Source organism: Nycticebus coucang, chromosome 19 (genome assembly GCF_027406575.1).
Source record: "Nycticebus coucang isolate mNycCou1 chromosome 19, mNycCou1.pri, whole genome shotgun sequence".
Lineage (NCBI taxonomy): Eukaryota > Metazoa > Chordata > Mammalia > Primates > Lorisidae > Nycticebus > Nycticebus coucang.
The window spans coordinates 42329308-42617665 of record NC_069798.1 but is presented as its reverse complement, the minus strand read 5'-3'; the positions used below and the strand labels follow the sequence as shown (position 1 = coordinate 42617665).

General features: G+C 44.0%; 3 protein-coding genes across 5 annotated transcripts; all 3 read left to right on the top strand.

The window, feature by feature from the left end:
- Positions 1-46488: 46488 nt before the first annotated feature.
- Positions 46489-149398, top strand: ST8SIA5 (ST8 alpha-N-acetyl-neuraminide alpha-2,8-sialyltransferase 5). 3 transcript variants are annotated; one of them, XM_053571718.1, is made up of 10 exons: positions 46489-46923; positions 88946-89053; positions 105822-105941; positions 106356-106448; positions 117340-117426; positions 119552-119696; positions 121845-121957; positions 124407-124499; positions 125612-126113; positions 149340-149398. In XM_053571718.1, exons 1-9 carry the CDS (start codon positions 46793-46795, stop codon positions 126078-126080), a joined length of 1359 nt encoding a protein of 452 aa, XP_053427693.1. In that variant the 5' UTR covers positions 46489-46792; the 3' UTR covers positions 126081-126113; positions 149340-149398. The 3 variants fall into 3 exon arrangements, with proteins under 3 accessions (XP_053427693.1, XP_053427694.1, XP_053427695.1); XM_053571719.1 differs by lacking the exons at positions 105822-105941; positions 149340-149398 and having other exon boundaries at positions 46490-46923; positions 125612-130838; XM_053571720.1 differs by lacking the exons at positions 88946-89053; positions 105822-105941; positions 149340-149398 and having other exon boundaries at positions 46491-46923; positions 125612-130838.
- Positions 149399-150056: 658 nt separating this feature from the next.
- LOC128571705 (lipoxygenase homology domain-containing protein 1-like) lies at positions 150057-178842 on the top strand. The gene is made up of 5 exons (XM_053571346.1): positions 150057-150186; positions 157943-158057; positions 164316-164396; positions 166423-166607; positions 178760-178842. The coding sequence occupies exons 1-5, from the start codon at positions 150057-150059 to the stop codon at positions 178768-178770; spliced, it is 522 nt and encodes a 173-aa protein (XP_053427321.1). The 3' UTR covers positions 178771-178842.
- A 37902-nt stretch (positions 178843-216744) lies between these two features.
- On the top strand, positions 216745-272260 carry LOC128571793 (lipoxygenase homology domain-containing protein 1-like). Its single transcript, XM_053571493.1, has 11 exons — positions 216745-216880; positions 230342-230496; positions 232291-232451; positions 237717-237793; positions 239436-239632; positions 242472-242664; positions 255836-255996; positions 264464-264932; positions 265383-265537; positions 267353-267486; positions 272080-272260. Exons 1-11 carry the CDS (start codon positions 216745-216747, stop codon positions 272258-272260), a joined length of 2019 nt encoding a protein of 672 aa, XP_053427468.1.
- The last annotated feature ends 16098 nt before the right edge of the window (positions 272261-288358 follow it).

Here is a 288358-nt window from a genome sequence, read left to right as displayed (position 1 = left end):
GTATTTTTCATATTTTTGAGGGCTGTAAGTTCTTGTTTCAGTGTGTCTAAGTCTTTGGTGGTTTTGTCTTTAAATTCGTTAAATTCTTGAGACAATTTTTGAATTTCTCCTCGAATTCCTAATTCCATTTTATTAATCTTGTCTGCAAACCAAATTCTGAATTCGACTTCTGACATCTCAGCCAGTTGTTTATGATTGGGATCTTCAATCACATCTGCCGTATCTTTTCTTGGGGGGGTTGATCTATTCTGGTTATTCATGTTACCAGAGTTTTTCCGCTGATTCCGCCCCATGGTTTACTCCCTTTGGTTTTTCCCCTGGGGTTTTATCGAGGGTCCGTACAGTGTTGTGGCCTGAGAAACTGGGGCCCTGTCAGGTGTGGTGGAGCAAAGTGGTTCTGTCTTGTTTTCAGCTGGTTTCTGTTCGATCCTATTGCAACTTCTACTCTGGCTTGAAGTCTCAGCTGTGTGGAAAAATCAGCAATTAAGTCACCCCGCCTGCCCACCTCTGGCCCCAGTTGGAAAAGGAGAATCAAACCTTCCTACAATCGCACACCCAGGGCACCGCCTGAAGAGTCCTCAGTCTATTAGCCCAGTTCAAAAGGTCCGAATCAACTGTCTCAATCGGCACTTGTCTCGGGTGGAAGGGTTCAAGAGGTCTCTGGGAACTGGATCACAGGGGCCTGGTGACTCCTCTGACACGGCTCACCCCAGTGCAGCGTGGAGTCAGGAGGAGCCACCCAGCAAACAGAGCAGTCTGGGAAGGTTGACGTCTCCTTCCCCACTTTGCCCCTCCGTCGGACCCAGTCACTGGTATCTCTGCAGATGGCTAACCCAGTTGCCTGCAGTGAACAGACACTCCAGGGGTTTGCACCTGCCTGAATCGCAAGGAAGTCTGCCAGGCCCCCGCAGACTGCCGCTATCTAGCAGGAGGAGATGGGGCCTGACATCTTTGAGTGTTTGATGCAGGTGATGGGAAGGTGGTGTTCACTCAGGCTTAGCCCCGTCCCTGATGCATGCTGCTAACAGAACAGAACAGAACAGACAACTTTGTGAGGTTCTGTCTCTGTTCTTGTCGTCGCCTACAGGAGACGGGCTGTTTTGAGTTCAAACGTCTTTGCTGGTGGAGAATTGCGTCTGAACACCTCTCTGGGTCGGCCCCGCCCTGGAGGCTTCCGGGTTTGTGAGCCGTGTCACCGGTGGCCTCCTCTGGTTGCCCAGGGAGACAGGGGGTGTGGCCTCAGAATATCCAGAAGTGAGCGTTCTGCCGTTAAAGAAAAAACGGCTGTTGATCTACCTCCAGGGAACTGCTGCTCTGGTGTGGGCACTCAGGCGACCCTTTTCTCCTCTGTCCCACGCCCCAGAGTCAGCACTGAGCGGCCGCAGTTTGTGCTGGGTCCACACCCCTTAAGAGATCCCCCAAGAATCAGAACTCTTGGGGGATGGGCCCCCAGACCCCGATTGGGAGTGGGGCGGGGGGAAGCTAGAGTTTCATTCAGTTTCACGCAATACTACGGTCCGGGGAGGGCTCCTGCACTGCACCGCAGGGAAGTGCCGCCAAGGCTTGATTTCCCCTCAGCAGAGTGCCCTCTCCTGGCTCACGTGTCCCAGAGTCAGCGCTGACCTGACGCAGCTCAGGCACTGTGCACTCCCCTCGAGAAATCACCCAAGGAGCCGAACTCCTGGGGGATAGGCCCTCAGACCCCGAGTGAGAGTAGGGGTTCTCAGCTCTCAGCGGGGAGGCCAGAGTCTGATTCAGTCTTGGGCCCCGTATGCCCGGGGAGGGTTGGTGCACTGCACCGCAGGGAAGTGCCGCGAGGCGTGACTCCCCCTCAGCCCGGTGCCCTCTCCTCACTCGGCGCGCCTCAGAGTCAATGCTGACCAGTCGCACTCAAGGGGACTGTCCACTCCCCTTGAGAAATCACCCAAGGATCCGAAGTCCTGGGGGACAGGCCTCCAGACCTCAGTGGGCGGGAGGGGAGCGCCGGGGATTCAGGGTTGCCGGCAAAGGATTCCCAAAGTTTTATTCAGCCCTATGTCCGGCAGGAGAACGCCACGGCACCCCAGTAGGGGAGGTAGGTCCAGTTTTTAGAAGGTCTCTCCCGTGGAGTGTAGTGGGAGGGCCTTTAATTTCTGCCCGCTTGTTCAATTATGGGGCTCTAGAGCCGGTCTCATGGGGGAGGGGGACTCCCGTCCGCTTGGTGGTGGATTTTGTACCTTTTGTTTGCGTCCTTGTGATCACAACTTGCCTCAGCGGTGTTGATGTGCGTTCTTCAGCCTTCTCTCTTGGTGAGGCTCAAGTCCACCAGGATACTTACTAAATTCCTGTCCCTTAACTCTCCTTCTGGACGGGAGCCTTTGTTGAAAGCTGGCTTCAGTTCGCCATCTTGTCTCCCCCTCCCTCTGATTTGATTTTGGATATTTCTTTTCTTCTACTGAGTTTAGGCTTAGATTGTTCTTCTTTTTCCAATTCCATAAGATCTCTTGTGAGATTGTTGATGTGCTCTCTTTCTGTTTTTCGAATGTAGGGATCTAAAGCGATGAATTTTCCTTTCAAAACTGCTTTTGCAGTATCCCACAGGTTTTGCAGTATGCTCAAGGAAGTTAATGAGTTCCTGTTTTATTTCTTCCTGCACCCATCTGTTATTCAACAGAAGATTATTTAATTTCTATGCCTTTGGGTGGGGTCGAGCATTTTTGTTAGAGTTGAGTTCCACCTTTAGTGCCTTATGGTCTGAGAAGATACAAGGTAAAATTTCAATTCTTTTGATTCTGTTGATATTTGTTTTGTGTCCCAGGATATGATCAATTTTGGAGAATGTTCCATGGGGTGATGAGAAGAATGTATATTCTTTATCTTTGGGATGGAGTGTTCTATATGCGTCTATCAAGCACAGTTGTTCTAGGGTCTCATTTAAATCTCTTATATCCTTGTTTAATTTCTGTTTAGAGGATCTGTCCAGCTCTGTAAGAGGAGTGTTAAGGTCCCCCGTTATGATGGTATTATCAGATATCATATTGCTCAGACTGAGTAAGGTCTGTTTCAAGAAACTGGGAGCATTTAAATTGGGTGCATAAATATTTAGAATTGAAATGTCTTCTTGTTGTAGTTTTCCCTTGACCAATATAAAGTGACCATCATTGTCTTTTTTGACTTTAGTTGCTTTAAATCCACATGTATCTGAAAATAAGATTGCAACTCCTCTTTTCTTCTGAATTGCATTTGCCTGAAAAATTGTCTTCCAACCCTTGACTCGGAGCTTTAATTTGTCTTTTGAAGCCAGGTGTGTTTCTTGCAGACAGCAAATGGATGGCTTATGTTTTTTAATCCAGTCAACCAATCTATGTCTCTTCAGTGGGGAATTCAAGCCACTAACATTTATTGAGATAATTGATAAGTGTGGTTGTATTCTATTCGTCTTATTTTGTGAGAGTCCATTGCTTAGTTTTATCTTTTGCATCAGTGTGGAAGTTAGGTTCTGTCCTTTAATTTCTGAGTTCTTGCTTTGCTGCTGATCCATTGTGGTGGTCAGTGTGCAGAACAGGTTGAAGTATTTCCTGTAGAGCTGGTCTTGTTGTGGCGAATTTCCTCAATGTTTGTATATCTGTAAATGATTTGATTTCTCCATCAATTTTGAAGCTTAGCTTAGCAGGGTACAGAATTCTGGGCTGGAAATTGTTCTGTTTAAGTAGATTAAAGGTAGATGACCATTGTCCTCTTGCTTGGAAAGTTTCATTAGAGAAGTCTGCGGTCACTCTGATGGATTTGCCCCTGTAGGTCAACTGGCGCTTACTCCTGGCAGCTTGCAGAATCTTTTCTTTGGTCTTGACTTTGGACAGGTTCATCACCGTGTGTCTTGGAGAAGCTCGGTTAGATTTGAGGGGACCTGGGGTCCGATAGCCCTCTGAAAGCAGTGTGTCAGACTCTTTGGTGATATTTGGGAAATTTTCTTTTATAATATTCTCTAGTATGGCTTCCATTCCTCTGGGGCATTCTTCTTCCCCTTCTGGAATTCCTATAACTCGTATGTTGGAACGCTTCATAAAGTCCCATAATTCTGTCAGGGAACGTTGTACTTTCTCTCTCTTCTTTTCTGCCTCTTTTACTATCTGAGTTATCTCAAAAACTTTGTCTTCTACCTCTGAAATTCTTTCTTCTGCATGGTCTAACCTGTTGCTGATACTTTCCATTGCATCTTTAAGTTCCCTAATTGACTGTTTCAGTTCCTTCAGCTCTGCTATATCCTTTTTATATTCTTCATATCGTTCATCTCTTATTTGATTCTGTTTTTGAATTTCCTTTTGGTTATTTTCCACTTTATTAGCAGTTTCCTTCATTATTTCCATCATTTCTTTCATTGTTTCCAACATGTGTATTCTAAATTCCCTTTCTGTTATTCCTAACATTTCTTTATAGGTGGAATCCTCTGCAGTAGCTACCTCATGTTCCCTCGGCGGGGTTGTTCTGGACTGGTTCTTCATGTTGCCTGGAGTTTTCTGCTGATTCTTCCTCATGAGTGATTTCTTTTATCTGTTTCCTTGCCCTAATTTTCCTTTCACTTCCTCTTGCTCTTTAAGTTCTCGTGCCTGTGGACTAAGGGTTACAGGACCCGAAGGGTGAGAAGGTTGAAGAGCAAAAAAGGGATGAAAAAAAGGAGGACCGAGTGATAAGAAAGAAAAAAGAAAAATAGAGAAAGGAGAGGGGGTTGGTAAAAGGAATATTGACAGAAAGAAGAGAGGCACAGAAAGAGGGAGACAGAGCAATATAGGTGTACAGTAGGGTACTTTGATACAACCTTAAAAAAAAACCCACCTTCTGGGGGTGCCTAGTTGGGTGGTTCCCTTGAGGTCAGCAGCTCTTTGCTAACCTTATCAGACACAGTACCCCAACTCTACCAAGTAGAGAGGAAAGACAAAAATGCTGTAAATCAAACCAAAACAAGCAAACAGAAAACTTTACGGGATAAAATTGGCTGGAAAAACCAAATAATAGCTGTAGAAACAGTAACAAAAATGAAGTTCTAATTATTGAAATAGGCAGCAATGGGAAATTATAATTAAAGTAGAAAAATTGAGAAAGATAAAGGATCTGTATGGAAAAGGTTGAACTTAAAAAACAAAACAACAATCAACAACATCAAAATAAACAAAAAAAACAACCAAACCAAAAAAAAAAAACACAACCAAAAACAAAGCAGTATGTATATGTTATTGAATATTGTCTGGGCAACACGTGGTCTTCTGGGGTATGAGATGTTAATCACAGTTCTGATACGACTGGAGGCTGCTAGTTTCTCAAACCCCAGCATGTAGACACCCTAAATCTTTCTTCAGCCCACTTAAAAGGCTCTTTGATTTTGTTCACTTACTGAGCAGAAGCTTTCCCAGGGAAGTGCTTGTCGCTGGAATCACTGCTGAAGTGGCTATCCACTTACCCTGTGTGCCAAAACTGGTCTCCCTCTGCCCCCGAGGGTTAGGGCTGCAAGGCGGCTCAGACCCCGCCCTTAGGCTACTTGGTCTCTGGGTTACCAGCTCCCACCCAATTCTAGCTCTGTGACCCTGAGGGTGGAGCTTGCCAGGGCAGATCACTCACAATGGCTGCCTGTGACCCAGAGCCAAACACTATTAGCTCCGTCTGGCTCAGCGGCTCAGACTGGGGCCCTAGACAAAGGCCAAAATTCTCCGCACTCCCGCTCAGGCTCTCCCCAAGGCAGTTCAGCTGAGTGCCAAGTCCAAAGACACCAAAACAGTTCACAGGTAAGGCCTTTCTGGTTTGCAGTCTCGCTGCTACTGAACTTACAGTTGCAGGCGGGTTTAGACGGATTGAACACACGCGACCACTTGCCAGTTTTCCACTGTTTTAGTCCTCCTCTTGGGATCCAGAAGTCTCTCGCTGACTCCCTGTATCCTCTCAGGCGTGATGATAGGCAGATCCCACCAGACAGAGATGCCTGGAGTCCTATCTCCCCAGACTCACGGTGCCCAGATGCAAGGAAGCTGTTACTCGGCTGCCATCTTGCTCCGCCTCCCAATATGTGCTATTTTCTTCCCTTTTAATTTATGGAAAGGATCAGAAATTATCTAATTAATAAACTTCAGTTTATTGTCGCAGCCCCTATGGCCCTGGTCTCCATCGCCACACGAAGGAGCCAGGCGTGATGCGGATTAGAAATACAAGCTTGAAGGAGGCTGGCTAACCTTGATTGCAGGATAGCCCCAAGCAACCTTTGCAGTAGCCTTTTATTGAGACAGTACAAGACAGGTGAGGGGGATATTAGACAATGACTGCGTGCCTAAGGATCGCCATGGGCTCTGACTCCTTCTCTGCAAGTAGCACCTGCGGACAAATTGCCTGATGGTCCGCACCCCATCTGCAAAATTATCTTGCTCAGAGATTGTCTGGCTCTTGGCATCCTCTACAATAACTGGTTCTGATTAGCCAAGCCCCTGATTAATTCCAAATATCAACACCCCACCCCCACCCCTTGGGGGACCATGAATGCAACCAAGGTGAAAAATAAGGCAGTGAAACATTGCAAGCTGATAAAATTATTACACCAAGAGCATCAAATTATTTGCTTTTACTTACTTTGTAGCTAGTACTAAGTTACATTTTAATTGGTTTATTAACTGCCATTACCCCCACCAATTTTTTTTCTTCCAAGTTCTCATTAGAACTTGGAGAGGAAAGTGTTGTAAACTCTGAAGAAGTAAAGATATTAAAAAAAAAAAAACTGCCTGCATTAGGGTACTGACTTTATTGTGGATAGTAAAAAGTCTTTTTAAGTGGGCACAGTGGCTCACTCATCTAATCTCAGCACTTTGGAAGGCCAAGGCAGAAGGATTCCTTAAAGATAGGAGTGCAAAAACCAGCCTGGGCTACATAGCCAGATCTCATCTCCAAAAGAAAAATTAGCCAGGAGGCTCTCTTGAGCCCAGGAGTTTGAGGTTGCAGTAAGCTAAGATGATGCCACTGCACTCTAGTCTACTCAATAGAATGAGACCCTTTTCAAAAAAAAAAATTCTTATAACTTCTCCCCCTAAAGCTATATCCCATAATTGCATGAAGAATATAGAACAGAAGTTTCCTTCTGCCCCTTCCTCTTCTTCCAAAGAGAAGCCAAGCCACACACTGTTCACCAAAAGTTAAATAATTAAGACTCCAAATTGATTTTCAACCCAAGGTGTTTCTCATCAGGGCCTGCTGTCTCCAGTACAACAACAACCATACTACAGTATATAAGGTTTGGGAGGTGGTGCTGGTGGGCTCCAAGGGACAGTGTAACATTTCTTTATACAAAGTACACCCATTTCATCTATATTCACAAACTGTAACGCAGTGAGGGAATTGGCACAAAATTGACTGGACCCTACCTCAGTCCCATTAAGTCAATTTCTGGAGGATGGGGACCCAAGCTCAGGCACTCTAAAAGCTCTCTTGGGGGATCCTAAGGTGCTTCTGGGTTACAAGCCATAATGCCTGATAAGTTGAGTGCTTTTGGTAAGTACTCAGAATGAGTAGGGGAATGAACCTGTTAGGCTGTAGGAAGTTGCAGTTCCCTAATGCTCAGTCATCTGCCCGTAGAGAGGGTTAATTATTCCAGAGGCTCCCATCTATGCAAGAGAATCCTAGCCACAGTGAAAAGCCTTCTGGAGTAAAGAAAAAAAAAAAAGAACTAACAGGAGAAATACACATTGAAGCTCTGTCCCCTTTCGTTACCCTCTACCCACTCAAACCCCAGTCTATCTGTGGAGCAGGTGCCAGACTCTGGGAGTTCTTTTAAAGTTAGAAACCCACAGCTACCCACTGCCTGCCCTAAGTTCTTTGAGAGAATATCACTGGAGATTTTGCAGAATGAGGGAGGGAGAGATGGTTCTTCTTGCCCAGACTAAAACAGTGTTCCATTACTGGCAGCGAGGGTAGTAGATTTTGAACAGCATCTGTACCCCAGAGTGGCCACAAGAGTTGATGACCAGTACCTGGGACCTTTCCTAGCCCCAGCACCTTGTGGGTATGGGCATAGGGTTGGGGGCAGTTCTGTGTACCTGTAGCAGAATTTGCTGCTGCTTTTGGGTGGGGCTGGGGTAGAGATAAAAGAAAGATTACATTTATTTAAAGCAAACAAAAACAAATGTCTAAGTCTATGGACAGATTTATGCCACAAAGTAAAAAGGAATTAACCTTCTTGAATATCTAATAATAGCTAATATTTTTTGACTCCTTACCATGTGCCAAGCACTGGTTAGTTCATTTAATCATCATAATGTCCCTGTGAGGTAGGTGCTGTTTTCTCCATTACACTTTAGAAAAATTCTATTTTTTTTTTTTAAATAGGTGTCAACCTATTTCACAGCAGCCTCAAACTCCAGAGTCCCTGATGAGCTCGTGAGGAAAATGAAATCCAAATTCAGGGCACCTCATTCCCAATCCTGGGTTCTTAGTCTCTACCCCCAACTGCTGGGTAGGTCTCTTCACCTATAGCTTCTTGGTCCTGAAAACAACCTGTAAGGCAAGTGGTACTCACTTCATAGCAAGGAATCTGAAGCTCTGAGAGACATACTTGCCTGACATCTCACAGTTACTAAGTGGGAGACTCAGGGTCTGTCTGGTGATAAACACCAATTCTTTCTAGTTTACCATGTGGCCTTTGTCTCCCCTCCATTCCTTCTGAGGGCATCAAGATGAAGAGCCAGTCCTTGCCTGGCCTGGTGAGGCAGAGACTTGTGCATCTGCAGTGCAAGCTAATTACATTGTAATGTGACAGTGCTAAGACAGAGTTCTGTGTAAAGTGTTATGGGCAGTGAGAACGGAGGAACTGCTCTGCCTTGGAGTGCAGTGAGGGCAAAATCTTGGCAGAGAACCAAAAGAGAGGGCGTTTTGGTGGATCAGTTCAGCAGACTCATGCCAAGTGAGAACACTACCTGGTTAAAAAAAAAGGCTCAAGATGTAGGGAATGTGTGCTTAACTAAGGGGAGGTCTGGGTTTTGTGGTGCTTGAAAATTATATAATTTTAGGGGCCTTCTTTAATAAAATATTAGGAATAGATGATGAGGTATGAAAGTATTAAAAAGTCACAGCAATTTGAAATTTTATTTATTTAGAAATGGAGTCTTACTCTGTGCCCTGGGTAAAGTGTCATAGCTCACAAGCAACCTCAAACTCTCAGGCTCAAGCCATCCTCTTGTTTCAGCCTTCCAAGTAGCACTAGCAGGAATTCAGAAAAGTCTTGCTCATGGTTATGGTTTATTATGGCAAAAGGATCCAAATGGAAGTAAGCAAAGGAGAAGGGTGCATGAGGCAAGGAAAGACCAGGACCAAGCTTCTTCTTGTCCCCTCTCCATGGAGTTGCACAGACAGCACTTAATTCTCTCACCAATGACATATCAACATATGTGAAGTGCTACCAACCAGGGACGCTCACCTGAGTTTTGGTGTCCAGGATTTTTTTTTTTTTTTTTACGAACACTTTTTTTAATTACAACAGAATGGTAAATTTATACAAATTACAGACTAGGATATAACAAATACAAAATCCACCCAGATAACGGTTAAAAAAACATCATTTACAAAAGTAAATCTGATTCAAGTGGCTGAAGAACTCAAGCCCCCTATTTGGATAATTACAGGTGGCTTGAAATGCAGCACATCTAAATCCTCCCCTAGTCAGTGCACTAGTCAATACTATGGCAGATTCAATGACTCTAGTGATTTCAAGGTTCTAACACTTTTAGCACCGACATCAAGAGACATCTCAAAACAAGTTCACTATGCAAAACTCACATGAGAATGTGTGAACGTTCTTTGCAAACCATAAGGTGCTGTGCAGATGTTGTTAGATATTGCTATTATTACTGTTCAATGAGATTTCACTGAATGTGGGAAAAAGGAAGACTACTCTGTATAACTGACAAATATGACTTACAGAACATCTTCAAAGGAATGCAGATATTACTCTGAAGGGCAAGTAGCAACAACACAGGCAAGGAAAGTGTGGCCAGGGTGACATCAAGGAATTCCCACCTATTTTGTGGAATATACGAAGGATTCAGCTATTCAAAGATTATGTGTAGTATTTATTTCTTGTTAGGTTCCCAAGGTCTCTGAAAATTATTATATATTTTTTTGCAGTTTTTGGCTGGTGTCCAGGATTTTTATGGGGCTGGCGCTCAGGCATGTAGGCAGGCAGCATCAATGTCACCAAGCTTAACTACTTGGTCTTCAGCTCCTAGAGGTCAAACCAATACAGCATGGCTCAGGGACTAAAGTATAGATAAAAACTCTTGTCAGGATATTCGAAGAGCTAAAAGTTATAGAGGAGGGCGGCGCCTGTGGCTCAAAGGAGTAGGGCACCGGCCCCATATGCTGGAGGTGGCGGGTTCAAACCCAGCTTGGGGGGTGGGTGGGTGGGGGGAGGATGGGCGGAGGGAGGGTGATTGGTGGGATTACACCTACGATGCATCTTACAAGGGTACATGTGAAACTTACTAAATGTAAAATATAAATGTCTTAACACAATAACTAAGAAAATGTCAGGAAGGCTATGTTAACCAGTGTGATGAAAATATGTCAAGTGGTCTATAAAACCAGTGTATGGTGCTCCATGATCGCATTAATGTACACAGCTATGCTTTAATAAAAAAATTACAATGTACAAATATTACAAAAAATTTTTATAATAAATAATTAATTAAAAAAACAAACCCAGCCCCGGCCAAAACTGCAAAAAAAACAAAGTTATCATGGAGGAGCCCATCCAGAGCAAGTCCTTTCTTTGGAATGTGCAGGGTTTGAACAACTTGAGGCCTTTACTGCACACTGATTAACAGCACAGAAAATTCAGGAAAAATATTTGTTCATTGCTTGACGTATTTCTATAAAACATTATTTCCTGTATTACTGATTTTATTTGATTGCCTCTTTATATTTTGTTGTTTTTTTTTTTTTCTGTAGAGAGAACAGAAAGATAATTCAGTTTTAAGAAAAGTTGCTCAGAATTATTATTGCTGGGAGTGGGATGCAAAAGGCATGCAACTTTACAAACCTGCTGTTTGTAGTACCACTAAGGGTTTGTGCTTAAAAAACACACAAAATTCTGATCAATTCTATTTTTATTTTTTGAAACAGAGTGTGGTGGTATCAGCCTAGTTCATAGCAACCTCAAACTTCTGAGCTTAAGTGATCTTCCTGCCTCAGCTTCCTGGATAGCTGGGACTATAGGTGCCCACCACAATGCCAAACTAGTCTTTCTGTTTTATAGAGACGAGGTCTCATTCTTGCTCAGGCTAGTCTTGAACTCCTGAGCTCAAGAGATCTTCCTGCTTTGGCCTCCCTGAGTGCTAGGATTATAGGCATAAGCTACTGCACCTGGTCCTGTTTGTCATACTTCTCATTAAAAAAGATATACATATATGAGATGCATTTATAATTATATATGTGGAATTATACAAATTCAAATAGAATTACAAATATCTGTGTTCTATATGTATAACAGGTGTTTTTGAAGAGGCCCTGAAGTTTGAATATCTTCAACTTCAGAGGTAAAGCCTTCTTTGAATTCAAGAATTACTGAGATACTCTGCCCTTTCCCCAGCATGGTGCTGCATGTTTATGGGAGCATCTGAGAAGGAGCTGTACCCATCCCTGCTTCTGAGTGTATGTGGTCTTGTTAGGGAAAAAAAAGATGTAAAACTGCACAAATGAGGCACATATTAAGTAAATATGACCTCAAAATTGGCTTCCAGTGGTCTCTTATAATCATTACTTTTCTACCTATGTGTGCATAGAACTGTGGGCCAAAGTGAGCTGGGGCTGTGAGGGTAACCTCTGATTATAGAACTTGGGTTTTTCTTTGTGGGTAAACTGGCCTGTTCAGCCCTCATTTTATTGAGCATCTACTGTGTGAAAGATACTGTGGGGAACACAAAGTTTTTTAAAAGATGCTTCCCTGAAGGTTTTGTGATTTCCTGGGGAAATGGACAGCAACTTCACTTCACCAAGATAGAAATGAATGAGAAATTCGCTACTGAAAGTGAGTTTCAAGTGCTACTGGAATTTGTGGGTAGCACTAATGAATGAGGAATGAAATTGCTAATTTAAATTGTATTTTAATAAGGATACATATTACAATATCAAGGTTAATGTGTAGTTAAAAAGCCAGTAAACTATATTTGCAATTACATGAAATATAAAAAGACTAGCAAATATAAGAGCTTGTCACACTGGAAAAAACAAGCAATATGCTGCTTTTAAAAAACCACTTTAAGTATATGGACAGAAAAAGGTTGAAAGTAAAATACTGAAGTAGGCTTTGAGATTAGTATTACCACAAAAAAGAGCACTTTAAAAACGATGTAAGAAAAAAAATAAATAAATAAATAAAAATGATGTAAGGAAGGGCTCGGCTCCCATAACACAGTGGTTACAGTGCCGGCCACATGCACCGAGGCTGGCAGGTCCGAACCCAGCCTGGGCCCACTAAACAACAATGACAATGGCAACAAAAAAAATAGCCAGCCATTGTGACGGGCACCTGTAGTCCCAGCTATTTGGGAGGCTGAAGCAGGAGAATTGCTGAAGCCCAAGTGTTTGAGGTTGCTGTGAGCTGTGACACCACAGCACTCTACCAAGGGCAACATAGTGAGACTCCATATCAAAAAAAATGAAAAATAATGTAAGGAAGATATAACAATCATAAACATACATGTAACTAATAGCATAGCATTCAGATTACATTTGTATATGTGTGAGGGAATACGTGTGTGTGTATATTTATGTGTGAGTGAATATATGTACGGGCGTATGTATACATACATATGTGTGTGAATGAATGCTGTGTATACTTATATGCAGCAGAACTTCAGGTTAGATACAGAAGGTTGCTGAAAACCCTTTCCCCTGCCATTATAATGAGAAAATACTGGATAAATTCGAAGATCATATTTGTCTTTGTATTCTACTTGTCTCTTTTGTTTTGTCATATTTGTATTTAAAGTCACTGGAGATCTGTTAACATAAGTGTAAGGAGGAAAGAGATACTTTTTTAGTTAAACAGAGATTAATGGCTGCTATCATTCTTAGATAGAAATAACTTGTTATAGGGGAAAAATTTTTGTAATAACAGCTTTATGTTAGGTAGCTTGACATATTGAAGTCTGTGTGAGTCTAAATAAACTACTTGTATCAGTTTTTCCTGGTGGAACTTTTCTAAATAAGCAGTGGCCTAGGAATCTGGGGCTGGGCTGCAAAGCTAAGTATGGTCTTGTGCCTTCATGATGTTCAGGTCACAAAATCTGACTGGAGAAAGGCGCCTGATCCCTCCTTCAGATTTTGAAACTGGAGATAACCTGAAGCTAAATAAAGTAGCAACCCAGTACCCACTCAGGTAGATTTGTAATAGATGAGGTAACTAAGGCCCTTATCCTTGCTGCAGGACAGAGGAAAGGGCAAGCTCTCTCTTAGAAAATTGTTTACTTTAGAATCTATTGATATTTTATACAATATCTGACACACAAAGAATAAGATAATGGAAGAAGCAGAAAAATGTGACCTTTAAATGAAAAAAATCAGTAGAAGACCAGATAACAGATAACGTAGAATACTGGATTTGGCAGACAAGAACTTAAAAAACATATTATAAATACGTTAAATGATTTAGAGCAGTGGTTCTCAACCTTCCTAATACCTCCTAATGCCATGACCCTTTAATATAGTTCCTCATGTTGTGGGGACCCCCAACCATAAAATTATTTCCGTTGCTACTTCATAACTGTAATTTTCCTACTGTTATGAATTATAATGTAAATATCTGATATGCAGGATGCATTTTCATTGTTACAAAGGGGTCATGACCCACAGGTTGAGAACTGCTGATTTAGAGGAAAAGATGGACAAAATGGATGAAATGGTAGAGAATTTCAGTGAAGTACTGTAAACTGAAAAGGAACTAAATGAAAATTTTAGAGCTAAAAATATAGTATCAGAAATGAATAATTGAAAGTTGAAGTTACAAACACACTACCATTTACATTAGCACTTTCCAAAATGATACATCTAACAAAATATGTACAAGATATATTTGAGTAAAAAGCCAAGGCTCTGATGATAGAAATTGGAGAACTACTTAAGGGGAGTCATATTCTGTGTTCATGGGTAGGAACACTCAATATTGTCAAGATGTCATATCTTTCAAACTTGATTGATAGATTGAACACAATGCTAATCAAAATCACAGGAAGTTATTTTTGGAGGACATTGGCAATTGATTTTTTTTTTTTTTTTGCAGTTTTTGGCCAGGGCCGGGTTTGAACCCACCACCTCCAGTGTATGGGGCCAGCACCCTACTTCTTTGAGCCACAGACGCCGCCCTATTGACAATTGATTTTTAAGTTTATATAGAAAGCCAAAAGACTCAGAATAGCCAACACAATGTCGAAAGATAAAAGCAAATTCTGATGACTGACACTACCTGACTTCAGCACTAAAGCTACAGTAATCAAAACAGTGTGGTATTGGGACAAGAATGGACAAGCAGAATAGAGAGCCCAGAAATAGACTTATATACATATGGTCAACTGATCTTTGATTAAAGAACAAAGGCAGTAAAATGAAGAAAAGATATCTTTTTGACAAATGGTATAATGGTACTGTACTGGAATAACTTGACATCCACACAAAAAGAAATCCAAAACACAGACCTTACACCTTTCACAAAAACTAACTTAGAATGAGTCAGAGACTGAAATGTGAAATGAAGGTATAAAACCTCTAGAAGAAAATATGGGTAAAAGTCTAAATGGCCTTGGGTATAGCAGTGACATTTTGATGGAGAACACCAAAGGCATGATCTATGAACAAAAGAATCTGTAAGTCAGAAAGACTTATTTAAACTCATTAAAGTTTCTGCTCTGTAAAAGAGACTGCCAAGAGAATGAGAAGAGAAGCCACACACTGGAAGAAAATATTTGTTAATGACATGTCTGGTAAAAGACTGTTATCAAAAATATACAAAGAACTCTTAAAACTCAAAAATAAGACAATGAGCAGCCTGATTAAAAAAGGAATAAAAGACATCAACAGACACTTCACCAAAGGAGATGCGCAGATGGAAAATAATCATATGAAAAGATGTTTAATATTATATGTGACCATGGGATTACAAATTAAAACACTAATAAGATATACACCTTATTAGAATGGCTGAACTGAAAAACTGAAAATACCCATTGCTGGCAAAGATGTGGAGCAACAGGAACTTTAATTCATTGCTAATGGGAATGAAAAATGGTACAGCCAGGGGGCGGAGCAAGATGGAAGCCGAGTAACAGCTTCCTTGCATCTGGGCACTGTGAGTCTGGGAAGATAGGACTCCAGGCATCTCTGGCTGCTGGGATCTGCCTATCATCACGCCTGAGAGGATACAGGGAGTCAGCGAGAGACTTCTGGACCGCAAGAGGAGGACTAAAACAGTGGAAAACCGGCAAGTGGTCGCGTATGTTCAATCCGTCCAAACCCGCCTGCAACTGTAAGTTCAGTAGCAGCGAGACTGCAAACAAGAAAGGCCTTACCTGTGAACTGTTTTGGTGTCTTTGGACTTGGCACTCAGCTGAACTGCCTTGGGGAGAGCCTGAGCGGGAGTGCGGAGAACTTTGGCCTTTGTCTAGGGCCCCAGTCTGAGCCGCTGAGCCAGATGGAGCTAATAGTGTTTGGCTCTGGGTCACAGGCAGCCATTGTGAGCGATCTGCCCCGGCAAGCTCCGCCCTCAGGGTCGCAGAGCTAGAATTGGGTGGGAGCTGGTAACCCAGCGACCAAGTAGCCTAAGGGCGGGGTCTGAGCCGCCTTGCAGCCCTAAACTTCGGGGGACAGAAGGAGACCAGTTTTGGCACACAGGGTAAGTGGATAGCCACTTCAGCAGTGATTCCAGCGACAAGCACTTCCCTGGGAAAGCTTCCGCTCAGCAAGTGAACAAGATCAAAAAGCCTTTTAAGTGGGCTGAAGAGAGATTTAGGGTGTCTACCTGCTGGGGTTTGAGAAACTAGCAGCCTCCAGTCGTATCAGAACTGTGATTAACATCTCATACCCCAGAAGACCACGTGTTCCCCAGACAATATTCAATAACATATACATACTGCTTTGTTTTTGGTTGTGTTTTTTTGTTTTTTTGTTTGGTTCTTTTTTTGTTGTTTATTTTGATGTTGTAGATTGTTGTTTTGTTTTTTAAGTTCAACCTTTTCCATACAGATCCTTTTTCTTTCTCAATTCTTCTAGTTTAATTATAATTTCCCATTGCTGCCTATTTCAATAATTAGAACTTCATTTTTCTTAGGGTTTCTACAGCTATTATTTGGTTTTCCACCCAATTTTATCCCGTAAAGTTTTCAGTTTGCTTGTGTTGGTTTGATTTATAGCATTTTTGTCTTTCCTCTCTACTTGGTGGAGGTGGGGTACTGTGTCTGATCAGGTTAGCAAAGAGCTGCTGACCTCAAGGGAACCACCCAACTGGGCACCCTCAGAAGGTGTTCTTTTTTTTTTTAAGGTTATATCAAAGTACCCTACTGTACACCTATATTGCTCCATCTCCCTCTTTCTGTGCCTCTCTTCTTTTTGTCAATATTCCTTTTAACCACCCCCTCTCCTTTCTCTATTTTTCTTTTTTTTTTTCTTATCACTCGGTCCTCCTTTCTTTCATCCCTTTTTTGCTCTTCAACCTTCTCACCCTTCTGGTACTGTAACCCTTAGTCCACAGGCACGAGAACTTAAAGAGCAAGAGGAAGTGAAAGGAAAATTAGGGCAAGGAAACAGATAAAAGAAATCACTCATGAGGAAGAATCAGCAGAAAACTCCAGGCAACATGAAGAACCAGTCCAGAACAACCCCGCCGAGGGAACATGAGGTAGCTACTGCAGAGGATTCCACCTATAACGAAATGTTAGGAATGACAGAAAGGGAATTTAGAATACACATGTAGGAAACAATGAAAGAAATGATGGAAACAATGAAGGAAACTGCTAATAAAGTGGAAAATAACCAAAAGGAAATTCAAAAACAGAATCAAATAAGAGATGAACGATATGAAGAATATAAAAAGGATATAGCAGAGCTGAAGGAACTGAAACAGTCAATTAGGGAACTTAAAGATGCAATGGAAAGTATCAGCAACAGGTTAGACCATGCAGAAGAAAGAATTTCAGAGGTAGAAGACAAAGTTTTTGAGATAACTCAGATAGTAAAAGAGGCAGAAAAGAAGAGAGAGAAAGCACAACGTTCCCTGTCAGAATTATGGGACTTTATGAAGCGTTCCAACATATGAGTTATAGGAATTCCAGAAGGGGAAGAAGAATGCCCCAGAGGAATGGAAGCCATACTAGAGAATATTATAAAAGAAAATTTCCCAAATATCACCAAAGAGTCTGACACACTGCTTTCAGAGGGCTATCGGACCCCAGGTCGCCTCAACTCTAACGAGCTTCTCCAAGACACATTGTGATGAACCTGTCCAAAGTCAAGACCAAAGAAAAGATTCTGCAAGCTGCCAGGAGTAAGCGCCAGTTGACCTACAGGGGAAAATCCATCAGAGTGACCGCAGACTTCTCTAATGAAACTTTCCAAGCAAGAAGACAATGGTCATCTACCTTTAATCTACTTAAACAGAACAATTTCCAGCCCAGAATTCTGTACCCTGCTAAGCTAAGCTTCAAAATTGATGGAGAAATCAAATCATTTATGGACATACAAACATTGAGGAAATTCGCCACAACAAGACCAGCTCTACAGGAAATACTTCAACCTGTTCTGCACACTGACCACCACAATGGATCAGCAGCAAAGTAAGAACTCAGAAATTAAAGGACAGAACCTAACCTCCACACTGATGCAAAAGATAAAACTAAGCAATGGACTCTCACAAAATAAGACGAATAGAATACTACCAGACTTATCAATTATCTCAATAAATGTTAATGGCTTGAATTCCCCACTGAAGAGACATAGATTGGTTGACTGGATTAAAAAACACAAGTCATCCATTTGCTGTCTGCAAGAAACACACCTGGCTTCAAAAGACAAATTAAAGCTCCGAGTCAAGGGTTGGAAGACAATTTTTCAGGCAAATGCAATTCAGAAGAAAAGAGGAGTTGCAATCTTATTTTCAGATACATGTGGATTTAAAGCAACTAAAGTCAAAAAAGACAAAGATGGTCACTTTATATTGGTCAAGGGAAAACTACAACAAGAAGACATTTCAATTCTAAATATCTATGCACTCAATTTAAATGCTCCCAGATTCTTGAAACAGACCTTACTCAGTCTGAGCAATATGATATCTGATAATACCATCATAACAGGGGACCTTAACACTCCTCTTACAGAGCTGGACAGATCCTCTAAACAGAAATTAAACAAGGATATAAGAGATTTAAATGAGACCCTAGAACAACTGAGCTTGATAGACGCATATAGAACACTCCATCCCAAAGATAAAGAGTATACATTCTTCTCATCACCCCATGGAACATTCTCCAAAATTGATCATATCCTGGGACACAAAACAAATATCAACAGAATCAAAAGAATTGAAATTTTACCTTGTATCTTTCAGACCATAAGGCACTAAAGGTGGAACTCAACTCTAACAAAAATGCTCGACCCCACCCAAAGGCGTGGAAATTAAACAATCTTCTGTTGAATAACAGATGGGTGCAGGAAGAAATAAAACAGGAAATCATTAACTTCCTTGAGCATAACAACAATGAAGACTCAAGCTACCAAAACTGTGGGATACTGCAAAAGCAGTTTTGAGAGGAAAATTCATCGCTTTAGATGCCTGCATTCGAAAAACAGAAAGAGAACACATCAACAATCTCACAAGAGATCTTATGGAATTGGAAAAAGAAGAACAATCTAAGCCTAAACTCAGTAGAAGAAAAGAAATATCCAAAATCAAATCAGAGATCAATGAAATTGAAAACAAAAGAATCATTCAGAAAATTAATGAAACAAGGAGTTGGTTTTCTGAAAAAATAAATAAAATAGAGAAACCATTGGCCAGATTAATGAGGAATAGAAAAGTAAAATCTCTAGTAACCTCAATCAGAAATGATAAAGGGGAAATAACAACTGATCCCACAGAGATACAAGAGATCATCTCTGACTACTACCAGAAACTCTATGCCCAGAAATTTGACAATGTGAAGGAAATGGATCAATATTTGGAATCACACCCTCTCCCTAGACTCAGCCAGGAAGAAATAGAGCTCCTGAACAGACCAATTGCAAGCACTGAGATCAAAGAAACAATAAAAAATCTTCCAACCAAAAAATGCCCTGGTCCAGATGGCTTCACTCCAGAATTCTATCAAACCTTCAAGGAAGAGCTTATTCCTGTACTGCAGAAATTATTCCAAAAAATTGAGGAAGAAGGAATCTTCCCCAACACATTTTATGAAGCAAACATCGCCCTGATACCAAAACCAGGAAAAGACCCAAACAAAAAGGAGAATTTCAGACCAATCTCACTCATGAATATAGATGCAAAAATTCTCAACAAAATCCTAGCCAATAGATTACAGCTTATCATCAAAAAAGTCATTCATCATGATCAAGTAGGCTTCATCCCAGGGATGCAAGGCTGGTTTAACATACGCAAGTCTATAAACATTATCCACCATATTAACAGAGGTAAAAATAAAGATCACATGATCCTCTCAATAGATGCAGAAAAAGCATTTGATAAAATCCAGCATCCTTTTCTAATTAGAACACTGAAGAGTATAGGCATAGGTGGCACATTTCTTAAACTGATTGAAGCTATCTATGACAAACCCACAGCCAATATTTTACTGAATGGAGTAAAACTGAAAGCTTTTCCTCTTAGAACTGGAACCAGACAAGGTTGTCCTCTGTCACCTTTACTATTCAACGTAGTGCTGGAAGTTCTGGCCAATACAATTAGGCAAGACAAGGAAATCAAGGGAATCCAAATGGGAGCAGAGGAGGTCAAACTCTCCCTCTTTGCTGACGACATGATCTTATACTTAGAGAACCCCAAAGACTCAGCCACAAGACTCCTAGAAGTCATCAAAAAATACAGTAATGTTTCAGGATATAAAATCAATGTCTACAAGTCAGTAGCCTTTGTGTACACCAATAACAGTCAAGATGAGAAGCTAATTAAGGACACAACTCCCTTCACCATAGTTTCAAAGAAAATGAAGTACCTAGGAGTATACCTAACGAAGGAGGTGAAGGACCTCTATAAAGAAAACTATGAAATCCTCAGAAAGGAAATAGCAGAGGATATTAACAAATGGAAGAACATACCATGCTCATGGATGGGAAGAATCAACATTGTTAAAATGTCTATACTTCCCAAAGCAATCTACCTATTCAATGCCATTCCTATCAAAATACCAACATCGTACTTTCAAGATTTGGAAAAAATGAATCTGCGTTTTTTATGGAACCGGAGAAAACCCCGTATAGCTAAGGCAGTTCTCTGTAACAAAAATAAAACTGGGGGCATCAGCATACCAGATTTTAGTCTGTACTACAAAGCCATAGTGCTCAAGACAGCATGGTACTGGCACAAAAACAGAGACATAGACACTTGGAATCAAATTGAAAACCAAGAAATGAAACTAACATCTTACAACCACCTAATCTTCAATAAACCAAACAAGAACATACCTTGGGGGAAAGACTCCCTATTCAATAAATGGTGTTGGGAGAACTGGATGTCTACATGTAAAAGACTGAAACTGGACCCACACCTTTCCCCACTCACAAAAATTGATTCAAGATGGATAAAGGACTTAAATTTAAGGCATGAAACAATAAAAATCCTCCAAGAAAGCATAGGAAAAACACTGGAAGATATTGGCCTGGGGAAAGACTTCATGAAGAAGACTGCCATGGCAATTGCAACAACAACAAAAATAAACAAATGGGACTTCATTAAACTGAAAAGCTTCTGTACAGCTAAGGAGACAATAACCAAAGCAAAGAAACAACCTACACAATGGGAAAGGATATTTGCATATTTTCAATCAGACAAAAGCTTGATAACTAGGATCTATAGAGAACTCAAATTAATCCACATGAAAAAAGCCAACAATCCCATATATCAATGGGCAAGAGACATGAATAGAACTTTCTCTAAAGACGATAGACGAATGGCTAACAAATACATGAAAAAATGTTCATCATCTCTATATATTAGAGAAATGCAAATCAAAACAACCGTGAGATATCATCTAACCCCAGTGAGAATGGCCCACATCACAAAATCTCAAAACTGCAGATGCTGGTGTGGATGTGGAGAGAAGGGAACACTTTTACACTGCTGGTGGGACTGCAAACTAGTACAACCTTTCTGGAAGGAAGTATGGAGAAACGTCAGAGCACTCAAGCTAGACCTCCCATTTGATCCTGGAATCCCATTACTGGGCATCTACCCAGAAGGAAAGAAATCCTTTTATCATAAGGACACTTGTACTAGAGTGTTTATTGCAGCTCAATTTACAATCGCCAAAATGTGGAAACAGCCTAAATGCCCACCAACCCAGGAATGGATTAACAAGCTGTGGTATATGTATACCATGGAATACTATTCAGCCATTAAAAAAAATGGAGACTTTACATCCTTCGTATTAACCTGGATGGACGTGGAAGACATTATTCTTAGTAAAGCATCACAAGAATGGAGAAGCATGAATCCTATGTACTCAATTTTGATATGAGGACAATTAATGATAATTATGGTTATGGGGGGTAACAGAAAGAGGGAAGGAAGGAGGGGGGTGCGGCCTTGGTGTGTGTCACACTTTATGGGGGCAAGACATGATTGCAAGAGGGACTTTACCTAACAATTACAATCAGTGTAACCTGGCTTATTGTACCCTCAATGAATCCCCAACAATAAAAAAAAAATAAAGTTTAAAAAGAAAAAAAAAAGAAAAGAAAAATGGTACAGCCAAGAAAACAGTTTTGTCTTTTCTTTCAGTACTGAACTTTGAACTTACTCTTACCATATGGTCCAATGTGAGTTTTGGAGGGGACAAAGTACAGCAGTACCTTTGATATGTTATGACTAAAATGGCATTTTTATTTTTGTGGTTTTCCTGCCAAAAACCCTAACCCCATTCTAATGGTGACAAAAACTGACAGATCCCAATTGGAGAAATTTCTTTAAAATTTCCAGTACCTGACAAGTAATAAATACAACTGTCAAGATCATCATAAACAAGGAAAGTTTGAGAAAGTGTCACAACCAAGAAGAGTCTATGAAGATGTGATGACTAAACAAAGTGACATCCTAGATGGAATCTTAGAACCTAAAAAGGATTTTTTGTAAAAATTAAGAAAATTTGAATTAACCCTGGGCTCTAGCTAATGGCAGTGTATCAATATTGGTTCCTTAATTGTGATAAATGTACCCTATTAATGTAAATTGTTGACAGTCGGGGAGATTGAGTGTGGGGCATGTAGGACTTCTCTGTTATTCACAATTTGTCTTTAAAACTATTCTAAAGATAGAGTTTATTTTTAAATTATATTTGAACTAGCATAAAAACCCATAATATGCTCAGGAAGAAATTAAACAAAACATGGAAGGCCTCTATGCTGCAAACGGAAAGAGTAATGAAAACATTTTTGGAAGAAGTCAAGAAGATATGAATAAATGGAGATTTATTCTATATCCATAGATTGGAAGACTTAATATAGTTAAGATGTAATATTAGAATGACATGTCCATTTTAATTCCATCAGACTTTTTGTTAAAATTGATAAATTGATTATACAATTTATATGAAATTTCAGAAGGCTCTAGAATAAGCAAAACCATCTCATGAAGTTGGAGGATTTATACTGTCAGATTTCAGGACACACTATAAATATAAAGCAACAGTAGTCAAGACAATATGTTATTGCATATAGGTAAATAAATAGTTTAATGCAATAGAATATAAGATTTCAGAAGTAAAACCACACAATGTAACTTGATTTTCAGCAAATCAGCAATGCATTGTCATGGGGAAAAGGACTGTCTTTTCGGTACATGGTATAGGAACAACTGAATGTCCTTATGGAACAGAAATGAACCTTGACCTCTACTTCACAGCATACAGAAAAATTAATTTGAAATGGGTCATAAATTTGAACATGAAAGGTATAAGTCTTCTAGGAGAAAACAGGAAAACATTTTTGCATCCTTGGGGTAAGAAAATATTTCTTAGGACACAAAAGAAAAAAATTATTAAATCTGATTTCATCAAAACTAAAAGTTTTTGCTAATCAAAAGACAGTGGTACCACATTGTTGGGGAAAATATTCACAAGCCATGTATGTCTGACAAAGGTAGTATATCCAAACACACACACACAGTATAGGTGTATATATAAAACCACAAGTCAATAATAAAAGACAAATAACAGCATTATGTCTCTTCTTAAAGGAAGGTGCTTTACAAGGTAGGTATAGAAATGGCTAACAAGCATATGAAAAAGCTATCTGTCTTCCTCCTACACCTTCTTTACCCACAGGTTATAAGATAAATTTGTGGGGGGCAGGGGAAGGGGGTTGAATTATACAGTGTATTAGGGCTCTGCAGACAAACAGAACCAGTGGGGGTGTGTATGTGTGTGTGTATGTTTGTACATCTATAAAGAGAGGAAATTGGTTCATTTGATTGTGGAAGCTGGCAAGTCTAAAATCTGCAGAGCAGGCTGGAGACCCAGGGAAGAGCTGATGTCACAGCTGGAGTCTGAAGGCAGTCTGAAGGCAGAATTCGCTCTTCCTTGCAAGAGGTCGGCCTTTTTTTCTCCTGAGCCTTCAACTGATTGAATGAGGCCCACCCACATTATGAATCCGTGAGGTTATGAATCTGTTGGTCCTCTGGAGGCATGAGGGGAGGGAGTGAGGGAAGGTAATCTGCTTTACTCAAAGTCTACTGGCTTAAATGTTAATCTCATCTAAAAAGTAGCTTCACTGGAAAACCTAGAATAGTGGGTTTTTGTTTTTGTTTTTTTGAGACAGTCTCATTCTGTAAACCTGAGTAGAGTGCCATGCTGTCATAGCTTAGTGACTGCAAGCTCCTGGGCTCAAGCAATAGTTTTGCCTCATTTTTTCTAGTAGAGACAGAGTCTCGCTCTTACTCAGGCTAGTCTCAAACTCCTGAGTTCAAGCAATCCACCTGCTTCAGCCTTACAGAGTGCTAGGATTACAGGTGTAAGCCACTGTACCCGGCCCTGGAATAGTAACCAAATATTAGGGTAGCAGGGCCCAGCCAAGATGACACATAAAACTAACCTTCACACTCAGCAAACATTTAACTGAATCTGCTTCCCCCCATGTCCATCATCCATTGGTAACACAGCAATGAAAGATAGAGAGTTTTCTGTCCTGGCTGTCTTACAGGCAAGGGAGGTATGGCAGCTTGCACCTCAAGGAGGAGGCATTGAGTTGGTTCTCTGGAGGGCATGAGGGGAGGGAGTGAGGGAAGGCTTTCAGGGAGGTGACAATTGAACTGAGTCACTTAGGACAGAGCTTGACCCACAGGAGGTGCTCAGTAAATATTTGTGAATGAAGTCAGAAGCTATAGAAAGAGAGGTGTAGAGTAAGATGTTGTGGATTCTTTCATGCCTGGCTAAGAAGTTGCATACAATGGAAAGGAACTCATAAATTTTTATAGGATTCAAGATCAGCATTGAGGAGTGGTCTGGATGAGGCTGGAGAACAGCCTCCTCTGGAGGCTGGAAGATCAGTCTCAAGTCTACTTGTTAGAACAGGCATGACATAAGTAGGCAGCTAACTACAGCATTGGGAGACTAACAGCTAGTGAGAGATGGAAAGGAGAGAGATTTGGGAGGCAGGATTGAATGTGGGAGAGGCTCCTGGCAGGGACCCTGCACTGGAATGGTCTTCATTACGCCCTTATTATTCAGAAGAGGAATCTGAGCTCCAGAGGAGAGGCAGCTTGTGCATGGCCACCCAGCATACTGACAGCATACACTGCATCAGAATTCAGGTCCTCTGTGGTCACATGCTCTTTCCATGCCAAGTGGACTGTGTTCTCTCTTGCTTGTGTGCAAGTTTTCACTGTCATCCAGGTGGAGTCCAGGGTCTCCTCACTTGGTGCCACCTTGGACTGCTGCTAGCAATCTCTTCCTCTGGGCTCAGTCCTGGTCCCAGAGCAGCTGCCTGCTGTGTGTGGCTGTGAGACTGACCCTGAGTGGCAGTTGTTATTTTAAGTCATTCACGTTGGAGGGAGGAAGTGATGGAGGAAAATGTGAAAATGAGGAGCTATCGTAAGATTATGTGATAAATGAAACAGGGAACATAAAAACAGATGAAGAGGCACATCTGTTATTTTTGCTCCTTTTTATAGCAACTTCTACGTCTGACTTTTCACACTAGTAGGAACCTTTAGCTCCTGAGCAATTTCCTGACCAGAGCCTTCATCCTTGTAGGTGGGAGCAGAGGAGGATGGCAGGTGCCGGGTGCTGAGAACCAGGGTGAGTCCTTAGAGAGCAGCCCCTGATGAGTCCCTCCAAGGATGGCAGGAATCAAAGAGTTTGTGCAGGAGGGGTTTGGTGGTCTTAGAATGCCAGCTCTTCCCTTCTGCTGCTCCTCCATTTATTGAAGGACAGAGTGCCCTACCTCAGCCAGTTCCTAAACTCAGTGACACCTGCACCCAGGGTGTCTCTCCAGCATCCAGGGTGCAAGGCAGTGCTTTCTTTAAGAATACAGGCACTTCCCCTACCATGGGAAAATCCTAGCTTTCTTTCTTTCTGAGTCATTCTTCCTCTTTTTGGAGGCAGATGGTATGCCCAGTGGCTGTGCATTGCTAGGGCCTGAGCATGGGGATGGGCTTCAGTAACAGAGTGGCAGGGCTATGGGAGCTGGATGGTTCTGAGCTTTCCTTAGGAGGCCCATCTGCTGCTGCAAGGAAGGATTTGAGGGCTGCTGGGGCAGGGGTCCACTGTCTCTGAAATAGCCCCCAGTCAGGCTGCCTGGGGCCTCTGATTTCCACTAGGTGCCTCCTTTGGAGTAAAGCATTGAAGGTTCTGGTTAAAAAACTAAATCACTGTGGGAGAGTGTATAGATTAAGCTGTTAGTTATTTGCACCTTGGCTTTCATCAGTTTATTTCTGTTGATTTTGTGCTCAGCTCTGTGCTAAGCCTCACTGTGCAGCTCAGGGGAAGGACAAGGCCTAATCTTGCCAGAGAGGAAGTCACCCCCCGGGTGTAGCTGAAGTAGCATTGGAGGATGAGTAGAGGGAAGACAAGGCAAGACCTTCTTCTGCCAAGAGCAAGGTGTGGGAAGAGGGATTCAGGAAAGTGATTGAATACTTGGGGTAATTTCATTAAAGCGTGCAAAAGAAAGGAGAACAGCTTTCTCTAGGAGTGCGGGGTGCTAGGTTGGGCTGGAAGCCGAGTCTGCAGAGCTGCCTGTCAGAATGATTGTGTTATTTTCTCCATAAGCAGATACAGCTTAGAAGCAGAAATGGAGGATGAAGTTATCACTGGCTGTGGATTGGCCAGGCAGGCACACCAGTATGACCAACCTCCCCTTTTTCTCCTTTTATTTGGGACCTCAAGTAAGCAGCAATGAGATATGGCAGTGTACTAAGTTCTGGCCAAGGAGATACACCTAGAAGGCACTGGATGGGAATGCTCCTGAATAGGAGGGTAGACTTCTGGGGCTTTCCATTTTGTTTTTCCCTACCCTTTTGGACTCATCGTGCTGCGTGGAATGTAGACATATAGCTAGAGCTCAAGCAGCCATCTTGGACTACGAGACAGTGTGCTGAGAATGTGTGAATAGCAGAGTGAAGGAGATCCCTGAGGCACTTAGAGCTGCCATATTATCTCTGGGCTAACTGCCTCTGGATTTCTTTTGAAATAAATGAACTGCCATGATTTTAAGAACTGTTATTTTGGGTTTTGTGTTATATGCTGCCAAAACTAATCATAATAGAAACAGACCAAGTGTGAGGAAATTATGAGTAATTATAAGAATGTAAGTAAAATGATTGACCCTAGGGTCTTAACAAAGTAGGAAAGGACGAGAAGGTAGAAGATGGTCAATACCCTGGAGAATGGGGACTCTAGCCTTTGGGTTACTGATAGAGTAGGCTTGTGGGGACAAAAGGTCTTTGAAAGTGGAAAACAGAAAGTTGTGGTCAGAAAATAGAATTTCTGATTTTATATGATCAGACTTGCTTGACTAGATGTGGTCATTTTATGTGCTAATATTTTCCAAATACTTCCTATGCAGCTAGCTCCCTTTGAACAAATAATTTCACTTCTTGTGGAATTCTGGAAGGCAGTTTCTTTTATTGGCCCATTTCATAAATAAAGAAACAAAGGCTCAGAGAGGACAAGAGACTTGTCTGTGGGGACAAAACTGGCAAAACTGGCTGAGTTGGCCTTGGAACCCAAAGAGTAGGACTCCAGAGCCGACACTTTTAGCCACACCCACTCTTCTGCCCAGATGAACGGTCAGCCCCCAAGAATGGCGGCTGGCCCAACGTGGAGGGAAAGAAAGCAACCCACCAGACTAGACACTGACAGTACAGACAGTACAGACTAGGGCAAGGAGGCATGGCACAGCTGGGTGACAGAACCTTGAAAAGGGTGAAAAGTGGAGATCTAGTCCCCCGGAGCATGCCGACCGTGACTAGGCCCTGGGGTTCTGAGGGCATGGAAGATTCTGCAGGAATCTGGGGAGCCAGTACTCTGCCAGGCAAGTTAAACTTTGACTGATGCAGAGGAAGGGTCTGGGAGCAGATGGCTCGGGTTTAGGGCCCATTCCACCTCATTCTAGCTGTATCACCTCAGACAAGTTACTTAACCTTTTCTGCCTTGGTTTCCTCATGTGTAAGGGGAATAATAATTCCTACTTCATATGACTAAGCAGACTACATGAATTAACACCAGGGAAGTGCTCAGAACACCGCCTAGCACCCAGGGAGTGCTCAGTGATGTTGTAGCTGTGTTGCTTCTTGGAACTTTGTGTTGACACCAAGAAGCTGGTGTGGAACAAGATGAGGAGGATGGATGATGGAGGAGGCACTCAGGGTGGACTGGGAGAAACCACAGGCCACACTCCTCTCAAAGAAGGCTCTAACTTCTGTATATCACTTTGGACACATTCCTAGGGCTCTTCTCCTCGGGTTATTTGCACAATAGTCTTATGTTTCTAATATCAGCAAAGACCTTACCGCCTTCTGAATGAATGTATGAATGTCTTGGGAAAGTGTGAACAGTTTTCCTTGGAACCCCCAAACCACATCATCTGGCATCTGTACCAAGGTCTCAGGACAACTGTATTTGGCTGCTCACATGAACGGCTCCAGCTTTGCCTGGGTGGCCAAGACAGGGCTGACTTTGGTTCACTGCCCTCCACATCCTGTCAGGTGCCCTGTTCTCTAGCCCCAGGCCCTGCCTGCTGCCTGCTGCCTGCCCTGGCCATAGATGCTGCCTTTGGCACTGGCTGCTTCACATTCCATCTGGCCCTGGAGAGACTTGCATACCCTTTGCATTGCCAGCTATTTACTCGTTCATGTCTGCAGCTATTATTAGGCACCACTGGCACCCAATCCTGCTGAGGGAGTTTATTTTTATTAGCAAATGTCATCTGGTTGCCATTTGTGTGTCTGTTTAGGAAACATCCTGGGGAAGCTGAGGTAAGTATTAGAACAATAGTGAATCCTTTTACAGGTTATACCTCCGATAAAGGTCTAATAACCAGAATCCACAGAGAACTCAAACGTATTAACAAGAAAAGAACACGTGACCCCATCTCAGGGTGGGCAAGGGACTTGAAGAGAAACTTCTCTAAAGAAGACCGATGCAAGATCTACAAACACATGAAAAAAAGCTCATCATCCTTAATCATCAGAGAAATGCAAATCAAAACTACTCTGAGATATCACCTAACCCCAGGAAGAGTAGCCCACATAACAAAATCCCAAAACCAGAAATGTTGGCGTGGATGTGGAGAAAAGGGCACACTTCTACACTGCTGGTGGGAATGCCCACTAATACGTTCCTTCTGGAAGGATGTTTGGAGAATACTTAGAGACCTAAAAATAGACCTGCCATTCGATCCTATAATTCCTTTACTAGGTTTATACCCAGAAGACCAAAAGTCACAATATAACAGAGACATCTGTACCAGAATGTTTATTGTAGCCCAATTCATAATTGCTAAGTCATGGAAGAAGCCCAAGTGCCCATCGACCCACGAATGGACTAGCAAATTGTGGTACATGTATACCATGGAATACTATGCAGCCTTAAAGAAAGATGAAGACTTTACCTCTTTCATGTTTTCATGGATGGAGCTGAAACATATTCTTCTTAGCAAAATATCTCAGGAATGGAAGAAAAAGTATCCAATGTACTCAGCCCTACTATGAAGCTAAATTATAGCTTTCACATGAAGACTATAACCCAACTATAGCACAAGACTATGCGGAAAGGGCCAAGGAAGGGGAAGGGAGGGGGGAGGTTTTGGTGGAGGGAGGGTAATGGGTGGGGCCACATCTATGGTGCATCTTAGAATGGGTACAGGCAATTGCACTAATGTACACAGTTATGATTTAACAAAAAAAAGGAAAAAACAAACAAACAAACAAAAAAATAGTGAATCCTTTTAAAGCCAGGTCAAGTCAGCATCTGGACAGCCATGGGACTTTAGGTGGGCAGGTCTGAATTCCATCCCCAGTCTCAGGACCTCTGGATCACACGCTGGCCCAGCCTCAAAGCTCAGGGTCTGGTCTTCATTCTGCCACCGCCCTGCTGCAGGGTGTTTCACTTCTGTGGGCACCATGGCAGCAATCTGTGAAATGGGAATAGTGAGTATTTCCTGGGTGCTGCAGCTCACGCCTGTAATCCAAGCACTTGGTAGGCCAAGGTGGGTGGATTGCCTGAGCTCACAGGTTCAAGACCAGCCTGAGCCAGAGTGAGACCTTGTCTCTAAAAAATAGCCGGGTGTTGTGTTGGGTGCCTATCGTCCCAGCTACTCAGGAGGCTGAGGCAAGAGGATCACATAAGCCCAAGAGTTGGAGGTTGCTGTGAGCTATGATACCATGGCCCTCTAATCAGGGTTTCTTTAATGAGACTCTGTCTCAAAGAAAACAAAACAAAAATAAAGGCCCTCACCAAGGCATAAATGAAAATGCAGTGACTGGATAAGTGCACCTTGGGCACTGTGGGAAGTACAGGAGTGGCACATTTGACCCCCAGGACAGTGCTTCGGGGGAGGCTAGAGAAGTTGTGTCTCTTGCCCGGATTCACAGAACTAAAGAGTAGGCAGCTGAGAGCTAGATCTTGGAGAGTCTGGCTCCAAAGCACATGCTGTTTCCACTGTGCTGTAAGGTAAATCAGCCTCAGAAAAGCACAGCCCTGCCAGGGGTACCTGGAAGTCCTGGGGAAAGAGGTGGGCATAAAAGAAGATGGAGTTAAGGCTGAGTTGGGGAGAAAAGTGAAGAGGAAAGGATTCCAGATGGGGACAGGTGGCTGGGAGGGTGCTGGTGGTTTCTTTCTTTTTTTCTTAGTGGTAGTCACTGGGTGTCTTCACTTTGTGATAATTCATGGAGGGCTGTACACCATGATTTGTGCAATTTCCTATACATACATTGTGCTTTTTAAATTTTTTATTATTTTTTATTTTTTGAGATAGAGTCCCACTTTGTCACCCTTGGTATCATAGCTCATGGCAACCTCAAACTCTTGGGCTCAAGTGATTCTCTTTGCCTCAGCCTCCCAAGTTGCTGGGACTACAGGTGCAGACCACAACACCCAGCTATTTTTTAGAGAAAAAGTCTCACTGTGGCTCAGGTTGGTCTTGAACCTGTGAGCTCAGGCAATCCACCCACCTTGGACTTCCAGAGTGCTAAGATTGCAGGTGTGAGCCACTATGCCTGGCCCTGTTATGCTTTTTTTTTTTTAAGGTTAAAAAGAGAGATAGGAACTTTGGAGCTCGCAGTTATTGAGTCCTAATGTATTTTTAAAAATTCATATTACTTATGTAGCTCTCATCTGCATTTATTCAAATGACATTAAAAGTTATGTATAAGTATTAAAAAATACCCAGATAAAATTCTCAAGAGTCTGGGTCAATGTACAGATTTGAGACTCTTTCTTGTGGCTGACTAGGTTCCAACAGGAACTGATCATGGGTTCTCAGAGCCCAGGGTCTTTTCCTCCTTTCTTGCTCCTAGCCAGTTAGATGACTGTTTTCTTCACCTTCTATCTAGGTGGACAATATACATAGGTTGGTTAATGAGATGTGAGCAAAAGAGTTATGTGAGTCTTTGGAGAATGTTCTTAAAGGGAGAAAAGCCCTCTTTTATCTCTTCCTCTATCTTGCTAACTAGACATTGAATTTGATGACTGGAGCTTTAATGTCCACCTTGGAACATGAGGACAGGGGTGCATCTTTGGGGTATTAGACTAATGAGCTATAAGAAGCCTGGATCTTCAAGGACTTTTTAGAATGGAGTCTCTTCCCTAGCCTTGAATTGCTTATCTCTGAACATCTATTACAAGGTAGAGGGGAAAAAATGTGTGTATTTATTAGGTCTTGTCATTTTGGAGATTTCTGCCATTTAGAGCTGAACTCCATTATAGCTCATACCTGCCCATGAAGGACACAATAGCCTTTCCTTGACCTTGGGCCTCATGATCCACCATGGATCTGATAGGAACCTAAGCTACCCATTGATGGGCTCAGCATTCAAGCCAAGAGTTCACTCATCACCTTAAAAATGCCATTACATGAAAGATGAAAAGGTAAGCCAAGAGGAATGGTTTTAAGGGATCCAGGGAGTCTCCCAACTACCTCCTTCACATACATGGTGCCTGAAATCCCATCTTTATACATTAACTAATAAGATACACAGCTGTGAGATTCCTACTTAAATACACGTGATTCTAGGTAGGGGTAATATATTACCACAACTTATTAATATTACTCTCGCATATGCACAAAGCCATTTCTCTTAGAGACTGAAATGGAGAATTTTCAAGATGAACAAATAAGATCTTGAGGAATCATTTAGCCCAATTGTTTTCAAGCTGATCTGGAAGCCCTTTTCCATGATGGGACCCTGGGGGCTGCCACTTATGAAAACTTATGAAAGGGGAATGAGGGGAGAAGGGAGGGCACAGGGCCCTCTTTTGTTTTGAAGCCAGAGTTTTGCTGTTGAAAGGTTTAAAAGACCATACCTCTCTCTTATTTTATAGGCTAAAAATCCAAGGTTTCCAACAGATGAATCAAGCTGGATTTATGGTTGTCTAAATCCAGCTTGATTCACCTGTTGGAAAGCCAGACCTAGAATTCAGGTTTCAGGCTCTTGGGCCTTTCCACAATTCCATACTTCCTTAGGTTAGTTCACACCTGTATTAAGAAGCTGAGATGGTGGGCGGCCCCTGTGGCTCAAGGAGTAGGGCGCTGGTCCCATATGCCAGAGGTGGTGGGTTCAAACCTAGCCCTGGCCAAAAAAAAAAAAAAACCCACAAAAAAAAAAAAAAAGAAAAGAAAATTAAAGAAGCTGAGATGGTAAGACTCAAGACAGGTACATTTTTGTGGGCAGAGGGTAAGGGGGACAGACCCTGGTCTGGGTTTCAGTGGAGAGTCATGGCCCACAGACAGTCCTGGGCATTTGGTGGGGTCGGGTGTTGATGGGGGTGACAGAGGACACCTGACCAGTGTCACTAATTTGTTGAGTCTCAACAGTTGTGAAATTTCTTCCCCTGTCTAAGACCATAGTAAATAATGCAGTTTACCTTAGGGCTGTAGCTTCATAGTATACAAAAGATCTTTACAGTTTTACTTTGATCTTCCTGTCCCTACTCTGAGGGCCAGGTATTATATTTCCAGTTTACACGTGAGGAAACCAGTGCGTTAGAGAAGGTAGGTGTCTTTCCTGAGCTCACAGAACTGGGATGTAAAGCACATCTCCTGAAACCCTTTCTTTATGTCTTTCCCACTCTCCTGCAGCACCTCCCATGCTCCAGGACACTGCCAGCCACTTTCTTCAGCTTTGGCACAGAATCTGCAGCCACACACCAAGGTGCTCAGACAAAAAAAAATCTGTCCATACTTATGAATTGGTTGACCTGTTGCCTGGCTTCTTACTTTTACTAGGAGCTTGGTGCTTACAGTCATAGGTGCTAGCACCTGTTACGACCACATAAATGATCACGTGAGACATGGATTGATAGTACAAGCTGCAAGAGGTGAGGCTAACCATAGATGCTGGAGAGCACTTCTCACAGAGTCCTTTTATTGAGAAGATACATAATGGGCAGAAAGATTACTAAGCAAAGACATGCAGGGGCTGCAGCTCAGGGACCATGTGCTTTCAGGGGCTACGTGCTCAAGAAAATGATCTCATATGAATGAACAAAAGGTGGTAGAAAGTTATGTACTCAAGGAAATGATTTCCAAAAAGACTACATGCAATTTTCTCCCACTAATCCTTCAAGGAACTGCCATAAAATGCTTGATGTTTAACATCAGCCTTACTACCGCAGGACTGATCTTTGTTTCTCCGGAATTACTGTTTCTTGGTGGCTTACCTCCAAGTAATAAGAGATTTCCAGGCTTTCCAGGAGAATGTCTTATTCTCAGTAATTCCTCAGATGAGTTTTGAGATTGTTACTATTATACTAAGTATGATGTTCAATCCTTTACGTGTTACTGTAAATATGATGCTCAATCCTCCACAAGCACAGTAACTCGTGTGTGTGTGTGTGTGTGTGTGTGGTGTGGTATAGGGGAGGGCAGGAGACAGGGACATGGGTGGATCTATACATGGTACTGAAACTACGTTTCCAGGGTGTTGGAAAAGCCCATTTCCTCACCCTCTTGTTTCTCTGCCATCAATACTACTAATCACACTAACAGTGTTCCACTGAAAGGAGGAGAGGGGAAAATAAGTGGAAGGGGCAGGGCACAGTGAAACACACCTGTAATCCTAGCACTCTAGGAGGCCAAGGTGGACAGATCACTTGAGCTCAGTAGTTTGAGACCAGCCTGAGCAAGAGTGAGACCCCATCTCTGCTAAATATAGAAAAACTAGCTGAGCATTGTGGTGGGCACCTGTAGTCTCAGCTACTCTGGAGGCTGAGGTAAGAAGGATTGCTCCAGCCCGGTAGTGTGAGGTTGCTGTGAGCTGTGACACTACAGCACTCTACTGTGGCGTAGAGTGAGACTCAGTTTCATAAAAAAAAAAAAAAAAAAGTGCAAGAAAGTGCTGCTCCCAATGGTGGAGGACTGGAGCTGACTCTCCAACATCTGTTCCATCTCCATCTGGGTAGCAGCCAAGTGGTTTCTGGAATTACTCCCAGCTCCTGAGGAGGCTCTGAGCAGATTAAGCCAACCAAGATGACACCAGCCCCTTGCTGGTGACTGGCTTAGATCTCCAACATAAACTAGTCAGAGGTGGTATCCCTTTGGGTTACTACTAGCGGTCCCAGGTTAAAGGAGAGTCTCTCTCTGTTGCTGTTGTCTGAGTCACTACTGGCAGCTGTCAGAGAAAGGGGTCTATACTGTCATCTCCATGTTCACTTCAAGGATGAATGAACATGTGCTAGCGTGTCAGCAGTTAGTCATGAGTAATGGATTAACACGTTCTACTTCATCAAGTCCTCACATACACAATGCTTAAACATGGGGGAATTATTTTTGCAGTGACTCTTTAGGTCAGTGGGGTGGGACTGTTGCATGGCTCTGTATATCACATAACCCAGACCAGGAGTTAGCAAAATGGCCCATGGTCTGACTCTGGTCACATCCTCTACTATTCATCTCTCTACTATTTATGCTGGCTGTCCTGCACAATGAACTTGGGAGTTGCAACAGAAGCTGTATGGCCCAGAAAGTCTGCAGTGTTTGCCATATGACCCTTTCAGAAAGCATGCTGATTGCTGTTGTTCACCACTGTGTAATAGGCCTATAAGCAATGACAATTTAAGTACAACCACAACACACCAGGGCTAGGCAGCGTATTGATGGCTATACTTGTAGACAATGATCAGAGTGTCCAGGCAGAATACATCAATCTTGTATTGTAGCTGTTCTTGTTTTAGTTCATACATAAGTATTGACATAGTTGTGAGGCAAGAAATTTTCTGTAAAAGAAATACTATTTCCACTAATTTCTATTATAAAATCAGCTATATATTCCTTCACAAAACCATTCTCCACTAGATTGCATTGAAAACATTTGAGGATGTGGTTAACATGATGTCTACTTGCATATTTCTTCACAGTGCTCTGGATGTAGTTCTTATGGGACATAACCTTTATTATAGTCAAAGATGATACTTCAGGTTAAATTCTCCTCCATCAAGAGCACTATGATTTAAGTGAAAGCTATCAAAGCCTTTTCCAAGGGCAGAGATTTTTAAAGGGAGGGGAAAGATAGTATTTTGACAGGAACTTGTGGAGCAGAAGGGACCCCACAAAGTGGCAAGAAGAGTGTACCCAAAAGAAACTCTGCTGACTCCCTATTAAAGCTCCACTGTCATATTTTAAAGATCTTGAAAAAACATTACTTCGTTTTATATGGAATCAGAAAAAACCTCGAATAGCCAAGACATTACTCAGAAATAAAAACAAAACAGGAGGAATCACACTACCAGACCTCAGACTTTACTACAAATCGATAGTGATCAAAACAGCATGGTATTGACACAAAAACAGAGAAGTAGATATCTGGAATAGAATAGAGAACCAAGAGATGAATCCAGCTACTTACCGCTATTTGATTTTTGACAAGCCAATTAAAAACATTCAGTGGGGAAAAGATTCCCTATTTAACAAATGGTGCTGGGTGAACTGGCTGGCAACCTGCAGAAGACTGAAATTAGACCCACACCTTTCACCATTAACTAAGATAGACTCTCATTGGATTAAAGATTTAAACTTAAGACATGAAACTATAAAAATACTAGAGGAGAATGCAGGGAAAACCCTTGAAGAAATTGGTCTGGGTGAGTATTTCATGAGGAGAACCCCCCGGGCAATTGAAGCAGCTTCAAAAATACACTACTGGGACTTGATCAAACTAAAAAGCTTCTGCACAGCTAAGAACACAGTAAGCAGAGCAAGCAGACAGCCCTCAGAATGGGAGAAAATATTTGCAGGGTATAACTCTGACAAAGGTTTAATAACCAGAATCCACAGAGAACTCAAACGCATCAGCAAGAAAAAAACAAGGGATCCCATCGCAGGCTGGGCAAGGGATTTGAAGAGAAACTTCTCTGAAGAAGACAGGCGCACGGCCTTCAGACATATGAAAAAATGCTCATCATCTTTAATCATCAGAGAAATGCAAATCAAAACTACTTTGAGATATCATCTAACTCCAATGAGACTAGCCTATATCACAAAATCTCAAGACCAGAGATGTTGGCGTGGATGCGGAGAAAAGGGAACACTTCTGCACTGCTGGTGGGAATGCAAATTAATACATTCCTTTTGGAGGGATATATGGAGAACACTCAGAGATCTAAAAATAGATCTGCCATTCAATCCTGTAATTCCTCTGCTGGGCATATACCCAGAAGACCAAAAATCACAACATAACAAAGATATTTGTACCAGAATGTTTATTGCAGCCCAATTCATAATTGCTAAGTCATGGAAAAAGCCGAAGTGCCCATCGATCCACGAATGGATTAATAAATTGTGGTATATGTATACCATGGAATACTATGCAGCCTTAAAGAAAGATGGAGACTTTACCTCTTTCATGTTTACATGGATGGAGCTGGAACATATTCTTCTTAGTAAAGTATCCCAAGAATGGAAGAAAAAATATCCAATGTACACAGCCCTACTATGAAACTAATTTGGGACTCTCACATGAAAGCTATAACCCAACTACAACTTAACAATAGGGGGAAGTGGGAAAGGGGGGGGTGGGTAGAGGGAGGGGAATCGGTGGGATCACACCTGTGGTGCATATTACAGGGGTATTTGCGAAACTTGGTAAATGTAGAATATAAATGTTTTGGCACAGTAACTGAGATAACGCCGGAAAGGCTATGTTAACCACTGTGATAAAAATGTGTCAAATGGTTTATGAAGTGAGTGTATGATGCCCCATAATCATATCATTGTATACACTTATGATTTAATAAAAAAATTAAAAAAAAAAAAAAAAAAAAAAAAGAAACTCTGCTGACTGCCTGATTTTGCAGTGAATCAGCCCTAACCATGCTTACCCTATTTCCATGACTCACAGATGAATTGAATGATGAGGCACTTAATATGGTGACAGGTTTTATGAATTAGGAATCATATTTATCTACTCCTTTTCTGCTCTCCAAGGAGGCAGAGAATTAACCCTCAAGTTGGTACAATAATGAAAGCTCAATGGTGGGGCTGCCTGCCAGTGGGGTTTGTAGGGGGAGGGGCTGTCAGAGCAGTGGTCTGATGCTGTCAGGGAAAAGAAAGATAAGTTGGTGTCTCCATCCTTTTTCAGTCATTGCTCCCTCAAACCAGGCTCTACCAGCCTGCAGATTGATGATCTAAAATGCTAATCTGATCCTATCATTCCCCTACTTAAAATCTTGCAGTGATTCCATGGTTAAAGTTCCAACTTTCTGTGCTATGTCTCCTGCTTATCCATCCAGCCTCATCTCTCCAGCCACTGAGCCAACTGTGCCCTGTCTCCTGCTGCCAGCCTTTGCCCACATTGCTCCTTCTGCCCGAAATACCACATCAACCTTCTTTACCTGGCCATCCTTACCCATCACAGTTCAGGTCAAACACTGCCTCCTTTGGAAACCTTCCTTGCCACTCCACTCCCTGCCCAATGCCCTCCCAAACTGGGTTAGGGAGATCCTAATCCTACTGTGGCATATTTTCTGTTTTTTTCTCATGGTACCATAAACTCCTTTAAGGCACAAGACTCTGAATGACTCAACTTCATTTCCCTAGCATGTTAGACATATCAGCCATGTCTACCAAATGCATGGCACTTTTTGAACTTAAGACAGTGGTTAAATTACACGTTTTGCTTGGCCATAATATTAGTATTGGAAACATCCCTCAGTGCTTTAGAAGTGGACCATCATTCTGGAACACTAATACATTTCTCTTTTCAGGTATCCCAGGAACATTAAACATATTGAAGCAGTTTATATTTATAGGACAGTTTTTTGAAAGTCTCAGAATTATAGACAAAATTCAAGTTAAAAAAATTTTCTTAGCTAAACTCACCAGTGCTCTTCCTTAAAGAGCAGAGCCTGATCCAAGTGATTCTGTCCCAGGGTGGCCTTTAAGAGAAGAAAAGGTGATTCAGGGTCCACTTTGGCCACTGTAACATCGAAATGTGGCCTGAATACCCCTTTTTTTGAGACAAGAGTTTTACTCTGTCACCATGAATAGAAACCCTTGGGCTCAAGCAGTCCTCCTGCTTTAGCCTCCTGAGTAGCTGGGACTACAGGTGCCTGCCACAACACCTGGTTAGTTTTTCTGTTTTTAGTAGAAATAAGTCTCATTTTTGCTCAGGCTAGTCTCAAACTCCTGAGCTCAGGTGATCCACCCACCTTGGCCCCCCAGAATGCTAGGGTTACAGCGCGAGCCACCGAGCCCAACCTGAGTATCCTTGTTACACACGGTGATGTTGTTTCTGGCAGTCTGTGGGAGTATGACATACCTGAGGTGGAATAGAATCTTTCTGCACTGTGATTTTTTGTTGGCTTATGGATTAATAATAACAATACCAGTAACATCTCTACCCTTTGAAACAAATGGGATAAATTGGAGTAAGTACAAGAGAGGAATATCAGGTAGTGGCATTGAGACAGAAGGAGGATGCTTCTCAGGTTGGAGATGTGAAGACCAAGAGGTGAGTCATATCCATGTTCACAACTCATACCTCATAAGGGAACCAAAAAAAGAAAGGGTTTAAATGATAATTCTATTATATACTAATACTTCATAAAAACAAGACTGATGAAGTAGAGTCTAGTTTTTACAATTGACCCTGCAACATCAAACTCTAGCTTTCTGAATTACGAAGTTATTACTGGGGCATTTTTGATCACTTGTCAGCAAGACACCATCATCACAAAGTGTCTCAAAGCCAGGAATCAGTCTCTTGAAGGCCTGACTTGTTAGCACAAAAGTAAGTAAAGAGACACAAAAACAGCATGTACTTACAACATATTCCTTGAACACATGGGTGAAGTGTCACTTATATAATCTGGCAGGTTGCAGTTGTGCTGTATGTTATAAAAACAAGCTTTCTTAAACTGATAGAAATTTTTATCAGTTTTTTTAAAAAAAGTATTTTCAATTTAGATTGAAGACAATTCTCATGGCATGAGCAATGCCCATCAGTTATCAGTAATTTAGCAAACTGTGCCAGTGTTGACATTTGTTCTTGGTTAAATTGTGTGTGAGTCTGTGCTTTAAACAATGATGCAGCTGTCCCCATTCCTGGCAATTAGGATATAAAAATGGTGTTCACTGAATCTAGCATAGTGATCAGTTATCCATATATTTACTCTTTTGTTTGCAAGGCCTTCTGAGTGCTGCAATTCTACAATCAGAATATAAATTTTGCTTAAAATGGAACCTAGCTCCATATTGATAGCAACAACAGAGACTTCATACCTCCGTGTTTCAAAATCTTAGGTCTCTGACTCCACTATAGAAGTTTTGTGAGCTGTTTGTCTTGTGTGTTAAAGATACTTCTTTAACTTGATATGAAGATAGTCAGATTTAAAACACCATTAGGATTAGAAGAGCAGAGATGCACTAGAATATTTCTGACCATTTGCAGAGTATCAAATGACCAAAATAACATCCCATATAAAGTGCTGCTGCAAAGTTCTAGCTGTGCCTAGTGTCAACATCAATCTCATTCACTGCTTATTCATGCATGTGACCTGGCTGCTGAGGAGAGTAAGTACCTCATCAGTGAAGAGTACATACCTTTGGAGCTGTTATTGTCCCCCAACTGTTTTGACTTTTGGCATGGTAGACTTTTTGCTATTAGGTTAGCCAGTTAATGCTAGTGTTAGCTAGGGTGGGGACCAGGTCTTTATTAGGTCATGGCAAGTCTGAATAAAACATCTATTAAAAAATTATATTTACAAATAGAGGACCAGCCAGGAACAATAGCTCATGCCTATAATCCTGGAATTTTGGGATGCCAACGTGGAAGGATTGCTTGAAGCCAGGAGTTTAAGACCACTCTGAGCAAGAGTGAGACCCCATCTTTAACAAAAATAGAAAAAATAAGATAGATGTGGTAGCACATGCCTGTATCCCAGTATTTGAGAGGCTGAGGCAGGGGGACTGCTGGAGCCCAGGAATTTGAGGTACCAGTGAGCTATGATGATGCCACTGCATTCTAGCTGGGGTGGTGACAGAATGAGATTGTGTCTCAAAAAAAAAAAAAAAAGAAGAAGAAGAAGAACTACAAAACTATCAGAAATCAAATAACAACATAGGAGTAGTAAGTTCTTACCTATCAATAATAACATTGACAATAACATTGAGGCTGGGTGTGGTGGCTCACACCTGTAACCCTAGAACCCTGAGAGGCCAAGGTGGGTGGATTGCTTGAGCTCACGAGTTTCAAACCAGTCTGAGCAAAACTGAGACCTTGTTTGTACTAAAAATAGAAAAACTGAGGCAAGAGGATTGCTTGAGCCCAAGTTGGAGGTTGCTATGAGCTATGATGCCCTGGTACTCTACTCAGGGCAACAGCTTGAGACTCTGTCTCAAAAAAACAAAACAAAACAAACAAACAAACAAAAAAGACAAGAAAAGAAAAAGAAAATAACATTGAATGTGAATGGACTAAACTTTGCAATCAAGAGGTACAGAATGGCTATGAAATGGAAAAAAAAAATGAAGACCCAACTATATGTTGTCTACAAGAAGTTCACTTCACCTATTAAAAACACACAGAGTGGAGAGCACCTGTGGCTCAGTGGGTAGGGCACCAGCCCCATATACCAAGGGTGGTGGGTTCAAACCTGGCCCTGGCCAAACTGCAACAAAAAAATAGCCGGGTGTTGTGGTGGGTGCCTATAGTCCCGCTTGTGCTGAGGCTACAGAATTGCCTAAGCCCAGGAATTGGAGGTTGCTGTGAGCTGTGTGATGCCACAGCACTCTACTGAGGGTGATAAAATGAGACTTTGTCTCTATGAAACAAACAAACAAACAAAAAAAAAACCCCACAGAGACCAAAAATAGAGGGATGGAAAAAACATTCCATGCAAAACCAGAAAGGAGCAGGAGTAGATATACTTGTATCAGACAAAATAGATATCAAGACAAAAACTATAAAGAGAGTCAAATAAGATAATTATGTCATGATAAATGGCTTAATTCAGCAAGAGTATCTAACAATTCTAAATATATATGCACCCAACATGGGAGCACCCAGAGAAATAAAGCAAATATTATCAGAGCTAAAAAGAAAACTAGACCCCAGTATAATAATAGTTGGAGACCTCAATGCCCTACTTTCAACACTGGACAGCTCATCCAGACAGAAAATCAACAAAGAAACACTGGACTTCATCTGTGCTATGGATCAAATGAACCTTATAGATATTTACAGAATGTTTCATCCAGTATCTGCGGATTTTTCCTTAGCTCATGGCTCATTCTCAAGGATAGAACATACAGTAGGCCACAAACAAGTCTTAAAAATTAAAAAAAAAAATCATATCAACTGTTTCATCTGTCCACAATGGAATAAAACTAGAAATCAATAGCAAGAGGAACATTGGAAACTATACAAACATACAGAAATCAAATAATATCCTTCAGAATGATTAGTGGGTCAATAAAGAGATTAAGAAGGAAATTAAAATTTTTCTTTAAGCAAATGAAAATGAAAACATAATATGGGATACAGAAAAACATGTACTAAAAGGAAATTTTATATCAATAAGTTTCTATATCAAAAAAGTAGAAAAGCTTCAAATAAACATCTGAACAATCTTGGAGAATTAGAAAAACAAAAGCAAACCAAACACGAAGTTACCAGAAGAAGAGAAATAATAAAAATTAGAGCAGAAGCTCAGTGCCTGTAACTCAATGGTTAGGGCACTGGCCACACATACTGAGGTAGGTGGATTCAAGCCCATGTAGGGCCTGCTAAACAACAATGACAACTGCAAAAAAATATAGCCAGGTGTTGTGGTGGGCACCTGTAGTCCCAGCTACTTGGGAGGCTAAGGCAAGAAAATTGCTTAAGCCCTTGAGTTTGAGGTTGCTGTGAGCTGTAATGCCATAGCACTCTACCCAGGGTGACATAATGAGACTCTGTCTAAAAAAAAAAAAAAAAAAAAATCAAAGCAGAAATAAATGAAATTGAAACCAAAGAACACAATATGAAAGATCAGTAAAACAAAAATTTGGTGTTTTGAAAAGATAAACAAAACTGACATACCTTTAGTCAGACTAAGAAAAAAAGACACAAATAACTACCATATCCTAGGAATCCCACTGTTGAGTATATGTCCAAAAGAAAGGGTATCAGTATATCAAAAAGATACCTGTACTCCCAGGTTTATCGCAGCACTATTCATAATAGCCAAGATTTGGAAACAGCCTAGGGTCCATCAATGGATAAATGGATCAAGAAACTGTATACATACATATAATGGACTATTATCCAGCCATAAAAACCTCCAAATCCTGTCATTTGCAGCAACATGGATGGAACTGGAGAACATTATGTTAAGTGAAATAAAACAAGCACAGAAAGACAAATCTCACATGTTCTCACTCATATGTGGGAGCTAAATATTAAAATAATTGATCTCATGGAGATACAGAGTAGAATGCTGTTTACCAGAGGCTGGGAAGGGAAGCTAAGAGGGAAGGGATAAAGTGGGGATGGTTAATGAGTGCAAAAATATTGCTAGTTAGATAGAATGAACAATATTTGGTAGCACAACAAAGTGACAATAAGTTATGATATGCTTTAAAATAACTAAAAGAGTAGAATTGGAATGTTCCTAACACAAAGAAATGATAAATGCTTGAGGGGATGGATACCCCAATTACTTTGATTTGATTATTACACATTGTATGCTTGTATCAAAATACCACACGTACCCTACAAATATATACAACTATTTTGTACCCATAATAATTTTTAAAAATTTGACTGGAGGTGGTGGCTCATGCCTGTGATACTAGCACTCTGTGAGGACAAGACAGGAGGATCACTTGAACTCAGGAGTTCGAGACCAACCTGAGCAAAAGTGAGACCTTGTTTCTACTAAAAATAGAAAAATTATCTGGGCAGTGTGGTGGGCACCTGTAGTTCTAGCTACTCAGCAGGCTGAGACAGGAGGATTGCTTGAACCCAGGAGTTTGAAGTTGCAATGAGTTAGGCTGATGCCACGGCACTGCACCCTGGAGTAACAGAATGACAACACTCTGTCTCAGAAAAAAAAAATCATTTACCCTTATGGAACACTATTTGGCAGTAGTCACGAAAGCTGCACATATGTATGCTCTCTGGCCCAGCAATTTCATTTCTAAATACAGATACCTACTAGATATGCAAGCTTTTGTTCACCAAAAACATTCCCTGGAAGGGTCATGGTGGCAACTACTCAGATTTCTGTGTCTATCAGCTGTAGAATGGATAGATAAGTTGTGTTACAGTCATATGATGGCATACTATATAGCAATAAGATTGGACAGTTGTAATGAGGCACAAGTTATTAGTGTTCTATTGCTGTGGAACACATTACCACAAACTTAGGGGCTTAAAGCAACACACACTTAGGAACTCACAGTTGTGTAGGTCTGAGATCTGGGCATGGTGTAGCATAACTGGGTTTTCTACTGAGGGCCCCAACATCTGAAATCAAGGTAAAGAAGGCTGGAGCTCAAAATCTTCCTTGACATTCATTCAGGTTTTTGGCAAAATTCAAGGTCTTTTTGTGATTGGAGGAGTGAGGGCTCCCATTTCTTTGCTAGCTGCCAGCTAGGAGCCAACCCTCAGCTCCTAGAGGTTTCTGCATTCTTTGCCTTGTTGTCCCTTCTGTCTTCAGAGTCAACGATGAAGAATTCCTCTCATATCAATCCTTGTTATGATTTGAATCTTTCACCAGGGGGAGTCCAGCCCCGTATAAGGGCTCAGTGGGTAGTACCCACTGAGGATAATTTCCTTATGTTAAGGCAAACTGATTTAGGGCAATTTCATCTGCAAATTCCTTCACAGTAGTACCTAGATTAACATTTAGTTGAATAACTAGGAGAATGTGTGTACAAGAAGGGGTGAGGGATCTTGTTGATGATTTTGTAATCCTGCTCAGCACACACAACAACATGGATGAATCTCACAGCAACTTTGAAGGAAAGAAGGCACACACAAAGAAGATATAATTCCATTTATATAAAACACAAGAACAAGATGCACTGATCTTTGGGGTTATTATTTTTGAGTACAAAGTAACTGGAAAGGAGCAAAGGGAATTCCTGAGGGGCTGATAATGTTTTTGTTTTTTGATCTGTGTGCTGGTTGCATGAGTGTGTTCAGCTTATGAAAACTCAGCAAGCAGAGCATTTATGATTCATGTACTTTTCTGTAAATGTGTTATACCGCAATTAAATGTCCTTAGGATAATTTGGATTTATTACTTAAAAATAGATTTGGTTTTCCAAAGAAGAATGCATCTGAAAACAATATGAGAATGAGTACCTGGCGGGGGTGGAGAATACATAGTAACAGAAGTGAGAGTGTGTTGGCTGAAGTGAAGAGGATGGTACATCACAAACTTGACACTTGAACACCAACTAGGTGAAAAATTAGTACTGTCAACTTGGAACCTGTGTTGCAAGATTTGCTACGTAATTTATGGACCTCAGGGCAGAGGGAAATGCAGACCCCCTTGTTCAAAAATTTGAAGACACCAAGAATGGAGCATTAAGCCAAAAATGATGGTGGTAGTGGGTACAAATAAACAGGTCATGCTCCCATGAAGCCAGCCTGCCTGGATGTATGGGAAAGAGAGCCACGCCCCAGAATCCAAAGACTTCTTGGTAGATGAGTTCCTTTGGGTACCTAGTGCTTTGGCCCTTTCAACTATAAAATGAGTTATGGCAGAGACTAGGAGGTGACAATTCATTAACATATTCTAGGGAAGAATTTTTCCATATGTAAGACCAAACAAATGTGGAGATTATCATCATAATCTAAATTATTGTTAGTTTTTAGTTGGTTAAAAAGCCTACAGGTAATCTTGCAGATTAATGCCCAAACTCTTTGTAGATAGTACAGTTTACTTCTGCTTTTTGAAGTAACACAAATCCCAAATTTTTGGTGGAACCCTAATCATGAGATTTTATTGTGCATGCTGTGTTCTTTCCAGTCCAAAGACGACATTGGAGTCTAGGCTCTTCTCCGTCAAAATTCTTTCTCCTAATGAGATGAGATTTGAATTTCTGTCAAGTTCCAAGTTGAATCCCAGGCCTGACTCTAAAACTTCCCGGCGTGTCCTGGTAAGGGGTGCCCTCGAATCAGCCAGGCGAGACTGGGTGGTGAATGCTGCAGGCACGTGACTCCCAGTCGCCTGGAGACTCTGAGGTGCCAGGATAACAGTGCTGTCGCCTGGCGTGCCGGCTGGGGGTGGGGAGTAGGGATGGCATTTCAGGATAAGACTTTCCGAAGAGGCACGACATTGGCATTACATTTCTTTGATTACTTTCCACAGCATGTACAGATCTTTCCGGATGTAGTGACTTACTAAAAGCTTTTGGGGACCATGGTATCCGAAGGTTGTCGGCTGCCTGACCTAAGATTTATGAGTGGTTCCAAGAATAAGACAAAGTCCCAGCGTCTCAGTGACAACAGGGTCTTTGACTAAGGGCCACAAACTGCAATTGGGGAGGAGAAAAGGCCTCCGGCGGGGGCGGACTGCCCCTGAATTTCTTCCCTGCTGGAGTTGGCCATCAGCAGGCAGGCGCTGCGCGCGCCGTCCTTGAAGGGCTGCCCAGCTGACCTTGCTCGGCTTTCTCCAGAGAAATCTCTAGGAGAACGCGAGGACGCGGCCACCGCGGTGACTCAGTGCCCTGCGCGCCGCATGCAAATGCTCCCCTCTAGCAAGCCCAGCTCCGCAGCCGCGGCTTCCCTTTCTTGCTTTTTAATTCCCAGACTCAAACCCGGCGTTTTCCGCTCTACCCCTCCCCCTCTTCCCGGCCCACCTGTCATTTAGCCAGACTGTATGCGTGTTTTGTCGCCCCCCAGCCCCATCCGCAGAACTGAAGGCCAGCCTTCGCAATCCCTCCCTGCCGGCCAGGGCATCAGACGTGGTCCGCTCCCGGCAGGGCACTGCGCGCTGGGCTACGGCGATCCGAAGCCGGACGGGAGGGGGCGGTGCGCGGCGCTGGGGCGCACCGGCCGACGGAACCCGGGCCCTGCTCCCTATTGGCCGCCACCTCGGCGGGTGGGGCGGCCTCCGGCTCGTGGCACCTGGCGTCGCCCTTCCGTGGGGAAATCGGCAGCTGCTGGGCATGGGTGCCCGGAGGTAAAGGCATCCAGAGGGAAGGCCCGGGGGCCCGGGCGGAGCTCCAGCCCGGTCCTGCCCGCTTCTCCAGTGCCTGCGACCCTCAGATGCCCCCAGCCCCGGCCACGCCAGCCGGAAACTTTGTCCTGCTAAGTCCCCCACCTGCCTGACCGCACCGTGCGGCGCCTGGTCGGCCGAGCGCCCTCCGGAGCCCCGCAAACCTGAGCGCGATTGCCTGGCCGCCCGGTACCCCGCGACCTCGGCGCCCTGCCGCCAGGATGCGCTACGCGGACCCCTCCGCCAATCGCGATTTGTTGGGGAACCGAACTTTGCTTTTCATCTTCATCTGCGCCTTCGCCTTGGTGACCTTGCTGCAACAGATTCTCTATGGCAGGAACTACATCAAGAGGTAAGAAAGTCCGAGAGAGGGAGGGAGGAGCAGAGCCGGTGGGCGAGCCCCTAGGCAGCGGTCTCAGGGTCTCCAGGGTAAGTGACCGTGGGTTCTGCACTTATCACCAAGCACTGCCGCGTTAGGCAATGGTCATGGCGCTTGGAAGCGCATCTCTGCTCCCAGCCGGAGAAGAGCGCCTGCCCAGCGCCAGCTGGGGGCCCCCGACAACTTTGTTCTGCTGTGAAAATGGGAGATAGGTTAGAATTCCAAGCAGCGGAGCCAAAGATAAATCCATTTGAATCCCCAGAGAGGCCTCACGGATGTCTGTGCCCCAAACCTACAATTCTATGGTTGGACCCCGGGAGGTGGAGGGCTCCAAATCGGGTGGAATTTTGTGTTGTTGTTTTTTAACCTTGCGATTCCCGAACTTTTTGTAGGGAACATTGGGAAGAAAAGCATTTCCCCCACCCCCACCCCGTCGAATTAGGTGAAGGTGGTAGCGGGCTGTGGCGGTAGGGACAGTGGACAGTGGACTCTCACAATCCCGTAGCCACTGTATCTGTGAAAGTCGAAACTCGATTCCTTCTGAAACAGAAGGGTTTTCTTCTCATCCTTAACGCAAAAGGTCAGAGCTGCAGCAGAAGTTAACCTCTACTCCACCCCCATCCACAGGCGAACTCCTTTAAAAGAAAGAGCAGAAGGAGGTGTCACTCAGAAATTTAATTTGGGCATAGCCTAGGTCTTTTTGCTTGCGGAAGATACCCGAAATGCCAGCCGCTTCCTTCTGCAGGCTCTGCTGGCTTAGGGGAAATGCCTCAGGTTACTGTGCCTGGTTTGGGAGATTGGGGGGAGCTCTGTTTCGGGTGTCCCCTTGTCTCCTCTTATAGGAGTCTCTCTTGGAGAGAACCCCTTCTCCTTTCTGCTCTTTTTCCCTTGCTGGCTCCTCTCCTTCCAGACTGATAGCCACAGAAAGGCCTTTTTAGTTGTGTAAGCATGCCATCTTCTCTCAACTTCCAAATCATGACACAGTTGTTCTCTTCTCATCCTTTGGGTTCTCCATCAGTCTTGTGCACTCCCAATCTGGGCTGCCCACGAGGGTGGGAGGTGAGGATTGCTGCTGGGTATCAGGCTCCAGGAGGAAAGCCAAGCAGTTAGGCTATTTCCCCTCCTTGGAACTCCACCAGAGCTAAGGAGGATGAGGCACCTAGTCCAGAACATTTGCTTCCAGCCAGTCGCTGTTCGGGACCTTCCCAGAGAGCCTTCTTCCTTGATTGCGGGCAGCTCATGAGCTCTGTAGCGTGCTGGTGGCTTTAAAGGACATTTTCAGAGTCTCCTGGTTAGTTGGATCTGATTGGGCCTGCCTCCTCTTTTGTTTACTGCTGCCCCACAAATGAACTTGTGCAAGGACAGGAGGGCCCCCAAATGGCCTGCTGCATCCTTGCAGGCACATCCCTGGCTACTGTCTTGACATTTGCTCTTCAGCAGGGTGACCCTGGGTTTCATTCCCCTGATGACATCTTCCCAAAGTTGCTGGGGCTGCCAGGATTCCTTCTTCCTTGTCAACAGTGGAACAGTATCAGTGCCATGCCAGCCTGCTTGCTCTGGCAAGCCCTTCCTGGTCTTGGGAGGTTGAGCTAGCTGCCCAGAGTTCAGCAGGCATGGAAGGGGTCCCATTCTCCCCTGACCCCTAAGTCGCATGGATGCCACCTTGCAGGGTTAATGCACTGAAGTAAGCAAATCATGTGTGCCCAGTCCTAAAAGGATACCTTGGGGTCTATAAAGAAGGAGATGGGGAGGTCCTGGTGCTCAGGGTATTGAAGTCCATTTGGGGAACAAAATGGCCATGAATGAGATAGGAAGTCAGAGTTAAGCTGTCTGGGAAGAGAGGTACTGATGGGCCAGAGATGTTAGGGTACCCTGCCGAGAGGAAGTTGAACTTGAGAGGGCCTTGAAGGAAGCATAAGATATGGAGAGGGACGGGGACATGCATGTCTATAACAAGGACAGGAGCACAGGGGCAGAGATGCAGGCAGCACTGCCTCCTCTGACCTCTCCTGCCCCTGCCTATGCTGTAGTGCTTGACTTAATCATTTGTCAGTTCACCAGGGTGGTGGCCCTTATCCCAAACGACCACATCAACTGCACCCCTAGCACCCACTTACCTATCTTACTACCTACACGTATGGTAACTGTAATGAACCAACTCGCTGTGATTTGTTTCCTGTCTAGAAACATGTGACCAGTGTTCCTCAAGCAGAGGTCCTGTGGGGACCTGCATCGGAATCACCCAGAGGGCATTGAAACAGACTCTCTGGGGGTGCAGTGTAGCACCCTGCCTTTTTAACCAGCTTCCCAGGTGATCTGCCACAGGCTCTTCCCGCCACTCTGCACCAGTGACTCTCAGTCACCCCTGTCCTTAGGCTATGTTTGGGGACATTTATGGTTGTCACCCTGGGGAGAGGAGGGTGCTACTGGCATCCAGTGAAGAAAGGGCAGAGATGCTATAAAGATCCTGCAGTGCATAGTTGGCACTCACGACAAAGGATTATCCAGTCCCATGTCGGTAGCACTGAGGCTGAGAAAGTCTACTGTGGACTGAAAGCACTAAACACGCAGCCAGCACCTAGGAAGTCCTCAGTGAGTACTGGACACTGAATAAGTGATTGAAGGGGGTATATGTGTGTGTGTGCAGGGATTGTAACTGGAAGAGACACATGAAGAACTGGATTGAACTGGGAAAAGGGGGAATGAGGGGAAGAAGAGGGCAGAGGTAAGGGTGGGTCACTAGCCTCAGTGAGATACTTTGAAGACTGAGCAGGACTATTTGAATTTGGTTCATTGGGCCATAGAGTTTGGTCCTTGAGCATGGTAGTGACATGACAGCCCAGTGGGAAGGAAGGTTCTCTGGGTCTTGTACAGGAAGGGTTAAAGAGGAGAAGAGGCTGGGAGGTATTGTCACAGCCCCATGAAAAGTGAGAACTTGGCTCAGGAAGCAGACCCACTTTAGTGCTAGGAGGTGCCTGAAAGCTGCCGTTGTCTGTTTCTGTGCTGAGCTGGCACAATGCCACCTCCTAACGAGCTGAGGGACACAAAGATGGCAAGCTCTGGCTCTTCCAGTGAGAATTTAGGGACAGCCTACACTTAATGGAAGTGGGGAATGTGGGTCAACGCACACTTATTTCTTTGACCCTTAGCCTCTTTGACCCTGTGCTGTGCAGTGGGCTCTTTGGAAAGACCCAGTGGGAGCAGTCAGAACTCTGAGGTCCCTCTTGAAAACACTTTGGCTAGTGAGGAGGGGAGAGGACAAGGCAGTGCGATGGCTGAGTGGGCTCAGATCTGCTGGAGAAGGTGTCCACTCTGCGTGAGGAGGGAAAGACAGGAACAAAGCTGTGCAGTCTGCCCTTTGTGTCCTTGGCTTCCCAGTGTCTGTTTTTAATTGGAAAAATACTTAACGAAGATTTACTAGATGCTGAGCACCACCTTAAGTGCTGAGCACCACCTTAAGTGCAGAGGACACGATGGGGTAGAAGACACAGCTCAGGGTCCCCTGGGAAGACAGAAAGGCACCCGACTCATGCATAAGCCATGAGGCTTGGAGGAATGAGTGAGGACCTCTAGGGCAAAGAGGAGGAGCTGTGGCAAATCAGTGTGCTTCCAGGCACAGGGAGGCATTTGAGGGGGTGTCCAAGAAAGGGGAATGATCCATAGCACAGGCAGAGGTGGAAGGAGAGAAGGTTAGAGCAAAGATTGAAAAGTGCTGGAGGAGGTGAGGGAGTCTGCATTTCTCAGATGGCAGGGCTGTATGGCTAGGAGTAGGGGGCAGCAGGCAGGGCCAGATGCTGGAAAACAAAAAAGGGAACACATGAGAAGGTACACACCTGTGTCCAGGGGAAGGAGGGCAGCAAGTTTGAGTCTGGATCTGCTCAGATACTGGAAAGTGGTTTCGTTCAGCATTCAGAACTGTGGGTAGGGAAGAGCTAGCAATGTAGACATTGGAATCACCAACCATCAAGATCAAGTTTTTCAAACTTTCATGGTTGTAATGCACAGCCAGAAATATGTTATACATGGGGATTTCAAACATATTAACGTACATCCTCCACTGAAATATTTTGTGCAATGATACTTGGCCTTATTACAAGAAGTGTACTCTAATATTTTCTAGACTACTTCATTAAAAATAACCTATTCTATTTTATTGTAAAAATTACAATGGACTGGGCAGCACCTGTGGCTCAGTGGGTAGGCCCCATATACAGACAGTGGCAGGTTCGAACCTGGCCCTGGCCAAACTGCAACAAAAAAATAGCCGGGTGTTGTGGTGGGTGCTTGTAGTCACGGGTACTTGGGAGGCTGAGGCAAGAGAATCGCCTAAGCCCAGGAGTTGGAGGTTGCTGTGAGCACTGTGACACCATGGCCCTCTACCGAGGGTGATTAAGAGAGACTCTGTCTCTATAAAAAAAAAAAAAATACAATGGACTAATAACCATATTTAAAAAAAAGGGAAATTCTGAATTTCTGAATGCTACGATATGGGTGAACCTTGAAGGCCTTGTGCTAAATGAAATCAGCCAGGTACAAAAAGACAAATACTCTATGGTTCTACTGTTATGAGGGACCCAGAGTAGTCAAATGCATTAATGCAGAAAGTAGAATGGTGGTTACCAGGGGCTGGGGTAGGGATGGGGAGTTATCATTAAGTTATCACATAATGGGTACAGAGTTTCAGTTTGGGAAAAAGAAAATTTTCTGGGGATGAATGGTGGTGATGGTAGCACAACGATGTGAATATATTTCATACCACTGAATTCTGAATTTAAAAGGGGTTAAGATGGTAAATTTTGTGTGATGTGTGTTCTGCCACAATTTAAAAAAGGTTTAAAAATATCTGGAAGCAATGCACTCAGTTCAATTTTACAACCCACTGGGTTGAAATCTTTAGAAAAACACTGGTCTGTGTGATGGGGTTAGATGAAGTCCCTGGGGAGAGAGCAGAGTGGAAAATGACAGTGAGTCAGGGCACCAAGGACAGCCTTGGGGAATGTTTGCATTCAAGGGGTTGAGAGTGGGGAGCTGGCTATGGAAACTGAGGCTGGAGATAGAAGTGTAAAATGAAACCGAGGGAGGGGGTGTGGGCTGTGTCATACCCTCCAGAGAGCTGGAGGGCTGGGGAGGGGGCTGAAGTGTCCCCTGGGTGGCAATAGACGCAAAGACAGTTTGGGTGAGAACTGTGGGGAAAGAATTCTTTCAGTGGGTGAAGGAGTGAGTGGGGAAAGAGAATGTGGAAAGAAGGAGCACAGATGACTGTTTCTAGGTGTCAATTCTGAAAGAAGAAAGTGTTAAAGGAAGGATTTTCTAGACCAAGGGGCATGGAAATTGTCCACTCTTCCTTTACGCCCCCTACTGCCCCAAATCTCCTTTGTCAGTGCAAAGTCTTTAGATAAATTCACAACCCTGGAGTGTTAAGGATTTCGGTGTTTACACTTTAATAGAAGGGCAGGAAAAGGATAATGCCTTTTTTTTAAAGTTAGAAAGGACATTGTAAATTTTTATATTGTGGTCTCAATCCACCTTTTTCTTTTCTTTTCTTTCTTTCTTTCTTTCTTTTTTTTTTTTTTTTTTTTGAAACAGAGTCTTACTATGTCGCCCTTGGTAGAGTGCTATGGCGTAACAGCTCACAGCAACCTCAAACTCCCAGGCCCAAGTGATTCTCCTGTCTCAGCCTCCCAGGTAGCTGGGACTACAGGGACCAGCCACAGCGCCCAGCCATTTTTCTTGTTGTAGTTATCAATGTTGTTTGGCAGGCCTGGGCTGGGTTCGAACCCACCAGCCCCGGTGTATGTGGCTGGCACCCCAGCAGCAGAGCTACAGGTGCCAAGCCCTCAATCCATCTTTTAAACTTAGTCTCAGAGAAAGACCAGATAGCCATAGGTCTTGAATGTCTTCCTGTGTCTTTCAATGGAGTTTAAAATTCTCCATGAAGGGTTTGAATGTTTTCTGTTAGATTTAGGACTGTCTCAGTTTGAGCTGCTGTAACAAATTACCGTAGATTGGGTGCTGAAGCAACAAACATTTCTCACAATCTGGAGGCTGGAAGTCCAAGATCAAGGTGCCAGCATGGTGCAGGTTCTGGCAGAAGCCTTCTTCCAGGTTACAGATAGCTGACTTCTCCTTGTATCTTTTTATGGCAGAAGTCTCTAGACTCCTCTTCTGAGGGCCCCAGTCCCATTCATGAGGGCTTCCCTGTCTGACTTAATCACTTCGCAAAGCCCCACCTCCAAACACTGTTCTATTGGGAATTAGATTTCAACACGTGAATGTTGGTGAGGAGGAGGTAGTCCATACTATGTATCAATTTATTTCTAGCTACACAGTTTTTATTATATAAAAACTATGTAAAATTTTTACTATTGAAAATTTATCTTAAAAAAATTATATGTTTTTGACCATTTGTACTTGGTATATGGAAATAATTTTTTGTGTGTGTATTGATTTTTATAATCAGCAACCTTGATTATGCACATAATGATGATAGTTTATCTGTGGGTTCTCTTGGGATTTCTATGTAGAGAATTTTCTTTCTTTGGCTATAACCCTTATAACTGACTAGGACCTTCACTATAATGTTCAATAAAAGTGTCACAGGGAACGTCTTTGTCTTAATCTTGATTCTTTTCTTCTTTCTTAACTTTTTTTTTGACAGCTTTATTGAAATATAATTCATATACCACAAAATTCACCCATTTAAAGTATGCAATTAAATGGCTTTTAACATAGTCACAGTTGCACGTCCATCACCCGAATCAATTTTAGGACATTTTTATTACCTCTGGAAAGAAATCATACATCCCTTAGCCACCACACCCAGTTCCCCCATCCCTCTTAGCTCTAGGACTGAATGAACACATTTGTCTATTTTTTATCTCTATAAGTTTGCCTGTTCTGAAGATTTCGTATAAATAGAATCATACCATATGCAATCCTGGGTGATTCACATCTTTCACTAAGCATGTTTTTGTGCTTCATCCATGTTGGGTCATATATGAATGCTTCATTTATTTTTATCACTAAATAATACTTCAGTATATGGACACACCACATTTTGTTTAGCTATTCTTCAACTCATGAACATTTGGGTTGTTCTCACTGTTTTTGCTATCATGAATAACACTACTATGAACATTTGTGTTGTTTTTGCATGGACATATGTTTTCATTTCTCTTGGGTTTATACCTGTGAGTGGAATTGTTAGGTCGTGTGATAACTCTGTGTTTACCATTTAAGGAATTGCCAGACTGTTTTCCTAAGTGACTACATTATTTTACATTTCCCTTGCTAGTGTCTGAGGATTCTAATTTCTCCATATCCTTGAAATACTTGTTATCTGTTTTTCTAGATAACGATGGTCACAGCCATCCTAATGGTTTTGAGGTAGTGTTTCATTGTGGTTTTGAGTTTGCATTTCCCTCCTGACTAATGATGTGGAGCATCTTTTTGTGTGATTATTGTCTATTTGTATATCTTCTTAGGAGAAATCTCTATTCAGATCCTTTACCTATGTTTAAATTAGATTACTTGTTTTTTTATTCCTGAGTTTTTAAGAGTTCTTTATATATTTCAAATATAAGCACCTTATCGGATACACAATTTGAAAATATGTAAATCTTTCTATAGGTTGTCTTTTCGCTGTCTTTGAAATAAAATGTTTCTTTAAAACATAAAAGTTTTATATTTTGATAAAGTCCAATTCATCTTTTTTTTGTTGATTGCTTGAGCATCAAGTCTCATATCTACAAAACTATTGCCTAATCCAAGATCACAACATTTACGCCTATGCATTTTTCTAAGAGTTTTATAGTTTTAACCTGGGCGGGGACAGTCGAGGGAGTGGGGAGCAGTTGGGGAGCAGTTGGGAACCTATGGCCTCAAGGCCACATGTGATCCTCCAAATCCCTAAGTGCAGCCCCTCAGCCAAATTCAACTTCGTAGAACAAATCCCTTTGTTAAAAATAATTTGTTCTTTGTACTGGTTTATATATCCCTTACCTCATTGACTTAATTATTGTATTAAGACATTTATACTCTATACTTAATAGATCCATACCCCCTAAATGCATTAATGTATACATGATCTACCTCTTTTTGATTTAATAAAAAAAAAAAGAAAAAATATAGTGGCAAAAAAAATAATGTGTTCTTCTTCCTTGTAGGAAAAAAAAAAGTAAAAAAGAGAGAGAGAGAGAAAAGAAAAAAAGATTTGTTCTGTAAAATTTGGATTCAGTCAAAAGACCTCAATCAAGGATCCAAAAGGCCACATGGAGGCCTTTGATCCCTTTTGAGTTATTTTTTTTTATATGGTGTAATTAATCCTGATTGTAAAGGGAATGCTGAAAAAGTGTCACATTGAGTATGTTTGCTTAGGTGTATTTTTAGATGTCCTCTAATGGGTAAAGGAAGTTCTACACAATTATGTCACACTTTTGACATGTGTCAGAAGTTCTGTTTTCTTTTTTAATTGTATTTAGGTATTAATTTTATCAGGTGCTTTTTTCTACATCTATTGAATACTGTGTACTTTTTCTCATTTAATTTTTTTATGTGGTAAATTATATTAATGGATATTCAATCTATGATTTTAGGGATAAAGTCAACCCATGGTATATTATTTGTTTTGTATGGTATGAGATTTTCTTGGTTATTATTTTTATTTAGAATGCTGTGGTTCGTGTTCTTGAATAATATTTGCATATATTTTTCTTTCATCATACTGTCTTTGTCTGGTTTTAAAACCACCCTTGCAAAATGACTTGGGAATATTCCCTCTTTTGGAGGGTTTACATAAGGTTTTGAAATCATCTATTCTTTGAAAGTTTAGTAGAACTGACCTGGATAGCATCTGTATCTAATGTTTTCCTTATGGGAAGATTTTTAAGTTATTAATCAATTTCTTTAGTGACTGTGAGACTATAGTTTTTATTTCTTCAATTTCAATAAATTGTGTTTTTTCAGAAATTAAAAAAATTCAAGTTTATTGTCATGAAGTCTATAATATTCTCTATTTAATCTGTTACATTTATAGTTTTGCCCTATTTTTACTTCCTAACATTATTTACTTCTTTCTTTTTTTTTTTTTTTTTTTTTTTTTGCTGGGGCTGGTTATGAACCCGCCACCTCTGGTATATGGGACTGGCGCCCTACTCACTGAGCTATCGGTGCTGCCCTCTTATTCTATTTTGTAAATTGTCTGTGTTAAATCACCAGAGTTTGGTTTTGTTGTTTTTCTCTAGGATATTTTTGATTTCATTAATTTTTGTACTTTGGTCTTATTCTGTCATTTTTCTTATTTTTTAAGTTCGATGCTTATCTCTTTAATTTTCAGTCTTTCTTATTCTCTAATGTAAACTTTTAACGTTATAAAACTTTCTCCAAATATTTCCTTAATTATATCAGTTTTGGGACAATAATAATAATAACAACTCAGCATTGTATTGTACTTACTGTGTGCCAGATATTAGTACAAGTGCTTTATATATTAATAAGCTGAATTCTTACAAGAAGTAGTAGATAATATTACTACGCTCATTTCACTGAGGCACAGTGTGGTTAACCAATTTATTCAAGGTCACACAGCTGGTAAAAACGAGAAGCATTGTCATTATCTTTTCCAAATATCTTTTAATTTTAATTATAATTTATTTTTTCAATTATAAATTTAGAAATATTAAAAAATTTCCAGATACCCTCTTTTTTTGCTTAACTTTTTAATTTTTTTAGACAATGTCTCACTCTATGGACCTAGATAGAGTGCCATGGTGTAATAGCTCATCATAGCTCACAGCAACCTTAAGTTCTTGGGATTCAGCAATCCTTCTGCGTTAGCCTCCCTAGTAGCTGAGACTATAGGTGCCTACCACTATGCCTGGCTAGTTTTTCTATTTTTAGTAGAGACAGGGTCTCATTCTTGCTCAGACTGGTCTTGAATTACTCCTGAGCTCAAGCAATCCACTGCCTTGGCCTCCCAGAGTGCTAGGATTACAGGCATGAGCCACCACGTTTGGCCTTTAATTAATTTTTTAATTTCTTAACTCAAAGGTATCGTGGTGAGAGAACATGATATTTATGTTGTTAGTTCCTTTTTTCAACATTTTCATGTCTTTCACTCTATGTCTATTATATTCAGCATGTAGTTACAGTTTTTGTATCTAGTCTGACAATTTCTCTGACCTAGGAAGTTTAGTATATCTATATTTATTGTGATTACTGATGCCTAAGGATTTATTTCCACTGTCATATTTTGTGTCTTTTATATATCCTGCCTTTTCTCCTTTCTTGCCTTTTGTGTTACACCTATTTGTGTTTTTCTGGCTTTAGTAGCAGGTTTCTAGGGTGACTTTCTACCTTAGGGGAGCCCTACTACTATTTTAGGGGGAAATTGAGTCATTGGGATTGGCTAATGTGACTTGGGCAGCTTCTGGCTTTAGAACTCATCTGCTACTTCTTTTCTTGCCAGCTTATTTATCCATTTAAGAAGGCATTTTAAAGATGTTTTAATTATTATTTTAGTGTTTTGTAGTCACCGAGGATATCGTGGATTGGGTTCCCTAGAAAGGAGACTCTGAGCCAGACCCGAGAGTGCAGGATGTTTTTTACAAAGTGCTTCTGGTATCAATACTCAAGAGAGGAAGAAGGACATGTGACTGGGCAGAGGGAGAAATTGGGCTGCAACGCAGTCCTAGAGAAAGCCTCAGCTGGCCTCATAGGCAGCCCTGGAGCTTCATTGGCCCTTCAGATGTGCCCAGAGTTGGGGCGAGGGGGTCAGAACTTTATATCTCCATGTTGATCAGACATTGTGTTAGGACTGTCCCTGGAAGGGGGTGCAACCTTGAGCAAAGTGGCTCTGCTCACCTGATGCAGTTCCCAGAGGGGGCTGAGAGCTGAGGATAGGGAAGAAGTCCTCCATTCCTTCCAATGTACTCAATTCTGATATGAGGACAATTGATGTTAGTAGATGGTGGAGGATGGGGGAATTGGAGAGTTGGGAGAGGGAAGGAGGGAAATGGGTGGGAGTGTCACGGTGTGTGACACACCTCTTGTACCTGGTGTCAGAATGTAAGCATTGTAACCTGGTTCTTTGTACCCTCAATGATTTCCAACAAGAAAAAAAGAAGTCCTGAAAGGGGACCTAGGGGACCTAGGGGGTATATCACAGTGCCTGCCCCAGAGGGTTCCTCAGTCTGCCATTTGGCCAGAAATGGAAGTCTTAGAATGTCTCTAGCGTCTATCCTCCCCACAAACAAAAATCTGACCCCTAATGACCAATCCGTGTCTGAAGCCCACTCTGAAAGTTGAGCTTTTCTCCTGTCAGCCAGCGATCTTTGGTACACATCACATCTGTCCTTATTCTTGGCCTTTACCCACGTGTGTCCTTAACTGTTTTCCCCTCCTGGATGTCTTTCAAGACAAATCTTTCCTCTCTTTCCATTTTCAGCTCACAGTGTTCTTTCTCTCCTCTGAATTTATAGCACCTGTGCTTTCTGTACTTAGCACATCCTGCTCAGCGCTATCCTGTTGCTGTCTATGTGATTGTGCAGCAGACAGGAGCTGGGGCTGCCTTGAGGAGAGAGGATTTTCATATATATACCCTGTCTTCCCTCCAGGCCTTCTCTTTCCTGCACCCCAAGGATGCAGCTAGGCTGCCTACAGGTGGCTAGTGCAGGCCTGAGACTTGAGGACACAAAACTGGGTCGAGGAAAAGTATAGCCTGACTGTGTGCTGCCTACACATGTGCATTCCAAAGCCTCATCACAGATCCATGCTCCTCCCACGCAGGTGACAGGCACAGCCCCAGGAGATTATGACCTTGGGGACCAGAAGATCTACAGACTATGGCTCTTGAGGGGAGGATGCCCTAGAAAAGAGAAAGGATGATGATCTGCCCTCAGCCTTGGGTGTGTGCTACGCTGGTTATTCAACTTACATCAGAGCAAGTTCCTGTCGAGCACCTGCTGCAGGGGCTGGGATAAGGGTGAGGCCAGCCAGCGATCCAGGGAACAACATACAAAGGGGCTCCAGTCTCAGGTGTCAGCCCTACACCTTGCAAGCCTTCCTGAAGTCCTGGCCCTGACCTGCTATCTGCCTAACCCTACTCTAGGCAATGGATGCTAATTTTCTGTCTCTTCCCCAAATGTCCCTTGGGGATGCAGTGATGCTTTCTCCACTCCTGTATTCCATCATTTCTTCCTTGTTCCTATCTCTCTCTCCAGTTCTTTTTTTTTAGGCAATTGTATTTCCCAGGGAAATTTTACATCTTAGAGGATTTAGCTTCTCCTCTGATTTATCCAGGTCCATTCACTGGTTACCTAGTAATTTTCTTAACCCTACCTAGTGTCCTGGGACCTCCCCCCCCCAACCTACACATGCTCACAAGTGAAGGATTCATTAGGAAATAATATTAGTAACATTCATTAAGGGCTCATGAGCTATGATCTAACTAAACAGCTAATTCTAAATGAGGATTATTTCATTTAATCTTCACCGTAGTCCTGTTAAAAGGATTCAATCTTCTTTATTTAATGCTCAGGCAGAGCCAGGCATAGTGGCTCACGCCTGTAATCCCAGCACTCTGGGAGGCCAAGGAGGGTGGATTACCTGAGCTCAGGACTTCAAGACCAGCCTGAGCCAGAGTGAGACCCTGTCTCTAAAAATAGCTGCGTGTTATGGCAAGTGTCTGTAGTCCCATCTACTTGGGAGGCTGAGGGAAGAGAATCATTTGAGCCCAAGAGTTTGAGGTTGCTGTGAGCTATGATGCCACCAAACAATAATAATCAATCAATAAAAATAAAAATAAAAAAGCTTATTCAGAGAAGGTAAGTAACATGTGTAAGGTCACATAGTTCATAAGACCCTTGTAAGAGATGTAAGAGGTGTCTTGCTCATCTCAGAATTCTCAGCACCTGGCGCAGTGCCTGATGTATTTGTTGAATGAATGGATGCATACAAAGGGAATAGTAAAACTTTTTCCTAATAATCAAGAAACATTCATTACAGGCCCACTCAGCTTTGTACTACAGAAGGGATGCTACTAAACAGTTATTAGGTACGCATATGATATATGTCCTTAAAGGATTTACAGAACACTTACAGAGACAAACATGAAGCATATGTGAGATGGTGTATAAATAAGCTTGCAATTTTGTGGTATAGGCTGTAAGTCTTGTAGGTTTCAGAGGAGACAGCATCAGGGTGGAAAGGGTAGGCAGGTGGGACCTGGGAGAGGCCTGAAAGCACTGGTGGCATGAAGAGACTGTATTTGGGGGAGTCTGGGAGGTGGACTAAGGCATTGAGGTTGGAGGAGCACATGATGGAAGCTATGGAAGGGTTATAGATTTCTTCTTAGGCTGATGATGGCCCTTCTGGTTTCACTTAGCCTCATGCAGTGTGAGTGGGGGGCAGGGTGGCTGTGCTCTTGTCCAGCTCTGACGATGTGGGTCACAGGGGAGACTTTCAGGCTCACACAGGGTTTCACTGGCTCCTTTTGAGCGGGGCCCAGAGGACCCGAAGAGCCTCTGGACTGTGCAGGGAGAGAAACGAGGCAGGAAAGCCAGGAGGTATGTGTGGGTGCATCCACGCCCACTCTAGCCGGAGATCACATCTGATTTGTGCTGCTTTCTCTCAGCAAAAGAAGCCCAAGCCTCCCTTTCCTTCAGCATAGCAGCTCCCACTTTTCCCCCACTGGATCAAGGGATCAATACTTCCTGGGACTGCCATTACCATTTCCTGGAAATAAAGCACAAATACCCCTCAAAAAGCTTAAAGGAGGCAACAGTTCCCAAGGACTTTCTTCCATGTCAGGCTGAGTGGCTGCCCTCTTTCTAATCCAAGTTCCTTCCTTTGGGTCCCCTTTCTACCTTCAGTGCTTGCAGAGCTGATGTCTCCACTCCTATGACCCTGCAGTCATTGCTCCCTGGCTGTGGGGCACCATTCTGCAGGTCCAATCTCAGGCCCTTTTGGTTCAGGTTGATTAACTGGCTAATTCATTCATTCAGGCAGCCAGCATAAATTGAGCCACCTTTAGGTACTAGCCCTGCACTTATCAAGGTACTAGCCCTGTACTTAACAATACTACAGCCACCAGCCCCACGTGGCTACTGAGCACTGAAGTTGTAGCTAGTCTGTAAGTACAAAATACACACTGTATTTCAATGACATGAGACAAAAAAGGATATAACATTTCTCATGAATGTTTTTTATTGTTTACATGTTGAAATGATAATATTTTGGATATATTAGGCTCATTAAAATATATTAATTTTTGCCTATTTCTTTTTACTTTTTTTTTTTTTATTGTTGGGGATTCATTGAGGGTATAATTGGCCAGGTTACACTGATTGCAATTGTTAGGTAAAGTCCCTCGTGCAATCATGTCTTGCCCCCATAAAGTGTGACACACACCAAGGCCCCACTCCCCTCCCTCCATCCCTCTTTCTGCTTCCCCCCACCCATAACCTTAATTGTCATTAATTGTCCTCATATCAAAATTGAGTACATAGGATTCATGCTTCTCCATTCTTGTGATGCTTTACTAAGAATGTCTTCCACGTCTATCCAGGTTAATACGAAGGATGTAAAGTCTCCATTTTTTTTAATAGCTGAATAGTATTCCATGGTATACATATACCACAGCTTGTTAATCCATTCCTGGGTTGGTGGGCATTTAGGCTGTTTCCACATTTTGTCGATTGTAAATTGAGCTGCAATAAACAGTCTAGTATAAGTGTCCTTATGATAAAAGGATTTTTTTCCTTCTGGGTAGATGCCCAGTAATGGGATTGCAGGATCAAATGGGAGGTCTAGCTTGAGTGCTTTGACGTTTCTCCATGCTTCCTTCCAGAAAGGTTGTACTAGTTTGCAGTCCCACCAGCAGTGTAAAAGTGTTCCCTTCTCTCCACATCCACGCCAGCATCTGCAGTTTTGAGATTTTGTGATGTGGGCCATTCTTACTGGGGTTAGATAATATCTCAGGAATATACCTAATGAAGGAGGTGAAGGACCTCTATAAAGAAAATTATGAAATTCTCAGAAAGGAAATAGCAGAGGATATTAACAAATGGAAGAACATACCATGCTCATGGATGGGAAGAATCAACATTGTTAAAATGTCTATACTTCCCTAAGCAATCTACCTATTCAATGCCATTCCTATCAAAATACCAACATTGTACTTTCAAGATTTGGAGAAAATGATTCTGCGTTTTGTATGGAACCAGAAAAAAACCCGTATAGCTAAGGCAGTTCTTAGTAATAAAAATAAAGCTGGGGGCATCAGCATACCAGATTTTAGTCTGTACTACAAAGCCATAGTGGTCAAGACAGCATGGTACTGGCACAAAAACAGAGACATAGACACTTGGAATCGAATTGAAAACCAAGAAATGAAACTAACATCTTACAACCACCTAATCTTCAGTAAACCAAACAAGAGCATACCTTGGGGGAAAGACTCCCTGTTCAATAAATGGTGTTGGGAGAACTGGATGTCTACATGTAAAAGACTGAAACTGGACCCACACCTTTCCCCACTCACAAAAATTGATTCAAGATGGATAAAGGACTTAAATTTAAGGCATGAAACAATAAAAATCCTCAAAGAAAGCAAAGGAAAAACACTGGAAGATATTGGCTTGGGGAAAGACTTCATGAAGAAGACTGCCATGGCAGTTGCAACAACAACAAAAATAAACAAATGGGACTTCATTAAACTGAAAAGCTTCTGTACAGCTAAGGAGACAATAACCAAAGCAAAGAGACAACCTATACAATGGGAAAAGATATTTGCATATTTTCAATCAGACAAAAGCTTGATAACTAGGATCTATAGAGAACTCAAATTAATCCACATGAAAAAGGCCAACAATCCCATATATCAATGGGCAAGAGACATGAATATAACCTTCTCTAAAGATGACAGACGAATGGCTAACAAACACATGAAAAAATGTTCATCATCTCTATATATTAGAGAAATGCAATTCTTTTTACTTTTAAAAAATCTTCTTGAGATGTGTATGTGTAGATTCACATATTATTGTAAGAATAGCACAGAGAGAACCTGTATACACTGCCTCAGTTTCCCCCAAAGGATGCATCTTTCAAACAATTCAGTACAGTATCACAACCAGGAAATTAAGGTTGATACAACCTATCAATTCAGGTGTCCCCACTTTCACCTGCACTCATTTGTATGTCTGCAGATACTTAGTTCCAAGCAGTTTTAAATGTGTTTTTACTTTTTAATTAATGTGGCTACTGGAAACTTTTAATTATATATATGGCTTCTGAAATATTTCTACTGGCCAGTGCTGCTGTAGACATTGGTTGTTACCAAGATGGATGAAACAGGTTGCCGTCAAGGAATTCTTGGGGGGAGGTGGGAAGGAGTCTAATGCACATGAAAAGTGTACAGACGATCTCAGATGCTAAGTGCCATGATGCTCTTGTTCATGATGCTGGAGTTGGGGAATACAGACCACCCCTCCTCCGTCCTAGGGCCATGTTGGAGCCTGTGTCTTCTTCACCTTAGAAGGGACACTGGTTAGCTTGAAACAGGCTGGATGTCCAGTCTTGGTCCCCTGCTTCCTCTTCCTTAATCCCACCCTCCACCATCCCAGCTTCCTTTTCTGCAGAGACCCCAGTGCTCCACAAAGTCAAGTCTGGGAACCTCTGGACAAGATTTAGGATTTGAGTGGAGCCTGGATGGAACAGTAAGATTTCATCCTAGAAGATTAGAAGGGCAATGCCGGGCACATTAGTTTGCTGTGACTGCTGTCATGAAGACCACAAATTGGGAGGCTTAAGCAACAGGAGGTTACCTGTTTGGAGGCTGAAACTCCAAGGTCAAGGTGTCAGCAGGTGCTTCCTTCTTAGAACTCTGAGAGGGACTCTGTTTTGTTCTTCCATCTTTGTACCGGGTGGTTTGGCTGGAAATCTTTGGTGTTCCTTGGCTTGTAGGTTTCTGCCTTCATCTTCACAGAGCCTTCTCCTTTGTGTGTGACTCTGTGTCCTGATTTCCCCTCCACTATGGCCTAATCTTAGTTAACTGTTTCCAACTAAGGTCAAATCCATAGGTGCTGGGGGGGGGGTAGGACTTCAACATATGAATTCTGGGGAGATATAGTTCAATCCATAATAGGAACTAGCAGAAGAAAGGGCCTAGTTCAGGAAGGAAATAGTTAGAAAAGTTTGGCTGGACTAAGGCCCACAGGTTTGCAGAAGAGTGTGGGTGCTAGCCTTGGAGGGGTACAGACACATGCACGGAATCCAGATGAGATGGAGAAATAGTACTTGTGGGAGTTCTTGACAGAGAGTGGTCAAGACGAGTGCTTGGGAGTGTTTGAGGGGACTCCCTCACATCACATCACTCTGTGGCTCTCAAAGGAGGCTGAAGGAGTCGCACTGTGCTTGCTGGAGGCTGGTGCACCCCCCACCTGCTTTCTTCTTGTAGGAAACCCTCCCCCGAAATGAATGTTGATGAAACATCTAACAAAGAGCAGTTGTGTGTGTGTGGGGGAGAGATGTTGAATTGCCCTAGGCATCCACTTGTGTGGGACTGGCTCTGCAGTGAATTGTGATGAGCAGGAAGGGGTGGGAAGGCAGTGGAGGTCTGGGACATCAACCCAGGGACAGGACCATGTTGAGTGAGGTTGGCTTTGGGCACCCAGCTCAGCCCATTGTAGCCCTGAGGCTGGAGGTGGTCCCAGGGCTCTGCCTGGGGCTTGTTCTGTTTCTTTCTCTAGACCCACTCCCAGGACTGGGTGGCCCCCAGTGGACACCCTGCCCCTCCCCCTCCTTTGGCACTATAAGGACTTGTACTTGCCTGGGCCCCACAAAACCAGGAAGGCTTTAGAACCCAGAACGCCCACCTGCTCACCAGGGCCCAGGGCCATCTCTCTGTGCCAGCAGAGCCCCATCCACTTTACTGCCTGTCCAGGTCTGGGCAGTTCCTTCCTTTCCCTTCTAGAGGGTGGAGAGCATGAGGGGCCATCCTGAGGATCAGGGGCTGGGGGCCTTACTCTCCTCCCTCAGGACATCCCCATGCTGAAGTATCTTTTCTTTTGCTCCAAATGAAAGGCCCCTCAGGTGAACCCTGTGGAATGAAACTGCTTCCCTCCCCCACCCCAGGTTCTTCTGTGGGGGGAACATTGGTGCCTGGAGCTTCACAGGAAGATAACATGAGTCACACAGTGAATCAGGAGGAGCACAGGCAAGGGAGAGCAGGGCCTGGTGGTAATGCCCATTAATCCTACCGGTACCACTGCACCTGGCAGCACCTCTGCTTTGATCTTAGTGGGAAGGTCCTGGGTGCCTTCTCTAAGAGGCCTAGTGTCTCACCTGAACCTGGTGAGGGGGACCAGAGGGCTGCAAGGGTAGGGGCAGAGCAGTCTGAGCACCTAGGGAGCGAGAGGCTCATATTCCAGGCTCAGCTCTCAGGGTCTCCTCTGTGGCCCAGCAGAGTTCTTTATTCCTCAGAAGATGAAATTTGGCCCACTTGCCTCTGAGATGGCTTTGAGGACCACAGAACTGTGGTGTTGCTTCTGTAAACTGATGCTGTCTCACTTGCCTACCTGCATGAGTTGTTCCCCTGAAGTCCCCCAGGCCTTTCACCACCTACTTCCTGTCCTGCTCATGCGTCACCTGCCCAGAGAGGCCTCCAGACCACGCCGTGTAGGAAAGCATCCCTTACCCACCCCAAATTTTTATCCCCTTTTCCTTCCTTTATTTTTCCACAGCACCTGTCACCCTCTGGCATAGTAAATAATTTGTTACCTCTTATTTTATTGTCATCATATCTGTTTCCCTCTAGTAGAAAATAAGTGTCACTGGGGCAGGGCCTTTGTTGGTTTGTTTGTGTTGAACTTTAGAACTGGCCTAGTGTGACTGTTTGAAAAATATAGAATCATAAAATAAAATAGATGTTGTGTGTGTATAATATAATAAGAATAGAATGAATGGATAAAAGAAAGGTACTCTCGTTCAGCTGTGAGACACAATGCAAGTGATTTGCAGATTAATAATAAAAGTGGATATATGTTTTATTCCACAGGCTTGGCTTGGTGTGAAAGAAATTGTTCATTTTTTACCTTTTCTTTAATTAAAAAGTATGAATAAACGTATGCACCAACTGGTGGGAAATTTATTCCATCATTGTTGGGGAGCCTTTTCTCCACTCCCAGGAGTGTGTGAAGAACCTTGAGGTCTTGTGTGGAACAAAACTGTGAGGGGACCTAATGAGCCATGCTGGCCTCCCCCGATCTGCCTGCTGCTACTGGAAGCTTCTACAACTGTAGGTCCAGCCTCCCAGCTGCTCTAAGAAGCTGTCTTTCTGAGTCCCTGCTCTTCCTTCTGAGATGCGCCTGGAGTACTGAGCCCCAAACCACTCTCATGTGCTTCCCGATCTGGAGGACTCTTCCCCAGGTCCCTGTCTCACCACTTCCACTGCAGTCCTCCACACTCCCTGCAGGATGATCTAGTGAGCTTTGAAGCTGTTCAGCCCCCACAACCCAGATGGCCCTAAAGTGAGAAGACAAAAAGCCAAAGTTTCTTTCTGGAACGTGGAGGGAAAATACAAATGAGTAATTCACTAGATTGTCCTCCCACAAAAGTTAAGTACCTATGTTTGTGAATGATTGTCTTCTTTTATTTTTGTCAAATAGCTCCTACTCATGGTTAACCTTGTAATAGTAGGGAGCACAGTCATTTTTGCATTCCTATTATAGAGGAATGGGTGCCTGTTGCAGTGGTGAGCAGGTCTGTCAAGCACGAGCCAGAAGGCTGAGGGTAGAAAGCCCCCGCGGTGTGCTGTGTGGAGCTGACTCCTGCAACAGGATCCAGAACATGGGTGTTGAGAGGACTGGGTTCCAGGCCTATCTTTACCACACACTGACTGGGAGCTAACTTCACCCTCTATGCCTCATTTTCCCCAGCTGTGATAGTTGACATACACAGGATGGGGGGTCGGGATTCAGCAAGATGTAAGTCAGGGGCTACTGCTTGCCATATTTGATCTACACAGTGTTTCAAGTTTGAATTGACAGCACTTAAGAATTGGGAGATGGAAAATAAAAGTCTGGATTTCTAGTGTTTCTTTGAAAAATGATCAAATTGATAACACAGAGCCTATTTTCCCACTTGTCAGGCAGAGCATACATCTCCCCGCCTTTTTTTATTATTTTTTCACCCACTTTTTTTTTAATACCTTTTTTTTTAATAGAGATGGGGTCTCACTAGGTTTTCCAGGTTGGTCTTAAATGCCTGGGCTCAAGTGATCCTCCCCCATCAGCATCCCAACTTGCTGGGATTATAGGTGTGAGCTACTTTACCTGGGCCATTCCCCAGTTCTTATTGACTTCACTTCACTCATTCTCTGTCCAGTCTGCTTATCCCTGTGTTGAATTTGCTGCCTCATGGAGAGGAAGCACTTTGTGGAAACATGAAGTATTAATGAACAGATGTACTTCTATTGGCTGTTCTAGGCAGAGTGTGCTACACTCTAAGGTCCCAGGAGAGCATAGATAAGCTCTAAGACCTTTTCAGGGAAAGCCATGGCATTGTTGGACCATCCCTACCTTTAAACACGATTGTCACAGGGTGAGAGTGGCCCTCTTGTGGCCAGGACCGGATCTACCAGGAAGGTAAAGACACCTGTTCTTGGGTGGCCCACTGGCTCAAGACCAAATTGACTCAAGGAAAACAGTGGATTTGGCTTTGTTCTTGGTCAAGACTTGGTTCAAGAAGTACTTTTAGGTCAGCAGGCCCAGTCACTCTGGCTGCTGGCTCTTGGAGCTCCCATCCCCCATGCTTGGGCTCTCCTGATAGGGTGACAGGAAAGGAGGGGCTGAGTGACCCACATAACGGTCACTGACTTCCTAAGAGGCATGGGGGTAGCAGTTACTCAAGAGAAAGGCACAAAGATCTCTGTGAAACAACTGTCCCTACTTTGTTTTTCTCATTTTTTCATTTTTGCCTTAATACCAGCCATACCATCATTGTTACCTCACCTATTGTGTTGCACCAAAAGGGTAATCAAAAGGCTTTTCTTTTTGTTAGAGAAATAAAATCTTTTTGTTATGGAGTAAGCATGTAATCAGAATGTGATGCAAATCACAGGCAATCTGCTAAGAGACTGCAAAACCATATCTCACCTTTTATACAGCCAGGTACATCCAACTCACTGCCTATATCCCCTCAACATAAACAACTGGTCCTCAAGTGGTGATGTCACCATTTGTCATACAGAATTCACCCTCACTTAACCTGGTTGTTGGAATGACCATCCGTGTTAGCTACCTGACTTTGTCTAGAGGAGAAACAAGCCTCTGCAATCTTTATGACAGGAGGTGGCTTTGCCATTTAGAGCCAGGTGCCATCTGAAGTTAGGTATGGCCTTCCCACAGAAACTTGGAGACAGGGGCAGTGTCTTCAGTGATGGTTTACATTTCAGAGATAGCTGCTTGGTCTTTGAGAAAGAAGTGCCTACAAAAGGCCTATTTAATTTTGAAAAGGATTTATATACATTTCAAAGAGATATAAAAATACTTATAAGTTTCCTAAAATCATGCTTCTAGAAAAAGGAGCCAAGTAGAATGCTTTTATATTGATTAGTCTCTTATTTGAGAAAGTTCAAGAGTAACTTATTGAGGACCTCCAATGTACCTCCAAAGAACCTATAAAGTTGTCTAGGATTATTATTTCAGTATTATTACTATTATTGTATTATTTTGAGTTTACATTGTTCCTACTTTTTATGTGGTTGTAAAAATAATACATGTTCATTGTAAAGCTTTTAGAAAAGAAAAATATAGTCAGGGAAAAAATTCCCACATGATCCCACTACTTGGAGATGTAGAACTTTTTGAGGTGTCTTTTTTGTTTTGTTTTGCTTTGAGACACTTTCACTTCTTTGCCCTGGGTAGGGTGCCATGGCGTCATAGTTCACAACAACCTCAAACTCTTGGGCTCAAGTGATCCTCTTCCCTCAGTCTCCTGAGTAGCTGGGACTACAGACTTCTGCCACATGCCCAGCTATTTTTAGAGGCAGAGTTCTCACACTTGCTCAGGCTGGTACTCCGGAGCTCAAGCAATCCACCCATCCCTAGCACCCAGAGTACTCGGATTACAGGTGTGAGGAACCGTGCCCAGCTGAGATGTCTTCCTGTAGGCTTTCCTCTATCCATTCTTTAAACATAAAAGAGACAAAAGTAAATTTATATGAATCTTAAAAAAAATTTTTTTTGTTAAAATTAATGATTTTCTCATGTCACTAGAAATGTCTGATGTTTTAATGGCTACATAGCTACCCTTCATTTGGAAGCATTACAGCCTCAGCCTTTCCCCAGTGGTGGGTATTTAGGATGTTTCCTGATTTCTGATAATAGTCTGGCTGGTTCAAACCTTTGTCATTTTGCTTTTCCTGAGGATAAAATCCTGGAAGGGGTATGTATCATTGGGACCAAAGATAGAAGGATTCTTCAGCCTTTTGATCCATGTTTCCAAATTCTCTTCCAGAAAGTTGGTATCAGTGACTAGCCTTGAGTAGGAACATTACATAGCCCGGGCCTGGCCTCCTCCTTGCTTTTCCTGTCCTGTCACCCTCCACCCCTAGTTTTCCTTGAGACCCAACCTGTGCACAGGTGGTCATTGCTAATTAACAGACTGTCACTTCTTGAAGAGTCTCTTGGCACTGAAGAAGCCTGTGTGTAATTGTTGGTGGGAAGAGCACCATTGTCTTTTGGGTTTCAGTGACGGGTTGATGGGTAAGACACTTTAGGGGTAGGGGACAGTCTCCGTGGCATTGCTGGACTATCTATCATAAGCTTCGTCTCTTAGGGTGGGAGTTTGCCTGGGAGCACCTCTGTGGCCATAGCCCCTTTGCCCGCCCTGGAGGGCTGGACTCAGCAAGCAGTCTGGTGAGCATGCCAGGCTGGCCTCCTCTCCCTCTCTTTCTTCCTCTTTCCTGGGACTGACGAAAACCTCTTGTTTAAGTTTTCCTCAAGGAGGACTCCAGGGAGAGTGGAATTCAGGATTCTGGAGTTCTAGAACTTGGCTTGCTTACAGGGCCCTTGACAAAGACAATTAAGGTTTAGACATAAGACCTAGTTTCTTCCCTAGGAAGGGCTATAATCGTGTAGGGGTGAAAGAACTCACAGAAATCTAAGAAGTGACCACTGAGTCAGGCAGGCTAGTGGCTCCAAGGGGGCTTGGTAGTAAGTGCTGACTTGGTTCTGAGGTGGCTGGGTCAGGGTGGACAGAGAGGGCTGCAGGGAAGGGGTGGTGCTTGGGATGGATGGTGGAGGCTGGGGAGAGTTAGGTTAGGAGGGCCCAGGGATTGGTGCAGGGTATGGCAGCAAGCTTAGGAAGCTGAGGTGTGTATGGGGGCACTGCTGGAGGGTGCTGAACTGATGGCCTGGGATCTTGTTCTTTGGGTCATGGGGATTCTTGGAAGGGTTCTGGAGCAGAGGAGGGCTGCTATTGGCATGCTCCCTAGGAAGCCACTCTGATGGCAGTATGCAGGCCACCAGGCGGGGAAGCATGAAGGCCAAGAGACCAGCTAGGCAGCAGCTGCCTTTCTGTCCTTTACTGACCTGTAAAATGTCATGATGACATTGGCTTCAGTCTTGCTTTCCAGATCCTGTGAGGGCCTGAAGCAGGAGGTCCCTGGAGGTGGTTTGTGGGGATGGGTTCAGTTGCATTTTGTCTTGAGTCACCAGCCCAGCCTTCGGGTGACCTGGGCTGTACTCCATGCCCCCTGGGCGGAGCACTCAGTACGCTGGGTCCTAGGTGCCCAGGCTCCTGCATCAAGGGTTGGGAACCCAAGTGCCCAGTGCCCTGAACCCCACAGGCTCAGCCTTTTGAGTGGATCTCAGGTGGTCACTTGCAGATTCTTGGCCCCAGGCCCACCCCATGTGCCCACCATATGTAAAGGCAGATTGTGCCGGTGCCCACATGCTGTGCTTGGAGAGTTCAGGATGTGCCACTTCCTTCTCCTGTCATGTAGCCTGTAAAGTTGCCTCCGTTGGCCTCCAGTGCAAGAATTTCCATGTTAGAAATCTTGTGACTTTGGGTGTTCAATCAAAATAAGAAAGGATCTCTGGGATGGTTTAGTTTAGTCTAATCATTTGACAATATGTACACTATGATTTGTTTTATTTAGAGACTTCATCTTTAAATCACCCATGATTAAATGACCCATTGTTATATAATGCAATACTATTGTAATATAATTTTGGTAATATTAAAGTAATGATAATTAAAAAGTCTCCCCCTTCCTCTGAAAAAGCATGGAGAACAAGGGTTAAAGGAGAGAAGGAATAAGCACCAGGGCAGACTCTGGCTTGTATACTTTCTCTGCTCTTTGTAGTATCTGGGGAGATTGTAAATCTAATTTCTTTGGACTCAGTTTACTCATCTCTAAAATGGGACTAGAAATACCTAGGTAGGTATTACTCCAGGTTTTGGGGAAGATTTGAGATAACATACAAGCCTATCATGGTGCTTGGAACATAAGGTTTTTAATCCTCTCGCATAAATTTTAATAAGATAATGGCTCACAATTTTGTAGGACATTATTAATGGAGATAATTTCACTCTGATGGGCAACTTCACCTGTTTTTATTTATTTATTTATTTTTTTATTGTTGGGGGATTCATTGAGGGTGCAATAAGCCAGGTTACAATGATTGCAATTGTTAGGTAAAGTCCCTCTTGCAATCATGTCTTGCCCCCATAAAGTGTAACACACACCAAGGCCCCACCCCCTCCCTCCTTCCCTCTTTCTGTTTCCCCCCCATAACCATAATTGTCATTAATTGTCCTCGTATCAAAATTGAGTACATAGGATTCATGCTTCTCCATTCTTGTGATGCTTTACTAAGAATAATGTCTTCCACTTCCATCCAGGTTAATACGAAGGATGTAAAGTCTCCATTTTTTTTAATGGCTGAATAGTATTCCATGGTATACATATACCACAGCTTGTTAATCCATTCCTGGGTTGGTGGGCATTTAGGCTACTTCCACATTTTGGAGATTGTAAATTGAGCTGCAATCAACAGTCTAGTACAAGTGTCCTTATGATAAAAGGATTTTTTTCCTTCTGGGTAGATGCCCAGTAATGGGATTGCAGGATCAAATGGGAGGTCTAGCTTGAGTGCTTTGAGGTTTCTCCATACTTCCTTCCAGAAAGGTTGTACTAGTTTGCAGTCCCACCAGCAGTGTAAAAGTGTTCCCTTCTCTCTACATCCATGCCAGCATCTGCAGTTTTGAGATTTTGTGATGTGGGCCATTCTCACTGGGGTAAGATGATATCTCAGGGTTGTTTTGATTTGCATTTCTCTAATATATAGAGATGATGAACATTTTTTCATGTGTTTGTCAGCCATTCGTCTGTCGTCTTTAGAGAAAGTTCTATTCATGACTCTTGCCCATTGATATATGGGATTGTTGGCTTTATTCATGTGGATTAATTTGAGTTCTCTATAGGTCCTAGTTATCAAGCTTTTGTCTGATTGAAAATATGCAAATATCCTTTCCCATTGTGTAGGTTGTCTCTTTGCTTTGGTTATTGTCTCCTTAGCTGTACAGAAGCTTTTCAGTTTAATGAAGTCCCATTTGTTTATTTTTGTTGTTGTTGCAATTGCCATGGCAGTCTTCTTCATGAAGTCTTTCCCCAGGCCAATATCTTCCAGTGTTTTTCCTATGCTTTCTTGGAGGATTTTTATTGTTTCCTGCCTTAAATTTAAGTCCTTTATCCATCTTGAATCAATTTTTGTGAGTGGGGAAAGGTGTGGGTCCAGTTTCAGTCTTTTACATGTAGACATCCAGTTCTCCCAACACCATTTATTGAATAGGGAGTCTTTCCCCCAAGGTATGTTCTTGTTTGGTTTATCGAAGATTAGGTGGTTGTAAGAGGTTAGTTTCATTTCTTGGTTTTCAATTCGATTCCAAGTGTCTATGTCTCTGTTTTTGTGCCAGTACCATGCTGTCTTGAGCACTATGGCTTTGTAGTACAGACTAAAATCTGGTATGCTGATGCCCCCAGCTTTATTTTTGTTACAGAGAACTGCCTTAGCTATACGGGTTTTTTTCCGGTTCCATACAAAATGCAGAATCATTTTTTCCAAATCTTGAAAGTACGATGTTGGTATTTTGATAGGAATGGCATTGAATAGGTAGATTGCTTTGGGAAGTATAGACATTTTAACAATGTTGATTCTTCCCATCCATGAGCATGGTATGTTCTTCCATTTGTTAATATCCTCTGCTATTTCCTTTCTGAGGATTTCATAGTTTTCTTTATAGAGGTCCTTCACCTCCTACGTTAGGTATATTCCTAGGTATTTCATTTTCTTTGAAACTATGGTGAAGGGAGTTGTGTCCTTAATTAGCTTCTCATCTTGATTGGTATTGGTGTACACAAAGGCTACTGACTTGTGGACATTGATTTTATATCCTGAAACATTACTGTATTTTTTGATGATTTCTAGGAGTCTTGTGGTTGAGTCTTTGGGGTTCTCTAAGTATAAGATCATGTCGTCAGCAAAGAGGGAGAGTTTGACCTCCTCTGCTCCCATTTGGATTCCCTTGATTTCCTTGTCTTGCCTAATTGTGTTGACTAGAACTTCCTGCACTACGTTGAATAGTAAAGGTGACAGAGGACAACCTTGTCTGGTTCCAGTTCTAAGAGGAAAAGCTTTCAGTTTTACTCCATTCAGTAAAATATTGGCTGTGTGTTTGTCATAGATAGCTTCAATCAGTTTAAGAAATGTGCCACCTATGCCTATACTCTTCAGTGTTCTAATTAGAAAAGGATGCTGGATTTTATCAAATGCTTTTTCTGCATCTATTGAGAGGATCATGTGATCTTTATTTTTGCCTCTGTTAATATGGTGGATAACGTTTATAGACTTGCGTATCTTAAACCAGCCTTGCATCCCTGGGATGAAGCCTACTTGATCATGATGAATGACTTTTTTGATGATAAGCTGTAATCTATTGGCTAGGATTTTGTTGAGAATTTTTGCGTCTATATTCATCAGTGAGATTGGTCTGAAATTCTCCTTTTTGTTTGGGTCTTTTCCTGGTTTGGTATCAGGGTGATGTTTGCTTCATAGAATGTGTTGGGGAAGATTCCTTCTTCCTCAATTTTTTGGAATAATTTCTGCAGTACAGGAATAAGCTCTTCCTTGAAGGTTTGATATAATTCTGGAGTGAAGCCATCCGGACCAGGGCAGTTTTTGGTTGGAAGCTTTTTTATTGTTTCTTTGATCTCAGTGCTTGAAATTGGTCTGTTCAGGAGCTCTATTTCTTCCTGGCTGAGTCTAGGGAGAGGGTGTGATTCCAAATATTGATACATTTCCTTCACATTGTCAAATTTCTGGGCATAGAGTTTCTGGTAGTATTCAGAGATGATCTCTTGTATCTCTGTGGGATCAGTTGTTATTTCCCCTTTATCATTTTTGATTGAGGTTACTAGAGATTTTACTTTTCTATTCCTCGTTAGTCTGGCCAATGGTTTATCTATTTTATTTATTTTTTCAAAAAACCAACTCCTTGTTTCATTAATTTTCTGAATGATTCTTTTGTTTTCAATTTCATTGACCTCTGATTTGATTTTGGATATTTCTTTTCTTCTACTGAGTTTGGGCTTAGATTGTTCTTCTTTTTCCAATTCCATAAGATCTCTTGTGAGATTGTTGATGTGCTCTCTTTCTGTTTTTCGAATGTAGGCATCTAAAGCAATGAATTTTCCTCTCAAAACTGCTTTTGCAGTATCCCACAGGTTTTGGTAGCTTGTGTCTTCATTGTTGTTATGCTCAAGGAAGTTAATGATTTCCTGTTTTATTTCTTCCTGCACCCATCTGTTATTCAACAGAAGATTGTTTAATTTCCATGCCTTTGGGTGGGGTCGAGCATTTTTATTAGAGTTGAGTTCCACCTTTAGTGCCTTATGGTCTGAGAAGATACAAGGTAAAATTTCAATTCTTTTGATTCTGTTGATATTTACTTTGTGTCCCAGGATATGATCAATTTTGGAGAATGTTCCATGGGGTGATGAGAAGAATGTATATTCTTTATCTTTGGGGTGGAGTGTTCTATATGCGTCTATCAAGCACAGTTGTTCTAGGGTCTCATTTAAATCTCTTATATCTTTGTTTCATTTCTGTTTAGAGGATCTGCCCAGCTCTGTAAGAGGAGTGTTAAAGTCCCCTGTTATGATGGTATTATCAGATATCATATTGCTTAGACTGAGTAAGGTTTGTTTCAAGAATCTGGGAGCATTTAAATTGAGTGCATAGATATTTAGAATTGAAATGTCTTCTTGTTGTATTTTTCCCTTGACCAATATAAAGTGACCATCTTTGTCTTTTTTGACTTTAGTTGCTTTAAATCCACATGTATCTGAAAATAAGATTGCAACTCCTCTTTTCTTCTGAATTGCATTTGCCTGAAAAATTGTCTTCCAACCCTTGACTCGGAGCTTTAATTTGTCTTTTGAAGCCAGGTGTGTTTCTTGCAGACAGCAAATGGATGGCTTGTGTTTTTTAATACAGTCAACCAATCTATGTCTCTTCAGTGGGGAATTCAAGCCATTAACATTTATTGAGATAATTGGTAAGTGTGGTAGTATTCTATTCGTCTTATTTTGTGAGAGTCCATTGCTTAGTTTTATCTTTTGCATCAGTGTGGAGTTTAGGTTCTGTCCTTTAATTTCTGAGTTCTTACTTTGCTGCTGATCCATTGTGGTGGTCAGTGTGCAGAACAGGTTGAAGTATTTCCTGTAGAGCTGGTCTTGTTGTGGCGAATTTCCTCAATGTTTGTATATCCGTAAATGATTTGATTTCTCCATCAATTTTGAAGCTTAGCTTAGCAGGGTACAGAATTCTGGGCTGGAAATTGTTCTGTTTAAGTAGATTAAAGGTAGATGACCGTTGTCTTCTTGCTTGGAAAGTTCCATTAGAGAAGTCTGCGGTCACTCTGATGGATTTGCCCCTGTAGGTCAACTGGCGCTTACTCCTGGCAGCTTGCAGAATCTTTTCTTTTGTCTTGCCTTTGGACAGGTTCATCACAATGTGTCTTGGAGAAGCTCGGTTAGAGTTGAGGCGACCTGGGGTCCGATATCCCTCTGAAAGCAGTGTGTCAGACTCTTTGGTGATATTTGGGAAATTTTCTTTTATAATAGTCTCTAGTATGGCTTCCATTCCTCTGGGGCATTCTTCTTCCCCTTCTGGAATTCCTATAACTTGTATGTTGGATCGCTTCATAAAGTCCCATAATTCTGACAGTGAACGTTCTGCTTTCTCTCTCTTCTTTTCTGCCTCTTTTACTATCTGAGTTACCTCAAATACTTTGTCTTCTACCTCTGAAATTCATTCTTCTGCATGGTCTAACCTGTTGCTGATACTTTCCATTGCATCTTTAAGTTCCCTGATTGACTGTTTCATTTCCTTCAGCTCTGCTATATCCTTTTTATATTCTTCATATCATTCATCTCTGATTTGATTCTGTTTTTGAATTTCCTTTTGGTTATTTTCCACTTTATTAGCAGTTTCCTTCATTGTTTCTATCATTTCTTTCATTGTTTTCAACATGTGTATTCTAAATTCCCTTTCTGTCATTCCTAACATTTCTGTATAGGTGGAATCCTCTGCAGTAGCTACCTCATGGTCCCTTGGCGGGGTTGTTCTGGACTGGTTCTTCATGTTGCCTGGAGTTTTCTGCTGATTCTTCCTCATGAGTGATTTCTTTTATCTGTTTCCTTGCCCTAATTTTCCTTTCACTTCCTCTTGCTCTTTAAGTTCTCGTGCCTGTGGACTAAGGGTTACAGGACCAGAAGGGTGAGAAGGTTGAAGAGCAAAAAAGGGATGAAAGAAAGGAGGACCGAGTGATAAAAAAAAAAAAAAAGAAAAATAGAGAAAGGAGAGGGGGTGGGTAAAACGAATATTGACAAAAAGAAGAGAGGCACAGAAAGACGGAGACAGAGCAATATAGTTGTACAGTAGGGTACTTTGATACAACTTTAAAAAAAAAACCCACCTTCTGGGGGTGCCCAGTTGGGTGGTTCCCTTGAGGTCAGCAGCTCTTTGCTAACCTGATCAGACACAGTACCCCACCTCCACCAAGTAGAGAGGAAAGACAAAAAGGCTATAAATCAAACCAAAACAAGGAAACAGAAAACTTTACAGGATAAAATTGGCTGGAAAAACCAAATAATAGCAGTAGAAACACTAAGAAAAATGAAGTTCTAATTATTGAAATAGGCAGCAATGGGAAATTATAATTAAACTAGAAGAATTGAGAAAGAAAAAGGATCTGTATGGAAAAGGTTGAACTTAAAAAACAAAACAACAATCAACAACATCAAAATAAACAAAAAAAACAACCAAAGCAAAAAAAAAAAAAAACACAACCAAAAACAAAGCAGTATGTATATGTTATTGAATATTGTCTGGGCAACACGTGGTCTTCTGGGGTATGAGATGTTAATCACAGTTCTGATACGACTGGAGGCTGCTAGTTTCTCAAACCCCAGCAGGTAGACACCCTAAATCTCTCTTCAGCCCACTTAAAAGGCACTTTGCGCTTGTTCACTTGCTGAGCAGAAGCTTTCCCAGGGAAGTGCTTGTCGCTGGAATCACTGCTGAAGTGGCTATCCACTTACCCTGTGTGCCAAAACTGGTCTCCCTCTGCCCCCGAGGGTTAGGGCTGCAAGGCGGCTCAGACCCCGCCCTTAGGCTACTTGGTCGCTGGGTTCCCAGCTCCCACCCAATTCCAGCTCTGCGACCCTGAGGGCGGAGCTTGCCGGGGCAGATCTCTCACAATGGCTGCCTGTGACCCAGAGCCAAACACTATTAGCTCTGTCTGGCTCAGCGGCTCAGACTGGGGCCCTAGACAAAGGCCAAAGTTCTCCACACTCCCGCTCAGGCTCTCCCCAAGGCAGTTCAGCTGAGTGCCAAGTCCAAGGACACCAAAACAGTTCACAGGTAAGGCCTTTCTTGTTTGTAGTCTCGCTGCTACTGAACTTATAGTTGCGGGCGGGTTTGGACGGATTCAACACACGTGACCACTTGCGGGTTTTCCACTGTTTTAGTCCTCCTCTCAGGGTCCAGAAGTCTCTCGCTGACTCCCTGTATCCTCTCAGGGGTGATGATAGGCAGATCCCAGCAGCCAGAGATGCTTGGAGTCCTATCTCCCCAGACTCATGGTGCCCAGATGCAAGGAAGCTGTTACTCGGCTCAACTTCACCTGTTTTTAAATTGCTTTTTTTCAGATGTAATTTTGCCTTTTGCCTTGAAATTCCCCTGGTAGTTTTCTCTGGGAAGCCTGGGCAACTTTTGCCACCCTCAGGTGGCTGCAGGATTCATTGCCTTGAGAGCAAGGGTTACATTACATGGCTGTGGGTTACACAACAGGGGACCTGGCAGAGCCAGGTCATCAACAATAACCACCACATCAGAGGACAGCTGAGCCTCAACAGACATATCTGATTTTATAATCAGAAAATCCAGACGGAGCTACTTAAATCTTAACAGACATGTGACATTTGAGGAAGTGTGGGGGTAGGGTGGCACCATATGCTTTTTAGTGCCTGGGGCCTCTGCATATTTGAATTCAGTCTTGAATAAATCATTTTACACAAATCTTTATTTGTTGTGATTCCTTAGGTGCAAGACAGTGTTCAGAGATTCTGCAAGGCTGACCAAGTCCAGGAAGCTGCCTTTGGCTACTCCAAGGCCTTGTTAGTGATTACAAGTTTAGCACAGTTAAGCAATTTTTAAAAATTATTTTAACAATGCATTTTTATTATGAAAAGATGGAATACAAAAGAAAATGCAGAACAACATAACAAACATACAAGTAGTCATGATTGATAATTAATAATATTAACAAATGTTAGCATTGTGCCATATTTATTTCAAATCTTTCCCTTCTTTTAAAATAAAACAGACATTTAAAAAATTATAGCATCCCTGTTAGCAATTGCTTTTGCCCTATCTTGTTTGCTAATATTTTCATATGTGCTAGTTTAATCACCTCAACTTTATAGTGGGCATTTGGATACAAGTGTTCACTGTCCTTTGTTACTTGTCCCAGTGACGGGCACAGTTTCTGGCACATAGTAGATGCTCAATAAATGCTTCTTGTAGAAATGAATGTGTAAATAAAACTTCTATTTCCTTTGTTAAATTTCCTCTCTCAGACCTTCACACATCTTTGTCACCGGGGTTTCATTGGCTAGTAATGAACAATTTCTACATTTAGCTTAAAAATAGAATTTAAATTATAATTAGTTTAAAAATTATGCAGTCATTTTTTTCATTGAGATAAGTGAGAAAACACTGCTAAAGCAATGAAGGAATAAACTTGAATCCCACCTTCAATGATGACCACCTTTTTGATATGAAACAATACAAAAATGGGACTTCTACTCCTATCTCCCTTCATCGCCTATTTTTCTCAATTTATAGTGAGTATCTTTCTTTTTTTTTGAATTTTTAAAAATTTTCTTTATACATATACATGTGTTTATTTGGTTTCTACTTTTTGCCTTCACAAATTAAAAAGGCTTAAAATTTAATGACAATAACAATGTTTAAGATAAGGACTAGAAACAAAAGCCTCATAAAGAACGAATGAAGATAAATACATTTGGAAAAGGAATCAGATGATTGCTGCAACAAAATATTGAGCAATAATAATAATAATAATGCAAAAAAAGTAACATTCACATTGTCAGATAAATGTATGTCTATTATAGAATGCTTTGACTCTGAGGTTCAGTATGGAGTCATCAGTTAACTTCTTTTTTTCCCCAAAGTCTCAACTAATATACATAATAAAAATGGAAGATAATTTCAAAAAAAAACCCAGATCATGCCAAATCTTATAGATAATAGAAAAAGAAGAAATACTTCAAAATCATTCTAATTCATCTGGATATACCTGATATTAAAATTGGAAAAAATTAATTATTATAAAGGTAAATTACAAACATATTTTACTTATAAATGAGGATGCAATATCCTAAACAACATGTTAACAAGTTGAATTAAAAATTAATGTTTAAGGAATGTACTTTGGTCAAAATTAAATCCAATTTATGTGAGAATTAGTCACTATTTTCTTTTCTTTTCTTTTTTTTTTCCTTTCCCTCACCTCCTCCCTCCTTCTCTCTCTGTCTGCTCTCCCTTTCCTCCACCCCCCACTGTGTCATTAATTGTCATTAGTTGTTCTCATATCAAAGTTGAATACATAGGATTCATGTTTCTCCATTCCTGTGATGCTTCACTAAGAATAATGTGTTCCACCTCCATCCAGGTTAATACAAATGTTGCAAAATCTCCATTTTTTTAATGGCTGAATAGTATTCCACGGTATACATATACCACAGCTTGCCAATCCATTCCTGGGTTGAGGGGCATTTAGGCTGTTTCCACATTTTAGTGACTGTAAATTGATCTGCCATAAGCAGTCTAGTACAAGTGTCTTTGTAATAAAAGGTTCTTTTTTTCCTTCTGGGTAGATGCCCAGCAATGGGATTGTAGGATCAAACGGGAGGTCTAGGTTGAGTTCTTTGAGATTTCTCCATACTTCCTTCCAAGAAGGTTGTATTAGTTTGTAGTCCCACCAGCAGTGTGAAAGTGTTCCTTTCTCTCCACATCCGCGCCGGCATCTGCAGTTTTGAGATTTTGTGATATGGCCTGTTCTCGCTGGGGTTAGGTGATATCTCAGGGTGGTTTTTTTTTTCTTTCTTTTTTTAATTATTATTATTATATCATAGCTGTGTACATTAATGCAATCATGGGCACCATACACTGGTTTTATAGACCATTTGACATATTTTCATCACACTGGTTAACATAGCCTTCCTGGCATTTTCTTAGTTATTGTGTTAAGACATTTATATTTATATTCTACATTTGTAGAATTTGTAGAATATTCTATATTGTGTTAAGACATTTATATTTATATTCTACATTTACTAAGTTTCACATGTACTCAGGGTGGTTTTAATTTGCATTTCGCTAATAATTAGGGATGATGAGCATTTTTTCACATGTTTGCTAGCCATTCATCTGTCTTCTTTACAGAAGATTCTGTTTATCTCTCTTCCCCATTGATGTATAGGATTGTTGGTTTTTTTCATGTGGATTAATTTAAGTTCTCCTCTAGATCCTAGTTATTAAACCAATTCAAAATATGCAAATATCCTTTCCCATTGTGTAGGTTGTCTATTTGCTTTGGTTGTTGTCTCTTTAGCTGTACAGAAGCTATTCAGTTTAATTAAATCCCATTTGCTTATTTTTGTTGTTGTTGCAATTGCCATGGAAGTCTTCTTCATAAAGTCTCTTCCCAGGCCAATATCTTCCAGTGTTTTCCTATGCATTCTTTGAGGATTTTTATCCTTTCATGCCTTAAATTTGAGTCCTTTATCCATCTTGAATCAATTTTTGTGAGTGGAGAAAGGTGTGGGTCCAGTTTCAGTCTTTTACATGTGGATATCCAGTTCTCCCAGCACCATTTATTGAATAGGGAGTCTTCCCCCCAGTGTACATTCTTGTTTGGTTTATTGAAGATTAGATGGTTGTAAGTTGTTGGTTTCATTTCCTGGTTTTCTATTCTATTCCAAATGTTTATGTCTCTATTTTTGTGCCAGTACCATGCTGTATTGACCACTATGGCTTTGTAGTACAGCCTAAAATCTGGCATGGTGATGCCCCTGGCTTTGTTTTTATTACTAAGAACTGCCTTAGCTATACGGGTTTTTTTCTGGTTCCATTCAAAATGCAGAATCATTTTTTCCAAGTCTTGAAAATAGGATGTTGGTATTTAATAGGGATGGCTTTGAATCGGTAGATTGCTGTGGGAAGTATAGACATTTTAACAATGTTGATTTTTTCCTAGCCATGAGCACGGTATGTTCTTCCATTTGTTAAAGTCCTCTGCTATTTCCTTTCTTAGGGTTTCATAATTTTCTTTATAGAGGTCCTTCACCTCTTTTGTTAGGTATATTCCTAAGTATTTCATTTTCTTTGGGGCTATGGTGAAGGGAGTTGTGTCCTTAATTAGCCTCTCATCTTGGCTGTTGTTGGCGTATACAAAGGCAACTGACTTGTAGACATTGATTTGATATCCTGAAACATTACTGTACTTTTTGATGTCTTCCAAGAGTCTTGTGTTTGAGTCTTTGGGGTTTTCTAAGTATAGGATTATATCATCAGCAAAGAGGGATAGTTTGACCTCCTCTGCTCCCATTTGGATGCCCTTTATTTTCTTGTCTTGCCTAATTGTATTGACTAGAACTTCCAGCACTATGTTGAATAGTAATGGTGACAGAGGACAACCTTGTCTGGTTCCAGTTCTAAGTGGAAAAATCTTTCAGTTTAACTCCATTCAGTAAAATATTAGCTGTGAGTTTGTCATAGATAGCTTTAATTGGTTTAAGAGATGTGCCACCTATGCCTAAATTCTTCAGTGTTCTAATTAAAAAAGGATGCTGGATTTTATCAAATGCTTTTTCTGCATCTATTGAGAGGATCATATGGGCTTTGTTTTTGCTTCAGTTGATATGGTGAATAACGTTTATGGATTTACATATATTAAACCAGCCTTGCATCCCTGGGATGAAACTTATTTGATCATAATGTATGACTTTTTTGATGATAAGCTATAATCTATTGGCTAGAATTTTGTTGAGAATTTTTGCATCTATATTCATTAGTGAAATTGGTTTAAAGTTCTCCTTTTTAGTTGGGTCTTTTTCTGGTTTTGATATCAGGGTGATGTTTGCTTCATAGAATGTATTGGGGAAGATTCCTTCCCTCTCAATTTTTTGGAATAATTTCTGCAATATAGGAATGAGCTCTTCTTTGAAGGTTTGATAGAATTCTGGTGTGAAGCCATCCAGACCAGGGCATTTTTTTGTTGGAGATTTTTTTATTGATTCTTTGATCGCAGTGCTTGTATTGGTCTGTTCAGGAGATCTGTGTCATGTGGGCTAAGTCTAGGGAGAGGGTGTGATTCCAAATATTGATCCATTTCCTTCACATTGTCAAATTTCTGGGCATAGAGTTTCCGGTAGTATTTAGAGATAATTTCTTGTATCTCTGTGGCATCAGTTGTAATTTCCCCTTTATCATTTCTGATTGAGGTTACTAGAGATTTTACTTTTTTATTTCTAGTTAGTCTGGCCAAAGGTTTATCTATTTTATTTATTATTTTATAAAACAAACTCCTTGTTTCATTAATTTTCTGAATGATTCTTTTGTTTTCTATTTCATTGATCTCTGATTTAATTTTGGATATTTCTTTTCTTTTGCTGGGTTTAGACTTAGGTTGTTCTTCTTTTTCCAACTCCATAAGATGGCTTGTGAGTTTGTTGATGCGCTCTCTTTCTGTTTTTCAAATGTAGACTTCTAAACTGATAAATTTTCCTCTCAGGACTACTTTTGCTGTATCCCACAGGTTTTGGTAACTTGTATCTTCATTGTTGTTATACTCAAGGAAGTTAATAATTTCCTTTTTTATTTCTTCCTTCACCCAACTGTCATTCAACATAAGGTTGTTTAACTTCCATGCCTTTGTGTGAGGTTGAACATTTTTGTTTGAGTTGAGTTCTACTTTTAGTGCCTTGTGGTCTGAGGAGATGCAAGGTGAAATTTCAATTCTTTTGATTCTGTTGAGGTTTGTTTTGTGTCCTAGGATATGATCAATTTTTGAGAATGTTCCATGGGACAATGAGAAGAATGTATATTCTTTACCTTTGGGATGGAGTGTTCTCTATACGTCTGTCAAGCACAGTTGTTCTAGGGTCTCTTTTAAATTTCTTATATCTTTGTTTAATTTTTGTTTAGAGGATCTGTCCAGCTCTGAGAGAGGGGTGTTGAAGTCCCCTCTTATCATGGTATTATAGGATATCATATTGCTCAGACTGAGTAAGGTCTGTTTCAAGAATCTGGGAGCATTTAAATTGGGTGCATAAATATTTAGAATTGAAATGTCTTCTTGTTGTATTTTTCTCTTGAAAATACAGTATGTACAAATACAATATGAAGTGACGATCATGGTCTTTTTTGACTTTAGTTGCTTTAAATCCATATGTATCTGAAAAGAAGATTGTAACCCTCTTTTCTTCTGAATTCTGTTTGCCTGAAAAATTGACTTACAACCCTTAACTCTGAGTTTTAATTTGTCTTTTGACATGAGGTGTATTTCCTACAGACAGCAAATAGATGGCTTGTGTTTTTTAATCCAATTAGCCAATCTATGCCTCTTTAGTGGGGAATTCAAGCCATTGACATTTATTGAGATAATTGATAAGTGTGATAGAGTTCTATTCATCTTATTTTGTGAAAGTCCATTGCTTAGTTTTGTCTTTTGTACCATTGTGGAAACTAGGTTCTGTCCTTTAATTTCTGGATGTTTACTTTGCTGAAGGTCCATTGTGATGGTCAGTGTGTAGAACAGGTTGAAGTATTTCCTGTAAAGCTGATCTTGTGGCAAATTTCCTCAGTGTTTGCATATCAGTAAAAGATTTGATTTCTCTGTCAATTTTAAAGCTTAGCTTAGTGGGATATAGAATTCTGGGCTGGAAATTGTTCTGTTTCAGTAGATTAAAGGTAGATGACCATTGTTTTTTGGCGTGAAAAGTTTCATTACAGAAGTCCGAGATCACGTTAATGGATTTGCCCCTGTAGGTCAGTTGGCGCTTACTCCTGGCAGCTTGCAAAATCTTTTCTTTTGTCTTGATTTTAGATAGATTCATCACAATGTGTCTTGGAGAAGCACTATTTGAGTTGAGGCAACCAGGGGACCAATACCCCTCTAAAAGGAGTATGTCAGAATTTTTGGTGATATTGTGAAATTTTCATTTATAATATTCTCTAGTATGGCTTCCATTCCTCTGGGGCATTCTTCTTCCCCTTCTGGGATACCTATAACTCATATGTTTGAAAACTTCATAAAGTCCCATAATTCTATCAGTGAACATTCTGCTTGCTCTCTCTTTTTTTCTGCCTCTTTAACTATCTGAGTTATCTCAAGAGCTTTATCCTCTACCTCTGAGATTCTTTCAGAAGCCCCAAAACAAACAAACAAAAAAACAACCCCCCCCCAAACCAAAACAGTATATATATCTTGCTGAATATTGTCTGGGCAACAGGTGATCTTCTGAGGTATGCGATGTTAATCGCAATGTTGATACAGCTATATGAGATGGAGACTGGAGGCCTCTGCTGATTTCTCAGACCCTGCAGGTTTGGGAGCCCAAAAGTCTCCTCAGCCCACTTAAAAGACACTCCAAACTGTGAACCTTGGCTAAGCAGAAGCTTTCCAAGGAAAGCACTTATTGCTGGGATCTCTTCTGGACTGGCTGCCCGCTTATTCAGTGCGCCAAAACCGGTCTCACTCTATGTCCCTGAGGGCCAAGGCTGTATGTATTCTGCCAAACACTTAGATCTCCAGTCTTCCCCAGCGCCTCACTCCCTGCCTTTGGGCAGCTCAGTCACTAGATTACTTGCCCAAGGTCTCCCGGCCATCTCTGCAGTGCGACCCGCAGGGGCAGCTCCCCCACGAGGCTGTGCGGGCAGCCCACAGCTGAACAATATTAGCTCCTTTCTGGCTCAGTGGTTCAGTCCGGGGGCCCAGTCTGGGGCCCAAAGTCGGCTGCACATCCGCCCAAAATCTCCCAAGGCAGTTAGGTCAAGTGCCCAAGTCCTAAAAACCCAAAACAGCCCACAGGGAAGGTTTTTCCTGCTTGCAGTCTCGTTATTGCTATGGTTACATAAGTACCTTTCCATGTCATCTTATTTCTTGCTCAGTAGTTCCTTACTTCAGTAGCTCTGAGAGACATGGCATCTCAGTGTGGGCGGAAGAGTGACAGTGGCTAGCTGACCCCTTGTGCATTCCATGGGAAGGGATCTTGCTGACCTGGCTGTTTTTTAAAGAGCTTGTGTGTTTCTCCTTCCCTTCCCTTCCCTTCCCTTCCCTTCCCTTCCCTTCCCTTCCCTTCCCTTCCCTTCCCTTCGAGACAGAGTCTCATTATGTTGCCCTCAGTAGAGTGGCATGGCATCACAGCTCACAGCAACCTCAAATTATTGGGTTTAAGTGATTCTCTTGCCTCAGCCTCCCAAGTAGCAGGGAATGCAGGTGCCCACCACAAAGTCTAGATATTCTTTTCTTGTTGTTGTTGTTGTACGTGTCATTGTTTAGCAGGCCTCTGCTGGGTTCAAACCACTGTGCTACAGACGCAGAGCCAAGCCTGTGTGTTTCATAGCAGACCCCTGGGCTGGGAATTGATTTGAATATTCTTGTAAACCAGATGATTTGCAAAATCCCAGATGGAAATATTATTATTATTATTACCTCTAGATGACCAGGAAAAAAGGCTTTTTAAAGTCAGACTACCCTAAAATAAATAAACAAATAAATAAATAAATAAATAAATAAAATAAAGTCAGACTACCCTAAGTTTAAATCTTAGCTTGGCCTCTTGTTAACCTTGTGATACTGGGCAAGCAAATTTCAAGGTAATGAGACTTTCTGAATGACATCACTTATATAAAAGGGCTGATTCCTAGTAGGTGCTCAACAAATGTCTCCTTTCCAAATAAACAAAACCAAAATTCTCTCCAAGAAATACCCTACTGGTCTTTTTGAAATGAAACTTACCTGCTTCTATAAATAAATAGGCTTGGCATAGTGACTCACACCTGTAATTGTGGCACTTTGGAAGGCTGAGGTGAGAGGATCGTTTGAGGCCAGGAGTTTGAGAGCATCCTGGGCAACATAGTGAGGCTGTGTTACTACAAAAAACTTTTAAAAATTGGCTGAGTCTCTGCATTCAGTCTCTGGTGGCAGACACCTATAGTTCCAGTTACTCAAGAGGCTGAGGTAGGAGAATGGCTTGAGCCCAGGAGTTTGACATTGCTGTGAGCCATGATAACACCATTATACTCCAACCTGGGCAACAGAGCAAGAGCTAGTCTCTGAAATAAATAACTATTAAATTGAAATAAAACTGGAGCACTGCTGTTTTCTAAAAGGACTAAGAGCTGCACAGGCATTTCACTTTGGCTTCAGGCTTTCCCCTGGGAGTCATGCCTGTTCCTTTTCTAAGTCAAGCTCCTCTGACCTTTGGAGACTGGAGGGTATGAGGAGGGAGTCAGCAAGGCATCCATTGAGCACCTCATGGATGCAGCTCTCTGTAGGTAGAGTCTTGAGTCGTCTCAGTCCAGAGCCTGGCTACACAAAACGAACTCAAATGTGGGATGCAAGCTTGACTTCTGAGAAGGGAGTTGGGGGGCACCAGAGAAGAAGGCTCCACTCTATGATAACTTTGGCCAAGGACTTTGAAGATGTCTGAGATGGTTCTCCTCACTTGAAAAATGGGAACAGAGGCTGGGGGCAGTGCACAGACTCAGCTCATCAGTGGGGATGCGGATGGATCAGTTCCCAGTTCCACAACCATCTGCTGGCTCGTCCTCTGCCTGGGGCTATTTATTATTGAGAGTTTTGTTAAACTTTTCTTCCTGCTTTTTTCATTTGTTTCTTTTCCCTGGAGTTCCTTTTTGTCATGTGTTTGTTTTGTTTTCTGATTTTCAAGTTAAAAGCTTTCTTCATGTCAATGTTCTCTAATAGCCATACATATTTAAGGGCCAACCAGTCCCTAGCAGTTTCCTGGGAAGCTCTGTGCATTGTGGTAGACAGTGGTTCTCAAGCAGGGTGATTTTGTCCCCAGGGACATTTGGCAATGTCTGGAGACATTTTTGATCAGCAAAACAGGAGAGTGGGGGCAAGGTGCTACTGGCATTTTGTGGTAGATACCAGGGACATTGCTCAATATCCTACAATGCACAGGACTGTCAGGCAGCAAAGAACCATCCAGCCCCAGATTCCCAGAGTGCCAGCTTTAGAAAGCCTGTCCTGGGGTGAGCAGGTGAGAACCAGCCCTGTTCCACATCTATTTCTCTTGAGCTGGGGTCAGTTTTCCTTCTGAGAAACCCATCCATGGTCCCACCTGTACGACATGGGCGGGTGGATGGCCCTGCATTCTGAAGTCGGGCACACTCAGTAAGCTGACTTTCAGGCACAGGTGGCTGCTTCCAGTTTAGTCTTTGTATGTGAGGAAAACAGTGTAGTTCTTCTGTGGCTCAGCCTCCCCAGACAGTAAACCTACTGCGATCTGGGGTGGGCAGGCAGAGTGACCAGACCGCTTGGGCTTAGGAAAGGGATTTGGTATGAGGGCGTGCAGGGGCTAGGAAGGTTGTCTGACTGCTTCTATGGACTCGAAACCTTCCTCCTGCTCTCAGCTCCGTTTATAGTCCACCTTCAGTGCCAGGGGACTTCTATTTTGAGCCTTCCTGAGTAGATCTGCTTCTCATAGGTAGTCAGGCTTCCACTCCACGGCCTCCATCCATCACCCCTTTGCTTTTCAGTTTTAGGCGTTGTTGCCCCTCCGCTGGCCTCCTCACGATGTCATGTTGGTGTTTATTCCTTTGCTGTCATTTGGTGAGTTTCAGGGAGGGAATTTAGACACATGTGCTGGAGTGCATCATCTCAAACCAGGAGTTTTCCTTACACATTGGAAAACTGTAGATTTCATTGAAAGTTTTGAAGTGTGTCTGGCTTCTGAGGAGGACAAAGTTCTGGGGAGTTGGGGTTCTTCCAGCTTAAGTCTCCAGGGGTAGAAATTGGAGGACAGTACCATGTAGAAGATGGAAGAGCTCATGACCTTAATCTCCCTAAGCCTCAGCTTCCCTGTGTGTGAAATGTGTAGTCTCAGCCCTGCAGGTGAAGAGGAAGTGGGGGGACAGATGTGGGCTGTGGGTTATTGCATCATCCTTGTGGGTGGAGTCATTACCAGCATCTCCATTAAGTGCACAGTCAAGGTGAGGTGTCCCTTGGGCAGGATGACAGAATGTGGCTCTCTGGTAGACAGGCATAACCCAGCAAATGAGCCTGAGTACCAACTGCCTCGTTTTCTTGCCAGAGGCCTCCAGTTTGGTTGGCAGAATGATGACCAGCTGGCCAATTGGACGGGGCTCTTTAATGTCACGGACAACCCGGCAGTGCAGAGCGGCAGTGACTCCAGCTCCAGGTACAGACCCCAGTGAATGGCCAGGGAGGGGGGAAGGCAGCCTTGAAGTGACCCTGTAGCCCCTTCCCACTCAGAGTGGACACTGTGCCCTTACAGAAGAAGCAGGCTTGTTCCAGTGGCTCAAACCTCATGCTTTTGGTGTCCCCGCATTTTTACTTTAACTTGCAGGGTGAGTGGAGTCAAAGGATGAGGGGGATCCAACTATAACAAAGTAAGGACTCACTGGCCCTTCTACGGGTGATGGGAAAGTCTTGATTTCAAACCTCCATTTGAGGGGAGGGACAAAAATATCTGTATCTGCTGCAGGAATTTGGGATACTACACATTAGCTGGCAAGTGTGTGTAGGTGTGTGTGTGGGTGAGTGGCAGCAGGGGATGGTGGTCAGGCAGGAGTCCACTGCTCTGCCCATAGGAGAGGCCACCCTTGGCTGGGACAGAACCATTTCCATCAAGGTGGCCCTGATACCTGACATACCTGGTACCATCAACTGGTTGTTTCCTCTTGATCTGTTGTAGTGTTTGGAGATAAAATCAGTAACTAAGGACACTCCACACATTCAGGAGTAAGTAGGTGTTCAGGAATAGTTGTTAAGTGAATGACTATGGGGCGTCACAGGTGCGGCACACTCATTTCAGGGAGGGCTTCATGGGAACTTTTGCAAACGAGGTGTGATGCTCCATCTGCTGGGAGCTGGGTGTGGCTGGCACCTTCCAGCTAAGGGTTCCCAGGGGCTGATTAAGCTTTTGGTTCCTTAATTTTTGTATTTCTAAGTAGGGATTCACTCTTAGATCCATTACCCTGGAAGAGAGGACTGTGTTTCTGTTGGTGGTAATTTTGACACCCAAATATTAAATTGACCCTGCAAAGAGAACTGATGATTTTTTAGGGTCCTCTGATATGTGGTTTTGTTCAATACTTTGTTAAGTAAGTCTCCACAGATAGGCTGAGGGTGTGGAGATGGCCACATGCCATAGCTAGGCTGAGGGTGGCCTTAGGAACCAGAATTCTTTCCTGGGATGTCATGGGGAGGGGATTGTGTGAGTGGTCCATGTTTACCCTTCAAAGGTTGAGCCTCCTGATGGCCTGTCTGCTGTGTGACCCTCCCACCAGCGGGGTAGTTGACATAAATCAGCAAGTGTCTGCCCCCCCACGCTCCCCGCAAGGGCTCCTGAAGAGTTCTTTGAGAGGTTTTGGCTAGAAAATGCTAGTCAATTGAGCAGGGAGGAGAGGCTGTTTCTGGGCAGACATCCCCCAGCAGAGACTGGGATCATCTCATGGGCTCCCTCCCTAACTTCCCAGCATCCCCCAGCAGAGACTGGGATCATCTCGTGGGCTCTGTCCCTAACTTCCCAGCATCTGTTGTCTTCTCTTCCTCTTTCCACAATTTTATCTCTAGCTTCTCTTCCCCTCTCACTCTCTTTTCATTCTCCCCCCCTTTCTTCCTGTCACCCTTTCTGGGTCCACTGTCCCTTCTTCTCCACTTCTTTCCTCTCTCCTCCTCTTTCCTGCTCCCTTTCTCATCTCTGTTACCTGTGACTTTCTCTTCCTCTCCTCTCCCACAGTGGCCCAGGCCAGCCTCCCCTTTCCTGTCAGCCAGGAGCCTTCACAGTCAGAGACACTGCCAGCCTCTGTCAATTTGGTTTTGGAATCAGGTGCCCTTTATGCCACATCATTACCAGTTTAATTGACTTCCTTAGGGACAGTTGACATCCCGAATTGCCTTAGTCACAGAATAAATGTCATGACTGCACACCCCAAATTTTTCTGGGACAATTTCAATTTCAAATCTCGGTTTCTAGTCGATGTCCAACCCACTTATGAAAGACTGCGACATGTATAGTTCCCACATGTGAGAACTAGTGGTTAATGTAATTAGAACCGAACGCAATGGTGGAGATTTTTCACCTGGGTAAAAATGAGCATCTTCTGTTGTCTTTAAAATGCAGATTTGCAGGGCTTGGGGGAGGACCTAACAAGTTTGCCAAGTACCTCGTCCTAATTAACAACTCTCCAAGTCTGGAATATGGGATGAGATTCATGGTATTATTCACCTATTGAATAATTCAGTGCATGCCAGATTTTGCTATTCATAGTTGTGTGGTATGTTGAAGTGTGGTGCAACCTGTTATCATTTATTATCAACAGGGTTGGAAGGAAAGTCAGGAAGTACCAAATATTACCAGAGGACAGAAAGGGGGTAAAAAGCAAATGACTCATACATTGTATACTTAAGCAGAAGCCACAAGGAGATGGAGCCAGATCAAATACTAGTCTGGAAAACTCCAAACAAGACCACAGAGAAAATCCAGGCCAGATAGTGCTCATTAAACCTGTGGTTATATCTTGTTGGACACAGACTGGAGAAGTCCAGGCTGAATTGGGAAGGTGTGAGTTATAAAATATACACTGACATGGAACTTTAATTCCAAGTCTAGGTCCACAAAAGTATTCTCCAGTAAGTATCCCTAGGGGAACTGCTTTAATTAGAGGATAGGGAATAATGTGTAATCAGCAAATGTTCTTATACGACGTGCCCAAAAATGCACACACATTTTAAGAAAGGAAAAAACTATTAAAATTGTAATACTCTGAGTTCAAGACCAGCCTGAGCAAGATCCTCACTCTAAAAATAGCTGGGTGTTGTGCAGGTGCCTGCAGTCCCAGCTACTTGAGAGGCTGAGGGAAGAGGATTGCTTGAGCCCAGGAGTTTGAGGTTATTGTGAGCTATGAAGCCACAGCACTCAACTCCAAGGTGGCTGAATGAGACTGTCTCAAAAAAAAAATTGTGAAACTCAATATATACTGATAACAAAAGATGGCTGCAAGTCACATTCAGCGCCTCTTGTAATTGCAGAAGGGTGGTCGTTGAAGACATTTCTCATCATGTTGCTCAAATTATGTGTTTCCACTTCCATCTCCTCAGCAAGGCAGCGGTGTGCTTCTCATTGTTGAATGCTCAGCACCCGGGTGGCACCTGCCATGTAGTAGGTGCTCAGTAAATGTGAATTGAATAAAGGAATGAATTCAGCAGGGAAGATGGGCATGAAAGCAAACTTTAATTTCAGTGTTCCTGAATCTCGCCTTGGAGATTTATTTCTTTGGATTCAACCTTGTCTCCTGTCATTGTCTTTGAAAATTTATCCCCAGGAAGGAGAAACACTTTAGAATCATAAACTCTTTCACCGATTGCAATTACCAGAGAATTTTCTCTTGAGAAAAACAGATCATGGGCCAGCTAGAGAGTTCTGGCCCCTGGGTGGGAAAAGGAAGTTTGAGTGTTGGCAGGGTGAGGCCAGGTTGGGGGATGTATAAAAAGTAGAGGTGGCAGTGAGGGCAGATTACATACTCCTGTCACAGCTGGCTAGAAACTGCCCGGAACATCCCTCAAAAGCAAGGCCCTTCTAGCAGGGGACATGGGAAGGAGGGGGGGGGCAGAGTAATTGCCCTCCCTGGCCAGCTTAGAACCTTGACTCCTCTGGGCCAGTTGCCAGGGTGACTTCTCTGAGGACAGGGAGGAAGCAGTGCCCCTGTGGTCTCAGTCCTGTAGGGTAGACTGTATTGCATGCTCTGCTTCAGGACATTCAGGTAAAAGTATCTCCTAGACACAGGGGCTGAGGACCACTGACGCAGGAGTTCCCTAGGTACTGTCCCAGCAGTCAGAGATGATTCTCAGCTTGGCCTGTAGCCACAGTGCAAAGGGCTTTGCTCAGCTTTGGCTAACTGGGCCCTGCTCCACATCCAAGTCCTTGTCCTCCTGCCAGTGTCCACCTCCTCCTTAAAGCTTCTCGGATAGCCTTGGACCCCCTAACTCTCCCCTAACTCCACCTCCAATAAGATACGTCTGTCCTCGGGGCAATTTCTATTATCACACTCTTAGAGAACTCTCCAGCAAGTGCAGATAAGCCCTTTTCTTTTTCATAGGCATTCCCCACATCCCTGGGAACCTCTTGCCTTGGAGAATGGGATAGACCTCCTGTGTCTGCATCTTCTGAGCCCTCTGGCCTCCCCCACTCCAGGCACAGCCACAGGCCCCTTGGCTGGCCGGCCCCCCAGTCTTACCCTTCAGATGGGCTGGCAAGAGGAGGTGAGGAAAGGCATCTTGAGGAAAATGTCTCTGAGGCTAGAGCAGGGCTGGCCCGGGCTGCCTGTGGCTGAGACAGCCTTCTCCCTGTGCCACTGGGCTTCAGGGTAGGCGTGGAGAAGACTTCCCAGGTGGGAGGGTAGCACTGGCTACAGGAGAAAGGATAACATGGAAGAAGGACAGAAGAAGGAGCTGAGTGAGTGTGTCAGGTCCTCCCTGAGGACCTCTGTGTGTGTGCGTCTAGTACTGTGTGATGTAGGGCTTGGAAGTGTCACATTTTAGAGCCAGAAGGAACTTGTCTGATTCAGGGTAGCATTTTATTAAGCTGTAGTGAATTGCTCCTTAATTGTTTCAAGGAAATGTACAATTAGGTAATAAACTGTGAGATGCAGATGGTGAGTGCCCCAAGAGCTTAGTGTACAAGTCAGAGGTGCTTCTGTAAAGGGGAGACTCAGCCTGGATTTGAACAGAGATGCCCCTGCTGTTCTCTGTGCCAGCTCTGTGCCAACCCTGTATTGAGTGCCTTACCTATGTTATCCCAGTAACCCTTAGCCTTGACCCTTTGAGGTGGGTACCTTCATTACCCCAATTTGACAGATGAGGAAACTGAGGCACTGAAGTTAGGTCACTTCCAGGTGGTGAGTGGTGGAGCTGGAGCACCCTGTGTAATGTGACTCTAGGGTCCTAGCACTCATGAAGGGCTTCAAGGGATTCTTCCTGGGGGCAGCTCATCCAAGGTTGGGTGGGGTCTCCTTATTTTTCTTCTCCAAGTCCCCTCAATCTTCTATTCTTGCCTTCTGCTCCTGGCATTACACTATGATCAAAAGAACCTTGGATTTAAGTAGATTTCTTCTGTGCATATTGTTATCAGAACTTCATGGTTGGTCTGAGACAAGATGACTCCCTTTCAGAAGTTATACCAGTCATTTGGCAAAGGCAGGAGGCTCAGGGAAGACATAAGCCTGGGAAAAATTGGAGACTGGAAAGAAGAGGGGGTTGGTGTGGGCTGGGAGGACCAGACATCTGCCTGATAAGCAGATGAGGGGACACTTGCAAGGCTGGGGCACCTAGTGACCCTTCCAGCCCTGCATCCTCTGGAACCCATGGCTGCCAAGACAGCACTGGGATAATAGGTGAAGGCGGCTCATGAAACTGCAAAGAGGCCATCAGCCATCACGCAAGCCCCCTGGTTAGGACCTGCTAAACTTTTCTTTCTAGCACTCAGTGGGGCCCTCAAGTTTATCTTTTGGAGGCTCACAGAATACTGGAATCTGCCTTTTCTTCCTCCAGCTGCCTCTTTACATGTCAGGGGACAGCCCATCCTCTCCACCACCCCCCAAATCAGTTCTTCATACTTCCACTGCCTTCACTTGAGATTTCCACGGCACCATCCTCAACATCTTCCACATCCAGCCTTGTTTCCACCCAGGCCTGTGCAACATCTGTCCCACTGAATCCACTATTTTTTTTTTTTTTTTTTTTGCAGTTTTTGACTGGGGCTGGGTTTGAACCCACCAGCTCCGGTATATGGGGCTGGTACCCTACTCCTTTGAACCACAAGCGCCACCCCTGAATCCACTCTTGTCAAGGTCACTGAGGCCCTCCCATTTGCTAGATCAGTGGTTCTTCCTTTCTTCATCCTCTTTTTCATTGATACTCATTAGCATTGGGTGGCACTGACCCATGAAGGGATAGAGGGATTCTTCCTTGGGGCAGCTCATTCAAGGTTGTGGGGTAAGTGTGTCCTCTGCCATAGACAAATGTGGGAGCTGCCTTTAGGCCTGTCCTCAGCCTTCTTCCTTCCTCTGTCTGCTCTCTCTTCCAACGTTTTATCTGGTCCCTTGTCCTGGAATGAATATCTCTAGCCCTGACAGCGCCCTGGGCCTTGGATGTGTGTATGTGACTGCTGACCTATTATATCACCTTAGATATAATCTGAACAAGGCCAAGAGTCTTTTGATCCATATCCCAAACCGCTCATTTCCCACCCCCTTAAGTGGCTCATCCTGCTAGCTATTCAGGCTGAAGTCATAGGAGTTACTGTTGACTTCTTTCTCTTTTCCTTTCCAAATCTTAGCCCTTAGTCCTGCTGCTTCCACCTTGAAACCACTTCCAGGGTCTCTTTTTCCCACCTCCTTTGCCATCTACTGCCTGCCCATGCTGCGCTGGTTTCCTGTCTTCCTTTACACTTTGTCCTCCCGCAGCATCCAGAGGGGCCTTTAAATCAGATCATGTTCCTCTGTGGCATCCCCATGGCATGGGTGGCTCGTGGGCCCAGGCTGACCTGGTCTGCTCACTTCTCTGAGTCCCATCACCCCTCTGCCTAGCCACATGGGTAGCAGCTGTCTTCAGAACACTTGTATTTACTCACTGCATCCTCACCAGAAAGTTCTTCCTGCACAACCGCATGGGGCTCTGTACCCTATTCCTGTCTCCTGTTCAGAGTGGCCTTCCCTGACACCCCCTTCCATGAGCCCTCAATCCCCTGACCTGCATTTTGTTGGTAGAGCTCACGGCTACTTGGCATTGCATTTTTTTTTTTTTTTTTAGTTTATACTGATTTTTTTTTATTATTAAATCATAACTGTATACATTGATATGATCATGGGGCATTGCATTTTAAATGAATGTTTTATTGCCTCCCCTCATGGAAGCTCCGCAAGGGTGGGGATTTGTCTGGCTTCCCATCAGTGTATTCTGTCTGACCTAAAGCAGTACCTGGCACACGGCAGAAGGTCAGCAAATCTTCAATAAGGGGAAGAGAAGAAAAGCCCTCTCCACTTGTTGAGGGTGCAGTCAGACCATGCAGCAGCTGTGAACACTTCGGTGTGATAAGGGCTGGAGGGGCGCCCAGGAGGGCACAGAGGAGGGAGGGCAGGAAGGCGGCCAGGAGAGCTGACCCTGGCTGGCTCTGATGAATGGGTAGGTGGGAACTAGGAAGGTGCAGTGAAGGAGTGTGCTCCAGACAGGAGACTGACCCGGGTGGGAGGGGCACACGGAATCATGTCCCTGGCCCTGGGGCAGAGGAGAGGGCTGCTTGAGAGGTGGAAGTGAGGAGAATTGGTAGAAGGAAGAGAAAGAGGCATCTAGGAGGCAGCGCCTGGCTCAGGCATCGGCCGGTGGTGGTTCAGGTCCCCCAGGAGCAGTATGGACCCTGACTGATGCTACTGGAGACAGTTTGAGTTGTTGAGATGAATTTTACAAAAAAGAGCTTTTCAGGGCTCCCTGGCCTGGCCTGGAAAATAAGGTCACCACATGCGCACTCTTGTCAGGAGAGTTCTAGGCACTGGGTGTGGGCCCCTGCAGAGCTGCGGGGTGGGGGAGTAAATCTAGGCTTCAGGTTTTACCTCTGACCTCCCTGTCCCCATCCTGTGTCAGGAATGACCCTCAGGCTTGGTGTGAGGTGAACACTTGCAGCACATCAACCATAGGATTATCTGGGGTGGTGCTGAGAATATCAGGCTTTTTAGCTTTCAGCTCTGGTGATTTCTCGAGACAGTTGAGGGAACTGTGGCTCAGAAAGGGCAGGTGAAGTCCCAGGCTGTTGAGCCTGCTGTGGTCCAGCTGAGGGCTAGAGCCAGGACTCTCCACTGCTGTGGCAGTGTCTCCTGGCAGCTGTGACCTGCATTTGTTAATAGCTGAGCCCTTCTTGCCTCTCTCTTACCTATTCAGGAAGACACTCCTGTCCTTTGAATTGTCAGGCTGCAATTTTCAGGCTCTGATTTCTGTGCATTTGCTCTGATGGATAGTGGTGCTATCTCGAGACAGCAGCTGTTCTGGCTCTAGAAATAGCTCTGAGCTCACTGAAGGGCTGTCATCCTTGGAGGGGGAGGGCACCGCTTGTGGAGAAAACCCCCAGAGAACTATGGTTGTCAGAGTCATGGCAAGGGAGTGCACTGAAGTGACCAAGAGCATAGGTTCCGTGCTCTCACAGACTGAGGTTTTTTTCCAGTGCCATCATATACTAGCTAGATGACCTTGGGCAAGTTACTTCACACTTGTAGTTCAGGTCTCAGGTATAAGACTTGGACTTGGCATTGCATTTTGAATGAATGTTTTATTGCCTCCCCTCATGGAAGCTCTGCGAGGGTGGGGATTTGGCTTCCCATCAGTGTATTCTGTCTGACCTAAAGCAGTACCTGGCACATGGCAGAAGGTCAGCAAATCTTCGATAGGTGAAAGAGAAGAAAAGCCCTCTGCACTTGTTGAGGGTGCAGTCAGACCATGCAGCACCCCAGGTATAAAATGGGGGAAATAATGCCTGCCTCATAAAGCTGTTGGGATGATTAAAAAGACAAAGTTAAAGAAAGGGTCTCGTATCAGGCTGCCACATACTGTAGTACAGGGTGAGCACTGCACAACAACACGCAGCCAAGGAGTCAAGTGGGGTTTAAATCCAACTTGTTCTCCCTTGACTAGCCATGTGCCTGGCATGTAGTTTAATTTATCTGGAGAAAAATTTCTTCCTCAATTGCACAAAGATGCCATATCAGCAAGTGGTGTTCCTTCCCAATGTGGAAAAAGAGTTCCTTCCTTCTGTGGATCTCCAAGACTCCATACGAGGCTTGATAGGAGCCCAGGGCTTAAGTTGATAAGCTGGGGCAGCTTCCCTGCTCCCCCAGGGGTTGGTGGAGGCCTAACGGGTGTGCCCTTGCATGACACAGGGATCTCCCTGGGCTCCTATTCTCTGGAATCCCATCAGCAATGACAGCAGTGGGAGGTGTGAGAAGCTGAGCATTATGTGTCTCCTCTCCTACCAGCCAATAGGTGTTGAGACCCAGAGAATTGTGACCCCCAAAGAAGGCACAATGGCTCCGGAGAAGCTCTGGAAAGGGGATTTGGCAACAGGGAAGCCTCTAAGGGACAGGCTCATGGGGAGAGACTAGTAGAGCCAGACTGTCTGTGGGCCAGACCCTGGGCGTGCTGAAACAAAACCTTCTCAGTCTGCAGAGCTGGAGCCTGAGACTGGGTTGGGAGTAGGGGAACTTAGGTCCAGGAACATGACACTCACCTTTTTTAGGCCTTCCGCATTTGTCTTCTTCCTTATGGAGGCTATCATTGCTAACCAGGCAGCCCGGCTCACACAGCCCTGAGGCACAGAGAAGGGGCAGGATGGACTCAGCTTGGCGCCAGCATCAGATCTGGCTGCCAGAAGCCAAGTGGCACTTGAGAGGAGCAGGGCTCCTGATGTGACCGGTGGGGGCTATTTATACCTGTGAGGTGCTCCAGTGTGATGCCAGGGTGCTCTCTCCTCTGAGATGGGTGGAGATCGTCTTTCCAGAATTGAAAGAAGAGACAATGGTGAACTCGCTTTGAGAGAAGGCTGGAGAAAGGGCTTCTCTCAATTTCCTAGCAGGGTAAGGAGAAGCTTGAAGTAGTCAGAGGGAAGTCCATGACTTACTGATTTCAAATAAAAGAATCATAACCCCATTATAGAAAGCATAGAAATATAGAAAAGTGTTTTAAAAATCACTCATGATCCCATTACTCTGAGACATCCCTATTAATATTTTGTTGCAATTCTTTCCTTTTCTCATGCATTCACCAATGTACATATAATTCTCTGTGGAGATCATGGTTTTGTAACTTACATTTTTTACTTTACATTAGCATGTGCGTATCTTCCTATGTCATTAGATAACAAGGTGTGAGCATCATGTTTGATGTTGGCAATTCAGACCAGACAGGGGTTTCCATGGCATCCTCCAGAATGCAGTCCTTGAGTGTCCTGTCAGAAATAGAATGTAGGGTGACCCAGTGTGGCTGTGCTTCTCAAAGTCTTACTTCCTCCCTTAGTCTGTTTGGGGTGCTATAACAAAATACCTTAAGCTGGGTAATTTATAAACAATAGAAAGTTACTGCTCACAGTTCTGAAGTCTGAGAAGTCTAAGTTCAAGGTACCAGCAGATTTGGTGTCTGTTGTGAGGATCCGTTTCTTATAGATGGTACTTTCTTGTTGTGTCCTGATGTGATGGAAAGGTGACCCTTCTTTTATGAGGGTTTAGCTCCATTCTTTTTTTTTTTGTTTTTTGAGACAGGGTCTGGCTCTGTCATTCAGGCTGGAGTATAGGAGTGTAATGGCCTGTAGGAATGTAATGGAGTGTAATTATGGGGGGCATAGACATTTGGACCATGGTTCCTCAAGTCAATCATCCTTACAGACTGAGCTAGAGTGATGCATCCCCCAAAGCAAAGCTCAGGTAAAATGGAGAAGGAAGCAAATTCTGTTAGCTCCATGTCCCAGATGAGAACACAGGCTTAGAAATAGGCATGGGGCAGTTTAGTGACTTGACACGTGGTTAATACATAGAGTCTGCAGCAGAGATGGGGTGATCAAGGACATCCCCTTGTCCAAGCAGAATTTAGTGTGGGCTTTATCTGCAGACAGGGTTGGGAGAAGTTTACTAATCATAGCAGAAGGAGGATGTCACCAGTGAAGATGGTGGAGAAACTTCCTGAGTTGTTCATCTCTGACTCAGTCCTGCAGTCCACCAGCCAAGAAACTATAAGTAAGTTTCTGCCTCCCTGGGCCTCTTTCTGGCATCTGCTGGCAGTGTGTGCCTTTTAGTGGCGGGAGAAAGGGGACAGAGGGGAATGAGCATTTCCTGGGCACTTCTTATGTGCCAGTCCTTCCCCTGAGATGCTTGTTGATGTCTTTTCTCAAACCTGTCACACACTTATAGCATTGTTTTTGCTGATGTGACAGATGAGGAAACTAAGGCTTAGGAAAGTGACAGGCCTGAAGTGGCTGTCAGTCTGTTCATTCCCTATTTAACAAATGGTGCTGGGTGAATTGGCTGGCAACTTGTAGAAGATTGAAACTTGGACCCACACTTTTCACCATTGACAAAAATTGACTCTCACTGGATAAAAGATTTAAACTTAAGACATAAAACTATAAAGATACTTGGAGAGAGTGCAGGGGGAACATTTGAAGAAATTGGCCTGGGAGAATACTTTATGAGGAGGAACCCCTCCCACCCCGGGCAATTGAAGCAACACCAAAAATATATTACTGGGATTGGATCAAACTAAAAAGCTTCTGCACAGCCAAGAACATAGTAAGTAAGGCAGTGCCTGTGGCTCAGTGAGTAGGGTGCCGGCCCCATATACCGAGGGTGGCGGGTTGAAACCCGAACCCGGCCATACTGCAACAACAACAACAAAAATAGCTGGGCAATGTGGCAGGTGCTTATGGTCCCAGCTACTTGGGAGGGTGAGGCAAGAGAATTGCCTAAGCCCAAGAGCTGGAGGTTGCTGTGAACTGTGATGCCACAGCACTCTACCAAGTGTGACAAAGTGAGACTCTGTCTTAAAAAAAAAAAAAAAGAACATAGTAAGTAAAGGAAGCAGATAGCCCTCAGAATGGGAGAAGATATTTGCAGGTTATGTTTCTGACAAAGATTTGATAACCAGAACTCACAGAGAACTCAAACTTATTAACAAGAAAAGAATAAGTGATCTTATTTCACTGTGGGCAAGAGATTTGAACAGAAGCTTCACTGAAGAAGACAGTGCATGGCCTACAGACACATGAAAAAATGCTCATCATCTTTAATCATCAGAGAAATGCAAATCAAAACCACTTTGAGATATCATCTAACTCCAGTAAGAGTAGCCCACATAATAAGATCACAAACTACAGATATTGGTGTGGATGTGGAGAAAAGGGAACACTTCTGCACTGCTGGTGGGAATGCAAGCTAATATGTTCCTTTTGGAAAGAAGTTTGGAGAACACTTAGGGATTTGAAAGTAGACCTGCCATTCGATCCTGCAATTCCTCTACTAGGTGTATATCCAGAAGACCAAAATCACTTTACAACAAAGATATTTGCACCAGAATGTTTATTGCAGCCCAATTCATAATTGCTAAGTCATGGAAGAAGCCCAAGTGCCCATCAACCCATGAATGGAGTAATAAATTGTGGTACATGTACACCATGGAATATTATGCAGCCTTAAAAAAGATGGAGACTTTACCTCTTTTATGTTTACATGGATGGAGCGAGAACATATTCTTCTTAGTAAAGTATCTCAAGAATGGAAGAAAAAGTATCCAATGTACTCAGAATTATTATGAAACCAATATGTAATCACCCACACTTCCATATGAAAGATAAAACACAACTATAGCCCAGGATGAAGGAGGAAAGAGGAAGGGAGGGGAGGGGAAAGGTTGGATGGAGGGAGGGTAATAGCTGGGACCACACCTATGGTATATTTTGTAAGGGTACATGTCAAATTTAAGTGTAGAGTATAAATGTCTTTTTTTTTTTGGCAGTTTTTGGCCGGGGCTGGGTTTGAACCTGCCACCTCTGGCATATGGGGCCGGTGCCCTACTCCTTTGAGCCACAGGCACCACCCAAGTATAAACGTCTTAACACAATAATTAAGTAAATGAGGTGAAGGCTATGTTAACCAGTTTGATGTAAGCATTCCAAATTGTATATAAAATCAGTACATTGTACCCCATAAATGCATTAATGTATACAGCTATGATTTAATAAAAATTTTAAAAAAAGAATACCATAGACTAGGTGGCTCTTAAACAGAAATTTATTTCTCACAGTTCTGGAGGCCCAGAAGTCCAAGATAAAAGCAGTGTAGGTTTCGGGGAAGGACCCACTTCCTGGTTTATAGATACCACCTTCTTGCTGTATCCGTACATAGTGCAGGTGGTAAGGGGTCTCTCTGGACCTCTTTTATACGGGCACTAATCTCATTCATGAGGGCTCTGTCCCCACCACCTCCTCAAAGCCCCATTTCCTAATACCATCACCTTGGGAATTAGGCTTTCAACATACAAATTTTGGGAGCACACAAACATTCAAATCATAGCAATGGCTAATGAAGGACGGAGCAATGTGAACCCAATTCTGAAAGCCTCTCTGTCTAAAAGCCAGTGACATACAGCCCAAGACCATTTAGGATTATTACATTGCTAATTCAGTATGTGAGTGATATTGGGGACTTGGGAGAAGTGAGACCAAGGAGGTGGCAAAGCAGAGACAGCTTAGTAGAGGGAATGGAAATGTTGGCTGATTGAAAGGGAGACATTGCCCTAATTCAAACAATTGTTTTAAGGAGGAGAAAAAAGGGACCCAGAGAAGAGAAGCGATTTACCGAAAGTCATACAGCTGGTTTATAGCCATATTGGAGAAGTGTCTGCAAGTCTCCAGCTCCCTGAGAACTCAAGGATAAGTCTCTTCCTAATGATCATCTGTCTCACTTGAATCTGGAGCTTTTCTTAGCAGCAGCCCAAGGTCATGGCTTCATCTGACCCAGTGAATTCCAAAGGGCATAGTAATACCAGCTGTGGTTGCAAATGATGATCTTTGTGATACGACACCAGACCTTACTTGCTGTTGTGTGAATGGAAATCTACATGAGTTAGAACCAAGGTTATGGACTCATTTTTGTGGTTCTACACTGATCCCTGTTCTTAGTTGTAGGTAACAGAATCTGGGTTCACTAGTTAAAGCAGAAAGGGATTTATTAAAGGCACAGCTAGCTCATGTTCTTTGGGAGAGCTGAAGCAATGGCTGAATGTACAGGAATGCCTTCCCGAACCAGAGAAACGGTGCCACTGTAAAAGCTGCTGCCTCTGATATAATCCTGAAGGTGTTGCCACTGCTTCAGTTCCTGAGACCTCTGCTGCATTCTGCACCAGCAAAACCATGGCTCAGTCCTTGCATTCTTCTCCTGTAATAGCTCTGCTGGTCTACGCAAATGCTTCTGATTAGCTGAACCTAAGTTGCATCCAGAACCTTAGCTGCAAAGGAGTCTGGAAATGGCATTTTTAGCTGTGCCAGCTCTGTAGTACAGAAAGTATAGAGATAACAAAGCCGTAGGCCCCCTGTTTGAGATGCTCGCAGTGTGGAGGGGGACACAGATGTATGAACAGACTATTTAAAACAATGTCATTTGCTCTAAGTAAGAGACAGTGTGCAAAAGGTGCCCAGTAGATGGTTCAGAGCCTTCCTAGAAGTGTGGACACTTGAGCAGGGATCAATTTGAGTTTGGCAGATGAGAAACATAGAGAAAAAAGTTCCGTGGCTCAGTGAGTAGGGCGCCGGCCCCATTTGCCGAGGGTGGTGGGTTCAAACCCAGCCCCGGCCAAACTGCAACAAAAAAATAGCCGGGCGTTGTGGCGGGCGCCTGTAGTCCCAGCTGCTCGGGAGGCTGAGGCAAGAGAATCGCCTAAGCCCAAGAGTTAGAGGTTGCTGTGAGCCGTGTGACGCCAGGGCACTCTACCCGAGGGCGGTACAGTGAGACTCTGTCTCTACAAAAAAAAAAAAAAAAAAAAAAGTTCCAGAACACAGGGAAAACAAGGGAAAAAAATGTGAGTTTGGTATTTTGGCAATATTCCACACCTTGTTCTGATTAACTCTGCCTAAATTCTTTCATGACATGAGAACAGGAACCAATTTATTTTATAGCTAGGGGCCAATTTTTTATGTAAAATGTTTCAAAATTTTAAAATTATATAAATATGTAATTATACTACTTAAAAATTAAGTATGACATTATATTAAAATTAAGAGCAAATGTAAATATAATTTTAAAAGTATTAAATATGAAATTATATTAAAATATATGTTTAATGACAAACTGATAATATAAAAATTTAATAATAGCAATAATAAAAATACAAATATTTTAAAAAGAAGCCAACACATCAGGTGAAATGTTTCAGGATTTCTAAAGCTGCACGTACATAAGTTTGTACACATGTGTTTAGCCAGTGGTTCTCAACCTTCCTAATTCCGCAATGTATTTTTATTGTTAAAAAGGGATAGGGACCCACAGGTTGAGAACCACTGGTTTAGACTGTAAAGGTGCATGTGAAATTCCTGCTCCCCCATGTTGGAACTGTTCCGAGGGATGCCTGATTTCCATTCTCTGGTTCTGGAGCAGGGCCCAGCAGCGGCCCTGGGGTACCCCTTGATTCTGACTCTTGCAGGCTGCCTGCAGTGAGGCCACTGTCTCCACGTTTACAGTGGTTTGTCCCTGCATGCTCCTTGATTTGTGGTGTTGAGGCTGTCCTGGAATCTGACCTGTCCAGCTCTATCTGGCCTAGTTTCTGGTCATCAGGAGAAGAGAGGCCATGAGGAAAGGGCTTGTGGATGTACATATGGGTACTTAAGGGAAGAGTCATACTTTGATGTGCTTGCATTGCTAGTAATAATGATTTAATAAGCCTAAAACCAATATTCAGTTGTTTGTTGAAAGTAAGTTAGGAATTGAATTGAAAAAATGATTGCAGATGATGGGCAAAAGGGAACAGAGACAGGAGAGAAGTGGATCAGAGAAACTCCAAATCTGGTGCAAAATGCACTTCCTGGAAGCCTAGCCCCTTTAAGACAAGGGGACTATCTTGCTAAAACTTCACCCCTTCCCCAGCACGACTCCACTGTGAGGTCACTGAGCAGGCAAAGATTATCTGTGCAAGGCTGCCCTCTCAGGGAGCGTGAGTGCTTTGGGGGAGTTAGGGAATTCAAAATGTTTAAACCTCATTAAAGAGAGAAATGAGTGCTTTGGGGGAGTTAGGGAATTCAGAATGTTTAAACCTCATTAAAGAGAGAAAGAGTCTCTTCAGACTAGATAAGGAAAAAAATACCTCCTTTCTTCTGTCACCTTGGTATGGTCAGAAGCCTCAGTCCATCTGAGCACAAGGCTTCTTGAGTGTTAATTACCACTCCTGTGATTTGTGTGCATGGCCTAATTAGGGTCTGCTTTGACATCCTGCTCTTGGACTGCATTCCCTGTCCCATGCTCTGTTTATGTTAAGATCATAAATAACTTAGAGCAATAACAGTAAGAGGTAAATCAATCTAATTCACGTAGTTAGTTAAAGAAATACTTTGGTTAGAAAATGCAAGCCTAGCAAGAACCATGACGTAAGGATTAGCTTTCCCTCATTAGATTGGTGATTAAAACAATGATGTATGCAATAAAAACGGAGCTAGACTGGAGGAAGGACTGTTCCAGAGTCCTCACGTTTGAAGGTGGAGAGACTTCCAACCCAGCTGTTTTTTAAAAAACTTTCTCTTACTATCTTGACTTTTCATTTTCTCCTCATCCTCTCATCTCTGCCAGCCACTGAGAGGGAACTCATGACATAGTTTGGGGCTTGTCTCCAACAGAGGCTTACCTGGCTTCTGCCCCATGAGGCTGGAGGGCCCTTTTCAGGGAACACCAGCTGTCCTCATAGCCCAGTGTCACAGGAACAGCTTTGAGTTAGTTCATAGGCTCCTGTCCTGGCTCTGCCACCTTCCAGCTTGTGATGGGCACTTTTTTACATAGGCTAGTTAGATAGATTAAAAGTGGTTACATCCATCCACATCAAATGCCTGGCTTGGCACCTGGCCCCGGGTAAGGTTGCAGTAGGTGATGGGTGAAATTGGTAATGGTGTTCTACATGAAGCTGGTAAAGGGACTCTGAGGTGGCTGTGACATACCTGGAGCCAGCTGGTGCTGGAAAGAGCTTGGCCTCTTCCACACTTGGGCTTTTCCAAGCCCCCCACCCTGCACTGACAATGTGGCCTGCATCCCTGCCTGCCTTCTGCCTCCCCAGAAGCAGCATGTGGCCTGCGCCTCAGTTGCCAAATGAGGAGAAAGAAAGGTCAGTCTCAGTGTGAGTGTGAAAATCAAGTGAACTGATGGAAATGCTTTGTCAAGTAGGACAACAGCAGAAATTTCAGGACATTTCCCTGAAGAAGAGGAGAAAGCAGGAGAGGGCGGCCTGGCTGGAGGCTGGAAGCTCACTGCTGGACTCCCGGTGCTGCTGCCTTCACCACTCAGGTCTCTCACTTTCTCTGATCACAGAATGCAGAGCATCCCTCTTCCTCTTCTTTCCTTTGAAGCCACAGACTTAAAACTGAATCTGCTTCTGAATCTCCCTGTTTGCTGAAACGGGTTCATGTTCCCATAAATGCTGGGTTTTTTATGGCCCCTGTCCTGAGCAGTGGTCTCTGCAGCCTCTCAAGAGAGGAGATCTCCCAGGGCAGGGACTGCTGAGAATAGCTGACCACCCAGTGGTCAAGCCAGCTGCCCCCCGTGGTCTTCCTGAGCCCCCACCAGGTCAGCGGTTGCAGTGGGGCTGGTTTGGATTATTTATTTGATGGAAATAGACACCCTACCTCCTGAATAACAGCCCCTGAAGGCCTCTAGACCTGGCCTCTTCTTTATGTAACTTCTGTCCCTGTTGGTTCCTAGGTACTTTGACTTTTATGAGGGGCCTTTTGAATATAACTCCACAAGATGCCTGGAGCTGAGGCACGAGATACTGGAAGTGAAGGTGCTGTCCATGTGAGTATGGCTGGCTGGGAGGTGGGCGTACAGTGCATGTATGAGTGGGGTGGTGGCAGGCAGGGCGGAAGGAAACAGGAAACACGTGGTAGATCCCTGTAGAGCAGAAATTAGGTCTCCTTCCCTGGGCCACTGGCATTTGGAAAGCCTTGGAGGCCTGGACCACAGTGATGATTATGCCTGTTTTATGACAGAAGGCCAAGTTTGCAAGGTCACCGCTGGGACTCGGGTGTTAAAGTCCCCAGCTCAATTACCAGTCTTCTTGATTATCGTTGCAGGGCTCCTCTTATGTAGAAATTGAAGAGGGTATTGGGTGCCTTGCCTGAAATTCAGTACTTTGCACTGTAGAGTTAAGTGTTGCCCTCTTGCTATCACCTTTTAACATTTTAATTTCATGAGAAATCTGATTTTTTTATTATTTAAATGATACAAAATTCAAGTGGTCCAGATGGTTATTTGGTGAAGAACCCCCTCTTGCAGCTCTCCCCAGAAGCAGCGTGTGGCCCTGTGCCTCCTTCTCGAGAGAATCTGTGAGTGAGCAGGCATGTCTGTATGGAGGTTCTTTCATTGGTTTTTGCACAAATGGTGGAAGAACTGTGCTTTCCCCTCCCCACTCGACAATATGTCACCCATGGCTCTGTTACAACCTATGGGAGAAGAAACACAGTCGCTGCTGAGTGTTTTAGTGGGCTGTGTCTACCTGCCTTTCCCATCCCTCACAGAGCTGCCATGAAGTCAGAAAACTCATTTAGAGGAACTTGTACTGTTTTAGTCATGATAGGAAACAGTTATATCTGAATGTGGGGGAAGTATAGCTTGTTCAGAGGGGGTGTTGAGTGTTCATATGGACTCACCGGCCCCTGGCATAACCCAGGGACCCTGACCCATGCTTCTGTAGCTGTCTGACATGATTCTAGGTGCCTGGGTCCTGGGAAGAGGGTGGGCCTTGGGTTAGGCAGGCTGAGATCCAAAGCTGACGTGGCCTTACCGGCTCTGATTGTTTATGTAAATTACTTAACCTCTTTGAGCCTTTCCTTACCTATAAAAGTGGGGACACTGTTACCTCTGTTTTAAGAGCTGCTATAGACTATCTGTAATAATACATGTGAAAGGAGATAGCCCGGCAGTCTGTATGTGTAGTAGTGCACATAATAGGTGCTCAGTAAACGCCAGGGCCCGTTTCTCCCTTTCCTTTCCACCTCTTTCTTTGTGGAACCAGTAGTAGTAGCAGCTTTTCTGGGATGTCATGAACAGACTCCATAGCTTAGCAGCTGTGGGGAAGCTCTAAGGGTGCGATCCATGTGCAGCTGGGGACAGCTGTGTTGTTTATGTTCCCTGTGCCAAGTGGTGGTACCTGCACCTGATCTGGAGAGACAGCTCACCTCCCATAAGTTCTTCCCAGCCCTGGGTTGAGCACATGCCGCCATGGAGTTCTCCTGGTGCTCACAGCCTATGGGGAGAGTGACATTAATAGCTAGTTACCCGATGAAGTCAAAGCAGTGACAGGGAGCTTGACCAGGCTGGGGTGGACAGGGGGCCATCAGGCAAGGCTTCCTGGAGGAAAGGATGCTAGAGCTCCAGTCTGAAGGGTGATGGGAGTTATCTAGGCCAGGAGGATTCAGGTGGAGGGAACAGTGTGTGTAAAGGCCCTGTTCCAGGAGGAAGCCTGCTGTGTCCCAGGCTCCGAAGGGCCAGGGAAGCTTGTATGCTGGCATGAGAAGAGACATGGATGCTGCTAACTGCCAGAGGCTTAGGCAGGGTTGGACAGTGTGGGACCTCACAGCTTGGCTTGTATCTTTATCTAAGGGGCAGTAGGAGCTGTGGGAGAGATTTTAAGTAGGATCTGGGGTATATGAGCTGATTGGTGTTCTGAAACATTCCACCGAGGAGTTGTGACTCAGTGGCAAGGATGGCCATCAGGAGCCAAATTCATAAGCTTGTAGCAGAGAGCCTGGATCTTTTCTCTGAATTCAAAGATTTGGGGCCCTTACATGTTTTACCATGCACTTCCAGAGCTCTCTAGTTGAAATGAAGTGATCCTCCTGCCTCAGCCTCCCAAAGTGCTGGGATTATACACATGAGCCACTGCACCTGGCCAATTTTTAAAAAGTGTAAAATATACATGGTTTCTTTATGGTTATTTCAAGGTCTGGACAAGATCTGAGAGACCTCCATGAATTGGTCATCCTTCCATCCCTCTACCCATATGTTTTCTATACGTTGGTGTTAGTCTCTATCAGTTTGCTAGGGCTGCCACAAGGTGCCACTGACCTGGCGGATTAAATGACAGAGCTGTGTTTTCCACAGTTCTCAAGGCCAGAGGTCCAAGATCAAGGTGTGGGCAGGGCCGGTTTGGGGCTTCTCTCCTTGGCTGGCAGACAGTTGCTTTCTCACTGTGTCCTCGTGTGATTTCCCTCATCGGGGTCTTGTCTGTGTCCTAATCTCTTCTTATAAGGACACAAGTGAGATTGGATTAGTGCCCACCCTAAGGACTTCATTTTAACCCTATCTCCAAATAAATACCCACTCTGCATAGTAGGGGTTAAGCCCTCAACATATGAATACTGTGGGGGACACAGTTCTGCCCATGACAGTCCCTGTCACAGCGTTCATGTAGGTTCAGGTGAGGCATTCCCTGGGCCTGTTGTTGTGAGCTGTGGTGGACAGCCTCATATTTCCCTGTGCTCCGTGCCCACCCCTGTTCTCGTCATAGACTGCTGTTGGGGGTGTTTGGGCCTCTCTGCAATTTCCTTCCTTTCCTTCCTTCCCTCCCTCCCTTCCTTCCTTTCTCTCAAGCTGTCACCCTGGGTAGAGTGCCGTGGTGTCACAGCTCACAGCAACCTCAAACTCTTGGGTTTAAGCTATTCTCTTGCCTCAGCCTCCCAAGTTAGCTGGGACTATAGGCGCCTGCCAAAATGCCCGGCTTTTTTTTTTTTTTTTTTTTCAGTTGTCACGTTGTTTTAGCTGGCCCGGGCCAGGTTCCAGCCTACTAGCCTCAGTGTACGTGGCTGGTGCCCTACCCGCTGAGCTGCAGGAGCCACCCCACATTTGCCTTTAGTTCTCATTTTTGCTGTGGACACCCACTCTATACCCAAGGGCTGGGCTCCTGGGCTGAGCAGCCATCCCAGGGGTGACCTTGGGTCCAGCTGGGCCTTGTATCCGTGCCTCTTCCACAGCAGTTGTCCTCTCTGTGGTCCCCAAACCCTGGGACCTGAGAAGAGAGGAGAGGCCAGGATGCTCATGGGGCATGAGCCTGTGAGCCTGGGGGCATCAGGGGACAGCAAGCTCTGTGCTCCTTTCTTGAGTCCCTGATGAAGGTCAGTGAGTCCTCCAGACTAAAATCAGAGAGCCCCAGAGGCAGGCCTCTGATCTGAGTGGTTCTGACACCATCTGGGGACCCTGGGGCTTCACTGTGCTCCAGCCCAACACCATGAGCAGGATTCATGGGAGTCTGACCCAGAGTTCCCAGGAAAAGGTTAAACCCCCATCTACGAATGGAGGAGCAGGATGGACACACTCCACCGTCCCTTCAGGCGCACAGAATGTCAGCCGGTGTTCTGTCTGAGGAGACAAGGAGGTGTGTGATTCATCTCATAATGATTCTGATCCGCATTGCTGAAATCAATGGTAAAAATCAGTCAGCAGGAAAATTCCCACATGGAAAATGCCTCACTCCATGACAATGTCAGATACGTGAAGAATTGCTTGTGATGGTTTATTAGAGAGATACATTGTCACTAATTCTTGTTGAAAGTATTGACTCTTGCTTTTAGTCATTCCTGAGACTCTTTATTTTTAAATAGGAAGCTTCAGTTGCTGCCTGTGCTTACTTGCAGCTGGGGATCATGCCTGAGAACTCCCCTTCCAGCCTCTCCCACTGCCCCTTCCCCATCTTTCTGGAGATAGGAACACTGCATTGACCCCAATACTGAGGCAGCTGGGCAGACACTGCTCTCCGAGTTGGGAGGCTCCTTTGTGCCACTGAAGTGCTCATGATCCTGTGTCCTTTTCCAGTCAAGGGGAATGTCAGGGCCAGGACCCAGGCTCAGGCCTCTCTGAGTCTAGCCCTCTGTGGGTTCAGGACGCACTTGGTCCTAAATAGATGGAGGGAGTCGGGGAGACCTGGGTGTAGACAGGAGCCCACGGAGGAAAAGCAAAGGAAAGAAAGGTAATGAGATGATTGCTCTCATCTCATTGTGATCACCATCTCTTGCACAAGAACAATCAAGTAGATTACAAAAGCTTTTAAAAAGCCACAGTCCCAGGCAGCGCCTGTGGCTCAAAGGAGTAGGGCGCCGGCCCCATATATTGGAGGTGTTGGGTTCAAACCCAGCCCTGGCCCAAAACTGAAAAAAAAAAAAAAGCCACAGTCCCTGCCCCACACCTTCTCACCTAGCCCAACTCCTATTGGTTCTTAGCTGTTTCTTCTGGTAATTACCACCATCAACCTGCCTCTGCTGTCTCTTGACTTAGGCTTTTCCCTGTGTTCACAGATGTCCTACCTTGGTGAATGAGGACTCCTTGCCTTCCACTATGCCCAGCCCCCTCCCCACGTTTCCCCAGTTGAGGGATATTGCTGTTTTTAGTTCTTATATCTGCAGATGACCTGAGTAATCTATTTCTATTTCAAATATAGACAGTAGCTCTTGGTTCTGCACCATGTAAGATGAGGCTATTCTAATTATCCCCTCCAGCCTGTGTCTTTGGTCATCTGTGAGTTTAGTTTTAAAATGTCAAGGCTGATAATATTTATATTCTATTTGTAACCATGCCAAGTCTTTCTTGGGGCTTTCTCTAGGGGGTGACCCTATCAACTTGGAAGATCAGTGAATGGTGGTTTTCATTGCTGGACAATGTAGATAGGACTCACTGAAGGCAGGAAGCACCAGGGCTCCACTCCTTTCTTGTACCTTTCCTTCCCCTTCTGTCTGGAGCTTCTCACGATCTCTGCCTCTTTGTACTCCTCCTCTCTGCTTTTCCCTATTTTTTCTGCCTCTCCCTCAGTCAGGCATACCCTTCCCCTTCATCCTCTTGCTCCATCCTGACTGCTTTTTTGGTGGGTCATGTGGCTGTTGTTCTGGGCTTCCATTCTTTGCCTTCTTAGGGGGGAGTCACCTTTGCTTAGATCCCATAGCTTCTTTCTTGTTTACTCCTTTCTTTTATTTCCACTCATTCTCAAGTAATTCTCAAGAAGTGGTGGGTAAGAGGTAAGGTTTTTGGAGTCCTTCTGCATCTCCATGACTGGATTCTTCTCTGTGGCTTGATTGTTGGTCTGATGGGTTGTTGGGTTGTTGGCTTGGTGGGTTGGTGTTTTAGGTGAAAACTGTATTCCTTTAGGATGTTTAAGAACTTCTCTGCCATCTTCTAGCATTCAGCGCTACATGAAAAGCGTGAGAATGGTTGTTTCTTTGGAGGTACCTGTTTTTCTTTTCCTCTGGAATCTTTTCAGATCAAGTCGGTTCCGAGATGGCGCAGTGTCTTGGGACAGACTCAGCCAGTGGAGCCTCTTCATCTGGACCTCCTTGGCCTTGCTTTTGGATCTCTTTATATTTCCTCCTTTCCATTTTTCTCTTCTTCCTCTTTCTAGTGTATCTAAGAGTGGTATATTGGATCTTCTGGATTGTACCTCTAGCACACCTGTCTTTTAATCTCATCTTTTCTCTCTTTTTGCTCTTTAATTCTACAATGTGGGGAAATCTCTTGACTTCATCTTCTAGCTCTTCTGATGAAACCTGTCCCTGCCGAGAGCTCTTTCTTTGTTCTTAGAGAAATCTGTTCTTATTTTTAAGTATGTGATGTCTTCTTGAATATTTCTGGGGACAGTAAATAGGATATTTTTTAGTTCTCTTTTGTTCTTCCAATAGTTTTTTTGATTTTTTTTTTTAATGTGTGTGTGGTTATTCTATCTCATGGTTTATATTGCTCTGTCTCTTTCAGGTTGACTGAGAGATCGTTGGTTTTCTTTTCACATTTAGACTTCAAACAATTACAAACCAATAAGAGCTCTGTGTCTGAAGTTGTTCAAAATGCTGCTGGCCTTTTACTGCCAGACTGGCTGGATCTTTTAACTGGGAATGATATATTTTTTAGAGAATAGCTGATAGTCTGGTTCCATCTTCCTTCTCTGCTGGACTTTCAATATTTGGCTTTACCATGGGGCGGGTAGAATGTTGGCTTGGTGATTCTGCTCATGGACTCATACCTGATTCTCATTCTCAGGGCTATGCCCCTCCCACCTTCTACCCACTTCTTAGAATGTTCCGCCCTGATTGGCTTTAGGTCTTCTGGGCTGTGCCATCCAGGACTTCTGGGCTGTCCTTGTATCACCCCCCACTTCTTCTATGCACTTGTTGGAATCTTTCTTCCACTGATATGCCCTCCCCTGCCTTCATCATTCTGTTCATCTGGTAGGATTATACATTTTTTATTCCTCTTCTGGAATGTTCTGTGCTTAGAAGAAAAGAGAGAAATGCCTGCATCAGTCCTTCATCTGTAAAGTAAAGATGATCTCTACATTTGTAAAGCAATTTATAGAATATTTTTACACATATTATTCCATTTGATCTCTCTCACATCTTAGGTCAGCAGGGCAGTGGCTGCTATCTCCATCTTACAGATAAAGCAGCTGAGTCTCAGGGAGATTGGATGACTTGCCCGAGGTCACATTGCAAGTTGGGGAAGGAGCCAAAAGTTGAGAGGCTGGGTGTCTAGGCGCCGGCTTTGATCCAGGATTTGACACTGGTATGGCAGCTCCCTGCAAGAAGGAGGTTGTTTTTGTTTGCTACTGTATTTCCAATTCCTGCCATATGGAGATATTCATAAATGGAGACTTGGTTTGAATTCAGATGTATCAATTCATTTATTAATTTATTGGTATACTCAGCAAATATTTACCATGCACCTATTATTTGCCTGAGCCTGGGACTTACAGGCTCAGGCATGATCCCCTTTCTGTATGATATTTACTACCTGGTGGGAAAGATGAGGAGAGACAACAGAATTGTGGGTTTTACAAAAGTATAAAGTACCGGGGGTTATGTGTGTTTAACAGTAATGATAGCTTACACCTATTGGACACTTTCTGTGAGTCTAGTCCTTTATTGCTTCATCTCATTTAATAATTTTAATAGGTCTGGGAGGGCAAGAGACTATTATTATGCCCATTTTATAGATGAGAAAAATGAGGCTCAGACAGGTTAAACAATCTGCCTGAGTTTCCATAGTTAGAGCTATCTGAACTGAATCTTATACCCAAGTCTCTCTGGCTCCAAAGTCCATGTACTTCCTGTCCTATATAGTGTTTACCACAATCATCCCTCCTCCAGCAGCTGTGTATTCTCCTCACAGGTGAGGCCTGCTGTATTTGGAGACAACTGTTACTACTTCTAATTAAACACAGAATGAACCCATTTTTAGTTTAGTTTAGTTTTTTTGTTTTTAACCACAGTTAAGTGGATTAAATACCTTTTTTGGAATGATGGACCTCTTTGGGAAGCTTCATGTTCTCCCCAAGATAGGCACATGAGTGGATAGACTTGAGTTTTGCCTATAACTCAGAGTATCTATGGACTCCCTTAAGCCCTTTGGTACACCTCAAGTTAAGAGCCACAATGATAGTAGTTTCCTGGTAGCAGTTGGCTCCTGGGGGCTGGTTATGCTTCCATTCACCATCACACCAGAACAGCATCCTTTCAGGGGCTCCTCTCTGCATCAGGGGACAAGACCAGACAGCTTCTTAGTGGTCCACAGCCAGGTGACCCTGCGCTACTACAGAATGCCTGGCCTGGGCTGGGGACTGTGCATGATCAAGAGAGAAAAGTCATGGTCTTGCCTTTAAGGAATATATGATATGTGTACATTTCCCAGTATTTCTGTGGAATTCCATCTTATGAACTGCTCGATGGAAAGAAGATTATATGATCCAATACTTCTGGGAAATGATTTAGATGATACCTCTTTCTTAGAAATGCACAATATATGACAACATATTAAAGGATCTGAGAATTCTTGCAGTAAAGAAAAGCATTTATCTTTATTTAACTCAGCTTTCCTCAAATATATATGACCATAGGTTTCCCCCTTTAAAAAAATCCCTGCCATTTTGTAGCAGTTTCACATTGAGTAGTTCACATTGTAGTGAGTTAGGGTCCCATGGAATAAATTTGGGAAACACAGACATAGTCATACAGATTTTTCCCTTTCTCACTTGCTGTTCCTACACCTCATTGCTAAAGGGCTTCACCCACAAGGAAATGTAGAAAAGTACCAACGGAGTGATTTTTTTTTTTTTTTTTTGAGACAGAGTCTCACTACATCACCCTTGGTAGAGTGCTGTGGCATCCCAGCTGACAGCAACCTCAAACTTTGGGCTTAAGTGATTCTTTTGTCTCAGCCTCCTAAGTATCTGGGACAACAGGTGCCCACCACAACGCCCGGCTATTTTTTGGTTGCAGTTGTCATTGTCTCACAGGCCCAGGCTGGGCTTGAACCCACCAGCTTCTGTGCACAAGTGGCCAGCGCCCTACCCACTGAGATATGGGTACCGCCTTAAACACATTTTTTTTATTTTTTGTAAAAATAATCTTTTTTTTTTTTTGAGACAGAGTCTCAAGCTATCGCCCTGGGTAGAGTGCCATGGCATCACAGCTTAAGCGATTCTCTTGCCCCAGCCTCCCAAGTAGCTGGGACTACAGGCACCTGCCACAATGCCTGGCCATTTTTTGGTTGCAGTTGTCATTGTTTGGCAGGCCTGGGCTGTATTCGAACCCACCAGCTCTGGTGTATGTGGCTGGTGCCTTAGCCACTTGAGCCACAGGCACCGAGCCTGTAAAAATAATCTTAATGGGCAGGTGAGGGTAATGATTAGCTCCACATTACAGATAAGGAGACTAAGGCTCAGAAATGACTTGTCTGTGGTGACACAGGCTGAAAGTAACATAGCCAAGCTCAGGTGCTTAGCTACCTGTGTTTCCCATGTTCTTTAAAAACATGATCTGGGGGGAATATAGGCCATTCTGATGGCCCAGGATCTGTGTTTTCCTTGTCACTTAGGCTGTTCTTGGAGGGTGGAGCCTGGGTCCTGGGACCTTGCCAGGACTCGGTACTTCTAACAGCTCATGCTATAGGCAGCTACTGGCTCATTATTGATCCTGGGCCTCTGGTCCAATGAAGCGCATTGGTGTCCCTGAGGTGGTTTAGCCAGAATGAAAGGGTGTGTGGCTGAGAGTCCCAGGGAGCAGAGCTCAGGGCCTGAATGCGCCCACCCAGCCCTGATGGAGAGCCACCACGTGTGTGACTCCCGGAAGTGCAAAGATCCTTGTGGAAGGTCTACACCTTACAAGGAGGGCTCAATTATGTGATAGACATGTCTTGTGATCCTTCCCCTAAGGAGCAGGGGGTGCTGGCTGTTATTGGGGAACCCCCCGTATCTTTCTGGATCTCACAACTTCCACTAGGCCAGGGCCTCATGGGGACCCTGAGAGGCTGAAATATTAGAGAATTCTGGGCATTTCTGCACAACAGGAGAATCACCCTCAAAACCAAGCACAAGTTAAAGCAGGGATGAATTGGGTAGAACTAAGGAAGAGTTTCTGACTAAAATGGGGACAAAGTAACCAAGGTTGCCTCAAGGGGACAGGTAACAGAGAAGCAGGTGACAGAGAGGCCTGGGACTGTGGATGTGGCCCTGAGGTTAGACACTACTGAAAAAGAGGAAAGGAACCAATGAAGAGAGGGATGAGTGGCTATTTGGGGTTAATGTACATAAGGATCTCAGACTGGGAGAGATACACACACGGAGGGAGGATGCCATGTGATAACAGAGGAGGCAGAGAGGAGAGGGATGAGGCTCACCCAGAACATCAGAAACCAAAAACAATAAGGGATCGCATATCAGTTGGTGTTCGTGGGACTCTATATCTTTGATTTGGCTCATTCATCCAATAAATATTTATCGAGTGTCTTTATTTTGCTAGGCACTGTCTTAGAAGCTGGGGAATACAGCATCAAAGCAATTACAATTATGCTTCATTATAAATATGTAAATGTAAATTTATAAACTAAAAACTAGTGCTTTTTGTGGGTTTCAGGCGAAGGGAGAGCCCTCTGATTGGACACCCCTTTCCTGGCTGTGCATTAGAACATTAGGATGCTTGTAAGCTAAGTTGCACAGAACCTGGCAGAGGGTCACTCAGATAAAGGGGCACGTCTCAGGCTTCTCATCTCTTCCTTTCTGTCATAAGGAAACTGTGATCTGCCCTTGAGATGGGAGAAAGACAAGGCTGTGCCCTGGGTGGGTGTCTGACACGCCTCTTCCCAGGAGAGCAGTCTGACTTCTTTATAGACAGATGTTCCCAAGAGAACCATGCAGACCCTTGCGGGGTGGACGTGTGAGGAGAAATGTTTCACACTGTTCCCAGGATTTCTTTTAGACAGACATGGAAATGACAGCATGAAGCAAGGTCCCTAGAAATGGGAGGCATGCTGTGCAGGGCTGCCTGGGGCTGTGTTGGGGTCAGCCCGAGGCAGAAGTAAGGGATGGTATGGGCAAGAGCCTTGCTGAGGTTTGCAGGGTAAGCAGGGGAGACAGGTTTAGGGACTGCCTCTAGGTGTGGGATGGTGGCCTGCTGATGAAGGGGGCAGGAGCCAGTTGAGGGTGTGGGCTGAATGGGTTGGTTTGTGCATGAAAGGCCCACTTGAAGTGGAGTTGTTTGCTATCTTTAGGAATTAGCAAGGCTCCAGCTACCGGAATGTCAAGAATATAGAAAACAAGAAAATATAGTTAATGTCAAGGGCCAGGACTTGGCCATGGGAGGGGAAGGGAATTTCTGGGAATGACAGTGTTTTGTCCTGCCCCACCCATGCACTCACTCTTCTGTCCTCCCCTCCCCAGGGTGAAGCAGTCGGAACTGTTCGACAGGTGGAAGAGCCTCCAGATGTGCAAATGGGCGATGAACATCTCTGAGGCCAATCAGTTCAAGTATCTATGATTTGTCTGTCCCCTCTTCTCCTTGTATGGCTCTTCTCCCGGGCACCTCTTCTGGTCTCTGTCATCCTGCAAGGTCCACCTGTTGGTGGGCATCTTCCCCAGAGTGGGCCCGGTGGGACCCATCTCTGCAGTCTTGCGTATGCATGATACTATGTTGGTGCAGGTAGACTTCATTTTACGAATTGAGATGATCCTGGCAATTTGTGTAACTGCTGGATTTTGGTAACTCAGGTCCAAGTTTAAATTTACTGAGCAGCTGTGAATATGAAGGAATCCTATTCAGGAGGTTGTGGAAAGCAAATATGACTGAGCATTTTGTGGTTCCTTTATAAGTCATTTGTTTCAGTTTGCAGTTCAAGGCCAAGTCTGGAGGCAGAGTAGTAGTTTTAAGAGGCCCATTTTTAGAAATGTGAAGTCCCTACAAGAGATAAAGTCATTAGAAAAGTAATTTGTATAGCTTTCCTGGAGTGGGCAAGCTGGAGTCACAGGATTACGGGGGATTTGAGGGGGAAGAAAAAACCCTGCACTTTACATATAAGGAAACTGGGCCCGGAGAGGAAAAGACCTTTCTGGAGCCCCACAGGTGGTGGGGGCAGAGAAGAAACTGCAGTCTAACAAGAAACTACAAGCTTCTTGACACCAGATTGGAAACCCAACTTTTGAGAAAGTTCCTCCTCATTCTTTGTTAGTCGTCATTGCATGGTTCCAGGGAGAAGGAGTTCCATTCCTCTTAGGGCTGGCTGGACACTGGATGTGACAGTGCCTGGAGTCAGTGGGAGGGAAAGTGACCAGTTTATGCTCAGACCATTGCTGCTATATTTGGAGGAAGTGATCCTTGTGGGATCAAAGCTGCTGACACAAAGGAGGTAGTGATTTGTGCCCTCTGTTGATTCTTGCATCCTCTGGCCAGGGCAGAGGGCTTTGGGTCCCTAGGGCAGTGGAAGTAAGTTGTGCCCAGGATCTGACTCTGTCATGGAGCCTTGTGTGCACTCTTCAGAGGATGCACTGCCAAGGTGGAACACAGCTGCAGAGAAGAGAAAAAAACAGGTTGCTCTGGGCTGGCTGCCGCTCAAGCCTGCCACATCAGTCACACTGTCCCTTAGAGGTTGTTTTTGCTTTAATGCCTGCAAAATGCAGAAGGCATTTAACCCTTCTGTAGCTCATGTTTTAATATTTTTATGTTATAAATCAGAGGGATAAACACACACACACACACACACAGAGGGTGCCAAAGAATGTATACATATTTTAAGTGATATTCTCAACCTTTTGAAGTTGAGTTGAAGGTACTGTTACCAGTCGAGCACACCTGGACATGCTGTGCACATCCATTTTACCTGCAATTCATACACTTCCGAGGAATGCTCAATTTTACTTCCAATAAGATCTCCTAAATGTGTTTACATTTTTTGGCTCTGCCTGGTTATATATATATTAAAATAATCAACTCCCCAAAAAGTCTTCTTTTGGAAGTCAGGCTCTCCTTTCCATAGGAAACCAGCCGGTATCAATCCACTATCTCAATTTCTGACCTTCCCTATTCCTCAATCAGTTTCTAAATTTCAACAGAAATTGCACATTTCTGTTGACCTGTGTGTCTTGGCTTGGTGACCCCACCCGACAAGGTCTGCAAGTACCTTGCGTAGAATCTGACATGGGGCCAAGAATCTGAGGCAGAGCTCTGCCACCCCTGGGTTTTCATTTGGGGCTGGGTAAATGAAGCAGAAGTAGCATGTTTGTGGGGAGCAGTAGAATGCTTGCAGGTCTTGGTGAAAGCTCTCATGGGGACTGCAAATCCTACCAATGGTGGGCACCTATCTGTCAGTGGAACTAACATGGAGTGGGCTTTTGCAAGGCAGCGTCCCAGCCATCCAGGGCTGTCATTCACTCATGAGAGGAAGTGAATGGGGAACCTAGAGAGAAACCTGGCCTGGGCCCTGAGAGGGCATTATCAGGTGAGGCAGGAGGCCTGGGCCTCAGCAGGGGTCACAGGTGTGGTGGAGGGGAAGACCTGGGGGTGGGCGGGCAAGGCTGCAGCTCTCCCATCCCTCTGTTCTTCATGAGGTCTTGCTCTACCCTGCATCACAGTCTCTCCTACACATCTCCCTGCCGGCAGGTCCACCCTGTCCAGGTGCTGCAATGCCCCTGCCTTTCTCTTCACCACCCAGAAGAACACTCCCTTGGGGACGAAGCTCAAGTACGAGGTGGACACGAGTGGCATCTACCACATCAACCAGGAGATCTTCCGCATGTTTCCCAAGGTGCTGCTCTGTGTGGGGTCTGGGGGGGTCTGGGTGCACCACTCACGGTCCCCCCCCTGCACCCACTTGTCTTGGTCCCAGCTGGCCAATTGTCTTAGGCCTGGTAGGCCTCTGGGTTCCCCTCGGGCTTCCATCTGGGCTCAGTGAATGCCAGCTGGCTATTATTCAAGTAACTTTTGGCAAGAAAATGGTTATAAAGTTCCGGGTACTTGTATTGCTTGCAGAAGGCATCCCACAGCTATCTGGGAGAATGATTAAGCTTTCATGCATGCAAAGGTTGTGTGCACAAGAAAGCACAACCTGATACGAATCAAGGCATTGAAAGATTTGGAGCATGCGGATGACCTTGGACAGTTATTTTGTCTTTCAAAGCCTCAGTTTCCTTGTGTGTAACACTGGGGTTTGGATAAGCAATAGGTTCGGCTGCTTCTAACAGAATATCTGAAATATCAGACACTTAAACAACATAAGCATTTATTTTTTTCCTTTCACATAAAAGAATTCTGGAAGTAGGCTGTTCAGGGCTAGAATGGTGGCTCCCTGGTTGTGGGGGACCACAGAATGAACGATTCACAGATTACAGACTCTTGGCGCCTGCACTCACTTGGGCTGACCAGAGGCTCAGATGTACTGCACCACTTTTAGAGATGAAGCCCTGGAACCTACACTATTAGTTGATTCTGACAGGTACCCAGGTGCAGTGGTGGTGCCACCTCTGAAGAGGAGGAAGCTTGCATAAGGCATGTTCATAACCACAGCCTAGAGAGCTCTGGGCTCAGGGCAATACTTAGTGGGCCCAATGATGAGTGGTAGTAAGTGCAGGTCTTTCTGGAAGAAATCTGAGGGCTTAGGCTGCCCTTGTTGAGGGCATTCTAATAATCCAAGCCCATACGTAGTGTCCCTGTGTCTGTTACTGGTACCAGAGTGCACTGCTAAGACTGAGGCATTCTGGGGGCATAGGAGAGTTGCTGAAGGTGAGAGGTGTCAAGTGTCTCTTCCTCCCTCACAGTGATAGAGGAGGGTGGCCTGAAACATGAGGCTGGTAACACCAGTGGGTACAGCGCAGCGTACCTGGTATGACATACAGGTGCAAGGAGAGACAGAGGTCGGGCCTGCCAAGGCCCATGAACACAGAGCAGGGGTCACCAAACATTCTCTGGAAAGGGCCAGATAGTAGCTGTTTTGGGTTCTGTGGGTCAGATTATCTCTGTCACTACTACTCACCTCTATTGCTGCACAAAACAGCTACAGGTTGACTCGCGTAAACAAACAAGAGTGGCTGTATTCCATAGTTTCAGATGTCACAGAATATTCTTCTTTGGGTTGTTTCCAATCATTTAAAAATATAAAATTCATTCTTTGTGGGCCATAAGAAAAAAACAAAGGGTAGGCCAGATGTGGCCCTTGCTGTAGTTTTCTGGCCCCTGAATTAGGGCCTGTGACTCAGAATAGCATTTCTGGAACTTCCTTAAGAATTTCTTTGGGTTTGTAAAAAAATTCAGCTTCCCAACCTCTTATCCCCACCATGGAGGGTCTGATTTCAGGATGCTAAGATAGAGTCCAGAAGTTTATATTTTCAGAAAATATCCAAGGTATTTCTTGATTTACAGAAGTTTGGGAAACACCCATATTGAACATAATAAGCCTTTGGTGATTTTTCAAAAGATGACTTTATTTTCCTTTCTATGGTAAAAGTCAAACAGTATACTTTCCCCCATTGGCTGTGAGACACCCTTGCTTTTCCTGTCCTGTCCCCCTGAGCCTGTCCCTCCAGGGAAAGTGGGCCAGAAGTAAGGCCAGTCTCCTTTAGATTTAGCCTAATTGCTGATGATCCCAGTGCAGTGTGGTTCTCTGGGAGACCCTGCCTGGCAGCAGGCTCCTCTCACGCAGGGCTGGTCAGTGGTGTGTGAAAGCCACCCAGCAGGTATCTGGGTGCCATAGATGGGAGGTACCTTTGGGTCCCTTCTAACAGTAACATGTCTTTTGACTTCCCTTCTCCTTTTTAAAATGGAAAGCCACTTTCCTCCCACATTCCCTGCAAGGCTGTCTCATGGGGCCATGAGATCATAGTGGTAGACGTGGTTGCAGAGTGCCAGATAACAGCAGGGGTGGCCTTGGCTCTGATTGCTGGGCCTGTGTCTCCCCCAGGACATGCCGTACTACCGGTCCCAGTTTAAGAAGTGTGCAGTGGTTGGCAATGGAGGCATCCTAAAGAACAGCCGCTGTGGGAGGGAGATCAACAGCGCCGACTTTGTCTTCCGGTAAAGAGTGCACCTGCCTCGTGAACCCTCCAGCCCTCCTCCTCTGCACTCTCCCCGTATGTGTGGCCCCACCTCCCAGTGCCCAATGCTACCCTTCAAGCAATTAATCCCTCCTCCCCACCCCTGCATACCCTCATGCTCTGGGGTATAGCTTCCTCTCGCCAGCCCCATCCCTTTGGGAAGTCTTTGAACTTTGTCCTCAGTTTCCACATCTGCACAATGGGAGGTATGTAAAGAACAGGGGGTATAACCAATGTGAAGGTGCTGAGGACTCAGGACATGCAGAGCTGTCAGTGATGTCCTCTGGATGGCCATCTCCCAGGATATGTGCCACCCTTCCAGAAGCTCTGGTTGGAACCAAGGCAGCCTTACAGTGGACACCAATATTGGCTTCACCTTGGCTTTAACTAAGTCCTTGTATTTCTTCTACCTTATGTGGATCCCCTTATAAGGATCCCCTTATCTCTCTGGGGGTCCTCCTTTACACCTTTAGCCTGGGTAAAGAAGACACATTAACAATAAGAGCTTAAAGTGGAAAAACTCGGGTTGAGTCTGCAGGACTATCTCATGGGTCATGTATACAGAATAACTAGGCCACTCAGAGTTGGTGGCAGGGAAGGCACAGTAGGTTCAGTGTCACTAGAAGTCCTAAAATAAAGGTGGCTTCTGCATATTTAGTGTTCAAGGCTGTGCAGCTCCAGCCTTTCATCACTTGCTGTCAGGGATCATCTTTCTCTGCTCCTGGGTGAGTGTCAGTCTGTACATTCCCTATGGACAACAGTTGAGTTCAGGATCAGGAGTTAAGGTTCCTCCCACATTGCAGCCTCTGGCCCTCACTGAGTCCTTAGCCCAACAACATTCCTGCCAGGGAGGCAGGGAAAGCCACCTCTTTAAAGAGCCCAGGTCCCTAGGGTCTCCCTAAACTTCAGTCCAGGCTCTACCATGTGACCTCAGGGAAGCTATCTCACTCCTCTGGGCCTTACTTTCCCCATCTGCAAAATAGGGATAATTATGGCAACTTCCTCAGAGTTTGGGGACTAAGTAATGTAATACTTGTAAAGTTTTCAGCATCTGCAGCACTGGACATATACACTGTTAGTGCCTCGTAAGTATCAGTCGTTGTTATTTCCAGGTCCTGCCCTCTCTGCCAGGAATGCTCTCTACCCAGTACCCAACCCCTGCCTTCTCGCTTTGCCAACTCCCACTTGTCCTTCCAAGCTTCACCCAGGAATTATTTCTCCCTGGCTACCACATACAAATGTATGAAACAAAACAATAAAATAAAATAAAATAAATAAAATCAACCACTTGATTTAAGAAACTAAAATGTTCTCAGTCTACCTCTGTTTCCCCCTAAAGGTCATGACTATCCTGAATTTCGTACTACATCATTCTTTCATTGTTAAAAATTGTTTATCACATGTAGATGTATACATAAACAATTTATTGTTAAATTTTGGTTACTTGAGGACTGATTAGTTTCCTATCACTGTTGTAACAAATTACCACAAGTTAGTGGCTTAAAACAACACTAAGTTTATTATCTGACAAAGTATCACTGGGCTAAAGTCAAGGTGTCTGGAGAGCTGCATTCCTTTTGGGGGCACTAGGGGAGGGATCCTGGAAGCTGTCTGCATTCCTTGGCTCATGGCTCCTTCAAAGCCAGTGGCATAGCATCTTTCAGTCTTTCTCTAACTCCACTCTATTATCCCATCTTTTCTTCTCTCTCCTTGTTGTCATATCACCTCTTACAAAAATCCTTGTGATGACCTTGGACACACCCCCCCCGTAGTCCAGGATAATCTCCCTATCTCAAGATCCTTGACTTAATGGCAGGAGCAGAGTCCCCTCTGCCACATATGCAGCATAGTCACAGCTTCTGTGGATTAGGTTGTGGACATCTTTGGGGGCCATTACTTTCCCTACCACAACCACAGAGATTTCCATACATGGTATTCTGCATGCACACTTGTGCCATTTGCTTTTTCACTCAATGCATATTTCATTTCCAAGATTCATCTTTGAGTATGTCCCACATTTATTTAAGCCCTTCTCCTGCCAAAGGACTTTTGCTCGCTTCCTCTTTCAGACCTCAGCTCAAACATAACTTCCTTGGGGAAGTCTTGATTCTCCACATAAAGGGAGGCTGCTTTCCTGCCATCTGTCCTCCTAGAGCCCTGATCCCACCCTCTGGCAGTCCAGGGGCTACTCAGGTTTGTAACTGCACAATGATTGTGGTTTTCCTGTCCCCATGACTAGAACTGCAGCGAGACCAGAGGCTGGGCTGTTTGCTGTCTCCATGCCTGACTCAGAGCAGAAGAACCACTGTTTTATTACCTGGCCATGGAGACCCATGCCCATTTGACTGCCATCCCACCCTTCCCCTATCCCCAGCTCACTTGTCAAATGACTGGCCATCAGCCATTGGGCCGTCTTGTCCCTTCTGCAGGTGCAACTTGCCCCCCATCTCAGAGAAGTATACCATGGATGTGGGGGTGAAAACAGATGTGGTTACCGTGAACCCCAGCATCATCACTGAGAGGTCAGTGGCCCTTTTTCTAGAACTGTGCTCTCCAGTATGGTGCTATTGGAAAGTGTGGCTTGTCCAGGCTGAGAGGTGCCAGTGCTATGTGTAAAACACACAGCAGGTTCCAAAGACTTAATATGAAAAAAGTATGTAGCATGTCTCATTATTTTTTTATATTAATTACATGTTGAAATGATAGTATTTTCCATATAGTAAATTAAATAAAATATAGAATTTAACTTCTCTTATTTCTTTCTACTTCTCAAAATGGGCTTACTAGAACATTTAACATTATCTATGTGGCCTGCATTATTTCTCTGAACAGCACTGGTCTAGACTACCTTTAACTAGAGATGGGTGGGAGAGCCCTTCTGCATATGACAGGGCAGGTGGCTGCCTTCCTGGCTGTGTCCAGGTGGCTCTGGGTAGAAGCTTGGGCAAAGATCTCAACACCCCACATGGCTCCCATCTTGGGATCCTACACTGGGATGTTTTAGGCATAGTAACACCATCCATGTCAGAGGAAGGGTGAGAGGAGGGATGGGTGGGAGATGGGGAGGTGTGAAATTGGATCCGATTGGCCCTGGGAACACCTCATTAAGGTGGGGGACAAAGGCAGCAGCCGTGTGAAGGAGCGCTCAGTGGAGTGAGAGCCCAAGAGGGAAGGCTGCTTCAGGCAGAGAAATTTCCCAAGCTTACAGACAGCTGCTGGGGAGGAGGGGACCGAGCCAGCACAGGCCGCAGCCTTTGGGGGCCAGTCCTGAGCTCTTGGGGAAGACAGTGCATGAGCGTGATGTGAGGGTTCTTGGCCAAGCCTCTTTCCCGCAGTCAGCCCTCCCTGGGGCCACCCTCCTTTAGCGTTCAGCGTTGCCTTCTCCCTGCAGCCACACATTTGATATTTGTTCCCTTGAGTCCCAGTTGCCCTCACTTGCACCCACCGGTAAGAACACAACTGTCCCTGAGAAAGGTCGGACCTTCATCTGCTCAAGCATGTGAGGTGCCAGCAGGCAGGGTGGGCTCAGCAGTCCCCTCCACCTGTAAAGCCCAGAGTGTAGGAGTGGGGAAGCCAGGGCCGCGGGGCACGGAGGGTGGGCGCCGACCCTCTCGCTCTGGCGTCCCTGGTGCAGGTTCCACAAGCTGGAGAAGTGGCGGCGGCCCTTCTACCGTGTGCTGCAGGTGTACGAGAACGCGTCGGTGCTGCTGCCGGCCTTCTACAACACGCGCAACACCGACGTGTCCATCCGCGTCAAGTACGTGCTGGACGACTTCGACTCGCCGCAGGCGGTCTACTATTTCCACCCGCAGTACCTGGTCAACGTGTCGCGCTACTGGCTGAGCCTCGGGGTGCGCGCCAAGCGCATCAGCACCGGCCTCATCCTGGCCACCGCGGCGCTCGAGCTCTGCGAGGAGGTGCACCTGTTCGGCTTCTGGGCCTTCCCCATGAACCCGTCCGGCCTCTACATCACCCACCACTACTACGACAACGTCAAGCCACGGCCCGGGTTCCACGCCATGCCCTCAGAGATCTTCACCTTCCTGCACCTGCACAGCCGCGGCATCCTCCGCGTGCACACGGGCACCTGCAACTGCTGCTGATGCCCAGCCGGGCTGCCGGGCAGACTGGGTCTGGTATGGTGACTAACACCCTTCAGTAGTTCCGCTTTGTGCGTGGGTCCCAGGGTAGGGAGGCAGGGACAGGGGACTAGGGCAGGGTCAGCTCTGTGCTCGGCCTCCTGGACCTGGCCTCTGCCCTGTGCCTCCACCTGCCCGGGGCTAGCATGCTGCTGGGCCTCACCCCAAGATTGGAGGCTGTGGCGATTGCAAGGAAAGAAAAGCACATGCCACCCAGTGTTGTCATCTGAGAGAGCACAAACTGGTCCCTCGTTGCAGCTACAGGAAGCCCTCCAGAGACAGGAATTGAGGGAGAACACAAGACATGCAACAGGACACTTGAGCACAATCAAAATTTCACTCAAACTTGTAGGATCCTGAGATTTATTCTAAGGACTTAGCTCTGAATTGCTATCTAGAATCTCAGAGCTTAGAGGCCAAGCCAGTGGTCAGAACTTCCAGAAAAGAAGAAATTGTCTCAGAGAGGTCCAGGAACTTACCAGATAAGCCACATCACCCAGCACATTTGTAAGGTGACACTGAGATCCAAGGCAAGGCCTGTGTTAGGGGGTCTGCTGAGGACCCCTCAACCTTTCAAACACATCCTCAGACACACACAGTCTTGGTGCCTCCTGGTTCAATCCTGCGCTGATCTTTTGATGAGAAGGAAATAAACCAGACCAGCCATTTGCACTACAGTTTCTAAGCCAGTGTATCGACTTGATAAGTGCTTAGCAATTTGCTTCCTCTTCTGTCTCTCTATTTTCAGCTCCATTTAAACCGGGAGTTATTTATAAAGATCTGTTCCTTTTATGTTTCTGAATACTTGCAGAATCCTGCTGTATCGTGTTCCTCAGTTGGAACCATAAGGCTGGAAAGTGCTAAGTGTCATGCAGAGAGCTTAGTGAATGAGAGCACGTCGTGACCTTTGACACCAGCATCATTGAGGTTTGGCTGTGAAGGCAGGATTTCCCGCGTGCCCGCCTGGGGCCTTCACACACAAGGACTCCCAAGGCCATGGGGAAGTCAGCTGGCCCTAGGCTGAGAGGGGTTGACAAGTCATTTCACATCTGCAATTCATTCCCTTTGCTTCCCCCTGTGGTTTTCCTGCCATTAATGCGACTGTACCTAAGAGACACTGTTGGTAAATTGCCTTAGGACTTAGCTTTGTGGAATCATAGGCTATTAGTGCTACGAGGACTTCAACCCACCTGCTTGGCCTCTTCTCTCCCTCCTTTCTTCTCTCTTTTCCTCTCTCCCTTCCTTCTTCTCTCTGTTCTTCCTTCCCTCCCTTAAACATTTCTAGAAAGCCTCTTCTTTGGTCCGTGGTTGGGCTTAGGAAGACATGATGACAAAGAAAGGCGTTGTCTCTGTGTCTGGGGTGGAGGGTGGACCGTTGACCTGCCCAGTCCCACCTGCTGGGTGCTTTGAATACAGCAGGGAGCAGAACCTTTCATCTTATCACCTCATTTTACAGGCAGAGCCCCGGGCTGGCGAGAGGCAGAGGGGAGCACAGGCTCTGTCCCCAGTCTCTAGGTGCCTTTTCCAGGGCTTCTTTCTTGGTCAGACCTTTCTGGCTTATGTTCCTGCTGGTAGGTTGCTGCGGAGCATGTATGTCTGGCACAGCACGTTCTGAGCTCCAGTCCTGGCTGGAAAAACCTCAGGCTGCTCTGAGCCCTGGTCAGCTGGTCTGTAAAGTAGGAGAGTAGCCAAGAAGAGCGAGTGGGCCCAAACATGTGGTAGACCAGGAAAGATGATACCAGGACAGGGGATGGTGGTTGCTTTCTTGAGTTCTGCGTGTTTCTCCCAAGGAAGGAACTTCTGGGAAAGATTCCAGTTAACTTAGATTTCTAGCCACTGTTCGTGGTTAATGGAACCCAGTGTTTGAAACCTCAGGCTGTCAAAACTGGAAAGCTCGTAAAGGCCATTTTGTCCCACTTAAGGAAACAAGCCCAGAACAGAAACACACCCTAGGTTGAGTCATGCCTGGGGCTCTCCAGGCTTCCTGCTCTGGATAGAACCCTCTACTGGATGTGCTCTGTGTTCCAGAGATGACAGGTGGCTTGGTGGGTCAGACATCAGGGTTCCCACAGCCAAGAGGACTGATCAGAATCTTCCCTGGCCAGGGCCCTTTTATGATCTGTCCATACAGGGATTGGGACACCTGGCTTATGGCTATATTTTAGCCTGTGGATCTTAGGGCAATTCCCTCCTCTCTCTCAGGGTTTCAGATTCCTCGTGTCTACAACTTCAAGCTTAGTAAAGATTTCTAGAGTTTCTACAACCTCCATTTATTTTCAAAGAGGTTCATCGTGTATGGATCTAAGCCATAAATAATACTTATAGTAATAACCAGGATTTATGTGCTTTTGTTCTGCACCAGGCCCTACATTATCTCCTGTAACCATCACAGCACCCCCACTGTACAGGTGAGGAGACTGAGGCTCAGAGCAAATCAGGGAGTTTCCCAGGGTTAGGCACCCAGGTCTGTAGAACCCCAAAGCTTCCCAGCCAGGGCCACCAGGCAGGGCTGGAGCAAGAGGGACTCTGACCACGAGGCCATGGCAGGGTGGTGCTGGATCCTGCCCTAGGGACATATGCTCTGGAGGCTGTCATGGGTCCAGAGGCAATCTCTGCTTATAGGTACCTCCCCCAGCTCTACCCCTGTAGCAGTGCCCACTTACCCACAGTGGCCCTGGAGGGGAACTGTGGCTATCTCCATATTTTTGAGGAAAAGAAAAGATGCTCAGACAGGGTACATGTTAAGTGACAACATGAGTGACTTATCCAGTGCCATCTGGGCATCTAGCGGCTCAGCTGGGACTCACCCAGTCTTCTGGCTTTCAGGCTATGGTCTTTCCTCTGCAGCCAGTGTTTGTAGGAAAAACACTTCTTCAAAGGCCCAGAGAGACCCGGCAGTGACTCTGGAAGCCTTTGGCCATGTTCCGCTCCCTGCTATCACCACCCCACTGGGCAGTGCACACAACCTTTTAAATTATTACCTAAGGAAAATTGATTCCTCACAAACAAAACAACCATCATGTCTTCGTGTGTGCTAAGTCCACTGCTCTAGGCAGCAAAAACAAGCAAATGACTCAGTGTTTAGCCAAGCAAAGAAAAAGAAAATGTGGCTCAAGGTCAGATGCAGCCTCTGAGACCATTTCACATTAACTCTGCCCACCAATCACCTGCTGCCAAGGACAACACCAGCGCTCATCGCGCTTCACCATACTGAGCATGGGGTAGAAGCAACCACTGAGGGGCAAGCAGAGTGCTGGCTGAAACCAGCCACTAATTTGTTGAGTGAATTGGTGGATAGATTATATTTATTGAGTGCTCACTTTGTGCAGGCATTGTGCTAGGTTCCAGGAAACTAGTGATGAATAAAATGTAGTCTCTGCCCTCCTGGGGCTTATGGACTGGTGTGTGTGAACAGACAGATGTTAAATGAAGAATCCTGCAAAAAGCAAGAGGTGGCTGTGCTGAGTACATGGAGTCCAGTCTCAGGGACAGGGATGGAGGTGGTGATGGCTGAAGTTGATTCAGAATTCTGAAGGTTGGAAGCATAAATAGGGTAATTGGCAAAGCAGCAAATATTTCTCCAGTCTCATCCTTGGTATCTGTGTAACATTTGGCAACATCGGCCTCTGGTCTTTTTAGAATCTTTTCCTCCCCTGTTCCTAACAAAGTGTCCTCCCTGACTTCCGTCTTGTCTCTCCCTGAATGCTCCTTCTCAGGCTCCTTAGTTGATGCATATCCTGTGAATCTTCCTCAGCATTCTCCTCTCTTACTAGGAGCGTTCCTGCAGAAATCGCATCTCAAACGATTGTGGCATCTCAAACTCAACATGTCCTCAACTGGTACAGTTTAAAGAACTACCTGGCTCACAGTCTTCCCCCACTACTTGGTAGCTGTGTGAACTTGGAGGAGATCCTGAAGTCCCTGGAGGTTTTGGTTCATCATCTGAACCAAATCCTATTTGAAATGAGGATGCACACGGATCTCATCGGCGGTTGCAGGGGCTAAATGAGATAGTGTTGCACAATGCCCAGCGTGGCCCCCAGCACAAGCTAGACACTCAGTAAAGTGCTGCCTTTGCCCAAAACCTGGGTCACTCTTGCCTCTTCCTTTTTCTGCACTTGTTCTACCTATGTCTTCACTGAATCTTGTCAATTCTAACTCATAAACATCCCTTGAATTCATTCTCTTCCTGCATCCCCTCTGCCACTGCCCCAACTCAGCCCTTCCGACTGATCTTTCTACTTTCAGCGAACTTCCTACTAAACCCCCCTAGTGGCCTGTTGTCTGTCTATACCATGAAGTTCAGATTCCTTACCAAGTCATGAGGGACATGTGCAGACTTGCTCACTTACCTGCCCAGAGACATTCTGCCATTTCCCCATGTCCCAGTACTACTCAAGGCAATGTGACTTCGTTCAGTGGTAAGTTACACATTGCACAGCTATTTGACATGGCTGGGGTGGCCGCCACACTCCCCCTTGCCTTCCTTCTTAGCTGGCTATTTTGGCAGAGAATGTCAGATTACAGCCCCTGTGTCCTCCCGTCTAGTAACCTGGGCATTCTCTCCACTGTGCTTTTGCTGGAACCATCAATGACTTCTGTTAGGACATTCTCACAGCATGTGAGGACATGGAGTGCCTCCATGTCCTTGGCAGTGGGCGGGGTCTGTCTTTTTCCCCAGGGAAGATACAGTATCTAGCCCATTCTCCTGGAGCTCCTCAGCACATGTTTGCTCCAGTAATGAGGTCTCTGGCTACCTAGTGGGCTCTGTGACCTTGTTAATAATAAAAAACTGAGGAACACCTTGGTGAAGTTGTCCAGCCGGGACAGTCCTCTGTTAATTACTTTTTTGCCTAACAGTACATTCTAAACCATCAGAGACTCCCCCGCCTGTCCTCGGGAGCTGTCTGTGTAGTGGTGGCTTATTGCTGTCATCCAGTCTCTGTTGTTCTCTTTTTGTTTATCCTTATTATAATGTTCATCTACTTTTTGCTGGCTAACCCATCTTCTCTCTCTCTCTGTAACATTTACAAAAAGATTGTCTGTTTTTCTTCTTTTCCTCTTCCTCCTTTCCTCAAAACCATCCAGATATGTCAGGATCTTGTATCACTGTGGCAGAAGTACAGGCTGGGTAGTGACATACAAGGGATTTATTAACAGTGTCTCAAAAACCAGAGGAAAATGCTTTACTTATTATTGGCTGGGGAACAGATGAGCTGAGCTTTGCAGAATGCCTGCTCCAGAGGGCCCATGGAAGGCAGGAGCATAGGGTTGTTTCCTTTTGGGAGAGGGGATGACCCTGTTCTGAGTTCAACACATACCCTGGCCTGGTCTCCCTGCAGCAGGGGCAGCCCTCTGGGAGGGAGCAGGTTGTGGTCAAATGGGGCCCGTTACATCCTATGAGGCATCCTAATAAAGGGGAGACTGTAGGTCACGTGCATCAGAATCACCTGGATATGGCCTGGATATGGGAGAGAGGCGGTGCTGCCTGGGAATCAGCATGTGTGAGGTTCTGCCCTGCTTCTGGTTCAGCCATTGCCACCAGGTGAGTGGCAAATATCTGCCTTGAAATTCAGACTGGAGTCTTAAGTGGGAAAAAAATGAAAACAGGAATTTGGCATACACCCCAACTTCTGTGCTTTCTATAAATATAAATATAAAATATAACCCACTATTAAACTGGCAACAAAAATCAAATGATCAGGAATCTGTAACATTTACAAAATCTGTTTTTCTTCAACACAAAAACTTCTTTCTCTCTTTTTTGTTTTGAATTGTGGTAAGTTATACATAATATAAATCTTACTGTCTTAACCACTTTAAGTGTACAGTTCAGTAGTGGTAAGTACATTCATATCGTTGTGCTTTTGTCTCTGGAACTATTTTCTTTTTTTGTTTTTATTATTGGGGATTCATTGAAGGTATAAGAAACCAAGTTACACTGCATTTGTTAGGTAAAGTCCCTCTTATAATTGTGTCTTGCCCCCAAAAGGTGTGCCACACACCGAGATCCCCACCCCTCTCTCTCCTTTCCTCTCTCTGCTCTTCCTTTCCCCAACCCCCTCCCTCCTTCTTTCTCTCTCTGCTCTCCCCTTCCCCCACCCCCCACCATGTACTAGGTCATTAATTGTCCTCGTATGAGAATTGAGTACATAGGATTCATGCTCCTCCATTCTTGTGATGCTTTACTAAGAATAATGTCTTCCACTTCCATCCAGGTTAATACGAGGGATGAAAAGTCTCCATCTTTTTTAATGGCTAAATAGTATTCCATGGTGTACATATACCATAGTTTGTTAATCCATTCCTGGGTTGGTGGGCATTTAGGCTGTTTCCACATTTTGGTGATTGTAAATTGAGCTGTGATAAACAGTCTAGTACAAGTGTCCTTATGATAAAAGGATTTTTTTCCTTCTGGGTAGATGCCCAGTAATGAATTGCAGGATCAAATGGGAGATCTAGCTTGAGTTCTTTGAGGTTTCTCCATACTTCCTTCCAAAAAGGTTGTACTAGTTTGCAGTCCCACCAGCAGTGTAAAAGTGTTCCCTTCTCTCCACATCCACGCCAGCATCTGTAGTTTTGAGATTTTGTGATGTGGGCCATTCTCACTGGGGTTAGATGATATCTCAGGGTGGTTTTGTCTTGCATTTCTCTAATAATTAGGGACAATGAGAATTTTTTCATATGTTTGCTAGCCATATGTCTGTCGTCTTTAGAGAAGTTTCTATTCTTCTCTCTTGCCCATTGATACATGGGATTGTTGGCTTTTTTTTTCATGTGGATTAATTTGAGTTCTCTATAGATCCTAGTTATCAAGCTTTGGTCTGATTCAAAATATGCAAATATCTTTTCCCATTGTGTAGGTTCTCTCTTTGCTTTGGTTGTTGTCTCCTTAGCTGTACAGAAGCTATTCAGTCTAATTAAGTCCCATTTGTTTATTTTTGTTGTTGTTGCTATTGCCATGGAAGTCTTCTTCATAAAGTCTTTCCTCAGGCTGATATCATCAAGTGTTTTTCCTATGCTTTCTTTGAGGATTTTTATCATTTCGTGCCATAAATTTAGGTCTTTTATCCATCTTGAATCAATTTTTGTGAGTGGAGAAAGGTGCAGGTCCAGTTTCAGTCTTCCACAGTTCTCCCAATACCATTTATTGAATAGGGATTTTTTCCCCCAGTGTATGTTCTTGTTTGGTTTATCGAAGATTAGGTGGCTATAAGATGTTAGTTTCATTTCCTGGTTTTCTATTCGATTCCAAATGTCCATGTCTCTATTTTGTGCCAGTACCTCTGGAACTATTTTCATCTTGCAAAACAAAACCCATTAAATGACAATTACTTATTTCCCCCTTCCCCAGCCTCTGCCAACCCCCATTCTGCTTTCTGTCTTTAGGTCCCTCATATAAGGGGAATCATACAATATTTGTCTTTTTGTGATGGGCTTATTTCACAAAGTGTAATGTACCACTTAGGTACAAGCTGCTTTCAAACGACATTCACAGTGTGCAGTGTTCTGATAGCAGAATTCTGATTTTCATGTTTGCCTTGTCCTGGGCCCTTGGTTGATCTCTGGCTTCTGCAGATCGTGGCTCCAGTGCTGAGGGTAAGTGCAGACTTGGTGTTGTTTGGCCAGTTGGGCTTAGCTGTCCTAGCCAGCCGACTCCTGAGACACAATAGCCTTGCCAATCTTTTCTAAGTCTTTAGATATTTTCTACTGCACAGCCTCTTCTGTGAAACATTTATTTTTCATTTCAAAGAAAAAAAATACACACTACCATGACTTCTTGGCCACGAAAGCCAGAAATCAGTGACTATCACTTTAGTTGGGAGTTGGTTCCCTTGGCAACTAAGTCTCTCATTTCCTTCAATTAAATGATCTGCTCAACTTTGGGGTAAAAGTTCTATTTCCTCATGGGATTGAGAATTGTGGTTCTCAGCCCCATGTGAACATTAGGATCACCTGGAAGTCTTTATAAACTAATCATAAGCCTGGTCTTTACCTTCCTAGGGAATTGGCTTCAGTCGGCCTGGGAATAGGGCCCAGTGTCCTTATTTTAAAAGGTCACGTTAAGTGGTTCTGTCACACTGTGGCTGGGAGCCATTACCCTGAAGCAGATGGTCTGTGACTTGGCTTAACATGAGTGTCATACTCGTGGAACCCCACCCCTTATCACAGAGTTAGAGGGGTCTCACACAAGTCTAAGATGTGACCTAGGTTGTCAGGTTTTTCAAACTCTCCAGATGTTTCTATTATGCAGCCAGCTGAGGTTGAGATATACTGAGGTCCTAGATCTGTGACTCTCAAATTGGAGCTTGTGTCAGAACTTGGAAAGCTTCTTGGTAAAGGGACCTTGCCCAGGGTCTCTGATTTGGTGAAGGTTGGGCAGAGCCTCTTTTAACAAGTGCCCAGGAGACGCTGCAGCTGGTCCAGGGGTTGCCCTTGGAGGAGCACTGCTCTAGATGGTCTCTGAACTCCACCAGCCCTGTTCTGCTGTGTCCTTCCTGACTGGGGGTGGGTGGATCCCTCCCTCCTCCAATCTGCTTCAGGCCTGAGACTTCTTATAGGTACCAGCATTTCTTTTTCTGAACATTTTAAATATTTAAATAAGCATTCTGAGATATTTTTAAAGCGAAATCATGTAGATTTCTTCTCCCAGGGTTAGGAAGCTCAGAATATGCCTGGATTAAGAGTTTATCCGGGGCTTGGACTAGGATGCATTTTGTGATCTGAGTAAACTGGGGTTGGTGTCTCTGGAGCTTGGGACCAGCCTGTGCCAGGTAAGTGTCACTGTGTGACTGGGGTTGGGGTAGAATCTGAGTGCCACATTCACATCTTCTAGCACAGGAATGACCTACCTGCCCACCTGGGTGAAAGCCTGGCCTTCTGACGCACAGCATTCTGCCCACCCACTATACTTGAGTGCTTGAAACACAGAAGGTGGCAATGAGGAAACAGCCCCCAGCATTAGAAACTTCCTGACTAAAAGGGCTAGGATCCACACCCACCTCATTATGCTCTTTCTTTTCTGCTAGGCTTGAGTTGAAACCAGCTAGTTAGTACCTGGCGTCTACCACAATCCCACCAACCTCCAGGTATGGTCCCAGCAGTATTATGATCCCTAGTGGGAACCTCAACCCTGTGGGAGCTTAGAATTCAGCATTCAGCCCTTGAAGATCTTGAAGACACAGTAAAGGAGAAAATACTTACTATTTTATTGAATCAAGGTGACAATACACCTTATTTCCCAGGACTGAACCCAGCAAATTCACATGGTCTCAGTAGCCAAGGGCTCAGGTGAAGGAAAATTACTTAGTTTTGAGCCCCTGAAATAGATGCTATAAAGCTGTAAATGAAAGCCCAAACATTTAACTGGCAGCATATACTTATGGCATTAAATTTCATTTTAAATTCAATTCTAATGAACTTGATTTTGGTTTCTAATAATGAAGCAAACTAAGAGAATAATAGGTGTTAGATACAGCAAGAAGGGGCAGCTAAAATCCTGTTCACTCTGGCATTCAGAAGACCCAAACCATGTATCTCAGAAAACTTCAAGTAGCCTGAGGTCTTTGGGGGGCAAGCAGATATTAATATGTCATAGTGATCCTGAGGACAGCAAGGCCTTTCAGCTCAGATCACCCTGTGACATCTACAGAGTGCAGGGGTACAGAAATGTTTGAACAACATTTGATAGACTATCTTTAAGAAGGCAGGGAAGCATTTTGTCTATTTTAGAATTTTTTTCATTCCCAAATACATTAAACTCATTCACAAAATGAATGAGTGCTTGGTGCTTAAATGCTAAACCCTGGGTTATCTTGGCACTCATGCAAGTGAATAGTTCATTATCTGATGACGCAGGATAAGTGACATGGGTAAACTCACTCTTTTGGACTTAACATTCTTCCTCTGACATTGGTGACACTCTATTGCTGCCTCTCTCCTAAGAAGAAAGGACTGTGTGTGTGTGTGTGTGTGTGTGTGTGTGAGAGAGAGAGAGAGAGAGAGAGAGAGAGAGAAGTCCCTTTCCCTTCCCACATCAAAGGGGCCCCACAGCGGGGTCCATGGCATGGCCAGGCCATCCTCTGCATCCCCGATTCTGTCCTTGTGCATGGGAGGCCAGGACCTTGGCTGAGCCCGGGCCGACTCTGCAGTGACTCAGGCCTGGGTTTATTTGTGAATTTAAGAATATAACCTTTTTTCCAGACAGGCGATCATTTCTACTTTCTTTTTTTTTTTTTTTTTGGTTGCAGTTCAGCCGGAGCCAGGTTTGAACCCGCCACCCTCGGTATATGGGGCCGGCGCCTTACCAACTGAGCCACAGGCGCCGCCCTGATCATTTCTACTTTCTAAACATCATCACCACCCATTTCCTCACAAACTTTGCCATGTCCCCGCGAGAAGGACAGGGCAGAGTGCAACTACCCTCCTTAACTGAGGCCCAGAAAGATGACAGTAATGTATCTGGGGCCTGGTGCTACATGGTAGAGGGCTTCAATGGGTGTCGAAACTTCCCCAAGGCAGAGGGGCTGGAAGGCAGGGGCAGTGGCCAGTGTCTTGCTCTCACTTTCTTCTCCCCTCTGAGGTGGCTGCTCCTATCTGATTGGTGTTGGTTCCTCTTTGGGGGCCAAACCCAGGGCACCCAGCGCAGCAGCCTTGGGTGGCTGTACGTCATGGGGCAGGAGGGGAAGCCATGGTGCTTGGCAGGGTCACCCAAGGCCACAGCACCAAGCAAAGCAGGATGTGTGGCGAGGCAGTTAGCCTTGCTGCTGTGACCATTTTGGGAGTGGCTAGTGGGGTCCTAAGTGGCAGCTTTGCTCCTAGAGCCCAGTCTCTTGTTCTCATTCCCAGTGGGACACTTGGCCTTTCCTGGAGCTGGCTGAGCAAGTCCCTCTGCTTCAGATCACCTCGAGCGAAGCTGGTTCCCTAGGGCTCCCACACACTGCACACATGATTTAGGTGTGTGGCAGGGGCTGGGCAGCATGCAGATTCCCTTTCTGGACCAGGCCTGCCTCCATTCAGGGGGCCATAACTTTTCTCTCAATTCTATATTGCCTGAACCGTGCAATACATATATGTGTCCATGTGTTTTCTAAAGATTAACACTTTATCTCAACAAGCATACAATAGGTTGTTCAGTGGTATAGTCTGGAGTTGGTCCCCTGCCACTTCCCACCCAGAATAACAGAAGGATAGACATGGGGGGTCAACAGAGGCACTGTGGACACCTCTTGCCCTGGAGCCAGGTATCCATGTCCTGTGCCGGGGTGTGGCTTCAGCCCAGGTATGATGTTGGTTTCCTTGAGCAGAGGCCCTGCCCAGGGTCTCATAGGAAGGCAGCCAGAGGAGTTTGTCCCTGGGGGGTTAGTGGCACTGACTCATCCCTGGGGGGTCTCCATCAGTTCCTCAGCCCATCCCTCCCTAGCATCCTCTCTAGGAGCTGAGCCCTGCAGAGCCATTCCACTGGGTGAGAATGGGGGGTCCCTGCTGACCTGTGGGCCCCTCTTCCTCTCTCACTTCCTTCCTCTGATCTACTCCTTTCTTGTCCCTGGAGAGAAAGGCTGTGCCACTCTGAGAGTTCGGGGAGGGAGGGCTGTAGCCCTGGTCTTGTTTTATGCAAATTTTGTTCTGGGAGCTGTAGTTCTTACAAACTCCTCAGCATAATTCCAGCTTGTGTGTGGCTGTCCTTGAGTGCCATCATTCTGAACGCTATGCCTGAAAACACAACCCAGGTACTTTGTATCTGTCACTGTGTTTGAAAGGCCCTCAATTTCTATCTAATAACACCAGCCAAATGGTTCATCTAGCTGAGATTCCTTGGCTGTGACTCTGTGAGAGAGAGAGAGAGAGACTGTGTGTGTGTGTTTGGGGCTTGTGCCAGAGTGGGCTGACAGAAGCACAGCCCAGCGTGGAGAGGTTGCTGGGTATTCTGAAGAGCCCACCCTGGCTCACCTCTGGGCAGTGGCAGGGACACATGAGAATCAGGAAGCCTGTCGGTGTTTGGCAGGAGAAGGTGGGCTACTGGGAAGGGCTCTGAGCCCAGATCAAGATGGAGTTGAGTAGAGTGCTAAACTGACGGTGTACAGGGGCATGAAGACTTGGAGAGAAGATCTTGGGGCTTAGCAGAAGGAGGGAGGGTCCCCGAGGGCTGGAGCAGGTGGGTTTGAGATATCCTCATAATTGAAAAAAGGCCCATAGCTAAGCAGACCTGCCTCCCTCTAAGCACAGCATCTCTGTCAAGGTGCAGAGTCACATTGCAGGCATCTGAACACAAACTACCCTCTTACAGAAACCAAACATTGACCTGTCGTTCAGTGCCCATCTTCTTGAGTGTCCTTAGAATAGTAGTATCATACCAAAAAAATTTTGAATTCACGTGCAAACTACCTGCCTGGGGCCTGTCTTCCCCTTGAGATGTAGCCAAGATTGATTGGAGTCCCCAGATCTGCACCTTGGCAAATTCCAAAGCTTCCCAGGAAACATCTTATAGTTGTCACCAAAATTCATCTTAAAGAGGAAATGGTCTTTCTTTGCAAAGAATTTGCAAATGGAATTTCTGAAAAGTCCTAGGGGCTTTCCATGACTTCAGACTCCTGCTTTCAGGCATGTTTCTGTTTTGTATCTGTGGTCCATCCTGGTAATAGATGCAGCCCTTTCCTTGATAATCTATGATCATGTAATATGTTCCAGAGTGTGGTGGGAGGGAATGGGAGAAGGATGGAAACCACTTCCAAACAAACAACTGCAGATAGAGGCAGCCTAAAGTGACCTTGGCCTCACTCCATTTCTCTGGCTCTTCTCTTCCACCTCTTCTCTGCCTCCCTGTTCTCACCTCCCCAACTCCTCTCAATACAAAACACACTGCTCCCATTTTCTCTTTGCAGCCATTTAACATTCTCTGTGTGCCTGTACTCTTACTAAGCATGGGTCTCAGCCCACCTTGCACTTTCCACCTTCCAAAGATGTTTTCTCAAAGGAAGACCATTTCCTCTTTCAAATGAATTTTGGTGACAACTGTAAGATGTTTAAATGTTTAATTATTGTAATTGTGAAATGTCAACTACTCAAACAATGGTGTCTAAGGATTCTATCTGGGGTCATCCTGGACATTGACTCATATTATATCATGGCAAGAAAAAGCTGCCAATCAGGGAAGTGGGACTTCCATAAATATTTTTGAATGAATGAATGAATATATGAATGAGCTGGAGGACCAAAGGCAATTGTAGTTCATTTATTCATTTAATAAATATTTATCAAGTGTGTGCCATTTGTCACTGCACTCATTCATTGATGCAAGTAGGTTTCAAGCCTCTGCTTTGGGCTGGCTACTTGAGAATTTTGGAATACAGGGATGAGCAAATGCACATGCAGTTGCTGTACTCATGAAGCATAGAGTCTGGCCAGAGAAATACAAGTTAAAAAAAAAAAAAAACAACATTCACGCTAAATGTTTAATTATAAACCTGCTACAAAGGAGCATATAAGTGGTAAGAGGCTCAGTCAGGGGGCCCTGCAGGAGGATTGAGCATCAAAGAGAGCTCCCCTGGGGCAGGAGCATTAGCAGGCTGGAGTGGTAGGTAGAGGAATTCCAGGCCGAAGCCACAGTGCTGGGCCCTGTTTGGGGAGAGAGCTGGGAGCCCTCATGGAAGGCCTGCCTGGCTCTTTCATGGAATCTGGTGGGAGACAATGCCAGAGAGCTGGACAGAGGGGAGACCCTTTGCGGAGAGGTTGACCTGAAACCAATGTTGATTCTAAGAGAATCAGCTAGTCCTTGAAGGATCCTAAAGAGAAAGAGGATGTGATCAGATTGGTGCTAAAAAGCTCCCCCTGTCTGCAGTGTGGAGTGTGGAATTTCTGGGGGCTGGAGTGCCTGAAGAGAGCCCAATTAGGAGGCTACTGCTGGTGGTGAGTGCTGGAGTGATGGGTGAGGTGGGGAGGCAGTAGAACCGACAGCTCAGGTCACTCCAGAGAAGCTATGTGGAATAAGCAGACCAGTCAACAAAAATGGCACAGAAGTCTAAGACATTGGCCCACTCCAGAATAGGATTGCTTGCTGGAGGAGAGAGATCACCCAGGGTGACAAGATAGCAAGGTAACAAGATGTCAAGTTGGAAGTTTCAAAGTGCCAGCCACAATGCACACTTCTTCCCAAAGGAGACACTAGACCAGGTACAAAATTTCCAGACAAATGTGCTGAAAACCAGTTAAACTGTTTTGGGTCCCTTCTTGCAGATCAGATACATGAAAGGCATGGCAGAGAATTGAGAGAACTGCTAATTTTGGAGGAGTGTGTGTGTGGGGGGACAGATGTGTGTCAATGATCCCTTCAGGCTCAAGGATTAGTGAGAAGGGCTCCTTCACAGAGTATGGTATAGATGCCCTGCAGGTGGGTCCCTAAGCCTTAGAGCCTGTGGTCTCCCGAGGAAGCTGAGGCTGGGGGCACAGAGCTGGGCTGGCAGAGAACCAAAGGGGTGTGAGGCCTGGTGGCAGGGGTACGTGGTAGGGATGTCAACCAGAGGACACTTAAAAAGGGATTTTGCTGAAGAAGTAGGCTGCCAGGGTGAGGGGACATTGGCAGTGGGAGGCTGTGCATATAGTTCTGGGGCAGAAGTGGAAGTGGGATTCGAACCTGCCCATCCAAAGGAGAGGAATGGCCCGTGTCAGGAAGCCTGGTCAGAAGAAGCCTGGGAATAAAGAGTGTCCCCAGTGAAAAGACGGCTTCAAACATCTGTGAGCCTAGGGGAGTGTACAAAGTCCTCTCATGAGAGTAACCCTGCTTTGTGTGTGTGTGGAGAGCTGGGGTGTATGTCAGAACCCATTGCTGCCAAGACAAAGAGGAGGCCAGCAGGACAGAAGGTGACCATCCCCTTCTGAGGCAGTGCTCAGCTTCTTCAGCCTGCAGGTGCAGGGGCGTGAGATCTGTTTCCTGAAGCTCTGATGCGGGTGGCTCTGGTGGGACACACAATTCTCATTACCGACTTGCAGAGCTGCTTGTCATTTACGACATCTGCAAAATTTTTAAATTACCTGAAAGTGACCCAAACAGTCATAGCCTGTCCAATATTTACTCTAGTGTCAAGGGTAGGATTATCCTCATCAACCAAAAATAAATGTGATTTTTACCCTATCTGTGGGTTCTGCAGACATAATTACAAATCAGTGAGTTTCTGCAGCTACTGAGGTAAGGGCAGGGCAGAGGGAGCTTGAGGAGTGAAGGAGGGTTTTACAGAAGTGGCCAGTAACCAGGTCTTGCCCATCAGAGAAGAGCAAAGCCTTACAAGCAGATGGGTCCGGATATGTAAGCCAGCACGGAATGAATGTGCTCTGACAGGGTGGGTGGGGGCAGAGGCCTGAGACAGGGCTGGAGTAGCTGACGGTTCCAAATTCTGGGGGGACCTAGTCTGAACAATAATAAGTGAAAAAATAATAAATGGGGCTATGGAGTTGGCAGTCGATTTTCTAGGAGACAGGGCAATAAGGGAATAATGTGTTCTCATCAGTTTTCTGGAATGTGGTGGTGGCAGGTATGCAGTGAGGATGATGCCCTAGTGAGATGGCAGGGATTTTCTAGGTGGCAGGGATTTTCTAGGTGATCCCAGTGAGAAAGGTGGGTAGAGGGGACCAAAGCAGTGGCCCTCCCCAGAGAGAGGAGAGGTCTAGCTCCATAGCTGTGGTCTAAGGCGTTTGCCTCTGATGTGAATGGCCAGGTGCGCTATCGATGGAGCCTATTCAGGAAGAGGAGTGGGGCTGGTGGAAATGAGGGTTGGAGAACAGGGTGGGGAGGTGAGAGCCTGCAGGCCTTGGGGAGGGTTAGGATTTATCCTGAGAGTGAGGGAAGCCGCTGGAGGGCATACGGTAGGCAGTGACACTATCTGACTTATTTTTAAGGAACCTCTGCTCTGCTGGGGCAGAGGAGGGAGAAGGCCTGCTTTTCTAACACTCAGGTGGCTGGATCCAAGGTAGCCGTGGGAACCAACATCTCAGTGAACCGGAAAACCACCAATGTCGCAGCACTGAGTCACTCTCCTGCTCGCAGAATAGGACATAGCTCACTTTGGGACACCACAGACCAGCTGGTTACCTTGAGTGAGAAATGAGGGGCAGGTGGTGTGGTGATGTGTGTGTATATGTGTGTGTGTGTGTGCGCTGCAGGGCACAGCAGATGTGCACTCACGTTCTTCACATTTATGAGTGCTCACTACTGCTTCTAATTCGTACATTCAGTTACCATTTCCTGATAGCCACATTCCCCCTCTGCTAGGCACAGGACTTGCTAACAAGGAACTGAAGTTTGGAGGAAAGGGTAGGGAGTTGGGATAGACTGAATTATTGGTCCCAGTTCCCACCCCCTCACTGTGCTCAGACAGCTTGTCACTTTACAGCCCCCCAAACAGAGAACACTTCTTTGCCCCTTGACCATGGGCTTGGCCACATGCATTGTTTTTTTGGCCAAAGGTTGTTGGCAGATGTGATGCAGTAAATGCCTCCCATGTGCTTGCATTGCCCAACTTGCCTTCCGTCTCCCCTGCACTTCTACTGTGGCAATGAAAAGAGCTTTCCCTGGGTGTCTGCTCCCTCAGTGTGGCTCCAGAATGAATCCATGGAAAGCAGAGCTGTCCTGGCCAAGTTCAGCTGCTCCTAGGCTTGATGCAAAGCTGCCAGCTGAGCCCATGCACATGAATTGGCCCAACCCAGCCCTGGACATGTGAGAAATAATGCTTCTGCCACTGAGAGTTTTGTGGTTGCTTGTGTTGTAGCAATAACTGGCTGACACAGAATGCCTGTAATAGCTCTAATGTCAGAGTGGAACTAAGGCTTGCAGAAGGAAAGCATCAAGCATGTTTAGAGAACAGGGATGTATTCAGTTTTCCTACCATGTGGGTTTCACAAGGAGGTGGGTGGGTCAGATTATAGAGCCTCCATTGTCAGCCCCAGGAGCTAGGATTCCATTAGTGTCATAACATTTGGTATTCTTCTGTCAATCTAGCATCCAATCTCCTTCTAAAGCTTGAGATGAGCACAGGTCCTAGTATAGGAGTTGGAAAGACCAAATATATATTCACTTTGCCAGCCTTTCCAGTAAGGGTGCACACCTGTGACTGAGGCTTGACCAGTCAGATGGACAAGCAATCGCCTGAACTGAAAGAAGGCAGCAGAGGCCCTTCTTTCTGACCAGGGCAGCACTATCAGGGTCAGACAACAGCTGTGGTTCTAGCAGCAGCAGCAGCTCAGGCCCAGCACAGGTGGCAGTGGACTGTTCTCCAGGCCAGCACAAGGCCAGGCATCGTTTCCAGGGTACACCTCTAAGTGTGGCTTCTAGACTTTTGGGAAATTCTGATATCCAACCCCTTATTAACTTAAAAAAATAATTTTCTACTTAAACTAGCCATTGGTTTCCATTGCTTGCAATCCAGATTGTAGTGAAGGTTTTTGAGCTGGGAAGTGACATGACCAAAGCGATCCTGCACCAGGAGAATGTACGCAGAGGAGGAGACTGGGTCAATGAGCTCATTGTGCATGTGGGTGTACGTGCGTGTGTGCACATGCAAATGGCCAAGGAGATAAGCAGACCTTCCCCATTAGTAGTAGTTACCTATCCACCCTTTGCATTTTTATCAGTACACAAGAAACCTATGGGACTGCAAGTGTCAGCTTTATCAGTTAGGACTCCTCACCACGTGGCACACTCAGGGCCTCACATCAAGCCTAGATTGGAGAATGTGCCTGGCACTAAGGCTTCCCCCTCACTCTGTTCAGATCTAGACTCTGGCTCTGCTGACATGAGAGGCAGGTCTGCAAAGTATGCCCCAAGCACCCTCTTGCAGCCAGCCATGTGAAGGATCCTCACACCTAAGAGCTGGGGGTGGGAGTCAGGTACATGGCCCGGCCTGACACAGCTAAGCTGTCACATGGACATGGATAGGCAGCACATGAGGAAGGCCACATTAGAGGGACAGGGTAGTGCCACGCCCTGCTCCTAAGGCCAGGAAATGCCTCCTAACACTCCCTCACCCATGCCAGCCCCTGGCAACCACTGGTCATTCTCTGGTTTTACCTTTTGAAGAGTGTTACATGGATGCAATCAGGCAGTATGCACTTTTTCTGATTTCTTTCCCTCTGCATACTGCTTTTCAGATCCACCCATGTTGCAGCATACATCCCCATTTCCTTCCTTTTCATGGCCTAGTAGTATTCCATTATATAGACCAGTGATTTTTCAACCCATGTGCCATGAGAGGATCCTAGGTGTGCTGCAAACATTTTTAAAGATTATTAATTAAATTATTTTTGAAAGAAGTTCAAAACACTGTAAGTATATTCTTTCACTTTACTCCTTTTTTGGTTAACATAAAAGTTATAGGTTCAAGTGTGCTGTGAGATAGAAAAGGTTGAAAAACACTGGTATAGGTGGACTTCCATTTGTTTCTCCACTGGCCAGTTGCTGAACATCTGAGCTGCATCTAGTTTTTCTTTATGAGTGAAGCCTCTGTGAATATTTACAAACAGTTCCTATGTGGACATACATTTTCATTTCCCTTGGGTGTGTACCCAGGAGTGTATCTCTGGGCTGTATGAGAAATGTTTAGATTTATAAGGAAGTGCTATTCTTCCAAAGTGACTGTCCCCTTTTACACTCCCACCAGCAGTGTGAGAGTTCTAGTTGCTCCATGTCCCCATCAGCTCTTGGTATCTGTGATGTTAATATTAGGTGTCAAGTTGATTGGATTAAGGGGTACCTAGCTTTGCAGGTAAAGAGTGATTTCTGCTGGTGTCTGTAAGGGTGTTTCCAGAGGAGGTGGGCGTGGTGAGTGAGGAAGATCTGCCTTCAGTGTGAACAGGAACTTCCAATCAGTTGGGGCCCCAGAAAGAACAGAAAAACAAAGGAAAGGAAAATTTCTCTCTTCTGGAGCTAGGAAGCACTTTTTTTCCTGTCCTTGGACATCAGAACTCCAGGATCTCTGGCCTTTGGATTCTAGAACTTGCACCAGCACCCTAACCCCCAGGATCTCATAGGTTCTCAAGCATTTGGCCTTGGACTCAGAGTTACACCATCAGTCTCCCTGGGTCTCCGGCCTTCAGACTTGGGCTGAGCCATTCTATTGCCTTGCTATGAATCCAGTTTGCAGATGGCCTGTGGTTAGACTTCTCAGGTTTCATATTTACAAGAGCCAATTTTCCTAATTAGTGCCCTCTTGTGTATCTATAAATCTATCTATCCTTCTGGTTCTGTGTCCCTGGAAAACCCCGACTAATGCAAGATTGTTTCAGACGCTGATCTCTTAGTTGTATTCCAATGCCTTGGGATTCTCTAAAAATATTTTGAATTCAATAAAAGAAAGTTTCCAATAAACACTGTATCTTTTCTCTGAATGGGTACCCAAGTAAAATGAGCATCTTACTCAGTGTTTTGTATTTTTTTCTCTGAATGGATCTTCATGCAAAATGATTTTTTTCTAATAATTTCCTGGTAATACCGTAAAGATCCTTCCTAAAGAATCAGTGATTAACACTGAGTTCACACCACATTCTGCCAGCAGGGGGCGAGCGCTTCCCACCATTAAACTTCACTCCTGTTTTTCTGACTTTGGGAGGACTCTAGGGCCATCTCTCAGCAAACGGTGGTTGGGGGGGGGGCGGGGGATGGTGAGGATGTTTTGGGTCAGAGTTGTCCCCTACTCTGTGGGAGACTTGCATGGATAAATGCAGGAACAAAGTTGCCCCAGGCTTTGGGGCTCAGATGCCACCTTCCAAACATTCTCCTTTCCATCTGAAATTTCCCCTTTAAAGGCACTCCTTTGGCTGAGAGTACAAAAGCACAGGTGATGCCTCTAGAAGATGCCTGTTAGCACATCCGAGTTACCTGAGTAAGGATGTAATGATCCTCAACATGATTGCACAGAACTCCTGGTGCCTAGGCTGTATCTCAGACCAAGCAAACCTGGGGATGGGACCCAGGTGTCGGCATTTACAGTTTCTCCAGGTGATTCCTGTGTGCAGTTGAGGCTGTGCACACTGGGACAGAAGCTTGCTGATGACTGCCTACTGGTCCAAGTGTGCTGATAGTGAAGTCATCTGGGAGGGCACAGGCTTGTATGCTTTCCAAACTTTTACAGGGGTCCTCAAACTACGGCCCGCGGGCCACATGAGGCGGTGTGATTGCATTTGTTCTCATTTTGTTTTTTTTTTACTGCAAAATAAGATATGTGCAGTGTGCATAGGAATTTATTCATAGTTTTTTTTAAGCTGTAGTCTGGCCTTCCAATGGTCTGAGGGACAGTGAACTGGCTCCCTGTTTAAAACATTTGAAGACCCCTGCAAAATCACCTTGGGGGAGAAGGGGTTGTCAAGGAAGTACATTCCTGTTTCACCTTCAGAGATTGTGATCAGTGGGCCTGGTGGAGGGGCCCAGGAGCCTGCATTGTGAGGAGTTCCTCTGGAGGGGCTAATCCAGGTGTTCCTGGAATGACATGTCAGGAACCATTGACCTAAACAGCAGCCTGGAGGGGGTTAGATGCAGAACAGGGAGGGGTAGGTGGTGGCTGGGGGGTCCTAGGTGGTGGCGGTTTGGGGCCTAGTTGGGGGGCAGAGTTCTAGGAAGAGAGAGGTAGTGAGACAGGGAGGTGACAGATAAGGTACTAGTGGAAAGTCTCGTTGGTTCCCTCCTCCTTTCTGAATGCTACCTCATGCTGGGGGCCCTGAGCCAGGCTGGTGGAGGCCCTTCTGCCCTTGTCTCGGTCCCCAGCTTAGACTTCAGAGCAGGCCACCTGGGGCCCAGTGCTCTGAGAACAAAGCCCCTCTCTCTAATCTGGGTTTTGTAGCAGAGGTGGGAGCTGGCTAGCACTCTTCCCTGGCCTGGGGCTCATCTTGGTGGCCACTGGCTGGGTTGCCTGTCACAGCCTCTGCACAGTCTGCCTGCACCTGCCACTGAGAGTCATAGACTATTTAAGCCACTGGTTGGAGGTCTGTTGGGACTAAATTCACAAAGGCTGCTGGTGTACCCCTGCTTCAGGGTGACGAGTGATGCCACCCAGCCCTCACCTGAATGTTGCTGTGACACCGTTGCCCAGTACCACTCAGTGTCCTGGGGTTCTCTCTGCACTGGGATAAGACCTGCCTTTCTGTAGTTGCCACCACAGTTGGAGGAAGGCCCTTTCAGCTGCACAGCTCAGTCCAATGCTTGCTTTATAAGACTATTGCTCACATTTGGGAAGTGAACTCCCACAGACCTTTGAAATGTTCTCTTCTCCAGGCCAGATGTGCTCAGAACAATATCCACTTCACTAACATATCATTTAAAGTGTGGCTTCTGTTCAGCCCATACTGTGTTCCTTCTGGGCTCTGGACTATGTTTTCATGGCTACTTTATAGACCTGCCTCAATTTGCTCGTGTGTGCTCATTCATCACTGAACAAATGCTCACTGACTCCCACTATGTGCCTGCCAGCCTTGTTATAGGTACCGGGAACACCACAGTTAACGGGGCACAAGATGCTGGCTCTCACAGGGTGCATCGCTGAGCCTGACAGGGGAGGAGCTGCCACAGGCCCTAGCAAGATGGTCCTCCAGGAGACTGGGAGGATGCTGAAACCTCTGATAGACTTCTGTGGGCTGGCCCCACGGAAGGCAGGGGACACGGGGGCTGGCTTTACACATGTGGCCTGAAGGAGCAGTTTCAGATTATAACAAAGCACCAGACTTATATGAAAGAGAGAAACTCAGATTAGGAGCTGTCTTAGTCTGGGGGCTATAACAGAATGCCCTAGACTGCCTGGCCTGCAAACAACAGAAACGTATTTATTCCTCATGGTTCTGAAGGCTGGAAGTCTGAGATCAGGGTGTCAGGAGATTTGGTGCCTGGAGAGGGCCTATTTCAGGTGTTCTCACATGGCCCCAAAGAAGAGGGAGTGCCGGGTCCTCCGGCAGTCGCAGTTGAGGGAAGATCGGGGCCAGCCTGATCTCTTCCCAGGGGCTGAGTGGGATGGCGAGTGTCGCTGGCTCGAACAGGAACACACGGAGCCGGGAGTCTGTCGAAGCAGGATCTCAACTTTATTGCGTCAAGGAGCCGCTTATACAGGGCGCAGGGAAGGGGCGGGGAAAGGAGGCCAGGGATGAGGTACGTGAAATGGTGTGATGGGTGGTAAAACAGGGTTGGGCCAATGGCATGGTACCACGTTGGCTGTATCTAGGTAGAGGCAGTTTCAGGCTGGGCCTTGCTGAGCGATTGCTACGTGGAAGTAGCTCGATGGATCTACTTCTACTCAAGCTCGGGAAGTTGCACTAGGCCTCAGGCACATGGCAGGGCCCAAAAAGAGAGCTCTGTGGAGCCTCTTTAATGAGGCCATTTGTGAGGGTGCCACCTTCATGACCTAATCACTTCCCAGACATCCCCCCTCCTAATACCATCACCTTAAGGATAGGATGTCAGCATATGAATTTTGGTGGGCCCACAAATATCCAATCTATTGCAGGAGTCATGGCATCTGTAATGTGTTCTAGAGGCTTCTGCATACTGAGCACTTTCTCCAACTGCTGAACATGCATCAGGGGATCATTATCCCTCTTTTATGGAAGTGAAAACAGAAGCCAGGTTGTGGTAGACTTGGGCTCAGTTTTGTCCAACAACCTTGCAAGGGCAGAGAAATGACAGTTTTAAGTGAATTGAAAATTTCCAGGGCGGCACCTGTGGCTCAAGGAGTAGGGCCCCGGTCCCATATGCCAGAGGTGGTGGGTTCAAACCTAGCCCCGGCCAAAAGCCAAAAAAAAAAAAAAAAAAAAAGAAAATTTCCAGCATTTCAGGATTTACACAGAATTCTTACAACTCATATTGTAAAAAATCTTAATAAAATATTAATAAGTGTCCTAGTAAAATATTAGCAAAATAGGCAAGACAGAAGAGTCTAGAGGATACACAGGAACTTTCCTTCCTGACTGACCCAGAAGTCCCCAAGTAGAGGTAACAGTGGACAAGGGAAGGGCCGAGTGGCCTTTTCCATTTGAAAGTGCAGAGAGCAATACAGGGAAACAGTTCTTGTAAAGAAACATACTGGTGAATCTTGCTCAGCCTGTCTGGGTGTCGCTGGGGGGTCCCCTGAGGGTCAGTGGGTATCCCCAGGTCCTCAACTCTGGCCAGGCAAGGGCAGTGGCTCAGGACTGAGTAAATGCTTTGTGGGTCATCTGAGAGCTTGTGCTGGAGGTATTTATGAAGTGCCCCGGTCTCCCCAGGCTGAATAGACACTTCCAGAAGCCAGCAGTCTTGAGGAGATACAAGCAGAGAGGCAGAAAGAGAAGGATCCGGTAAGAACACCGCCTGATCCGTAAGACGATCCGGGGTCATGAATAATGGAGGACACCCAGGCCTCTGAGCCTGGGGAGCTTGGCAGCTTGGGGCCCTACCCTCCTCAAAAGGGTCCCAGGCCCTGGGGTGCTATTGGGGCCCTGGTGGGCAATGAAGCTGAGGGCCTCACCTCCCCTGGGGTGGCCAAGGGGGGGTCTCAGGTGGCTCCCTTGCTGTGAGGCCAGGTGGGAAATGGAAGCCCAGGTCTCCATGTCACCCTATTCTCTGTGAAGGGAGGAGAGGCGGCTGGAGAGGCGGGGGTGGGGAGGAAAGAAGACAGCCTGCCTCAGCCTCCATGAATAAGAGATGAGGCCCAAGGAGAAACCCCAGGGAAGGGACCCAGTGAGAGGTAGCTCGCAAGAGGCCAGTGGAGGGAGGGGACTCCAGGAAGGGCAGAGGTAGAACGCCGAGGTCCAGCTCTGAGGCCAGAGAGGAGAGAATCTCCTTGGCCACAGAGGACTTGAGAAAAGTGGGCCCACCCAGACCTGAAGTGACAGGGGGGCCTGTGGGTGCCAGAGTTCAGGGAACAAGGGCCTCAGGTCCTAGGAGGCCAGAGGAGGTGGGTGTGGTGAGCTCACAAGTGCCAGGAAAGGGCAGCTGGCAAAATGATGCCCCAGAAGAAGAGGAAGCGGAAGAAGGACATCGACTTCCTAGCCCTGTATGAGGCAGAGCTGCTCAACTACGCCTCGGAGGACGACGAGGAGGAGCTGCAGCACGAGTACTACAAGGCCAAAGGTGTGGGGTCCTCTGGGGAATCGAGGGCAGGGTATGCGGGAGGCAGTGCCGGGATTCCCGCACAGGCCGTCTGGGCTACCTCTCCTCGGACGGGGAGGGCAGGCATGACGCTGGGTCCTCTGTACAGAGACGTGAGGTGAATTGTCCTTGGTTACAGAGTCTTAGTGGTAGAGAACAGACTAGAATATTCTCCAGCTCTGGAGTGCCCCCAAAGCCACGCTCCAGCCTGCTCCTGTGGGTGTGGTCTGCATCCTGAGCCGCTTGAGGTGCGAAGCCATGTTAGGAGGAAGCTGACTCCTCATGGTGTGCCCAGAGGGGCTGCAGGCAGCTGCCCACTGTGGGTAATGGAGACCGGGAGCCTGAGGCTTTGTAAAGAGCTGCCCCGCCCTTCTGTGGAGGGCAGCTGGTGCTCTGGAGCCCAGGCCTTGTCCTTCCAGTGTCCTCTTTCTTCCTCTGGGCTATATGGGAGCTGTAAGGAATTGCTCCAGCTCCTTGCCAGGTAAACCAGAGAAGTGGTGAACTAGGACCCAGGGGCCAATTTTGGCCTGTAGAGTTTCAAAAAATTGATTTTTTTTTTTTTTTGCTTTACAGTGTTTTGAAATCTTTTTGGTCCATCCTGTTTGCCACAGTCTCTGCAGCTCCTTATCGTCTTACATTAGATCTGTTTTATTCACAGGCGCTGCCCGTTTGGTCCCTGGAGGCATTTCAGTGGCTCACTAGTCCCCTGAGCACCATATTCATTCACTCATTCATTCAGCAAATACTGAATTCCTGCTGTGTGCTTGCCACGGGTTGTTCATGCTGTCCTTTCTCCTCCTCCTCCCCTCGTTGAAAGCTCAGCTCAGGCTCCACCTCTTCCATGAAGCCCACCTTGATTTCAGACTACTGTGTCTTCCTTGATTATATCTAATTCTCGATTGTTCCATTGTTTCATGCATGGCTTGTGTGTGGGGCTAGCAGCTATAGCCACCCTGCACTCTCTGAGCCTGGGAATTTACTTCACTGGTCCTTAGTCCCCATTACCCAGCCCCCTGCACATCCTGGGCTCAGAGGAGGTGGACTCAGCTGCAGTCCCAGCGGCGGCTTAGGGGGAGCCGCTTTCAGGTGTGGTGTCCTGGGCTACCCCTGAGCTGGAGAGGTGGGGGTTGTGGAAGAAGGAAGGAGGCCTAGAACAAGAGAGGCATGGGCCACCCTTTCCCAGCACACCTGCTTAAGCTCTGACCATCCGGTCAGGAGAGGGGCAGTGAAATGAGACCCGGGGAAGTCCCTGAGTAGCACTCCCAATTTCCAGGGGGATTCTCCTCTCCAGCCCCCATGACTACAGGTGAGAACATTCTAGAACTTTTCATACCGGCATCCTGTTCACCTTTGCTCATGGGTCCACATGCCTCAGCCTGACCATAACAGTCCTTTTTACCCTTTTAAAAGCCTTTTCACTTCCAATCTCATGTCTGAGTTTCAAGATCCTGACAGCAGCTAAGGCAGTCCCATTTCACAGGTTGAGGACTGAGGTTCCAGGACATTAAGTGGCATCAGCAAGGTCAAAGTCAGGATAGAGGACAAGAACTTCAAATACCCTTTCCAAGGCAAGTTCCTTATTTCATCTCATGTTGCTGCCAAATTTAATAAATAATGCACTGTGCATCAGGCACTTTACTCATTTAACCAATTTCATCTGTGCAACAACCTAAAGAGGCAGGTTGGGTAATTATACCCCTTTGCAGGTGAGAAACTTGAGCGTAGAGAGGTTGAGTAACTTACCTAAGATCACACAGCTACTAAGTACGAGCATTAGGATTTGTTGCCTTTCTTTTTTTTTTTTAATATAAATTATTTTTTTTTTTCACTCTGTTGCTCAGGCTAGACTGCCTGACATTAGCCTAGCTCATAGCAACCTCAAATCCCTGGGTTAAAGTGATCCTCCTGCCTCAGCCTCTCAAGTAGCTGGGACTACAGGTGCCTGCCATAACACCTGGGTAATTTTTTTTTCTATTTTTAGTAGAGATGAAGTCTTTCTCTTGCTCAGGATGATCTCAAATTACTTAGCTCAAAGGACCCTCCTGTATCAGCCTCCCAGAATGCTGAGATTACATGAGTGAGGATTTGAATTCAAATCTAGCTGGTCTAGGTGGTCCTTGTTCTTGTGCTGCCCAGTCTTAACTAGCTGTGGTGAAGGGCAAGCCGAGTTGAAGGCCATGTTGACATTTTTTTTTTTTTTCTTTTTGAGACAGAGACTCACTCTGTTCTGGAGTACTATGGCATCATAGCTCACAGCAACCTCAACCTCCTGGGTTCAAGTGATTCTCTTGTTCAGTCTCAGGTGGTTGTCAAGGTTTTATTTTTTCTTTCTATTTTTAGTTGAGACTGAGGTCTCACTGTTGCTCAGGCTGGTGTTGTACTCCTGAGCTCAAGCAATCCACCGCCTTAACCTCCCAGAATGCTAGGATTACTGGAGTGAGTCACTGTGCCCAGCCCATGCTGGCATTTCTAAGAGAAGCACTGATTCCCCAGTCTGATGCCGGCACCAGGAATAAGGGTGGATGATGCTATCTACAGTCACAAACTGAGCTCCTGCTGCACGGCCGTTGTCACCCTCACAGTTCAGGAACAATGAGCCTCCTACTCTCTTTGAGCTCTAAGGTTTACTGTTAACGTGGAGAATCTCGGTGAATATGATGAGGAGGAAGAAGAGAGGAAAAGCCTAGGTGTTTCTTCTCTGTTCCTTCCACCACCTTCTGGCTACCGGGGAGTTTCCCAACAGCCAGAGGGAGGAGGGCACCTCCCTCAGTGAGAGCAGGCTGACCCTGGCATATTGGTCTGATCCCTTACTAAGACGTCATAGGAAGAACAGTGTTGAAGGAACCTCATAGCCTATCCTTCACAGGCTTCTAGCCCAGGGGTTATCTCCTTTCCTGCATCCCAGACGGGGGTTATCTAGCATCTGCTGTGATACAATTTCCCAAGGCAGTACCCTTAGGGATATTGTCAATGGAAATAATAGTAGTGACTTTAGTCTTAGTTGGTTTTGTGTTGCTATAACAGATTGCCAGAGACTGAGTGATATATAAGGAAGAGAAACATACTTCTTACAGTTCTGGAGGCTGAGGAGTCCAAGATCAAGATGCCAACATCTTGTGAAGGCTTTCTTGCTGTGCCCTCACATGGAAGAAGGCAGAAGGTCAAGAGAGGACCCAATCCCTCCATCACACCCTTTAAAAGGGCACCTGATCCCATTCACAAGGGAGAAGCCCTCTTGAAGGCCCTACCCCTTAATACTATCACCCTGGCAACACCTGAATCTTAGAGGGGACATACTCAAACCATATCAATGATAACGATTATGATGGTAACCACTTATGGAATACATATCTTTTCATGCAACTGTGGAAGAGTGTCTGTAAGATCAAATTTCAGAATAAGAAGTGCTAGGTCAATGACAATGAATATTGAACACTTTATTTGATTTAATCCTTACCATAATCCTTCAAGGAAGAATCTATCCCTACTTCAGAGATGAGGAAATTGAAGCTTAGTAAAATATTTGGTTAAAATCACATAGCCAGTAATGGAAGATTGAGATTCAAATCCTGGCCAATTTAGTTCCATGGTTTCATTGCTTGTTTCATTCATTCCTATGTTTTTTCATTCATCCATCTGGGTAAATATTTATTAAGCACCTCCCGGTGTGCCAGGCTCTGTGCCAGGAACAGCACTATGTTGACATTGACAATTCTTTGTGCTGCCCAGGTGACCCTATTAGTCAGAGTCCTCCCCTCTGGAGTCAAACAGAATTTTGTGTTTTCTACAAGATCTCTGTCTTCCACAGGACAGTTCTTCAGCCATCTAAATTGATTTTTTTTTAATTAGAATTTTTAAATTGAGAAATGTACAGACAGTGCAAAACTCATGAAAGGACAGAGTGATGACATTTTCTGTGTTACATGCGTGCGTAGCCACTATTCAGATCAGAATATGGAACATTTCCAGCCCCTAGAAATCTCCTTCGCAGCCCTTTCCAGAAGTAATAAATCTCCTGATTCTGTCATCATAGATTAGTTTTTTGCCATTCTTGAACTTTGTGTAAATGGAATCATACTGTGTACACTTTTTTGAGCATCTAGGATCTCTTTCAATAGTATATTGGATAGATTTATCCATGTTGTGACTCATCATATAGTTTGTTCTTTTTTATAGTCGAGTACCATTGCATTTGATACATATATCACCATTTATATTAACCATTCTACTATTGGTGAAAATTCAGGTTATTTCTTGTTTTCGTCTGTTCTGAGTATGGCTGCTGCAAATCTCGCTCAGATATTCTGAAGGAAACATACACTCGTTTCTCTTGGGTTGACAGGGGCAAGTAGAGTTGCTGGGTCACAGGGTAGCCCAAGCTTAGCTACCAGGGCTTGTGTCACCCTGCATGCCCACCATCATGTGTGAGAGTGACAGTGGCTCCAAATTCTTGCCAGTACTTGGTATTGTCAGTCTTCTCAATTTTGGCCATTCAGGTGGGTCCGTGGCAGTGTTTAATTTTCATTTCCCTGCTGAATAATGATGCTGAGAACTTTTCCATATGGATGTTTGCCATTTGGATACCCTCTTTTGTGACATGCCTGTTTAAGTCTTTTGTCCAGTTTTTTACTTTATTGAAGTATAATTTATTTACAGTAAAACACATTTATGTCAAATTTCCTGTTTGATGAGAGTTACATCTGTGAACCACTAGCAAATCAATACATTTACATTAGTTCCCTAGGGTTCCCTGTGTCCCTTCCCAGTCCGTTGCCCCTGCTCCCAAGCCTAGGCAGCCACTTTTCTGCTTCCTACTATAATAGATTAGATTTACCTTTTTTAGAGTTTTGTATAAATGGTGTTACAAAGGATGCAGTATTTTGTGTCTGATTTTTGCTTAGCATCACGCTAGAGTCTCTTTTGTATTGCACTCGTCAGTAGTTCACTCCCTGTTCTTGCTGAGTAGTACTCTGTCATATGAGTATAAAAAAGGTGGTTCATTTATTCACTTGGCTGACAGCATTTAGGCTGTTTCCAGTGTGGGTCTGTTAAGCTGCTGTGAACATTTGTGTGTAAGTCTTTGTGTGGACATGCATTTATTTCTCTTGGGTAAATACTTAAAAGTGAACAATCCAGACATTATTTAAGAATATGCTTATTTAAAAAAAAACTGTTGCCAATGGAAAAATTGTGTGGTTTCTCTTATTGATTTATGCGATTTTTTTGTATCTTCTGGCTATGAATCCTTTCTTAGCTATATGCATTCCAAGCACTTTGCCTAGTCTGGGTTTGCCTTTTCACTCTCTGATGGTCTTAATTTTAATTAAGTACAATTTTTATCTGGTTTTTTTTTTTATGGCTAGTAGCTGTGTACCCCTGAATCAACTATTGAGGTAGTTTTCTCTTCCCTCCCCTGTACCCCAGGCTCTCCTTTACACCAAGCTTCCCCAGGCCCCCTTGTCTTCTCGCTTGTGTGATGTGGCTTTAGGATTTCCAGCTGGTTGTTCTCCTGTGCACACAGGATTTGGAAATGCCCTTGTGTTTGCACATACTGTGGCGACAACATTCAGGGCCCAGATCTGCATTCAACAGGGTCAGGAGTTGGACTTCAGGGGTTGTTTGCAAATCAGGTTCCCCTGTGGTATAGACTGTGAAGAATTAAGGCCTTGGTTATCACAAGAGACAAGGAGCTGTGCAAATGTACTGCTTCCTTTCTGCCCATCATGGTGCCTTGATGGACCTTCCTCAGAACCAAGGACCTTTATCAAAAGCAAAGGTCCACTCGCCCTCAAACCTTTCTGTTCTTGGCACATCACAGGCCTGGAAGGACCACATAAGAGTTAGGCTTCTGGAGTACATGTGCATCATGAGCATGCTGAGCTAACATCCTGTCTGCCAAAGGAACAAGCTCTTAGTTCTCAGAGCTACAGTGAACTCTTCTACAAACAATAATAGTTTTAAAAATCAGGCTGTTATCAAGTCTTCTGTGTACTAGAGGCTTTACGTACATCATCTCTAAGCCCTGCAAACCAGGCATTATTGTTCAGGTGTTACAGAGAGGTGGGGACTTGTCCAGGGTCACCTGCTCTAAGTGGAAGAGATAGTGGCTGTACCAGAGCCCTGTAGCACCAAGGTCCAGTACTCGCCACCACCCTGTGCCAGCCCCCGGGCAAGCTGTTGTGCAAGTAGTACCTGTAAAACACCTGCCATGGTGCCTAACCCACCAGAGGGGCTCAAGGTTATTAATATTCCTCAGTTCCCCACCCCCACACTCCCATTTGCAGCCAGGACAAGCCCCCTCTGTACAATGGGCTCTGCACTGACAGGTTTGAATGACGAATGTCTAACCTGGAAATATCTTTCTGATCAGCTGGGCCTCTTTGGGGCAGCTCAAATATACTCAGCAGCTGGTTGGAGACCTGCCTGCTGAGGCTGGAATTAGGAACAATAATAAGTTTGCTTTAATAATCAAGTGTAGTCATGTATATAAAGCCTTTAGCTCAGGGTAAATAGTAAGTGATCAATCAATATGATTTATTACTATCATCATTAAGTATTGGTATTCATTCAGTCTCATGATGTGGTGGACATCTGTCACATGCCACAGAGATTTCAAACACCCTCCCCACATTTTAGTGGCTCCCACATTGAGAATTCTATCTTCTCAATGTGGAGTGATTTTTTATTATTATTATTATTATTATTATTTGGCTCAGCCTTCCTTACTGCAGCCGTGTGCCTTAGGTCCCCAGAATCAGCTGTTCCAGTGCTAGACTTTGACTTAGGAGTGAACTTCATGATGAAAAAGGGCAGGAGACAAGGCATTCATTTTGGAGACATGAGTCACAGCAGAAGGGAGAAGCAATGGTGTCTGTGTTCTGGTCTTGGCAGAGATGACATGATTGTAGGGTGGCTGGTGGCAGCAATTTTCCCCAGGCAAGTTCTGGGCTGTGATTTTGGGAGTCGTTTATGGAAGTCGGTCTAGGGCACGTTTTTCCAGTCTTTCCAACACTTCTGTGAGGTTTCTTTGGGAGGTTCCTGAAGCATCCTGCTTGATTAACCAGGCTGGAGTGAATTCTGCTGTCTCTAAGAATCCAGCCTGACGTAGTCTTACTTCTCTGCCTGGGAAGCAAACAGTGCTCTAGTTGTACGGATGCCCTGACAAGGGAAGATGTCTACAGTAAAGGGAACAAACTTAACAGGGTTAGAGAGGGAAATCAGTACCACTGCCAAAGACAGAGCCCTGCAAAGCCCTAGGATGGCTTATCCTGAGACTGAAATGCTAGTGCCCAGGAGGTCATAGCAGGTGAGGGCTAGCCATAGCTGCCTGGTGGAGTGTGGAGACGAAGTTGAGAGCCAAGTGCAGCCTCTGAAGAAGGAGGTGTCTAGGAGAGTATCCCTGCACTGTGCTGGGAAGATCACAGAATGGATGTCTGGAGGCTTTGGTGTTGACACTGTGTGAGGTGTGAACTGGACTTGTCACCTTGCCCTTGAACTCATCTTCTGCAAAATGAGTGCACAGTTTAAGTGCAAAGTGTTAGTTTTGCAGCAGAATGTGGTGTGGGTCTGGCCCTGGCCCAGAGGTTCGCAGGGTATGGCAGAGTGCCCCAGAGTCCCTGGTGTCTGGGCATCTCCTGAGGGACTGCCAGGAATTCTGGTTTCCCCAGGCCCACATAGGATTCTGCCTTTTTTTTTTTTTTCCTGAGACTTCAATCTGCCTTCTCTTTTCTTCCCCCAGTGTATGAGGTGGTCACAGCCACAGGTGATGTTCGTGGTGCAGGGACAGATGCCAATGTCTTCGTCACACTTTTTGGAGAGAATGGGCTTTCTCCCAAGCTCCATCTCACCAGCAAGTGAGTACCAACTCAGCCATGGTAGAGTCCTGGGCCATTAATCTGTAATGATGCAGTTCCAGGACCCAGGGGTGACTAGCTTCTCTGGGAGAAGGCACATCTGACTGCAGGTGTATTAAGGACTATAGGACCTCTGCCAATGACAGATCATGTGTCAGCCAGAAATTCCCTAGGGATCTCCTGTCAGCCTTCCTCAATCCCTCTCTCGATTTTTGTGAATAGTAATGCCTAATTTGGATCTAAGAATTCACATTAGCTATTCCTTAATGTGGGAGAATAAACACTTGGGATCATGACACCTAGGTCTGAGTCTGGCTTTACCACTTAGTTCCATAGAATGCTGGTTAAATCTCTTTGCATCCAAGGCCTTGGTTTCCTCACATATCACAGAGCTGTTGGGAGACAGGATGCTGGGGAAGTCATGCACTGTGTCCTCACTGTACTGTGACCTGGTGAGAACAGGCACAGCTGTCTTCTTCTCAGTCCTCTCCCCTAACACCAACACATGCATACATAGATGTACACACAGCAAACCTGAGATCACTTTAGCAGAAGTGTAAATTTCAGAGATGTTGAAGGACCTCAGGAGTGGCTTAGATGGCTGGTTTTCAATCTGTGCCTAATGGAACAGAGAGCTGATCAGTTGGATCTGGGTCTAAGAGACATTGGAAACCACTGCTCTGTGCTAACCTTTCCCTGGGGAAACTGAGGCCTAGAGCAGAACAGTGAGGTGCTCAGACCATGAAGCTTTTTGGTGGTGAAGCTGGTCCTCAAAGCCCATGATCTTGCTGTATGCGTTTCGCTCAAGCACATGGCCCTCTGGCCCTGAGCTGTGTGGGAGACTCCCCTAAGGCCTCATGGGGCTCCAGGTTGTGACCTTGAGGTTTATGGCCTGGCACCTCCAGGGGAGGCAGGGGAAGCCGTAGAGGAGTGGGGTTCAACAGACTGGGAGATACCTGGGCTCTGTGCCTTGCAGGCTGATCAGGCCTCACACAACTTGCTCCCCGGAACATGGGCTGTGGCACTAATACTGCAGTGTTGAGGCAGGAGTAACGTCTTATTTTGTCCATTTCTGCAGAACAGGGTACCTGCCTTTTTATACTGCTTACTCAGCAGCACGGCTCGCTGTTGAAGCCTCTCCCTCCAGTGGTGTAGGCACGGTAAAGAGAATACATGAAACCTCCATCCTCTTTGCCACGTGTCCTACCCCGAGTGCCCCAGGGTAGGGAGAAGCTGCTGACATTGGGGAGCTGCCCAGTTGGTTTTCAGAGTCCCCAGATTGCCTTTTTTGAACAAAATGAACCATTTTCCCCCTTTGTGATTGTCTTCACTGTCTTTCCTCCTTTGATGCACCCAGATTCTTTTTCTTCACCTTTCCCATTTGTCAAAACATTCTCTTGGGAAGGGCCCCCATGTCACCTTTTATAAAATGCTGTGGAGGATTGCTACCATGTCCTGGGTTCCAGGAGCTTGAGTTTCAGCCTTCCCTCCCCTAGGAAGGTGAAGAGTCTAAACATTCCCATTGACCCAGGGCTGTTCTGGGGCATCTCTGCCTGTGTCTGTGTCATACTCCGTCTGGTCAGGAGGGTTCTTGAGCACATGGTTTCACTGACATGGACATAGCTTAGAGTCCCAGCTGTGAGCCTGGAGAGGCTGGGAGGGCCATGTGTAGGATGATGGAGGGAGCTGGAAGGTGGGCTGAGGGCAGGTATGCTATGCACCGCAAGTGTCTATCCCAGCTCTTCCGAATAGTCCGAGCTCAGCAAGGGTGTCCACGTGGCTAGAGCAAGGCTAACCTCCGAGGGAGGGACAGGGTCTGGGTCTCAAGTGGTGAGAAGGATTCAGATAAGAGAGGGGGCAGAACTGGGTTCTTTAGATTAAGGAGAACAGCTTGCAAAAGTCTAAAGGTAGCAGGACACCACAGGTCGGGGCTGGAGAGGAGCTGCGTGGGGGCGCAGGGCTGTGTGGAGGACAAGGAGGAGGACGCTCAGGAAGGCCAGGAGGCAGACTGGAGAAGGCCATGCTGGAGAGCTGTTTGGCGGAGGCTCAACTTATACTGTAGCCAAGATCATCTGACCCTGGTGAGTAGGACAAATAGGGTAAGAGAAGGCCAGGATGGGCTGCAGCAAGAACTGAGGGAGAGTCTACAGAGAGAACTGTAGGCATGGTCCTTGCCATCTAAGATCCTTTCAATTCAAGATAAAAACTGTGAGTCTGGAAGGGGAGGATGGCTTCTGAGGAATTCCAGGCTGCCATGTGACACAAATGCAGATGGCAGCTGAAGTCACTGTGCTCTGTGAGATTTAAACAGAGTCCAGGTCTTTGGTTGCTTCCCCCCATGCCTGGGGTCTGGCTGAGAAGGCCCATTGGTCCCTCAATCTCCTCAGCCCTCACTCTCTGCTACTCCTCTGTCCTCGCCACACTGCCTGGTAACACCCAAACCCAGACCCACAGTGTCAGCCAGGACCAACACACATACCCGCGCATGCAGCATTTCTGTGTGTAACACTTTACTGATTGCACCAGGCACCAGACAGCCTCCAATCACAGCAGGGCAAACAACTGACAATGGAACATTAGAACACAGTATTAAAATTCCACCACCAACCACCTTTCCTGGGCTTTCCTCTTGCCCCTCCCCCACAGCCCCCGCCACCTCCCCACGTGTTGCTCCCCCTGCCTCTCCCACACTCTTCCTCTCTCCTGCCTCACCCCTCAGTTCTGCTCATTCCCCTGCCTTTTCTCCAGTGCCCCAGGGGTTCACCTTCCAGCCTCAAATGCCAAATTGTCTGGATTTTTTTTCCAATACAAAATAATTCCTATTCCAAGAGGAACTTTAGTGCCTGAAGTTAAATGCCGACTGTTTGCCCTTGTGGTCTGGTGTCTATATTCCTTGGGACTCACTGGGGCTTCTGCAGGGCAGCAAAGAAAACGAGATGTTCCCTTAGATCCCCTCAACGGTGAACTTCCAGCCTGACCCTCATCCCAGTGAAGTGCTGATAGCAGAGGCTCTCAGAGGGAGGCCCCATCTTTGGGGTTCCCTCGACCCCTAACCCACCACTCAGGACTACCGCCAATACTGGGTCACATGCTCAGAATGTGGCAAAAGGATGGGATCTCATGTATCTCTGGAACACGGTTCTTCTGTTGAGAATTCACCATTGGAGCATGTCAGAGAATGCCTGGCATTTTAGCCTGATGACTCTGCCCAGTGGGCGGCTAAAATGCCCTGTGCACCCTGTGAAAGCTCCCCAGTGGGGTCACTGCATGGCAGGGGCTGTGCACTGCCTTGGCCTTTATTTAAGATTTGACCACCAGCCATGGTGAGGCCCTAGCCTCCCACAAGGAAGCATGAAGAATCCTGTGTTTCTAATATTTCCTGTGACTGGGCACCTTCTGTCCTTTGCTATTCCCTCCCTATACCCAGTTTTCTGCAACCCACAAGCATTTGCATCCTGACTCACTAGAAGTGGGGGTTTTGGAATCTGACCTCTGAGTGTACTGGGGCTAGGGAGATTGGGATTATCCCAGCCCCTCCCCAGGAGTATCTCTGCAGCCCGTTCCTCCTCTTCCCATCATGAGGGGGCCCTTCTCGGTCATTCAAGCATTGTGGAGCCCAGAAACACCCTGGAGTGGTCCGAAACACTGTGAGTGCTGTCTCTGCCTCCTGCTCTGTGCACCCTGGCCGCTCTGTCTCCTCTGGTCTCCCAGCTGCTATATGTTGCCTGACCCCAGTGATTCTGAAGCACCACGGTTGATTATTTAGCAAACACGCTGGAGCATATGTACCCACATTCAACCTGGTCACATCTGGAGGTAACTCACATGTTTAAATGATGGTGTCATGGGTGCAATGGCTTTTCTGACGGTGTAGAGCTCCCCTTTACTGACTGCAGCTGTTGGAGGTGCCCCAGAAAGCAACTTGCTTTCCTTTCATCTTTGGCTAAAAATGTGGATGCTTTACCCTTCTTCTCTCCTAATCATTGGTTTTGGCTGTTTCTCACATTCCACACACCCGGGAGATGGGAGCCCAGGAAGCCCCAAACTCCTTCCAGAGAATTCCTTCCAAGAGCCTGTAGGACGGGGGGAGGGGCAGAGGGAGCTGCTGAAACATTCAACTGTGTTTTCCTCATAATTCCCAAATAGTATGTGTTCCTTTCAGAAAATTAAAAAACAATATAGACAAGAAGAGCCAGCACTTCATAATGTTCTCACCATCCAGAGATAATACTTCCATATAAATCCTCCCACTTTTTGTTGTTTTTAAATGAAAATGGTATCCTGTTTATAAATTCTGTTCTTAACTTGCTTTTTTCTTTTCAGCCTATATCATAAACCTGTTTGTTTTATTATATATTCTTTTATTATAACAGATATTTTTAATGGCTGTAAAGTATTAGTTATATAGCCTTCTATGGTGACTATCTTAGGGTGCTTATTTTATTAAGTAGGGACTCTTGCCTATCTATTTTAAAGATCAGTTGCCTTGTCTTATATATTGAAACAAAAAATACCTCTTATTCCTTTTTGTGTTTCCTATTCACATGATTCTGATGCACAGAAGCAATGTCCACATTATTTTCCAAGTTATTAACAGCTGCTGTGACTCTGAATGCAAACACGGGGTGTTCTGGTATGTTCCCTTGGAAGTGAAATTCTCACATCAGCCGGACTCCTGTGACTGTTGATTGTTTAATTTCCTTTAAATGTTGAATTTGGTAAGTTTATTTTCCTGGGAAGGAAGATTTACTGGTGCTTCCTAGAAAAGACTTCTTTTTCTTTTCTTTTCTTTTTTTCTTTTGAGACATAATCTCATTCCATTGCCTAGGCTAGCGTGCCATTGTGTCATAGCTCACAGCAACTTCAAACTCTTGGGCTCAAGCTCTCCTCCTGCATCAGCCTCCTGAGCAGCTGGGACTATAGGAACCCGTGATGACACCCAGCCAGTTTTTCTATTTTTAGTAGAGACAGGATCTTGCTGTGCTCTGAACTCCTGAGCTCAAGCAACCCACCTGCCTGGGCCTCCCAGAGTGCTGGGATTACAGGCAGGAGATTTCTTACTGTCCTGTTCTTCCTCAAAAGCCAGCAGACAACATTCTCCACCTTTATTATGCAATGGTGGAGTAGAGACTTGTGGCCTGTGGCCTCCCTGCCTCAGTCCCTCCCTTCCGCAGGCACATGCAAGCACAGGAGTCATCTTCTTCATTTCAGCAAAGCCCAGAAAGTTCTTCCCCCTCTCCTCTTCCCCCTCTGCAGCCAGAGTGCTCCTCTGGGGTCTCTTTTTCCTGAGAAAGGTGCCTCCGGGACATTTTTGTCTATGATTTTCCTTTCCCGTGGCCTGTGTGCTGGTGCTGAGAGCCCTGGCTGAGAGCACAGAGGGAGGCCTGCAGTCCTCAGGCCCAGTGAGCTAAACCATGGGGTTGGAAGAGCTGCTGCTACCCAGCTGGGCTGGGATGGCAGGGATGGGGGCGGTGCTGGCCCTGCATGGAGGATGGAGCAGATGTCAACATGAGCTTCAGGCTTCCACTCCCAGAGGACTGTGTGGTAAGGCTGCTCCAGTTCTCCTGTTAAGCTGACTGAGTTTAGGATGCTCCTGAACCTGGACTTGCCTGGACATCTCACCTCGCATCTCAGGTGCACTTGCTTCTTTTCACACCACTTATGATGCCAGATGTGCACTTCCCTCACTGCTCTGCTTCCCTGGCTGCTACTTTGGGACTGAGTGTTTTCTCTCTTGTTGGAATGACAGACAATGGACTGTCATCCAAGGTCTGCACCCACTTGGGGCTGCCATGGCCATGCTTCCTGACAAGAGTGAGGCCAGTAAGGGGGAGAGGCAGGAGGTCCGCAGGGCCAGGGGCCCAAGGCGCTCGCCACGTCTTCCTTCCTCCTCCACCCTCCCAACCCAGAGCAACCATACATGTGGAAGCATGACCAGGAGAGTCGGGTTCTGGTCCCAACTCTGCTACCAACTAGCAGTTCACTTGTTTGTAAAACAAAGATAGTACTGTGGGCTATGCTTCCCCTGGTGACTTGCAGCACGCATCACACGAGAAGCTGGTGTGAGAGAGGAAGGCTACTAACTGTCCTCGCCCTGCTCCTCTCTGACCTTGTCTGAAAGGAATCTCAGAATCTGGTTGCTGGTAACTTTCCAGGAGGGGGATGAGGAGGAAGAAGGCAGGTGCCAGCCCTTGGCTCTCCCCCCAGGCCTGGGAGCCAGCTACTGGTTTGCACTAACCATGCACGCGTTCATTGCAGGAGCGAGTCTGCCTTCGAGAAAGCCAATGTCGACGTGTTCCGGGTGAGAACCAACAATGTGGGCCTCATTTACAAAATCAGGTGAGGGTCTGGCCTCTGGCTGCGGCTGGGGTAATGAGGGAGGCAAGTAGATTAGGGCTTGATTTTCTGGGTGTTGATTACTCTCCAGGCACTATTCGAGGGGTTACCAAGGTTCAAATCTTTCCTGCCCATTCTTAGTCACTAATCTTCCCCATTAGAGAATTTTCCCCATTTTTTATTTTTGGCAATTTAAGACAATTTTTCACAAATCTAAGAAATGCTCATATACTCTAAGGGCCACTATTACATGGTGGTTAGAAACAGAGACTCTGAATCCAAATGGTCCAGATTTAAGTGTCCCCTTTGCTATTTACTAGTATGGGAATTTGGACAGGTCACCTCTCCAAACCCCAGTTTCCTCCTCTGTAATAACAGTGCCCTCATTTATACGAACCCCAGGACTCAATGAGTTAGTGCTTAGGACAATAACTGGCAGTCAGTAGTCACTCAGAGAGAGATGGAGATGCCAGGTCATGTTGCCAGATGCTTTTGGACAGAGAGCACCCCTAATCTTGCTCTCTTGGGGCTTCTTGTGAATGTACGAGGAGAGAGAACTCTACGAGCCTGACTGCAGAAAGCAAGTCTTCAATGACCCCCCTTTCTCCCTCTTTACCACTCCCATTCAAATTCATGCCCATTTGTCAGAATATTCTTCTGTCTTCTGATTATACCCAGACTAGGGCTGGGACAGGGTCAAACACAGCTTCGATTTAGTCCTGACCCCCTGCCCTCAACCGCAAGAGCACATGAAAATACAGGAGCATGAGCTCTCTTGTAAAGGGCAGTAAAGGGCACATGAAGGACCTGGGCACTGGCTCTGTGGAGGGAAGTGCCCTTGCAGGGGAGGGCTGGGAAAGGTGAGTTGATGTGTGGGGAAAGGCATTTGCTAGCTGAGGTCCTGCTGTGTGCTGGGCTCTGAGGCAGGCAGAGGCCCACATCCTTGTGGGGAAGGGCCCAGTGTGTCACGTGTGGCATCCGTCAGTTGGGTTTTGTGCTGTACTGACTGTGGTTGACATGTTAAGATCTGCAAGGTTAAAGCCTCACAGGGATGAGATGATCGATGTAAAGTGAGGTCCTGGGGTCAAGTTCTGGGGAAGGAACTAGGTCTAGGAGAAGAGATGAGGGGAAACATGGGACATGGAGAGGTTTTGGAGGCCAGATTTAGAAGAATCTGGATTTATCATGCCCAGTTCAATAACTCTCAGACACGTGTGGCTACTATACACTTGAAAGGTGGCTGGTCTAAATTGAGGTGTGCTGTACGTATAGAATATATACCAGATTTCTGAAGATTTAGCATAAGAAAGAGAATGTAAAATAGCTTTATAATAAATTTTTACATAATTGTATGTTGAAATGATAAGTGGAATTAAATGAAATGTATTATTAAAATGACTTCCACGGGTTTCTTTGTATCTTTTTAAATATGGCTACTAGAAAAATTTTAATTTGTGTCTGTGGCTTGTATGAATGGTTTAGGCTGCATCAGCAGGACAACCCTGGTCTAGATGGCTCTGGGTGGTGTGACTGAGGAGAGTGCCTACATAACATGGGGTTTGAAAGTCACTAAAAGAGGGACATTTAACTGTCTTGCAGCAGTGGGAAGGGCAATTTGAACCCCAGGGGACAAGCTGTGTCCTACAAGTCAGATGGCTTTTGCTTTCTGTATATTCCCATCTTGACATCTCTTCCCTTTAGTTATGGTCTTAATGAACTGTCTTTTTTGACCTTGACTCTGCTGGGCTTCAAGAAGTGGGATGTGTGTGTGTGTACACACTTGGGCCAAAGTTGGAAAAGGGAGCACTGCTTCTAAATGCCAGGGTAAGGTGACAGTACTGATTAGACCAGGCCTCAAAGGGGAAGACCAGGATGGTCTGCAAGCCTTGGCCACTGCAAGGAAGACATAAAGTAAGAACAATAAAATGTTTGGACCTTTCTTTCCAGTTAACATTTGGGTAGTCCAATAGGGAAGAGGGTATCATTTCAGTTCTTCCAGTGACAATGTGGGTGTTGGCTTCTGCCCTAGGATTGAGCATGATAACACAGGCTTGAATGCCAGCTGGTACCTGGACCGTGTGATTGTGACCGACATGAAGCGGCCTCATCTTCGTTACTACTTCAATTGCAACAATTGGCTGAGCAAAGTAGAAGGTGACCGCCAGTGGTGCCGCGACCTGATGGCCAGCTTCAATGTCATGGACATGCCGAGAGGTCAGTGTCTGGGATGGCCTGCCTGACAACCATCCCTGCTTGGGCTTGACTCACCCAGTACTCGGTCATGCTCTGGTTGGTTCCACCTCCCTTTGCCACCCCTCCAGGACCTTCTTGTTGGCTAGGGCCCAGGAGAAGTGCCATCTCTACTCCCTTCCTTGGGGCTTTCCCACAGGCAGGCTTATGGGCTCTAAGGGTTCAAGGAAGTGGGAAATACAAGAAGACCTGGAGGCATGATGGAGGGATGGCTGTGACCCACAGAGAATCCTGTGTTCTCAATGCTTGTTGCTGGATGCTCAAGGAAGGTGTGTTTACAGCCAGGGTATGGTGAATAGGAACCAGAACTTGCAGTTTCCATAGCTCCATATGCTGCCCTCTGACAGCTTCTGATTTTACTAGGAGTGAAACAGCTTATCTCAAGTGACTTCTCTGGGTAAAGACCTTACATTCAGTCATTTTAGTTCTACAAGCAATATATTTGTCCTCCAAAGTTCTGACCTCACCTCCTCTCATTGCTGATCAGTTTAGCCTTTCCCCAAAGGGAGACATTGCAAGAGGCACCTAATATCCTGCTCTCATTAAGTCAAGGGCCATCAGAGGGGAAAAGGACTTTGGGGCTAGAAGAGAACTGGCTTTCCCATGCTTATGCAATAGAACGATAGAATAGTTAACACACTTGGTGGATTATGCCTTCCAGCACATACCTAGATGGTCTCCAAGTTCCGCCTTCCCCTGCAGATCAGGTAGGTAGAAATAAACACATCCTCTGCCTCAATGGACTTCAGCTCTCAATTTCTGTATCTCTGATTTTCTATCTTCCAGCCCGTCTTGACGTGTTCCTCTGTGATCTCTACCATAATAAAATGCAACTTCGTTGATTCTTTTTTAGAACATGTTATTGACCCTTTCCCTTATCATGAAAGCCAAATTTGATTATTCATTCTTTTTAGGAAATAGAGACATACAAACATAAAAAAAATTTTCCTATAATTCTATCACTTGAAAAAACATTGTTGACATCTCTTGCATTCATTTCTAGTCTTTTATGCATATGTAATTTCAAAGAATGGGCTGGTACAATAGCCACTGTTTGACACTGTATTTATTTCTGTGCCATTAAATATTGCTCAACACCCATACTTGTAATGACTATGTAGTGTTCTGGAGCATAGAGATATAATTGTTTATTCACTAAATTGTTGAACATTTATATTGCATTCCCCGTCTAAAATGTTTTGTTATTATTAACAATACTATTATAAACAATATATATAACTCTTTGAACAGATTTATGATTCTTTCCTTAAAGAAAAATTCCTCCATGGAATTTCTAAGTCAAATAGAATGTATACGATTAAAGCTTTTGATAGGCATTTCCAAATTGCCCTAGAAAGGATGTATCTGTGTATAATCTTGCAAACTGTGCAAGGTCACCCACTTCCTTCACCCTGTCAGCACCTGGTAGGAAAGGCAGATCTTCCAGTAGATAGGAAAAGTGGGGGTTGCTGTTCTCTTTTGGTTGCTGAGGTCAAATATTTTTCATATGTTTATTGGCAATTTGGAGAGAGAGAGAGAAGGAGAGAGAAAGAGATAGAATTAGCTGCCTAGGCCCTTTGCCTGACCTTTCAATTGGGGCGAATTTCACAGATTTGTCCATCATTAATTCTTGATCCCATCTCTTTACCAGGGTCAATCCTAAGCAAATTTCCAAGCTTGCCACTTTTCAGCTTCTTGTTTTACCTTCTACTTTGGTCACACAAAATTCCAGGGTTCTATTGTCAGAAGAGCTTCTAAAAAGCCACCATTGAAAAAGAACTAATGTAACTCTGGTTCTCCAACTTTCCATAGACTCATGAGGCCAGGGTTTTCTTGCCCTTGAAAGATGTGATACCCACTAACTCTGTGTCTGAGTCAGGCTGCCTGGGTGCCCAGCTCCTTCACATGCTGGAGGGCATTAGCTTCTTAGTCTTTCCAGGCCGGGTTCCAGAAAAAGGAATGAAAAAAGGAATCTTCATGTAGTCAAATGCCTGCATTAGTAAACAAATGGTTAAGTTTCTTGGCTTTTCAAGTTGTTATTTAGCTGCCACTGGAGGTCTTTGATGATAAAAACGGGGAATATAATTATTTCTTCATCTATGCAGTTCAATAGGTGAAATATTTTGAAATGGGGTGTGGGCAGTAACAGAAGAAAGAGAGAAGAAAAAGGAACATTTTCAGTGGATATATGCCACCAGCCTTGTACCCCCAAGGGAGCGTGGAGAGCTAGGGAGCCTTGATCCCCTCTCCCCAGCTCCAGGGCCATCTCTCAAAGTTCTGGCTGGTAGTCAGCTGGAAGCTTCTTTCACACCTGCTCTTCAGGGAAAGTAGGTTCCTAGGCTAACTAAGTAACCCTTCGACTGAAGTGATCAGCAGATAGTTGTGGGGGTGGAGGGAATGGAACCTTGATCAGGTTTCTAGGTGTTTTCTCTAGAGGGGAAATCATATCATGCTTCAAGACACAGGCATTGAGGGAGTTGCAGGAGGTGACTGGCACCCTGGACTAGAGCATCACCCTGCTGCATGGCATGGTGTTTGACATTCCCAGGAGGTGGCAGCTTCCTCTTTGGGTTCCTCTACATGTACTTCCTAGGGCAGCATCCAACATACTCCTAACTCCTCAGGGGGAATGGCCCCTTTAGGGCTGCCCTCTTCCTTAATGGAGCCCACTGGGTAGTAAGTAGAGATTGGGAAAAACAGAGACAGCAGGTTCTCAGGGAAGGAGGTAGAAGCTGACCAGCCTTGCCATTTTGTAGATGGAAGAACCAAGTTCAGCTTTTTAGTTATTCTCAACTGGTAAAATCTTGGCATCTGGCACTTTAAGGAAACCAGGCAGCAGGACCAACCAAAGAGTTTTGTCTTTTGGTTTTCTCTGTATCTGATCTCCTGGCCATAGTGATCTATTCCTGGGTCTTGAAGAGGACCCAGAAATAGATCACTTAATTCATCTTGGGGTTCCCAAACTCTAGTCACTCATACCCCACCTTCAAATGAAATTTTTGCCTGATTCATGTGCCGCTTGCATTGTTAATTACTTACTCTTCTTCTTTAAATCACTTTTCACAACTTATAAGCTGTAACTTTAATAAGAAATTTGATATCACTGTCATAAAGAATAACTGCTATCATTTGCTGTAAATATTAGGTATACACTAGCATATTAAAATAAATGCACAACATTAGATAATGCTTGTGTACCCTGGCTAGCATCTCACATGTAACCAGTGGTGTGCACACTGCACCCTGGTAAACACTACCAGACCTGATGGAAGAGGAAGAGGACCAGAGCCAGGAGGGAGGAGGGGAGGGAGAGTTGGCAGTGATATTTGGACTCTCCTGTCATGAGTCCTTGCTTCTCTTCATTTTCTCAATACCTTTTGGGTAGGACTAGGGTACAGAAGAATTACAGAAATTTGTTAATTACAGAAATGAGTAAATAGTGATCTGTCCAAGGACTGATGCCAATCACTGATGGACCCAAAATGTGGATCTGTTTAGTCTTAGTTCAGTTGCTTTGTGCCTTCCCCTTGGGCAGGGCATGACCTCAAAGGTCAGAGCCAGCAAGTTGTAAGGGATTGCGAGGGTCACTTGAGCCCAAGGATTCCTACTATTATGAGAATCCCTTCTGTAATGCCCCCCCAGCTCCCAGAGGCTTCTCCAGCCTTTGAGTCCAGCTTTTCTTGAGTGGCAGACCATTGCCCACCTCCCAGTACCACCCACCCCACTGTAAGCAGTACTGGAGTCATAAAGCTCTTCTGGAATTAAGCCCTACGTGGCCTCTCACAGTCTTCTGCATGTCGGTTCCAGTCCTCCTCAAAAGAACAGTGTCCACGTGTCAGCTTTCAGTCGCTGGCAGATAGGCTCCTGTCCTCTCAGAGCATGTCCCCAGGTCCCTGAGCCTCTCCTTTGGTGGCCCTTTCCCAGGAATGTCCCTCCTAGGCCAGGACTCTGTGCTGCAGTGGGGGCTCTCCAGCACAAAGGGAGGGGCCTCCCTGACTCCATCACTGTGCTGCTGCTTCTTGTTTTTATTATGATAAAATATACATAACCTAAAACCACCGTTACCATCTTTACACATATAGTTCATGGCATTAAGTACATTTGCATTGCTGTGCAATTGTCATCAACATCCACCTCCAGAACTTTTTCATCTGCTCTAATTGAAACTTGGTGCCCATTAACCACTAAATCCTCATCCCTGTCACCCCAGCCCCTGGTAGCCTCTATTCTTCTTTCTGTCCCTGTGAATTTGGTTACTCTAGGAGCCTCACCCAGGATGAGTATCTTTTATCTGAAATGCTTGGGACCAGAAGTGTTTTGGAGTTCAGAATTTTTTTTTAAATTGTGAAATAGAGTACAACCTCCATAGTTCACCACCTCCCTACAATGACCACCTCCTTCAGCTGGTTAATTCTCATGGATGGACATGCCCCACACAAACTCAGTGGAAGTTCCTTATGTTGACCAGTCTGTTACAGTCCCGGGGGTGGTCAACTTACAGAGTTCTACTATATTTACATATACATAATGAGATATCTTGGGGATAGAATCCAACTCTAAACACAAAATTCATTTATTTTATGTATACCTTATACATATAACCTCCAGATAATTTTATACAATATTTTTGACAATTTTGCGCATGAAACAAAATGTTGACTGCATTTTAACTATTTCGTGTCACATGAAGTCAGGTGTGGAATTTTCCACTTGTGCATCATGTTGGTGCTCAAAAGTTTTTGATTTTGGAACATTTTGAATTTTGGATTTTCAAATTAGAGATGCTCAGTCTATATGAGTAGAACCATACCACATATGTCCTTTTGTGTCTGGCTTATTTTTTTTATTAAATTGTAACTGTGTACATTGATGAATTTATGGGATTCAGTGTACTGTTTTCATATATAATGTGAAATGCTCATATGGAACTGATTAACACATCCATCAGCTCGCTTACTTATTTGTTGTGGTAAGACAATTATACTCTTTTCTTAATAGTTTTGAAATGTACCATTTCATTATCCACATTTGGTGAGGTACCCCCAAATGCTCTCCCTCCTTCTGGCCTCCTCCTTCCCTTCCCCCTCTCTCCTCTTCCCTCTTATTTTCTGGACTATATTTGTGTTTTACCATTCATATGAATGTGTAGGTGATTATATATTGATTTCATAGTAGTGTTAAGTACATTGGGTACTTTCTTTTCCATTATTGAGATACTTTACTAAGAAGAATATGTTCCAGCTCTATCCAGGTAAACATAAAAGATATGAAGTCTCCATCTTTTTTATGGGTGCATAGTATTCTATGGTGTACATATACCACAGTTTGTTAATCCATTCATAGGTCAATGGGCACTTCGGATGTTTCCATGTCTTGGCTATTATGAATTGAGCTGCAATAAACATTCTTGTGTGAACATCTTTGTTGTAAAATAATTTTTGATTATCTGGGTATATACCTAGCAGAGGAAATGCAGGATTGAATGGTAGGTCTACTTTTAGTTCCTTGAGTATTCTCTAAACGTCTTTCCAAAAAGGCCATATTAGCTTGCATTCCCACCAGCAGTGTGGAAGTGTTCCCTTCTCTCCGCATCCTCACCAACATCTGTAGTTTTGGGATTTTGTGACGTGGACTAATCTTACTGGAGTTAGATGATATCTCAAAGTGGTTTTGATTTGCATTTCTCTGATGATTAAAGATGATGAGCATTTTTTCATGTGTCTGTGGGCCATGTGCCTGTCTTCATCAGAGAAGTTTCTGTTCAAGTATCTTGCCCACATAGAAATGGGGTTATTTGTTCTTTTCTTATTGATTAGTTTGAGTTCTCTGTGGATTCTAGTTATCAGACTGTTGTTGGAAGTATAACCTGCAAAAATCTTCTCCCATTCTGAAGGTTATCTGTTTACTTTACTTACTGTGCTCTTGGCTGTGCAGAAGCTTTGTCGTTTGATCAGATCCCAGTAATGTATTTTTGGTGTTGCTCCAGTTACCCTGGGGGGTACTCCTCATAAAATATTCTCCCAGGCCAATTTCTTCAAGTGTTTTCCCTGAACTTTCCTCTAGTATTTTTATAGTTTCATGTCTTAAGTTTAAATCTTTTATCCAGTGAGAATTAATTTTTGTTAAGGGTGAAAGGTGGGGGTCCAGTTTCAGTCTTCAGGTTGTCAGCCAGTTCACCCAGCACCATTTGTTAAATAGAGAGTCTTTCTCCCACTAAATGTTTTTGATAGGCTTATTAAAGATCAAATGACAGTAAGTAGCTGGGTTCATCTCTTGGTTCTCTATTCTGTTCCATAAATCTATCTCTCTGTTTTTGTACCAGTACCATGTTGTTTTGATCACTATAGATTGATAGTATAGCCTAAAGTCTGGTAACATCATAACTCCTGGTTTGTTTTTATTTCTAAGTAACATATTGGCTATTCGAGGTTTTTTCTGATTTCATATAAAATTAAGCACTACTTTTTCAAGCTCCTTAAAGTATGACTGTGGTGCTTTAAGTGGGATTGTATTAAATCTGTAGATTGCTTTCGGTAGTATAGACATTTTAACAATGTTGATTATTCTCAGGTGTCAGGCTTATTTCACTCAGCACAGTATTTCCAAAGCTCATCCATGTTGTAGCATGTGTCAGAATTTCTTTCCTTTTTAAGGTTAAATAATATTCCATTGTATGTGTATACCACAACTTGTTCACCTATTCTATTGATGAACATTTACGTTGTTTTTACCTTTTGGCTATTATGAATAATGGTGCTATGAACATGGATATACAAATATTTGAGTTTCTTCTCTAAAATCTTTTGGGCATATACACACAGGAGTACAATGGCTGGGTCATGTGGTAATTATAATTAACTTCTGAATAACCATCATCCTGTTTTTTGTGGTGGTTGCATCATTCTACATTTCTACCAGCAATGCACATGAGTTCTAATTATCCACATTCTAATGCTCATTACTTTGTGTTTTGTATTGCTTTTGATAGTAGCCATCCTAACGGGTATGAATTGGTGACTCACTGTAGTTCTCACTTGCATGTTTCTAATGATTATTGATGTTGAGGATCTTGTCATGTGCTTATTGGTCATTTGTATATCTTCTTTGGAGAAATGTCTAATCAAGTTCTTTGTCCATGTGGAAATAAAATTGTTTAAGTTCATCTTGTTGAATGGGAGGGTTTATATATTTTGGATATTAACCCTTTTTAAGTATATAATTTACAAATATTTTCTTCCCATTTTATATGTTGATTTTTCACTGTGTTCATAGCGCCCACTGACACACAAAAGTTTTAATTTTTATGAAGTCCAATTTACCTATTTTTCCTTGTGCTGCCTATGCTTTTGCTGTCATGTCCAAGAAATCATTGCCAAATTCAACATCATGAAGATTTCCTTCATGTTTTCTGCTAAGAGCGTTTTACTTTTAGCTCTTATGTTTAAGTCTTTGATTTATTTTGGGTTAAATTTTGCATATGGTATGAGATAAAGGTCCAACTTCATTCTTTTGCTTGTGGACATCAAGTCTTCCCAGCAAACATTTGTCGAAAGGCTGTTTCTTCCCTATTGGATGGTCTTGACACACTTGTTGAAAATCATTTGACCATATACGTGAGGAATTACTTCTGGGCATTCTGTTCTCTTACATTGGTCTGTATGTCTGTCTTTATGCTACTACCACATAGGTTTGATTACTGTAGTTTTGTAATAAGTTTTAAAATCAGGAAATGTGAGACTTCCAACTTTGTTCTTCTTTTTGCAGACTGTTTTGTTTATTCAGGGACCCTTGATATCCTAATTCCTTTAACACATTCTGAATATTCATTAATTGTTTTTAACAATGATAATACACTATATTGACTTGGCAGTCAAAAGCCTTCTGTTCACTTGGAAAAAAAGGAGGAAAGTGCTTTCTCCACCCCAAGTCCTTGGCTCTTGCCCAGGACTTCAAGGCTGCTGGAGAAACTTTCTTGAATCTTCTGACACACGTGAATCAGCAGGAGTTGGGGACCTGGGTTTCCCTAAGCTCTCAATGGAATGATCCAGGCAGACATCTCATGTAAATAAGCATTTCAGATATACATGGAAACAGCACCCTCCCTGGGCTTGCCTCCCTCTAAGAGTGGGTGTCAGGGGTCCTGGCACCTTCTTTAGCCTATGGGAGGCTGGAAGCCACTTTTCTAGCTCCCCAGTCATCCCTGAGAACACAGTCTTAGTTATCAAACTGCTCCAGCAGTGCAGTGAATTTTCCCTCCTGCTTTATGCCTTGTGGCATCTTTTCCATTGCTATAGATGTATGACTCCCTTCTTAGAGGGTTTCTTCTGTCCTGCCTGGAATGGCTAACCTTCTGGACAACTGAGAAAGAGTGACAGAGTAGCTGGGCTGATGGCATCCCCTGGCTGCAAGCTCAGCACAGTCTCCCACACCTCGAAGGGAGCATCATCCTTCACAGGGGATGTCAGTGATGCCTTTTGAGCTGCTTTTAGATCCTGGGCCTGGGGAGAAGAACATGGCCCCCTCCCTCAAGGTGCTCACAGTCCAGTGGAGGACACTGATTCCTATACTACAGGGTACCCACAAGGAGACTGGAGAGCACCACAGTTCAGAGTGCCAGGTTTTACAGTGTGGAGTCCTAGGTTCAAATATCAGGTCTACCACCTCTTCACCATTTGACTTTTGGACAAAATATTTCTGTAGCCTTCATGTGCAAGCATTTTACATTACTTATTTTATTAAAAATCCCTAGGAGTAGGGACTGTCACTACCCCACTTTGCACATGTGATAAAGGTCAAGGCAAGTGTGATAGAACACCTCTCCCCTGCCTCCTCTGTTTCTTGGTTTAAGGCTAGTGACTCCCATTTCTCAATCCGTTTGCTCAGATTGTGTTGGCTCCTGCATCTGGCAGACAGCAGTTCTGGAAGCTGTTCTCTCCAGCACTAATAAAACCTCAGGAAGTTTCAAAGGACCCACAGGAAGAGGGACTGAGGCCTGAGAGCAGGGTAGGACCCCCTCTCCTAACCTTCCCTGAGACTGTGGAGTGGAAGCCTGACCACCACCAGTCATTTCTGGGATTCAGGCCCCAGCCCATCAAGCCCCACGAGGACCCAATAGAGCTGCTCTCCCTAGAGCCCTGGGAGCCTGCCCTATTTGCCCCCTGAGTCATCTTCTTACTGCCAGAGCTTCTGTCTCAGGTTAGTGAGATAGAGAACTGTGCATCTTCCATTATGAGGAATGCCAGGGTCAGAGAAAATGTCAGAGCCAGCCCTGGCCCTCCCTGCCCCCTTTTATCCTCTACTTCCCATCCTTCCATGACACTCAAACCCCACTGCATGTGAAGTCCCAGCCTCCCTAGACAGCACTACCTGTTCCCTCTGCCTCAGGCATCCCCACCCCCTCCAAAATCCTCAAGTCAGGTCTGTGCCACATACCCCAGCACAGTGATTCCACATATTTCAACTGAATCCTACACATGCTTTGGCAGAATCACAGCCAGAATGTGCCTCTGTGGCTGATGGGGTGGGCAGCAGCCCTCAGTGCTGAGAGGGACAAGTGGCTGATAAACACTGTCTCAGGGACTACTATTTGCCTCTTGGGCTCTAACTACCTAGTATGTGTCTCCCTGGTCTCTCCAGGTGGCTCTGAGGGTGATACCAAGGCCTCCCCCTGCCCACCTAGTAATTGTTCTTTCACTTGCACCTGCCATCTTGTCGGCTAGGACTAAGGGGCTTGTGTGGACATTGTGAGGAAAGAGGTTTATATGCAATGGGGACGTCATGTGCAGACATACCCATTTTTAAAGACAAGCAGAGTCTTTAAAACTGAGACCTGGATTTGTGTCTCACCTTTCAGTCACTGTGTGACTTTGGACAAGCTGCTTATCTTGTCTGGGTCTCTGTCTCCTTATCTTACCAGGAGGGTAGATGAGAACTTCTCTGAGGGCGCTTGTGGCCCTGGCTTTCTCTGATACTCTGCTAGCTATGTATATCCTCATCTCTTGTCTTTTTCTACCCACTGATTTCACACCCCCCACTTTGCTGTTGTCGCTTTTGGTGTGACATTCACAGGGCACAACACCCAGGTGCAACTGACAAACCTGGTTCCAAGTTACCCAGGTGGAGCATGCAGGAAACCCACCCTCTGTGACCCCAGGAAGGCTCAGGGCACATTCCGGAGCCTGAGGAGGAGGTGTGGGTGGTACGGAGGATGAGGTGGGCATGATAAGATGATATTTTATCTCTAGCTAGATTTAGGATGACCCACTGTTGGGTCTTGAAGGAGTTTGGGCTGAGGGACTGTTAGCTGGTGGGGAGGCATTAGCAAAACTTGTTTAGGGCAGACTCTGCCTTGCCGTCTCACTGCTAAAATGATGTCATCTCTTGCCTTCTGTTCAAGTAATTGCCCACAGTGCAGTGCCAACCCACAAACCCTCCCACTTTGAAAAGTATTGCATTGATCACGTGGCTTAAATTAATCCTGAGTCCACACCACGCCCATTTGGAAAAGCTCTGGCAACTTGGCCAGGAGGCAGGCCTCTGAAGCCAAGAGCTGTGCTGCAGCTGGCCTGGGGGCTGTTAACTTCCCTGGGCTGCCAAAACCCAGCGCAACAGCTCAGAAATTTTCAGACCAGGGCCTGCAGAGAGGGCCAAGTCTGGAGGCGGGTCCTGCCCCACTCCTGCTCCCAGTTGGGACTTGTTCCCTAGCTTTTGTTAGGGACAAGTATTCTTCTAAAATGTGTGTGATTGTCTTTGGTGTATTAATAATAAATATAGCTGCGGCCAGTTTTGTCATCTGCCTCAAAGAGACCAAGAGGTTGATGATTAGAGGAAAGAGAGCCCATGAGGAGAAGCAACAGCTTGGGCCAGTGAGCCAGGAGCACACAGGTGGTGGGAGGGGCAGACAGTATTATCATCTGGACTCACAGGTTGGAGCAAATGAATTGGAATTTTTTTTTTTTTTTCCTGCTGTGCCCAGTGGGACAGCCAGTGCTCAGTTCTGGGAGCTGAAAGCTTCCCAGAGCCTGGGAATGGGTAGAAACGGGATTGTGTTAGCTCTTAGCACAATCGCTATTTCCACTCCTGGCTATTTCATCAGGTAACTGGGTTATAATTTCATTACAGCCCATGCTGTGCTGCACAATGATTATCACACAGCTCCAGATGTGCACCCGGTCTTGGCAAGACCACACTGGGCACAGTGCCCAGGTGCATTTGAGGAGAGGACTGGATAAGAAAGGGACTGTGATTAACGTATTAGGGGCATGTGCAAATCGCACTGACCTGCAGTGGATTATGGACCTGCCAGAGGACTGTGGGGTGCAAATGCAAAATGAAAGCAGCCTGGGGTGATTAATGCAAAAAAAAAAAAAAGAAAGAAAGAAAGAAAAAAGAAAAACCATCCTGAGAGCTCTGCCAAATAAACCAGAAGCCCCAACGTATTCCCAGATTCTGCTGGGTGATACCATGGAGTAATTAAATTGGTAATTTTAAAATATAGCTGTCTGGCCAGAAAACACGTGGGGCTATACACCTGAGTTCTGTTCCTGCCTTTGCCTCTCAATAGCAGTGAGACCAAGGGTAGATTTTGTTCCCTTCTCATTTCCGGTTTCTTTCTCTGTACAGTGGCTGGACTGGGGGTGGTGGTGGTGGTTCTTGGGGTCTTTGTGGGATTATTGAATGTTTACCTTCACAACCAAAAAGAAACAGATGGTCTGGGCTAGTCCTCCTCTGCAGGGCCGAGAGAAGTCTGGCTTCTGGTGTCCTGCCTTCTGCTGGGGTTCCTTCTCCCCCATTTCATCTGTTCTGTAAGCCCCATCCTCTGCATAGCTCTCACTGTGGCCTCAGTCTCTGGACCCTCATTCTCTGTAATGAAAACCCCGCTCTGCCACTCCACCAAGTTATGAAAACCTGAGCAGACACCTGCATTCAGTGCCTGTATTTCCTCATCTGTAAAATGGGAATAACATGAATCCCCACCTCATAAGGTTAACTGGGGAAATGAGTGCAAAGGACTCAGTGCAGAGGCACTGGGTAAGAGTTCAGTCAGTGGCACAGTCATCGTGCTGGTTGTTCTGTGGAGCTCCTGATGTTTCTCTTTCTTCTTTTCCTACATCCAGGCTTGGTCTGAGTCTGAGATGCACAGATTCAAGCTTCTAGACTCTCAGAAAGGCCTTGAGAGCCACTCAGGGCCAGGATCCTCTCAAGAATGGGGCAGGCTCACATAGACAACTGGCAGTGGGCTCAGGACCTTGATTGCAGTGGAGCCTGCATGGAGCGCCTTCCTTCCCAAGGCTCCTTCCTCCCTACCCTGACATTTCCCCTCACCCAGCTCTGTACATTGTCCAGGGCTCTCTAAGTTCTGTTTGCTGTGCTGCAGCTTGGCAGCAGTTGTTCCCAGGCCCACAGACGCAGGGGTGAGGACTCCAGGGCGGAGAGAGCCAGCCAGCCCTGCAGCATTCTCCTCCTCTGAACTTCACAGCAGTTGCCCGCCCACCTCATCTGCTCCCACCTAGCACTGCAGAAAATCATCTCCGGAAAGAGTGGGAAGAAGAGAACTGCTCAATGAGGCCCCAGTGAAGCACATTGGAGAATTTAAGGACCAAAAGGGACTTTACTCCTCCTCTATTTTATAGAAGGGGAAACAGAAGCCCAGGGAAGTTAAGTGACCTGCTTTTGGTCACACAGCATAACTGTGGGGCAGAGCCAGAGCCCTGGCCTTGAGAAGCCAGCTCACGCTCCTCTGCCCTTCCTGCTCCTAAGCACATTCATTCAGTGATTCCATGGGCATTGCTTTGAGAATCTTCTATGCACCGAGCCTGTGCTCAGAGTGAATGCATACAGGCCCTTCTCCATAGGAGCTTAGAGTGAAGCAAGCACATAACTGCAGTGCAAGAATGTTCTAAGTGGGGAATGGCCTAGGCCAACAAGAGCACAGAGGAGGGGGGACAGGAGGGCTTTGTGGAGGAGACTATGCTTAGGCCCAGACTTCGTGGTGAGAAGGCATTTGGTAGGCTTTGAACCAGAATGAGGACACTCGGGAGATGATGGGTCCTGGTGGCACAGTGCCTTATTCACACAACTGGGGATGGGCCCTCTAACTCCCAGCTTCACTATGGCCTCTGGGTCCCTGGGACCACTGCTAGTCATGTTCTTCATCAACCCAGAAGCCAGAAACTTTGGAGAATGCATGGAATTGTATATTTGTTCCAGATTTGATTATTTTGATTTTCAAATAGGTGTTTAAAATAACCTTTGATTTTTTGCGTATTTGTGGAAACCGTACTTTCTCAGCACTACATTTTATACACATGAAAATCTGAATTAATGATACAGACACTGTTCTGATCCAGCTGTGACTGTGACGAATGTGTTCCTGCTGGAATCCTCCCGAGTTCCAGCTGTTGGCGATTGTAAGCCCTGGGAGAGTCAGAAAAGGAGTTCCTGCCTGCCTGGGGCTGGTGGCCCTTGTGTCTCCTTTCTCTCTTCCTCCATCCAGTTCTCAATCTTACCTCTAGCTTCACAGCCACTCTGACCAGCTCAAAGGTTTCTGGTGCCAAAGCCAGCTCAAGGGCATGACAGATTGGCAGGAGTTCTCAACATTTTCTTCTTCAAGTATTGACTTTAAGTGACTTTAATCTGTACTTTTCAATCACAGGAAAAAAATATAATCATTGTAAAAACTCAAAATTACAAATAAACGAAAGAAGAGTAATAAAATCATCTAATTCAATCATCCAAAGATGATAATAGATGATTTTTATTTGGCACTTACTCAATGTCAGGCACCTTTCTTAACAAACAATCTAATGATCTACCTATTTATTTTTTATCTATCTAAATATCAACTTAATTCCCACAGCAACCCCATGAAGGAGTTATTACCATTACCGCCATTTTACAGATGAGGGAAATTGAGGCAAACAGAGATTAAAGTCATTTATGTTTAAGTATGTTGCCAGGAGCAAACCTAGAGCCTTGAATTTCATCACTATGTAGGATTCCCTTGAAAACACTGCTGGTAACATTTTGCTACACTTTCTTCCTGTTCTTTTTTTGTTACATGAAAGCATTAAAACTATATATTGATTTAAGTGGTATTGTATTATATTCAATTTTATGACCATATTTTGTACTTAAAAAATATAATCTTTACTAGATTATAGCATCAAATCATCTTCCAAACCATTATTTTAATTTGCTGCATAGTATTTCATGAATGGGAAAATATCATAATTTACCCTCAAATCTCCTATTTTAAATATTTCTAGGTTGTTCCTAATTTCTTGTTTTATTAACAACGCTGTGATAGACATCCTTATAGCTAATCAAGACTTCCTTAGTATAAGCTAATTGCCATGCACAGGGCTTGAAAGGTTGGTTCCAAGGGTTTTCAGAATGTTAAGGCTTTTGACACTTGTCGTTCACTTGCCTCCAGGAAGGCTGGATACTGCTCTAATTCCTCTGGCAGCACATGAGAAGTGCCGGCTTCCCAGCCCTGTAGGACGATAAACACCAGTAGCAGAGCAGAATCTGGCTTGGAAAGGCAAGAAATGGAGCCAGGATTACAGAACCATGCAGGTGGATGGGTGGGGGTATCTGTAGAGTGGAGGAGATGGGGCAAAGCAAGCTGAGTGGCTGCAGGGTGGGTGGACTGGCTCTGCAGGGCTGGGCACAGCTGGATGAGCTGAAGGAGCTTATCGGCTCCATGCTTTGTTTTGACACCTGATAGCATCAGGCATTCAACAGTTTTCTAGGAAAATATACCAGCTGTATATTTATGTGGGGGTGATTAAAAAAAAGTGGGGTGTTTTATTTTGATTACTGCCCGTAAGTAATTACTAATGACCAAGTGATGTTTCAAGGTCAATGCACAACCAGTCCCAGCTGAGATCAGATCATCGCTTGTGTTGGAGCATGTCAACTGCCACAGGAGCGACATGGACACCAGGAGCTCGAGAGTGGGGCCGGGTGGGCTTGGGGAGCAGGGTGCTTCTGAGAGAACTGGGGTTTTGAGCTCAACCTGGAGCAGGGAAGGGGTAAAGACGGCCGAGAGAGAGCCTTCCCATTCCAAATTTGAGCTTCACCCTTTCTAACTGAGTGAACTTGATCAAGTTTCCCAAGCTTCTGCTTCCATGGCCTGGCTAGTAAATGGTGACACCAGTAGCAACAGGTCAGTTATTGAGAGCATTAAAGGAGGTGATTCAGGTGAATGGCCCATTGTAGGTCCTTAGGAACCTTAGAAGCTGTTAGGATTTTGAGAAGTGAGTGTGTCTGCAAAGAGAGCCAGGGCCAGTGGGCATTCTGGGGACAGCAGAAAAGCTCCAGTCCTATTTGCAAGACAGTGAAAGAGAAAGGCGAGACTAGGAAATGAAGTTATGGAAGGAAAATAAAAGAAAAAAGCCAGGAGCCCCTTGTTCCAGCACCTTTTGTGTGGTAACAGGAGTGGGGACTGTCTCCAGGAGGCCAGGCGGTGAGAGCTGTGGGAGCTCTGAGCAAGGACAAGGTGAAGCGTGGGTTGCAGGTGCTGGAGGGGGCAGGGCAACCCTGCAGCACCAGAAAGAGACAGGAGATCTGGGTGGAAATCAATGGGCCTTGGAGCTGATGGAAGGAAGAGGAACCTTCTGGGGGCAGCATGGGGATAGAATGTGAGTCCAGGGCCTGGCAGTGTCCCAGCTCCTGGCACTTGGCATCACCCTACCTACCCGTCCCACATCTGTGCAGGCTTGAGTGGTGAGGGGGCCTTTCCTGGCTGGGAGAGAACATTCCCCTGTCCCACACCCCAGGGCAGCCTTGCTGAATTTCTCTCCCTTGCCATTTTCATCTCCTCCTACGCAGCGCCTGTGCTATCTCACTTCTGGCATCTTTGCTGTCAGTGAGCGGAAGTGAGGGGTGTCAGGGTGTGAGCCACGGTGGATCCACTTTGCGGGTGGGGGGTAATATCATGCCTGATCATCCTCCTTCCCACCTCCCACCAAGCCCCTCACCCACTTACAGCCACGTTCTATTTAAACAGGCTCTGGGGTGGGTGAAAGCCGGGGAAGGATCCATTCCTCCTTTCATTCAAGATTCTTGGCTTCCTAAGAAAGCCTGGCAGAGTTAAGCTTCAGGAGGCCCAGGCCAAGGCCAAGTGGGGTCTCCCTGAGATGGAGGCTTAGTTGTGAGGCATCGCTTGACTTTTGTGGCCCCTACTGGTGAGCAGCCCAGCAGGGCTCAGCTGTGCACCCGCACTAGGGCATGGGGTCTGAGCCCTCATGGCTACACTCCACCCCTCCCCCTACGTCCTGCAGCAGCCCTCTGGAGATGCGTTCTGTCACTGCTGTGTGCTGACTGTTCCAGACAGAGCGCAGGGGAGGCTGTGGGGGCGCCTGGCACACCAGGTGCAGGCAGGCAGCTCCCACGTGCCAGTGCCTGCCTTTTCTGGAAGCCCACGCAGCCACTTCTGGCTGGGCTACGGGGCCTGATTTCCTGTTTGGAGGAAGCAGCCTGGTGCCCCTGCCACAGGGCCTGCAAAGTAAAAACAGGGCACATCTGGGCATGTGTATCCATTGAGCAGGAGAACAAGGGCACAGATAACCCTTTGCTGTGGTCTTGAGGCAGGCCATCTGGCTTTAGGCTACAGCTAACTCCACCTGCTCAGGACCCCAGCTCAATTCTGTTTGGCTTTGGAAAGCACTGTGTGGTTAGCTTAATCCCTGGTCTATCCCTCATACTGTATTGTTCAGATCAATGGCAAAGTAGTTTGACCTTCCAGAGTTCATATTGACCTTTAGTAGAAAGAAGCCACAGCCTAAAAGGTGGTGTTGCTTGGGCTCAGATGTGAGGTTAGACACTGCACAAGTGTGAATATGGAAGGAGACCTATTTCACATCAGATAAGTTGGAGCTTTATGTATTTATTATTACAATTATCCAACAGATGGCAGTAAAGTGTCTTGAGGAAGGGATTCTATTTTTTCTAATTTGCAAAGGCCCTGCACAGGCTAATGGTAGCCCTGCTGAAAGGCCAGAGAGAAATTGATTCTAGTGAGAATTTTATAACAGTATGCCAAATGTGTACATCATAGGCCGACTCTAGAGCTAGGTTGGGTGGCGGTTCCCATAATCACTAGGCCTTGTGTCTCCCATGCTTGCTCAGGAAGAGGAGTGAGCTTCTTGCTAGCCCCACCTCCAGCCTGACCTTAACCTCTCTTTCAAGCTCTGCTCCTCTCTGGCTCTCAGCCAGGCTGAGAGCTAAAGGCACAAGAGGTCACAGAACTGGTGCTGTCCTTTATCGCCACTGTTGGGAAACCCCAGACCAGGCCTCTTCTTTTTCAGACTCCAGGGTCCACCAGGCTGAGTCCAGCTGCACTGCATTGTGGGGGCAGAGAATGTTGGCTGTGCTTGTCCACCCTGAGCACAGGACTTGCTTTACCCCAGCAGAAAGAGGGGATGGCTCCCCAATCTTCAGAGCCTTGAGCTGCTTAGCTAGTGGTTAGAATGTGCTGTTGTTATTCTGCAGCCAGTAGCTGACCACCCTGCTCAGGCCACAGAGAGCAGAGCTGCCTGTGGTCCCCTATCTAAAGACAGATAGCTCCTGAGAGCCCAAGACATCTCATAACTATTACCTGAAGGCCAAACCTGGCCTCTCCCCTGTTTTTGTGTGGACTGAAAGCTAAGAATGGTTTTCACATTTTTTTGATGGTTGAAAAGAAATCAAAAGAAGATAATCTTTTGTGGCACATAACAATTATATGAAATTCGAACATCAGTATCCATAACTCATGTCTTGTGGGAGTATAACTGAGACCAAGCTTGTACTCACTCATGCAGGACAGCCAATAAATCAGGAGACAAGGTATTGGGACAAGGAAAGTGACATTTAGAGAGCCAGCGAACAGAGAAGATGGAGGACTAGTTTCAAGTTCATGTTAAGTTAGTATGAACTTTAGTTTCCTTTTTATCTTAAGAGAAAGGGAAAGAGAGGCATTGGGTTGCAAGAGGTAACTGAGGACCACAGACATCTGGGTGTTAGTGAGGGTCTGAGGATGTTGTAAAACTTCTTTGTTCTTGGTCAGTTAACTTTGGAGGGCTCAGGTTGCAATGTTCCTGTAAATCTTTAACATAGCATCTTTACTTATGTGTACGCCTTCCTTATCTACCCTGGAGTTAGTCTTGGGAAAGGGACAGTTGTCATCTTTCCTCTACCTTGCATGCAGAGCTAAGCAGATGCTTATAGAACCTAAAGGATATTACCACAGGGGGTCAGGAGCAAAATGGAGCTATTATGCTAACTGTCCCCTCCACTGTTACAGGAACACAACCACGTGTTGCTACAACAGCGGAGTTGAATGTTTGCAACAGAGACTGGATGGGCCACAAGAATAAAATACTTTTTATCTGGTACTTCTCAAAATAAGTTTTCTGACTCTGGTGTAGGGAATAGGAGGCTTTGGGTGTCCTGGGAAGAGCCCTGGATTCAAAGACAGGGCACCAGGCTCTGAGCCCCACTTGTATCATTTAGCACCTCTGTGCCCTTGGGCAAGCCACTTCTGAGCCTCTGTTTCCTTATCTGTAAGTGACAATGTCAACAGTATCTGCCCTGCCTAGAATATGTGGCTGTGGTAGGATGAAATGAAATGACGTTTAGGATGTGGAAGTGGCTTGTGAAGTGCAAATGCCTGCATGAATCGGCAGCACCGTTTGCTCTAGAAAGTGAATCAACCATGTCCTTTTCCTAGAGGAAAGGTGGCCGTCCCCCACATGCATTCTCTTTGAATCCTTTCTTCACATCATCTTTCTCCCCAGTTCTCTGCTTCCTTTAGCCTTTGGGCAGGGTTTTTTTTAACTGGCCCCTCACTTTCTCTCTGGCCAGCTCCCTGTGACCAGGGCAATGGCTCCATCCCTTACGTTGGCAGTTTGCTCTCTTGCAGAGGGTCAATCCAACGGGTGAGTTCAAAGTGCAAAAATCCACTTGTGACCAGTACTGCACATTTGTACTCACTGAAATTCTGGTCACTTGTATGCCCATGTGGGAACAATGTTTGATGAGCTTGCTGATGGTTTACCAACAGCAAGAGTACAGAGCTCTGCTTTCATTAGCCTGGTCTTGGTCAGTATATGCCTTGAGCACAAGGCAAGATTGCACTGGGCACCAGAGCTTGTTTAGAAAAATAGCATTTAGAAAGTATGGGGTTCTGCTTAAAGAGGGAATATGAAAAAAAGAAGAAAAGTAATATAATGAATCTCATTGTCCTTTATGGACCTTTTTTCTTATGGCACCTTTTAAAGAATAGTTTTTTAAGGTGCACCTGTCTATCCCCACTGCAGCTCTCATTCTCGTTTCAGTGTGATTGGAGGTCACCTGTCACACTGGGATCCTATTCTCCGCCCAGCCAACCACATGAAGACTCAGAGCCCCATCTGCCATAGGAAGTTCTGCAGATGCTAGAGGACAGTCTGCCCTTGTTCTGGAATTGGCTCCCTCCTGCACTCTGTCCACCTGACTTGGGTGAGGGTCCCATGTTCACCTCAGCCAGAAAGCCTGGAAGCTTTCCACCTCGACTCTGGCCTCTTGATCCCTGGCCCTTGGCCTGCCTCTCAGCTCTCAAGGTACCCTCTTTGGCCTAATGCTCTGCTCTCTAGACTTTCCCAGGACATGGATGCTGCTCGGGCTTCTGCCTCCTAGTCCTTACTTGTACTGAGCTGGGTGCCTCCTCTGCCTTCTAAGATGCTTCCTTGATCTCTTGGCTTCCTGGTCTGCAGGGCTGCCTTCCTGGTCAAACGTCACAGCATTGCAGATTAAAAAGGAGCTTTAGTGTTCCCACGTCCTCTCACTATAGCATTCTTTCTGCAGTGTCCCTGGCAGATGGCTCTCCACCAATGTGCTTGGCACATAGTAACTACTTAGGTGTCTCTAGGGATGGGATGCTCACTCCTCCAAGGGTATCCCATTCCTTTGTTGGATAGTCCTAGATACTAAAAAATCTTTCCTTTTGTGAGCTAAAATCTCCTTCTTTATAATTCAACCCACTAATTCTAGTTCTGCCTTCTGGAATGATTTAGAATATTGGCTACTCCTTCCACAAATGCTTCCCATCCACTGTCATCCTTTCGCCTGCTTCACTGTGCCAGTTCCCCCTGGAGTCCCAGTGCCCTTCCAATAGAATGATACCCAGCAATGGCTGTCAGAGCCTCCCCAGCCACACCCACCCACCCACCCTGGCATCACCAGCCCAGGTACTTTGGGTATCTTTCCATTTTGAAGATAGGTTTTGTCTCTGTGGGAAGTGAGCCCACTAGAGCTGGGAAAGGTTGTGAACTAAGACAAAGTTCTCAGAGGCCCTGCCAGCTGGGAAGGGAAGAACCCAACCCTGGCAGAAGACCTCTAGAACAAAGCAGATGATAAGAGCAGAATCAGCTGGCCATGGCCAAGGGACTCCTGGTCCTTACAAACAATATGACTCAGAGACTCTAGGAGGGAAACCTGGAAATCTGCCTTTTAAGACCTTCCAGGCATTACTGCCAGGTAGTCTAAGTGCGGCCCAAGTTTTGAGCTCCCGACTTCAGGCTTGCTTGGGCCTGGCCTTTTCTGAAGGCATCTGTCTCAGTGGATCGTTGTGGTTGAGTGAGAGCACGTGGGGAGCTGAAAGTGACTGTTGCTCCTGGAGCCCTCAGTTAGGACTAGGATTGGAGGATTCTTTCCTCTCCCACTAATGGGTTTCACCAAATGAGGATGGAGGAGAGAAAGAGAAGACAGTGTCTTCTCTGACTCATGTTCTCACCAGGTAAAGGACCAGCTCTCAGGGGCAGTGTGTGGGCTGTCCCCTGGGGTGCTCTGCAGGACCTGCACCGTGTCATACTTAGAAGGCTGGTCCTGTACTATCTGTAGGAGTAGAGAAGTGACATAATAAGTTTTATCTTCACCTCACTTCACCTCTTGCTCTAAGCAACTTCCCTGGTACTTCGAATTTTAGGAAATTTAACTCTATTTTTTTGCCAACATACTTAATGAATCTGTAATATATATACCCAACACTGTGCTAGGGGTGTGGGAGAGATTACTTACAGCCCTCTTGTAAGCTCTTGAGTAAGTTATAAGCCTTACCTGCAGGAAACAGTGTATGTCACAAGGCAATGGGTGGCAAAACACCAAAATCATTGACACAAATGATATAGCAGAACTGAGGAACACAGAAGAGAAAGACCTCTGAGTCCTAGAGGAAGGAGTTAGAGAAGGATCCAGGGAGGAGATGGGCAGAGGAGCTGGGGCTCTGGGCCTCAATTAGAATAGCTCCAGTTTTACCAGCTTCACACATTGGGTGTAAAGCATCTGAAAAAAGGATTCTGCCACACAACAACCAGAAAGCCACTGTAAGAAGGGGAAAATAAAGGGAGATATCTCAGCCTTTGGAAAAGCTGGAGGCATCTCCTTCCCCTGACTATATCCCAGCCCCTGGCCTTTGCTCCCCACCCTCTTAGCAGGCATCATGGAGCTTTGGGCAGGGTGCATCACGTCCTGGAGTTTGCATTGCAAACCATCCCCCCTTGAGGACATGGCTGAGGTTGAGCCATTTGTGGGATAACAGAGAATTAATTCTTTTCAATGAATAGAGCAAAGATATGGAAGTGGATATAGGCCTTTAAACAAGGTAACCCATAAACATGTATTTACTGGTCACCATTGGTTGATCTTATCTTTGCCTTGGTTATGGCTTTCACTATTCACATGTACATTTGATTTTCATCTGCAGAATTCAATTTCCCCATTGAATTTATACACTGTGATGCAGTGTGAAAAATGGATAAGAAAAGGCAGAGGAGGAGCAGGGGGCCAATTACAGGCATTTCAGTAGTTCAGAGGGGATAACCTGGTGAGTTGGTTCCGGTGGTATCTTGGGTCTGGGCTGATTCATGTGTCCCAAGGCAGTACATTAGTAGATGATGAGAGACGGTCCCTCTACCTCTGATTTATTCAGTGCATACAGTGTAGCAATGACCACTTGGAACCAATGTTGAGTGATTTCTTTTTTGCTCTGTTATTGACTGTAGTGATGCCAATTCATGGATTGCTGGGGGAAGACTGGATGGTTTAGAAGCTACTTTGGGGTCTGTGTTCTTCTATTCTCAGGATCCTAAGAACTAGACTTTCTCTGTCCTTGTTCTCAGGTAACAAGTATGAAGTCAAGGTGTACACTGGTGATGTAATTGGTGCAGGGACAGATGCTGATGTCTTCATCAATATCTTTGGGGAGTTTGGAGACACAGGTAATGGATTTGAATCCTTCCTTTATAGACCATGCACAGGATTGCTTCTTTGATGTCCCACAATCCTGGCTGAGGAAGGGAGCTTGAACCCTCTTTGTTCCTTTGTTAAGCATCTCACTTCTTGTGATGTGGCTTGTCATGGTCTTTCCTGGACTGTAGGATGTCCATTTGTGTTATAAAATCTATGTGTGTGATGTGTTTTCAGAATAAAGTATGTCTGGTTTTTGAGTTGATTGAAATTATCCAGCATCCTAGATTGTGAACACTCCCAAGCTGCACATCTCCAGGAGACTCATTCTCACTCTCTTTATGTCCCTAAGCTCCATGTCCATGTTGAATTATACTTTTGAATGTGGTTAGGCTTGGCCAGACTCAATGCAGTGGTCTGGGGCAGACCAGAATGGGACTGGGGATGGGAACTGAACTGGAGTTGGCTTCACAGGGGAAGCAGGAACTGAGGGCATAGACACAGTTGTGGGTATTAGGTGGAAGTTCAGGTCAGGAACTGAGGAATGGAGACAGGTGGTTTTCTGTTGCTTCTGCCAATTTAGCAGAATAACACAGAGTTCAGAAAAGCTGCAGAGACATGTGACTTTGGACACAATATATTAAAGAATACAAAATGCATTGCTGTGCTTGTAAGGAAAAAAAGAGAAATCTCCAGGTGCCTGAAATGAAGCGGAAACTCAAAAGCAAAGTGTTAACTAGGAATTGATGCTGCAGATCCTGGAAGAAGAGCACTTTTATGCTCAAAAATCTAGAGGATGGGCTTTAATGCCCATTTGGGGTCAGAAAATGAGACCTTGGCCCTGCGTGTGGCAAGAGATTTGAAATTAAAACTGCACATAAAGCCAGGGGCCCTGAAGGTTCATAGGAACATCTTCAGTGAAAAAATAGACCAAGAAAAAAAATCTGCTTAACACTATAACAAACTTATCTTGGCAAGAACTCTAGACTTAAAAAAAAATAATAATAAAGCTGAGAAATGTATACCTTAGGCCTGCACTCTATATGGGCTTGAGGTTTTTACACTATAGTAATGATTTGGAAACCCTTCCCCTCTAACTACAGAGAATTGGTTCTGTGCCAGTAATACTCTTGGTTATTTGATAGAAGCATTTGCAAGACTGCATGAAATTCCTACAGATAAAGTATTGAAGATGAGTTCACTTTCCAAAACTACAGAACACTCAAGTATGTCATCGTCATGACTAAGTATCAGTTGACACAACAAACAGTAAGGTGAAATCCTCAAGAGTTTCAGATAATGGAGTAATTTGAGAAAGGCTAAAACTTAAATTGTTTAAACTGATTAAACACTTAAAATATGTAATTTAAGGAAAAAAACAGGCACCACGAAAAACATAGCTAAGTTAGGGGAAAAAACCCAAATAGACATATAGGAAATGAAAATACAGTTGTAAAAGATAAGCCCTTTATGGGTGGGTTAAACAACACAATCAAAAATGGTTACATGGAGAACTAGTAAACCATAAGACAAATTTGAGCAAAACACTCACATGTAGCCCAGAGATAAATGGTTGTAAAATGCAAATGAGAGGTCATGAGACGTAGTGGAGAGAATGAGAAGTTCTGATAGATACTGAATAGGAGTTCCAAAGACAGAGAACATGGAGAATAGGCCAGAGGAAATAATCAAAGAGATAATGGCTGAAACTTTTCCAGACTTGGCAAAGATATGAATCTTCAGATTAAAGTAGCAAATGAGTCATTGAACAGGATGAATAAAAACAAATTCACATTTAGATACACTGGTAAAACTAAAGGAAGTGAGAAAGATCTTAAAAGAAAGCAGATTTGTCAGATTATCTTCTGTAAAAACAACACTTATATGTGTATTGATGGTAAATTCCTATCAGCAAACTGTAAAGGTCATAAATCCATGGAATGATATTTTAATGTTCTGAGCAAGAATATATATCATTTTATAAGCCTGCAGCAGTTAGGTTATCATTCCAGAGTGAGAGAAAAATTTACAAAGTTCTCATGCGGAAAAGTAGAAATAGTTTACCCTTCATAGGTTTATGCTTAAACAACCACAAAAGGGTGTATTTTAAGAAAAAAGAAAATTGTACACAGAAGAAGTGAGAAACAAGAAACACAGGTGAACAAAATAAAAATAGATAATTTATGTAACAAATCTAAGCAAGCATTGAATATGCAAAATAATTAATAATAGTTACTAATATCAGGGCATGAGAAAATGTGGATTCCAAACAATTAAAATCAATAATATTTGGAAGGAAAGTGCATGATAAGAGTTGAGATATAATAAAGTTCTTGGTCCTTGACTTTGTCCACACTCTCAGAAGAGTAAAGATAATGATTACCATACACTTCAGTAAGTCAAGTATGCATATTAAAAATTTAAAAGTAACCACCATAAAATAGAAATGTGTAATTTATAAACCAATAGAAGGAGTACAAGAAAACACTCCTCAATTTAATAGAAGGCGGGTAATGAGGATAGAGAAGAAAAATAAAGCATTGCTAATAGTAAAAAGTAAGATAAAAGTATCAATAATCACAATGAATAGAATAAAGTAAAATATCATCAGTTAAAAGATATTCTTAGGTTACATGAAAAGGAAAAAAAATCCAGCTTAAACATGGTATATGATACAGGAAGTCTGAGAACAAATAAGATGGAGTACATTATCCCAGGAAAATATCAACCATAGGAAAAATCTGGCATAACTGTATTTGAGTGAAATACTATACTAATATCTGTGAAATTAAACTTAAAGGCAAACCACTTTGTTGGAAATGAAAGTATATTAAACAACAACAAAAGAAATAATAACAAAAAGAATAATGTAATAATTTTAAACTTGTACAAATTTTACAACATCATCTCAAAATATGTGAAGAAAAAATTAACACAATTCTTGGAGAAACTTGACAAATATATAATCACAGTGGGATATTTTACTGTATGTACAATGTTCTCAATAATTGATAGTTCAAGTGGATAAAAATTTAGTATGAGTGGAGAAGATTTAACTGCACAGATAGTAAGCTCTATCTAATAGAAATACATATATTACTGTTTCCAATGTGTAGAGAATACACATTCTTATCAAGCATATAATGACTATGTACTAAAAGACAAAGCAAGTCTTAACAAACATCAATGGATCAATAACATACAGACAACGTTCCTTGTTCATAAGTCAATAAAATTAGAAGAAACTCCAACATCTCACCCCATTTAGAAACTAAAAAGTATATTTCTTAAAACAAATACATTTCTAAATAATTAATCAATTAAGAAAGAAATTATAATGTGAATTATCCGGCAGTGCGTGTTATATCATTGTCATCATCATCACCACCACCACTAACACCATCTAGGACAGAATGTATTAGGGAAAATCAACAGACAGGAACAATAGCAAATATGCAGATCTCTGTTACCCATCAAATACTTGGTCATCCCAGAAGGAATTTGGATGGCAAAACCTCAGACCTGGGACAGGGACACTAGCTTTTGGACTGTGAATCTTTAAGCCACATCATTGGAGAAGCATTTGACTCTTTCCTGAGGCTGGGGTCCAGGAGCAATATGACACAAAAATAAATTTTTGTGCACAAAAATGCACAAAATAAATTTCAGATGGGCTAAATACTTAAATGTGAAAAAGCAAAACTATAAAGTTTTTTTTTGTTTGTTTTTGAGACAGAGTCTCACTGTGTTGTCCCAGGCTAGAGTGCTATGGAGTCAGCCTAGCTCACCGTAACCTCATTCTCCTGGGTTCAAGTGATACTCCTACCTCAGACTCCTGAATAGCTGGGACTATAGGCACCTGCCTCAATACTCAGCTAATTTTTTATTTTTAGTAGAGATAGAGTCTTGCTCTTCCTCAGGCTGGTCTTGAACTCCTGAGCTCAAGTAATTTTCCCACCTTGGCCTTTCAGAGTGCTACGATTACAGGTATGAGCTGCTGTGCCCATCTCGAAACTATAAAAATTGTATAAGAAACTCTAAAGGAATATCTTTTTGATAGAGATAGGGGTACAAATCACTTTTAGGATGGAGACTCCAGACTAAGGTAGAAAAAAAAAAAAAATCAGAAGCTGAGTTAAGTGACCTGGCCCAGCCACACACAACATAAACCTCTGCCTTTCCCGGAGGCTGGGGGGATGTAAGTAGCCCTTAGATCTCAGGAGGAAGCCACCCTTGTTGACTTTGGAAGAGCTTCTTTCAGTGGGTGGACCAATAAGGCTTGGGGTTGGTTCTTTCTTCTCTTCTGGTCTTTTTTGTAATTTCCTTACATGTCCGTGCACACAGGAGAGCGTAGGCTAGAAAATGAAAAGGACAACTTTGAAAAGGGAGCCGAAGACAAGTTCATGCTGGATGCCCCGGATTTGGGGCAGCTGATGAAAATCAACATTGGCCACAACAACAAGGGGAGCTCTGCAGGCTGGTTCCTGTCCAAGGTGAGTTTGGCTGCTTGTCTGTGGTCCCTATGGCCTGGGAGGGGGGTGGCTCTGGCTCTTCAGAGGGCTGTATCAGAGCCCCCAATCTCCCCTCTAGCTCTGTCTGCATCCACTCGTCTACCTAAGCCAGCTGGCCAACCACGCTGCCCTCCCGTGGGCTCCAAGACTTCACCCATGGATCACTTTCCTAGAAAGCCTGGCTCTCCCATGTGAACCTACCCCAGGCCTTCTACGAAACTCTCCCTGACTCCAGCCCTCCAGAACCTCTCCTTCCCATGAAAGCTTATGACCCTGATTGCTTATAGCATTCATTTGACCCAAATCATATACTTTTTTGTGACTTATCTTAGGCTGTTGATTTTTACCCTAAGTTTGGGGATCTCTGGTGCTTCATGGTTTTTACCGATCAGGGACAACATTAAGATTAAGAAGAAAGCAAAAAGGCTTCTGAGCAGCTAAGACATATCTAGTTTAATGTTTGTGAGGAAAGCTCCTACCTTGGATCTATCTTGCCTTGCCCTTACTTTGAAGGAAAAGGCTTCTCATTCACAGTCTAGAGTCAGCATGTTTAATCCCTTCCAGCAAACTGACTACCTATAACTCTAAACCTATAGCAGAAAATTAGAAGGGGAAAGAGGCACTGTAAGAGGTAGGGTTACTGAGAACAGTAATGGGCAGTTAGAAAAGATACAAAATGCCAAAAGAATATTAAAAATTCACAAAAATATGAGGTCATTTACAAAACAGGCTACCAGGCTTTGCATGTATTTCCTTTGGTTATTAAGACATCAGTTTATTCCAAGTCATCACAGAATGACAGGGAAACATTAATGTTAAATATTTTTGAAAAATATTTTGAGAAAGCTCTTATTGCTTAAAACAGAAAACCATCAGATTTTTAACTATTTGACTAGAAAGAATGAAGTTTTCTGATAGTTATGGTTTTGTTATTGCTTAATTTCATTTATCTTCTCTCATCAGTTAGGAAGTATTTGGCTACAAGTATCAGAAAATGAAAGTGTAATATTAAACAACTAAGGACTTATTTTTTAATCTCACAGGAAATCCAGACATAGTCAGCTCAGGGCTTTGCAGCTGCCTTCTGGAGAGCGTGTTCTTTCTCTGTGTCGCCATGCTTAGCATTGTGCCTTTTATCCTCCAACTTACTGCCTCATAATCTCATAGTGGCTGCTAAATCTCCAACCATCTTACCTGTATTCCGGGCAGGAAGAGAGGGAAAGACAAAGAGGATAAAATCTTTGACAAGAGGAATAAAAACTTTGTTTTCTGTTGGGTCTTGCCTTATTTCGAAAGAAACAGAGCCCTCCTTGGAACTTTTGGCTGCATTTCATTGGCCGGAAACTGGGAAATCAAATGGTTAGCTTTCTGGCCTTTGAAATTGACTAATAGAAGTGGGCTAAGAAGAAGGTGATTGGGAAAGGGTATTGAGGGAGCATCCTAGAGTGTTTGCCACTCTTGTTTTCATACCTAGCCTGACAGTCCTTGAGGGCACCTCTCTAGCTATTGGCATGGGACTGGGCATTTAATCAATGAGGCACAAAATGGCCAATGTTCTTTTGAAAAGGGCTTAGCTGGTTTTAAAAGAAGTATGTTGGTGCTGAACAGTGTTCTAGGAGGCTAAGTGGAACTGCTGTTTGGATTGAAAAAGAAATGGAGCAAGAGTCCAGAATCCAGACAGTCAACACAGAAGCAGAGATGTGTTCTATTCAATTTGTTGGAAGAGAAAGGTATGTTTTATGACCTCAGCCTGGATTGGGCACAGAACAACTACCTTGAGGTCCAGTTCCTCATCCTGAAAAGGAGACAGTGAGTAAAAACACAAGATTTAGGAGCTGTATGGGTGAGCAGTTGCACCCTCTTGACCTCTTTCTTGGTCACATAGGGCCATTCACTCATGTGCTGTCATGAAGGAGGCAGGTTCCTGTGCCAAGACATGTTACTTTGTTGCCTTCACACTGGAATTGCAGCAGACTTTGGAATATGCCTAACTTTGTTGATGTGTCTTCCCAGGTTGATCCTCAAATTTGGCTTTCAATAGACCTTTATCAAATTATTTGTTCCTCAGAAGCCTTAATTTTGGTCAACACTCTTTATCTCTATTTTCTTTGCATTCTTTGAGAACTTATCAAATTCTTTACCATCAAATCATTGATTCGCTTTTCCATATTATAAGTTTCATTCCTTTTCTCTGTCAATGTGCATTTCAATTATGAATGTGTTTAAGTGTTTTTATTCTTAAAAAAGTAATGTTATACTTATTCATTGTAAAAAGTTTAGAAAATACAAATAAGCAAAAGTAAGATAATTTGGTTACTTATAATTTCATCACCCAAACATAACCAATTAGTATTTTGTTAAGTATCTCCAGTCATCTTTCTACATATAATATATATTATTTTTTTAAATGGGACCATTATGAACACAATATTTTACAAACTGCTTTGTTTTCTCTTTTAAATATAAGATGCATATTTTCCCATGTTATTTAAATAGAATGACATGGATATTTCACAACATAATTTTTTTTTTTTTTGAGACAGAGTCTCATTATGTCGCCCTTGGTAGAGTGCTATGACATCACAGCTCACAGCAACCTCCAACTCTTGGACTTAATTCTCTTGCCTCAGCCTTCCAAGTAGCTGGGACTAAAGGCGCCCACCACAACGTGCCCAGCCATTTTTTTGTTGTAGTTGTCATTGTTGATTTTAGCTGGCCCGGGCTGGGTTTAAACCCACCAGCCTCGGTGTAGGTGGCTAGCACCCTAACCACTGAGCTACAGGCACTGCCCCACAATATAATTTTAAATGACTATAATAGTATTTCATTGAACAGATCTACCATGACCTACCATTTCATATCATCTTACTGACTTTCCCCTTCTATTCTTAAAGATATTTATTCCTACTTCATAAAGACTAAATCTTATTGTATTCTATTAAGCATCCCAGTTTCCTGAATTCTTTTTCTTTTTTTTTTTTTTATTAGTTTGCAGTCCCACCAGCAGTGTAAAAGTATTCTCTTCACTCCACATCCATGCCAGCATTGCAGTTTTGAGACTTTGTTATGTGGGCCATTCTCACTGGGATTAGATGATATCTCAGGGTGGATTGATTGATTGATTGATTATTAAACCATAGCTGTGTACATTAATGCAATCATGGGGTACAATCTGAAATATTTTCATCAAACTGGTTAACATAGCCTTCACGGCACCCTTTTAGTTATTGTGTTAAGACATTTATATTCTACACCTGAATTCTTTTTCTGTGTTATATATTAGGTCACTTCCAGAATTCTACCCTTCTTTTGATTCTTTGGAATGATTTCTCTGTCTTTGATTCAGGAGCACTTTTCATAAGCTTTAACCTGGAGTTTTCTCTTTACCCAGCCTCAAATGAGATAGGGTCCAATTCAGATTTATGTTTGACAATAGTCAAGCTGCACCTGGCACATAGGACATACAGTAGAACCTCTGTAAGTTGACCACCCAAGGGTCTGTAACATCCTGGTCAACATATGGAGAACTTCCACTGAGGATATGTAAAGCATGTCAGGCCTGTGAAAATCAGCAAGTCATTGCAGGGAGGTGGTCTATGAAATTGAGGTCAACATAAGGAGGTGGTCACCGTAGGGAGGTGATTAACTATGGAAGTTCTCCTGTATTTATTAAATCTCTCCTCCTCCTCCTTCTATGTTTATCATTAGCTGTTGCAATTGTGTAATTCTTGAATTCCCTTCTTATTTGCAGGGCTAAATGGAGGTCCTTAGTCCAATTCTCAGATCCTAGCTAGCACTATCTTGGTATAGCTCTGCCCTGATGTGATGTTTCTTTTCTTATGTCCACTGGGTCTTTGGTACAGGTTGGTGGCATGTTAGGCAAGACATGCATTCCTTAAAATTGACATAATTTGAAACTCAGTTAATATGAGACAGGATTTTCCATGGGAATAATGTAAAGCAAAGGGTTGCACACTTTAAGCATGTGCAGTGACAACCATTAAAGTGTATTTTTGCTCTAATGCCTTTGGTTTTTACAGTACTGTCTCCAGTATTTCACAAGCTACCAGGTGCTTACTTGGTCTTGGTAGTATTTTATTGTCTTAATGCTGTTGTAAAGTGATTGATTTTTTTAAAAAAATAAATGTTATTGTGTATATTTAAGGTACACGACATGATGTTATGGTATATATCTAAATAGTAAAAAGGTCACCCTCTGCTCACACGGTGTTCTGACTGGAGAACACAAGCTAGTTAATAGTTCTGCTTGTCTGAGAGCAAGTTTTCATTTGGATCTTCCCAGCACATTTTGGGAGAGCCCCTCAATTTTTTTGGCACATTCTAGAGGACGCCTTTATCTCAGCCTCACTAACCTGGTTCACGTGAGAGTCTCATTGGCTTCACATATGGCCAATTTCATTAGCCTCACTGTCTGTCAGTGGCTGATATTTTCAGCCCTAATCATCAATCAGATCCCAGGATTCTGTGTGCCGAATCTGAGGTTTATAATTCCCATCGCATGGACTCTGTTTCTTACCAATCTGGTCAGAATACCAACCTTCAGCATGCGAGGAAGGTGCTGATCTCATCACAGTTTGAAAATCCAGGCTTCCAGGTCTTGCATCCTAGTCTCACAGGGCACATTCTGCCAAGTTTCTTGCTTCAGTTTAAAAAATGATCTGCAGCAGTGGCTCAGTAATCCAAGTAGGAGGTAGTTGGCTGTTATCCCTGTATGACGCTAAGCTTTGCCAGGTTTTCCTGGACACAGTTGTGTCCTTGTGATAAGCTTTCCTCAGGCCATTAAGGAGATGAGAGTGTATTCTTGGAGAGCGCGCGGGTGATTGGAGGATTGGATTAGATCACCAGGTGCACCCTCAGCCACACTTACCCACATCCCTTCCCTCTCTTCTCCTTCCCAGATTGTCATTGAAGATATTGGGAACAAAAGAAAATATGACTTCCCGCTCAACCGCTGGCTAGCCTTGGATGAGGATGATGGCAAAATCCAAAGAGATATTTTAGTGCATGGAGCTGAGACCACAGGTATATCTGAAGAAAGGGGAGGCCCGGTTGCTATTTCACTTTCTCCCTGAGGGTCAGTGTTTTCATCTGTACACCCCAAGGCTGTGGTTAAGCAGGAACCAGCCAGGTTTGCAGATTGGACCTGGAAACATTCCTCGGGGCTACAGCGGGGGCTCTATTCATGCCTGGGGACCTGGAGCAATGCCCAGGGTAAAGGACGTTATTCAACAGGATGAAGCCAGAATGTGAACTTCTGATAAGAGTGGATGTTTACAAGGACATTGATTTACCTTTAACACTTCCTAATATCAAATGTTTGCTATATGCCAGACCCCATTCAAGGCACCTGACTCACTTTGTGTCCCTTAAGCCTCACAATCACCCTCTAATATAGGAACTGTTATTGTTCCCATTCAATGGAGGAGGAAACTAAGGCACTGAGAAGTTAAGAGGCCTGCTGGCAAGTGTCACACAGCTGGCAAGTGTCAGATCCAGGGTTTGATCTGTTTCCTAAAGCCCTACCCTGTGTGAATTCCATGGAAAGGCTCCCACACCCAGCATGGCAGGCATGGTCATGGATGGTTTAGAGAATCGATGATATTGTACACAGCCCAGAACCTTCCATGGCTCATCGCTGCATAAAGTCCACATTCTGTATCATAATATGCAAATTTCCCACAGTTAGGCTGCAGTTTATCCTATCAGCAGAGTCTTCCCACACACTCTCGCCCACTGCACCCCTCATGCCTTCCGTTCTCCCCCCCCCACCTCGTCCAAATGCTTTCCCCCAAGCCCCCAAACCCTGCTCTGTTTACATTAATCTTTCTCTCCCTTTATCTTTGGATCTTGCTTTCCTCTCAGCCTATAAAATCTTATCTCTTCTTCCTGATTTGCCAATTCCCGCTTCCCTGACCTCCCCTGGGCTGGTAATTTCTCCATCTTTTGCTCTGTGCATCCTGGGTGGGCCTTTGCTGCTGCTGTTCAGGAGACTAAATGCTCATCTGTGGCAGCACTTTTCAGCCTCAGCATTGTGGCCTGACCATTGTCAGGCATGTCATAAGTCATGTGCAATGACTTAAAAACATACTAGAATAGATTTAATATAATCCCATTGAATGTGTCACCAGTACTTATCTCCAGTGATAGAGAAGAGAAGAAATGACAGCAGCTGAGAATTGCCCATAACCCGGCCATGGATGTCTGGGTGAGAACACCATCTGTCCATGTGTCTTGGAGAAAGAAAGCTCCAGACCCACTTTTTAAGAGCAGCGACCATTCCTTTCTATCTTTGTAAACTCCCGAAGTCTTGGCATCTAGTAAGCACTGAGTAAATGTCTGCTGAACAAAAGAAGGCGTGAATGTGTGATGAATAATGCATCCATAGAGTTGCATGTACTGTCTCCCAAAGAAACTTGGGGTTTTTATTACTCTGAGGTCATGAATGATACGGAATAGAGCAGGGTGAGAGAATTAATAAGGCTTATAGTGCCAATGGCCTTAGACCCTAGCACAGAATCAAAGAACATAGGCCAGATTTTAGCATGACTGCCTATCCAAATGTTTGTCTTTGATGTATTTTTCTTACTCTGCCCTATCTCAGAGTTTAATCTCCCCTTGCTGGCTCTTCCTCAGAATTTCGTATTCTCATATTGCCTCCTAACCGACCAAAACCCAAAATAAACCAACCTACAGTGTTCCCTCTCTCCCTCAATCCTCCCTCATTCCATTACATCAGGTGTTAAAGGAGGACGTTAATGCCTTCTGTTAGAAGTTATGTTTTTAAGTTATCAGTGAAAGAGCAAGTTAAATGAATCAGATAGCTCTGAATATAAATCTCCATTAATGAAATTGACTATTATAATTAGATTAGACATATTAGAATTCATATGGCAGCTATTAATAATGTACACATGGTAATTATCATTAATAATAAGTACTTTTCCTGGCCATTCCAAGTCCTCCTTCTCGTTGTTTGTTTCCTGTAATCAGCTCTGACAGTTTGATGCAATAATACATGCAGTTTATTCCCAAACTCAGATGCACTGACACACAAATGCTGGAAAAGAGGAAATGAGGTCAAGGGGGACCTTGGCTGTTATCTGTAGGAGGAGCACATGAAGGGAAGGAGGATGTGTGACAGGAGGGACCTTGCGGGGTGCTGTAGCCAGCTATGGGATGGGCATGGCTCTGATAATGTAGCTCAAGTCAAACCCTCTCCACCCATTGTTTCCACACCAGCTGTCACGTATATTGTCACTGTCTTTACTGGAGACGTCCGTGGGGCTGGAACAAAATCCAAAATCTACTTGGTCATGTACGGGGCCAGAGGACTTAAGAACAGCGGGAAAATCTTCCTGGAGGGTGGTGTGTTTGACCGAGGCCGCACAGACATTTTCCACATCGAGCTGACTGTTCTCCTTAGCCCCCTGAGTCGGGTCTCCATTGGGCATGGCAACGTGGGTGTCAACAGAGGCTGGTACTGTGAGAAGGTAAGGGACATCCCCAAGGAGAGCCTTCTCTGATCAGCCCCTCTCTTCTTTAACTTTGCAACTACAGGCTTTAACCCGAATCCCACTTCCTGCTTCCTTTTGTCTAGTTCAGAGCACATAGGCAATCCCTCTCATTGGGCATTTTGGGTGTAGCATGTCCCCACCTATCTTGTCTTGCTGGTAGTGAGGAGTGGAGGCTGGTCTGTACATGCATTCAAGGGCCAAACACAGGGTCAGTTACCCAGAGGTGCTCAGCCTATAGACTCTCCTGATTGCTGGTGTGGTGTTTCACACTGGCTTATAAATATTTCAATCAATAAGTATTTAATCTGCACAGCTAAGGGCACTACAAGTAAAGCAAACAGACAGCCTTCAGAATGGGAGATTTTTACAGGTTATGTTTTCGACAAAGATCTGATAACTAGAATCTACAGAGAACTCAAATTAATCAATAAGAACAAATAACCCCACTTCTTTGTGGCAAGAGACTTGAACAGAAACTTCTCTGATGATGACAGGAGAATGGCCAAACACATGAAAAAATGTTCATCATCTTTAGTCATCAGAGAAATGCAAAACTAAATCACTTTGAGATATCACTGAACTCCAGTAAGATTAGCCCACATCACAAAATCCCAAAACTGCAGATAATGGCATGGATGTGGAGAGAAGGGAACACTTCTACACTGCTGGTGGGATTGCAAAGTAATACAGCCTTTTTGGAAAGAAGTATGGAGAATTCTGAAGGAACTAAAAATTGACCTACTATGTGATCCTGCAATATCATTACTAAGTATCTATCCCAGATGAACAAAAATTATTTTACAACAAAGACATTTGCACCAGAATGTTTATTGCAGCCCCATTCATAATAGCCAAGTCATGGAGGCAGCCTAAGTGACTATCAACCCATGAATGGGTAAACAAATTGTGGCAAATGTATACCATGGAATACTATGCAGCCATAAAAAGATGGAGACTTTACATCTTTTGTGTTTACCTGGATGGATCTGGAACATATTCTTCTTAGTAAAGTATCTCCAGAAGGGGAAAAAAGTATCCAATGTACTCAATACTATTATGAAACCAATATGTAAACACTTAAACATTCATACAAATGATAAAACACAAATATAGTCCAGAAAGAAAGAGGGGAGAGGGGAGGATGAGGGAGGCTGAGTGGAGGGAGGATATTTGGTGGAATCTCAATGCAAGGGTACATTTCAAAACAACTAAGAGTATATGATAAATGTCTTAACACAAAAAATTTAAAAAGTATTAAATAATATTTAGTTATATTGTAGAATACTTATATTGATATAAAGAATATACATAATAAAGATATAGAGGAAGTGAAAAAACAAACCTCAATTTGTCTACCACCCAGTTTGAGACAGAACATTCCCAATGTCTTTGAAACTCCTGTGTGTCCATCCCCAGTCATGTAATCCTCTCTCCCTCAAAGGGCACACACTACTTTGAATTTTGTCTTTGTATATATTGTCTGTAACATCAGTTTTCACTCAAGAGTACGCTTTAGAGCAGCGTTTTTCAACCTTTTTTTTTATCTCACATTTGAACCTATAGTTAAATTTCTGCAGGACACTTAAATTATGTTGATCAAAGAAAAAAGAGAGAGAGAGAGTTAAAAAAATATATATACTTATTGTGCTTGGAGCTTCTTTCAAAAATAATTCAAAGGAGTAGGGCGCTGGCCCCATATGCCGGAGGTGGCAGATTCAAACCCAGCCCGGGCCAAAAACTGCAAAAAAAAAAATTTAATTAGGCGGTGCCTGTGACTCAGTGAGTAGGGTGCTGGGCCCATATACCGAGGGTGGTGGGTTCAAAACCAGCCCCGGCCAAACTACAACACAAAAATAGCTGGGCATTGTGGTGGGCACCTGTAGTCCTAGCTACTCAAGAGCTGAGGCAAGAGAATAGCCTAAGCCCAAGAGCTGGAGGTTGCTGTGCAGCTGTGATGCCACGGCACGCTACTAAAAATAATAATAATAGTAATAACAACTTAATTAATGATCTTTAAAAATTTTCACAGCACACACATCTCAGATCCTCTCATGGCACACCAGTGTGTCATAGCAAACAGGTTGGAAACCACTGCGTTAGAGATTCATCCAAATGGTAACAGAAGCTCTAGTTCATCCATTTCTCTGCTGTAAAATATCCCACTGTATGAACTGATTACAGTTTAGATGACCATTCTTCTGTTGATGGATATTTTGGAGTTGTTTCTTGATTTTACTACTACAAACAATGCTTGTACATATAGATATCATTTTGCAAATGTTCAAGAGCATCTCAGGATGGAAGTTTTTGGTCACAAGGTAAATGAATCTTTAGCTTTAAAGGATAATTGTATTTCCAAAATATTCCAGATTGTTTTCCAAAATAGTTGCACCATTTTACTCTCCTATCAGGCATGTGTAAGAAACTTTTTGTCCTATACATCCTTGTCAACTCTTCGTATTATCTGAATTTTTATTACTTACTTATTATTTATTTTTGGTTGATACATAATATTTGTACATATTTAGGGGGCATATGAGATATTTTATTACTTGCAGAGCATATGCATTGATCATGTCAGGATACTTACGTTATCTATCACCTTCAGTATTTATCATTTTTTTGTATTTAAGCCATCTCAGCCGGACACAGTGGCTCACGCAAGTAATCCTAGCACTCTGCGAGGCCAAGGTAGTTGGATTGCTTGAGCTCACCAATTCGAGACCAGCCAAAGCAAGTGAGAGAGACCCCAACTCTAAAAATAGAAAAAAATTAGCCCAGCGTGGTGGCAGGCACCTGTAGTCCCAGGTAATCAGGAGCTGAGGCAAGAGGATCACTTGACCCCCAGTAGTTTGAGTTTGCTATAAGCTATGACACTATGGTACTCTACTTTGTCCCAGGGTGACAAAGTAAGACTCTGTCTCAAAACAAAACAAACAAACAAACAAAACAACACTAGAACTTATTCTACCTAAGTGTCCGTGTGTACCCATTAACTCATCTCTCTTCGCTTCTCCCACTCACCCACTCCTCCCTGATGCTGGTATCTGTCATTCTGCTCTCCCTCACCCTGAGATCAACTATTTTAGCTCTCAGATATAAGTGAGAACATGTGATATTTGTCTTTCTGTTCCTGTCTTAATTTACTTAACATAATGACCTTCGGTTCCCCTCACATTGCTGCAAATGACAGGATTTCATTTTTTATGGCTGAATAGTGTTCCATTATATTTATAGACCACATTTTCTTTATCCACTGACCCATTGATGGACACTTAGATTGATTCCATATCTTTGCTCCTGTGAACAGTGACATGATAATCATGAAACTGTATATTTTTGATATATTGATTTCTTTTCCTTTGGACGTATACCTAGTAGTGGGATTGCTGGATCATATGGTAGTTTTATATTTAGTTTTTTGAGAAACCTCCATATTGTTTTCCGTAGTGGCTATACTATTATAATCTACATTCTCACCATTTTCTCCACATTCTCCCTGGCATCTCTTATTTTCTATCATTTTAATAACAACTGTTCTAACTGGGGTAAGATAATATCTCTCTGTGCTTTTGATTTGCATTTCTCTGACAGTGTCATATACTTGTTTGCCATTTGTGTATCTTCTTTGGAGAAGTGGCTATTCAGGGCCTTTCCTCACCTTTTGTTTTTATTTTATTTTTTTTTATTTTTTGAGACAGTCTGACTGTCGCCCTGGGTGCAATGCCGTGGCATCCTCACAGCTCACAGCAATCTCAAACTCTTGGACTCAAGTGACCCTCATTCCTCAGCCTCTCCAGTAGCTGAGGCACCTGCCACGATGCCCAGCTATTTTTTCTATTTTTATGAGAGATAGGGTTTTTCTCTTGCTCAGGCTGATCTTGATCTCCTGAGCTCAAGCAATCTGCCATCTCAGCCTCCCAGAGTGCTACGATTATAGGTGTGAGCCTCTATGTCTAGTCTCTTTAATACATTTTAGTTGATTTTTTTTTATCTGGTAAGAGATAGGGGTCTAGTTTCATTGTTCTGTGTACAGCCATCCAATTTTGTCAGCACCCATCTATTGAAGAGGGTGTCTTTTCCTCCAATGTATGTTCTTGGTGACTTTGCTGAAAATCAATTAGTTGTAAATATGTGGATTTATTTATGGGTTTTCTATTCTGTTCCATGAGTCTATGCATCTGTTTTTATAATACCATACAGTTTGGGTTATTATAGCCTTATAATATATCTTAAAGCCAGGTAGTGTGATGCCTTTTTTCTTTTTATTCAGGACTGCTTTGGATATTTGGAATCTTTTGTGGTTCTATGTGAATTTTAGGATTGCTTTTTTCTATTTCTATGCAAAATAACATTATCATTTTGACAGAGATTGCACTGAATCTGTAGGATGTTTGGGGAAATATGATCATTTTAACAATATTAATTCTTTCAATACATGAGCATAGGATGTCTTTCCATTTTTTTTGATGTCCTCTTCAATTTCTTTCAACACTGTTTTGTAGTTTTCCTTGTAGAGGTTTTTTTTTTTTTTTCTTTGTAGAGGTTTTCTACCTACTTTCTTGGTTAAATTTATTCTTAGGATTTTTTTTTTTTTCTGAGCTATTGTAAGTGGGATTACCCTTTGAAATTTCTTTTTGCTGGTTCATTATTGGTGTATAGATGCTCTACTTATTTTTGTATATTGATTTTGTATCCTGAAACTTTACTCAGTTTATCAGATCTAATAGTTTTTTGGAGGAGTCTTTAGGCTTTTCTATGTGTAAGATCATATTGTCAAAAGAGGGACAGTTTGCCTTCCTGTTTTCCAGTGTGGATGCCTTTTGTTTCTTTATTTTGCCTGATTATTCTGGCTAAGACTTCTGGTACCATAGTGAATAGGAGTGGTGAAAGTGAGCATCTTTGTCTTGTTCCAGTTCTTATAAGAAAGGCTTTTAGCGTTCCCACATTCAGTGTGATGTTAGCTGTAAGTTTGTCATGTGTATCCTTTATTATTTTGAGAGTTTTTGTCATAAAGGATGTTGAATTTTATCAAATGCTTTTCTGCACTATTGATATGATCAATATGGTTTTTGTGCTTCACTTTGTTAATGTGATGTATCACATTTATTGATTTGTGTATATTGAACATCCTTGCATCCTTTGGATAAATCCCTGGATCATGATGTATTCCCTTTTTGATGTGCTGTTGGATTTGGTTTGCTGGTATTTTGTTAAAAATTTTTGCATTTATGTTCATAAGAGATATGGCCTATAGCTTTTTATTTTGTTGTTGTCCCTGTCTATTTTTGGTATCAGGGTGTTGCTGGCCTTGTAGAATGAGTTAGGAAGAATTCCCTTCTCTTCAATTTTTTTGAATAGTTTGAAGATAATTGATGTTAGCTCTTCTTTGTAAGTTTGGCAGAATTCAGCAGTAAAGCCATCTGTTCCTTGACTTTTTCTTTGTTGGTAAACTTTTTATTACTGATTCAATTTTATTACTCGTTATTGGTCTATTCAGGTTTTCTATTTCTTCCTGATTCAATCTTGGTAGGTTTTATGTATTTAGGAATTTATCCATTTCCTCTAGGTATTCCCATTTTTTAGCATATAGTTGTTCATAATAGTTGCTGACAATCTTTTGTATTTCTGTGGTATCAGGTTTAATATCTTATTTTTCATATCTGATTTTATTTGGTTTTCTCTTTCATTTAGTTTTATCTTGATCTTTCTTGCATGTATTTCTTTTCTTCTACTAATTCTAGGTTTAGTTTCTTCTTGATTTTATAGTTCTTTAAGGTGCATCATTAGATTGTTTCTTTTAAATATTTCTACTTTTTTAATGTAACTGTATGTTGTTCTAAACTTCCCTTTTAGCACTGTTTTTCTGTATCCTATATGTTTTGGTATGTTGCATTTTGATTTTCATTTTGTTTCAAGGTATTTTTAAATGTCTTTCTTAATATCTTCCTAAACCCAATGGTCAATCAGGACCATGTTTAATTTCTATATATTTGTATGGTTTCAAACTTCCTTTTCTTACTGATTTTCAGTTTTTTTCCATTGTGGTCTATGAAGATACTTGATATGATTTTGAGTTTTTAAGATTTTTTGAGACTTGTTTTGTGTCCTGACATATGGTCCATCCCAGAGAATGTTCCATGTGCTAATGAGAAGAATGTGTATTCTGCAGCTGTTGGATGAAATGTTCTGTAAATGTCTGTTAGGACCATTTGGTCTAAAGTGCAGTTGAAATCCAATCTTTGTTAATTTTCTGTCTAGATGATCTGTCTAATGCTGGGATGGGGTGTTGAAGTTCCAATTATTATTACATGGGGTGGGGTCTATCTCTTCCTTTAGTTCTAATAATTTATATATCTAGGTGCTCTGGTGTTGCACTTATATGTTTAGAACTGTTATATCCTCTTACTGAATTGATCACTTTATCATTATATAATTATTTTTTATCTCTTTTCAATATGTTTGTCTTAAAGTCTATTTTATTGGATGTAAGTACAGCAACTCTTGCTTATTTTGGTTTCCATTTCTATGGAATATCTTTTCCCATCCCTTTACTTTTAGTCTGTCTATGTCTTTAGAAGTGAGATGAGTTTCTTGTAGGCAGCAAACAATTGGGTCATTTTGTAAAATCCATTTAGCAACACCATATATTTTAAGTGGAAAAATTCTTTCATTTACATTCAAGGTTATTATTGATATGTGAGGGCTTATCTCTGTTATTTTTAAAATTTATTTCTGTTATTTTGTATATACTTTGTTCCTTTCTTTCTCTCTTATTGTTTATTATTGTGGTTTGGCAGTTTTCTATAGTGGTAACTAGTTGAATCCTTTCTCTTCCTTATTTGTGTGTTTGCTTTACCAGTGGATTTTATACTTGCACATCTTTTCAGGATTGTAGATATCATCATTTTGCTTCCGGATACAGGATTACCTTATGTATATCTTGTAGGGCTGGTCTAATAGTGATGAATTTCCTCAGGTTTTGTTTGTCTGGGAAATACTTTATTTCTCCTTTATTTTTGAAGTATAGCTTTGTTTTTTAGTATCCTTGACTAGCAGATCTATTTCTTTCAGCACTTTGAATATATCATCCCATTCTTCCTGGGCTTATAAGGTTTCTGCTGAGAAATCTACTGTTACTCTGATGGGACTTTCCTTATAAGTGACTAGATGCTTTTCTCTTGCTGTTTTTAAAAATTGCTTTTAGAATTTATTTTTCAGAATTCTTTTTCTTTATTTTTGTCTAACTAGGTTATTTTAAAACACTTGCCTTCAAGTTTTAGAAGTCTTTCTCATGCTCGTTCTGGTCTATTGTTGAAGCTCTGTTTTCTGTTTTTTGTTTTTTTTTTATCTTTTTTTGTATTTTGATTTTTTTATTAAGTCTTTTGTACATAGATCATAAATACATTTATGCAATTTTCAATGTGTTAATTATTTGCACAAATTGGAGTGCTTACCTCATACTAATCAACATAGCTTTCACCTCATTTACCCAATTATAGCATTAGGACATTTGTGTTCTACACATGGTAAAACCAACTTGTACTTGCAATGTGCTCCATAGGTGTGGTCCCCCTACTATCCCCTACTATCCCTCCCACCCCCCTCCCTTCCCCTCTCCTTCCCCTTCCCTCCTTCATCATAGCCTAAAGTTGTGTTTCATTTTTCATATGCAAGTGTGAGTGATTATAAATTGGTTTCACAGTAGTACTGAGTACATTGGATACTTTGTTCCCCATTCCTGAGATACTTTACTAAGGAGAATATTTTCCAGCTCCATCCATGTAAACATAAAGGAGGTAAAGTCTCCATTTTTTTACTGCTGCGTAGTATTCCATGATATACATATACCATGATTTATTAATCCATTCATGGGTCGATGGGCACTTGGGCTTCTTCTATGACTTGGCAATTATGAATTGAGCTGCAATGAACAATCTGGTTCAAATATCTTTATTGCCAAATGATTTTTGGTCCTTTGGATATACACCTAGAAGAGGAATTGCAGGATCAAATGGCAGGTCTACATTTAGATCCCTGAGTGTTCTCCGAACTTCCTTCCAAAAGGAATGTACTAGCTTGCATTCCCACCAGCAGTGCAGAAGTGTTCCCTTTTCTCCATATCCATGCCAACATCTGTAGTTTTGGGATTCCGTGATGTAGGGCTACTCTTATGGAGTTAGATGGTATCTCAGAGAGTTTTGGTTTGCATTTCTCTGATGATTAAAGATGATGAGCATTGTTTCATGTGTTTGTATGCCATGCACCCATCTTCTCGAAAGGATTAAAAATGTCCACTGGACTTTCAAAAAACTCGATACCCAAAACTCTATCTGGCTTATCATTACTCTCAATTAATGTAAATGGCTTAAATTGTCCTCTAAAGAGACACAGATTGGCTGACTGGATACAAAACCTCAGGCCAGACATCTGCTGCATACAAGAATTCCACATTACCTTAAAAGATAAACATAGACTCAGGGTGAAGGGATGGTCATCTATAATTCCGGCAAATGGAAATCAGAAAAAAGCAGGTGTTGCAATTTTATTCACAGATACAATAGGCTTTAAACCAATTAAAGTAAGAAAAGGTAATGATGGTCACTTCTTATTTGTTAAGGGCAACACTCAACATGATGAAATTTCAATTATCAACATTTATGCACCCAACCAGAATGTGCCTCAATTTATTTATTTATTTATTTATTTATTTTTGACTCAATAAATATTTATTAACCACTTAAGAGGTAATAGGGATATCCAGTTGGTGCGCCTCAATTTATAAGAGAAACTCTAACTGACATGAGAAACTTGATTTCCCCAGGCACCATAATTGTTGACGACTTTAACACTCCTCTGGCAGTGTTGGATAGGTCCTCAAAAAAGAAGCTCAGCAAAGAAATTTTAAAATTAAACTTAACCATTCAACACTTACATCTAATAGACATCTACAGAACATTTCATCCTAATAAAACTGAATACTTCTCAGCCATGGATCATCTTCCAAAGCAGATCACATCTTAGGTCACAAGTCTAACCTCAGCAAATTTAAAAGAATAGAAATCATTCCTTGTATTTTCTTGGACCATCACAGAATAAAAGTTGAACTCAGTAACAATAGGAATCTCCACACACACAAAAAAACATGGAAACTAAATAACCCCATGCTGAAAAATAGCTGGGTCATAGATGAGATTAAGAAGGAAATTACCAAATTTTTAGAACAAAACAATAATGAAGAAATGAACTATCAGAACCTCTGGGATACCACAAAGGTAGTCCTAAGAGGAAAATTTATAGCTTTGCAATTCTTCCTCAAAAGAACAGAAGGAGAGGAAGTCAATAACTGTTTTCTGTTTTATTGATTTCTGTTCTTAACTTTCTCTCTTTTTAATTTCTCCAAGTTTCATTTATTGTTATTTTTCTAAATCCTTATGTAGGATTCTAATCTCATTGATTATTAGCCTTCTTCTTTTCTTATGTAAGCATTTGATACTATAATTTTGTCTCAGATTTGTGCTGTAGCTCCATTTAATACCTTACATGGACTATTTTTATTCTCATTCAGTTCAATTTTGTTTCATTATAGTTTGTTGAAGTATAATTGACATGACATGCACTCTTTTAAAGCATACAGTTCTATGAGTATTGACAAATGTATACACCTGAGTAACCATCACTGGAATCAATATATAGAATATTTTTGTCACCCTAAAATATTTCCTTGTGTTTCTTCCCGGCTAATATCCACCAAAGCAACTACTAATCTAATTTCAGGCATTAAAGGTTAGGTTAGTCTTTTCTAACATTTAATAGAACTAGAATCATTCAATACTCTATTTCTCCTTTATTTATGAGGCATAACTTCATAAGTTATTGTATTTATGCACCTATTGTATTTACGTGTGTCTGATTTCTTTAGCTCACAATAATGCTTTTGAGATTTGTCATGTTTCACATCTTTGAGATTCATTTTTTTATTGATAAGCAGTTATTTACTTCTTAGAAATACAGTGGTTTGTTTATCCATTCAGTTATTGATTGGCTTTGGGGTCATTTTTAGTCTTTTTGCTATTATGAATAAAGCTGCTATGAACATTCAGGTATCAAGTCTTTGTATAGGTGAATGTTTTTAATTTTGTTAAATAAATACCCACAGTAGAATTGCTAGATCTTATGGCAAATATATATTTTAACTTTAAAAAAATCTTCCAAACTGTTCAAAATGGCTATATTGTTTTGTATGTCCACCAGTAATATATGAGAATTCCAGGTGTTCCACAGTCTCACCATCACTTGGCATTTCCAATCTTTTATTTTTTAAGATATTCAAAAGGGTATGTATTGGTATCTAATTGTACTTTTAATTTATATGCCCCTGATGACAAATTATGTTGATATCTTTTTACATGTGCTTATTAATCACTTGTATTTTTGCCTAGCATATTAGCTCTATTTGAGTTCTTTTTAAATCTACACATTATATATTATTGTTCAATAGAGTTATTATTTGTTCAGATTTACCTATATGTTTGCCAAGTTATTTGCTACTTTCTGTATTTAAAATCTTATTTCTATTGTCAATTTTCTCCCTCCTTAAATATATCCTTTAGAAGTTCCTTTAGTGAAGGTCTGTTGTTGTTAAATTCTGTTTTGTTCACTTGAAAAATGTTTTGATTTCATTCTTATTCTTGAAAAATAATTTTAGGATACAGAGTTCCTGCCCCCCAACATTTTCTGTCATTATCTGTCTTTTTCCTTTTGATGCTCTTAATATTTTTGTCTTTGGCATTCTAATGCTTCTCTTTAATATGCAGGTGTGCATTTATTGGTATTTATCCTGACTGTGACCAAACTTAAGTTAACAATTTCTTAGGGGAAACTGTTATTATTTTCTGTCTGGAACAAAGATGGAGATGGTAGGCTTCCCTTTACAATTTTTCCTTTTGTCTGAGTGAGCAGTTTTTTCAAATGTTTCTGCTTATTCAAGTGTATCTAGTTCAGATCCTCTACTTTGTAAATCCCAAGGCCTAGTCTCCTCCTTACTCAGAAGGCCATTAATTAATAGCCTGGTCTCCAAGACAATAGCCTGATATTATCTTTCTTGCTTCAGGGAAACACCAGCTTTAGCATTCACATTTGCCCATTCTCTGGTTTCTGCTTATTCTGAATTTTACCGGCTCCTGTGGCTTTTCTGTAACTCCTTGGAAGTTCAATAATATATATAAAATGATACTTGCTGTTATTTATCTAACACATTGATATTTGGCCGTGAGGGGGCTTTCCAGACCACCTAGTCATTTTGACTACCTAGTCCAGAAGCAGAATTTAAAATACATATACACACGTGCACACACACACACGTATATAAAACCATGCTAATCTATTTTTAAAGGAAATACAGAATATTTTTTAAATAACCAAGTATAATACCCTCAAGATAGTTATATTTATCACAACAACACAAATAAAATCCTGAAATGAAAACCACAAACTCTAGTAACAGTATTATATTTTGGTGCTTTCCCAATCTTTAGCCTTCCAGAAGCAGAGCTTTTTAACAATTTAAGCATTTACTGTAGGCTTAGAAGTATTAAGAAAACACAAACTCAGACTTCCATGATTTTGCTATTGTTGAAAAAACAAAACTAACCAATATGTGAGAACAATTTAAGAATAAACTAGGAGGAGACAACTGTTCAGAAGAAAGAAAAACTCGTAAATAAATTGTTGGTGTTTTCACCCTTCTCTGCTCCCAGATCACCAGTATGGGTGCCCTCCACCTTCGTGTGTACAGGTCCCCTTCTGAATATGTGACCACATGGAATGCTTAGCATAAAGGACAGAGTACAACACTGGATCCCAGTGGACCTCTGTCATAGATAGTAATTCTGAGATTCTTGCTGATGGGTAGAAAGTATCCCAAGGGATAGTTAGTATGAGAAGCATTTATATTTCTGGTTCTGCCACTAACTAAATGTGCAAACTTGGGTTCTACATTCTCCTTTTGGACTTCTGCTCTCCCATCTATTGCATGCATGATGGGTGAACTGTATTAATTGTCAATTCATTTGTATCAGAGGGCTGAAACATTTGTAGGGGCTACTGCCTGTGGTCCTGAGCCATCATTTATCTCTTGAGAGAAGTATTTCCTCGTCTCTTAGCATCTCTCCCTTTGGTGTTGCCTATAAATAATATTCATCATGATGGCCAGATAATGAATATTAGATGAATTCTCAGAGAAACCTAACGATGCCTAAGGGTAAAATTCAAGTTATGGTCAACTATAGTCTCTAGAAACAGCTGACAACAAATAACACACAGTGAGACAATAGTGAGTCAAAAGCTTGTCTAATGAGAGAGTCAAATTAGTTTTCAAGTTCAAAAGAAAAAAAAGCTTAGAATCCAGTAATGTGAACAGTCAAAATTTCTTTGCTGATAGAAGACTCTATTGTGCCAGGCAAATTCCTTTGAGCATCCATATTTGAGTGCCTTGTCTATGTTCTAAACCCTGGGTTCAGAATGTGAGTAGAGCTAGAGGATCAAGCCTGGAAGAGGGCAATGGATTTTTGTATTAAATTCCAAATATTAATTAGATTTCATGTGATTTACCTTATTTCTACAAAATAATTATAAGGATTTGATTCAATATTCTGGTTCATTTGGGTTAGATTAACTGAGATTTTACAATGTGCATGAAGAAACATGGTGCTCAAGGAGGGTGTTTTGTATAGAAGAGAATGTTTACAATTTGACTGGTAAATTGGAGAATGGGTGACATCTACTTTGGAAAACTTCTTGGAGGAGGCATTTCTTGAATTAAGATTTAATGAGATATGCAGAAGAAAGTGTCATTCCTTGAGGGTCCTAAGACAGATGTCCCTTAACGTGGGGCTGAGGAGGCTTTTGAGCATTGTGAAGAGGTCTCGGTGGGGCCCTATGAAGGAGGTGCTGTGCTCTGCTCCCCAGGTGGTGATCTTGTGCCCCTACACTGGCATCCAGCAGACCTTCCCTTGCAGCAACTGGCTGGATGAGAAGAAAGTAGACGGGCTGATCGAAAGGCAGCTCTATGAGATGATGTCACTCAGGAAAAAGCGGCTGAAAAGTAAGTAGAAGAGACCCAGAACCCAGAGGCCTCTCAGACAGGGCCAGGATGTCAGACTACTGGGCAAAAGCCTGGGGGGCCAACCACTCCTGCTTCTCAGTTCTCCTCTAGGAAAGAGGGGAAAAGGCCCCCCAGCAGTTCCAGGGTATAGGCCATATTCAGTTACATGCCTGGAACGAAGGCTGACTCCAGTGTCCCCAAATTGAATAAGCTGTTCTGATGGGTGTGGTGTTAACCTGAATGGCTCACTACAGTGCACCCTGAATGTACTGGACGCAGGGTGGGTGGCCAGTTCTTCTCTATTTGAAGCATACTAATAAGTTTTAGCCATTGAAAAAAGTAATAAGGGCTCTTCTCAATAGAGTTAGATGATATTTCAGTGTGATTTTGATTTGCATTTCTCTAATAATCACACATTTTGGGGGCAAGACAATTATAAGAGAGACTTTACCTAACAAATGCAATCAGTGTAACCTGGTTTCTTGTACCCTCAATGAATCCCCAACAATAAAATTAAATTAAAAATTAAAGTAATAAGGGATCCTAATTTTAAGAGTAAGAAATCTTATCTTTTTTTTTTTTTTTTTTTTTGAGACAGAGTCTCACTTTGTTACCCTTAGTAGAATGCCATGGCATCACAGCTCCCAGCAATCTCAAACTCATGGGCTCAAGCAATTCTCTTGCCTCAGCCTCTGGAGTAACTGGGACTACAATAGCACAATACCTAGCTATTTTTAGAGATGAGGTCTTGCTCTGGCTCAGGCTGGTCTGAAACTAATGAGCTCAGGCAATCCACCTGCCTCAGCCTCCCAGAGCACTGGGATTACAGGTATGAGCCACCATGCCCAGCCTTTAGCAAGGACTTTTTACCTTTCTAAGTTTGGCACTTGTTATAATGGATTTCTGAGAGGGGGACACACCTTTGTACTGATCAGTCCTAATCACTTTGAATTTCCTCCTCTTCTCCACTGAAACCATAAAAATCTTTTCACTTCTGGAAGTTTTTGGTTCAACTTGACCTGTCTCGTAGAATTCCCTTGGTCCTTGTGGGTCTGGACAACTGACCTGAAGAAAGCTGGTACCAACACTCCCATCTTCATCCAGATTTATGGGCAGAAGGGACGGACAGATGAGATTCTCCTGAATCCCAACAACAAGTGGTTCAAACCTGGCATAATTGAGAAGTTCAGGGTAGGAGAGGAGTGTGACAGGGTGGGAGGTAGAAAGGGAGAAGGGGATGGTAGGGCATGTGTGTCATGAAGATTCTGGTTCTCTAAGCCAGATTTTGGAGCAAGTGTGAAGACAAAAAGGTACAATGGAGCCTTTAAGCACCTGCAAAAGGTGACACATTTGATGATGTACGGGCAAGGTATTGAATGGGGCACAATTTAGACCTGGCCCTCCATGTGAATCAAACAGTCCAAAGATAAGCCTGGGGGAAGAAACAAGTATGGAATGAATGGGTTTGGGCATCTAGGAATTGAGCAACTTGGGAAATCACTGAAGAATAGAGACCCTGAGTACAGTGAGTGTCAGATCGCCCAATCTAGACTGTATTAGAGAAGAAAGAACAAATTTAAGAGAAAGTATGACTTTTAGGAATTTAAAACATTTAAAAATAAATTCAACTTTAAAACTTTTTGGTATATATATATATAACTAGAGAAAGGCTTTTTTTTTCTAACAGAAGTGCTACTTCAACCTTTAGATAGGAATAATTTGTAATTTGCTGCTCTCTTTTCAGAACACCTCTTGGTGCCTTTATCAGAGCACTCAGTCCATTGCTCTTTATGTATTTGTCTTCCCCAATAGATGGTAGGGCTGAGGGAAAGATCATGACCAGTGTATTTATCTTTTTTATCTATTTCAGTGCCCAGCAGAGCCTTGGGGCTGTGGGCCTGTGCTAATTTACAGGCTGCCCTAAAGATTTTATTACGGGAAGTTTATTGCTTGGAGGGGCCACTTTAGGCCAGATCCCATGATGGGTCAGTTATATTGGTTCAGTTTCACCAGCACAGATTGAGCCCTAGCTCTATGTGGCTATCTTGCCTTCATGTGCCACTGGTTACAAGGGTTGCATGAAAACAGGACGTGTGAGAGTGGCTTGGAGAATACCTGTCCTCTCTGCTGAAGAAACAGCCCACAGCAGGGAGTAAGCTATGAGGATAAGTGCATTTCCTCAGTTATACCCACTCAAAACTTTCTACTTTTCACCATAGATTGAGCTCCCAGATCTCGGCAGGTTTTATAAGATTCGGGCATGGCATGATAAGAGGAATCCTGGTTCTGGATGGCATTTAGAAAGGGTAAGATGCACCATCTTGGGGTTTGGGAGGTCATTGGGAGAGGAACCACAATGGTCTCTTTCTAGGACCCCTGTCACATAAGTTTGCCTCTATTAAGTGGGAGTGGGGGTATGAAAGGGTTGTTGTGAGAACTGAATTTGGATATAGGTGACAGGAGAGAGACAGGGAGAGATGGGGAGAAGAACTTCCAAAATATACTGAGAAAATGCTGAGGTGCTCAGAGACCTGTGTTCAGCCAGTCACCTGGCTGCTAGGCAAGTGTGAGTCTCCAGGGGACCAGTAAAAAAGTACTAATCTGACTCTTTGCCTTCTACAGGGATCATCTCTGGGAGATGGCCTTGACCTTCCTGTAATGATACAGCAGAATAGGGATATCCAGGGCATGGGTGACTATCTCTGATACACACACTTGCTCACCCCAGGATTTCATTCCAGATGACCCTGATGAATACTCTGAATAAGGACAAGTATAACTTCAACTGCAACCGCTGGCTGGATGCCAACGAGGATGACAATGAGATTGTGAGGGAAATGACTGCAGAAGGCCCAACGGTGCGGAGGATAATGAGCAGTGAGTACTGACCAAGTCTCCATCTTGGAGGAGGCAGTGGTGTGCTTATGTGCCATTGGGAGCTCAGAGTCTTGGCTGTTGTACATCATCAGGCCCCTCTGAAACTCAAAGTGGATTAGAAGGTCCTGGATTAAAGATTGGCCTGAAGGATCCATTGCCAAGGCATGATGCTAGAGCTCTACTGCGGTGGGTGTGAAGGGGAGGGAAGAAGATTTATGGGTCTTCAGTTGGCTCTGAGGGGATGAAAATAATGTGCACTGAACAATAGTTCTCTGGAGTCTCCCCAAAATTAAAGATATCCTCTTGTTACCCTCAAATTAAACATAAAATTCTCCCCCAAAGGAAAGTTGGATCTAGGCTCTTATAGCTATATGTGGTTGCTATATCATCTTCTTCTCTCTCTTCTTCTATTTTTCTTTAAGGATAGTAGGGGAGGGTCTGGGCCTTTAATCTGGAGTCCATCATCCACATTTAAAGAGCCAAAGGGAGGTCTTTTTGCTTCTAGGTTATAGTGGCAGAGTTTTGGCAAATACACAGCACAAGTCCTGTCCTTTACCTATGGTAGACATTACCAAGTGATCACAGCATTCTTTCCCACCGAATCTGAAATGAGCTTTGTAGCCCTCCATATGGCACTCTGAGTAGACGTTAACAATTGATCAGAATTGGCACTTAAGGGCGGTGCCTGTGGTTCAAGGAGTAGGATGATGAGCTTTTTTTCATATGTTTGTAGATTGTGCGTCTGTCTTCTTTAGAGAAGTTTCTCTTCAAGTCCCTTTCCCACCCTGAGATGGGATCACGTGATGTTTGCTTCGTAGAATGTGTTGGGTAATATTCCTTCTTTTTCTATATTTTGGAAAAGGTTTAGTAGTATAGGTACTAGTTCTTCTTTAAAGGTTTGGTAGAATTCTGACGTAAAGTCATCTGGTCCTGGGCTTTTCTTTTTAGGGAGATTTTGTATAGTTGATGCTATTTCAGAACTTGATATAGGCCTGTTCAACATTTCCACTTCATTCTGGCTAAGTCTTGGTAGGTGGTGTGTTTCCAGGTATTGGTCTATTTCTTTCAGATTTTCATATTTCTGAGAGTAGAGTTTCTTGTAGTATTTGTTAAGGATTTTTTGAATTTCTGAGGGGTCTGTTGTTATTTCATCATTACCATTTCTGTTTGATGAAATTAGAGATTTTACTCTTTTTTTTCCTGGTTAGGTTGGCCAAAGGTTTATCTATTTTATTGATCTTTTCAAAAAAACAACTTTTGGATTTTTGATCTGTTGTATAATTCTTTTGTTTTCAATTTCATTTAACTCTGCTTTGATTTTGGTTATTTCTTTTCTTCTGCTGGGTTTGGGGTTGGAATGTTCTTCCTTCTCCAGTTGCTTGAGAGAGCTCACTGGTTTGAGACCAGCCTGAGCACAAGCAAGACCCGGTCTCTACTGAAAATAGAAAAACTAGCCAGGCATCATGGTAGGTGTCTATAGTTCCAGCGACTCAGAGGCTGAGGCAAGAGGATCGCTCCCACCCAAGAGTTTGAGTTTGCTGTGAGCTATGATGCCAGGGCATTCTACCCAGGGTGACAGAGTAAGACTCTGTCTCAAAAACAAAAAAAATCAAAAAACATTTCAATGGGAAAATAAACTGTGGTGATTATCATGGATTGAAGGGCTGTTTGTCCCGCCTATGAAGGCAGTGTGATGCCCTCTGGGGGTCCTTAGCAGTACTTTGCAGCCCACACCAACTAGAATTTCTTTCTCCCATCTTCTCCTTCTGGCCTGGACTACAGAAATTTTTTCTTATGGTTGACATACTGCTATGTCCTTACTCACCTCTACAAGTACTCAGTTCTCCTTTTCTTTGTCACAGTAAATAGAGCTGGTGGCAATATCCCATTTCCCCTGTTGGTACCAGCGTGTAATGAATAATGTGCAAGGCTTCCTGGAAATCCCTTAAGTGGAGAATCTTGGACTCATGTAAAATGAGTAAATACAAATTTAAAATCAATTCTCTGAACTTGAAGTTGTATGTCTCTGATTTACTTACAAATTAAGGGCCAGCCAAAGAAGCAATTAATGCCATGCCTGAGAGCCAGGAGGCTTTTGGGAGTGATTGCACTGATTAACACAGGTCCAGAGATGTGGACAATACACGTACCAGCTCACAATTTATTTCCACCTTGCCTTTCCCTCAGGAGCTATGTGAGATAGTAAAATAAACGAGTTCAGCAATCTCCACTGTGTGTCCAACAGAAGTGATTACATACCACTGATGAGTGGGCAAGAGACCATTGGACTCAAGTGCTGAAAATCACAGCATCTTGTTAATCAGACCAAGCTGTAATTTTTAAATTTAAGTACAAGAGGCTCTGGATACTTACCCATCTGTTTAAATTCTTTCACTGCTGATGTCTAACAATATAATTATTTTTAATTGTCCACAATCTTCTTTGCCAGGAAGGAGCTTGGGACCTTAGCAACTGGGAGTGGGGTGGTCAGAGGAGCCCTTCTAGAGAATCAAGACTCTTGAGAACTTCCCATCAAATTAGCCTCAGAGCTCCTGAACCAAGTGGACTGGGATTCCCAGGCAAAGGGAATTTCTGAATTTCCTTATTATTTCTCTTCTGGGAATTGCTTAATAGTGAAAACTAAAAACAAACAAAATTAACCTTCATGATATCAAAACTGAAGTAAGGCTGGTGTTGAGGCCTTTCCCTCCCTGTCGTGCCTCAAACTCCCACTGCACAGTCTTTAGTCAATGTTTTCCATTCTCTTAACTAGGTGGTGCCCAACCTTTTTGGCACCAGGGACAGGTTTCAAGGAAGACAATTTTTCCATTGGACCAGGGTATGGGGTAGGAGGGATGGTTTCAGGAGCATTCAAGCACATTACATCTCCACTTCAGATCATCAGGCATTAGATTCTCATAAGGAGTGTTTAACCTAGACTCCTTGTACTCGCAGGTTACAGTAAGGTTTACACTCCTGTGAGATTGCCGCTGCTCTGCTAGGAGACAGAGCTCAGGCAGTGATGCAAGCAATGAGGAGCAGCTGTAGATACAAGCTCACCTGCTGCTTACCTGCTATATGGCCAGGTTCCTAACAGGTCATGGATCAGTGCTTATCCTGAGCCCAGGGTGGGGAAGGGGGTGGGGGAGAGAACTACAGCTCTAACTGTTAACACATTAAATCACTGAGAGCTTCATAAGGAAGAGTCAACTTCATTTGAAGTTGGAAGATTCCACTTCATTGAAGGTGGAAGATTTTAAACATTTAGCATTTGAATTTGGAAAGAGTTGATTAGGGGAAACAATGATGGTTGAATTTCAGGTGCTGTGGCCCTATGAGGAGACTATTTGGGGGTGGGGGGAGGACACTTTTCCTCAACTGTAACCCATGGTTTAGGTGTCTATCTATGCCAGTTATACTCAAGGCAGGCCCCTGAATGATTAGGTATAGTCATTCTTTGCCTTTTCTTCTAGCAAGTGCTTTTGCTACCCTGTATCTTCATGTACCCATGTGTTTAATGGTCAAATTTCATTTTCAGATGTTTCTGTATGTCCAGATAAAAATGGATATATTACTGAAAAAATATTTTGTGCATTGAATTAAACTTCCTGGTGATTTGTCTCATTCCTGGTATACTTTATCTCTGTTTTAGATGGGCTATCAATGAATAGTGTCCCTTTAAAAAAAAATAGCTTTATTGAGCTGTAATTCATGTGTCAGACAATTCACTCATTTAAAGTGTACAAGTCTATGGCTTTTAATATATTTCTTATCTATCACCACTATTAAATTCCAGAATACTTTCATTTCCCCAAAAGAGAAATCCCATTCCCATTAGCAGTCATATCTATTTCCCACCTTAACCCCTTAGCCTTTGACAAGCATTAATCTACTTTTCATCACTATAGATTTGTTTATTCTGGGCATTACATACAAGTACAAATGGAATCATATAATAGGTGACCTTTAGTCATTTTTATTGCTGAATAATATTTCATCATATGGATATACAACATTTAACTTGAGCATTTAAGTTGTTTCTGCTTTTTGAATATTATGAACAATGCTTCTATGAACATCCAAGTACAAATTTTTGTATAGACATGTTTCATTTCTCTGGGTACATACCGAGGAGTGAAATTGCTGGCTTATATGGTAACTCTTTGGTTAACTTTTTAGGAAACTGCCACATTATGTTTCAAAACAAGTTATGCTGTTTTACTTTCTTACTGGGGAAGTAGGAGAGATCCAATTTCTTCACATCCTCACCAACACTTCATTACATTTTCTGTGCTCTGTAGTCCTCCAGGTGATTTGAAGTTATTGTCTAATGTCTAATATGAAGATTTTTCCATAATATTTCTTTTTTTTTTATTGTTGGGGATTCGTTGAGGGTACAATAAGCCAGTTACACTGATTGCAATTGTTAGGTAAAGTCCCTCTTGCAATCATATCTTGCCCCCATAAAGTGTGACACACACTAAGGCCCCACTCCCCTCCCTCCATCCCTCTTTCTGCTTCCCCCCCCATAACCTTAATTGTCATTAATTGTCCTCATATCAAAATTGAGTACATAGGATTCATGCTTCTCCATTCTTGTGATGCTTTACTAAGAATAATGTCTTCCACGTCCATCCAGGTTAATACGAAGGATGTAAAGTCTCCATTTTTTTTAATGGCTGAATAGTATTCCGTGGTATACATATACCACAGCTTGTTAATCCATTCCTGGGTTGGTGGGCATTTAGGCTGTTTCCACATTTTGGCGATTGTAAATTGAGCTGCAATAAACAGTCTAGTACAAGTGTCCTTATGATAAAAGGATTTTTTTCCTTCTGGGTAGATGCCCAGTAATGGGATTGCAGGATCAAATGGGAGATCTAGCTTGAGTGCTTTGAGGTTTCTCCATACTTCCTTACAGAAAGGTTGTACTAGTTTGCAGTCCCACCAGCAGTGTAAAAGTGTTCCCTTCTCTCCACATCCACGCCAGCATCTGCAGTTTTGAGATTTTGTGATGTGGGCCATTCTCACTGGGGTTAGATGGTATCTCAGGGTTGTTTTGATTTGCATTTCTCTAATATATAGAGATGATGAACATTTTTTCATGTGTTTGTTAGCCATTCGTCTGTCATCTTTAGAGAAAGTTCTATTCATGTCTCTTGCCCATTGATATAGGGATTGTTGGCTTTTTTCATGTGGATTAATTTGAGTTCTCTATAGATCCTAGTTATCAAGCTTTTGTCTGATTGAAAATATGCAAATATCCTTTCCCATTGTGTAGGTTGTCTCTTTGCTTTGGTTATTGTCTCCTTAGCTGTACAGAAGCTTTTCAGTTTAATGAAGTCCCATTTGTTTATTTTTGTTGTTGTTGCAATTGCCATGGCAGTCTTCTTCATGAAGTCCTTCCCCAGGCCAATATCTTCCAGTGTTTTTCCTATGCTTTCTTGGAGGATTTTTATTGTTTCATGCCTTCAATTTAAGTCCTTTATCCATCTTGAATCAATTTTTGTGAGTGGGGAAAGGTGTGGGTCCAGTTTCATTCTTTTACATGTAGACATCCAGTTCTCCCAACACCATTTATTGAATAGGGAGTCTTTCCCCCAAGGTATGTTCTTGTTTTGTTTATCAAAGATTAGGTGGTTGTAAGATGTTAGTTTCATTTCTTGGTTTTCAATTCGATTCCAAGTGTCTATGTCTCTGTTTTTGTGCCAGTACCATGCTGTCTTGACCACTATGGCTTTGTAGTACAGACTAAAATCTGGTATGCTGATGCCCCCAGCTTTATTTTTATTACTAAGAACTGCCTTAGCTATACGGGTTTTTTTCCTGGTCCATACAAAACGCAGAATCATTTTTTCCAAATCTTGAAAGTACAATGTAGGTACTTTGATTGGAATGGCATGGAATAGGTAGATTGCTTTGGGAAGTATAGACATTTTAACAATGTTGATTCTTCCCATCCATGAGCATGGTATGTTCTTCCATTTGTTAATATCCTCTGCTATTTCCTTTCTGAGGATTTCATAGTTTTCTTTATAGAGGTCCTTCACCTCCTTCATTAGGTATATTCCTAGGCATTTCATTTTCTTTGAAACTATGGTGAAGGGAGTTGTGTCCTTAATTAGCTTCTCATCTTGACTGTTATTGGTGTATACAAAGGCTACTGACTTGTGGACATTGATTTTATATCCTGAAACATTACTGTATTTTTTGATGACTTCTAGGAGTCTTGTGGTTGAGTCTTTGGGGTTCTCTAAGTATAAGATCATGTCGTCAGCAAAGAGGGAGAGTTTGACCTGCTCTGCTCCCATTTGGATTCCCTTTATTTCCTTGTCTTGCCTAATTGTATTGGCTAGAACTTCCAGCACTATGTTGAATAGTAAAGGTGACAGAGGACAACCTTGTCTGGTTCCAGTTCTAAGAGGAAAAGCTTTCAGTTTTACTCCATTCAGTAAAATATTGGCTGTGGGTTTGTCATAGATAGCTTCAATCAGTTTTAGAAATGTGCCACCTATGCCTATACTCTTCAGTGTTGTAATTAGAAAAGGATGCAGGATTTTATCAAATGCTTTTTCTGCATCTATTGAGAGGATCATGTGATCTTTATTTTTGCCTCTGTTAATATGGTGGATAACGTTTATGGACTTGCGTATGTTAAACCAGCCTTGCATCCCTGGGATGAAGCCTACTTGATCATGATGAATGACTTTTTTGATGATAAGCTGTAATCTATTAGCTAGGATTTTGCTGAGAATTTTTGCATCTATATTCATGAGTGAGAATGGTCTGAAATTCTCCTTTTTGTTTGGGTCTTTTCCTGGTTTTGGTATCAGGGTGATGTTTGCTTCATAGAATGTGTTGGGGAAGAGTCCTTCTTCCTCAATTTTTTGGAATAATTTCTGCAGTACAGGAATAAGCTCTTCCTTGAAGGTTTGATAGAATTCTGGAGCGAAGCCATCTGGACCAGGGCATTTTTTGGTTGGAAGCTTTTTTATTGTTTCTTTGATCTCAGTGCTTGAAATTGGTCTGTTCAGGTGGTCTATTTCTTCCTGGCTAAGTCTAGGGAGAGGGTGTGATTCCAAATATTGATCCATTTCCTTCACATTGTCAAATTTCTGGGCATAGAGTTTCTGGTAGTAGTCAGAGATGATCTCTTGTATCTCTGTGGGATCAGTTGTTGTTTCCCCTTTATCGTTTCTGATGGAGGTTACTAGAGATTTTACTTTTCTATTTCTGGTTAGTCTGGCAAATGGTTTATCTATTTTATTTATTTTTTCAAAAAACCAACTCCTTGTTTCATTAATTTTCTGAATGATTCTTTTGTTTTCAATTTCATTGATCTCTGATTTGATTTTGGATATTTCTTTTCTTCTACTGAGTTTGGGCTTAGATTGTTCTTCTTTTTCCAATTCCATAAGATCTCTTGTGAGATTGTTGATGTGCTCTCTTTCTGTTTTTCGAATGTAGGCATCTAAAGCGATGAATTTTCCTCTCAAAACTGCTTTTGCAGTATCCCACAGGTTTTGGTAGCTTGTGTCTTCATTGTTGTTATGCTCAAGGAAGTTAATGATTTCCTGTTTTATTTCTTCCTGCACCCATCTGTTATTCAACAGAACATTGTTTAATTTCCATGCCTTTGGGTGGGGTCGAACATTTTTTTAGAGTTGAGTTCTACCTTTAGTGCCTTATGGTCTGAAAAGATACAAGGTAAAATTTCAATTCTTTTGATTCTGTTGATATTTGTTTTGTGTCCCAGGATATGATCAATTTTGGAGAATGTTCCATGGGGTGATGAGAAGAATGTATATTCTTTATCTTTGGGGTGGAGTGTTCTATATGCATCTATCAAGCACAGTTGTTCTAGGGTCTCATTTAAATCTCATATATCTTTGTTTAATTTCTGTTTAGAAGATCTGCCCAGCTCTGTAAGAGGAGTGTTAAAGTCCCCTGTTATGATGGTATTATCAGATATCATATTGCTCAGACTGAGTAAGGTCTGCTTCAAGAATCTGGGAGCATTTAAATTGGGTGCATAAATATTTAGAATTGAAATGTCTTCTTGTTGTATTTTTCCCTTGACCAATATAAAGTGACCATCTTTGTCTTTTTTGACTTTAGTTGCTTTAAATCCACATGTATCTGAAAATAAGATTGCAACTCCTCTTTTCTTCTGAATTGCATTTGCCTGAAAAATTGTCTTCCAACCCTTGACTCGGAGCTTTAATTTGTCTTTTGAAGCCAGGTGTGTTTCTTTCAGACAGCAAATGGATGGCTTGTGTTTTTTAATCCAGTCAGCCAATCTATGTCTCTTCAGTGGGGAATTCAAGCCATTAACATTTATGGAGATAATTGATAAGTGTGGTAGTATTCTATTCATCTTATTTTGTGAGAGTCCATTGCTTAGTTTTATCTTTTGCATCAGTGTGGAGGTTAGGTTCTGTCCTTCAATTTCTGAGTTCTTACTTTGCTGCTGATCCATTGTGGTGGTCAGTGTGCAGAACAGGTTGAAGTATTTCCTGTAGAGCTGGTCTTGTTGTGGCGAATTTCCTCAATGTTTATATATCCATAAATGATTTGATTTCTCCAGCAATTTTTAAGCTTAGCTTAGCAGGGTACAGAATTCTTGGCTGGAAATTGTTCTGTTTAAGTAGATTAAAGGTAGATGACCATTGTCTTCTTGCTTGGAAAGTTTCATTAGAGAAGTCTGCGGTCACTCTGATGGATTTGTCCCTGTAGGTCAACTGGCGCTTACTTCTGGCAGCTTGCAGAATCTTTTCTTTTGTCTTGACTTTGGACAGGTTCATCACAATGTGTCTTGGAGAAGCTCGGTTAGAGTTGAGGCGACCTGGGATCTGATATCCCTCTGAAAGCAGTGTGTCAGAATCTTTGGTGATGTTTGGGAAATTTTCTTTTATAATATTCTCTAGTATGGCTTCCATTCCTCTGGGGCATTCTTCTTCCCCTTCTGGAATTCCTATAACTGTATGTTGTAACGCTTCATAAAGTCCCATAATTCTAACAGTGAATGTTCTGCTTTCTCTCTCTTGTTTTCTGCCTCTTTTACTGTCTGAGTTATCTCAAGAACTTTGTCTTCTACCTCTGAAATTCTTTCTTCTGCATGGTCTAACCTATTGCCGATACTTTCCATTGCATCTTTAAGTTCCCTAATTGACTGTTTCAGTTCCTTCAGCTCTGCTATATCCTTTTTATATTCTTCATATCATTCATCTCTTATTTGATTCTGTTTTTGGATTTCCTTTTGGTTATTTTCCACTTTATTAGCAGTTTCCTTCATTGTTTCCATCATTTCTTTCATTGTTTTCAACATGTGTATTCTAAATTCCCTTTCTGTCATTCCTAACATTTCTTACAGGTGGAATCATCTGCAGTAGCTACCTCATGGTCCCTTGGTGGGGTTGTTCTAGACTGGTTCTTCATGTTGCCTGGAGTTTTCTGCTGATTCTTCCTCATGAGTGATTTCTTTTATCTGTTTCCTTGCCCTAATTTTCCTTTCACTTCCTCTTGCTCTTTAGGTTCTTGTGCCTGTGGACTAAGGGTTACAGGACCAGAAGGGTGAGAAGGTTGAAGAGCAAAAAAGGGATGAAAGAAAGGAGGACCAAGTGATAAGAAAAAAAAGAAAAATAGAGAAAGGAGAGGGGGTGGGTATAAGGAATATTGACAAAAAGAAGAGAGGCACAGAAAGAGGGTGACAGGGCAATATAGGTATACAGTAGGGTACTTTGACACAACCTTAAAAAAAACCACCTTCTGGGGGTGCCCAGTTGGGTGGTTCCCTTGAGGTCATCAGCTCTTTGCTAACCTGATCAGACACAGTACCCCACCTCCACCAAGTGGAGAGGAAAGACAAAAATGCTATAAATCAAACCAAAACAAGCAAACAGAAAACTTTATGGGGATAAAATTGGGTGAAAAACCAAATGATAGCGGTAGAAACACTAGCAAAAATGAAGTTCTAGTTATTAAAAAAGGCAGCAATGGGAAATTATAATTAAACTAGAAAAATTGATAAAGAAAAAGGATCTGTATGGAAAAGATTGAAATTAAAAAACAAAAGGGCATCAAGAACGTCAAAATAAACAACAACAACAAAAAACAACCAAACAAAAAAAAAAAGAAAAAAAAACACAACCAAAAACAAAGCAGTTTTTATATGTTATTGAATATTGTCTGGGCAACACGTGGTCTTCTGGGCTATGAGATGTTAATCACAGTTCTGATATGACTGGAGGCTTCTGATTTCTCAAACCCCAGCAGGTAGACACCCTAAATCTCTCTTCAGCCCACTTAAAAGGCCCTTTGAACTTGTAAACTTGCTGAGCAGAAGCTTTCCCAGGAAAGTGCTTCTCGCTGGAATCACTGCTGAAGTGGCTATCCACTTGCCCAGTGTGCCAAAACCGGTCTCACTCTGCCCCTGAGGGTTAGGGCTGCAAGGCGGCTCAGACCCCACCCTTAGGCTACTTGGTTGCTGGGTTACCAGCTCCCACCTGATTCTAGCTCTGCGACCCTGAGGGCGGAGCTTGCCGGGGCAGATCACTCACAATGGCTCCGTGTGACCCACCGCCAAACACTATTAGCTCCGTCTGGCTCAGCGGCTCAGACTGGGGCCCTAGACAACGGCCAAAGTTCTCCGCACTCCTGCTCAGGCCCTCCCCAAGGCAGTTCAACTCAGTGCCAAGTCCAAGGACACCAAAACAGTTCCCAGGTAAGGCCTTTCTGGTTTGCAGTCTTGCTGCTACTGAACTTACAGTTGTGGGTGGGTTTAGATGGATTGAACACACGTGACCACTTGCCGTTTTTCCACTGTTTTTGTCCTCCTCTTGGGGTCCAGAAGTCTCTCGCTGACTCCCTGTATCCTCATAGGAGTGATGATAGGCAGATTCCACCAGCCAGAGATGCCTGGAGTCCTATCTCCCCAGACTCACAGTGCCCAGATGCAAGGAAGCTGTTACTTGGCCCCCATCTTGCTCCGCCTCTTCCCATAATATTTCTTATAAGGCAGCTCTGTTAATAACGAATTTTTGCAGTGTTTGTTTTATCTGGGATTGTCTAAATTTCTCCTTCATTATCGAAGGGCAGTTTTAGTGGATATATAATTCTTGGTTAATGGTCTTTTCTTTTCTTTCAGCACATTAAATAAATTAGAGCTTCTGTAAGTTGACTACCAAGGGACTGTAACAGACTAGTCAACATACAGAAGTAGTCAACATAAGGAACTAGGCCTACTGTACTGATACATACATGTGCTGCATGTCTAATCTATGAAAATTAGGTCAACTTAAGGAGGTGGTCAATGTGGGGAGGAAGTCAAGTATGGAGGTTCTATTGCATATGATTCCATTGCCTTCTGGCCCCCATAGGTTTTTTTGAGAAGTCAGTTGTTAATTTTCTTGAGGATTCCTTGCATGTGATGAGTCATTTTTCTGTTGTTCCTTTCAAGATTCTCACTTTTGTCTTTGGCTCTCAACAGTGTGGCTATGAAGTGTTTATGTGCAGATCTCTTGGAATTTATCCCACTTGGAGTTTGTTGAGCAATTTGCATATCCAGATGAGTGTTTTTCTAAAATCAAATTTGGGAGGTTTGTGACTGTTATTTCTTCAAATATTCTTTCAATACTTGTCTACCTCTTCACTGTAGGGGATTTCTTCTGATTCCATGGAATCCATATAACTATGATGACCAAAGGTCATATCATTATTTCTGACTCTTCAGACACACATTCAACTGTCATCTTGACTTCTATTTTTGAATACTGAAATCACATCTCAAATTTCTAATAAACAGAGCAGAACCATTGATTTCCATCTCCAAACTCATCCTTTCCCTAGAACTTTCCTACTTTTTACTGGCAACTCTATCCACCTAGTTGCCAAACCCAAGACATAGGAGTCATCCCTGATTCTTTTCTTCCCTTCAATTACCTGTTTGATCCATCACTAAGAACTATTGGCTCTATGTCCAAAATATACTGCTGATCTGTTTACCCCTCTCCATCTCCACTGCACCCCTGGTCCTAGGCACCATCCTCTCTTCTCTAGACTATTATAATTATCTCACTAACTGGCCTCTTTGATCCACTTTTTCTTATTCTACAGTCATTCTCCACTTGATGGCTGGAGTGCTCCTTAAAACATAGATCAGCACATGTTAATTCCTTCTGTAGAGTCCACTAATGGCTTCCTGTTGTACAAAAATAAAAAATAAAATAAAAAAAGATGTCATACTTCTTACCTTGACCTGCCACATCCCATATGTCTGGCTTTTGTCTGTCTTTGGTCTTCATCTTACATCCCTTCCCACTCCGTCTAGCCCAGCCTTATTGGCTTTTTCTTTGCTACCAGAATATACATTGGTCATCCTCACACTAGGGCCTTTGTGCTTACCAAAACTGTCTTTTCAGAGCTTCTTGTGCTTGTCCTATCAGTAAATTTATAGCCCAAATGTTACCTCCTTATAGCCATTTTTTTTTGCATCACTAAGTAATCTTTATCCTCTTGTTTCACTCCTCCCTACTCTGAGACATCACTACATTATCTTATTTTTTTTGCAGACATAACTCAGAAAATTTCCTGTCCATAATTTGTTTGTGATTTTACTGTTGATATCTCTTCTCTATTCTTTTATTCTCAATTCTAATATAAACTTCATGAAAGCATGAGTATATTTCATTCACTACTGAATCCCTGAATCTATAATGGTTCCAAGCACCTGCTAGGCTCCAGCAAACAGATTTGGGATGAAGGAATGAGTAAATGAAAGAATTTTGCTTTTCAGCTTAAGAGAGCTGTGGTTTGCAGGGATGCAGGTCCAACTCTACCACAGTAAATTTTCAATGTGGTGGAAGCTGCTGCCCTTCCCACATGGCTGCATTTCATGCCTTTCTCTCCATTCTTCTTCCTGGCCTGTCTTTAGCAGTGGTGGGCTCTGAAGAGTAAGGAAAAGTTCAGTCCTGGATCATGAAGAAAAGTTATGTTACTTGAGAAGGCAGGACACATGTGAATTGGAAAACACATGGGTTTAACTGGGGGAAAGGGTTTAACTGGGTTGGATGAAGGCTGGGGCCATGATATTCGGATTAGACCAGTGGTCTCTGAATACTGGCCAACTCCATCAGAGTCCTGTTTACAAGAAGGAGCTTATACACAATTCAGTTTTATGAGCCCCTCCTCTGGTGTTGAAGATTTAGGAAGTCTGAAGTGGAGTTCAGGACTCTGAATTCATGTAAAAGTTTTCCAGGAGATTCTTAGGATTTGCTGGGTTGGAAACCTCTGATCTGTAAGGAACTTGGGTGTGGTGGGATCTGGAGAGAAGGAGTCAAGGAAGCAAGACCAACCCAGATGACAGCTGCAGGGAGAGAAGTTCAAGCAGTGAGATAGGAGTGGCAGGGCTAGATTTGGGGAACAGGGGCTGTCAGCAATGGTGTCCCTTTCTCTGCCTGCCAGTGGCCCGGTACCGTGTGACCATATGCACAGGGGAACTTGAAGGTGCGGGGACCGATGCCAACGTCTATCTCTGCCTTTTTGGTGACGTGGGGGACACAGGGGAGCGGCTACTCTACAACTGCAGGAATAACACTGACCTATTTGAAAAGGGAAATGTAAGTCACAGCAATGTGCCACCACTCTCTCTCAACCCATGTCCTCCCCTGTCTCCCTTTCCTTGGTCTTCTCTGCTCTGCTCTGGTTCCTTGGTCTTCTCTGCTCTGCTAAAGTTGATCTGTTGGCTAATACTGGAGCCTCAGCCATCAGCGTGCCTCACCCTTGGTGAGGGAAAGGGAACTGAGGAATCCCAGAAGAGTCACTGGAGGGGCATAGAAGTGCCTGGCTCATGTGGTCCTTGAGCCTTTTGCCATCTCTGATTCACTAACGTGCATCAATACCTTAGGACTATCCATCTAGGAGCTGGTGACCTACCCTGGGGGGGGGTCATGGTCCCCGCCCTACCCCTGAGCTTTGAGAAGAAGGCAGAACAGAAGAACATTTAGCGGATGGGGAAAGGTAGTGGCAGCATATTTCTTACCCCAGGGGTAGGCAAAGGGGAAGAATGTTGGGCATCTTCCAAGTGTCAACTAGAGGAACCAAGATGCAGGAAAACTGGGTACCTAACAGCCAATACAGGAACTTTGCATTCTCCTTACAACCACTGTGGACACAACCACTGCGGACATCTTGTTCATGTCCTTTGTGAAAGAGAAACCAAGGGAAATACCCTATACATGGGGGTGAGAGAATGTGGCTCTTTTGCTAGCCTTGTCACAAATGTGCTAGGTGCTCTCCACTGTTTCCCAAACCATCAAATAGGTTTTCTGAGGAGGCTGGGTGGAGCAATGAGGAAAGGGCCAGGCAGGTCCAGGGCAAACCCAGCCTTGGGCCAACCACTCCATTTCACTGATCCTCAGTTTCTTTGCTTCTAAAATGGTGGGGAAGATGCCTACCTGTGTCTGTGGCCCACAGCACACAGTGGATGCTGAGGAAAGAGCTGTTGTAATAAAGGGAGGCTCATGGAGCTCACTAGGTGAAGGGGGATTGCAGACTGCTGCTCTGTCTCCTTGCTCTCCTGTCCCTTCCTTGGTGAGGGCAGGGAAAGCCCTGGAATTCATGGGATGGCCTTTCTTCAGGGCTCATCCAGGCTGGCCTGATTCTTGAGATCATGGGCAACTGAAGGCTTGTGGTGGCAAAAATACTCTAAGCAGGATGTTGTGGGTGGACTCAGGTTCATTTGGGGAGATGAGATAGAGCTGCCTTTACTTCACATAGCTTTTAAAATTTCCTCTCTCCTTCCCATCCACCCACCTTTCTCTCCACCCTTTCCTACTTTTTCCTCCTACATCTTCTGGTGCTTTTGTCCGTCAATTCCACCTTCATGCTCCTGTCCCCAGAGGCTCCCAGGTGAGTTCATGCAGACATGGAGACTGTCCAGTCCCCTCTGCTGCCTCAGTGGCTGGCAAAACTGTGAAGTTAACAAGCCCACCTAATCAATTCTAATCATTCCCTTCCTCAGGAAGGGGTCAGTATCATTCTATAGCAAGGAGCAGCAGAGATTCACCAAGGAATTAATTCATGATAAACGATTAGTGACTGATGATGGCTTAACACATCTGTTCTTCCAGGGGAAGCTGCCTTTTAAGAGGAGATCATAGGGAATGACCATTGTTTACCCAAAAAATATAGCCTCGGTTGTTGGGAACGTGACATTGAGTGATATTTCCATGGAGAAATTGGGGGGTGAGAGGCAACATGTCCTTTATAAGTAGCCCTATCCTAAGTGTGAAAGACAGTTGACCCAGCCATCAGCTCTGGCTTTTCTGATTTCTGGGCCTTTGTCTTCCTTTGGTATTTGGGTCCCAGGGTGGCCATCTAGAAGCTGGCCTTGTGGTCTCTCTCCCCATAAGGCCGACGAGTTCACCATCGAGTCGGTCACCATGAGGAAGGTGAGAAGGGTAAGGATCCGGCACGATGGCAAAGGCTCAGGCAGCGGCTGGTACCTGGACCGAGTGCTGGTGAGGGAGGAGGGGCAGCCCGAAAGCGACAACGTGGAGTTCCCGTGTCTCAGGTACCTGAGTCCTGCCTGCTTGTGTTCCCTCCAGTTCAGGTCATGGTCCCTGCATTTTGGGAAGAACCACCCCTACTACCAGGACTGGCAAGCTGGGCCAAGAAAGAGGTGGCCTCACTGATGGTGCTCAGACCTGAGCTTCACATCTCTGAATACCCAGTGCTGAGTTCAACTTTTGAATCAAAAGTTTTTTAAAAAATAGAATAGCCTTCTGAGCATATATCTTCCTTGATAACAACTTCTCAAGATACATCACTTTGTTTGTATTTCCTTTCCCCCAACTTACTAGTGAGATACGGTTTCTTTCTTTTTTTGTTTTTTCTTCTTAAGCGTTTAGATTTCTTACATCACCAGCTTAGGCTCCCATTGACTTCTAGAAGTCCCTGATGGAGACACTTTAAAATGGGGAGAAATTTCAGTGTTTTCCACGTCACCAAGATGGGCTCCCAAGTTTACATGCATCAGCATCTGGGAGGTGCACACAGCATGATTGACTGGGGGCTTTGGATCCAACTGGCCCTACAAATCCTGGTTCCAGGGCTGAGTTCTGCACCTACAAATGAGTCTCTGCATGTCCACTTCATTAGGCTGACCCAGGGCTTCTAGACGGTGGCTACACTGACGACAGCCCTCCTTTGAGCAGATGGAGCCGAGCTGCACGACCACCTGGCAGGGAATACGTTTCTCTTGCTCTAGCCATGCGCGCGCGCACACACACACACACACACACACATATGCATGCACCTGTCCACACAGGCGCATGTTTTCTACAGTTGAATTGCTTACCACCACATAGGCCCAGGTGCAACAGTTTCCCAGTCATGGAGAGCCACTGGGAGGATCCCACCGAATAATGATTGTGAAACTGTTTTGTCAATGACAAAGTGTTCTACAGTCTTCTAAGTACAGCCACTGTTAGTATTACAAGGGATGACATTGGGAAGGTAAGTATTAATGCAGATCATTCCAGATGAGTAGCACTAAGACAGAGGGGCTCAGAGTGAGAGTTGGGGAGGGGAAGCAGGACTTCCAGGAAAAGGGAGGTCAGAGAGCTGATGGCTGGAAAGGAGAAGGTGGGGTGGGCCATCTCTTGGGAAGTGGCATAAAGCTATGGTGGGGGGACTGGCTCATGCAGAGGCTGGCAAGGGGCATCTGGTATGTAAGGAAGGAGCAAAAAGGATGGGGTAGGAGGAGGCTGAGCCTCAATGCCCATTTTCTCAAGCTGTGGGGGCAGTGGTAAGGGAAGGTACATCTTCCCTTCAGGTCCTCACTGGCTTGTTCACCCCCTCCTGGGCTGGAGGCTGACTGGCTGGGTGATGGATGGAAGAGCCTGCATGGTTTTATTCCTATCTGCTCAAAAGATATTAATTAAGCGCTTCCTACATACTTGCTCCCCGTCCTCATGGAGTGTACAGTCCAGGGGGGGAAATAGACAATAAGTGAATAAACAGAGAAAGCCATCATGACCACCATGGGGGAATGGCAGGGAAGATTGGAGAGGCCATGCCAAGACAAGGCAGGCTGGGCAGGGACTGTCAGGCCAGTCAGGCTGGCTTTCCCACCAAAGAAAGGGTTCCAATGTTCTAAAATCTGGGGAGACGAAACAGGTGCACAGAGGCCAATGTCAGACAGGGCTGAGTGGGCCTCCTGCAAGTTAGGGGGGGTCTATCTGGCTTCTCAAGGGTGATAGGGTGCAGGAAGGAAGAAGGGGGCCTGAGGAAGACTGGAGTCCCAATGGTATGTGCTGGTGTGCTGGGGCCACTATAACAAAGTACCACAGACTGGGTGACATAAACAGTAGAAATTGATTATTCACAGTTCTGGAGGCCAGATGTCCAAAATCAAAGTGCTGGCAGGCTCTGAGCAGGGTCTATTCTAGCCTCTCCCTGAGCTCCTGGCAGCCTCTGTTGAGCCTTGGCTTGTAATTGGCCACTTTCTGTCTCTATCTCTTCACATCATCTTACCTCCATGCATGTCTGTGTCCAAGTTTCAGTCACAATGGGTTAGGGCCCACCCTAATGACCTCATTTGAACAAGTTGAGACCCTATTTCTAAATGAAGTCACATTCTGAGGTACTGGGGGTTAGGACTTTAGCATATGAATGGGGCGGGGGGGACACAAAATGACAGCCTGGCCCTTGGTAGTGGTAGTGACAGGGGTAAAGAAGGGACTATACCAGAGACCATCCTGGGGATGCCAGTTGCCAGTAACACTTGATGATAGTCGAGAGAGAGGCCAGAATAAGATCCCAGGTTTCTTCCTTTGGTGGACAGGTCAAAGGTTGAGATGGGGAGGTAAGGAAGAGTTGAGGGGGAGAATGAGGGTGGACTCTGAAGGTCTAGTTGGGACATGTTAGGTTTGAGATGCAGAATCAGACCTTGAGAAATAAATGCAGAGAACAAGAGCATAGAGATAGAATTTAAAGCCAGGGAAATTCTTGGCATCTTTAGAGAAAGTATGGACAAGGGAATGGTGAGGCCTTAGCTCTCGGGCAGGTCAGGACGAGGAAAGGGAACCTGCAAAGATGATAAGGAAGAAGTTGACCTGTGCACACTGCTCTGTCATATGTGGGGTGCCCGGAGGAGCTTAACTTCTCTGGCCTCCTGACCAGCACTTGCCATTTAGTGACAGTGGGTATGCTGGTGATGCTGATGGCAGGGCAGAATAGGACCTGAGGTCCCCAGACACCCTAGAGCCCTCCTTGCTTCCAAACACTTAAGAATTCATGCATTTTTAAGAAAATGAGTTCTTATTTCTTGCTGAGGCATGCAGAGATGGCTTTTGCCAAACCAGGACCCAGGAGGACTTTGAAGAACCTGGGGCTAGAGTCAGTGTTTGCACACTGCTGCTTTCTTCACCTGAGCTGTTATTTTAACCCTCTTGGAGAAGAGGACAAGCCAGGCCTATTTATCAGAATTTCTCTTCTCCCAGGATCAGGCCTGCCAAGCATTTTCACTCTAGCAGGTGTGTGTATATGTATGTGTGTTTGTGTGTGTGTGTGTGCGTGCGCGCGCGCAAGCGCATGTGCACACATACATCACAATCCTGTGAACCCAGGGAAAGTGTAATAAAACCACCAGCAGACTGACTTATCCTTTTAGCATCATCTCACTCTGAAACTGGGCTGAAGTGTTTGAAGCTGAAAGAAAACGGCTATATTTGGAAATAGCTATTAATACCCCAGCAAGTATTTAGGTGGAAACAAAATGACAAGTCATGGTTTCCTTGTACTGTTGGGGGTGGTGTGGGCAGGGGCTGTGGAGTCAGGGGGAGAAGGGAGGGAGGGCAGATGGGATTTTCCAGCTCCCCTCCCAGTGGGCACATGGCCAGGGCTCCACCACAACTTCATACCCTCCAGTCCCCATGCCCGAGGGGTTGCCAAAGGGACCTTTGCAGGTTAGACAGATGGATAGCCTCCTCATGGGTTGACTTGAGGGACTCCAGTCTAGCAGACCCCTGTTCCCAAATTCCCGTCATCAATGCCTAGAATTCCACCATTGTATCTCCATGTCTTAGAGTCTCAAGCATGTTTCTGCTGTTCTAGATTCATAGCACTAAAGCCTGTGGGAAGTGTAACCACTTTGCTGTCACTAACATTTTAGTGTTAGCTAAGTGCTGGCTGACAGCAAGTCCTTGTGGGAATGTAGGATTGTATGTTTGGGGAAGGACAGTGAGGGAGAAGGGTTGAAGAGACCACATGCTTCCTGTTGCCTCCATTGGCCCTGGGGAGAGGATAGTCTATTAGTAGAGAAAACTAAGTGGTGTCCTGGCTTCCTTTGTGGGCTCTGTGGCCAGGGCCTAGCCCCTCTCTCAGAAGGCATGTAATAGGGGTGGACTACAAAGCAAGTGCCAACACATAGACAAATGAGATGTTTTGGCCAAGAGGCAATGTCTCAGTTTCCCCAATACCCTACAGACCGCTGATGGCTTCTGTTCTGCTGCCATTGGCCCCATCACAAACCATCTCCAGTGCTGGGCTAAGCAGATCCTGCCTGCACAGTTGTTTTATTTCCCAGGCTGGGTCAGAGGGAAAGGTATTTTTTGGGTGAATGACCCTCTGCCTACCCCCATCCCCATGGGTGGACAGTCCAGAGCTGTGATGGTGGCTCATTCCAACATATTGAGGAGTCACAGCTGCCACACCACAGACCACGGGGCATAGACCCAGTTCCCAGCTACTGCTTCTTCTTCCTTCCTTGTTCCTCCTTCCTTGTTCCTCCTTCCCTCCTCCTCCTTCCCTTCTCCTCCTCCACCTCCACCTCCTGCTCCTTCTTCTCCTTCATGAGACAGAGTCTCTCTCCATTGCCCAGGCTAGAGTGCCATGGCCTCACCCTAGCTCACAGCAACCTCAAATTCCTGGGTTAAAGTGATCCTCCTGCCTCAGCCTCCCAAGTAGCTAGGACTACAGGTGCCCATCAGGACACCGGCTAGTTTTTTTTTATTATTATTATTTTTAGTAGAGACAGAGTTTTGATTTTGCTCAGGTTTGCCTCAAACTCCTGTGGATCTTCCCACCTCAGTTCCACAGAGTGCTAGGTTTATAGGTGTGAGCCACTATGCCCGGCCACCCTACTTAGTTTTGAAGGCAAATCTTATTCATCCTTGAGGACTCAGACCAAAGCCACCTCCCCTGCCATCCCTTCTAATTTCTCCAAACTCTTGTAGCATTTAATCTGGGCCAACACCCATCCTGTCTTGGTCCTCAGTGCCTCAGTGAGTCCATTGTCTTCTTAAGGGGGCAGCAGGTTCTCAACGGCCTGGGTTGTGTCTTACTTACCCTAGTGTATCTCTCTGCCTTCTCCTCACCCCAGAGCTCTCAGCACAATGCCACATGGAAGGAAGGCTCATAGAAAAATCAGAGCCTGTTTTTATGCTGGCAATAGCTTTTAGGAGAAATTTTAGACTGTGACTGCCATGGCCTACATCATGTGGCCTGTCCCCTCTTCAGCCCCTCTGCCAGCTCTATACCCTAAACTCCCCCCATTCTATCCATGTGGGTTTCTGCCAACTCCTGAGGCTCTCTTCCAAGCCAGGTCTGTTACTCCCTCTGGAATGCTCCTCCTTCTCCTCCTGGTTAACTCCTACATCCTTCCAATTTCAGCCAAATAGCACCTCCGGGGAAGTCCTCCTTCCTAGTCTGGGATGAGATGCTTTGTAGGGGCTCCCTTGGAATTATTTTCCTTTGCAGACTTCAAAGTCCTGGGCCTCCCTTTAGCTGTCTGCCTGCCCCACACAGAAAGCTAACTTCCCCCATTGCCCAGCAGGTGGTTGGACAAGGACAAGGACGATGGGCAGCTAGTTCGAGAGTTGCTGCCCAGTGATAGCAACGCAACACTGAAGAGTGAGTTGTCCCAATGACTGGGTGCTGGGTGTGCCTGTGGTGAGCAGGTGCCTCCCCTCAGCTAAACAGAAGCAAATCCCTCGAGAAAGCATGTGCTGTTCACGTTTCACAGGGGGGAGTGAGGCAGGGAGAGAGGGGAGTCTCTGGGGAGGCTCTGGAAACTTCTGGTCTGTGCTGTGCTGTCATTCAGGCCTTGGGAGGAAAAACATATTTTGAAGGGACTGTAAAATGAGGATTTAAAAAAAATGCTGAAAAAAAAAGGAAGAAAAAAGAATGCTGTGTATTGTCAGGGGTCAGCCCATTGTGGTGATACTTCTTCAGGTACCTTGTTTCACCATGAGCTTTAGGCAAAATTTAAAAGAAACTTATCTCAAGAATGGTTGACAATACCAACACTTCATGGTTATATTTATTATCTCCTTTGAGCTCTGCAATAACCCCAGAATATGGTCAGAGATGATGTCCATTTATCAGATGGGGAAACAGGTTTGGAGGGGCTAAAGATGTTTATATCTGACCTTTCCTAAGGTTGGATTGCAGAGCTGGAACCAGAGTGTCCAGTCTCTGGACTCAGAATAAGAATTTAAGAACTGGGAAGGACCTCAGGAGGTGAGATGACCCATGTGTATGGTGAGGGTCTGTAGTCAGTGTGGAGCTGGGGCTGGTACCCAGGGAATCTCTGTCTTACTTCACTTCCCTGGCAACCCCAGCAAGCTCCTGCCACGCTATAGGGACAGGGCCTTCTGACCCCTGCTTCCAAGTCACAGCCTTTGAAAGGGTTTAAGAAGAAAATGGTGTAAGGAAGAGGTCTTCTCAGTTCCTGCTACATCTTTTAGCAAGGAGGACCGAAGCCATTTCCTCAAGTGCTCTTGGATATCCTTAATGGAGCTGATTTGGATTAGACCCACTGGTCTGGTCTTTTCCAGGGCCTGGCCATGCCTGGTCGCCAGGCAAGGTGTGCTCAGCTGTCTCCAAAGCTTTCTTCCCAGTGGGAAGACCCTAAGGCAGCAGTGAATGGCAGGCCTGGATGCTTCCTCTCCTTTCCCCCAAACACACACCATGAACCAGCTTGAGGATTTGGGGCCTTGGCTCATGTTATCCTAGGGCCCGCCTTCTCCTTGGATGTTCTTACTCTTGCACACAGATGATGCAGACCTTCTGGGCTGATAAAATGCACTGACACCCATGTGGTGACCCAGGGACAAGCAGGATCTGGCTGGTGACTCATTAACTATTGCTATCCTGCACCAAATGCATGGCCTTCCAAGGCTCAGATTTCATGGCTGGGGTCAGAATACTTAGCTCTAATACCCTGTGTGTGATGTACCAAACACTGTCTAGAGAGGCTGTTGCTCCCTTGGCCTCAACTTCCTTGAAGTTGTACAGGTCATTGCTGGAGATCCTTTCAGTATCTTAAATGTTGACCTTCTTGCCTGTAATTACACCTTCTGTTCTCAGCCTATTCACACCTTTGGCAGCAGGTGGGCCATCTATGAGAGTTTGACATTGTAGATGCAGAGATGAGGGAGCCCCTGCCCCAAGTAGCAACCTGCCCCAAGTAGCAACCTGCCCCCTGTCCCAGGCTGCAGACTGCCTCCCTGCGCTAAGCTCTCCCTTCTTCCCTCTGCCTTGGGCTGCTCAGACTTTCGCTATCACATCAGTTTGAAGACAGGGGATGTCCCTGGAGCCAGCACGGATTCTAGAGTCTACATCAAGCTCTATGGAGACAAATCCGACACCATCAAGCAAGTTCTTCTCGTCTCTGACAACAACCTCAAAGACTACTTTGAACGTGGCCGGGTGGATGAGTTCACCCTGGAGACCCTGAACATTGGGACTGTAAGTCTTCTTCCTGAGATCCTGTGATGCCGCGCCACCCATTCCCCTACATACATCCACACACACACAGATACACACTCATGTACACAGAGGTGAGATCTTTTTGAAGGAGAAAAATGCCCACTAGGAGTTGTTAGTGAGGTATGTTTTTCTAGCTCTGACCTGGAGCAGCTGAAGACATGTGAACAGTGTCCATACTTCCAAAGTCTCTTTGGGGATGGAATGTGTATTTTTAGTAGCTTTATTCCAGTGTTTTGTTTACACCCATAGCCAGGACCATTGTACCTGGATCACACGCAGTGGAGAAGAGGAGGCTCTGTGTACAGGGAAGAAAAGAGAAGTGAGGACTAAAAAGTGGCTGAAAACATTTCTCACTTTCAAACTCGAGTGTGTGTCAGAATTATGCCTAGGAAGCTTGTTTCTGGGCACACATGTGGGCCACACTTGGGGGAGTTTTGCGTCAGAAGATGAGACCCGAGAGCCTCCATCTATCAGGGCTCCCAGTGGCTTCAATCAGTAATACTCCACTGCAATAGCGAAGTCTAGCATGGACTGAGCTCAACTCTGACTTGTGCCCAGACACTTTAAAGGGAGGATGAGTGAATAGGAGGAGGGTGCACAGGGGCTCAGTAGAATCAGGGATGTGAAAAGCCACAGAGAGTGGTGAGGGGGCGGTTGGTCTGTGTGAAACCCACCGAGGTTTGCTATCTGCTATCTATTGGCGTTTGTCTCCCAGAGTTTGGGACACAAACCTACCCTTGGGTGTTGGCTGTAAACAACAGTAAATCCTTTTAACAGCCTTGAGTTTTCTCAGGCGGGCACTTTAAGGGGGATTAGGGTCAATCTAGGAATGTGGTCTTGAGCTGTTATGAACCAGGATAGTGTTTTGTTCAGCTCTTTCTAGGCCAAGGTTGAAGCTTTTAGTTGAGAAAGGGCTCAGGAACTTGAAAGTTTGGTCAAGGTGAAAATTTTTCTTGACTTCACCTTGAGAGACACAAATCTAAATCCAGAACTTGAGCACTGGGGGTGCCTGGAAATGTTTGAGCTGGGATTTGTGTTACCACCTGCCCCTTTCAGGGTGTGGCTTGGTAGAAAATGAGATGGTAACAAACCTGCTGTCAGCAGCCTCATCTTTCCCTACTTTAGGCCCTGAAATCTCTTCTTTCATCAAAATTCACTTATGGGAAAAATTTCATGTCAGTCATTTATACCTTGAGGTTAATGAACTTAAGTCAAGGTTTTCCTTGATCAAGATGTATTTACACTTTAAGCTGAATTAATAACTGCACAGTGAAAATGCTTCTCCCTTTACTGAAAGATTTTTGGCAGCAACCAACAGATAAACAAGACATCTACAAAGAGTGGGATGATGGTGGGAGGGCATTTGGACCCCTCCTTGTGTTTCTGAAAGAAACACCTCAGTGAGCAGCGTTGGGCCAGTGTGGCCAGGAGGCTGGGGGCATGGGCTCTGGCTGCCAAACACCTGCCCTAGTGCCCCAGCATTTCTACCCACCCACCAAGCATAAGTTATGTAACCTCTGTTTTCCTCAGTTTCTCATTCACAACAACAGGGGATCCTAAGGGGGCTATTACTATCTTTAACTATGTGAATAACACCCACGTGCCCATAGTAAGTATTTCGTAAATGCTACTGAACCATTACTCTATGTCAAGTGCAAGGTGTTGTAGAGCTGACACAGGACCTGCCCTAGGGACCTTCCATCTTAGCAGGTAGAATACAACTGCCCCTGCCTTCAAGCTTTCAGCTGATCACTCCTTGGGACGTTCACAGTCCTGTCACCACAGAAAGACAACAAAATTCTCCCCTGTCCTTTGGCATGCACCCAAAGGGCTTTCAGGCTTTGTCAGCATAGCTGGTTTCCTTTTGACCATTCCAGGGGACCCAGCTACATGCACTCAGCTGTGACAGTATTGCCATTATCAGCTGCAAAGAGGCACTTAGTATTGGGAAGAGCAAGACCAGGGCTCACATGGCCAATTTTCTAAATCTGGCCTTTTGGCACCAGATGCAAAGCTAGTGTCACCTCTTCAAACCATCACAGAGAGAATCTCGGAGCTAGAAGGGCTCTCAAAGGTCATCTGATAATTCCAAGTGGTGCAAGAATTATCCTGAGTATAGCATTTCAAAAAATCATAAGAGCAGTGCAAATACTAAAAAGGCTAGTACATACAAGGATGGTGACTTGACCATCTACACTCTCATTTAGGTTGCCTATGGGCAAAGATATTAAAATATAAAATAGCGAAGCACCTATGAAGTTTTCTTGGAAAAGGAAAAACGTTCCTCAGGTCCAAGAGTGAGAGGAGGAACTGGACACAGAACCACAGAGCCCTGAGAGATTTTCTGCATACCTTGTCACCTACAGGATGGGTATGTCAAAGACAAAATACAGACAAATGTACAATAGTATATTGTTTAAAACCAAACCAAACCAAATGGATGACACGGTTATCAGAAGGTGATGGCAAACATTTTGAACATTTGCTTTCTTGTGCAGCCACAATTTAACACGATTAGGGACTAGTGGAGCTTTCAAAGTTCACACCTGTTCCTTGCTTGCTTCTCACCATGGCCCCAGGAGGGAAGGTGTGTGCTGGACTTAGGAGGAGAGAAGGGAGGCTCCAGGAAGGAGAAGTGACTCCCTAGTCCCCCAGCTGGCTGATGGCAGGGAGAGGACTGGGACCTAGACTTGCTTGGGGAACTGGGGATCCAGGTCAAGGAGAGTCATTTATGCTAGGGTTTAGGGAGGGAGGGATGGGGACAGGCAGATTTCTACCCAGCCCACTCCTTGTTGACCCTCTCTTGGATTTCCTCCAGATCAACAGGCTGGTGATCGGGCACGACAGCACAGGCATGCACGCGAGCTGGTTTCTGGGCAGTGTCCAGATCCGAGTGCCCCGCCAGGGCAAGCAGTATACTTTCCCTGCCAACCGCTGGCTGGACAAGAACCAAGCCGATGGGCGCCTGGAGGTGGAGCTCTATCCCAGCGAGGTCATGGAGATCCAGAAATGTATGGTGGAGGCTGTAGGGGATGTCAACCTTATTTCCCCTGTGGGGTGGGGCCCAGGGAAGAGGGAGGGGACTCTAGAGAGAGACAATGGGGAAGGCCAGCTGTCTCATACCATGGTGCTGGGAGGGAAGAAGGACTCCTTTTACAGATGGGAAAACGGAGGACTCGGTGAAACACTTTAGGATAAAGATAGCAAATAACTTTATTAGGAAATGTACATTCTCAACCCTGTGTGGGAAAGGAGTCTGTCTTCCCCTGGGAAGACTAGCTGAGGATACAAAACTGTTTATTCCTTCCTTTTTTCAGTAAATACACAGCCAACCACCTGCATTCATGAGCTCTGTATCCATGTATTCAACCAACTAAGGGTCAAAAACATTTGGAAAAAATTTGCATCTGTACTGAACATGTGCAGACTTTTTTCTTATCAATATTCTCTAAACAATTATTCCCTAAGAACTATTTGCATAGCATTTACATTGTACTGGGTTGTTGGTGCCCGCTGTGGCACCCCGTCACCATGCAAATAAAAACAGCCAACAGGATTAGAAGTACATGCTCACAAGAGGTGAGCTTCCCATATTGCAGGGAGAGCCCGGAGTAACCTCTGTTGTGGCCTTATTGAAACATTATACAATAGGTGTGCAGGCCCACGTACAGGACCTTACGTGCTTAATGATCACTATGTGCTCTTTCTCCATGGGCTCGACTCCCACCCTGTTGCACCACAAATGTCCAAAGTATAATACCTGCTTGCTAATGAGTGACCGATCTTATCTCATTAACGCATGCAGTTGCTTGAGGGCTTGTCTCCAGGCTGCAAAAACATCTCCATGCTGGCTAGGGGATTGACCTGCTCCCAGTGCCTCCCTCAAGAACCAGTGACCACTTCAACAAGCCTGGTGCTCAGTCTCCTACATCTCCCCACCTTTCCCCATTTAAAATATTCTTGTACAGGGTAAGGCAGAAATCCACAGTTGTCTGTCTTGTCCTTTGTCCTCATCGAGTAGCTCACCTTCTAGCTAGGTAACAAAATTACACCAATGAAATCAGTGAGGGTTTTTCACAGAAGAAAAGAAGGAAGAGGTTAGCCATACTGTTGAAAATGTTTAGAATTCCAATGACAGATTGCACTCTTTCAGGAAAATTACTTCCTCCATTTCAAACAATATGGAAATGGTTGATCATGGCAGTAATAATACTGATCTTACACATTTCATCACCTAACTGTTGGTCTCGGGCTGACCCATGGGATCCTTAATCAATGACGCTTTCATAGGAAGTATTAACCAATGCCCCAAGTTTTAATGTCAGGTGGGGAAAGGGTAGTGTTAATAAGCTCATACTCTTTCCAAGCTGAAGTCTGGAGGAGCAGCAAACAAGCAAAGTTTTCTCACCTTTGCTGACGCCAGTGCAATTATTGCCAGGAACAGGAAGTCTGCTGTTTTACCAAATCTCCACATGCTATCCACCACAAAAACTGACTGCTTTGTTCATAACCCTGTTAGAGCCCAGAGGATGTGTGCTGAGCTCACCTAGGCCTAAAGAATAAGGGGTTCCCTAGTTGGTGAAACCCTGTATCAATCCTTCCTCTCTGAACAGAAGCTCTAACTGCCCTTGGGAAAAAGGTCGCTGACCGCTCCAAACTACTTCCTGCTGATACTGGAGGATGATATGGGGGGCAGTTAGAGGTTCCTCACAGGAGATTGATTCAGGTTTCACAGTGAATGAAAATAATGGTACCTTTGAAAGGCTGGGTTTAAGCTATATAAATTATATAAACAATTTGAACCATTTAATGAAAGTGTCATTTGCATATACTGTCTTATTTCTTTAGAACCACACACACTATAACTACCTAACACAATTTCTCTTAGCTACTCATTGTGGTATCTAATATATAATAGAACATTTTAAGCCTCCTGTTATGTTTAAATTGCATCAAACTTAAATTATGTGTAGTATAAGACTGACCTGCCAAGACAAATTATTGCAGAAGATGACATAAACAAGCAACATTAGTTCCAGATGTGTTTTGCTATACATCAAATCAACATTTAGAGACATATAATTAGATGTTACTTAGAAAATCTTTAAGACTGGCAAGGTCTCTTGCTCATGTCGAGGTTTGATCCAGCGGCCAGGCAGCCACCACTTCTCTTGCTGTTCTGTAATGATATTAGCAAAACCTTGACCCCAAGTGTAGCACATTACCAGGTTAGCACATTATCAGGTTCCCGTTTGGACATATCAGGTTTTCCATAGGAAATAGGATGTTTAAATCCCCGTGCTTGTGTTTTTTGCCAGTGGACTCTGGGTTCAGCCCGACTGATAGTTTCCCAGCTGTAAAGGTGTTCCATTCTTATCAAACCAGAAGTGGCACTCATTTGCCCAATGGAACCCCTTTTCATACCTCGGGCATATGCCTGGGTTTTTCCCCCCTCTTTTTATAAATTAAAACTCGTATTCCACCAGAGGGGTATCAAGGAGATAATGATAAAAAAGCAAAAGCTCCCTTGTCTACTTCTTTCACCTACCCTACCCCCTTATTTGGAGGTAACCACTTTAATCACTTCAAAGTTTTCCTTTGGAATTTAACCCCATGTTTTGAAATAATATGCTTATCATTTTAAAAAATTCAGTTTTAAACATTATCTATTGACTTCCTACTATGAAAGAGAAGGATTTAGCCCTTTTAACACACATAGGCACTTATATGGGTCCTCATGTGAGTGCACTCACTCACATACAGACACACACACACCCCTTCCTTCCCGCCTTCAGTGTAATCAAATCAATGTTCGATTTTTACATTATTACAACCATATAAATATTATTCACTGCTGAGTCACCTAGTGTAGGATAATTGAGTCTCATTTTTTGTGCAACTTTTTGTTTTTTTTCTGAAATTAATGATCCCATTCCTCATTTGTATAGTTTTCTCTGTACCCCTCACTTTCTGTGTTAGTCTGTGAGGGCTGCATAACAAAGTAACTCCTGGGCTCCCAGCAGCTGCCTTCTCACTGAGTGTTCACATGGTTCCTTCTTACTGCAAGCACATTCCTGGTGTCTCTCTGTGTCCACATTTCTTTTTCCTATTCTGATGCCAGTCAGATTGGATGAGAACCCACCTTGAAGGGTCTCATTTAAACTTAGTCACCTCTTTAAAGGTCCTGTCTACAAATGTGGTTACATTCTGAGTTACTGGGAGTTGGTGCTTCAACACAAGAATTTGGAGGGAAACACAAATCAGTCTATAACATACTCTTATCTCTAAATCTCCAGTAGATCAGAGGTTCATCCCCAATGGGAATCCCTAAGATTTCCTTTCCACTTTCCCTTTCCCCCTTAAATACTCTTTTTATTTTATTTTTATTTATTTGTGTTTTCTTCAGACAGAGTCTTACTCTGTCATCCTTGGTAGAGTACCATGCCATCATAGCTCAAAGCAACCTCAAACTCTGGGCTTAAGCAATTGTCTTTCCTCAGCCTCCTGAGTAGCTGGGACTACAGGAGCCTGCCACAACACCCACCTATTTTTAGAGATGGGGTCTCGTTCTTGCTCATGCTGGTCTTGAACTTCTGAGCTCAAGCGATCTACCCACCTCTGGCTCCCAGAGTGCAGGGATTACAGGCACAAGCCACCATGCCAGCCCCCCTTAAACATTCTTGTGGGAGCCTTCTATCCTGTTCCCCAGGCTGCCATATACTTTGCCTTTGGAAACTTCTTTTTACCATCTTTCTGGAAATTCTGTTCTTTTTTTATACTGGGTTGGATCTCCTGTTCCATGGATTCCATGTCTTCTTTGGTTTAGTCCCTCATTTCCCTAGAGCACATTCTTTACTAATAGCTTCCTGAGAAGAGGTGCACAGAAAATAAATGTTCAGACCTTTCACATCTGCAAGTGTCATTAGCTAACTCTCAAAAGTGGTTCATAGTTTGGCTTGTTATGGAATTCTGAGTTAGAATTCATTCTCCCCTAGAGTTTAGAAAGAACTATTCTATTGTCTTCTCACTCCCATCATTGCAGCTGAGAAGTCTGATGCCATTCTGCTATCCAACTCTTTGGTTTCTTTTCTGTCTAAAAGCTTATAGGTTCTTGTCCTTATCCCTGCCACTCTGAAAATTCAGGATGCTCTCACTGCCTTTTAAAATATTACTTACACTCATTGTCCTGAAGATTCATGGGCTTCTTCAGTACAGAAGCATTTATTATTATTTTTTTTTCCTTTTCTTTTTTTTTTATTGTTGGGGATTCATTGGGGGGTACAATAAGCCAGGTTACACTGATTGCAATTGTTAGGTAAAGTCCCTCTTGCAATCATGTCTTGCCCACATAAAGTGTGACATACACCAAGGCCCCACCCCCCTCCCTCCGTCCCTCTTTCTGCTTCCCCCCAACATAACCTTAATTGTCATTAATTGTCCTCATATCAAAATTGAGAACATAAGATTCATGCTTCTCCATTCTTGTGATGCTTTACTAAGAATAATGTCTTCCACTTCCATCCAGGTTAATACAAAGAATGTAAAGGCTCCATTTTTTCTAGTAGCTGAATAGTATTCCATGGTATACATATACCACAGTTTGTTAATCCATTCCTGGGTCGGTGGGCATTTAGGCTGTTTCCGCATTTTGGCGATTGTAAATTGAGCTGCAATAAACAGTCTGGTACAAGTGTCCTTATGATAAAAGGATTTTTTTCCTTCTGAGTAGATGCCCAGTAATGGGATTGCAGGATCAAATGGGAGGTCTAGTTGAGTGCTTTGAGGTTTCTCCATAGTTCCTTCCAGAAAGGTTGTACTAGTTTGCAGTCCCACCAGCAGTGTAAAAGTACTCCCTTCTCTCCACATCCATGCCAGCATCTGCAGTTTTGAGATTTTGTGATGTGGGCCATTCTCACTGGGGTTAGATGATATCTCAGGGTTGTTTTGATTTGCATTTCTCTAATATATAGAGATGATGAACATTTTCTCATGTGTTTGTTAGCCATTCATCTGTCATCTTTAGAAAAGGCTCTATTCATGTCTCTTGCCCATTGATATATGGGATTGTTGGCTTTTCTCATGTGGATTAACTTGAGTTCTCTATAGATCCTAGTTATCAAGCTTTTGTCTGATTGAAAATATGCAAATATCCTTTCCCATTGTGTAGGTTGTCTCTTTGCTTTGGTTATTGTCTCCTTAGCTGTACAGAAGCTTTTCAGTTTAATGAAGTCCCATTTGTTTATTTCTGTTGTTGTTGCAATTGCCATGGCAGTCTTCTTCATGAAGTCTTTCCCCAGGCCAATATCTTCCAGTGCTTTTCCTATGCTTTCCTTGAGGATTTTTACTGTTTCATGGCTTAAATTTAAGTCCTCTATCCATTCTGAATCAATTTTTGTGAGTGGGGAAAGGTGTGGGTCCAGTTTCAGTCTTTTACATGTAGACATCCAGTTCTCCCAACACCATTTATTGAATAGGGAGTCTTTCCCCCAAGGTATGTTCTTGTTTGGTTTATTGAAGATTAGGTGGTTGTAAGATGTTGGTTTCATTTCTTGGTTTTCAATTCGATTCCAAGTGTCTATGTCTCTGTTTTTGTGCCCGGACCATGCTGTCTTGACCACTATGGCTTTGTAGTACAGACTAAAATCTGGTATGCTGATGCCCCCAGCTTTATTTTTATTACTAAGAACTGCCTTAGCTATACGGGTTTTTTTTCCAGTTCCATACAAAACGCAGAATCATTTTCTCCAAATCTTGAAAGTATGATGTTGGTATTTTGATAGGAATGGCATTGAATAGGGAGATTGTTATGGGAAGTGTAGACATTTTAACAATGTTGATACTTCCCAACCATGAGCATAGTATGTTCTTCCATTTGTTAATATCCTCTGCTATTTCCTTTCTGAGGATTTCATAATTTTCTTTATAGAGGTCCTTTACCTCCTTTGTTAGGTATATTCCTAGGTATTTCATTTTCTTTGAAACTATGGTGAAGGGAGTTGTGTCCTTAATTAGCTTCTCATCTTGACTGTTATTGGTGTATACAAAGGCTACTGACTTCTGGACATTGATTTTATATCCTAAAACATTACTGTATTTTTTGATGACTTCTAGGAGTCTTGTGGTTGAGTCTTTGGGGTTCTCTAAGTATAAGATCATGTCGTCAGCAAAGAGGGAGAGTTTGACCTCCTCTGCTCCCATTTGGATTCCCTTGATTTCCTTGTCTTGCCTAATTGTATTGGCTAGAACTTCCAGCACTATGTTGAATAGTAAAGGTGACAGAGGACAACCTTGTCTGGTTCCAGTTCTAAGAGGAAAAGCTTTCAGTTTTACTCCATTCAGTAAAATATTGGCTGTGGGTTTGTCATGGATAGCTTCAATCAGTTTTAGAAATGTGCCACCTATGCCTATACTCTTCAGTGTTCTAATTAGAAAAGGATGCTGGATTTTATCAAATGCTTTTTCTGCATCTATTGAGAGGATCATGTGATCTTTATTTTTGCCTCTGTTAATATGGTGGATAACGTTTATGGACTTGCGTATGTTAAACCAGCCTTGCATCCCTGGGATGAAGCCTACTTGATCATGATGAATGACTTTTTTGATGATAAGCTGTAGTCTATTGGCTAGGATTTTGTTGAGAATTTTTGCTTCTATATTCATGAGTGAGATTGGTCTGAAATTCTCCTTTTTGTTTGGGTCTTTTCCTGGTTTTGGTATCAGGGTGATGTTTGCTTCATAGAATGTGTTGGGGAAGATTCCTTCTTCCTCAATTTTTTGGAATAATTTCTGCAGTACAGGAATAAGCTCTTCCTTGAAGGTTTGATAGAATTCTGGTGTGAAGCCATCTGGTCCAGGGCATTTTTTGGTTGGAAGCTTTTTTATTGTTTCTTTGATCTCAGTGCTTGAAATTGGTCTGTTCAGGAGCTCTATTTCTTCCTGGCTAAGTCTAGGAAGAGGGAGTGATTCTAAATATTGATCCATTTCCTTCACATTGTCAAATTTCTGGGCATAGAGTTTCTGGTAGTATTCAGAGATTATCTGTATCTCTGTGAGATCAGTTGTTATTGCCCTTTCATCATTTCTGATTGAGGTTACTAGAGATTTTACTTTTCTATTCCTCGTTAGTCTGGCCAATGGTTTATCTATTTTATTTATTTTTTCAAGAAACCAACTCCTTGCTTCATTAATTTTCTGAATGATTCTTTCTTTTCAATTACATTGACCTCTGATTTGATTTTGGATATTTCTTTTTTCTGCTGAGTTTAGGCTTAGATTGTTCTTCTTTTTCCAATTCCATGAGATGGCTTGTGAGATTGTTGATGCGCTCTCTTTCTGTTTTTCGAATGTAGGCATCTAAAGTGATGAATTTTCCTCTCAAAACTGCTTTTGCAGTATCCCACAGGTTTTGGTAGCTTGTGTCTTCATTGTTGTTATGCTCAAGGAAGTTAATGCTTTCCTGTTTTATTTCTTCCTGCACCCACCTGTTATTCAACAGAAGATTGTTTAATTTCCATGCCTTTGTGTGGGGTCGAGCATTTTTGTTAGAGTTGAGTTCCACCTTTAGTGCCTTATGATCTGAGAAGATACAAGGTAAAATTTCAATTCTTTTGATTCTGTTGATATTTGTTTTGTGTCCCAGGATATGATCTATTTGGAGAATGTTCCATGGGGTGATGAGAAGAATGTATATTCTTTATCTTTGAGATGGAGTGTTCTATATGCATCTATCAAGCACAGTTGTTCTAGGGTCTCATTTAAGTCTCTTATATCTTTGTTTAATTTCTGTTTAGAGGATCTGTCCAGCTCTGTAAAGGAGTGTTAAAGTCCCCTGTTATGATGGTATTATCAGATATCATATTGCTCAGACTGAGTAAGGTCTGCTTCAAGAATCTGGGAGCATTTAAATTGGGTGCATAAATATTTAGAATTGAAATGTCTTCTTTTTGTATTTTTCCCTTGACCAATATAAAGTGACCATCTTTGTCTTTTTTGACTTTAGTTGCTTTAAATCCACATGTATCTGAAAATAAGATTGCAACTCCTCTTTTCTTCTGAATTCCATTTGCCTGAAAAATTGTCTTCCAACCCTTGACTCGGAGCTTTAATTTGTCTTTTGAAGCCAGGTGTGTTTCTTGCAGACAGCAAATGGATGGCTTGTGTTTTTTAATCCAGTCAGCCAATCTATGTCTCTTCAGTGGGGAATTCAAGCCATTAACATTTATTGAGATAATTGATAAGTGTGGTAGTATTCTATTTATCTTATTTTGTGAGAGTCCATTGCTGAGTTTTATCTTTTGCATCAGTGTGGAGGTTAGGTTCTGTCCTTCAATTTCTGAGTTCTTACTTTGCTGCTGATCCATTGTGGTGGTCAGTGTGCAGAACAGGTTGAAGTATTTCCTGTAGAGCTGGTCTTGTTGTGGCGAATTTCTTCTATGTTTGTATATCCATAAATGATTTGATTTCTCCATCAATTTTTAGGCTTAGCTTAGCAGGGTACAGAATTCTGGGCTGGAAATTGTTCTGTTTAAGTAGATTAAAGGTAGATGACCATTGTCTTCTTGCTTGGAAAGTTTCATTAGAGAAGTCTGCAGTCACTCTGATGGATTTGCCCCTGTAGGTCAACTGGCGCTTACTCCTGGCAGCTTGCAGAATCTTTTCTTTTGTCTTGACTTTGGACAGGTTCATCACAATGTGTCTTGGAGAAGCTCGGTTAGAGTTGAGGTGACCTGGGGTCCGATATCCCTCTGAAAGCAGTGTGTCAGACTCGTTGGTGATATTTGGGAAATTTTTTATAATATTCTCTAGTATGGCTTCCATTCCTCTGGGGCATTCTTCTTCCCCTTCTGGAATTCCTATAACTCGTATGTTGGAACGCTTCATAAAGTCCCATAATTCTGACAGTGAACATTCTGCTTTCTCTCTCTTCTTTTCTGCGTCTTTTACTGTCTGAGTTATCTCAAGAACTTTGTCTTCTACCTCCAAAATTCTTTCTTCTGCATGGTCTAACCTGTTGCTGATACTTTCCATTGCATCTTTAAGTTCCCTAATTGACTGTTTCAGTTCCTTCAGCTCTGCTATATCCTTTTTATATTCTTCATATCGTTCATCTCTTATTTGATTCTGTTTTTGGATTTCCTTTTGGTTATTTTCCACTTTATTAGCAGTTTCCTTCATTATTTCCATTATTTCTTTCATTGTTTTCATCATGTGTATTCTAAATTCCCTTTCTGTCATTCCTAACATTTCTTTATAGGTGGAATCCTCTGCAGTAGCTGCCTCATGGTCCCTTGGTGTAGTTGTTCTAGACTGGTTCTTCATGTTGCCTGGAGTTTTCTGCTGATTCTTCCTCATGGGTGATTTCTTTAATCTGTTTCCTTGCCCTAATTTTCCTTTCACTTCCTCTTGCTCTTTAAGTTCTCGTGCCTGTGGACTAAGGGTTAGATGAGTCCTTTTGGTACAGGACCAGAAGGGTGAGAAGGTTGAAGAGCAAGAAAGGGATGAAAGGAAGGAGGACTGAGTGAAAAGAAAAAAAATAGGGAAAGGAGAGGGGGTGTGTGAATGGAATATTGACAAAAAGAAGAGAGGCACAGAAAGAGGGAGACACAGCAATATAGGTGTACAGTAGGGTACTTTGACACAACCTGAAAAAAAATAAACCACTTTCTGGGGGTGCCCAGTTGGGTGGTTCCCTTGAGGTCAGCAGCTCTTTGCTAACCTGATCAGACACAGTACCCCACCTCCACCAAGTGGAGAGGAAAGACAAAAATGCTAGAAATCAAACCAAAACAAGCAAGCAGAAAACTTTATGGGATAAAATTGGGTGAAAAACCAAATGATAGCGGTAGAAACACTAGCAAAAATGAAGTTCTAGTTATTAAAAAAGGGCAGCAATGGGAAATTATAATTGAACTAGAAAAATTGAGAAAGAAAAAAGATCTGTACGAAAAAGGTTGAAATTAAAAAACAAAGCAACATCAACAACCTCAAAATAAACAAACAAAAAAAAACAAAACAAACACCAAAAAAAAAACCACAACCAAAAACAAAGCAGTATGTATATGTTGTTGAATATTGTCTGGGCAATACGTGGTCTTCTGGGCTATGAGATGTTAATCACAGTTCTGATACGACTGGAGGCTGCTGATTTCTCAAACCCCAGCAGGTAGACACCCTAAATCTCTCTTCAACCCACTTAAAAGGCACTTTGAACTTGTAAACTTGCTGAGCAGAAGCTTTCCCAGGAAAGTGCTTGTCACTGGAATCACTGCTGAGGTGGCTATCCACTTACCCAGTGTGCCAAAACTGGTCTCACTCTGCCCCTGAGGGTTAGGGCTGCAAGGTGGCTCAGACCCCACCCTTAGGCTACTTGGTTGCTGGGTTACCAGCTCTCACTCGATTCTAGCTCTGCGACCCTGAGGGCGGAGCTTGCCAGGGTAGATCACTCAGAATGTCTCCCTGTAGCCCACAGCCAAACACTATTAGCTCCGCCTGGCTCAGCGGCTCAGACTGGGGCTCTAGATAACGGCCAAAGTTCTCTGCACTCCCGCTCAGGCTCTCCCCAGGGCAGTTCAACTGAGTGCCAAGTCCAAAGACACTAAAACAGTTCCCAGGTAAGGCCTTTCTGGTTTGCAGTCTCGCTGCCACTGAACTTACAGTTGCAGGCGGGTTTAGGCCGATTGAACACACGCGACCAGTTGCCAGTTTTCCACTGTTTTAGTCCTCCTCTTGGGGTCCAGAAGTCTCTCGCTGACTCTCTGTATCCTCACAGCGGTGATGAAAGGCAGATCCCACCAGCCAGAGATGCCTGGAGTCCTATCTCCCCAGACTCACAGTGCCCAGATGCAAGGAAGCTGTTACTCGGCCGCCATCTTCTTGATCTCCCCTATAAAAGCATTTTTTAAATATTATTTCTCTGATGATTTCCCATTGTCTATTTCATCCGTTCTCTCTAGAACTGAACTCTTAATTAGATACTGAATTTACTCTCATTTTCTTACCTTTCTCTGTCACTTGACTTTTTGTTCTTGAGGAATTTCCTTTTTGTTTTTAGATGCCCTTGACTTTATACTTGCTGTTGAATATTTTATTTTAGACCACCATGTGTAATTTTCTATTAACTTATTCTTTTTATCTAAATGTTCATTGTTATTCTTCCTGAATTTTTATAATCTTGACTGCCCGTTTTTCTGAAAACCGAGAGAATCAAGGAAGTGAGCTTACCTAACAAAGGCAGTTGTCCCCTGGGTACCCCATTAGGATGCCCACCCTCACAGCTCCCCCTGCTATCTTGGCTCCATCCCACCCTCACTCCTGGACAACAAGTCTAGTAACTCTCGTTCAATTTCTTCATTCTCTCTGCCAATCCTCTTATTTTTCAGCCCCCAATTTCTCACATTGCTGTGGTAAAAGGAGAAAGAGTTGAAATGATTTGAAGAAAAACTGGAGTATGTCACATTGCCATGTTAATGGAAGATCATCTTGTTGAAAGTAACCATCATTACTTGGAAAAAAAAAATCATGTTGTCTTATAGTATTGCTGAGAGCACAGGTCTTTTAATAATCACATGAGAAGAATATGATCCAATTGTTCTTTAGGAAGACATTTTGCTGCCCACTGGGAAGTGGCTTCTGCTGGTGCACACGTGTAGCACATTTTTACCTTCTCACATCTTGATAAAGTATCACTTCGTAATATAAACAACTCTGTCAGTGAATTGTATCCATTGGTATCATCTGAAAGGTGCCTATATATATAATTTTTTTCATTTCAGATTAATGTGAGGCTACATTAATTAGGATTAGGTTATAATCTTTGCCTTTTTTAGGTAAGGTCTCTGTTGTAGTTGTGTCCCAAAGCCAGGAGGTGTGCTGTATACCCTTACATTGTACCCAAGCAGGAGGACACCAATCTCCCTCCCTCCTTGCCTCCCCCCACCCCCAATTTGAATTCAAGTGAGTTTTTCTCTTGTGTGGGTCCATTCATCTCCTGGCTTCATATTAGTATTGAATACATTGGATACTTGCTTTTCTGTTTTGTGATACTTTACTAAAGAGAATGTTCTCTAACTCTATCCAAGTTAGTACAAAAGATGTAAAGCCTCTTTTATGGCTAAATAGTATTCCATGATACATATATACCACAGTTTATTAATCCATTATTGGGTTGAGGGGTACTTGGGTTGATTCCACATCTTAGCAATTATAAATTGAGCTGTGATAAACAATCTAGTGCAAATGTCTTTATGATAAAATGGGTAGATATCTAGTAATGGGATTGTGCAGTCAAATAGAAGGTCCATTTTGAGTTCTTTGAGGATTCTCCATACATCTTTCCAAAGAGGCTATATTATTTTGCAATCCCACCAACAGTGTAAAAGTGCTCGAAAGATTCTATATTTTAAATAAGCACTATAGTTCCAACCCCTTACCCTTTATTGAAAGTAAGAAAAAGAAACAAGCACACAAGCTTTGCTTCCTTCTGCCCCATGGTATCTGCCCAAGGGTAGAGTCTTGTTCCATGTTGTGATACTGTAACAGAATATCACAGACTAGATAACTTATAATGAACAGAAATGTATTGATTCACATTTCTGGAGACTGAGGAGTCTAATATCAAGGTGTGGGTGTCTGCTGAGGCATTCCTGCTGTTTTACAATGTAGTGGAAGTCAAGGAGACAAGAGAGGACAGGAGGGAGCAGAATTCAGCCTTTTACAATGACACTGATCCTACCCATAAGGCTGGAGCCCTTGAGGGGTAATCACCCCTTAAAGGTCACACCTCATAATACTGTCAAATTAGCAATTAAATTTCAGCAGAGTTTTGGAGGGGACAAACATTTAAATAATAGCAGGTGTCCACACACCAGGGAGTACCAGTTGGTATATTGACTACTCCTCATTCCTGGGTCCCAAGGACACATATGCTAAAGTGGATGACTGGGCATGGGATTGCTTGGGTTTGCTGTTGCCACCAGCTACTCAATTCCTCTAAGCCTCAGTTTATCCACCTGCAAAATAAGAATGATTGTACTTATGCAGTGTATTGTGGGGAGGGAGATTAAATAACATTATGCTTGTGAAGCACCAGACACAATGGCCAGGCACAGGAAATGTCTGTTTTGTTACTGTCATTGTCACAGTTATTGTCACTAAATGTCCCATTTCTCCGGCATGTGCACACAGTGGTCCACTATGAGGTTGAGATTTGGACAGGGGATGTGGGTGGTGCAGGCACCACTGCCCGTGTCTACATGCAGATCTACGGTGAGCAAGGCAAGACAGAAGTGCTCTTCCTCTCCAGCCGCTCCAAAGTTTTTGACCGGGCATCCAAGGACACATTCCAGGTGTGTGTGGGGGTAAGGCAGTGGGGGGCCAACAGAGGGCCCAGGGGTGCCAAGATTCTTCTCTGGGTGTTCTTATTTCCCCTGCCGACTCCCACTCTAGAATGAGCTGCCTCCCTCTAGCTGGATAGGAAATACTTCCTCTCAGGGTTTGGCCTGAAATGAAAGGAGTGGACTAAATCAGTGGTTCTCATCCCTGACCTCATATCAGAATCACCCGAAAAGCCTTAAGAAAAAATGCTGCCTGTTCCAAACCCCAGGCCAGTTAAGTCAGAATGTCTGACAGTGAGATCTATTTTTTTTATTATTTATTTATTTATTTTAATTTTTTTATTTTATTGTTAAATCATAGCTATGTACATTAGTGCAATCGCCTGTACCCATTCTAAGATGCACCATAGATGTGGCCCCACCCATTACCCTCCCTCCACCAAAACCTCCCCCCCTTCCCCTTCCTTGGCCCTTTCCCCATAGTCTTGTGCTATAGTTGGGTTATAGTCTTCATGTGAAAGCTATAATTTAGCTTCTTAGTAGGGCTGAGTACATTGGATACTTTTTCTTCCATTCCTGAGATACTTTGCTAAGAAGAATATGTTCCAGCTCCATCCATGTAAACATGAAAGAGGTAAAGTCTCCATCTTTCTTTAAGGCTGCATAGTATTCCATGGTATACATGTACCACAATTTGCTAGTCCATTCGTGGGTCGATGGGCACTTGGGTTTCTTCCATGACTTAGCAATTATGAATTGGGCTGCAATAAACATTCTGGTACAGATGTCTTTGCTATATTGTGACTTTTGGTCTTCTGGGTATAAATCTAGTAAAGGAATTATAGGATCAAATGGCAGGTCTATTTTTAGGTCTCTAAGTATTCTCCAAACATCCGTCCAGGAGGAACGTATTAGTGGGCATTCCACCAGCAGTGTAGAAGTGTGCCCTTTCCTCCACATCCATGCCAACATTTCTGGTTTTGGGATTTTGTTATGTGGGCTACTCTTCCTGGGGTTAGGTGATATCTCAGAGTAGTTTTGATTTGCATTTCTCTGATGATTAAGGATGATGAGCTTTTTTTCATGTGTTTGTAGATTTTGCATCAGTCTTATTTAGAGAAGTTTCTCTTTAAGTCCCTTGCCCACCCTGAAATGGGGTCACATGTTCTTTTCTTGCTAATAAATTTGGGTTCTCTGTGGATTCTGGTTATTAGACCTTTATTGGAGGTATAACCTGCAAATATTTTCTCCCATTCTGAGGGCTGTCTGCTTGCTTTACTCACTATGTTCTTGGCTGTGCAGAAGCTTTTCAGTTTGATCAGGTCCAAGTAGTGTATTTTTGATACTGCTTCAATTGCCTGGGGAGTCCTCCTCATAAAATATTCACCCAGGCTGATTCCTTCAAGAGTTTTCCCTGCACTTTCTTCAAGTATTTTTATAGTTTCATGTTTTAAGTTTAAATCTTTTATCCAGTGAGAGTTTATCTTAGTTAATGGTGAAAGGTGTGGGTCCAGTTTCAATCTTCTACAGGTTGCCAGCCAGTTTACCCAGCACCATTTGTTAAATAGGGAATCTTTTCCCCACTGAATGTTTTTGATTGGCTTGTCAAAGATCAAATAATGGTAAGTAGCTGGATCCATCTCTTGGTTCTCTGTTCTGTTCCAGACATCTACTTCTCTGCTTTTGTGCCAGTACCATGCTGTTTTGATCACTATGGATTTATAGTACAGTTTCAGGTCTGGTAGCGTGATTCCTCCTGCTTCGTTTTTATTGCACAGTAATGTTTTGGCTATTTGAGGTTTTTTCTGATTCCATATAAAACGAAGTATTATTTTTTCAAGATCTTTAAAGTATGACAATGAACTTTAATAGGAATTGCATTAAAATTATATATTGCTTTGGGCAGTATGGACATTTTAACAATGTTGATTCTTCCCAGCCATGAGCATGGTATGTTTTTCCATCTGTTAACATCTTCGGCTATTTCTTTTCTTAGAGTTTCATACTTCTCTTTATAGAGATCTTTCACATCCTTTGTTAGGTATACTCCCAAATATTTCATCTTCTTTGGCACTACTGTGAAAGGAATAGAGTCCTTGACTGTTTGTTCAGCTTGGTTATTGTTGGTATATATAAAGGCTACAGATTTATGGGTGTTGATTTTGTAGCCTGAGACATTGCTATTTTCTTTGATCACTTCTAAAAGTTTTGTAGTAGAATCCCTAGTGTTTTCGAGATATACGATCATATCATCTGTGAAGAGTGAAAGTTTGATCTCTTCTGACCCTATGTGGATACCCTTGATCGCCTTTTCTTCCCTAATTGCAGTGGCTAAAACTTCCATTACAATGTTAAAGAGCAATGGAGACAATGGGCAACCTTGCCTGGTTCCTGATCTAAGTGGAAATGATTTCAATTTAACTCCATTCAATATGATATTGGCTGTGGGTTTGCTGTAGATGGCCTCTATTAGTTTAAGAAATGTCCCTTCTATACAAATTTTCTTAAGTGCTCTGATCATGAAGGGATGCTGGATATTATCAAAAGCTTTTTCTGCATCAATTGAAAGAATCATATGGTCTTTATTTTTAAGTTTGTTTATGTGTTGAATTACATTTCTAGATTTACATATATTGAACCAGCCTTGAGACCCTGGGATAAATCCGACTTGGTCATGGTGTATAATTTTTTTTGATGTGTTGTTGGCTTCTGTTTGTTAGGATCTTATTGAGCATTTTAGCGTCTGTATTCATTAGTGATATTGGTCTATAATTTTCTTTTCTTGTTGGGTCTTTCCCTGGCTTGCGGATCAAGGTGATGTTTGCTTTGTAGAATGTGTGGGGTAATATTCCTTCTTTTTCTATATTTTGGAAGAGGTTTAGTAGTATAGGTACTAGTTCTTCTTTAAAAGTTTGGTAGAATTCTGATGTAAAGCCATCAGGTCCTGGGCTTTTCTTTTTAGGGAGATTTTGTATAGTTGATGCTATTTCAGAACTTGATATAGGCCTGTTCAACATTTCCACTTCGTTGTGGCTAAGTCTTGGTAGGTGGCGTGCTTCCAGGTATTGGTCGATTTCTTTCAGATTTTCATATTTGTGAGAGTAGAGTTTCTTGTAGTATTCGTTAAGGATTTTTTGCATTTCTGAGGGGTCTGTTGTTATTTCATCATTACCATTTCTGATTGATGAAATTAGAGATTTTACTCTTTTTTTCCTGGTTAGGTTGGCCAAAGGTTTATCTATTTTATTGATCTTTTCAAAAAACCAGCTTTTGGATTTATTGATCTGTTGTATAATTCTTTTGTTTTCAATTTCATTTAATTCTGCTCTGATTTTGGTTATTTCTTTTCTTCTGCTGCATTTGGGGTTGAAGTGTTCTTCTTTCTCCAGTTGCTTGAGATGTTCCATTAAGTTATTGACTTCCTCTCTTTCTGTTTTCTTGAGGAAGGCTTGCAGTGCTATAAATTTCCCTCTTAGGACTGCCTTTGCAGTATCCCAGAGGTTCTGGTAATTTGTGTCTTGATTGTTGTTTTGTTCCAAAAATATGGTGATTTCTTTCTTAATCTCATCTATAACCCATGTATCCTTCAGCATAAGGTTGTTTAGCTTCCATGTTTTTGTATGGGTATGCAGGTTCCTATTGTTATTTAGTTCAACTTTTATTCCATGATGGTCTGAGAAGATGGGAGGAATGATTTGTATTTTTTTAAATTTGCTGAGGTTAGATTTGTGGCCTAGGATGTTGTCAATTTTGGAGTATGTTCCGTGGGCTGATGAGAAGAATGTGTATTCAGTTTTTGGGGGATGAAATGTTCTGTAGATGTCTGTTAAGTCCTGATGTTGAATGGTTGAGTTTAAATCTAAAATTTCTTTGCTTAGCTTCTTTTTGGAGGATCTATCCAGGACTGCTAAAGGGGTGTTAAAATCTCCAACTACTATGGAAGTGGAGGAAATCGAGTTGCTCATGTCTGTTAGAGTTTCTCTTATAAATTGAGGTGCGTTGTCGTTGGGTGCATAAATATTAATAATTGAGATCTGATCATATTGAGTATGACCTTTAACCAATATGAAGTGTCCATCTTTATCCTTAATTATTTTGGTTGGTTTAAAGCCTATTGCGTCTGCGAACAGGATTGCAATGCCTGCTTTTTTCTGCTTTCCATTTGCTTGGAATATAGATGACCATCCCTTCACCTTGGGTCTATATCTGTCTTTTAATGTAAGATGTGATTCTTGGATGCAGCAGATATCTGGCTTGAGTTTTTGTATCCAGTCCACCAACCTATGCCTCTTTAGAGGACAATTTAAACCATTCACATTAATTGAGAGTATTGATAAGTCTTTTGAGAGTCCGGTGGATATTTTTAATCCTTTTGTGACTGTGGAAGTTGGAATTTGATCAAAAATTTTTTGGGTGGGTTTACTTTTGTGGTGGAGAATTACGCTGGTCTTTATGGAGGATAGGTCTAAGAATGTCCTGGAGAGGTGGTTTAGTTGTGGCAAATTTCTTCAGCATGTGAATGTCGTTGAAGTATTTAATTTCTCTGTCATAAATGAAGCTCAGTTTGGCCAAAGGTTTGGCCAAACTGGGTACAGGATCCTGGGTTGAAAGTTATTTTGTTTTAGGAGATTAAAAGTCAATGACCATCCTCTTCTAGCTTGAAAGGTTTCAGCAGAGAGATCTGCAGTTATTCTGATATTCTTCCCCTTGTAGGTAATGGTTTTCTTTCGTCTGGCAGTTTTCAGAATTTTCTCCTTCATATTAACTTTAGTGAAATTGATTATGATGTGTCTGGGGGATGTCTTATTTGGGTTGAGTCATGCTGGAGTTCTGAAACTGTCTGCTATCTGAATTTTGGAATCTCTTGGCATGTCTGGAAAGTTCTTCATAATCTCATGGAGAAGAGACTCTGTGCCTTGTGAAGCCACTTCGTCACTTTCGGGGATCCCTATAAGACAAATATTGGTTTTCTTCAAATTATCTGAGAGCTCTCTGAGAGAGTGGTCTGTTTTTGCTCTTCATTTCTCTTCTTCTTTGAGGGTTTGGGAGCATTTGAAAGCTTTGTCTTCAATGTCAGAAATCCTTTCTTCTGCTTTCTCCATTTTGTTACTGAGGGATTCTACTGTGTTTCTCAGATCTTTGAAGGATGCAACTTCTTGTCTCAATGTGTCGAAATCTTTGGTCATTTGGTCTTTGAATCCGTTGAATTCTTGAGATAACTTTTGGAATTCTAATTCGATCTTATTTGCTATCCAGATCCTGAATTCAATTTCTGACATCTCAGCTATTTGTTTGTGCATGGGGTCTTGTGCTGTTTCTGCCCCGTTGATCCTTGGGGGAGTTGATCTACTCTGATTATTCATATTTCCAGAGTTTTTCTGTTGATTTTGCCTCATGATTGTTTTTCACTATTGCCTCTGGCTGTCCTCAGAGTTGGGGAGGTATCTCTCCAAGATTAGACCCCAGCAGGATCACTCTATTGTTGCTGGATATTTGTAGGGAGTGACCCTGTGTAGTTCCTCTGCAGCTGCTCTAGCTAGGGAGTTCTGGTTGTGAAAGCAGCTCTGGTTTGTGACACACCCGGATCCAGCAACAGGGCTGGGGGTGGTGCGCACGGTTCTGGGAGTGCCAGGCACCCAGTGACTTTGACACAGAGAGCCCAAGGCTCCAGCAGTCTCTGGCCAGGAGAAGAGCTCTGCGCAGAGGCAGGGAGAGTTCTAAAGGGCACACAGCTACCGGAGTCCCTGTCCAGATGAACGGGCTAGTGTGGAAGCTGGGAGGACACAGGAGGAGGACGCAGGGTTGCGTGGCTCCCACAGTTCCTGGTCAGGGAATGCAGAGGCCCGGTGGGTGCGGTTCACCGGTTGGGGGTCACTGCACAGCTCTTATGGAGGTCTGGGTGGCACCAAGCCCAGGCGTTTGAGATTGCTATGAGCTGTGACGTCACGGCACTCTACCCAGGGCAACAGCCCAAGGCTCCAGTGTGCCAAAACCGTCTCACTCTGCCCCTAAGGATTAAGGCTGTAAGGCAGCTCATTCCCCACCTTTAGGCTGCTCAGTCAGTAGGTTACGTTGACCCGCCCAATCCTTGCTCTAACACTCTGAGGGCAGAGCTTGCTGGGGCAGTTCTTTCACAATGGCTTCCTGTGCCCAGCTCAGTGGCTCAGTCTGGGGCCCCAGACAATGCCCTAAGTTCTCCACACTCCTGCTCAAGCTCTCCCCAAGGCAGTTCAACTGAGTGCCAAGTCCAAGAACACTGAAACAGTTCACAGGTAAGGCCTTTCCAGTTTACAGTCTCACTGCTGCTTGTACTTACGGTTGCCGGCGTGATTAGGTCGATCGAACACACACAACCACTTGCCAGTTTTCCACTGTTTTTTTCCTTCTCTTGGGGTCCAGAAGTCCCTTGCTGGCTCCCTGTATCCTCAAAGGGATGATTATAGGCAGATCCCACTGGCCAGAGATGCCTGGAGTCTTGTCTCCCCAGACTCGCTGTTCCCAGTTGCAGGGAAGCTGTTACTCGGCCGCCATCTTTAATCTCTTCCCTGAGATCTATTTTTTAAGTATACTTTTAGAAGCTCTTCCAGTGATACTAATGTGCTGCCAATCCTGAGAAGCACTGAAGTGGATTATTTTCATTTAGCAAAAGATGATATTAGGGCCTAGAGTCCTCTACCCACTCCCAGCTTGTGTCCCTGATCTTCCATCTCCTAGAGTTTTATGTTTGTGTTCGGACTGTCCCAGGCCTCCTCTTCCTTTGTAAATCTTTGAATAGGAGGAAAAAAGTGATGAGAATGTGAGCATATTTTTGGCAGGAAAGGAGGATTCAAGAGTGGTGCCCCTTCCTTGGGAGGCGGACACAACAAATGTTTTATGGTGGACCCAAGGATGTGTGAGTGCATGTGTTTGCAGGGAGCATGTTCATGCTGGGTGCTCTATGTTTGTCTATGGGCCACAAGCACCTTGGTCTTTGGCAGAATCCTTACCCAGGGCTCAAAGGAGAAGGTCTTAGCTGAACTGGGACCTGGGCCAGGGTTGCATATGTTGGGGATATCAGAGCTGGAGGGAGCTTCATTGAGTCAAATGCCCTCATGCACTGAGGTGGAAGGGAAGGTTTTACTTCCTCATCCTTTAAAACTCAGCTTTGTGATGCCTGGCCAGCTGGCTTCATAGTCTCTGTAATGATCAAAAGAGTCAATGTCAGGAAATGTACTGGGAGAGCTGTGCTCAGTTACAGAAATCTTCTGCATGCCACCTGCTGGGATGGGGTAGATGTAGGCCCGGCCAAGCAGGCAGGTGCGAGGGTGGCCAGCAGGCCTCCTTGGAGAGCTTGGTTGCAAGAGTGCCATGACCTGGAAATTCTGAAGAGTGCACTGATGTGCCAAAGGAGTCCCTTACCAGGTCCAGTGCCTATCCTTTAAGTAGCTGAGAAGGATGAATTCTGCTTTCTGGGGGGCCCTGCACTCCATCCTGGGTAGTAATTTTCTCACCAGTGAATTGGCTGTGTTGTGGATTCTTAAGCAGGAATCAAAAGGTCTGAGTTCTCACCTAAGTCTGGGCTTGAACTGTGGGACACTGTGCAACTCATGGGACAGCCCTAGCACTCATGTGAGAGAAGTGGTGGGACCAGGCTTGGAGAAGCATCAAACACCCAGGCAGGGGCTCCTTTGCACTGGGATCCCTAAAGGAGCCCTCCACTGAGGTCTGTGGGAGCCGGGGTTGGCTTCACCTCAATATGGGTCCTTCCTCAGAGTGTGGGGCTATAGAGTGGCCACTCCATCTAGGGCTGAGGAATCCATCAATACTGCCCCTTGAGCCAGTCATGTGCTGTGCTGAGATGAAAAATGATAGTCTCCACCTTTAGGAAACTCACAGTTGAGGGGCAGAGAGCTGCTGTAAGGAGGAAGAGGGCACCCAGGCCAGTCCAGGACCAGAGCTACACCCTGGGCCCCTGAGCCCTTTGGGTAGGGGCAGCCAGTCAGGCTGTGGCCATGTATTCAGAAGTCGCCTGGGCTTCGGGGGCCATGGGTGACATTTTTGTTTTTTAAAAAGAACACTTTTATTAATGTTTATTACAAAAGTTATTCATGCTTAATACTGACAAATTTTGGAGAGAAGACACAGGCACAAAAGGGAGAAAAGATATTACAGCACAGGACTCGGAATGGGTAGTTTTCAGTTAGGGATAGAGGAGAGAGTAAAGGCAGGCCAGAGAAGGGAATTGGGCGAGTGGATAGAAAGAAATAGGAAAAATAGGAATGAGTATGTGTGTGTGTGTGTATTTGAGAGAAAGAGAGAAACGGGGAGACAGCTGGACCACATAGCAATTGGGAAGAAATAAATTTGGAGGCACGGGGGGCCAGGCCAGGGGAACCAGGCTGGGCATGGCAGGAGAAAGGAAGCTGGTGGACACCTGTGAGTGCCCCTTGGCCCGCATGTCCCAAGCCAGGCTCTGCCCCAGCCTCTGCCCTTTGCACAGCTGGAGGCGGCCGACGTAGGTGAGATCTACAAGATTCGGCTCGGGCACACGGGCGAGGGCTTCGGGCCCAGCTGGTTCGTGGACACCGTGTGGCTGCGGCAGCTAGTGGTGCAGGAGGTGGAGCTCACACCCGAAGAGGAGGCCCGCAAGAAGAAGGAGAAGGACAAGCTGCGGCAGCTGCTGAGGAAGGAGCGGCTGAAGGCCAAGCTGCAGAGGAAGAAGAAGAGCAGGAAGGGCAGCGACCAGGAGGACGAGGGGGAGGGGGAGGAGGAGTCCTCATCAGAAGAGTCCTCCTCAGAAGAGGAGGAGGAGGAGACCGAGGAGGAGGAGGAAGAGGAGGAGTTTGGGCCCGGGATGCAGGAGGTGATTGAGCAGTACAAGTTTGAAGCCCACCGCTGGCTGGCCCGGGGCAAGGAGGACAATGAACTTGTCGTGGAGCTGGTGCCGGCTGGCCAGCCGGGTCCTGAGCGTAAGACCAAGGAGGGTTCGGATGGTTCCCCTAAAGAGGGCTGGTGGGGGGCAGGGGTGCCTAGATCCCCCTCACATGGAGGCCAAGTAGGTGGGCACCCTTGTGGTTCCCAAACAGCGCTCCTGACCTGTCTGCAATGCCACCTCCGACGGCTCCGTTTGGAGTTAACCACAGTCCTTGTCCTGACGCTCTCAGGAGGAATCAGTAACTTTGGCAGGAGCCCTGGCAGAACTAGTTAAGACTGTGGGGGTGTGAGGCCATGCTGAAGCCAAATGTCGCCCTTGGTTTCTTGGTGAAGGCGTCTGGGTCAGGAAGAGGGGTAGTTTCACTCCTAGGTTAGTGCAGATGTGTATCTGTCCTGCTCCCAGCATCTGGCTAGATCTGAGAGGCTGTGCCTCGGGCTCACCCCAAGGCCCTGGTGTCCTCAACTCTGTGTTTTTCTATCTCTAGCCAACACCTATGAGGTCCAGGTGATCACTGGGAACGTGCCCAAGGCTGGCACTGACGCTAACGTCTACCTGACCATCTATGGCGAGGAGTATGGAGACACGGGTGAACGGCCCCTGAAGAAGTCAGACAAATCCAACAAGTTCGAGCAGGGGCAGGTAGGACTGGGTGTCTGGCCCCTGGGTGGGTGCCATGGAGTGTGACGCTCTGTGAGGATCCCCACAGCAGTCCCCTGGTACGCAGTGTACCAGGCAGCGTGCACTGTCAGATCTCCCCAGATTTTATGGCAGCACCTCTTCCATAAGCACCAGTGCTCTATGGTGAGGTTAGGAGAAAAGTACAGGTGGGGTTCCAGGACCAGAGCCCACAGGCTAGCTGACCCATAGGAGCAACAGGGCGTCAAGGAGAAATGATGATCACTGTGAAATGGCACCTTGGGGAATACTTGGTGGGAAAGGGCAGCTTAAACTATGGCAGATGAGCATGGCATAGATGGATAAAGATCACAGTGCAAGATGTTCTTAGAAGATGAGGCTACAGGAGCTCAGACGTGGAAGTAAAAGTGAGGGAGGCCAGGTGATGACAGTGAGTCTTCCAGCAGAGCCAGGGTCAGTGCTGAGCCTAGCGGATAATTGAGCGGATGAGACTGATTTAGTGTATGGGGGTGAGTGGGGCTATGAGAGGTGGGCAGTGAGAAGCCAGGAAGGAAATGCATGCACCACCCTCCTCCCGGTGGAGTGGGAAAAGTGTGAAAAGCAAAGCTGTCATCCTTGTCCTTTATGTCCTTCAAAATTTTACAATATTCCCCATCTAGAAGATGGTCCCCTACCTCACCCTTCCCATTCCTGCCTCTATTCCAAAGCCAGGTTTTCTGATTAACACAGAAACAAACAAACAAAAAATGAACCAAGTTCATCAAAATACCTCTGGGCTCATTGCTTGATTATCTCAGGGGCACCCTGGTTTTTCTTTAAACATTCCCTTCCATGACTTGAGTGTCACGGGTTATTTCTGCATTTCAGTGCCTTCCTTTAAAAAGTATAGCCACGATCTTCCTGCATAGGAAAAGATTTCTAGAGCATGACTTACTTGGTAAGATCGATGAAACATAAATAAGGACTCTTAGGCAATAGCACTGTGTCCATGTTAAGCTTCCCGAGTTGAATTGTTGTGCTGTGGTTATAGGAGAATGTCCGCGTTCTTAGGAATGCCAAGCTGAACCATTTAGAGGTGAAGGTTCGTGGTATCTTCCACTTACCTTCAAATGATTCTGAAAAAAGCAGAAAGAGTGAGGAGAGTGCAAGAGATAGAGTGATAAAGCACATATTGCAAGTAATGCAAGTGAAGGTGTACAGACTTTCATTGTCTGCAAATTTTCTGTAGATATGAAATCTTTTTCAAAATTAAGAGTCAAAAAAGTTATAGAGCCAAGAAGACCCTGTTGGCTTATGTGGTCCTGGTGTCTCTGCACACACAGCAGTTTTGTGCACACACACAGTATTGTTCTTACTTCATATTCCTCCTGATGTGGGAAGCAAGTCCAAGTCTTCCATCTCTGTCACTTTGGATTTGGACTGGTTCAGAGCAGGTACTTTGTACAAATCTGTGATTGAGGGAAATCACACACAGGGTCTCAGTGCACCCCCAGCACATACAGCACGAATGCAGTCTCCTGCGAGCCTGTCTTCTCCTCTGCCTCCCTCTCAGGGTCACCTTCCCTGCCCTCTCCTCTCACCACCTTCCTGGACACAGTGATAGTTAGAAGACTTCCTGACAGGGGCAAGTAAGAAAATAGTCTTGCAGACCAAACACCAGATGGAAAAAGTGACATTTTCCATCATCTCCATCCCCAGTTGCTTTGGGTCTCACAGTGGGCCTCTAGCTGGAGGGCTTGAATCTGTGGGAGGGTAGAGCTGCTGGCAAAGTGTGAGTGTGGGTCTGGCCCCTCTGAGTGCCACTCTGTCCCTTCCCAGACAGACACCTTCACCATCTATGCCATTGACCTGGGGCCTCTGGCCAAGATTCGGATTCGCCATGACAACTCAGGCAACAGAGCAGGCTGGTTTCTGGACCGAATAGACATCACCGACATGAACAATGAGACCACGTAAGTGGCCAGAGGGGAGGGAGGGCCGGTTCTGCTCTGAGGGAGGCTGCTGCCACTAAGCCAGCCATGGGAGAAGACTGAGATGAGGGTGGACTAGGTGACATCTGAGGGTGAGGGTGTGCTGGGTGACATCCAAAGGTGAGGGTGGGTGGCTGTGTCATCTTCTTGGCCTTGGTGGATTTGGCCCACATAGTGGGCTGTGTGGAGAGTGCCTCTCTCCCTTTCCTCTTCCTGGGCAACCCCCGGAGCTGCTCACCCCAAAAGGCAATAGTCTGGTAGCTCATTCAATCAGAAGCCCTTGAGGCCTGTGAGTTCAGAGAGGGGGCTTCTGGTCCCTGCCAGGCCTTCCGTGGCAGCCACCCTTTCCTCATCTCCTTAGCTTGCCCGTACATCCTTCCATGTGTAAAGCAATTTCCAGCACAATATTTCAATGTTCTATGCCAGGAATTAGGGAACTTTTCCTGTAAAGGCCCCGTAGTACGTTTTGTTTTTTTCAGGCATGTGGTCTCTGTATGAACAGCTTTGGCGTGGCACAAAAGCAGCCATAGATGCCACCTAAGTGATTGGGCATGGTGATGTCCTGATAAAACCTTATTTATGGACACTTAAATTTGAATGTCATGTAATTTTCACATCATAAAATATTATCTTTCTTTAGATTCTCTTTCCAACCATTTAAAAATATAAAACCCACACTTCAGCTTGTGGGATGCACATAAACAGGTGTTTGGCTTCCTGGCCCCTGCTGGAGGCTGACAGCAATCACCACGTGAGCACGTTGGAAGGGGACTGTTCTGTCTTCCCACAGGGGAAGGACCCAGGCCCCAGGGAAGCAAAGCCACTGCCCCCAAGCTAGTCAATGCCATAGCCAGGACCAGAACTCCAGGCCATCCATGTTGAATCTGGCATGCTTTCCACCATTAGGCCACATTTTCCCTTGGGTGCAAGAGGGCCAAGGCAATAGAGAGGACAGAAGGCCCCTCGAGATCCTGAATGGGGTCTGGCTGCTTCAGGCCTGCCAGTGCCTGGAATTTAGTGGGCACCCTATAAATAAACATTTCTGGGGTCAAATCAACTTCTTGGCTAACAGCCTGATGTCTCTTGGAGCATGCCCTTTAGCTGGACTTTTTTCTGTGCAGGACAGAGGGTGAAAGGGCACCCTCATCTCCCACCCCACCCTGCCCCACTGACCCCAGGGGACACCCAGACACAGCTCACAGATAGCCAATGTCATGGTTTCCTATGAGGTTGTTTTGATGGGGCACAAGGGCTATAGAACAACCCACTGGCTGGGAACCAGGGTCTTGAGCTGAGGTCTGTCTTCTGCCAGAGACTCATCAGGTCATCCTGGACAAGTCGCCTCAGCTTTATGTCTTTTTTTTTCCCTTTCCTGTTAAATGGGCTTAAAGGTGTCATCCTAGTTTACTTCTCAAGGTGTTCTGAAAATCTAAGGCATTCAAGCTTTGAAAGGAAGAACTGCCGCAGACCTGTGGGGATACGTACAAACCGCAAGCGTCCAGCTCTGTCAGGGTCAGCTATTCTGTGCCATTGGGTTGACATTTGTCAGCCAGCCCACCAATTTAAAAATTATTGTAGTTTCTAACCTGTTTTAATGTCTGTCAGTATTTGTCTTCTTTCATTATTAAAAATATTAGCTATTCTTTCTGTTTTCAAATCAAGATAGTTAGTGATTTGAAAAAAAAAAAATCCTCTTGGAATTTTGATTGTTGTACCCCTGAACGTGTGTGTGGAGAGCTGCATATTTAGAATAAGTGCTACCCATGGTATCATTTTCCATTTATCCTACTGTTCCTTTATGTATCTCAGTAATGCTTTATCATTTTCTGCACATAACTGCTACACATTCTTGTTAAGTGTATGCCCAGGTATATTATATTTTATTGCTCTTGTGAATAGAATCTTCATTACTCTTCTCTCTTTCCCCTCCCTCTTTCTTTTTTCTTTCTTCCTCCACCCTTCCCTCATCTCCTCCTGTTCCCTCCCCTTCCTGTTCTGTTAGTGTTGCTAGTTCACCCTTCTCTGTTTCCTTTGCTATTGAAATAGAAGTCAGTAAGGGCTCTGGGATGAGCTGGCTTCAATAATCTTCAGGCAAGAGCAACTCTGAGCAAAGCGTGCTTTGGGAGATAGATAACAAATTATAGAAGTTCAGAAGAAACAGGATCAGAATCATACGTGGTCCCACCCCAGGGACTTTTCATTTGCTGTCCCTCCTCCCTGGCACTCCCTTCCCTGGTGGCTCACTCACACATCTGCCAGGATGTCACCAACTTACTGGGGCCCCCTTCCCCTTTATGCTTCTTTCTCTGATTATTTTTTTCTGTATCACATGTCCTCTGACCTACAACAAACTGGTATATTTTCTCATTGTTCTTCTCCCATAAGTAACATGTTAAGTTCTGTGGAGGTAATGACTTTGCCTGTTTTGTTTATTGCCACATTCTCCCCAGAACCTAGAAGAGTGCCTGGTACACAAGAAGCATATCATAAATACTACTAAATTAACTCATGAATATAAATGATGATTAATGTATCGATTCATTTGTTAATTCAGCAAAGACATGCCATGCTAAGTACTGGGGCTTAATAGCCAGCTCAGATCTCTTCAAAGGCAGAGTGGAACTGAGATGGTCTGGGACGCAGGTGATTTAGATTTGAGTCCTTTCTCTTTCACTCTTTATCGTGTGGGATTGGGAAAGTCACTTTATGCCACTTACCCTCAGGTCTTTCATCCATACCATGAGAAAATGTGTGTGAGGGCCTTGTACTATGTCTGACTCCAGAATAGACTCAGCATGGTTCTTTCTCTCGGTGATAAGCCAGACCCTGATTGTCCACATGCATTTGCTCTCGGTGCCCGTGAGAGGGCATGTCCCCTTTCCTTTCTGTCTCTGACTTTCTTCTCTCCCTAAATAATCTTCCTGACTCTTTCTTTGTGTGTGTCTCTCCCTGGGTCCTCGTCCTCTGCCAATTTTCTATACTCATTGTCTCTGCCTATGTCCTGACCCCACCTCTTTCTTTATTTCTGTCTGTCTTCCTTAATTGGCCATGATTTAGAACTATAGCCTATTATTCATAAGTTATCTGATTGAATAAAATTTTAACTTTCCCATTCATACATTTAAAGGCTAAGAAGGAGAACACTAGGCATTTTCACTTAAACACTAATTGAATGTCAGTTTAATTTCTATCACCCCAGGGTGGGCTTCTCTTGCCTTTTAAGTCCATGTCTGTCAGTACTAAATCTCCCCCTCCCCACTCCTTCCAAGCCCATGGATAAAGGTCTTGCTCTCTGGTTCTGCTCCTCTGACATTTTGGCATTTGGAGGCAGTGAGGACTGTAGGAGAATGTGGGGATCAACCAAAGATGAGCCCCTCAGCCTGAAGTGCCCCCACTCTCTAGATTTTGGTTCATTCCCTGAGTGGCCCTTATGCATCAGGGCAGGGTAGGGAAGAGGCATACACGGGGCCAAATGGCCTCAACGTAGAAATAGGTTTCATTCTCTCTTTGAGTTGTTCTGGGAATTTAGGGGCCGGAGGAGAGCTTCTCAAGCCACAGCCTCCAGAGAGCACAAGCATTAGATGGGAAGGATAAAAGAGACGGGAACAACAGCCATGATAATAGCAAATTCTTACTAAGAGCCTCCTTTGAGCCAGACATTTTTAACAAGTACTTTAAAAGTTTAATTCATGTAATCCCTGCAATGATCTAGGAAATAGGCAATACTCTGCTTATTTTATAAAATAGTAACATAAGGTACCAGAGCAGGGTTGCCAGATAAAATACAGAATGGCCAGTTACATTAGAATGTTAGATGAGCAATGAATAATGTTTAAGTCCGTCACAAATATTGGCTAGAATATCCCTAAAACATTGTTTATTTTTTTACTTAAAATTCAAACTTAACTGAGGTTCTGTAACTCTATTGGCTAAATCTGACAACCCTAGCACAGAGAGGTAAAGAAACTTGCTCAAGATTACGTAACAATTAGTGACAGAGCCCAGGTTTATACCTGGACGGTCTGGCCCTGGGGAGTTGTGGGGGCCACTGTGGAGTCCAGCTGGGACTTCCATCCCACCATGGCCCCAGGTGTCTCCCTTGCCAGCTTCTCAGTCACACTCTTTGTACCTTCCAAAAGCACAATTGGTTCATTCCATTAAAATTTACTGACTCAGCACTTATGTATCAAGCTCCCAGTGTGTATAACCCTCTCTGCTAAAGTAGCTCTGGCTAACAGGTTAAGTCCAGAAAGGGATGGAAGGGTGCCTATAAGTCCCTCTCTTTCTGGATATTTCCATCTACTGCAACTCTGATTGAGTGTCCGCAAATCTTCAGACATGTCACACAGCCATTCTCAAAGGAATGTCTGTAGACAATGTCCCCATGTTTGTTCTCTCCCTCAGACCAGTGACAATGAGGTGACCCCAGACAGGGGTAGGATAGGCGGGCAATGCTGTGAGGGCAGACAAGGGCTCGAGCCCCTCGGAGGGCCTCTGTTCTCAGCCCATGACTGTTTCTGCAAGAGACTTCCCCAGAGGACATTCCCAACTTTTCCCTCCCCCCATCTCCCATAGGTATTACTTTCCATGCCAACGCTGGCTGGCTGTGGAGGAGGATGATGGGCAGCTGTCCAGGGAGCTACTGCCAGTGGACGAGTCGTATGTGCTGCCACCAAGCGCAGATGAGGAGGGTGGCGGTGGTGACAACAACCCCCTCGACAACCTGGCCCTTGAGCAGAAAGGTTTCCTAAACTAGAGCTAATTTCTTCTCTCTAGCACCCTTCCCCTCTGCCTGTCCCCACCCTGGGTCTCCATCTTCCCTCCCTCCCTTGTGGGCCCTAGGCCCCTCCTCCTCTGACAATCTATCTGCACAGCCCTCTCATTCATCCGTGGTGAGAATGGGGAGGTAAGGGGAGCATATTCCCATATGTCAAGCACAAGGCCAGGTATGAAGCACATGGCTTAGGACAGAGCTGTTTTCAGGGATGGAATGGAATAGATTCAGCTTTTGTCCTGTCCTCTGGCACATTATAGTCACTTAATGGATTTTTGTCAAGGGAAATAATGGACAATAGTCTTGAAGTGTTCTATCATGCTGGGGCTCCCTCCCCTGAAGCTCACATCCCTAAAACTCTTCCCAGGCTAGAGATGGCAGGTTGTAGCCCCCCAAGTCTCTCCTAACCATCCCATCAACTCTATTGATTGAGGGCTTACTGTGTGAGCTAGAGGCAGGGGAGCTTCATCTCTACCCTCTGGAAAGTTCCAGTCTAGGGATGACTGCAGAACATACATACTGCAAGTACAGTGATTCATAGAAATGGCCAAAGTGAACACAGAAACATGCTCATTACTCATCACAGGGCTCACAGGGAACAGGATGGAAGGGACAGAGGCAGGACTGGATAGATGGAGCCAGGTAGGGTGAACCTAGGAAGTCCTCCTAGAGCCGGCGCCGTCCTGCCCCTCCCTTCCTGGGAGGAAAAATCTACAGCTCATGCTTTACGTGCCCCTCCTGGCAGATAAATCTACCACGTTCTCAGTGACCATAAAGACCGGGGACAAGAAGAATGCAGGCACAGATGCCAATGTCTTCATTACACTCTTCGGCCTGCAAGACAACACGGGTAAGAAAGCAACACAAGGCTGAAGTTCCCCCACATTCCTCCCCAGGGAGACTGCAAGATTCAGCAGAAGTTTCCAAGGGAATCCAGGTCATGCTTCTGGGTCTCAACAGAGTGCAGGCACCTAAACCCATCAGAGAAAAAAAGTTCCTTTTTCTCTAAAAACAAAACAAAACAAACTCCTCCTCTCTGTGCCAGTTTTCTCCTTCCGTTCTAACAGTAGAGATAGCTGTAATCCTAACTTCACCCCAATAAAAACCTGGGAAAAGGGGGCTCTTCTAAACTTCCACTGAGATTTAGCCAACCGGCCACAGGGTGTTCTCAGCGTGAGGTGCTCCAGGAATCTTAGAATTATTCTGGAGCCTCTGCCTGGAATAAGGTGGCATTTAGTGTTGGGCTTAGCCACCCACTCAGGCCACCTATCCAGCCATTCTGTCTGAGTTTAGAGAAGAATCAGTCCCTCAAGTAGTCATCATGCATTTGTTTGAAACCCTATGGGTCCAGATTCCCATGCCAAGCATAATTAAAGAATAAATGGACCCAATCCATGATCACAGGGTGTTTGTATTCTATTATAACACATTGGTATGCTGGAAAGAACATGGACTCTGGAGCTTGCCTGATTGGTTCAAATTTCCATTCCACCATTTATTACCTGTGTGACCTTGGGCAAGTTGCTTCAACTTTCTGTGCCTTAGTTTCCCTTATATAAAAATGGGGGTAAAACTGTATATACCTCATAGAGGTATAGATTTAATGAAAGTGAACATGTGAAATATTAAGGATGCAGTGGCACCCAATAAATGGGTAACATTTATAAACAATAAATGTTAATAATTATTATTATTGAATAGGTCAGATAAATTAAATAATGTATAATGAAAGAATTAGTCATAAATGACAAATGAATGTAATTGTAACAGTTCCTAAACCATGGTCAAAAGAATTGATTGGTCCTAACAACTGCTCTTGTTCACTGAGGGCTTTCTTTGTGTCAGAAACAGTTTTAAGCACGCAAAAGTAACCATCTTATTAAATCCTAGAACAAGCCTTCAGAGAAGGCACCACGACTCTCCTTTTTGACCTTTGAGGAAACTAAGTCTCACAAACATTAAGTAATTTCCCCAAAGCCACCCAGATAGTAAGTGGCAGGACCAGCATTGGACCAAGATCCCCTATCCCTCTGTGCACTTAAACTATTTCTGGAATGAGTCTATGAATATCAGAAGACTTCCTGCATGAGGAGGACCCAGATCTGGGACATTAAGGCTACATAACATGTGCTGAGGCAGGAGGAGATGATGAGGATTCTGAGACCACCTCAAACTTCAGACTGACGTCACAGTCCCAGGATGAGTTACATCTGTGAGATGGCTGGTGGGAGGAATTTGAAAAACACTCATCTGTCAATTAGAGAAGAGTCTCCAGAGATCCCGACATGTCCTGTCCCCAGAGAAGACCCCCTATTTCATAAACAAGCATGAGGAACTTGGCTTTGTCACTGGCCTGGCTCCTTCCCCATGTGGAGGATTGTGAGGGGTAGAGGAAAAGAACATTGACTTGGGACCTCACCATCTTTACCTGGGTGATCTTGGATAAGGCCTTTCCTTAGATATAAACTGGAAATAAAAATGCCTACCTCAAAGGTTATTGTAAAGCTCAATAAAGGACACACACCCTGGAAAATGACTGGTGTGCAAAGCTGCCTAGTGGATGGTAATTGCATAGCCTAAATTTGGTAGAAGTTGTGAAATATAGTCACTCTAAGGAGGGACTAAAAGGTTTGGGACAGACTGGGTTTGAAAGGTCTCAGGTCCAGCTGGTCATGTTATGTTCATATTGTTGGCAGGAATGACGCTCCTGAAGTCCTCCAAAACCAACAGTGATAAGTTTGAGAGAGACAGCATCGAAATCTTCACGGTAGAGACCCTGGACCTGGGAGACCTGTGGAAAGTCCGGATTGGCCACGACAACACAGGTTTGACTGTCTCTTCCTCCTCTCTGTTCTCTGCTAAGGCTATGAGGGCCATGGACAGGTTTCTGTGGGCATCTGGGAGTGAGTCTAGAAATACAAATGCCATCTGCCTTCCCTAATGACATGGCTTCCTCAACTGCTTTGGCTCAGTGGAGCCCTGGCTGCACACAGAGATTCTGTCTAACTGGTCTGGGGGTAAGACTTGGACACTGGTGATTTTTCTTTCTTTCTTCTTTTCTTTTTTATTTCAGACAGTCTTTACTATGTCACCCTGGATAGAGAGCTGTGGTGTCACAGATCACAGCAACCTCAAACTCTTGGTCTTAAGAGATTCTCTTGCTTCAGCCTCCCAAGTAGCTGGGACTGCAGGTGCCCGCCACAATGCCCGGCTATTTTTTCTTGCGGTTGTCATTGTTATTTAGTTGGCCTGGGCTGGGTTCGAAACCGCCAGCTTCGGTGTATGTGGCTGGCACTATGGGCGCCGAGCCTGACACTGGTGATTTTTGAAGCCTTTCCTCCAATCTTGGTAATTTTAATGTGCAGCCAGATTTGAAACCCCCTGATCTAACTCAGTTGTTCTCTAACTTAAGTGCGCATCAGAACCCACCTGGGAGGTGACCAAAACACCAATTTCTTAGCCCCACCCACAGAAGCTTTGATTCTTTTGTGTCATCCCTGCCATTGGGTGAAAGTATAAAATTTTGGTGAGCACAGCTCTTTTTGGCATCCCTGGGCTCACCCCTGGGCCACATCTTTGCTTTGTCCCCCACCCCAGGGCCCCACATCTCTCTTACCATCCTGTCATCTCCTCTCAATTCTCCTTCACTCTCACCTGTTTCACTGACAGCACCTTGGAGCGTGGTTTGGCTTTGGCTGGGTGCACACAGTAACAGCAATCATTTTAGCAATGCTGCAACCAGAAGGGATGATATGGTGACAGTGGTGTTATAGGTGTCAGCCTCGAGTAGGAAAGGATACTGAGAGTCCCTGAAGTCACCCACAGAAAACAGTCTGCATAGCTCCTTGATGGGGTCTGTGTCTCCTCTCTCTCCAGGCAAAGCCCCAGGCTGGTTTGTAGACTGGGTAGAGGTCGACGCCCCATCTCTTGGAAAGTGCATGGTGTTCCCCTGTGGCCGCTGGCTGGCCAAGAATGAAGACGATGGAGCCATCATCAGGGACCTCTTCCATGCAGAGCTTCAGACAAGGCTGTACACGCCATGTAGGGACCACACATGGCAAGGCTGGCCCTCACCAGGTCCCCACCATTGGCAACCCCAACTCAGTCCCAGTTCCTCTTCCTCCTCCAGCATGGGCTCTGAGCCAGGCCAAACTCGGAGATTTGGGTCTCTTATCCCTTTCCTGAGTTTCCTGAGCTCTGTGGGGGCTGAGGATAATTTTCTAGACCCAAGAAAATAAAATACAGGGTTTATTCCAGACTCTACCCCCAGACTAGCTGGTGAAAACGTGTAGACAGCCTAACCTCTCTAGAGCTCAGTTTCCTCATCTGCAAAATTGAGATGATAATGCAGGATGATTGTAATATCCAAAAAGAAGGAAGATGAAGGACTGACTGAGGAACCATTATTAGCTCCGTCAGCAATCCTCATTGCATCATGAACATCCCAAAGAAATCACCACTATAGGGTTTTCTCATAGGGTGCAGGTTGATGGCTGAAAAGGGCCCTCACTTATGGGTTGAGGGGAAACACAACCCAGAACAGAAAAAGAAAAAGAAGGTAAATGTAACTCCTTTTTCTGGCTAAAGGAAAGGTGGCAGAGAAGAAATTTGGTGAAAGTTTGGCACTTCCCTTCCACTGTCACCTTCAGAAAATACGCGTTAAGTGTTTGTATATGTGTAAATCACATGTAAGAACATAGTAGGTATTGGGAACCACGTGGACATCAACCAAACTACAAAAATCTGTCTGACTTTGGTAAAATCTGAATTAAACCAGGAGATACAATTTTTTCCCCAACTAAATAATGAACTGTACTAAAAGATGTCCCCCAAACATCTTAAACAACATGAATCACTGATGAACTTTTTTTTTTTTTTTTTTTTTTTTTTTTGCCTAAAGCAAGTAAACTAGAAATGAATAGATCATCAATGTATTTTCTGGTTCAAAGCCTGAAATAAAGTGACATTTCTCTGGCCAAGCAAAGCGAACCCTGGATCCAGCCTCTGTTCCCAGGAGTCACTTACAGTTAAGGATAGACACTGACCCGCCAGAGGTACACAGGGCTGGTGGCAGGATGGTGTGGAACCCTTAAGGATGAAAGTGCCTCCACCCATTTCTCCTTTCATGCCCTAGAATATACTTTTATCTGGATAAAAGAAAGAGAGAGAGGGGAAGGAAAGAAGGAAGGAAGGAGGAAAAGAAGGAAGGAAGGAAAAATTTATATGGCTTGACCTTGATTACCCTTGAATATGTTCAGTTCTAGTTTGATATTAAAACTAAACAATTTACCCTTTGCCTTAGATGCATATTTGCAATAAAGAAAATGCAGTAAAGACTTGAGTTTCAGGCTGAAGAACAGAGGAGCAGTTTAAATGTGCAGCTCTCTCTGGGTGGGGGCACAGAGGTCTGCTGCTCAGAACCGGCTTCCCTGACTGGTCCAGCCATCCTTACCAGGCACCTGGGAAGGACCTAGATTTGGCAGTTGTCTGGCTGCCCAATACACATGAGAAACTGTAAAGAACAGACCAAGAGGAATGGCTGCTCTCAGACCAACTGATATGTGCCACCCACCGGGAAGAGGTGTACAAATGAGGAAGGGGCCTCCTGGGATGCTCTGAACTTCTAGCTCCACTGGCAGGAGGAGAAAGACTGAGCTGGGAAAGGCCCACCCACAGCAGCTCTTCAGCTTTTAAAAGTCAAGTGTGTTTTTTTTTTCCTGAATGTTCTTACTAAATGTGTATAGAAGAATCCTATTATGAAACTGAAAATCACAGATCTAATTAACCCCTCTCATTTTATAGGTAAGGAAACTGAGGCCCAGAGAGGTATAGCTATTTGTCCAAGGGCATACAGCTACCCAAAGGCAGAGGCAGAATTAGGTACCAGGAACCAAATCTGGGCCCAGGCCTGTGCCGAGAGGTGGGCTCTTCTACCTGAAAGTTTCTAGAGCTTCACCTGCCAGCTGGTCTCAGGAAGGCTCAGATCCTATTGCCAGCTTTTCTGCCCAAGGCTTTCCAGACCTTAAGTCAGGGAGAGACCTCAGAGGACTCAGAAGAGGGGACAGCATGGTGCAGAGATGGTGCCCCCATTATTGCTTGCAGGGCTGTATTTCTTTCCAAGCCATAAATGAGGGTGCCTTTAAGCCATCATGGGGCTGGTAGTCACCTTCCTGGGCTGTGCCTCCTTGTGGCCTATAGCTCAGTGGTAGTTCTGACCTCTAGTTCAGAACAACACTCCCAGAGGCTGATCACACAAGGCTTTGAGGTCAGACATGCCTGGCTGAAGCCCAAGCTCCATCATGTAACCCTGGGCAAGTTACTTCACCTATATGGGCCCTGGTTTTCCCATCTGTAAAGTGGAAATATAATAATACATATTCCTCTGAGTCATTGTGAGGACTAAAACAGATAAAAACTGTAGAGTTCTTAATCCAGGGTCTAGCACATGGCAAGTGCTTAATGAGTAATAGCTGCTATTACTGAGAGTGTTAACTGCTGCAGTTTCATAGCAAAGTAGTCACGACAATGAATGAAAACCATACTCTTCATCTGGAGAAGGCTGAGGCCACCAGAGGGAGAGAATTCTTAAGGTCAAAATCATAGGATACAGTAGATTCTTGAACGCTTTCTCTGAGTTTTAAATCTTTTTTTTCCCACTGTGACCCGGAGTAAGTATACACGTTCCTATACATATGCAACAGACAAAAATGTAACAAAAATGTTTTACCCTCCTTGTGTGTGATATACAGTGACATTTTTCTGTTTGATTCTATTTAATTTCATTTTTTTTTTTTTTTTTTTTGTAGAGACAGAGTCTCACTTTATGGCCCTCGGTAGAGTGCCGTGGCCTCACACAGCTCACAGCAACCTCCAACTCCTGGGCTTAAGCGATTCTCTTGCCTCAGCCTCCCGAGTAGCTGGGACTACAGGTGCCCGCCACAACGCCCGGCTATTTTTTGGTTGCAGTTTGGCAGGGGCCGGGTTTGAACCCGCCACCCTCGGTATATGGGGCCAGCGCCTTACCGACTGAGCCATATATTTTTTTAAAATACTGATGACAAGCCACTAAATGCACTTCACAACCTGCTAGTTAACTAACTTGTAGTTAGCAATTCATTGTTTTAGATTACTGGTCTCAAACTTTAAAGTATGAGTTAAATATCTAGATCTGCCCTGCAAAAAATCTGAGGAGTATTTTTGATAAGCACCCCAAAAGTTTCTGAAACAGAGGGGTCTTCAGCCCATTCACAGAGATATGCTGGCTTCAGTTCGTGTTGGTGGTCACCTTCTGGGAAGCTGCTTGCTAGCAGTGCTGATGGGTCAAGGACAGAAAGTCCCTGTGGGGGACAAGTAAACCCAGGAGTAGCCCTCACCTCCTCTGTGTCCTCCCTTTTAGAAGATTCTATAAATTGAAGGAACCTCCATGAGGGGCCAGGTGTGGCCCGGATGGGTTGGGGAGTGTAGGCCAATGAGTGAGGGACAGGGCAAAAGAGAAGGAATTCTCACCACTGGCTGATCCAACTGGCAAGTTACCCCTGAAATTGGAAGCTCCTATTCCTAGAGTATCTTCAGTAAAGCACCAGGTAAAGAGCGCTTTACAGATAGTGGAAACTGAGGCTTGTAAGTAACTTGCCCAGGTCACATGGTTGTTTGAGATAGTGCCAGAGTTTGAGCCTAGGCTTGTCAAATTCAGGAGTCTGTGATTTCAATCAGTCTGGCACCCTAGTCCTGGGATGAGAGGTTCACAGGCCCTGGTCTGAAGGACCAGGAGCTTTTCGTGGGCATTAGGAAGGACAGGTCCCCCAACCTGTGGTTGCTAGGTAACCTCGTGAAGGCCCAGGTCCTTGGGTAGCAGCCCCCCAGTGCAGGGGTCTGGATGGGTGGTACTGGTGAACGGTTTGCCCTCACTGTGTTTATTTTCTGTTCTCTCATCCCCTCTGGTCACCACTCCTAGTTGTTCCTTACGAGATTACCCTCTACACCAGTGATGTCTTTGCTGCTGGGACAGATGCCAACATCTTCATTGTCATCTATGGCTGTGATGCTGTGTGCACTCAGGAGAAGTACCTGTGCACCAATAAGAGGGAGCAGAAGCTGTTCTTTGAGAGGAAGTCTGCCTCCCGCTTCATCGTGGAGGTATCTGGGCTCAGCAGTCTACCCTGGGATAGGGGCCAGTCAGAGAGGGGAAGGTGAGGGAGCCCTGCATTCAAGGCCAGATACAGGCCCCTCATGCTGGTAAGTCACTGCTAGACAGGACGATGGGCAGTTCATCCAAATTTTTTGGTCTCAGCACACCCAAGTAATGGGGATAGTGAAGCTTTCCCTGTCTCCAGAACTGGTATCAGGATTAAAGGTAATGATGAGTGGACAGGACTTGGGGAAACTAGAGATACAAAGCTCTGTGACCAGGGCTTCCAGCATAGATATGTATCTATGGTGGGGCATAGCTTCCAGACTTGCTGGTTCTAGAGTTCATCTGATTCTGCTGGCCAGGGGTAGGTGTGAATCCTAGGTGTGAAAAAAGAACAATAATAGCTAAGAGTTATTGAGCACGTCACATGTGTCAGCCCTGTTCTAAGGCCCTGATGTATATGAACTGATAACACCTAACAACACCAGTGATCATTGGGGTTAGGGTCTTCTGTTCTCATTGCTTCTCAGTCTTTTGGCTAAGATCAAGTGTATGGGTCTCCTGCTCAGCATAAGAGGAACATCCTGTGTTCCACGCTCCCTATCAGGTCCAGACAACGGCAGTGCTGTTGTTCAGTGTTTGCAGGTCTTAGCGTCTTGGAATCTCGTACACTTCAATCAGTGCCTACTCATTGTGCCTGCCTGTGTGTCCAACTGTAGGGGACATAAGAGGAGGGGAGGGCTCAGATCCTGCTTGCAAGCAGCTTATCGTCTAGTTGGGGACCCCAGACCTCCATGCAAAGCTAATGGGAGAGTCTGGTGATCGTTATCATAACTGACCCCGTGGGGTAGAAGATGCAGTCATAAGGAATTAATCTATATAAACTCGCTTCACACACACAACAACTCTATGCTGTAATTGCTTCTCCCCACCTTGGAGCAGTCAGTGCTTGTGGGAAGGTCTATCACCTTTGTTGAGTCTTTTAAGAAGAAAATTCAAGGGTGATTCACTAATCCACACAAGGCTAACATCTTATCCACCCGAGATGTCCTGGTGCGTGAGTCATCCAAGCCTGACGCTGTCAGTGGCTGAGGCTGATTTCTGGGGGCTTTTATCAATGAAGTCTCTACTAAAAGACAGCTATAATTTGCCAGTAATTTTGTTGCTATTTTTTTTTCTTTCTCCTTTTCAAATCTCTCTGGGTCATGCGAGAGTGTGAGAGTTTGGAGACAAATGAAAGGGCTTTGTCTTCTGGCCTCTGTCTTTCTGCCTACGCGTGCCTTCTCCACTTCTCTATTCTGATTCATCTTCAAGCAAGAGGCAGATTGCAGTAGATTATCCCCTGGAGGGACAGTGCTCCCTGGATTGGGAAGGCATAACCCTGGGTTTGACTCTGGTTCAGTTGCTAACTCAGGAGCAAGCCACTCTCTCTTTGTGGCTCCATCCCAAGGCAAAGGGGTTGGCCAGAAAAAAGAACAATAATAGCTAAGAGTTATTGAGCACGTCACATGTGTCAGCCCTGTTCTAAGGCCCTGACGTATATGAACTGATAACACCTAACACATCCAACCCACACTAGGATTATTCCATTTTACAGATGAGGAAACAGCACAGGAAGGTTGTTATTCACTTAAAATCTCATGAAAGCAGAGCCAGGGTCCAGACAGTTCTGTTCCAGAGCTTTCCCTGCTTACTTCTTTTGTCTCCCTGGAGAATGCTGGGGTCCCTTCTGAGGCTGACATCTTCTGAGTCCAGATCTGAGGCTTGTCTTCTGTGACTAGAAGATCCCTAAAGGCCTCCTTGCTCTCTGAGGGATTAAGGTTGTATCAGCTGCCCTGGCACGCACAGCTGAGTGACTAGGGGCACAGGGTCACAGATTGCCTCTGAAGCTGGAGGTCCTAAGAGCTGGGACAGAGAAGGAGGGAAAGAGGCACATGGACAGAGGGAGAGGCAGACCACTCTCACTCCCTGCTCATTCCAGGCAGCCTGTGACCTCAGGTGCAGATCCAGTGGCCCAAAGGTGATCCCCATAGCTGCTGTGCATCCCTGGATGTGGAAAAATGTATATGGCACTAATGTCAGCCTGAAATCATTTTAATGATTCAGAGCCCATAGGGGCTCATAAGACTTCCAAAGGGCCATTATATTTTGATAAATATTCAGGGTGGCAGCCACAGCTTCTGTGGTAGCATCCTTGTTCATTCAGAGTTTGCAGCCATAGGACACTCTGCTGGTCACTTAGAACCAGAGAACAGTTGACAGAAAGAACTATGTTTGTGATCTTAGACTTGGAAGTGTCCCCAAGGTGTTACCCCATCCATTCCCCTGCCTTCAGCTGTCAGACACTATTCTCCCCATTTTGTAGATTAGGAAGTTAAGGCCTGGAGGACCTGGTGGCTTGCCCGCTATCACACAGGAAGCAGAAGGAGGGTGGGAGAATGGGGAGAGGGAGTATCCCCCTAGCAGTGCTGGTGGGCCGCCCTTGATGCCAACTGTGGGTGGGTGTGGGGAGGGAAGAAACCGCTGGGTAGAAGCTGCTCCAGTTCATTCAGAGGTCTCTTCCTTCTGTGCTTAGGGAGGCTCTGCATTTGATGAATGACATAATCTTTCAGATGCCATTCACTCATCAGGAGCTCTTAATCACACAGAGCTGACTATGCTGCCTCCCCAAAGCACCTGAGGGCGTAATGGAGCGGGCTGGGCAGACAAGTCCACAGGGAAGCTACCAGAAACTCCAGTCTACAGACAACCCCAAGCCCCACCTGGTATACCAAACCTTATGCAGGAATTCCATGGCCCACCATGAGCCAGGGCGGGCGAGTCATTGTATCTTCTTGCCCTTCTTTTCCCTTTGCCCTGACTTCTTCCTCTATCTCTCATTCTCATATGGCCCCGATCCTCTTAGGAATGAGGTGGGGTATGGATTGATATGTACGTGCAGCATCATTTCAGAGGAGAATGTGATACATGAGAACCAGAAAAGATCCAAGGAGCTCCTGGGGGGCCTTGAGTAGGAACCAGCGGGATGATTGGGATCAGCTTGACCGAGAGCCTGGAAAGTGGGTACAAGGCTGAGTGAGTGCTCCACCTTGCCTTACACCTGGACACGTCACTGCTTCCTAAGAGGGGGTCCAAGGGTTAGGGGATCAGTCAATCCTGGCTAGGCTCCTCCCCTGTACCTCATACTCAGACACTCCAGACAGGAGAGAGAAGAGGTTACAGCACTCAGTTCAGAGCTCACCATAGCACCGAGTGTCAGCTTTTCCATTTAGTGGCCTGATCACACGCACCATTATGGTTAAGGTTCTCATGCCACAGTGGTATGAGAGGGCCTGGCTGACTTCATCACACTCATTTTGCTGAAATGGAAACCCTCATTGTTTCGTCCTTTCTATCAAATGTTTGTGGAGTATCTAGGTTATAGGCACTGTTCTAGGCTTTGGGGATACAGTGGTGAGTAAAATGGCATCTGCACTTGTGGTTTTCAGTGATGACAGAAATGGTAGGTACCACATAAATAATTGCAAAGTACTACTGTGAGAAGTCCTCTGAGGGGAGCTACTCTGCGGTCCAAGAGCCTATCACGAAGAGATGTCACTTTCTTGGAGCCATCAAAGGGGCTTTCCTGAGGTTGTGAGAGGGCACAATCCTTGAGGTTGAGCAGGCTTTGGATTAGGTAAAGGAGAAGAAAGGGGAGGGCAGGCAGAGCATGTGCAAAGGCCCTGTGGCAAGACCATGTGAAGTCTCAGGGACTGGCATTTGTAGTAGCATAGAAAGGGAGTGGCTGGAAGGAAAGGGCTCTTAGGGGCCAGGGGTTTGAACAAAGTCTGCCTGGTGAGACAGGAGCTTGGCAGAACCAGAGTTTATCTTCTGAGATCAAATTCAGTTCTCAACACAAGAAATGAGCTGCTATAATAGCAAGTAATAGAAGGCAGGGAGCTGGACTCCCTCTGAAGTTTGCTGTCCTCCCAGAGAAGGTAGACTGAATGGAGTTCAGGAACTGAAGCTGACTTTCAGTGGAGATAGAAGAAGTGAGATAATGGTGTGGTCTGGCTGGACAGTGGGGATGTAGTGGGAGAAAGTAACCCTGGAGCTCAAAGGGACTCAAGGGCAGATTCCCTAAGGAGGCAGGATTTGTTGAGACTGTACTTCTCTGGTTGTTTCTGTTAATGTCTGGTGCCTTTTCTCCTTTCCGAAGTTAGAAGATGTGGGAGAAATCATTGAAAAAATTCGGATTGGCCATGATAATACAGGCATAAATCCTGGGTGGCACTGCTCCCACGTGGATATCCGCAGGCTCCTCCCAGATAAAGATGTGAGTTTTGGACTGTTCTGTTGTGCTATTTCTTTTTGCCCCTTTCTAGAACAAATTCAAATCCAATTCTTGGTATGAACCTGCTGGCTACTTCAGCCTTACTGAGACAAAATCTCACAATAAAAATTCATCCAGTTCACTCAGAGTGTAGGAACTAGCTCTGGTCCAAGGCACAATTTTCTAAAACCTGGTTTAGTGATCAATGAGGAGGATGTGGGCAACTATATCTCTGCTCCCCATCCCCAAGTTGTCCATATTACTAGCAAGTAACCAGCAGGCCCTTCCTGCTACTCAAGGTCGATTCAGCAGAAGAAAAATCCATCTTGAGCACTTAGGAAAACACTCTGAAATCACAAAATTCCAAGTCTGGAGATAGCTCTCTCAGTCATGGCTATGGATATGAAAGCTTTGGGAAAATTTTTAAAATACAGAGCCCCCTTCCCTTACCCACTGAATCTGAGTCTCTAGGATGGGGTTCAAATATCTATTTTTAAGTGGCCCTAGGAACCCTGGCCTTTGAGAGCCAACCTCTGATATGGTCGGGTGAGTCTTTAAATAAGACTAGTTCTGCTGAAATTGGAGCTAGAGATCCCTGTGGCTTTTACATTATTTGTGGGGTCCCATGACCCTTGTCCTTGGTTTCCAGAAGTACTGACATGCTGATGGGTCGCTGAAGTTGGCAATTTTCACAATGAGGGCTCATTTTCCTCATTCCTCATCACCCCAGGGTGCAGAGACCTTAACTTTTCCCTGTGATCGATGGCTTGCCACCTCTGAGGATGACAAGAAGACCATTAGGGAACTGGTTCCTTATGACATCTTCACTGAGAAATACATGAAAGATGGCTCCTTAAGGCAAGTCTACAAGGAAGTGGAGGAGCCTCTGGACAGTAAGTGTGGTGTGGTCACCCCATAGCCATGGGCAGCACTGGAGCCACGGTGAAGAGCACCTGCCCTGTGCCAGACTAAGCCTCTCCAACCAGGAGGAGGGTCTGTTGTTACCTTTATTCTGTAGAGAGGCCTAGCGAGGCTCACCAAGGTCATCCGATCTGCCCAAGTTCACATAACTCATAAATGGCCGAGCTAGTCTTCAAAGTCTCATCTGTTTCACCCCAAAGTTTGTGCACAAATTCTTTTCTGGTCTATGAGGGCCCTTGTGCCTAGATTATCTAGGTTCTTATTTTCTCCTTATTCTCTGTTCGTTTGGCCACAAATCTGGCTGTGGATTGATCCTCTCTGCTCTTGCTGGATTTAGCTGTCTCAACTTAGTATAATTAAGAAACATTCTGGATTCTGAAGCTATTCTGTAGTTGTCCTCAGTGGCTGGGTGCAGCTTTAGAATATCCAAGGTCATGGTTTTGTTTTCTGTATGGGCCAGTTACCTTTGACCATTTTTTTTGAGACAGAGCCTCACTATGTTGCCCTTAGTAGAGTGCTATGGAGTCACAATTCACAGCAACCTTAAACTCTTGGGCTTAAGCGATTCTTTTACCTCAGCCTCCCAAGTAGCCGGGACTATAGGCACCCATCACAATGCCCGGCTATTTGTTTGTTATTGTTGTCACTGTTGTTTAGCAGACCCAGGTCGAGTGCGAATCCCCCAGCCCCGTGTATGTGGCCAAAGCCCTGACCACTGAGCTGTGGGCGCCGAGCCCCTTTGTCTGTTCTTCACTGATGTGGTCCTCTGTGCAGGATTTGCATCAATCTGACCACCGACCTCTTGTGCTTCCTCCGCTTTGCTTTTGGGGTCTCTGCCCACCTCTCTGAATGGTCCACTGCATGCTGGTTTCCTTTCTCAAGCCAGATGGTATTCCTCAGGGCCCAGTCCTCACCTTCTCTTCCTCTCTCTTTCTAAGTTGTGTTTGCGTCCTCAGCTTCTTCCGGGACACATTGACAGGTCACACCTCTGTTTCAATCTGCAATAGCATTGTCCATGTCAGTCCCCCTGTTTACCAGCCCTTCAGCTATGAATAATCTTTAACTATTTCAAAAATAAAATTTACTTGTGAAAAACAGACGTTCCACACTGATGATATACAAAAGAATAACATGGGTCTTTCCCGCGGGGTAGTTTATATGATCAGAGAAGCTCTGAGAGCTTGAAAATTCAGCTTAAATTTGTTGTGTTGCTTTCTTGGAACAACTGGAATAAAACTCAAAATTTCAGGCCCCGTATGGAGTCAGAGGCATGGGTATTTCTGCCCACCAAGCTGATGAGACAGTCAAAAAATAAAAGACAAACATTGGTTTCTTTTTTTATCATCAGAAGTAAAACAGCTATAGTGCTAATCTTCCTTTAACCTGAGTTGCCTCCCATTTAGAAATGAAAGCAAGTGTTGCCTCAATCATGTGCCTTTCCCTACTGCTATCCCCTTTCTTCAAATTTCCTTTGCTATTAAATCTAGGGGACAATTTCCTTCTCTGCTTGGACCCCAGAGGATGCCCCGGAAAGCTGTCCCAGCAGAGGCCTTGGGCTGTTCTGTATGATTAGCATGCCACAAAACCCACTCTGAGCTGGGTGGTGTTTCTAGGGAAACATCTCTCCACTGATGAGCTGTGTGGCCTGGGTGGGACAGGGAGGAAGGAGGATCCAGAAATAGCTGGCTATGACTGCACAGCCGCACAGCTCAGCACCCAGAGGCTGAATCAGTTTTCCTAATTCCCAAAGTACTAGAGAAAGCAGGGGGGAGGAAGGGGGTGTAGGAAGGTCACCAGCTATGATCCCGCCACAGCATTCTAGTCTGGGTGACAGAGCAAGACCCCATTTCTGAAAAATAAAATAAAATAAAATAAAATAAAAGCAAGACTTGCTTCCTCCCACTGTGGTGAAGGTTGGAAAAGATATTTTATTCTTCCTTGATGTGTCAATTACAGTAAAAAAAAAAAAAATCAAAGCACTATTAATTTTTATTTCCCTTAATAATTTTTAATAATTGTCACACCAAAATTGATTGATCCTTTCCCACGGGCATTGGAGACCAACAGGAGAGTGACGGTCACAGTAGCTGTGGTTGGAGAAGTTGGCCTGCAGTGCTGGGGTCAGTGGGGGAGGGAGCTTCAGTGAGCTGCAGAGTAAATGAAAACAAGGAAATGGGCACTGAGGGAACTATTCTATCAAAAATATTTTATTTTTTCCACAAGCTGGTTAGAAGGACCTGGTGTTAATATCAGTCACCCCAAACGGGAGGACCTGTTATGGTCAGTATGTCATAGCAGGTAGATTTAGTGACCAGGCGAGGACACATTTCTGGTAGTTTCCAATTCTTTCTCCCTGGACACTATAGGCTGCCTAGGCAGGTGGTTTAAAAAGTGTCCACCCTATGAGCCCACCTGGGTCCAGATCAGATGAGCAAAATCCCGCTGGAAAATCCATGTGGGTTTGAGGCCAAAAATGCATAACTGAAGAATAAAAGCAGGCCTGGGCCAGAAGCTTGACATCTCCCTGAAATCTCGTTCCCCAAATTCTAAAGTGCTGCCACCCTTTTCTTCCCCCGTCTGTCTGTGTGTGCGACTGCTGCCCAGTTGTGCTGTACTCAGTGCAGATCTTCACTGGAAATGTCCCTGGGGCGGGGACAGATGCCAAGGTCTACATCACCATCTATGGAGATCTGGGGGACACCGGAGAGCGGTTCCT

Excerpts from the sequence above, each read along its gene's own strand:
- ST8SIA5 (XM_053571718.1), top strand. The coding sequence starts at position 46,793 with ATGCGCTACGCGGACCCCTCCGCCAATCGCGATTTGTTGGGGAACCGA. Across the intron at positions 106,449-117,339 it reads GAAGTGAAGGTGCTGTCCAT|GGTGAAGCAGTCGGAACTGT; the intron begins GTGAGTATGGCT and ends TCCCCTCCCCAG. Across the intron at positions 119,697-121,844 it reads TCTTCCGCATGTTTCCCAAG|GACATGCCGTACTACCGGTC; the intron begins GTGCTGCTCTGT and ends TGTCTCCCCCAG.
- LOC128571705 (XM_053571346.1), top strand. The coding sequence starts at position 150,057 with ATGATGCCCCAGAAGAAGAGGAAGCGGAAGAAGGACATCGACTTCCTA. Across the intron at positions 150,187-157,942 it reads CGAGTACTACAAGGCCAAAG|TGTATGAGGTGGTCACAGCC; the intron begins GTGTGGGGTCCT and ends TTCTTCCCCCAG. Across the intron at positions 158,058-164,315 it reads AAGCTCCATCTCACCAGCAA|GAGCGAGTCTGCCTTCGAGA; the intron begins GTGAGTACCAAC and ends CGTTCATTGCAG.
- LOC128571793 (XM_053571493.1), top strand. The coding sequence starts at position 216,745 with ATGACCCTGATGAATACTCTGAATAAGGACAAGTATAACTTCAACTGC. Across the intron at positions 216,881-230,341 it reads GGTGCGGAGGATAATGAGCA|TGGCCCGGTACCGTGTGACC; the intron begins GTGAGTACTGAC and ends TCTGCCTGCCAG. Across the intron at positions 232,452-237,716 it reads GTGGAGTTCCCGTGTCTCAG|GTGGTTGGACAAGGACAAGG; the intron begins GTACCTGAGTCC and ends ATTGCCCAGCAG.